The sequence below is a fragment of the Cervus canadensis genome, chromosome 15 (assembly GCF_019320065.1).
Source record: "Cervus canadensis isolate Bull #8, Minnesota chromosome 15, ASM1932006v1, whole genome shotgun sequence".
NCBI classification, from domain to species: domain Eukaryota; kingdom Metazoa; phylum Chordata; class Mammalia; order Artiodactyla; family Cervidae; genus Cervus; species Cervus canadensis.
This window is the reverse complement of record NC_057400.1, coordinates 68,919,020-69,207,377: the sequence shown is the minus strand read 5'-3', so window position 1 is coordinate 69,207,377 and position 288,358 is coordinate 68,919,020. Positions and strand designations below refer to the sequence as shown.

The following is a 288,358-nucleotide window of genomic DNA, read 5'->3' as shown; positions in this document are numbered from 1 at the left end:
AAAGAGTTATATACTATAGAAATCCATCCATATAACATTCTTAAAATGAAAAAAATATAGCAATGAAGAATATATTAGTCATTACCAGAGGTTGGAGAGCAGAAGTTGGGTGAGGTTATAAAAGGGCAACCCGAGGATCCTGAAGTGATGACACTGTTCTGTGTCTTGATGTGGTGGTGGATAGTTGAATCTACTCATGGGATAAAACCACATAGAACTAAGTATATAATACCACACACATGTATATACACACAAGCGCACATACAAATGACTGGAGGAAACAGAATCTCAGTGAGATCTCTGGGTTGTATCAGTGTCTCATCCTGGTTGTGATACTGCACTGTACCATTGTGAGAATCCGTGTACAGAGTACACTGGATCTCTGTAGTATTTGTTACATCTGCATGAGCATCTATAATTATTATATCAAAATTAAAAGTTTAATTAGAGAAAAACATTTATATCATTAGTTTAATGACTACATGGAATTCATTTGTATGTATGCATCCAATTCTTAATCAGTTTTCTACTGTTTTGAACTGTTAGGTTGTTCACAACTTTTTAAATAATTCCACAGTGAACAATCTTGTAAATAAGCTTTCAATTCAGCTCAGTAGCTCAGTTATGTCCGGGTCACTTTGTGACCCCATGGACTGCAGTACGCCAGGCTTCTCTGTCCATCACCAACTCATGGAGCTTACTCAAACACATCCATTGAGTCAGTGACATCATCCAACTATCTCATCCTCTGTCATCCCCTTCTCCTCCTGCCTTTAATCATTGCCAGCATCAGGATCTTTTCAAATGAGTCAGTTCTCCATATCAGGTGGCCAAAGTACTGGGGTTTCAGCTTCAGTGTAAGCTTTAGAAAATGCTTTATTCTCCCTGTTTTTTAGGGTGGGTTTTTTTTTTCTTTTACTTTAAGAAAAGTTATCAAAATTATGCATGCACATAGTTATAAAATAAAATGGCACTTACATTGTGCTTCTCAAAGTTTAAGGTTCATCTAGATCACCTGAGCTCTGCTGGGAGACAGGCTCTGACTAGACGTGCAGGTGGGACCTGACAATGCAGTGCTCACCAGCTCCCGTGTGACAGGGCACTGCTGATCCCCCCACCACGGCCCGACTCGAGAGTAGTGAGGAGTCAGAAGACTTCCTCTGAAAACAAGACAGCCATCTGCTTGTCCCTCCCTCACCCACAGACAATCAAGTTAGATTTCAACAACAATGTTAAACTGCTATTTTGATTTATTATTTAAAATGTTATCTATTAACCTCCAGTTGTGGTCATCATGAAGAATCAGCATCTCAAATTTTTGTCTCCTTTCCATTCCTATTCAAATAATATCATCTTTTTTACTGGTTAAATCAGTTAACGAGTGTTTATATCACCATGGACATGAAAGTATTATTCAATGTAGAGCCAAGTAGTGGATTATAGTGACTTTTTTTCCCTGGAGTTAATAATGACTGCAGTTTTTGCATGTGTGATTTTCTTTGTCTGTCGTTCAATTTAACTCTCCATCAGGTCATCTACAAACCATTTTATAAGTGTTCAAACATGTCAGTATTCTATCAAGTCTCTCCTTTCTTCTGGGGGCTTTCCTCTTGGAAACCTCTGACCTCCTGCTATAATTCCAACGACTTGTTCTCCAGGGATTCTGCATAATTTTCCTCCTGATTTCCTGTTTCTTGAATCCTACATCTATCTTTACTTCTTTATTATGCTCAAAAATATCTTCCTTAAGAAAAAGTACATAGGAGGTATAGACATAGAGTTTTTTGAATGTCTGCAGAAAAACTCCTTTTTTAACTTTCATACTTGATGGATGCTTAGGCTTTATGTAGGATTCTGGACTCTTTGTGACCATGGACTATAGCCCACCAGGCTCCTCTGTCCATGGAATTTTCTAGGCAAGAATTGAACCAGAGTCTCTCTCTTGCATCTCCTGCATTGGCAGGTGGATTCTTTACCAGCTGAGCAACCAGGGAAGCCCCTACCACACCTAGTTGATAATACACTTATCGAAAGTGATAGGCCCTTCCTGAAACAGGTCCTTCATCTACATTCTTTTAGGCAGTTGGGGGGGAAGGTTAAAAGTTTTTCCTGAGTCTTTGCGGTCTTAAAAATAATCAAACTAAATTAGTCCTCAGTGCCAAAGAGACACTTCAGGGTGGCAAATTTTGCTCCCCTACAGTATAAAAAATTGGTATGAGATATACCATGAGATATACCATACTGATTTCACCATTTACTAACTGTGTGACTTTAAGCAAATTAATTAACTACACTGAACTTCAGTTTTCTCCTGTGTAAAGTGGAGACAATAAATACCTCAAAGGGCTGTTGAGGTTCATTTTTTAAAGCACAGTGACTAACACATAATCCATCTTAACTCAAAGTCAAATCCCCACTCCCATTTTTATTTTATTCTATAGATGACAGGCAATAGACTCCTGATTTTTTTAACCCTTAAAGAAGATATTCATATGCTGTAAAACTCTTTATGATTCATCATGGTAATTCAAATGTTTTTAAGGAAACAGCAATGGAAATGAATAATCCTATTTTTAAAATATCAGATTATATCAAGTATTCAATAAGCGGTGAATTTTCTATTTGTTTGGATAATAATATATTTTATACTTCATTATGGGCTCCCCTGGTAGTCAGTTGGTAAAGAATCTGCCTGCAATGTGGGAAACCCTGGTTCAATTCCTGGGTCAGGAAGATCCCCTGGAGAAAGGATAGGCTACCCACTCCAGTATTCTTGGGGTTCCCCGGTGGCTCAGCTGGTAAAGAATCCACCTGCAATGCAGGAGACCTGGGTTTGATCCCTGGGTTGGGAAGATCCCCTGGAGAAGGGCATGGCAACCCACTCCAGTATTCTTGCCTGGAGAATTCTCATGGACAGGGGAGCCCGGTGGACTACAGTCCATGGAGTCGCAAACAGCCAGACATGACTGAGTGACTAAGAACACACAGACTTCATTGTAAATATTTAATTTATGACATATAGATTTGAGTAAATATTTTATCCAAATAAAATATTTTCCTTAGCATAGAATTGCACTGGAGTTAATTATAATGATTTATTAAGAGTTGTTATTGAACTTGAATTTTTTTTTTTGAACTTGAATTTTTAAAGGCACTAATTCAGAAAAATTATAATTCACAAATTTAAGAAATATTAGAGATTTTACACAGGATTAATCAGACAGTTAATAGTTTTCTGAACACACAATATAATGACAAAATAAATGAATGAATGTAGAAACTAAACAGACAATTCAGCCAACGTAAGCCCTAAAAACAGGGGAGAGAAGAAAGTTTAGGTTGAAAAAACTTTTCCCTACTAATGGATGTGTTTGGTCTAAAGTTATCCAGATATAAACCAAAGTATTTTTCATTCTTGCTTGAGTAGTTAGCTCATGTATGCATGGCCTAAATACTTAAAAATCCAAGCTGTTATACTTTAAAATGCTAATAAATAAAAGTTAATATCAAAAGTAAATCTGTTTAAACTACTTTAAGACACATGTTTGGTACCTAAACAATGATATTTATGGTAATATGATACAGGATATTCACAACTTAGTTTTAATATCAATGTCTTTCACATTATGTACATAAATTAATAAATAAAATGTTTATTAAAGTAGATAATACATGTGCTATGCTGTGCTTAGCCGCTCAGTCGTGTTCCACTCTGTGTGACCCCATGGACTGTAGCCCACCAGGCTCCTCTGTCAATGCAAGAATACTGGAGTAGGTTTCCATGCCCTTCTCCAGGGAACCTTCTCAATCCAGGGATCAAACCCAGGTCTCCCGCATTGTAGGTGGATTCTTTTACTGTCTGAGCCACCAGAGAGACCCAAAAATACTAGAGTGGGTAGTCTATCCCTTCTCCAGGGGATCTTCCCAACCCAGGAATCAAACTGGGGTCTCCTGCATTACAGGGAGATTCTTTACCAGCTGAGTTACCAGGCAAGCCCAAATAATATATTTTTGTACAAATCAATGTTACTATTTATTAAAGGTTTATTTTGTCCAATGATACAATCACTGATTAAAATCATCTATGATGAGATTAATAATGTCTCACATTTTAAACCTAAAAATTGCTATTCAACAATCTATGACCAGGAAGCCATGTATATCTTATTAGTCATTAAATTTAACTTTCTTCCTCCATCAAATAAGTAACTGAATGAGACAATTTGATATTCTCTTTACCTTCCTCTCCCTGAGACTATTTAGAGGTACAAATACATGACCACAATAAAATGACCACTAGTCCTGACTAATAAAAGATTTTTCCATTGCACACAAGAAGAGTTACTTATGAAGGAAGCATAGCACATTTCATATCCACCTACAATAAAAGCTTATCAAGTTATTTAGCCCTCAAAACTTAGCTCAGGAAACCAGATTTACTGAGACATATTCACATAAACCAGAAGCACTAAACGGGATTTTTTAGTGCAGTATTAAAAATATGGCCCAAACATTTTAGAAAGAAAAAATATATACATACATAGTTACAGCTATGTTGTTCTTGCTGTTGTTCGGTTGCTAAGTCTTGTCCCACTCTTTGCAACTCTATGGACTGTAGCCCACCAGGCTCCCTCTGTCCATGGAATTTCCAGGTAAGAATATTGGAGAGGGTTGCCATTTCCTACTCCAGGGGATCTTCCCAATCCAGGATCAAACCCACATCTCTTATGTTTCCTGCATTGGCAGGATTCTTTTTACCACTGCACAACTTGGGGAAAAGTTATATATAGTTTTATACTATCTAAATTGCCCTATGTAATTCCAAGAAATAAGATGTTAAAAACAATGAGATGAGGACCCCGCGGTTGCTTTCCGGTCATGTCTGGGAAAGAAGGCAGGACCTGGGTTGAGAGTCGGACAGGGGGGAGACTTGCAGAGGACAGGGTGTGAGGTGTGAGAGTGGGAGGGCGGCACGGGCCCCAGCAGGCACTCTCCCGTGCGTCTCTGATGGCAGAGCCGCCATTGTGGTGCGAGGGGCTATCCCCCAGAACAGCCCGAGTGCCTGTGCCCCGAGACGAGAGCCGCAGGGGGCTGGCCCTCCAGTCCCCTGGCTGCCCTGCTCGCTCCTGTCTGTGCGTGTTCAGACCAGCCTGGAACACGGAGGCCTGGGAACCTGTGAGGACGGCACTCCTCGGGGAACTAGTACAAGTGATGACCGCTGAGGTGGACCCAGAGGCTGCGGAGCTGAAGGATTTTTTCCTTCTTATTTTCCTTCATCCTGCCTGATGGAGGCATGGACTGTTTCTAATTTTGGGTTTTTGTCTCTGACTCCATCAGCCCACCCTTGTGAATAACCTCATAGGATTGCCTTCCGTGCACGCTAAGACCTGAGTGTCACCAGGCCATCTAGGAACTGGATTCTCCTCCTGCCCGTGTCTTCAGTACTGCTCGCTTAAGAGATGGCAGTGTCTCATAAGCATGGCTGTTTATCCAATGTCAGGGCTTCCATATCAAATTGTGCTCGGTTCCTGACAGACGAGAGCTGTCCTGAATGTCGCTGACGAGCCGTGGTCCTCTCGTGCCCAGGTGCAGAGCCAGAGGGAGCAGGACTGGGAGTCCGCGCAGCAGGCCCGCGTGGTGGACACCGTGGCCCAGGCGTTCGAGAGTGACGAGGATGTGTCTGCCGGCGAGGGCGACGGGGTCACCCTCCTCAGCTCGGCCGGTCAGCTGCCGCCCAGTGTGCAGGCCGATGCCGACACTCTGCCTGTGATGTGTCAGGAGCCGCTGGACGCCATCAGTGAAGAGATCCGGTGGGTGCGCCCAAACTCAGCTCCCCAGAACCTGGGCTTCTCTGAGGAGCTCTCTTCTCCTACGAGAAGTCTGAGTGTTCCACAGTGAGAGAACTGACTTCAGGCCTGCTTCAAGGATTTTCAGTTGTGAGAATGCCCTTGATGAGAGAGCTCAGTCAGGCAGGGCGTTCTGTCCACAGCTGGTTTCAGCACTCTGTTGGGGGGCGTTGTAGGGTGTCCCCCCCAGCTCTGAGCCCCAAGGTGGGTGAGGTGCCAAGGCGGTGTCCTCTGCGGCCCGTGTGCCCCCCAGCCCTGTGGGTTCACCCACCTGTGTCCATCGGAGACTCCCACGTTCTGGTGCAAAGCCACCTGGAACAGAAAAGCAGGGGTTTGGGGGTTGGCAAATTCCCACTCAGATCTGCATTGTCCTTTTGAACTTAATACAGTGTGAAGATTGGCTTGTTGTAAGACAGTGGTCCAAAGACACGGGTTTGAGTTATTCTCATCTCATCAGTATATTTAAGATGTTTTCTTCCCACACCGTCTTGGCAGTTGTAACAGTTTACAAAATGGGATAGCACGCAAAGGCGCTCCTCGTGGTGAGCAGCAGGCCTTGGGTCTGGGTGCAGCCGGGTGTCCGGGGGCCGGAGGCCTGCCTGGGCCACACCGGCACAGCTAAGCCCCTGTCCCGGGTCCACGTCCAGTGTGGCCTCAGGCCGGTGACCGTGCGCAGGACCAGGCAGAGCTGCTGCTCAGATTGTTCTCGTCACGTCAGCCCAGGTCGAGGTGCTCGTGCCTGTGTGCCGAGCACGCGGGGCTCGCGGGGAAGGCAGGGGTGAACGGCACAGCCAGCAAACGCAGGTGGTGCCGCCTGCACTTTTGATGCCGAGACAGACTGCTTCCTGCGCCCTGTTTGAGCTCAGAAGAGCTCAGAAAGATGGGCTTTCCCCATCCCTGCAGGAAATGTGGAACGGTTTTTTCCATATGAATATTTTTATTTTTACAGCAAGTTGTCAGGTAAAGTGAATTTTCCTTAGGCAGTAAGTTGACTTGTTTTATAAATGGTAAATTCTGTCCATCAGCTTGCTATCACAAGTGAGAAACTTTCAGGACTTATAGGTAGAATGAAGCTGAAGAGGTTATGACCTGCAAGAATCCTGTAGTTTATTTTGGAAATCATTTTATAGGCATCATCGAGTATTTAAACTGCTATATAAAATCATCCACTACACATTAGGGGAGAAGAGCAGGAAGCGTGAATTCTAGGTGAATGCGGCACATTGACATGAAGCCAGAAACTCGCACAAAGCTGGTGGAGAACTTCATCAAGTGATGTGTTTGTACATATTCAACCATTAAAAAAGAAAAATCCCCTCAGCACTTCATCTGGTCTGGGGACTTTTGTTTAGAATCTCCAGCTTGTTCGTGAATCGCTGTGTTGGTTATAGAGAGTTCCCGATTCCCAGTGGAAAAGACTTGGGGCACTGACGTGCACCTCTGCCCTGAGAGCAGGGAAGGTGAAGGTTGTCAACTTCAGGTATCTCCTCACAGGGAGAGAGTCGCCACCCAGGCCCCGTCAGAATGTTAGCGTAAATAAGTCAAATCAAACGTGAATGATCAGGGGCCAGTTTGTAAGTCTCAGTGCTAAGTTATTCCAAGTTTGAGAATATTCAAAAGAGGGAAAGTCGAACCCTTTAGCCGAGATGTGAAATGAGCAGATGTTCCCGGAATTTGCTCATCGTGACACAGAATGCCAGCCCAAATTTGTTGTCCAGACACGATCCTGTGCTGACAAAGGCAGCTGACGAGTTTTGCTCTCTTTTAGGTGGATCCAGGAGGAGAAGGAGAGCGCGGAGCAGCGGGCTGAGGAGACTGAGAGCAGGGCGGGCTGGGCGCGCTTAGGCAGCCTTCGGCATTTTTTTTTGTTTGTTTGGTTTTTTAATTTTTTTGTCAGTGCTTTTTATTTAATCAGCACATTACAAAAATAAATAAAAATAAAGGGAGGGGAATTAAATTACAGCCAAACTGAGCTTCATGACCTTTTCTGATTATAAACTACACATTCTTACAAACACTCTATGCATACATACAAAAATGAGACAAATATAAATTAACAAAACATACAGTTAGGTCAAAGAATAGCTACAAAAGAAATAGCACTGAAAAATGAACACACATTGCACGTGTGTAATCAGCAGTTTCAAATATACATCTAAGAATATTTCCAAGTGGAAAAAAAATGGCACATTTCCTTTTCATTGCAAGTTTAACAACTGCTTGAACATAACTAATTTCTAATAACTGCATGGAAAGTATATATCAACCCTTCAGGTTTTACAAGAAAAAAGAGAAAAACCAAATCCTGAACTATTTTTCCTGTGACTTGTTCTGTGCACGGGTGTAATTTTCACAGCCATCTGTTCTAAGATTATTTTTCTTAAGACACAAAATGCTCCTGGTTTGCATGCACAATATCACTGGAAAACCAACAATTAAAGAATAAAGGGTGGGGGTTTTTTTGTAGGTTAGTTTTTTCCTTTTTTTAAAAAATTGTTCTAAAAGTCTTCATAGCAGCGTGTCAAATGGGTTCATTGCTTGCACACTCAAGTATATCAGTTTCTTTACACAATGCTGATGACCAGTGCAGAGGAGGAGACTTCGCCAAGCTTCACATGGATGGAACTAGAGAGTTCTTTCTTTAGTCCCCAACCATTCCTGAAATTTGCACCGCCTCCATAAATTAAAAAAATAAATATGGAGAGAGAGAAGGAAACACACAAAACTGGAATCCCGCGGGTGCGCCTTCCCGCAGTTTCAGGCCCGGCAAGGCCCACGAAGGAGCAACTCCAGACCCCGGGTCCCGGCTCTTGACACTCGGCCCCCCGACACCACCCCGCCAAACCTCGCGTGCCGCCGGGGCCCCGACGCCCCCACCAGCTGCCTAGCTTGGGTCACACACGGCAGCAGGATCTGCACAGACAGGCTGTGTGACAACTCCCGCGGAGAAGAGGCGCTGCACGCGAGGTCCCCGCTGGCAGCCGCGGGTTCCTTCCAGCCCTGTGGCAGGTAAATCTGGCCGGCGGTGCTGGGAGCAACTCAGCGTGAGCCTCGGGGCACAACTGAGGCCCATGCTCCCAGCTTGGGGCAGGCCCTCGTTCTCGTGAGCACCACGGGGCCCGCAGGCTCGACGCTGGGCCTATTAAATCGGGACCTCAGTTTCACAGCTTTCTCTTTTTTATGTGAATTTCAGTAGTGCTTCGCAGCCACCTGGAAGCTAATTCTATGTAAAACGGCCCCCTGCCTTCCCCACCCCCAGCCTCCCCTTCCAGCCCCCCTTGGGGGGATTGAGACTGGAAGAGAGAATTCTCTGTGGGTCTTCACATCAGTCTTTGTTCCCCAAAGCCAGAGGGATCGCAGGCGGCTAGCTCCCTTCTCTGGGTCCTCTCCCAAGCCCCCAGCCCCTGATCTGGGAGAATCAGAAAGAAAATTAAGGGACACATCATGGGTTTTTACAGCCACTGGGGTTGAATGTGGAGACCCAAACAAGCAGCTGCAAATGATCAGTGGCAGACTCAGCAGGCAGTCAGGAGTTCGGCTCCCGGCTGGTAATTGTCTCCAAGATCCAGCTGTCTCACTGGGCCTTTCGGGACAAGGCTTCGTCTTCAGCAGAGACTCAACTGTTTGGAAACAGCTTTAAATCAACAGGGGGTGAGGGGAGGGGTACATCATTACCACATCACCCTGACCCCTGACATCACCCAGCCCCAACCCCTGCAGCTCCGCAGGGCAAATGTCATGGGCATCGGCAGGAGCCTGAGCCTTTAGGTGGGCACCGGCTCAGTCCCAGGCATGGCAGCCCCACCTTCCCCAGGAGGCAGGCTGTTGACAATGGGCACCTGCAGCTGTCCTGGCCTTCGCCACGGGATGAGTAAGCTGCATGATTCAATTGAAAAATTCACCCAAGAAAGGAGTTGTCCCTGTCATCACCCACCGCTTGGGAGCGGGGACCCAAAATGAAAGAACTTAGTCAACCAGCTCCTTAACCAACACTACAAACAGGGCTGGAGGTGGGGGACGAAGGATGGGAGATTTGGAGGAGGGGATGTGGGGGCGGTTCCATGTCTCCACAAAGGAAAGCCCTTCTCCCTAAAAAAGAAAAAAGAGCAAACCAGGGTCGTGCATGGCCAAATTAAGAGGACATGATCTTTGCACCAGGCCGGCTTCTCCTCGATTGAAGAGGCTGTCCCAGGGCCACAGGCGTTTGGCCATCTAAGCCCACGTGAGGCGCAGTCCAGGTGGCCGGCTCCAGGAGCCTCTGGGAGAACAGACGACCCAAAACAGGAGCCAGCAAATGGCCTCCATTTTCTGGCCTCCAACCAGAAACTCCCGGCGTTTCAAGTCACTGAGCTCCGTCAACCTGTGTCCTGCCTCCTCACTTGCCGGCTCCTGCCCGCCCAGCAGGGAGCGCTCCGTGCCCCGAAGGAGGCGGCACAGCCCGGCGCTCCAGGGAGACCGGCTGGGCGTCCTGACTCCGGTATGTGCCTGCCTCCTCCCTGCCACATGCCTCCCCGAGCACACTGTTTTTCTTTCTTTGTTTTTCCTCTTTTTCCCCAGAAGAAAATCAGGTACAATTGCTATGCTCAGAGGTCCAAGACTTTTAAAATTGCCTAGTCTTTAATCATTTCATAATGGCACAGGGACCAATCCGTCTTGATATTTGGACCACCAGCTTAGCACGCCATCATGAACTCAGCCAGAGCCTGCCTCTGGAGCGGTGGGCCTGGCCTGTGCTGGGCACGGCAGCGGCAGGTCAGTTTCTGTGGTCAGGGAGCAGACAGCCTCGTGAAAGTAACCATAGGCAGCCCTCATGGCGAGTGAAAAGCGGGCAGCACATTTTCCATCGGGGAAGCGTGGCTGCAGAGTGCAGGGCATGCGGTGGCAACAGGACCAAGAATCTAAACTGGTCTGCTTGCTGATGGGCCTGGCCGCGCGCTCTGGCCGGCTGTGTGTGTGAAACCAGTGAAAGGCCAGTTGCCCCAGGGCCCCAGGGAAGAAGTCGGGCAGCCTCACTCTCCCAAGTCTCAGAACGGGATGACAACCTAGGGCTTCTGGTGACAGAGTGTGCGGCTCTAAAGCACATGTGGCGGCTTTCTTGCGTGTGTAGCCTCGGTTTCTGAGTGCACGGCTGTTTACCCCGTGAATCACGTGTACAACACTCTGCCTTGAGACTGCACTTGTATTATCCTTTTTCTCTGTCACCACTCATTTCATGTCAGCTGCGTTGTTAGCATAGAGTTAAATTAACTGTGGGTCACTTTAGATGCAAGTGAAGTGGTAACTGGTCCATTTTCTGGTCTTTTGACACACTGCTTTTATAACTTGTATCATTGCCAAAGCAGTTGATATTTAAAATTCTTTGACGATTTCTCTGGGTTTCATGCTTGGTTTCTTTCCGAGTATTTGTAAAAGAACAGTTCTGAATATCTTCTTGTGGAGTTTTCGGAAGGTGTGTCTGCTGTCATCATTGGATTTGATTTCCTGACTCATCCTGTTGTCTGTTTAGCCTTCGTCAATCCAGACCCCAGCCTCCCAACCCCCCCACTGGAGGCTGTAGTTCACACATCCATCTCCCCTCCCCCATCCTCCCCCTTGCTCTGGTCATATCAGTGCTGTGTTCCGTTAGTCTGGTTTGTGCTTTGTCTTCGTGTCTCATTAAATGGTGTTTTTCCTGCATAGCAGTAAGTTAGAGTTAGTGTATCACTATAGAGTTAGAAGCATTGTGTAGGTCGATCAAGCACTACATAACCTGTGTAATCATAAATGAGATTATGCTTACATGAAGAAATGCTCCTCTAAACGTAGAGTTAATGGTCTTTTGACCCAATATCCTTTCTGTGTTGATGCTTGGAGTTTAGACGGTAAATCTCTCATCAGCTTTTGCATGGTTAATGTCTCTACTAGACTCTTTTACAAAGTATCTTTTATGGTTCATAAGATGTGAAGACTCCACTTGCTATTATGCTGGCTTTCCTTACAAATTTTCATGGGATACCTGCTTTAATGGATTTATTCTGAGAAGTTTTATATCAAATTCTAGGTAAGGATTTTACATTAATGTCCAATAGGTGGTTAGATTTGTTCAGGTTTAAAATAGGTATTATGGTAACTTCCTAATCAGTGAAATTACTACTTTAAAGTATAACGTGTTTTCTATTAAGAGAAACTAACTTATAGCGAATTTTGGCTGAGAATAGCCAACTCTTAAGGCCCTTTGTTGACCAGAATGCTCTGCTTTAATAAATCATGATATTGTAATAGAATGGTATCTCCTGAGTAATAATTTATAGTGTTTCTCTAGTAAACCTTGAATAACTTATTTCACTTCTGTGGTTAAAAAATAAGTCTGTTTCCAGTTACATGTTCTCACTTCTATGTTTGCCGTCATGTTTGCTTTACTGTATTTGCCTGTGACGCTTCTTGAATTTTTAGCATCAGAGTTGCAATCAATCTGGTTTCTGTTCATTTCTTTGCATGCACCTTTCAGCCTGGTGAGTTAAGGAAGCATCGTCGAAAGGTTAACTATTTAATGATATAGCATGCGTTTGTTTCTCTGTGAAGTATTAAAGAGTCCTTATCGTGTTACATGAATGAACACTATGTGGTTATGTACTGGTGAATAATTGACATTTTAATGGAAGTTTTGAAACTCATCCACCAGTTGAAATATGCTGATGGTTCTCTTGGTAATAGGTCATTCCGGGACTCTTGTAACAGTTTGCCTTTCTCCCACTTGTTTACCTTCTAATCAACTCATGCTTATTTATAATAGACATAGGATTATTTTTAAAATTTTCTTCAGTTCTTTTTTGGCCATGCTGCACAGCTTATGGGATCTTAGTTCCCCAACCAGGGACCAGGCCGGTGTCCCGGCAGTGAGAGTGCCAAGTCCTAACGTCTGGACCACGGTGGAATTTCCGCTCAGCGTGTTATTCAAAGAAACGGCTGAATCCGAGCCATAGGTGGTAGCTTTGGGGGAAGCAGTCTAATGACGGGGGTAGCAGTGTGCAGGAGCCTCTGTGTGCCAGGCAGCGTGGCGAGTGCTTTCCGAGCCTGTCATCTCATCTGGCAGACACCCAGGTGAGGGCCAGGCTGCTGTCATCCCCAGTCAGCAGACGTGGACACTGAGGCTCAGAGAGGCCGGGCCCCGTGCCCAGGCTCGCACACCCAGCAGTGCGGTGCGGACTGGTCTGATGAGAGCCTGGACACTTAACCCTGCTGCCGTCCCGCCCCCTTTCCTCCAGAGGCCCTCGTGTCCCTCACAGCATCCCTGATGGAGGGAGCATCAGGAGGGAGCTCGCTGCCCCTCCCTTCGGGTCCCTTGGATGAGCCCCTGTTGTTGAGTCCAGTGCCCCGAGGGCTGGCCATCCTTGTTCCTCTCCCGCTGCCAGCCCGCTGACCGACCACTCCTGGGACCTTCCCGCAGGACTCGGGCAGCCGCGCTCCAGTTCACGCAGCTCAGTGCCCGGGAGCCCTTCTGCTGGGCCCCGCGGAGCAGCACTGTGCCCTGGGGCTGGTGACCTGGGTGTGCCGCTCACCAGCTCTGTGGCCTGCTGTGCCCTCCTGTTACGTCAGGACACGGTCCTGCCCATCCTAATCACGTGGGCACCAGGGGGGCGGGCTTCCCTCCTGGGGGTGGGCGGCCAGGCTGGGGACCCAGAGGCCTTCCTCAGGAGGAGGCCCGGGGAAGGGGCTGGCCGCGGTCCCTGACTTTGAGGCAGGCACATACCGGAGTCAGGACGCCCAGCCGGTCTCCCTGGAGCGCCGGGCTGTGCCGCCTCCTTCGGGCCGGGGAGCGCCCCCTGCTGGGCGGGCAGCAGCCGGCAAGTGAGGAGGCAGGACACAGGTTGTCGGAGCTCAGGGACTTAAAACGCCGAAGGCTGCCTAAGCGCGCCCCGCCCGCCCTGCTCTCAGGCTCCTCGGCCCGCTGCTCCGCGCTCTCCTTCTCCTCCTGGATCCACCTAAAAGAGAGCAAAACTCGTCAGCTGCCCTCGTCAGCACAGGATCGTGTCTGGACAACAAATTTGGGCTGGCCTTCTGTGTCACGATGAGCAAATTCTGGGAACATCTGCTCATTTCTCATCTCGGCTAAAAGGTTCGACTTTCCCTCTTTTGAATATTCTCAAACTTGGAATAACTTCGCACTGAGACTTACAAACTGGCCCCTGGTCATTCACGTTTGATTTGACTTATTTACGCTAACATTCTGACGGGGCCTGGGTGGCGACTCTCTCCCTGTGAGGAGATAGCTGAAGTTGACAACCTTCACCTTCCCTGCTCTCAGGGCAGAGGTGCACGTCAGTGCCCCAAGTCTTTGCCACTGGGAATCGGGAACTCTCTATAACCAACACAGCGATTCACGAACAAGCTGGACTTTCTAAACAAAAGTCTGCAGACGAGAAGAAGTGCTGAGGGGATTTTTCTTTTTTTAAGGTTGTATGTGTAACAACGCATCACTTGATGAAGTTCTCCACCAGCTTTGTGCGAGTTTCTGGATTCATGTCAATGTGCCGCATTCACCTAGAATTCTCGCTTACTGCTCTTCTCCCCTAATGTGTAGTGGGTGATTTTATATAGCAGTTTAAATACTCGATGATGCCTATAAAATGATTTCGAAAATAAACTACAGGATTCTTGCAGGTCATAACCTCTCCAGCTTCACTTCTACCTATAAGTCCTGAAAGTTTTTCACTGGTGATAGCAAGTTGATGGACAGAATTTACCATTAATAACAGGTCAACTTACTGCCTAAGGAAAATTCACTTTACCTGACAACTTGCTGTAAAAATAAAAATATTTATATGGAACCGTTCCATATTTCATGTGGGGACGGGGAAAGCCCGTCTTTCTGAGCTGGTCTGAGATGACACAAGGCCAAGGAAGCAGTCTGTCTCGGCGTCAAATTGCAGGCGGCACCACCTGCGTTTGCTGGCTGTGCCGTTCACCCCTGCCTTCCCCCCGAGCCCCGCGTGCTCAGCACACAGGCACGGGCACCTCGACCTGGGCCGACGTGACGAGAACAATCTGAGCAGCAGCTCTGCCTGGCCCTGCGCACGGTCACCGGCCTGCGGCCGCTCTGGACACGGGCTGGGACAGGGGCGTAGCTGTGCGCGTGTGGCCCAGGCAGGCCTCGGGGCCCCCGGACACCCGGCTGCACCCAGACCCAAGGCCCGCTGCTCACCACGAGGCGGGCCTTTGCGTTCTATCCCGTTCTGTAAACTGTTACAACTGCCAAGACGGTGTCTAAAGAAAACATCTTAAATATACTGACGACATGAGGACAACTCAAACACATGTCCTTGGACCACTGTCTTACAACAAGCCAATCTTCACACTGTATTAAGTTCAAAAGGACAATGCAGATCTGAGTGGGAACTTGCCAACCCCCAAACCCCTGCTTTTCTCTTCCAGGTGGCTTTTCACCACAACGTGGGAGTCTCCGATGGACACGGGAAGGTGAACCCTCAGGGCCGGAGAGGACACCACCTCGGCACCTCACCCACCTTGGGGCTCAGAGCTGGGGGGGAAACCCCACAACGCCCCCTCCACAGAGGGCTGACACCAGCTGTGGACAGAACGCCCTGCCTGACTGAGCTCTCTCATCAAGGGGGATCTCAGAACTGAAAATCCTTGAAGCAGGCCTGAAGTCAGTTCTCTCACTATGGAACACTCAGACTTCTCATAGGAGAAGACAGCTCCTCAGAGTAGCCCAGTTTCTGGGGAGCTGAGTTCATGTGCACCCACCAGATCTCTTTTTTGATGGCATCCAGCTGCTCTTGAAGCATTACAGGCAGAGATCCCAAAATGTAGTTTCGACCCACTAAATTCATTTCATTCTTCACTAATTATCTGTGACACAGAGTCTGAAAATCACTGAGCTACTGGACAAAAAATGAAAAATTCAAAGAAAAAAACACCCTGGAGCTAGGGAAAGAAGTTGTGTTTTCATAATCGTTTCCTTTGGGGGCACACTTTCAGCCACTTGGAAGAATTAAAAGACAGAAAGGAGCAGGCCAAAATGATTCTAAATATTGGAACTGGGTGTGAAATCAAACCTGTGGCCACTTGGGAAATGTCAGTGACTATCACAACTTAAACAGTTGCCAGCTTGGGCTGCCGTTCCACAACCTCAAGACTGTTTGTTTGCAGGTCTGCATGTGTCTGCAAAGCCACCGTGGAGTGTCATGCAGGCCCTCTGCGGGCCTGCCTGAATTTAACAGTAATCCTGGGAGATGGTAGCAAAGGTATGTTTCCCCTTTCCCTTCTGGTTTTTCAGAATGCTTCCATAAACCTACAGGTCAATCATTAGCCATATTAAGAAACAGGATACCTGTTCCATGACTTCACTTTGAAAAGTCTCCAGTGTTAACCTATTTACTGATAAAATCTGCTTTGGGTTGCTGTGTGAAAATGGTTTGTTTCCAGAAGTAATTCCAGAATCACAGAAAAGTTTATGAGGAAACAACAAATCAACACAACACATAACACTCTCAGGAAGGACGGTCTTCCAACTGCCCTGCGTCATTAGTTTCTTTTGTAAAACACAGAATTTAAGACTGAGAAAGGAAGACATTTTTTGGACTCTTCTAGATGCACCGAGTAAATGATTTGTGAAATTTAAAGCACCCTAGAATGAGATTCCAGTGACGTGTATTCTATTCTGATTTTGCCTCTGAAATCAGCTTTGTAATCTCAGGCTTCCCTGGTGGCTCAGACGGTAAAGAGTCTCCTTGCAATGCAGGAGAAAGAAAGTGAAAGGTGCTCAGTTGTGTCTGACTCTCTGCGACCCCATGGACTATGCGGTCCATGGGATTCTCCAGTCAGAATACTGGAGTGAGTAGCCGTTCCCTTCTCTAGGGGATCTTCCAAACCCAGGGTTCCAACCCAGATCTCCCACATTGCAGGTGGATTCTTTACCTGCTGAGCACCCGGGGGAGCCCCGGGTTCAATCCCTGGGTCGAGAAGATCCCCTGGAGAAGGAGATGGCAACCCACTCCAGTATTCTGGCCTGGAAAATCCCAGGGACAGAGGAGCCTGGTGGGCTACAGTCCAAGGGGTCTCAAAGAGTCGGACATGGCTGAGTGACTAACGCACACAGAATCTTAAGCAAATAGATTAATCTGTTAACATATACAAAACATTTAGCATGGTGCCCCAATAATTTGGAGAAGGCAATGGCAACCCACTCCAGTACTCTCGCCTGGAAAATCCCATGGACAGAGGAGCCTGGTAGGCTGCAGGCCATGGCGTCGCCAGGAGTCAGACATGACTGAGCGACTTCATTTTCAGTTTCACTTTCATGCACTGGAGAGGGGAATGGCAACCCACTCCAGTGTTCTTGCCTGGAGAATCCCAGGGAGCAGGGGGAGCCTGGTGGGCTGCCGTCTTTGGGGTCGCACAGAGTCAGACACCACTGAAGCGACTTAGCAGCAGCAGCAGCCCCCGATAATTAGTAGGAACCACATAACTATTCTTTGAAAATGTTGGATTTCAAGCTCTTGAAATCCTAAAGTGATATAGTACATAATATTTAACTGAAGACACCAACTGCTATTGTATCATGCTTCAACATTATATGCAGATAAAGAAAACAGATACTTAACAGCTTTTTACATAATATAAGCCCCGAACTAGTTGTGAGTGGAAGGAAGTGAGTTTCAGATATCCATAATGATTCCTTGTGATGTATACGAAAACAGCTTTGGCTTCATTGTATGAGCAAGTTTTACTGAATAAACACTTCAGTTCAATGTGGCAGAAGAATGATTCTTACTAAAGGAATAAAACAAAAATAGGCTCTCTGTCCAAACCTAATAGCCATATTACAACCATAAAACCAAATTGGGATAGCAGGAAATACTTTAAATTACTCTGTTTTCCATTTTTTTAAAACATGATTTTGAAGCTAAAAGGAGTTGTTTTCTCAACTGTAATCAGCTTTGATAAAGTCCTATGAGAGATGACTCTCTTGTGTAGGGCAATCTTAGAAATAAAAAACTTGGGACTTCCTTGTTGGTCCAGTGGTTAAGAATCCACCCTGCAGTGAAGGGACATGGGTTCAACCCTTGGTCAGGGAACTAAGATCTCACAGCCCACAACTAAGATCCAAAGCAGCCAAAAAAAAAAAAAAAAAGAAATAAAAATTTTTCTGGAAACTTGGGGTGCAATTAGGATTTCTGGAGACACTGTGCTACCATTGCTCAACACACTGCTTGGAGAACAACACCATCAACTTTTTGTTATCACAATCTTTTAAGCACACTTATGATGACAACTTGGGCTTCCCAAGTGATATGAGTGGTAAAGAACCTGCTTGCCAACGCAGGACACGTAAGAGACACGGGTTCGGTCCCTAGAGGAGGGCATGGTAACTCAGTCCAGTATTCTTGCCTGGATAACCCCACGGAGAGAGGAGCCTGATGGGCTATAGTCCATAGGGTCACAAAGAGTCTAACATGACTGAAGTGACTTAGCATGCACATACAAGATGCTAACTTAGTGACAAATGCTGGATGTGTTTCTTTAGTTTACTAGGATGAAACCAACCAAACTAAAATAAAATGTTACTAAGATAGTAAAAATTAAGGTGTTTTTTAGATAACTGCTGTTCATTTAGGGAGCACTCAAATTAGTTACACACAGTGGCCAAAATCTTAGACCAACTGTGTTTTTCCTTAGGTTGCTGCTGCTGCTCCTAAGTCGCTTCAGTTGTGTCCGACTCTGTGCAACCCCCATGGACGGCAGCCCACCAGGCTCCTCTGTCCCTGGGATTCTCCAGGCAAGAATAATGGAGTGGGTTGCCATTTCCTTCCCCAATGCATGCATGCATGCTAAGTCGCTTCAGTTGTGTCCGATCCTGTGAGACCCTATGGACAGCAGCCCACCAGGCTCCTCTGTCCACAGGATTCTCTAGGCAAGAATGCTGGAGTGGATAATTGCAGTTTCAAACCATAAATTTTAAATGATTAGAACTAGGCTCAAATACATCTTTATTCATCAAAATAGGAACCATTACAATCAATGCATTGTTGCCAACGAGAAATAAGTTTGTTTATTCCTAAGGCACAAAAATCTGTGCTTTGGGATTTGATGAACTCTTGGAGAGCATTTTCTCAATCCTGCTGGTTGTGGAAGCATATTCCCTGCAAAAAGTTGTCAAGATGCCTGAAGAAGTGAAAGTTGGTTGGTGAGATGTCAGGTGAATACGGCAGGTGAGGCAGAACTTCATAGCTCAATTTATTCAAATTTTGAAGCATTGGTTGTATAACATGTGGTCAGGAATTGTCATGGAGAAGAATTAGGCCCATTCTGTGGACCAATGCAAGCTGTGGGCATTGCAGTTTTTGGAGCATCTCATTGAATTGCTGAGCATACTTCTCAGATGTAATGGTTTTGCCAGGATTCAAAAAGCTGTAGTGGATCAGACTGGTTCAGTTCAGTCCAGTCACTCGGTTGTGTCTGACTCTTTGCGACCCCATGGACTGCAGCATGCCAGGCCTCCCTTTCCATCACCACCTCCCAGAGTTTACTCAAACTCATGTCCATCGAGGCAGTGAGGCCATCCAGCCACCTCATCCTCTGTCTTCCCCTTCTCTTCTTGCCTTCAAGCTTTCCCAGCATCAGGGCTTTTCCAATGAGTCATGTCCATCTCTTTGTGACTCTGTGGACTGCAGCATGCCAGGCTCTTCTGTCTTTCACTAGCTCCTGGAGTTTGCTCACATTCGTGTCCATTGAGTTGGTGATGCTAGATAACTAATTTATCCTCTGCCACCCCCTTCTCCTCATGCCCTCAATCTCTCCCAGCATCAGTGTCTTCTCCAATGAGTTGGCTCTTCACATCAGGTGGCCAAAGCATTGGAGCCTCAGTTGCAACAACAGTCCTTCCAATGAATATTCAGGACTGATTTCCTTTAGGATTGACTCATTTGATCTCTTTACAGTCCAATGGACTCTCAAAAGTCTTCCGTAGCACCACAATTCAAAAGCATCAATTCTTTGACACACAGCCTTCTTAATGGTCCAAATATCACATTGGTACATGACTACTGGAAAATTCATAGCTTGGACTATCCAGACCATCCTTTGTCGGCAGAGGATGTCTTTCTTTTTTAATATGCTGTCTAGATTTGTCATCACTTTCCTTCCAAGAAGCAAGCATCTTTTAAATTTCATGGCTGCAGTCACCATCGGCAGTGATCTTTCATTATTAGCTTACAGGAATGCAAGAGATGTCTGTGTTGTTAATTTTGTAATTTGCAACTTTATCAAGTTCATTGATGAGTTCTGGTTTTCTGGAAGCATCATTAGGATTTTCTATGTATAGTATCATATCTTGGAGTCCATGAAAATAAACTCTGTCACTGTTTCCATTTTTTCCTCTTCTATCTGCCATGAAGTGATGGGACCAGATGTCATGATCCTGGTTTTCTGAATGTTGAGTTTCAAGCCAGCTTTTTCACTTTTCTCTTTCACCTTCATCAAGAGGCTCTGTAGTTCCTCTTCACTTTCTGCCATTTGAGTGGTACTGTACTGTATATCCGAGGCTGTTGATATTTCTCCCAGCAATTTTGACTCCAGCTTGTGATTCATCGAGCCCAGTATTGCACATGTATACACGCTTACCCTTATTTATGTTATACATACATAACCTTTCAAAGGTGATCCACGTCATTCATGGATTCTGTATTTGTGAAGTTGCTAACTCATTCAAATGGATTTTAATTCCACAATAAATAACTGCAGTGCTTTTGGAGTTACTCACAGATGTATTCAGAACATTGAAAAGTCTGAGTCACCAGGCGCATGTTCCTGGTTAAGGCTGAATACAGTGTGGTTCTGCTTCGTTCCAAGCCTCACACTGTACAAGTGTCCTTTTCTCAGTCTTCTGGGACATAGTTTGGCATCTTTTGACTGCCTTCTTTTCTCGTAATCTCTCTTTTTAAATAGTCCACAAGCATGGAGGTGCAGAGCTATCTAGAGTCCTAAACCTGAGGAGGCTATGGTGTGCCTTATGGAGAAAATACATGTGTTGGGTAAGCTTCACTCAGGGGCAGTCAGGCTTGGCTGTGAGTTTGATATTAATGAATTAGCAGTAGAGTAAAGAAGGTGTATTCCAACATGAACACACATAAAGCAAGATTGTACTTTGGCTGGTTGATGCAATGAGACCAAAATGTGACCAGAGGCTTGAAGAACTGTCTTTACTGCTAGGAACAGTGGTCCAGTACTCAATAATTCAGTGTTTGTGGCAACCTTGTAAAACATAATTATGGTAAATCATGAGAATATACTTATCTTGTGTTATAAATGAAATGAATATAAAATATGCAAAATTATATGTATGTGTGCATACAGACGTACATAAATATGCTATGTTCCTATTATACATAAAATAAGTTGTATGTAACAGAATATAAAATATCTAAAACTACATATAGTAATATTTTTAAATTTCATAATAAAAATGAAAAAGGAAAAGAAGTAAAATGTCACTGTTTGCAGATGACATGATACTATATGTAGAAAATGCTAATGATGTTGCCAGAAAACCAGAGCTCATCAATGAATTTGGTAAAGTTGCAAGCTACAAAAGTAAAACACAGAAATCTCTTGCATTCCTATACACTAATAGTGAAAGATCAGAAAGAGAAATTAAGGAAACAATCTAATTTACCATCACATCAAAAAGAATAAAATATCTAGAAACAAACGTACCCAAGGACGCAAAAGATCTGTACTTCAAAAACTATAAGATACTGATGAAAGAAATCAAAGATGACACAAACAGATGGAGACATATACCATGCTCTTAGACTGGAAGAATCAATGCTATCAAAATGACCATACCATCCAAAGGAATCTGCAGATTCAATACAATCCCTATGAAACTATAGCATTTTTCACAGAATTAGAAGAAAAGAATTTATGATTTGTATGGAAACATGAAGGACTCTGGACAGCCAGAGCAATCTTGAGAAAGAAAAACAGAGCTAGAGAAATCAGACTCCCTGACATCAGACTATACTATAAAGCTACAGTCATCAAAACTGGGTGGTATTGGCACAAAAACAGAAATATAGATCAATGGAACAGGATAGAAAGTCGAGATAAACCCACACAACTATGGTCACCTAGTCCATGACAAAAGAAGCAAGAACACACAACGGAAAAAAGACAGTCTCTTCTATAGGTGGTGCTGGGAAAGCTGGACAGCTACTTGTGAGATGATGCCAGCAGAACACTCCCTGACACCATACACAAAAGTCTACTCAGAGCGGGTCAGAGACCCAGACGTAAGGCTGGACACTAGGAGACTCTGAAAGGTAAACACAGGCACAGCCGCTCTGACAGGAATCACAGTAAGAGCTTTTCTGATCCACCTCCTAGAGCAAAGAAAATAAAAACAAAAACAAACAAACGGAAGCTAATTAAACTTCAGAGCTTTTGCACAGCAAAGGAAACCATAAACAAAACAAAAAAGCAGTCCGCAGAATGGGAGAAAATACTGCAGATGAAGTGACTGACAAGGGATTAATCTCCAAAATATACAAGCAGCTCACACAGCTCAATGTAAAAGAAAACAAACAACCCAGCTCCAAAATGGCAAAAGATCTAAATAGATGGTTCTTAAAAAAAGACACACAGATGGTCAAGAGGCACATGAAGAGTGCTCATTATTTAAAAAGTGCAAACCTAAACCACAATAAGGTACCACCTCACACCAGTCAGAACAGCCAGCATCTAAAAGTCTACAAACAGTAAATGCTAGTGAAGGTGTGGAGAAAAGGGAACCTTCCCACACTGTTAGTGGGAATGCAAACTGGTGCAGCCACTTGGAGAACAGTGTGGAGGTTCCTTTCAAAACTAAAAGCAGGGCTACCATATGATTGCAAATATATCTGAAAAAAGAAACATATTCAAAAAGATGCATGTACCCCAATGTTCACTGCAGCACTATTTACAAAAGCCAGGACATGAAAGCAACCTAAATGTCCATCAATAGGCAGATGGATTAAGGAGGTGTGGGGTATAAGTGTATATATATACCACATTGTGTGTGTATATATGTATACACAATGGAACACTACTCAGCCATAAAAAGAATGAAATAATGCCACTTGCGGTGAAGCAAATCTGACAAAGACAAATATCATATATTACCACTTACATGTGGACTCTAAAATAAATGGTACAAATGAACCTAGTTACAAAATAGAAACAGAATCACAGATATCGAAGACAACAAAAAAAATTCATGGTTACCAGGAGGAATGGGAAGTGTTCAACTGCTCAGTCAGATCTCATTCTTTGCGACCCCATGGACTGTAGCCCGCCGTGCTCCTCTGTCCATGGAATTCTCCAGGCAAGAATATTGGAGTGCGTTGACATTCCCTTCTCTAGGGGATCTTCCTGACCCAGGGATCGAACCCTGGGTCGAAAAATCTGCAGGCAGATTTTTCACCATCTGAGCCACCAGGAAAGTCCAGAAGAATGGGGAGGAGGGATAAATTGGGAGATTGGGATTGACATATGCGTGCTATGATAGACAGCCAACACATAGGTAACCAACAAATAGAAACCAACAAATAGATAACCAAAAAGACATTCTGTACAGCACAGATTTCCCTATCAGGAAAGAAATCTAAAAAAGAGTAGACATATGTGCAACTGATTCCCTTCACTGTATAGCAGAAACGAACATAACATCAGAAATCAACTGTACTTAAAGCTGCATAAATAAAGTTAAAATAAATAAATACATGATGCATAAGGATCTGGAGATTACCAAGTAGTTTTCTAACAATGCACGACAATAAAATTATCACATATGTTAGTATATATCAGAGAAAGCTAATTGCAGTGATTTCAATTAAACAGTAAGTCAAATGCTCATGTATCACTTATACTTGTCCAACAATAACTTTTAAAGTCACTGCAGAGTTGCACTCTACTTTCTCACTTCCCTCCAATGTAAAAACCTCCGAGGACTGGTTTCTGCCTATACCAATCCAAGAGAAGGTTTCATTCAGGAGCATGCACCACTATTATCATTCCCCACTTCTGAACTATCCCCCACTCTGGCTTCCCTTCCAACAGCGTCTCCCATGTTCTTTCCACCTGTCTGACTACCAACACCTGTTGGGGATTCTCCTGTTCATCCTGTAACTGTATTCTCCTCCAGAATTCTACCCTAGAATCTGTTTTCTTATCTTCCTAGGTGATCACATGCACTAAATAATCACCTGGCCTGTGATGTGCAATCCTCCATCTCAGCTCCTCTCCCACAACTACTGCATACAGACACCTGCTTAGTGGGAATATTCACCTGTGTGTCCACCTAAGATGATTATACTACTCATTCAGAACTTTCCCAGGATTTCTTTTCTCTATCTCAGTGACTCACCCAGCCATTGAAACCTGAAATCTGAACACCATCCATCGCCTTTATGTTCATTTGGTCAGCAAGTGATTTCTGTTCTATGTTATTAATATCCCTCAAATATATCCTGTCTCCAGCACTGTGACTATTCCCCCACAACCTGTTACAGGCCCCCTTGCTGCCCAAGGGACTCTTAAAAGTCTTCTCCACCACTGCAATTTGAAGACATCAATTCTTAGGCGCTCAGCCTTCTTTCAGAGAAGGCGATGGCACCCCACTCCAGTACTCTTGCCTGGAAAACCCCATGGACAGAGGAGCCTGCTAGGCTGCAGTCCATGGGGTCGCTCAGAGTCGGACACGACTGAAGCGACTTAGCAGCAGCAGCCTTCTTTATGGTCGAACTCTCACGTCTGTACATGATCACTGGAAAGACCATAGCTTTGACTATACGGACCTTTGCCATCATTAAGTTGTACACCTGAAACGAGTAATAATGTTATAGCCAGCTGTACCTCATTTATAAAGGTAGGACAGATGAAAGGATTTTTATTTACAAAAAATAAAAAACTGTAAACTATCTGCTTTTCTGCATTACTTTAAATTTACCATTTTGAAGAATTTCAAAGTCTCTTCAAAATGATCTAAGGCTTCTCAACTGACAATTGAGAAGACTCGTAAGAGCACGTTGGACACCAAGGTGATTAAACCAGTCAGTTTAAAGGAAGTCACTCCTGAAAGGTCACTGGAAGGACTGAGGCTGAGGCTGAAGCTCCAGTACTTTGGGCACCTGATGTGAAGAGCCGACTCACTGGAAAAGACCCTGATGCTGGGAGGGACTGGGGTCGGTGAGAGAAGGGGTGACAGGGGTGGGAGGGCTGGATGGCATCACCCAGTCCGTGGAATGCGAGCCCGTGTGCCGAGCGCCGCCAGTGGCGGCTGACTCTCTGAGGCCCTATGGGCTGCATCCAGCCAGTCTCCTGTGCCCATGGGGGCTCTCCAGGCAAGAACACTGGAGTGGACCGCCATGCTCCTCTCCAGGGGATCTTCCCAACCCAGGGATGGAACCTGCATCTGTTCTGTCTCCCGCATTGTCACCAGGGTTCTTCACCACTAGGGGCACGTGGGAAGCCCCAGTGGACATGCGCGTGGGCAAACTCTGAGAGACAGTAAAGCACAGGAAAGCCTGGTGTGCTGCAGTCCACGGCGTCACACAGAGGCAGACGTGACTCAGCAACTGAACAATGACAATAAACCAGTACACATGCTTTTTCTTTTTTTTTGTACCAAATACATGAAAAAATGTTTTCCTCCCAGGAAGGTTCACATGCCACAAAATCTTAGGCAAGTGTACCAAGGGCAGGTGGGGAGGAGATATGTGTCTTTTACAAGATATGATAAATGTACAAATATTCTTGAACCTAAAGTGAAAGTAAGGCAATAAAATTTGTCTCTGGTGAAAGAGGCTGCTATTCAAATAACCAAGATGTGTTTAAATAACTAGATTTCTAATACACATAACTTTTTAAACAATGAAAGAATAAGATTATTTGTAAAATTTTTCTTTTGCCACATATGAAAATGTTTCTTTACATTGATGTTTACTTTCTTTAGAAACACTGAAAAATCTGTTCTCTCCTTCAGTCAGCTCAGTTCAGTCCTTCAGTCATGTCCGACTCTTTGCGACCCCATGAATCGCAGCACGCCAGACCTCCCGGTCCATCACCAACTCCCGGAGTTTACTCAAACTCATGTCCATCGAGGCGGTGATGCCATCCAGCCATATCATCCTCTGTTGTCCCCTTCTCCTCCTGCCCCCAGTCCCTCCCAGCATCAGGGTCTTTTCCAATGAGTCAACTCTTCGCATCAGGTGGCCAAAGTATTGGACTTTCAGCTTCAGCATCAGTCCTTCCAATGAACACCCAGGACTCATCTCCCTCAGGATGGACTGGCTGGATCTCCTTGCAGTTCAAGGGACTCTCAAGAGCCTTCTCCAACACCACAGTTTAAAAGCATCAATTCTTCAGTGCTCAGCTTTCTTCACAGTCCAGCTCTCATATCCATACATGACCACAGGAAAAACCATAGCCTTGACTAGACGGACCTTTGTTGGCAAAGTAATGTCTCTGCTTTCTCATATGCTGTCCTGGTTGGTCATAACTTTCCTTCCAAGCCGTAAGTGTCTTTTAAGTTCATGGCTGAAATCACCATCTGCAGTGATTTTGGAGCCCCAAAAATAAAGTCTGACACTTTCCCCACTGTTTCCCCATCTATTTCCCATGAAAGGATGGGACCAGATGCCATGATCTTAGTTTTCTGAATGTTGACCTTGAAGCCAACTTTTTCACTCTCTTCTTTCACTTTCATCAAGAGCCTTTTCAGTTCCTCTTCACTTTCTGCCATAAGCGGGTGTCATCTGCATATTTGAGGTTATTGATATTTCTCCCGGCAATCTTGATTCCAGCTTGTGCTTCTTCCAGCCCACCGTTTCTCATGATGTACTCTGCACATAAGTTAAGCATAAATAACAACTGAGTTTCTGTAACATTGTAAGTTACCTCTCAGGTCTTTCTTGAGTTGTCTGATGTCTTTTTGAAAATCTTCAAACTTCATCTGCGAGGCCTGAAAGAAGTCCTGGGGCTTGGGCAGTGGAAACACACACCGTTCTTCCCCAGCATCCTGGTCAGCACGAAGCACAGAATGTTTCAATACACGAGGGCAGAACAGCAGCAGCAATGACAGAGAACATCAAACACGACCACATCGCTCAGCAACAAGGAATAACAGAATGTGACTCCGTGATCACCATCTCCCCTCATCAACACGGCGAAGATGACATGACAGGATAGATGACAGCAGGCTTCTGCTATTGTCCTAGGCAGAGAGACCAAAGTGAGTAGAAATACATTTTTGAAAATGAATAAAGATACAGCATTAAATAAAACTCATCCCAGTAAATGAGATCCCAGTAAATGTAGATGAGACTACTTGGGATGGAAGGAGACGTTCTCTGTTTCATGTTCCTATCGTTTAATGGCCCAGATGGTCTTGTCCACCCCGTCTCTGTTCCCACCCGAGCCCCAAGAGGAAGCACAACTGTTTCAAGGGTTGTCTCAGTTGGACACACCTTCCTGCTTTCACCTTCCTCAACCAGAAAATTAATCCATTAATTTTATTTCTTATTATTAACAGGTATAACCACTATCTAAACAGAAATGACAAAATAGCACCAGCATTTCTGTACGGCTGAACCAATAGGGACCACTCAAACAGGAAGCTTGACTGAGGTTTATTACTAAGTAGATTAAGAAAATTTTAAAGTTAAGTATTATCTCAAGGAAGCTGGAGCTTTAAAAATGCAAATTCATGTTATAAACTATGTCAGCAACTGAGATTCAAGAATTAGTATCTATGCAGCTATAAAAATGCAATGTATGTAGTTCTAAAGAAGAAAAAAGTGCTTCATATCTAACAATCTTCAAAGAAGAGCATTCCTTCTTTTCTGGCACATTTAGAGGCATTAATATAGGGTGTTTTTTTAATTCTCAAAATGAATACTAGATAAACAGGATGTATGAAACCAAATACATGTTTTTTAAAACATACCCTATGGAAAAACTTTGTTTTCTGGAATATCCAATCTAACCATGACTTTCCCCTCATTGATAAAAAGAGCCACATTCCTTTATAAACAAGTCAGAAAAGGGATGTGATAATATATCTATTAGACTCCCTGATGGGCTTCCCTGGTGGCTCAGATGGTAAAGAACCTGCCTGCCAAGGCAGGAGATGCGGGTTCAAGCCCTGGGTCTGGAAGATCCCCTGGAGGAGGGAATGGCAACCCAATCCAGTGTTCTTGCCTAGAAAATCACATGGAAAGAGGAGCCTGGTGGGCTGCAGTCCATGGGGCCACAGAGAGTCGGACACGATTGAGCGACTAACACAACACAGTCTCCCTGAACATAAGAGGGGCTTCCCCGGTGGCTCAGCAATAGAGGATCCACCTGCCAATGCAGGAGACAGGGGTTCAGTCCCTGGGTGGGGAAAATCCCCTGGAGAAGGAAATGGCAGCCCACTCCAGGATTCTTGCCTGGGAAATCCCATGGACAGAGAGCCTGGTGGGCTCCTGTTCACGGGGTTGCAAAGAGTCGGACACGACTTAACAGCTAAGCAGCAACAGCAACAACATGTTTTACTACACACATGGATTACACAGAAATGCACAGCTATCGTAACAAAAGTAGTACATTTATTAGAAGCAGGATTTAAGCAACTAACTTCCTGTGTCTTTCCTAACTTGTAAATCAGTGAAATGATCAGCAATACCTCAGGCAATTAACAAAACCCTTACTAAATGCCTAGGTAATTCTGAGTGACCTGAGTAACAATTCCACACATGCAAGTCTATGCAACTATACAGACAGAGTTATCTTTATTTTATAGAGAAAGAACCAAATAGACTTTGCTGAGCCCTTGTGAGAATGCAAGTTAAACTATTAAAAAAGTTTTAGAAAGATGGTAATGACAACCCTATATGCAAAACAGAAAAAGAGACACAGAAGTACAGAACAGACTTTTGAACTCTGTGGGAGAAGGTGAGGGTGGGATGTTTCGAAAGAACAGCATGTATATTATCCATGGTGAAACAGATCACCAGCCCAGGTGGGATGCATGAGACAAGTGCTCCGGCCTGGTGCACTGGGAAAACCCAGAGGGATCAGGTGGAGAGGGAGGTGGGAGGGGGGGATCGGGATGGGGAATATGTGTAAATCTATGGCTGATTCATATCAATGTATGACAAAACCCACTGAAAAAATAAATAATTAAATAAAGGGAAAAAAATTTTACCTCTTGATTATTTTTATCCATCTCATTTCTTAATTGTTTCAATTAATGAAATTTAACTTATAGGAGGATTGAATAAGATATATTAACCAATACAAAAAACAAATAATCCCTTATACATATATAAATATAACCATAACAATCTACTTCAGATTCATTTTTTATGAATAACAGCTTATTGATTATATTTATATTCTAATGTTATTTGCAAACATTACTTGTTTCAATCCAACAATCAGTTGTTAAGAACTAGTCAGCATTTCCCTGGTGGTCCAGTGGTTGAGAATCCACCAGCCAGTGCTGGGGGCACAAGCTGGATTCCCAACCCGGGAAGGTTCCACAGGCTGTGGGGCTAAGCCCGTGTGCCCCAACTAGTGAGCTCATGTTCCAAAGCCTGAGAGCTGCAACTCCTGAAGCCTGCAGGCTGGGAGCCCGCACTCCAGAACAAGAGAAACCACTGCAATGAGAAGCCCGTGCACTGCGACTGGAGAGGAGTCCCCGCTCACGGGAGTTAGAGAGAGCCTGCACGTGCAGCAGTGAAGACCCAGCACAGAAATGTAAAATAAACAAATAAACCTTTTAAAAAAGAACTATTCAAAACCTACCATGTGATTAGAAAAATAAATAAATTTTGAATAAATGTGATTTATCAGGTTGACATATTGAAGGTTCCTGAGAAAATGTGTATCATACAAATAAAAAGGCACTTGGACAAATAGAACCATAAAAATCACAAAAGTTATATGCTGTTGGTGTTCCAAGAAAGGACTACGCTTCTCCTGATTTCGGAAAAGTACATTGCCTGGCATTTCATAGAAGCTGGATAAAAGAATGTCAAATGAACATATGAGTGGATGAATAAATAAACCAGTGAGTTGCTGACCGCAGAAACGACCAAATAAGTATCTCCCTTCTGTCAGAGAGATTATTTCCTTATTATTTCCGTATCTAGGAGGACACTTCTCTGTATTTTCATTTTTATAGGCCAATCGTTCGCTTAACCTTGCGGTGTGCAAGCTAAGTTGCTTCAGTCATGTCCGACTCTGCAACCCAGTGGACTGTAGCCTGCCTGGTTTCTCTCTCCATGGGATTCTTCAGCAAGAATATTGGAATGGGTTGCCATGCCCTCCTCCAGGGGATCTTCCCGACCTAGGAATCGAACCTGACTCAGGATCTCTTACGTCTCCTTCACTGGCAGGCTCATTCTTTATCACTAGTGCCACCTGGGCATTCCCTCACTTGAACTTAATATTTTAAAAACATTTCCTACATCATAGAGATCTTTGTGAAGCTTCTATCATCTCTATCCTTTAGAAATAAATTCTATTATTTTCAAAGTTTACAATGTCAGACTTTAACCACTCTGGTGGTTTCCCTGATCTTATATTTCTACCGACACTCTCATAATCTCTTAGATGTTAATTTTAAACAAACACAACAAGAGAAGTAGAATTTAAAAAAAAATAATTATGCTTGCCAAAGGGTTCAGATGTTCCCATGCCTGCCAATATCAAGAAGATCATATGGAGAAAAAATATTTAAAAGACAATTCTCTTTGTCTCCATGTAATCCTCTCCTTGATATTGGTAGGCATGAGAACATCCTTTAGGAAGCCTAATTATTTTTTAAAAATTCGACTTCTCTAGTTGTCTTTGCTTAAAATTAACGTCTAAGAGATTATGAGAGTGTTGGTAGAAATCTAAGATCAGGGAAACCACCAGAGTGGTTAAAGTCTGACATTGTAAACTTGAAACATGATAGAATGTATTTAGAAAGAAGAGAGCTTACAGAAGTTTGACAAAGAGGGCGCAGATGTCCCACACACACCAAGATCAAAAGGAGGATTCTACGCAGAAAGAGAATCATCTTTTAAATTTGGGTTTTTTCTGAGAGCTCAGTTGGGAAAGAATCCACCTACAATGCAGGAGATCCCAGTTCAATTCCTAGGTTGAGAAGATCCCCTGGAGAAGGGAAAGACTACCCACTCTAGTATTCTTGGGCTTTCCTTGCGGCTCAGCTAGTGAAGAATCCACCCGCAATGCGGGAGACCTGAGTTTGATCCCTGGGTTTGGAAGATCCCCTGGAGAAGGGAAAGGCTACCCACTCTAGTATTGCCTGGAAAATTCCACAGACTGTATAGGCCATGGGCTCACAAAGAGTCAGACACGACTAAGTGATTTTCACTCATCTTTGTTTTGTTTTTAAAATCTGGGCCTGTTGGGAGTCACTTGCTTAACATGGAGAGAAGAAGAAAGGGATGGATATACTGTCTGATTCATAAAAATTAACTAGTCCTAGTTCCAAATAGATAAATATTAGCAGATATGGTAAAGAAAGTACAAATTAATTATTTTTATTTTAAAATACTGTCTATTCAATTATTTGTTAGATATAGGATTCAAAATTACTCACTTTAGGAAAATCATTCTTCTCTCGATCACAAATATATGGTGACCATTACCTTGATCTGGCTCAGAACAGAACAGACCTTTTGACCTTGCAGCATAAACATTTATCGCTCTGGTTTACAGTTCAACGTATTACGAAACAGACACCCACTCCTCAGTTTGCTATCTTCACTCACTCAAAATACTTACATTGCTTTAAACATCTTTCAGCTTCGGGAGAATATCTAATTCAAAACCGTCTGCCTGTCCCCAAGTTTTATTTCCACCATTCACGTAGTTGCCAAAGGCCAGAACCAAGCCCCAAACCTGCATAACCCCTGAGCCATGTTTTAATGTCTGTAAAACAGAATAAAGAATTTCTCACTCGCTATTTCAATTTTCTCAAGTCAGTGGCAGATATTCAGATCATATTAATAATTATGGGTCATATCCAAATTTCATCAATGCTCATTTTAGGTATATTTAAGAACAGCGTCTCCAAAGATAACTTTGAAAAAGCTGCACCACTCACAGCATGCCGGTTGTGCTCCTCCAGCTGAGAGGTTCCAGCCTAGGATGCTTCTGTGGTGTAATTGCAAGGACACCAAATAGACCTGCAACGTGAGAACCACCACAGTACAACGTCCAACTGCGCCTGTCTCTGGGTGACATTTTTAGCATAAGGTGTGGGGAACCAAAACACAGGGATAAAGTCTAATTTCCAAATTTAGGTTTATCCCTGGAAGGTTCACGCTCACTTCTTCCAAAACACACAGTTTAACCTGAATTTGTGCGTCACTTCCTCTGAAAATCTCTTTTATGACATAATGCTACTTTTCAAAATATTTACCACAACCAGAATGAATGGTACTATTAAATTCTGACAAACGGTTTTAGAGGTTAATATTGGTCATTTCTGCCAAGCATTTGTTTTTTATTTTCAGAAGAATATTCCTCTTCTGTCGAGTCGTATAGCTATCCCTGAAGCATTTGGTTGGAATCACTAACAATTTGTTGAGGGGCTCTCTGCAAAATGGAGCAAAATAAAGAAAATGCATTCAAATGGCACTCGGTTGGCAGTATTTACTGTAAATAAAAGACAACTTGTTTGAAATATGAACATGACTGAGCACTATAAGGCATCAGAACCGAAGCACCTACCTCACACAACTTGTGTAGCAGCTCCAGTTTGCACCGAATTGAGCAAATGCATTCTGAAAATATGGACTGAAACAGGATGCAAAAGACTTGCTCTGAAAAGTTGGAGATTAGTGACAGTTCATAAAGGAACCTGAGGAAATAAAGCCAAGTTAAGAGGAAAAGCTGGACTCAAGACTGCCAGGACAAGTATCAATAATCTCAGATATGCAGATGACACCACCCTTATGGTAGAGAGTGAAGAACTAAAGAGCCTCTTGATGAAAGTGAAAGAGGAGAGTGAAAAAGTTGGCTTAAAGCTCAACATTCGGAAAACTAAAATCATGGCATCCGGTCCCATCACTTCACGGCAAATTGATGGGGAAACAGTGCAGATAGCGGCTGACTATTTTTCTGGGCTCCAAAATCACTGCAGATGGTGATTGCAGCCATGAAATTAAAAGACGCTTACTGCTTGGAAGGAGAGTTATGACTAACCTAGACAGCATATTAAAAAGCAGAGACGTTACTTTGTCAACAAAGGTCCATCTAGTCAAGGCTATGGTTTTTCCAGTGGTAATGTAGAGATGTGAGAGTTGGACTATAAACAAAGCTGAGCACAGAAGCATTGATGCTTTTGAACTGGGTGTCGGAGATGACTCTTGAGAGCCCCTTGGACTGCAAGGAGATCCAACCAGTTCATCCTAGAGGAGATCACTCCTGGGTGTTCACTGGAAGGACTGATGTTGAAGCTGAAACTCCAGTACTTTGGCCACCTGATGTGAAGAGCTGACTCATTGGAAAAGACCCTGATGCTGGGAATGATGGAGGGAAGGAGGAGAAGGGGATGACGGAGTATGAGATGGTAGGATGGCATCACCGACACAATGTACATGGGTTTGGGTGGACTCTGGGAGTTGGTGATCGACAGGGAGGCCCGGCGTGCTGCGGTTCACGGGGTCGCAAAGAGCTGGACACGACTGAGCAAGTGAGCAGAACTGAACTGGACTGAGGAAAAAGATGGTGCCCATAAACACGCTCATCCTCACAGCATTCATGACGCTGATGCACAGAAGATACAGCATTCCCCCAATGGAAAGAGCCCCCCATGGCCTGCATGCTGCCCATGGGGCCAACGGAGTGCTTACCGCTCAGGTTTGTCCAGAGACTGGACGCATTCCTTGTCTTTGGAGGACTGAATATGCTTTTCAGTTTTTTCCCGTTCAACTCACTCTGCTCTCCGGACAAACAAAAACCAGGCAGTTTTTAGATAATGATCTTCAATACAGCAAAACTCTACACATTTTCATATCTCTTAGCATCTGTCTGAGGTAAAGCTTGACCTAATACATGAGGTATTTTAAAGTGTATCTGTGAAATGCAAACCAGACCATCTCCAAATCTCCCAAATAGTATTGCCTATCAAAAGTGCAAGTGAAACTCTCTCAGTCCTGTCTGACTCCTTGTGACCCCATGGCCTATACAGTCTGTGGAATTCTCCAGGCCAGAACACTGCCGTGGGTAGCCTTTCCCTTCTCCAGGGGATCTTCCCAACCCAGGGATCAAACCCAGGTCTCCTGCAATGCAGGCGGATTCTTCACCAGCTGAGCCACAAGGGAAGCCCAAGAATACTGGAGTGGGTAGCCTATCCCTTCTCCAGGGGATCTTCCTGACCCAGGAATCGAACTGGGGTCTCCTGCATTGTAGGCAGATTCTTTACCAACTGAGCTATCAGGGAAACCATTATTGGCTATTGGTGATGTGCAAAATAGTTATTCCAGCATGGTTTAAATCAATATGATTTCCCTTTCTTGCTTTGGAGCTGCTTATAATACCCTCTAGAGGGACTTCTCTGGCAATCCAGTGGCTAGGATTCTGAGCTTCCACTGTAGCGGGGCACAGGTTCAATTCCTGCTCAGGGAACTCAGATCCCACATGCCAGATAAACTATAAGACTCTCTGGAATGCAGGAATTTTACTTAAAAATGGTAGTTCTTATTCAGAAGTTAATCAAATTAAATCTGGAAGGAATTTGATCCGAAAACTGTTATAAGATTTTTAAAACAAAAAGTGCCTATTTACCTATTGCAATCATTGTCTATGCCTATCTGCTTTGGGAGAAAGAAAAGTACAGTTGAATTATTAAGTCATGCAACAAAAATAAAAGATTTTGATTCTCCTGAATTTTCTTTTTCATTCAAAAATAGCTCCAGGCTTCTTTTCCTCCCAAGTGTCTTCTTTTATCCTTGAAACTCTCAAGCTAAAACTTAGTAATTCTAAATTTGTGTGTTTATGGGAGAGGATTCTCTACATTTTAACAGAAGGTAGAGAACTTTATAGGCTGACCAAAACACAAACTTATGCTTTATGGAGAATCTGGATGATTTTGATTTTAATGTCTCTATCATTCACAGAGATGTTTCAAAACAGCCTAAATACTTCATTGCCTAAGTGTATGAAGAAGTTTGAGTAGATCACCCTATCTCGGATTTGAGTCTAGTCCTCAGAAGGGAAAATCCCTTCAAGATTATTTGTTGTTTACACAGAAAAGCAGCCCAGCCAAAAACTGCTGGACATGACAGAACCTGATCAACTTTTAAGTGAAGGGATGGTTCTGTTTTGAACTCACGGATTATTCTGAAAGGCAGGCATTTCTCTTGATGGGATTAACTAGCAAAGACTAGTTCCTCCAAGAAAACTTCTTTTAGCAGGGAAAGTTGATTTGATGACAGACTGGCCAATCTTGACGGTTTGATAAATTTTGCTTTTGGAATATGATGTGACAGAAGAATACTGACAAGTAAAGCTACACCATCTGCTGCAAAGCCTGCCTCGCCCACCTCAACCCCTACTATAACCAGGCTCTCTCCAGAACAACACAGAACCTTGTATTTGCTCTGGATTGTGCCACACATACCACCATGTCTTACTGGTGATGCGCAGACATGTTGACAACTTCTGCAAGAGAAGGGCCACGCCCTGTGCATCTCTGTGGTCCTGGTGACCAGTCTGACTCATGATGTGCTCAGGCGTCTGCATCCTGGGCTCCGAATTCAAGGATTCAACCAAATGCAGATCCAAACTATTTGGGGGAAAGTTCCATAAAGTTCCCAAAGGTAAACTAGAATTCCCTCACTCCAGCAGTCACTGACACAGCACGTCTGTCACATGAGGCGTTTTAAGTCCCTGAGGTGATTAAAAGTGCACAGGAGGGCAGGGTGGGGTGTTCTATGCAAGAACTGTGTCATTTTATTTAAGGGACTTCGACACCTTTTTTGCATCAATGCTCCCTCGTGCCCCCCTCCCTGCAGATATCCAGGGATGACTACATAGCTGTTGCTCAGTTGCTAAACCGTCCCCGCCTCTCTGCGACCCATGGACTGCAGTATGTCAGGCTTCCTTCACTATCACCCTGAGTTTGCTTACACTCATGTCCACTGAGTCAGTGATACCATCCACCCATCTCATCCTATGTCGTCCTCTTCTCTTGCCGTCAGTTTTTCCTACCATCAGGGTCTTTTCCAAAGAGTCAGCTCTTCACATCAAGGGGTCAAAGTACTGGAGCTTCAGCTTCAGCATCAGTCCTTCCAATGAACATTCAGGGTTGATTTCCCTTATGATTGACTGGTTTGATCTCCTTGCATTTCAAGGGATTTTCAAGAGTCTTCTCTAGCACCACAATTCAAAAGCTTCAATTCTTTAGCACTCACCTTTCTTTACAGTCCATCTCTCACATCCATACAGGACTACTGGAAAAACCATTGCTTTGACTAGATGGACCTTTGTTGGCAAAGTCATGTCTCTGCTTTTTAATATGCTGTCAAGGTTTGTCACAGCTTTTCTTCCAAGGAGCAAGCATCTTTTAGTTCCGTGGCTACAGTCACTGTCTACAGTGATTTTGGAGCCCAAGACAGAATATCTGTCACAGTTCCCACTTTTCCCCCATCAATTTGCCATGAAGTGATGGGACCAGATGCCATGATATTTGTTTTTTTAAATGTTGAGCTTTAAGCCAGCTTTTTCACCCTCCTCTTTCACCTTCATCAAGAGGTTCTTTAGTTCCTCTTTGCTTTCTGCCATTAAAGTGCTATCATCTGCAGATTTGAGATGGTTGAATTTCTCCTGGCAATCTTGATTCCAGCTTGTGATTCAGCCAGCCCAGCATTTCGCATGATATACTCTGCATAAAGTGCTTCCCAGATGGCACTAGTGGTAAAGAACATGCCTGCCAATGCAGGTAATATGTAAGAGATATGGGTTTGATCCCTGGGAAGGGAAGATCCCCTGGAGGAGGGCATAGCATCCCACTCCAGTATTCTTGCCGGAGGAGAATCCATGGACAGAGGAGCCTGGCAAGCTGCAGTCCACAGGATCACACAGAGTTGGACACGACTGAAGTGACTTAGCATGCATGTGTGCACTCTGCATATAAGCTAAATAAGCAGGGTGACAATATGCAGCCTTGACATACTACTTAGCAGGTAGGAAATTCTTAAAATGCTGAAAAGTTAAATCAGTAATCCAACAGGAAGACAGAAGGCCTCCAAGTCCAGAGAGAAGACAGAGGTCAAAGGAGGAAAGATAATGACAGGACACTGGAAACAAGAAATAATGAGGACGCAATGACATGCAGAACATGCCAGCTGTCTACCATCACCTGAAGAGCACAGTGGGAGTCCATGTGAGGTTATGCCAATCCAAAACAGACACCTAAGCATGCATGAGGCAGAACTAGTTATTTCACGTGTTAGGACACAAACAAGTAGATGAAGAAGTAAGACAGTTACACTCAGCAAAAGCACCTGTGAATTCACTCATCTGTGTATTCATTCAACATCACTCTCTCATGTAGGAATCATCAATGTGTTACTCAGGAGTATGAGTATAAAGGTGTAAGAAGCAGGACTAAAAGGGATGCCCAGGTGGCACAGTGGTAAAGAATCTGCTTGCTAATGCAGGTGATGCAAGAGATGTGGGTTCAATCTCTGAGTTGGGAAGATCCCCTGAAGTAAGAAATGGCAACCGACTCCAGTATTCTTGCCTGGAAATTTCCACAGAAACAGAAGCCTGGCAGACTACAAGTCCACAGTGCAGCAAAGAATCAGACATGACTGAGCGCGAGCGTGTGCGCACACACACACACAGAGGACTAAAACACCGTAGATCTTTAAGCAGTATTCACCAAATCTACACATTTTACTATTCATCAGTACACTAAGACCAACTGCTTCTTCTAGCCCATAATGTCAGTTTTCTCCTTGCAAACTTGTGCAAATCTTGTAAAACAAGAGTCAGTTATTTTCTACCTTAAGGCCCCAAATTCTTTTTCTTATCGGCAACCATCAACTATGTCAGACTAGTGACTACCAATCTGTACAAGAACCTAAAGTTCATCCGGATAATTCTGACTCTGTTTGGCCCACAAAGTGAAGTTACTCTCAAGGGTTCTTCGCTGGTCCATCAGTTTAAAGTCAGGTTTTAAAAAGGATGAGTATTAGGGATTTATTCATCCACCCTTTCAATCAAAGGCCGACTGATTACTATACACCAGATACTGGAGATGAAAATATACATACTGGGCTTCACGTTCAAGGAAAATCCCACCACACAGCATTCCATGCTGCTCATAACACCATTCTTATTTGCTCAACCCTGCTACAGCGATCTTCCACTGCTTTTAAAACTGTATGTCACTCTTTCTATATACGAAGGAGGTGCTAGTGAGCTCACTATCATTCCACAGTTTCCGCCGAAATAGGTTCTTTTCACCAAACATATGGACAATGCAATCACACATTCACATTTCAGTTAACCACATAGAAGAATTTCCAAGTTTCAAACATTCGAATAACAAGCCCTCCCTCTCCCAGCCTCACAAGACCAAATTGTTTCCGTCTCCAGCACAGGGACTGCGTACCCCTTCCCACTCCCACCCCAATTATCTTCAGGTTTCTACCAGAATTTCCTTTTCCCATGATTCCCCGTCTGCCTAAAAATGAAATAGACCCAGTGCTGCTCAGTTAGAGGCTCTCACTCACCGCTCTCGAGTGTCACTAGTGTTCGCCTCGCTCCTCCCTGAGACTCACGGCACCTAACACCCCAGACAGAGCTCTCACCCACCCGCTGGCCAGAGCAGAGGGCATTCCTGGCTGCCACGGGTCACCACGTATTTTGACCTCCATGGGCCTAAACCAACATACCCTGCAACTGATGGCTGCTCCTCCAGCTCCTGAGAGAAACTGTAGCTCCCAGAGAGGAGAGGCTTGGGAGCAGGCGACGCAGAGGAAGGGGAGGCTGTCAAGAGAGACCGTGGACTTTTCTGTGGCCAAGTCTGTTGACAGTGCTCAACCAGTGTTTCTCAAGTGGGGTTCCAGGGAACACTGGGGTTCCAGGGTCCTGAGATTCATTAAGAATTGCTGGGTGGTACATACTATAGTAATAAGGGGGGTTCCCAGGTAGCTCAGTGGGAAAGAATTCGCCTGTAATGCAGGAGATATGGGTTCAATCCCTGGGTTGGGAGGATCCCCTGGAGAAGAAAATGGCAACTCGCCCTAGTATCCTAGCCTGGTGAATCCCACGGACAGAGGAGCCTGGCAGGTGGGGTAGCAAGAGAGTCAGACACGACTTAGTGACTAGACAACTAGTGAACATTCATGAACAGGAATAGCATTTGATGGTTTTAACATTCTTCTTGACAGATGCATCATCCACCCTTCCCCTCCTTGTCTCCCTTGATTGCAACAACTCATCTTTAGCTGGACAATTAGTCAATTAAAGGAATAGTCAAATGTCTTTATGAGGATATAAAATTCCTGTATTTTCCTTCACTGAACGTTGGACAAAAAAGTGTTGCCTGGCATTTTAGTAAACAAAGAATGTTGCTTGCCATTAAGCTCTTGGTCACTGCAGCTGCCCCTGATGGTGTACCTGAAGGGATTGGGGTGGAGAGAAGCAGGATGCAGGCCCCAGACAGACCCCTTTAACATGCACATCAAAGGAATGATTTCAGTGAGCCCAGACTCTTATATCTGCCCATTCACAGAAAGGCAACTATAATCATTAATTTGAGATGTCGGCTTATTTGTGATTAGCAGTAATCTCGATCTTTGACGACATGATTTTTGTTTTGTTTTGCCACAAAGACTTCTTCTATACATCCTGGCTCCTCCCTTCCCTCTTTGAGCTCTCTCCCTCATAGCTCTCTGAGATGCTGTCTCCCAGGCTATAGTTCTCAGTAAGGTCCCCAAATGAAACATAATTCTCAACTTTTAGGTTGTGCTTTTTTTTTTTCCTAGTCAATAACTTATTTAGGAAATTGAATGATTCTAGATCTGTACTTGGTTCTGAACTTTTGTTTACTCACCAATATACAAAGTATTGCCAACATGTGGTTGTGATATTTTCAGGGGCCCTGAGTAGCCATTCAGTTTGAGATTGCTGTGTGTCAGTGTCCACCATCACTATGGGTCTGTCCGCTATTGCTGTGTGCATGTGTCCACCACAGCTATTGTCTGTGTCTCCATTGCTGTGTGTCTGTGTTCACCATTGCTGTGTGTACATGACTACCATTTTGCAAATTCCCCTCAGCCCTTGGCATTTAACAACATTCCAGTTGTTCGTTTTACCTGGGGAGGAAAGATTTGTGGGACTGTGGTATCTTTGTCTGTGGACTGTGAAGAATACATGTCTTGAAAAGCTAGTTTTCAAGTTTAGAGGAAATACAGGCCTACAAGTAATATAGAGACCACCCATAAACTCTGAGATGTATGATGTATTAAAGGTCTATTTAAGTAGTCATTTAATAATACAGAAGGATTTTTCCTTGAAATTGCTGAGACATCCTCAGTTCAACCCAGAAAATGCTGTTCCACTCCTAATGTACTTAACATGCATAGTTTTAAATTTTTTTATTATTTTTTATATTTTGGCTGTTCTGAGTCTTTGTTGCTTTGCGTGGGCTTTTTCTAATGACAGCAGGCAGGGGCTACCCTCTAGTTTCAGTGCTCGGGCTCCATTGCAGTAGCTTCTCTTGCTGTGGAGTACAGGCTCCAGGGTGCATGGGCTTCAGTAGTTGTGGCTCGTGCATTTAGTTGCCCCACGGCATGTGCAGTCGTCCCAGACCAGGGACCCACCCTCTGTCTCCTGCATTGGCAGATGGATTCTTAACCCCTAGACCATCAGGAAGGCCAACATGCATATTCTCTCTTCAAGTAAGATGAGAGAAACTAACCACCAGACGGATGATTGTCAAATTAGGAGGTGGGTTTCAAACACACAACTAAATAATTACAGGTTAAGGTGACAAGTGCTAGGATAGAATTCTGTGGGAAGAACAGGGTAGTTGCTGAAGAGGTGACAATTACTTGGTCTTGGGGGACCTGGAGTAATCTTCATCATGAGGCAAGATTTGAGGTCATTTGTAAAAGTTTGTATAAGCTTGAGAGAGGATATGAGGACTTTCCCAGCAGGTGGGAGAAAGTTTGCTGAAAGGCACAGATGTGGAAAACATGACAATATTTGGGGTAAGGAATTCTGTGTTGGTGAAATTGACCCACAGGAAAGTTGAAATTGGATTTGGGTGAAGCCGAGACTGACAGGGATGGATATGGTCAGATGGCTCTGGGGTGGCAGTGATAAGAGAGGGGGAAATCTGCTCCTGAGATTTTTATCAGGGCTGACTGCGCTAGGAAGTGGTACCTAACTGGATGCGGGCAGGGAGAGACTGAAGTCAGCTTCTTTCCTGGGTGTCTGGAGCAGATGGCCATATGCCAATGTTGGGTATTCAAAGGAGGTACATGTGTGGGGAAATTAAGGAACAGATGACCAATGGGCCCTGTAGATTTGTTTTTTCTTCTAAGTTTTTATTTTGAAATGATTCCAGATTCACAAGAAACAGCATCCATAGTACCCAAAGGTCCTGTGTAGCCTTTCCCCAGTTTTCCCCAATGATGACATCTCACAGAAGTATAGTACAATGCTAAAACCCGAAAACTGACATGGGTATTTTTTATGGACCTTTTTTCAGTTTTGCCAGTTTCACATCCACTTGTGTGTGTATGTGAATGAGTGTATGTGCATGCATGATTGTGTGTGTAGTTCTATACAGCTGTATCACATGTGCTGATTTGTCTAACCGTCACTACAATCAAGAGACAGAATTGTTGGAAATTCCCTGGTGGTCCAGTGGTTAGGACTCAGAGCTTTCAGTTCTGGGGCCCAGGTTCAATCCCTGATAGGGACCGATCCTGCAAGTCATGCAGCCAACTGACAAAAAAGATACACAATTGTTCCACCTCTGCAAAGATCCCTTTCCTCTTTACTAATCCCTGACAGTTTCTATTCTGATTTCCATCTCTTAGTTTTGTCATTGTGAAAGTGTTATATAAATGGAATCATGTAGTATGTAACCCATAGCCTTTTGATACTGGCTATTTTCACTCAGTATTAATTCTGTTGCGATCCAGCCAAGTGTTGAGTGTATCTAAAGCTCATTTCTTTGCACTGCTGAATAATATTCCATGGTATGAATGCTCTAACATTTGTTTATACATTGAGGGACCTTTGGGTTGCTTTCAGGATTGAGCTATTTACTGCCACTTCTGTAATTTGATTATGGAACTTCCACAGGACTTCCTCCAACAGACTCTTAGAGGGCACAGACAAAACCTTGTGAGCACGAGGCGCCAGGAAATAGGAGCAGTGTCCCCCACGGGACTGAGCCGTGCCTGCCTGTGAGTGTCCAGGAGTCTGGCGGAGGCGTGGGCCGACAGTGGCCTGCTGGGGGGCAGAGGCCCTGAATACAACAGTGCGGGCACAAGGCCTGTTGAAGGAGGTTGCCATTACTGCAATTACCCCTAGCAGAACATTAAGTTTCTTTTTTTAATGAAGAATAATTGCTTTACAGACTGTGGCTGTTTTCTGTCAAACCTCAGCATGAATCAGCCATAGGTATGTGCATATTTTTTGTGCTGATATAAGTTTTCTCCTACTGTTCGTGGGTTTCTCAAGGCAAGAATACTGAAGTGGTTTACCACTCCCTTCTCCTGTGGACCACGTTTTGTCAGAACTCTCCACCGTGATCCGTCCCTCTTGGGTGGGCCTACATGGCATGGCTCATAGTTTCATTGAGTTAGACAAGGCTGTGATCCATGTGATCAGTTTGGCTAGTTCTCTGTGACTGTGGTTTTCACTCTGTCTGCCCTCTGGTGGATAAGAATAAGAGGCTTGTGGAAGCTTCCTCATGGGAGAGACTGACTGTGGGGGAAACTAGGTCTTATTCTGGTGGGCGGAGCCATGCTCAGTAAATCTTGAATCTGACTCTCTGTTGATGGGCGGGGCTGTGTTCTCTCCCCGTTGTTTGCCCTGAGGCAAACTGTGGTCCGGGTAATTGTGGTAATGGTGACCTTCAAAAGGAAGTGTGCACACACTGTTGTGTTCAGCGCCTGGACCCCGCAGCAGGCCACTGTCGACCCATGCCTCCACCAGAGACTCCTGGACACTCAGAGGAAAGTCCGGCTCAGTCTCTTGTGGGGACACTGCTCCTCTCTCTTGGCTCCTGGTGTGCACAAAGTCTTGTACTGTGTTTGCACAAACAAACATGTACTCCAAATCTGTGTCCCTGGTCCTGTGGAAGTTCTGTAACCAAATCTCACTGGCCTCCAAAGAGAATTCCCTGGGGGTTCTAAGCCGCCCTTCTGGATCCCCAGGTTGGGAAATCTGTTGTGGGTCCTAGAACTTTCTTAACAGGGTGAGAATTTCTTTGGTATAATTGTACGGTTTGTGGGTCATCTGCTCGGCGGCTCTGTGGTGGTGCAAACGGTGACCTCCTCCACGAGGGCTTATGCCACACGCTGCATGACCCACGTCTGCTGCAGCCAGAGCCCATGACCCCATGGCTGGCCACTGCTGACCCAGGCCTCTGCAGGAGACACTCAGACACTCAAAGGCAGGCCTGGCTCAGTCTCTGTGGGGTCTCTGGGTCCTGGTGAGCACAAGGCTTTGTTTGAGCCATCTGAGCATCTCTGGTGGGTATGGGGTTTGATTCTAAACATGATTTCGCCCTTCCTATCCTCTTGTTGGGGCTTCTCCTTTGTCCTTGGACATGGGGCATTCACACCATGGATTACTATACAGCAATGGAAAGAAATGAGCTTTCAATACACTCAACACTTGGCAGTATTGCAACAGAATTATACTGAGTGAAAATAAGTCAGTATCAAAAGGCTATGGGTTACATACTATATGATTCCATTTATATAACACTTTCAAAAATGACAAAATTAAAGAGATGGAAAATAGAATAGTAATAGGCCTTGGAGTACGAAATGAAGCAGGGCAAAGGCTAACAGAGTTTTGCCAAGAGAACGCACTGGTCATAGGGAACAGCCTCTTCCAACAACACAAGGGATGCCTGTATACATGGACATCACCAGATGCTCAATACTGAATCAGATTGGTTATATCATTTGCAGTCAAAGATGGAGAGGCTCTATACAGTCAGCAAAAAAAGACCAGGAGCTCACTGTGGCTCAGATCATGAGCTCCTTATGGCCAAGTTCAGACTTAAATTGAAGAAAGTAGGGAAAACCCCTGAATCTGCCTACAATTCAGGAGACCTGGGTTCGATGCCTAGGTCAGGAAGATGCCCTGGAGAGGGGAATGGCAACCCACTGCAGTATTCTTGCCTGGAGAATCCCATGGACAGAGGATCCTGGCAGATGACCGTCCGTGGTGTCACAAACAGTTGGAGACCATTCAGGTATGACCTAAATCAAATCCCTTATGATTATTCAGTGGAAGTGACAAACAGATTCAAGGGAGTAGATCTGATAGACAGAGTTCCTGAAGAACTATGGACGTAGGTTCATGATATTGTCCAGGAGGCAGTGATCAAGACCATCCCCAAGAAAAAGAAATGCAAAAAGCAAAATGGCCATCTAAGGAGGCCTTACAAATAGCTGAAAAAGAAGCGAAGCTAAAGGCAAAGGAGAAAAGCAAAGATATACCCATCTGAATGCAGAGTTCCAAAGAAAAGCAAGGAGAGTTAAGAAAACCTTCCTCAGTGAACAATGCAAAGAAATAGACAAAAACAACAGAATGGGAAAGACTAGAGATCTCTTCAAGAAAATCAGAAATACCAGGGGAACATTTCATGCAAAGATGAGCACAATAAAGGCCAGAAACGGTTTGGACGTAATAGAAGCAGAAGATATTAAGAAGAGGTGGCAAAAATGCACAGACGAACTATGCAAAAAAAGATCTCCATGAGCCAGATAACCATGATGGTGTGATCCCTCATCTAGAATCAGACATCCTAGAGTGTGAAGTCAAATGGGCCTTAGGAAGCATCACTACAGACAAAGCTAGTGGAGGTGATGGAATTCCAGCTGAGCCATTTCAAATCCTAAAAGATGATGCTGTGAAAGTGTTGCACTCAATGTGCCAGGAAATTTGGAAAACTCAGCAGTGGCCACAGGACTGGAAAAGGTCGGTTTTCATTCCAATCCCAAAGAAAGGCAATGCTAAAGAATATTCAAACTACTGGACGATTGCACTCTTCTCACATGCTAGCAAAATAATGCTCCAAAGTCTCCAAGGCAGGCTTCAACAATATTTGAACCATGAACTTGCAGATGTTCAAGCTGTATTTAGAAAAGGCAGAGGAACAAGAGATCAAATTGCCTCCATCCGTTGAATCATGGTAAAATCAAGAGAGTTCCAGAAAAACATCTACTTTCTTGACTGTGCCAAAGCCTTTGACTGTATGGATCACAACGAACTGTGGAAAGTTCTTAAAGAGGTGGAAATACCAGACCACCTTACCTGCCTCCTGAGAAATCTGTATACAGGTCAAGAAGCAACACTTAGAACTGAACATGGAACAATGGACTCCTTTCCAAATTGGGAAAGGAGTATGTCAAGGCTGTATATTGTCACCCTGCTTATTTAACTTACATGCAGGGTGCAAAATGCTGGGCTGGATGAAGCACAGCTGGAATCAAGGTTGCCTGAAGAAATATCAGTAACCTCAGATATGCAGATGATACCACCCTTATGGCAGAAAGTGAAGAGGGACTAAAGTGCCTCTTGATGGAAGTGCTAGAGGAGAGTGAAAAAGCTGGCTTAAAATTCAACATTGAAAAAACTAAAATCATGACATCCGGTCCCATCACTTCAAGGCAAATCGATGGGGATACAATGGAAACAGTGACAGACTTTATTTTCCTTGGCTCCAAAATCACTGCATATGGTGACTGCAGCCATGATATTAAAAGACCCTTGCTCTTGGAAGAAAATCTATGACAAACCTAGAGAGCATATTAAAAAGCAGAGACATTACCTTGCTGAGAAAGTTCTGTCTAGTCAGAGCTATGGGTTTTCTGGTAGTCGTGTATAGATGTGAGAGTTGGACCATAAAGAAAGCAGAGCATTGGAGAGTTGATGTGAACTGTGGTGTTAGAGAAGATTCTTGAGAGTCCCTTGGATTGCAAGGAGATCCAACCTGTGAATCCTAAAGGATATCAGTCCAGAATTTTCACTGGAAAGACTGATGCTTAAACAGAAGCTCCACTACTTTGGCCACCTGGTGTGAAAAACTGACATTGGAAAAGACCCTGATGCTGGGAAAGATTGAAGACAAGAGGACAAGGGGATAACAGAGGATGAGCTGGTTGGATGGCATCACTACTCGATGGACATGGGTCTGAGCAAGCTCCGGTGTCGGTGTTGGACAGGGAAGCCTGGCGTGCTGCAGTCCATGGGGTCATCAAAAGGCAGGCATGACTGAGCGACTGAAGTGAACTAAACTGACCAGTTTCCTCCTTTTGAGAGAAATGCCCAGCATATGTTAAATGTATGTTTAGAATGTATTTAAGAAGGTGCCAGACTATTTTCCAGAATTGCTGTTCAGTTCAGTTCAGTTGGTGATGTCAGCACCAGGACCCAGGAGAAAGAAACAGTGACCCCACAGGAGAATTGCCTAGGATGTCCAGGAGTCTGCGGCAAAGGCGTGGGTAGGTGGTGGCCTCCTGCGGTGTTGGGGGCACGGACTGTAGCAGTACATGCATGGGATCTTTTGAGGGAGGTCACCGTTCTCTTCATTCAGTTCAGTTCTGTTCAGTCACTCAGTCCTGTCCGACTCTTTGTGACCCCATGGACTGCAGCATGCCAGGCCTCCCTGTCCATCACCAACTCCGAGAGTTTATTCATACTCATGTCCATTGAGTCAGTGATGTGATCCATCCATTCATTAACTCCACCATAGTTTGGTCCCAGGTAAATAGCTGGAGTAACAGGCAAATTTGGCCTTGGAGTACGGAATGAAGCAGAGCAAAGGCTAATAGAGTTTTGCCAAGAGAACGCACTGGTCCTAGGAAACACCCTCTTCCAACAACACAAGAGAAGACTCTACACACAGACATCACCAGATGGTCAACAGCAAAATCAGATTGATTGTAATCTTTGTGGCCAAAGATGGAGAAGCATTCTACAGTCAGTAAAAACAAGACCAGGAGCTGACTGTGGCTCAGATCATGAACTCCTCATTGCCAAACTCAGACTTAAATTGAAGAAAGTAGGGAAAACCAGGAGACCATTCAGGTATGGCGTAGATCAAATGCCTTATGACTGTACAGTGGAAGTGAGAAATAGATTTAAGGAACTAGATCTGATAGACAGAGTGCCTGAGGAACTATGGACGGAGGGTCATGACATTGCACAGGAGACAGGGATCAAGACCATCCCCATGGAAAAGAAATGCAAAAAGGCAAAATGGTTGTCTGAGGAGGCCTTACAAATAGCTGTGAAAAGAAGAGAAGGGAAAAGCAAAGGAGAAAAGGAAAGATATTCCCATTTGAACGCAGAGTTCCAAAGACTAGCAAGGAGAGATAAGAAAGCCTTCCTCAGCAATCAATGTGAAGAAATAGAGGAAAACAACAGAAAGGGAAAGACTAGAGATCTCTTGAAGAAAATTAGAGATACCAAGGGAACACTTCTTGCAATGATGGGTTTGATAAAGGACAGAAATGGTATGGACCCAACAGAAGCAGAAGATATTAAGAAGAGGTGGCAAGAATACACAGAAGAACTGTACAAAAAATATCTTCACGACCCAGATAATCATGATGGTGTGATCACTCACCTAGAGCCAGACATCCTGGAATGTGAAGTCAAGGGGGCCTTAGAAAGCATCACTATGAACAAAGCTAGTGGAGGTGATGGAATTCCAGTTGAGCTGTTTCAAATCCTAAAAGATGATGCTGTGAAAGTGCTACACTCCATATGCCAGCCAATTTGGAAAACTCAGCAGTGGCCACAGGACTGGAAAAGGTCGGTTTTCATTCCAATCCCAAAGAAAGGCAATCCCAACGAATGCTCAAACTACTGCACAATTGCTCTCATCTGACATGCTAGTAAAGGAATGCTCAAAATTCTCCAAGCCAGGCTTCAGCAATACATGAACCGTGAACTTCCAGATGTTCAAGCTGGTCTTTAGAAAAGGCAGAGGAACCAGAGATCTAATTGCCAACATCCACTGGATCATCGAAAAAGCAAGAGAGTTCCAGAAAAACATCTATTTCTGCTTTATTGACTATGCCAAAGCCTTTGACTGTGTGGATCACAATTAACTGCAGAAAATTCTGAAAGAGATGGGAGTACCAGACCATCTGACCTGCCTCTTGAGAAACCTATATGCGGGTCAGGAAGCAAAAGTTAGAACTAGACATGGAACAGCAGACTGGTTCCAAATAAGAAAAAGAGTAGGTCAAGGCTGTATATTGTCACCCTGCTTATTTCACTTATATACAGAGTACATCATGAGAAACACTGGGCTGGATGAAGCCCAAGCTGGAATCAAGATTGCCGGGTGAAATATCAATAAACTCAGATATGCAGATGACACCACCCTTATGGAAGAAAGCGAAGAGGAACTAAAAAGCTTCTTGATGAAAGTGAAAGAGGAGGGTGAAAATGTTGGCTTAAAGCTCAGCATTCAGAAAACTAAGGGCATGGCATCTGGTCCCATCACTTCGTGGGACATAGATGGGGAAACAATGGAAACAGTGTCAGACTTGATTTTGGGGGGCTCCAAAATCACTGCAGATGGTGATTTCAGCCATGAAATTGAAAGATGCTTATGGCTTGGAAGGAAAGTTATGCCCAACCTAGATAGCATATTAAAAAGCAGAGACATTACTTTGCCAACAAACGTCCATCTACTCAAGGCTCTGGTTTTTCCAGTGGTCATGTATGGACGTGAGAGTTGGACTGTGAAAAAAGCTGAGCGCCAAAAAATTGATGCTTTTGAACTGTGGTGTTAAAGGAGACTCTGGAGAGTCCCTTGGACTGCAAGGAGATCCAACCAGTCCATCCTAAAGGAGATCGGTCCTGGGTGTTGATTGGAAGGTCTGATGCTGAAGCTGAAACTCCAGTACTTTGGCCACCTCGTGCGACGAGTTGACTTATTGGGAAAGGCCCTGATGCTGGGAGGGACTGGGGGCAGGAGGAGAAAGGGACGACAGAGGATGAGATGGCTGGATGGCATCAGCGACTCAATGGACATGTGTTTGAGTAAGCTCCGGGAGTCTGTGATGGGCAGGGAGGCCTTGAGTGCTGTGATTCATGGGGTTGCAAAGAGTGGGACAGGACTGAGCGACTGAACTGAAATAGCAAGGAGGAAGCACAACTCCACCTATCAACAGAAAGTTGGATTAAAGATTTACTGAACATGGCCCCGCCCATCAGAACATGACCCAGTATCCCCCACAGTCAGTCTATCCCATCAGGAAGCCTTCATAAGCCTCTTATCCTTGTCCATCAAAGGGCAAACAGACTGAAAGCCACAGAATGGCTGTACCATTTTAATATTCTCAGAGGCAATATGTGAGAGATCTAAGTTTGCTACATCCTTGCTACTGTCACCATTTAAAAATTTTTAGCTGTTGTAATAGATGGATGTATGGCAATATCTCTTCATCATTGTAATGGGCAATTTTCTAATGGTAAATGACCATCTTCAGTTCAGTTCAGTTGCTCAGTCAGGTCCGAGTCTTTGCGACCCCATGAACTGCAGCACGCCTGGCCTCTCTGTCCATCACCAACTCCCAGAGTCCGCCGAAACCCATGTCCATTGAGTCGGTGATGCCATCCAACCATCTCATCCTCTGTCATCCCCTTCTCCTCCTGCCCCCAGTCTTTCCCAGCATCAGCGTCTTTTCCAATGAGTCAGTTCTTCGCATCAGGTGGCCAAGCTATTGGAGTTTCAGCTTCAGCATCAGTCCTTCCAATGAACACCCAGGACTGATCTCCTTTAAGATGGACTGGTTGGATCTCTTGAGAGATCCAAGGGACTCTCAAGAGTCTTCTCCAACACCACAGTTCAAAAGCATCAATTCTTCTGCGCTCAGCTTTCTTTCTAGTCCAAGTCTCACATCCATGCATGACCACTGGAGAAAATGACCATCTTAGCATGTGTTTACCTTCTGTGTGTTCTCTCAGTGAAGTCTCTGTCTTTTGCCCATTTTCTTGTTAGATAGTAGGCTCACTGTCACTCCTCTGCGCCACCTCATTCTGCCTTGTTGCTGCTGGGGTGGGGGGTAGGAGTGCCATCTGCCCCCTGCTCAGACACCAGGGAGGAGGTTGGGGCAGTGGGTTTCTGGGCAGCACATCCTCCTGCCAACCAGCTTTAGCGCATCCCTGCAGGTCAAGGGGAATGTTCGGTTCTCCACTTGGCCACACTGATTGCAAGAGGGGTCAGTTTTTCTTTTCATATTTGGTTGATCAACAAGGATTAAAAATGAGGTTTTTTCCTACCAGACATCCTTTCCCCAGTCCTTTGTGTAGAGCTGGTCCTGGGTCCAGGCCTCTCTAGCACCCCATCAGGGATGAAGAAAGAAAGAAAACCCAGGAGCTTACATCATTCCTCAGGTTGTGACATTCCTGCCTGGTCCCCTTCCCTGCATTTTTCATAGTTTTCCTGTATGTGCTGGTGTCTAAGGCCCCAGGCCCCTTTGTTAGTTAGCCTGGGGCTCAGTAGAGCTCCTGTGGAGAGTCATTGGTGTTGGCCCTTGACGTCAGGAGGTGATGGGTGAGGGCCTGGACCTCACTGGACGAGGCCCGAGATCTGCGTTTTCTTCATACACTGGGGGTGAGCCTCTTGGTGATGACGCCTGTCTGTCAGGGCTCCGTGACACTGTACACACAGGACACCTTGCAGGCGCCTGCCTGTTCCTAAGGGCGCAACAGACAGCAGCTCTTGTTCTCCTATAGGTGAGACTCTTGGCTCCAGAAGGTCATTTCTGAGCTTAGTGGGAGAACAAAAGCCAGATGATGGGGATTCCAACACCAAGCACTCGGTGAGGGAAGTCAGTTTGCCTCTGAGATTCTGAGCTGGAGAAGGAGAGAGAGGCCTGTGAAGGAGGGAGAAGGAAGTCTGGAGCTCAGGCAGGACAGGAGGAGGAGCTGAGGGGAGCGGAGAGAGGGGAGGCGTGCAGGTAAATCACAGGGAGAGGGCCGTGCCGCTGGTGCTGTCAGGGGAGCACAGGGGCAGAGACGGGAACGCTGCCCCGGAGGCCAGGGCAGGCTCCCTCAGCCCGCATCCAGCGCAGGACTGCGTTCCTGACCGACGTCTCCGCGGCCTGTGACCTGTGCTTCCCCAGAATCAGACAGCCACTGCCTCCACTCTTGGTGGTCACTGTTTCCATTGTGTAAAGAAGAGAAAAGACACTGAACAAGGAGACAGGAGGTTAGAAAGAAAAGAGTGAGTTCACAGTGATTTACATGTATAGTAAGCGCCACTCTTTTATTACTACTACATCTCGTGTTTAGTAACCATCTGCTTTATTTCAGTGAGGAGAAAATTGACGTTATCCATGTGCTTACGTCGGTTTCTTTCTGCTCTGGGCACTGGGCCTCGTGTATCTGTTCACGGCTGTGACGTGTGCTTGAAGGAAACGTGCATTCCTCCAGTGCTGCCGTGATACAGGGGGATGCGGCTGGTGGAGGGTGAAGGAGGCCTCCCCAGAGCAGAGAGGCTGGAGCTGAAGCCAGGTGGCTGTGGGTGTGGCCAGGGTGAGAGGTGTGGGGGATGTTCTAGATAAAGGATGCGGCGTTTGTGGATGAGGAACCGAAGGGAAGCTGGTGAGGACAGACTTGCTCAGCGGGAGCGGGCAGGACACAGACAAGGGGGCGGGGAAGGGGGCCAGGCCCTGGGAGCTTAGCAGGGGCCCAGGGTCTCTGTGTGGGTCCAAGAGTGAGGATACTGATATCGTCCACAGGATACTGTGACACAGGTATGAGTGGGGACGATGGGAGCACAGGCGCAGATCCACACCTTTACAGTCGAGCGGCCCACCATTTAGGACAGGTATCCGAGCCTTGGATATGATGGGGACCAGGCGGACCCCCGCGTCGTGGACAGACGGAAGCTCCACACGTGGGGATGGAGAGGGCAGAGCAGTGGGGGTGGAGGATGGTGAGCAGTTCCGAGACTCGGCCGGCCATCAGCTCCCAGCTGGGTGACTCGTTCCTGCTTTACTGTCATCAGGACCACTGAAGAAGACATGAGCAAGATGTATCTTTAGAGTGTTTTGGTCCAAGATGCTTCTGCAGTGTCCAGATGAAAATGTCTAGGGAGTAGTTGCCTGTGTGGATGTGGAGGGAAAACCAGAGCTGATCACAGAAACACAGGCTGAAGACATTTGTCCCGGGTGGTTGGGTGGGTGCGGGTCAGGTGAGGGGGGCTGGAGGCGGTCACTGGGGGTGAGGGGAAGTCCAGGGACAGAGGGTGTGATGCTGTGATGACAGGAAGCAATGCCATGTGGCAGACACGAGGGCGAGAGTTGATGCCCTTTGAGGATCAAGGCAAAGGTCTGCAGATGAGATTGAGTATAAAATCCTGCGGGGACGGTCGAGGCTGACTGAGGGAGCTGGTGAAAGTCTGGCTCGCACAGTGTTTCCATTTGCATCCCTGGGAACCCTGGCTCTTCAGGAGTGTTTGTATCACATCTGCTCTGTCTCTTTCTGACACACACACTTGTTTTATATTCAGTTGATTATGAGGATTGCTGTCAAAATGGCATAGCTCTTTCAACAACATAACTTCTGGAAGTATTTATTTAGCGTGGCGTTGTCTAGTCACTAAGTCGTGGCTGACTCTCTTGCTACCCCACCTGCCAGGCTCCTCTGTCTGTGGGATTCACCAGGCAAGGATACAAGGGCGAATTGCCATTTTCTTCTCCAGGGGATCCTCCCAACCCAGGGATTGAACCCATGTCTCCTGCATTACAGGCGGATTCTTTCCCACTGAGCTACCTTGGAACCCCCTTATTACTATAGTATGTACCACCCAGCAATTCTTAATGAATCTCAGGACCCTGGAACCCCACTTGGGGAGGAGCGAGGCGAACACTAGTGACACTCGTGAGCGGTGAGTGAGAGCCTCTCCCTGAGCAGCACTGGGTCTACTTCATTTTTAGGCAGACGGGGAATCATGGGAAAAGGAAATTCTGGTAGAAACCTGCAGATAATTGGGGTGGGAGTGGGAAGGGGTACGCAGTCCCTGTGCTGGAGACGGAAACAATTTGGTCTTGTGAGGCTGGGAGAGGGAGGGCTTGTTATTCGAATGTTTGAAACTTGGAAATTCTTTTATGTGGTTAACTGATATGTGAATGTGTGGTTGCATTGTCCATATGTTTGGTGAAAAGAACCTATTTTGGCAGGAACTGTGGAGTGATAGTGAGCTCACTAGCACCTCCTTCGTATATAGAAAGAGTTACATACAGTTTTAAAAGCAGTGGAAGATCGCTGTAGCAGGGTTGAGCAAATAAGAATGGTGTTATGAGCAGCATGGAATGTTGTGTGGTGGGATTTTCCTTGAACGTGAAGCCCAGTATGTATATTTTCATCTCCAGTATCTGGTATATAGTAATCAGTCGGCCTTTGATTGAAAGGGTGGATGAATAAATCCCTAATACTCATCCTTTTTAAAACCTGACTTTAAACTGATGGACCAGCGAAGAACCCTTGAGACTAACTTCACTTTGTGGGTCAAACAGAGTCAGAATTATCCGGATGAACTTTAGGTTCCTGTACGGATTGGTAGTCACTAGTCTGACATAGTTGATGGTTGCTGATAAGAAAAAGAATTTGGGGCCTTAAGGTAGAAAATAACTGACTCTTGTTTTACAAGTTTTGCACAAGTTTGCAAGGAGAAAACTGACATTATGGGCTAGAAGAAGCAGTTGGTCTTAGTGTACTGATGAATAGTAAAATGTGTAGATTTGATGAATACTACTTAAAAATCTGTGGTGTTTAGCGCACACGCGCGTGCTCAGTCATGTCTGATTCTTTGCTGCACTGTGGACTTGTAGTCTGCCAGGCTTCTGTTTCTGTGGAATTTTCCAGGCAAGAATACTGGAGTCGGTTGCCATTTCCTACTTCAGGGGATCTTCCCAACTCAGAGATTGAACCCACATCTCTTGCATCACCTGCATTAGCAAGCAGATTCTTTACCACTGTGCCACCTGGGCATCCCTTTTAGTCCTGCTTCTTACACCTTTATACTCATATTCCTGAGTAACACATTGATGATGCCTACATGAGAGAGTGATATTGAATGAATACACAGATGAGTGAATTCACAGGTGCTTTTGCTGAGTGTAACTGTCTTACTTCTTCATCTACTTGTTTGTGTCCTAACACGTGAAATAACTAGTTCTGCCTCATGCATGCTTAGGTGTCTGTTTTGGATTGGCATAACCTCACATGGACTCCCACTGTGCTCTTCAGGTGATGGTAGACAGCTGGCATGTTCTGCATGTCATTGCGTCCTCATTATTTCTTGTTTCCAGTGTCCTGTCATTATCTTTCCTCCTTTGACCTCTGTCTTCTCTCTGGACTTGGAGGCCTTCTGTCTTCCTGTTGGATTACTGATTTAACTTTTCAGCATTTTAAGAATTTCCTACCTGCTAAGTAGTATGTCAAAGCTGTATATTGTCATCCTGCTTATTTAACTTATATGCAGAGTGCACGCATGCATGCTAAGTCACTTCAGTCATGTCCAACTCTGTGTGATCCTGTGGACAGCAGCTTGCCAGGCTCCTCTGTCCATGGATTCTCCTCCGGCAAGAATACTGGAGTGGGATACTATGCCCTCCTCCAGGGGATCTTCCCTTCCCAGGGATCAAACCCATATCTCTTACATATTACCTGCATTGGCAGGCATGTTCTTTACCACTAGTGCCATCTGGGAAGCACTTTATGCAGAGTATATCATGTGAAATGCTGGGCTGGCTGAATCACAAGCTGGAATCAAGATTGCCAGGAGAAATTCAACCATCTGAAATCTGCAGATGATAGCACTTTAATGGCAGAAAGCAAAGAGGAACTAAAGAACCTCTTGATCAAGGTGAAAGAGGAGAGTGGAAAAGCTGGCTTAACGGTCAACATTTAAAAAAACAAATATCGTGGCATCTGGTCCCATCACTTCATGGCAAATTGATGGGGGAAAAGTGGGAACTGTGACAGATATTCTGTCTTGGGCTCCAAAATCACTGTAGACAGTGACTGTAGCCAGGGAACTAAAAGATGCTTGCTCCTTGGAAGAAAAGCTGTGACAAACCTTGACAGCATATTAAAAAGCAGAGACATGACTTTGCCAACAAAGGTCCATCTAGTCAAAGCAATGGTTTTTCTAGTAGTCCTGTATGGATGTGAGAGATGGACCGTAAAGAAAGCTGAATGCTAAAGAATTGAAGCTTTTGAATTGTAGTGCTAGAGAAGACTCTTGAAAATCCCTTGAAATGCAAGGAGATCAAACCAGTCAATCATAAGGGAAATCAACCCTGAATGTTCATTGGAAGGACTGATGCTGAAGCTGAAGCTCCAGTACTTTGACCCCTTGATGTGAAGAGCTGACTCTTTGGAAAAGACCCTTATAGTAGGAAAAAGTGAGGGCAAGAGGAGAAGAGGGCGACATAGGATGAGATGGGTGGATGGTATCACTGACTCAGTGGACATGAGTGTAAGCAAACTCAGGGTGATAGTGAAGGAAGCCTGACATACTGCAGTCCATGGGTCGCAGAGAGGCGGGGACGGTTTAGCAACTGAGCAACAGCTATATAGTCATCCCTGGATATCTGCAGGGAGGGGGGCACGAGGGAGCATTGATGCAAAAAAGGTGTCGAAGTCCCTTAAATAAAATGACACAGTTCTTGCATAGAACACCCCACCCTGCCCTCCTGTGCACTTTTAATCACCTCAGGGACTTATAACGCCTCATGTGACAGACGTGCTGTGTCAGTGACTGCTGGAGTGAGGGAATTCTAGTTTACCTTTGGGAACTTTATGGAACTTTCCCCCAAACAGTTTGGATCTGCATTTGGTTGAATCCTTGAATTCGGAGCCCAGGATGCAGACGCCTGAGCACATCATGAGTCAGACTGGTCACCAGGACCACAGAGATGCACAGGGCGTGGCCCTTCTCTTGCAGAAGTTGTCAACATGTCTGCGCATCACCAGTAAGACATGGTGGTATGTGTGGCACAATCCAGAGCAAATACAAGGTTCTGTGTTGTTCTGGAGAGAGCCTGGTTATAGTAGGGGTTGAGGTGGGCGAGGCAGGCTTTGCAGCAGATGGTGTAGCTTTACTTGTCAGTATTCTTCTGTCACATCATATTCCAAAAGCAAAATTTATCAAACCGTCAAGATTGACCAGTCTGTCATCAAATCAACTTTCCCTGCTAAAAGAAGTTTTCTTGGAGGAACTAGTCTTTGCTAGTTAATCCCATCAAGAGAAATGCCTGCCTTTCAGAATAATCCGTGAGTTCAAAACAGAACCATCCCTTCACTTAAAAGTTGATCAGGTTCTGTCATGTCCAGCAGTTTTTGGCTGGGCTGCTTTTCTGTGTAAACAACAAATAATCTTGAAGGGATTTTCCCTTCTGAGGACTAGACTCAAATCCAAGATAGGGTGATCTACTCAAATTTCTTCATACACTTAGGCAATGAAGTATTTAGGCTGTTTTGAAACATCTCTGTGAATGATAGAGACATTAAAATCAAAATCATCCAGATTCTCCATAAAGCATAAGTTTGTGTTTTGGTCAGCCTATAAAGTTCTCTACCTTCTGTTAAAATGTAGAGAATCCTCTCCCATAAACACACAAATTTAGAATTACTAAGTTTTAGCTTGAGAGTTTCAAGGATAAAAGAAGACACTTGGGAGGAAAAGAAGCCTGGAGCTATTTTTGAATGAAAAAGAAAATTCAGGAGAATCAAAATCTTTTATTTTTGTTGCATGACTTAATAATTCAACTGTACTTTTCTTTCTCCCAAAGCAGATAGGCATAGACAATGATTGCAATAGGTAAATAGGCACTTTTTGTTTTAAAAATCTTATAACAGTTTTCGGATCAAATTCCTTCCAGATTTAATTTGATTAATTTCTGAATAAGAACTACCATTTTTATGTAAAATTACTGCATTTCAGAGAGTCTTATAGTTTATCTGGCATGTGGGATCTGAGTTCCCTGAGCAGGAATTAACCTCTGCCCCACTACAATGGAAGCTCAGAATCCTAGCCACTGGATTGCCAGAGAAGTCCCTCTAGAGGGTATTACACACAGCTCAAAAGCAAGAACGGGAAATCATATTGATTTAAACCATGCTGGAATAACTATTTTGCACATCACCAATAGCCAATAATGGTTTCCCTGATAGCTCAGTTGGTAAAGAATCTGCCTACAATGCGGGAGACCCCGGTTCGATTCCTGGGTCAGGAAGATCCCCTGGAGAAGGGATAGGCTACCCACTCCAGTATTCTTGGGCTTCCCTTGTGGCTCAGCTGGTAAAGAATCCGCCTGCAATGCAGGAGACCTGGGTTTGATCCCTGGGTTGGGAAGATCCCCTGGAGAAGGGATAGGCTACCCACGGCAGTGTTCTGGCCTGGAGAATTCCACACTCTGTATAGGACATGGGGGTCACAAGGAGTCAGACACGACTGAGAGATTCACTTTCACTTTTGATAGGCAATAATATTTGGAAGATTTGGAGATGCTCTGGTTTGCATTACACAGATACACTTTAAAATACCTCATGTATTAGGTCAAGCTTTACCTCAGACAGATGCTAAGAGATATGAAAATGTGTAGAGTTTTGCTGTATTTAAGCAAACCCCAGGCCGGGCCAGGCGGGTTCTGGCTGGGGTTGGCGGTGTGCAGAGGCGGGGTGGCATCGGACAGCCGCCGGGCTACCCGCCCTGGCCTACCGGAGTCTGGTCGCAGGTCGTGCGGCTCAAGTGCAGCCCGCGGCCCTTGGAGAGGTGTGGCTGGCTGGCCTGACCATCAGGCAACTCAGAGCGAAAGGGAGGCGCAATGCAGGGTTCTTAAGGCGCCTGATTGCAGCCACCTCCGTCTAGGGCCATACCAACCTGAACGTGCCAGATCTTGTCTGATCTGGGAAGCGAAGCAGGGTCTGGCCTGGTTAGTACTTGGGTGGGAGACTGCCTGGGAATACCGGGTGCTGTAGGCTTCCTGCCTCCCCTGTCCTTTAGCCCTGGCCCCACCGGCGCGGTTGGCGCCCCGAGCCCCACCGGCCCCTGGCCCCTCGCACCCGGCGTGCTCAGAGCCATCGCCTGCCTTCCAGTCGGCCTGCCGGCGGCCCTCGAAGACAGCGGCGGCCCAACTCTTGGGTCCCCGCAGCCCCAGCCCCTCCCCCGGTGGGTGGCCGGGACCCCGACTCCCGCCGCAGGCCTGGGTTGCCTCCGGATTTGGCTTCCAGGAAACCAGATGACAGTCGGGTCTCCATCTGGGGCTCCCTTGGCATGCCTCAGGCAATCCCGGGGGCTGCCCGACCCCGAGCCCCAGCCCAGTACTCCCAGGCGACCGCGGGCACACACACGCACACAGACACACACACACACAAACACACACAAAGACACAGACACACAAAGACAGAGACACACAAAGACACACAAAGACACACACACACACACACAGAGACACACATAAAAAGACACACAGACACACCCCGCCCCGGACAGGTGAAGAGCTGGAGAGTACAGGTAAGGGAGACTCAGAAAGAGGGAGAGAGAGACAGCAAGAGGACCACACAGATTCCCCACCCCCAGCCCCACCCCCACACCTCCACACCCTCCCCCGTCCATCGTGGGTATGCACCCAGCCCCCAGTCGGCCTGACCACAGCCTGGCCCACCGACACACTCACACACACACTCTCACACACTCACCCTCTGGTCTGGGGGCGGGGGCTGGGTCTTGCCTTAGGTAGCCAAGCTGAAGGGGACCTTTGAGACTTCGGCTGCGAGGAAGTCTTGGGGACCCCACGGGGGACTGCCAGCCCCAGGGCACCGCGTCCAGCCTGGGCCGCCCCAAGGGAACGCCCCCTCCCTTGGGGAAGCGGCTTCTTCCGCAGGGCCTCTCTCTGGGGTGGTCACGGTTGTGCCAGTGTGTCTGTCTCGGATCGGATGCCATCCTCTCTCCCGTGTCTGTCTCCCGTTTGCCTTCTGTCAGTCGGTCTGTCTCCCTCTGTCTGTCTCCACCTGTGTGTGTGTGTGTGTGTGTGTGTGTGTGTGTGTGTGTGTGTGTGTGTGTGTGTGTGTGTGTGTGTGTGTGTGTGTGTGTGTGTGTGTGTGTGTGTGTGTGTGTGTGTGTGTGTGTGTGTCCGCGCGCGTGTCTGTCTTCATCTCCCTCTGGCCGTCTGGGAGTCTGTCTCTGAACCTTCGTCTCTTTCTGCCTCTGAGTCTCCTGACCCCCGGCCTCTCACAGGCGCTGTGGGTCTGGCTCTGGCTGAGGAGCTTGCGCCGGCCGGCTGTCTCCCTTGGCCTGGGTGCGTGCGAGTGTGTGTGTGTGTGTCCGTGTCCGTGCCCCTGCCTGTCGCTCGTCCGCTCTCTCAGGAAGGTCCTGTGCTTGGCGGGCGGCGTGGGGACAAGGGGGGGCCGCGGTCGGGCGAAGGGGCGAGGCTGCCGCGCTCCAGTCGCCGGCGGCGGCCGGCCCGCCCGCAAGCCAGACACCTCTGGGGCCACTTGGGCCTGAGCAGCGATCCGGAGGGGTGGGTGGGGGACCCGAGCGGGGGGCGGGCCTGGAGAGGCCCAGGGTGTGTGGGCGCCGAGACCTCCGCGCCCCTCACCCCAACCCCCAGCCCAGGCCTGCACGCCCGACTGGCCGCTCGTGGTCCCGGCAACCATCCGGGCCGCCGGGCCGGGCCAGGCTTGCTTGCCAGGGCGGCGGTGTGCGGGGACGGGGCGGCGTCGGCCGGGCTGCCGGGCCTGGCCGGCCCGAGTTCGGTCGCTGGTCGTGCGGCTCAAGTGCAGCGCGCGCCCCGTGGAAAGGTGCGGCCCGGGCTGGCTCGACCCGCACGTCAGAGCGAGAGGGAGGCGCAGCGCAGGGCTTTGAAGGCGCCTGGCGCCAGCCGCCTCCCTCTGATGAGATCATACCACCCTGAACGGGCCAGATGTCTTCTGATCCGGGAAACTAAGCAGGGTTAGTTAGTACTTGGATGGGAGACCCCCTAGTAGTTAGGAGCTCCAGGCTTTTGCGCAAAGTAGACGACAAGCCAACGTATAGGTGATGAAACGTTTATCGTGAAAAATTCAATGAAACCTGAATTCAAAGATGGTTTATGGCCTAGAAGCAAGGGTTTTCCATTAGGTTCCCCCTCCCCCCCCCCGAATTAACTTGCATGATGGTTTCTATTAGAATAATGCTTAGTTTTTATTCCTTCTTTCCTTGTCTATATCCATCTTTTTGCACCATAATGTGGTGCCTTATTGGCATAATTTTCCGCCTTTTGTCTTCCCGTAATGCTGCTGTAGGAGACAGATGGACTCCAGGTTAGGCATTTACATGTAGCCTGTTTACATTTCCTGAGGCAAGAGATGGTTGGGCTCCAGTTGAGCCTTTCCAATCAGTGTCCTGCTTGCCCTCTGAAATGGAAGATAACAACAGAAAGAGGGTAAATAGCCAGTGTTTGTCTCTTATGAACACTTTAATAGTCATGGCAAGGGCAAAGAGGGACAAAATCCTGCTTGAGTCAAGGATTAAGAGATCTCCCCTCCCCCCACCCCCCTTTTGGGACAAGGGAAACTCTACACTTGTGCAGAAAGGCTCCTTGTGGGTGAAAAGTCCCGTGAAAATGCCAGACCATAATGAGCCTTGCTTCTCCCAGAAGCCTCCACTTGGAGATCCATCTTAGCTGAGGGGTGTGTGCACACCAGGGGAGAGTCCCCGGATAGGTCAGATGTGAAGAAAGAAACCAGAAACTTGGCAGGAAGGAAGACGAAAGACCCAGAAGAACTGGCCCATATAAAGGACTTAAGCGCCTTGTGGTTACTGTGCTCCTTCTCACGAGGGGGCGCCCATGGCCTTTCTCTCCAGGTGTGTAGCCAGCTCTGCTTTGCCTCTGTCTTAACTAGACCGACTGTTTCTCCCTGTTCTTTCCCACGGGTTGCTGTGCTGTGTCTCTAATAATCAACGTTGTAACTGCATTTACCGATTCTGCCTCCATGATAAATGCATTTTTCACTGGTCAGAGATCCAGGGAAAATTCGCTTCTAGACTCTAGCCCTTGCTGGTCTGGTGGCTAGGATTCCTGGTTTTCGTTCAGGCTACCCAGGTTCAGTTCCTGGGCAGGGAATTAGATCTCACTTCACGCCACCACTCACTGCTGCCTCACTGAGATCAACTCAATTTTTATCACCATTTCATCTACACCATATGAATTTTTGCAACTAATTTGTAACTTTTAGAAAAAGGACTTCTTAGGTATTAACATACTGATATTTCCATAAGGGGGAAATACTTCTTCCCTAAAACTGCATTGAGAAAATTTGAACTTAAGAAAATATGTTTTAATGTAGCAGAATTATTATTTTACCTTTACAATCCAGCATTTGTGAAATCCTTAACTGCTAATAACTGTTCATGCTTCCCTGGTGGCTCAGCTGGTGAAGAATCCACCTGGCATGCAGGAGACCTGGGTTCGGTCCCTGGGTTGCAGAGACCCCCTGGAGAAGGGAACGGCTACCCACTCTAGTATTCGGGCCTGGAGAAGTCCATGGACTGTATAGTCCATGCGTTCGCAGAGTCAGACATGACTGAGCGACTTTCACGGGTCACCAACAACGGTTCAGCCTGAAATAAGAACTTTCAAAAATCTTTGAACACAGACGCTCTAACTTAATTTCCCTCTGGGATAAATATTTTGCATTTACTTTTAGGTTATATATACACAATAGGCACAGAACTCTTTTACTATGTACTTCATTTGCATATAAATTAACATCCTAGAAAATTTAAAATAGAAACACTAAATACAGTATTGCACAGAGCAATCTCTGTTAAATGCCCCATTGTATATTTGAAGTTCATATACACATGGAAGGACTGAAGGAGACGGGAAGATGGCAGAAGAGCAACCCGCGAGCCACTGCTGTGTCTGTGCACATCAACTACAGACTGCAAGGTAAGGACCGTATTTTACATAAATAGAAACACAGTTACAATTCAGATTTCCTTTTTAAGTTGCCTGCATAATTGGTTTGCAATAGCAACAGATTCTCCCCTTTTTTCATAGCCATACCCCAACATATATCATTTTTAAGTATCTATTAATGTCAGACAAAGCCATCACAATGCTTCAGGAGTGACTTAAAGAAAACTCCAGTCAAGTCACAATACTCAGGCAGGTGGGTTTAATAAACAAGTCCTAGGTAGATATCAATCTATCTAAAAGTTACTCTTTTTTTTTTTTTTTTGCTAACAGTCATCTTCGGCAATTTTATGAAGATCAGTTTATTTTAATAGTTTTTTTTTTCATTTATCAGTTTGAAGCTAATTACTTTACAGTATTGTAGTGGTTTTTGCCATATATTGGCATGAATCAGCCCTGGATTTACATGTGTTCCCCATCCTGAACCCCCCTCCTACCTCCCTCCCCATCCCACCTCTGGGTCTTCCCAGTGCACCAGCCCTGAGCACTTGTCTCATGCATCCAACCTGGGCTGGTGATCTGTTTCACACTTGATAATATACATGTTTCAATGCTATTCTCTCAGATCATCCCACCCTCACCTTCTCCCACAGAGTCCAACAGTCTGTTCTATACATCTGTGTCTTTCTTTCTTGCATATAGGGATATCATTATCATTTAAAAGCATTTGCACAACAAAGGAAACTGTAAGCAAGGTAAAAAGACAGCCTTCAGAATGGGAGAAAATAATAGCAAATGAAGAAACAGACAAAGGATTAATCTCAAAAATATACAAGCAACTCCTGCAGCTCAATTCCAGAAAAATAAATGACCCAGTCAAAAAATGGGCCAAAGAACTAAACAGACATTTCTCCAAAGAAGACATACAGATGGCTAACAAACACATGAAAAGATGCTCAGCATCACTCATTAGCAGAGAAATGCAAATCAAAACCACAATGAGGTACCATTACACCTGTCAGAATGGCTCCTATCCAAAAGGCTGCAAGCAATAAATGCTGGAGAGGGTATGGAGAAAAGGGAACCCCTCTTACACTGTTGGTGGGAATGCAAACTAGTACAGCCACTATGGAGAACAGTGTGGAGACGGGTGGCTGGGTTCCCCGTTAAGAAATGGAGATGAATAGATACAGTCCAGTGTCAACAGCACAATGGCACATTGATTCTTTTTAATTTCATATTGGAATATAGTTAATTCACAATGCTGTGTTAGTTTTAGATGTACAGCAAAGTGATTTAGTTATACATATTCATATATCTGAGCTTCCCTGGTGGCTAAGCTGGTAAAGAATCTGCCTGCATGCAGGAGACCTGGGTTTGATCCCTGGGTTGGGAAGATCCACTGGAGAAGGGATACTCCAGTATTCTGGCCTGCAGAATTCCGTGGACTGTATAGTCCATAGGGTCTCAAAAAGTTGGACATGACTGAGCATCTTTCACACATTTATTTTATTTTATTTTTCTGATTCTTTTTCTGATTGTTTTCCCATTTAGGTTATTACAGAGCATTGAGTATAACTCCTTGTGCTCTACAGTAGGTCCTTGTTGATCTGTTTTCGTTTTAGCAGTGTGCATATACCAATCCCATCCTCCCAATTCATCCCTCTCCCCACCTTTCTCCCTTGGCAACCATAAGCCTGCCCTCTAAGTCTGGGAGTCTGTTTTTGTTCTATAAACAAGTCCATCTGCACCATTTTTTTAGATTCCACATATAAATGACAACCTTTGATATTTGTCTTTCTCTGACTTACTTCACTTAGTATGGTAATCTCTAGGTCCATCAATATTGCTGCAAATGGCATTATTTCATTCTTTTTTTAAAAAATAGGTGTGCAGTATAATTTACAAGTAGTAAAATTCACTCTTCTTGAATGAACAGTTCTGTTTTGACAAATGTATGTAATAGTGTAACCACCAGCACAAACATTAAATGGGTCATTTTTAACACCTTCACAAAGTTACCCTGTGTCTCATCCCCAGCCCCTAGCAGTCACTGATCTGATTTCCATTATTTTCTATAGAATGATATAAACATGGAATCCTTACAGTATGTAGCCTTTTAAAACTGGCTTTTTCATTCAACATGAAGCTTTTCAGATTTATCCATGTTGATGTGTATATCAGTAGTTTCTTTCTGTTGCTGAGTAGTTTCCATATACAGAAGTACCACATATTGTTATCTGTTTGCCTGTTATAGGCTATTATTAAATAAAACTGCTAGCACACCACACACAGGGTTTTGTGTGGGTATATGTTTTCTTTCCTTGTAGGCAAATATCTAGGAATGGGATTGCTGAGTCATATGGTAAGTACATGTTTACTTTAAAAAAAAAAAAAAGAGTGAAAGCAAAACTGTTATCAAAAGTGGCTTATACCATTTTGCATTCCCACCAGCAACATTTTGTTGTTATTGTTCAGTTGCTAAGTTGTGTCCGACTCTGCAACCCCGTGGACTGTAGCACACCAAGCTCCTCTGTCCATTATCTCTTGGAGTTTGCTCAAATTCCTGTCCATTGAATTGGTGATGCTATCTAACCATCTCATCCTAACAGAAGCAGAAGAGCTTAAGAAGAGGTGGCAAGAATACATGGAAGAACCATACAGAAAAGTTCTCAATGATCTGGACAACCATGGTGTGGTCACTCACCTAGAGCTGGACATCCTGGAGTGTGAAGTCAAGTGGGCCTTAGGAGGCATCACTACAAACAAAGCTCGTGGAGGTGATGGAATTCCAGCCGAGCTATTTAAAATCCTGAAAGATGATGCTGTGAAAGTGCTGCCCTCAGTATGTCAGCAAATTTGGAAAACTTACAACATACACGTGTTCTAGTTGCTCTGCATCCTCCCCAGCATTTGGTGTGGTCAGTTCTTTGGGTTTTGTTTTTTAACTTTTAGCTATTCTAGTAGGTGTGTGGCAGTATAACATTGTAGCATGAATTTTTACTTCCCTAATTACTAATGATGGTAAGCATCATTTTCATGCGCTTACCTGACGTTTATATATCTTCTTTTGGTTATGTGATGGTTTAAATCTTTGACCTATTTTTTATATTGAGTTTTGAGAATTTTTATACATTCTGGCACTAAGTCTTCTGTCACATAAATAAAATTTTCTTTCTGTCAATGGTTTGTCTTTTATTACTTAACAGTGTCTTTTCATGAGCAAATGTTTTTAATTTTGATGAAGTCCAATTATCAACATTTTTTGTGATTTTTGTTTTTGTATCCTACCTAAGAAATCTCTGCCTCAGATCATGTAGCTCACAAAGGCTTTCTCTTATGTTTTCTTTTAGAAACTTTATGGTTTTAGCTTTTGCATTTGGATCTCCAACCCATTTGGAATTTATTAATTTTTATATATAGTGTGAGGCATGGATTAGTGCTTTAATTTTTTTCTCTATATGGATATCAAGTTGTTCCAGCAGCATTTATGACAAACTCTATCATTTTCCCATCATTGTCATAACTTGATATTTTGTTAAAAATCAACTAACCATATATACATGTGTCTATATCTGCACTCTATTCTATTTTTTAAAAAGATTTTATTTATTTTTGTCTATGCCAGGTCTTTACTGCTTTGCGTGGGCTTTCTCTAGTTGTGGCAGGTGGTAGCTCCTCTTGTTGCAGAGCTCCGACTTCACTTAGTTGCAGGACGTGGGCACAGGGCTACTGCAGCGCGTGGAACTCTTTCACACCAGGGATCAAACCCATGTCCCTTGCACTGGCAGGCAGATTCTTATATACTACGCCACCAGGGAAGTCTACATTTTATTCTATTGATCTATCAGTTCCTCCTTATGCCTGCATCATATTGTCTTAATTTCTTGGTCACTGTTACAAGACTACTGAATGATGAAATCAGGTAGTGTAAATCCTCCAGCTTTGTTCTTTTTCAAAATTATTTTGGCTATTGTAGGTCCTTTGTATTTTTACACACATTTTAGAACCAGCTTGTCAATTCCTATCTAAAGAATGCTTGCTGGAATTTTGAATGGGGTTGAGTTGGCTCTATAGAACAATATGGGCAGAAGAGACATCTCAACACTGAGTCTTCTGATCTATTAGCATGGTATTTCTCTCTATTATTTTAAAGGTCTTTGTTAATTTGTTGCAAAAGTTTTGATAGTTTTCAGTGTACAGGTCTTAAATATATTCTGTTAAATTTATCCCTACTTAATTCATGCTTCTTTTAAGATTCATTTATTTTCGGCTGTACTGGGTCTTTGTTACTATGGGCTTTCTCTAGTTGCGGTGTGTGGGCCTTCACTGTGGTGGCTTCTCTTGTTGTGGAGCATGGGCTCCAGGGCACCCAGTTTCAATAATTGTGGCTCATGGGCTTCCCAGACAGTAAGGAATCTGCCTGCAGAGCAGGAGACCCGGGTTCAATCCCTGGGTTGGGAAGATCCCCTGGAGGAGGGCACAGCAACCCACTCCAGTATACTTGCCTGGAGAATCCCCATGGACAGAGGAGCCTGGTGGGCTACAGCCCAAGGGGTCGCAGAGAGTTGGACTCGGCTGAGTGGCTGAGCGCAGCACAAAGCACATGGGCTTTGTGACACACAGGCTTAGTCCCCCTACAGCATGTGGGATGTTCCTGGACCAGGAATCAAACCCCTGTCTCCTGCATTGGCAGGTGGATTCTTAACCACTGGACCACCAGGGAAGCACTTATGTTTTTAAAATGCTATTATAAATGGAATTCTAAAGATTACCATTTGCAATTGTTGGTTGCTAGTATATAAGAAATACAATTGATTTTTTAATATGGAGACTTTTTTTCAGTTTTATTGAGATACAGTTAACATATAACATCATATTAGTTTAAGGTATACAACATGATCTGACATATGTATGCAGTACAAAATGATAACCACAATAAGTTTAGTAACCATCTATCACCCCATCTAGTTATAATTTTTTTCTTGTGATGAGAACTTTTAAGATCTAATCTCACTGCAACTTTCATACATGTGATACAGCATTGTTAACTATAGGTACCATGCTCTACATTACATCCCCAGAACTTATTTATCTTATAACTGACTTCCTTCACCCATTTCCACCCCCATTGCTTCTGACCAACCTGTTTCCTTAATCTGTGAGTTGTTCTTTTTTAATTTCACACATTATACAGTATTTACCTTGAAGCTGAGTTCTTGATCCTGCAAGCATTTGCTATCGTGAACAACCAACCCAGTTTGTCCAGGATTCTCCTTATTTTAGCAGTAAAAGTCCTACATCAGGTAAACTGTTCCCTGGGATGAGAAAATTCCAAGTTTTCAGTAATGGGCACAGAAGGGTGGGGGAAAGGTACAAGCCCCAAAGGTAACCCCGAAAAGAAAGGCTGAAAGCCATACGGGTTTTAGTACCAAATGGACATGGCACTTTCCCTAGTTTCGACTGCTGCTGATGGCAACCACAATTTGCAGTTCCTGATAATGGATCATTCATTATAACCACCCTTCCCAACCCAGGGATTCAACTCAAGTGCACTGTAATCTAATGCATGAACACCCACTTTGCCTGTGAACTGACTGTTGTGATTTGTGTTGAGACAGTGCTAGTTCAATTTTTAACATGGTGAATATTGTGGCCATGTTTTTTAATAGTTCAGTTGATGAAAATGAGAATGATGACAATACCAATCAGTGCCAGCAGGAACCAGACATGATGATCATTTAGAAGTCTAAACAACTGTAACATTAAAAAATTACATTTGTTTATTTATTTGGCTGCACTGGGTACCAGTTGCGCTACACGGGTGCTCTAGTGCAGTGTGCAGGCTTAGTTGCCCCACGGCATGTGGAATATTAGTTTCCTGATTGGGGATTGAACTCACATCTCTTGCATTGGAAGGTGGACCACCAGGAAAACCCCATAACTGTGTTACTTTACTGACTACTGGCATAACATATGCAACTGGTTTAGGGTGGTAAATCAAAAGGGGCATGCTTCACAATATGCAGAAAAGAATTTGAGGTTGGGCATGGTTGAGAAGGGCTTCCCCAGGTGGCTCAAGGCAACCCACTCCAGTATTCTTGCCTGGAGAATCCTATGGATAGAGAAGCCTGGTGGGATACAGTCCATAGGGTCGCAAAGAGTTGGACAGGACTGAAGCAACTAAGCATACATGCAAGCACATGGTTGAGAAAGGAACGTAAAAGTAGAAACTGATATTCACAACTCTTCAATGAGACAGCCAAGGGCTTCTAAATTAATCAAAATCATTTTTTCGGTGTCCCCCAACCAATTCACAGTTGGATATAGTGGCCACTGGAGGAAACACGCTAACTTCAGACTATACTACAAACCTACAGTAACCAAACAGTATGGCCCTGGCACAAATATAGACATAAATCAGTGAAACAGTATAGAGAGCTCAGAAATAAACCCATTCACTTATGGTCAATTAGTTCTTACCTGCTGAGTGTCTTGCAAAATTGTCCACAGCACAACTATTGGAGTGTGGGTTGTTTCCTGGGATGCCAAGGCTTTCATGATAAAAGGTGTGGTGACTTCTGTTTCCTCAAAACATGCAAAAGCATTTAATAAGTCACTTGAGTTTCTAGAAATGGAAGAAGATGATCTTCTGCAGACATGTGCCTACAAGACAGCTCTCACTGCGGTCAGTCATAGACCACAGTTAACCTGCCATAGATGTGAACAGGTTTATATAGAATGGATCAACAACAAAGTCCTACTGTATAGCATAAGGAACTATATTCAATATCCTGTGATAAGCCATAATGGAAAAGAATATGAAAAGGAATATATATATAAAACTGAGTCACTTTGCCATAGAGAAGTAATTAATGCAACATTGTAAATCAACTATACTTCAATTTAAAAAAAACTTAGTCTTCTACAAAACCATCTTTTCAAAGTGTGGGACAAGAATAATGACTTTCTCTAACATGTGGATAGACTGAGAATGGAGAAAAGGGTTGCAAGCAGAAATCCCTAAACTGTTCTCTAAAACTGTCTGATCTTTGAAGAGGCCATTCAGACACCAAAAATGGGTGAGCTGACTGCATCTGATTTGCTCAATGTGATAGTAGGTAGTAATAAAAACTCATATAATGAAAAATGACTCAGTTTGGGGGAAATAAAACAAACATCACCAGAAAAGGACAGCCAGTTTAATCAGGACTTGATCATTTCTTTACTAAAACTGGAAATTATTTGTCATTCAACTTTAATTTCCCAAGTTCAGATATCATTGGGCTTTAAAACCATTTTTCCTAAGAAATAGAGGTTTAGCTTATGACATCCAGAGTGCTTCAAAATGTTTAAAAAGAAGGCTATTTTAGACATGGATGTCCTACATACTGAATTTATAGATGTAAAGAAACTCACAAACAGTTGGTCTACCAAAATCAGCCTGTAGGTACAAAGTGGATGCACATTTTTGGAGAGCTGGAAACTAATCCCTACAGTCTAAAAACGTATTCCACGCTCAAATGATTTGGTTGAGAGGATTGTTAGCTTGATGCCATTACATTGGACTGACAGCCGGAATCAGCATAAAGTTGGCTTAATAACAGCAGAGTTGCAAGTCAAAGAATTTTATGTTTAACCGCATTCAGTTTGATCGCTACATAAAGGAAGTGTTCCCTAAAGGCTGCAGGCAAGGACATAGAGGTAAAAGAAGGCTTTGTATCATAGGACAGCAATGTCACTGTTATTTTTTAAATTAAATATTGGTAATTAGTCCTATTATATTTGCTTTCTCTTTTTTAAAAGTCTTATATGTATCTTTTTTAAAAAAATTAATTTTTGTACAGCAGTTTTAGGTTCACAGCAAAATCCGGGGGTGGGGGGTACAGGCACTTCCCATATACCCCCCACCCCCACACATGCATAGCCTCCCCCATTATCTACATATCAGACATAGTAGTACAATTGCTACTATGAACCCACATTGACACAACATCATCGGCTAAAGCCCAGAGTTTACATTAAATTCACTGTTGATGTTGTGCTTCACCTATTCATCCCGGTCACTAGCTCCACCCCCAACTCCTGGAAGCTACTGATCTTTTCATTCTTCTCATAGTTCTGCTTTTTTCCAGAATGTCATAAAGTTGCAATCATACAGTACATAACCTTTCATATATATGTATTTTAACACAAAATCTAAGTAACCCATAATGGATTAAAACAAATTGCCCTATCAGAGGACAGAAACATTCTAAAACTATTTGTATATTTCTTTCTCATACATATTATTTAATTCGTCCTACTATGAATTATTGCCATTGTGACTAATCCTATTGTTTAAACAATAGCGCTTATGTAACAGAAAAGTAAATACAGAACATATAACTTCAAATTATCTATATTCATATTTTTCATATTTTAATAATGTGTAATTCTAATATGTATCATTTCAAATAAATGATTTGGTCATTTTCTATATTAATACACAAAGCGTAGAATATTTTTACATATTACTAAAGTGAAAGTGAAGTCGCTCAGTCGTGTTCGACTCTTTGCGACCCCATGAACTGTAGCCCACTAGGCTCCTCTGTCCATGGGATTTTCCAGGCAACAGTATTGGAGTGGGTTGACGATGGGTATAAAAACGGCATTTTTTACCTACTCCATTATTACGGGTTTGGGCGATCTGGTACGCCTGTGCCCCAGGTGGGATCACTAACGCTGGTTTGCTCCACTACAAGTCTACCTCCTCCGGTCCCCGGGCGCTGTTTAAACCCCAGGGATCCAGAGCCTTCAGACACCTGGTCGCTGCCCCCCAAGGGCTCACAGTTTGGTGACGAAGCCAGACACGAAACAGGCGGAGAAGGTGCCCGGAAGGGTGCCCTGGCCACCTTGGGGCGGACCCTGACTAGCTCCTAGCAGGCCCGGTGGAAAGGCTGCCTGGAGGAGACCAGCCGGGGCTGCACCGCGGGGTAAAAGGCCGGGACGGGGGCGTGTGATCCGGTGGGCGGAGCCGCCGCCCGAGCCTCTCCTCACCCAGGACTGGCTCCACTGGACCTGCGCAGCAGGGGTCTCCCTCCGGGTCGCCGACCCGTGCGCTCTGGGTGTTACGCGCCCGAGTTGCGCCAGGGGGGGTCGTAGTCCTTCCGGGCCCAGGCTCTAGCGCGGCCACTGCGCCCGGCCACGCGGGTTGCCCGGCCCCACAGAGGTCAGGATCCTGCAAAGCTGCTCCTGCGCCCCGGCCCGCGCCGCTCCGACTCCGGCGCGGCCGCCGCCACGCCCCTACCTCCACCGGCCGTGCCGCCCGCCCGGCGCCCCGCTGCCGGGCCGAGGCGTGTGCTGGATGCACGCCTGCCGCTGAGTCAGCCTGTGAGTCAGCGCCCCCTGACCGCCGGCCTCTGCGTCTGGGCTGCAGTTGGGGACCGGCGCGGGGAGCCGGGGAGGAGCGAGGGATGGGGGAGGGGGAGAGAGCGGGAAGGAGAGCCGCTTCCAAAGCGAGGGTCTGCAGCCCACCGCCTGCAGGCTGTCCCGTGTTTTTGTTCAACCCAGAAGCTAAAAATGACTTTTACATTTTTAATGGTTTTGAAGTGCCAAAAAAATGATTTATTTTGTGACAAACAAAATTACAGAAAATTCAAACCTCAGCGTCCATGAAAAGTTTTATTGGACCAGCAGTGCGCATTTGTTTAGTATTGTCCGTGGCTGCTTTGCACGAAGCTGCAGAGCTGAGCGCTCGTGAGGCGCTGCGCGGCCCCCAGAGCCAAGGCTCTTGACTCTGCACCTTCACAGGAGGCGCGCTCAGCCCCGGCTGTTAAGGAGGTCACTTGGTTTGCAGAGAGCAAGTCCTGGGCTGGGGCTGGGGAGGGCAAACTCAGGCCCGAGGGGGATTACCACCCTGGGAAGCTTTCCAGACCAGCTGAGCTGCCTCAGGGTTTGTCAGCAGGCGGGAGAGCCTCCAGACCTCTGTGGTTGAACTTGCTAGGTTCTGGGACAGAGGGCTCCCGGCTGCAACCCTGGAAACCAGGTTTGTCCCACACCACCCCTGGGAGCCCTAACTGCGCTGTAGCAGGGTCCCCCGTGGGGCCACAGACTCCCAGCTGAGTGGTTTTTGCTCCCGGTTACCCATTAACTGGCTAGTCCTCACGTAAAATTTCAAGGAAGTCAGGCCTGCATGTTTATTGCCAGGTGGATCCCTGGTGATGACCTACCCTATCACTTGCAGCCTGGGGAAAAGAGTCTGGGTGAACCTTTATGACCGCTGTGGCTCAAGGCAGTGTTTTTCAAGCTTAAAAAAAAAAAATCTCAACCCTCAGTAAGAAACATATTTTACATGGTAACAAGTTTCACAAAACTACCCTTAATACAGTGATGCATTCTTGCCATTTTCAATTCCTTTCTCTCTTCCTCCATCTCTCTTGAAAGAAAAGCTTCCTAGGAGATAGATATATGTAAAAATATACAGAGACTATTGAGGAAAGTCTCAAACACAGAAAAGTAGAGTAATATAATCGGCTTTCATGTACCAGTCCCTGAACTTCAAGAGTAAAGTTTTGTCCAACTTGTTTCATCTCTTCCCCTCCTTTTTTCCCAGAATATCTTTCCTATTTTTCAAAAATTATGATCATGAAAAACAAAATGATCACAAAACACTAAATTGATTTTTTGACCTACTAATAGGTTGCAGCCTGTTGCATGTTGGTGCAAGTCCCTTCAGTCATGTCCAACTGTTTGTGACCCTATGGACTACAGGCCACCAAGCTCTTCTATCCATGGAATTCTCCAGGCAAGAATACTGGAGTACGTTGCCATGCGCTCCTCCAGGGGATCTTCCCGAACCAGGGATTGAGCTGCATCTCTTACATCTTCTGCATTGCAGGTGGATTCTTTACTGCTGAGTCACAGGGGAAGCCCTGCAACCTCTTAGTGCAACATAAATGTGCTTGATGGCATCCAGACATATCTGTCTCTTCTCTTTTTAGTTCAAAGCACAGCAGCAGGAAAGGTCCTCCTTCACCTACTGGAGGAGGCTTCTGGCCCTCAGTCTCCATGACCCTCCTTGACTTCCTTTAACCGAAGTCAGAGCCCCCAGCCTCTATGGGCAATAAATACACATACCTGTTTGTTATTATCTGATGTGCATTAAATTCTTGGTAAATAACTGTGATAACCTGGGAGGGCAAGGATTCCAGAAATACATTTGCTTCATTGACTATGCTAAAGGCTTTGACTGTGTGGATCACAACAAAATGTGGAAAATTCTTAAAGAGATGAGAATACCAGACCACCTTACCTGCCTCCTGAGAAACCTGTATGCAGGTCCAGAAGCAACAGTTAGAACCGGACTGGTTCCAAATCATAAAGGAGTACGTCAAGGTCAAGGCTGTATATTGTCACCCTGCTTATTTAACTTATATGCAGTGTACCTCATGCAAAATGCCAGGCTGGATGAAGCACAAGCTAGATTCAAGATTGCCGGGAGAAATATCAATAACCTCAGATATGCAGAGGACACCACCCTTATGGCAGAAGGCAAAGAGAAATTAAAGAACCTTTAGATGACGGTGAAACAGGAGACTGAAAAAGCTGGCTCAAAACTCAGCATTCAAAAAACCAAGATCATGGCATCCGGTCCCATCCCCTCATGGCAAATAAATGGGGAAACAATGGAAACAGTGACAAATTTTATATTCTTGGGCTCCAAAATCACTGCAGATGGTGAGTGCAGCCATGAAATTTAAAGGCGCTTGCTCCTTGGAAGAAAAGCTCTGACCAACCTAGAAAGCATATTAAAAAGCAGAGACATTAATTTACCAACAAATGTCTATGTAGTCAAAGCTATGGTTTTTCCAGTAATCATGTATGGATGTGAGAGTTGGACTACAAGGAAAGCTGAGCGCAGAAGAATTGATGCTTTTGAACTGTGGTGTTGGAGAAGACTCTTGAGAGTCCCTTGGACTGCAAGGAGATCAAAGTGAAACCATTTACCTCAGATTAGCATATGAACCCAGCCAAAACCCACGATACCTGGTTTCAGGACCTAATGAAGCTCATATTCTTGATGTCTCATCGCAGAAAGAATTCAGTGAGAGACAAAGTAATAGGTTCAGTTCAGTCACTCAGTCGAGTCCAACTTTTTGCAACCCCATAGACTGCAGCAAGCCGCCTTCCCTGTCCATCATCAACTCCTAGAGCTTACTCAAACTCATGTCATCCAATGATCTCAACCTCTGTTGTCCCCTTCTCTTCCCACCTTCAATCTTCCCCAGCATCAGGTTCTTTTCCACTGAGTCAGTTCTTTGTATCAGGTGGCCAAAGTATTGGAGTTTCAGCTTCAACATCAATTCTTCCAATGAATATTCAGGACTGATTTCCTTTAGGATGGACTGGTTGGATCTCCTTGCAGTCCAAGGGACTCTCAAGAGTCTTCTCCAACACCACAGTTCAAAAGCATGAATTCTTCAGCACTCAGCTTTCTTTATAGTCCAACTCTCACATCCATACATGACTACTGGAAAAACCAAAGCTTTGACTAGACGGACCTTTGTTGGCAAAGTAATGTCTCTGCTTTTTAATATGCTTTCTAGGTTGGTCATAGCTTTTCTTCCAAGGAGGAAGTGTCTTTTAATTTTGTGGCTACAGTCACCATCTGCAGTGATTTTGGAGCCCAAAAAATAAAGTCTCTCACTGTTCTTACAATACACAGAAGTGATAGGTAAGAAGTGGATTTATTCAGACTCAGAGAGAAGCACATTCCACAGAGTGTGGGCATTGCAGAGGGTGAGTGTGGCTGCAAAATGTGGCATGGTTAGGTTTCATAGGCTGACTAATTTCATATGCTAATGAGTGGGAGGATTAGTTCATCTATTTTGGAAAAGGGGTAGAGATTTCCAGTAAATGGGCCATGGCCCACTGCTTGGTCTTCTGACAGTGACTTAGAAGTGTCCTGGTGCCTCTGGGTGTGTCATTTCCCTTGCTGATTGAGGATCAAGGTCTAGTCTTGTCTGCCATCTTGGTTCCATTTGATTCCAATCCATTTATGTTGTGTCCTTGGGCTATGTCATTCTTTCAAAAGTTGTTTCCTTAAGGTTACAAAGTCAGTCAATTCCTAAAGGAAATCAATCCTGAATATTCATTGGAAGGACAGGTCCTGAAGCTGAAGCTTCAGTACTTTGGCCACCTGATGCAAAGAGTGAACTCATTAGAAAAGATGCTGATGCTGGGAAAGATTGAAGGGAAGAGGAGAAGGGGACGACAGAGGACGAGTTGGTTGGATGGCATCACCGACTCAATGGACATGAGTTTGAGTAAGCTCCGGCAGTTGGTGAAGGACAGGGAAGGCTGGTGTGCTGCAGTCCATGGGGTCAAAAAGAGGTGGACATGACTGAGCAACTGAATAACAACCTGGGAGGGAGGGCAGGGAGGTAGGCTTGGGGGAGGAAGGAGCTGGGGATAGGAAGAAGACTTTTCACTGTTGTGTTCGAATTTTGTTGCATGTATATACTTTAAAATTTTTATTTAAAGATATTTCAAAACTACACAAAGGTGTCAGGAACAAATGTAACACCACTAAGTCCATATACTCAGCCTTCCTCCCCTCCCCACAGACAACTCCAGCTAGCCTCTGTACTGCCCAGTGGGAGTGGATGAAGCCAAAGAAATAGCCTTCAGGGCAGCCCTGAGTTGAAAGTTATTTGCTATCTTGTAGGCTGCCCCCTCCCAACACTGTCTGCCAGCACCCAGTCTTTTTATTTTGAAAATCCCACGTGTCATTTGCTTGTCATGTCTCCTTGGTCTCCTCCCATCTGGGACAGTTCCTCAGTCCTTGTCCCTGGGGCAGTTATTTTGTAAGATATTCCTCATTTTGGGTTTGTCTGATGGTGGTTTTTTTTTTTTTTCTTTCGTTACTAGATTGAGGTTATGCGTTTTAGGCAAGAATACCACAGAAGTGATGGTGTGCCTGTCTCAGGATACCACATCAGGTGTTGTGTCTAATTATTGCTCTTTGCTTTTATTGTGCTTCAGTTATGTTGCAATTTTGTTTTTAAACAAATTGAAGGTTTGTGGCAACCCTGCATCAGGTACATCTGTTGCACCATTTTTCCAACAGCGTTTGCTTACTTTGTGTCCCTGTCTCACGTTGTAGCAGTTCTCACTTTTTCCGTATTATATTTGGTATGGTTGTCTGTGATCAGTGACCTTTCATGTTCCTACTACCTCTCACTGAAGGTTCAGAAGATAGGCAGCACTCTTTACAATAAAGTATCTTTAAAGTAAGGTAGGAACATTGTTTTATTAGACATAGTGCTATTGCAAACTTAATAGACTAAAGTATAGCGTGAACATAACTTTTATAGGCACTGGGAAAATAAAGTGTGACTTGCTTTATTGCAATGTTTGCTTTGTTGCAGCAGTCTGGAACCCAACCCAAAACATCTCCCATGTATGCCTGTACTAGTCATGGTAACTTTAACTTTGATCACTTAAATGTCTCCTTGAGCTTTCTCCACTGTTACTGTTTTCCTTTGTAATTAATAAACATCCTGTGGGGAGAAGCTTTATGACTATGTAAATATCCTGTTTCTCATGCTACTTTTCCCCCTCTAAGTTTAGATTAGATCATACTTGTTTGCAACAGTTATTTCTATAGTTTTTACCAAAGGGTGGTTTTTCTAAATATTACTATTATTCTTTCTACATTGGTTCATTGGAATTCTGCTGTAAAGAAAGAGCTGTCTCTTCCCCTCATTTATTTATGTATTCCATTATTCTATATTTGTATGGACTTTTGAGTGTCTATTTCATATTATGGGTTATCAGTTCAGTTCAGTCACTCAGTCGTGTCCAACTCTTTATGACCCCATGGACTGCAGCACACTAGGCCTACCTGTCCATCACCAACTCCCCCAGTTTACTCAAACTCATGTCTGTTGAGCAGGTGATGCCATCCAACCATCTCACCCTCTGTCATCCCCTTCTTCTGCCTCCAGTTTTTCCCAGCACCAGGGTCTTTTCCAATGAGTCAGTTCTTCGAAACAGGTGGCCAAAGTATTGTAGCTTCAGCTTCAGCATCAGTCCTTCCAATGAATATTCAGGACTGATTTCATTTAGGATTGGCTGGTTGGATCTCCTTGTAGTCCAAGAAACTCTCAAGAGCCTTCTTCAATACCACAGTTCAAAAGCATCAATTCTTCAGCGCTCAGCTTTCTTTATAGTCCAACTGTCACATCCATTCCTGACTATTGGAAAAACCATAGCTTTGACTAGATGGACCTTTGTCAGCAAAGTAATGTCTCTGCTTGTTAATATGCGGTCTAGGTTGGTCATAGCTTTTCTTCCAAGGAGCAAGCGTCTTTTAATTTCAGGGCTGTACTCACCATCTGCAGTGATTTTGGAGCCCCAGAAAATAAAGTCTGTCACTGTTTCCCCATCTATTTGCCATAAAGTGATGGGACCAGATGCCATGATCTTTGTTTTCTGAATGCTGAGTTTTAAGCCAACTTTTTCACTCTCCTCTTTCACTTTCATCAACAGGCTCTTTAGTTCTTCTTCACTTTCTGCCATAAGGGTGGTGTCATCTGCATATCTGAGGTTATTGATACTTCTCATGGCAATCTTGATTCCAGCTTGTGCTTCCTCCAGCCCAGCGTTTCTCATGATGTACTCTGCATATAAGTTACATAAGCAGGGTGACAATGTACAGCCTTGATGTACTCCTTTCCCAATTTGGAACCAGTCTGTTGTTCCATGTCCAGTTCCAACTATTGTTTCCTGACCTGCATACAGATTTCTCAAGAGGCAGGTCAGGTGGTCTGGTATTCCCATCTCTTTAAGAGTTTTTCACAGTTTGTTGTGATCCACACAATCAAAGGCTTTGGCATAATCAATAAAGCAGAAGTAGATGTTTTTCTGGAACTCTCTTGCTTTTTCTGTGATCCAACAGATGTTGGCAATTTGATCTCTGGTTCCTCTGCCTTTTCTAAATCCAACTTGAACATCTGGGAGTTCATGATTCATTTACTGTTGAAGCCTGACTTGGAGAATTTTGAGCATTTGCTAGCGTGTGAGATGAATGCAATTGTGCAGTAGTTTGAGCATTCTTTGGCATTGCCTTTCTTTGGGATTGGAATGAAAACTGACCTTTTCCAGTCCTGTGGCCACTGCTGAGTTTTCCAAATTTGCTGGCATATTGAGTGCAGCACTTTCACAGCATCATCTTTCAGGGTTTGAAATAGCTCAACTGGAATTCCATCACCTCCACTAGCAGTGATGCTCCCTAAGGCCCACTTGACTTTGCATTCCAGGATGTCTGACTCTAGGTGAGTGATCACACCATTGTGGTTATCTGGATCATGAAGATCTTTTTTGTACAGTTCTTCTGTGTATTCTTGCCACCTCTTCTTAATATCTTCTGCTTCTGTTAGGTCCCTACCCTTTCTGTCCTTTATTGAGCCCATCTTTGCATGAAATGTTCCCTTGGTAGCTCTAATTTTCTTGAAGAAATCTTCTCTAGTCTTTCCCATTCTATTGTTTTCCTCTGTTTCTTTGCATTGATCACTGAGGAAGCCTTTCTTATCTCTCCTTGCTATTCTTTGGAACTCTGCATTCAAATGGGTGTATCTTTCCTTTTCTCCTCTGCCTTTCACTTCTCTTCTTTTCACAGCTATTTGTTAGGCCTACTCAGACAACCATTTTGCCTTTTTGCACTTCTTTTTCTTGGGGATGGTCTTCATTCCTGCCTCCTGTACAATGTCAGGAACCTCCGTCCATAGTTCTTCAGACACTCTGTCTATCAGATCTAATCCCTTGAATCTATTTCTCACTTCCACTATATAATCTATGGGTTATAACACATTACTATGACACCTTTATTTTTGCTCAGATAGTACCACATTCAGCTTTTGGGAGCCTCTTCGAGTTGGCCCCTGTGTCTGTGATGTATCCCATCGCCATTTGAGCACTTCTTTATTGTCTGACACTAGATGTTCCAGGCTCATCTTGTACTTCCCCTGTTCCAGCTTTGGGATCAACCCTTTTTCTAGGAGCTCTAGTTTGTTTTCACTGGAGAACAATATTTAGAAAGTAAGATCGAGGCGTGAGTCAGATTCACCTTGGTTAAATGAAAAGGCAGAACTGGGCTGGCGCTGGGGCAGCTTGGGAAGGAGAGGGGCAAAGTGCAGGGCTGCGGAGAGAGGCGGGGGGACACTGAGAGCGAGGCCGAGCGAGGAAGGACAGCTTGGCCCTTGGCTGGGAGCACCTGTGGGGCCCTGGCCTCCGTGCAGGCGAAAGGATAAATTCAGAGCAGCACGCCCCTCAGTCCAATGCACTCCACACAGCTTGCCTCTGGGGCCTGGACTTCAAAGGCAGAGAATGATTTTTCTTTGCTCCCTTGGCTCAGTACTGTGTAAAAAAATTTTTAATGGCAATGGCAGCATCTATTATTTTTAAAACAATACAGAAAAGATCTACTATACTTTCTTTTCTTTAACAATGTTTATATTGTTTGCTTTTCTCAAACTGAGGAATAGTGGAGTGGTTCTGGATGGATTGTTACAGCAGGGTTCATCCACCACAAAAAGTGTCGATGGGTGGTCCACCTGCACTTCGGTTCTCAATAATGAAATTTGGGGGGCTCTGAAGGAGAGGGGCCTTCATACTCTCCTGATTGTTACCCAGAATTAAAAATATATGTTACAAAGTGTCCTACCATAAGACACACATTCAATTTAAAATTTCACAATGTAATAGTCATGTTTTGTGTGACATTTTCTACCCAATGCAGGTTATTTCCCACTACTTTGATTTCACAACTTACTAGTGAATGGATCAGGACCTACAGTTTGAAAAACACCCCTCTAGGCCAACTTGTTATTGTGCATGCAGGGAAACGGAGGTCCTAAGAAGGGGAGTGAGTGTCCAAACTGCTGTGGCTTTTCAGGATGCATTTACTTACGGCATTTAAAACTGCCTTTTTACAGCTATTGGGTAGAAATAGGTCTGAATAATAAGACTAGATTTTTGAAAGTGTCCAGAGCTAGATGAAACTAGGCCAAGGGTCAGGAACCAGAGATTTCCTGCCCTTATTCCATAGTCTCAAATTCCTAATGTTGGAGGCTTTCGGCTCTTCAAAATAAATGTTTTGCGACTTTGGTAGTCCAATGGTTACGAATCCACCTGCCAGTGCAGAGGACATGGATTTGACCCCTGGTCCAGGAAGATTCCTCATGCCATGGAGCAACTGAGCCTGTGCTCTAGAGCCCGTGAACTGCAACTACTGAAGCCCGTGAGCCTACAGCCTGTGCCCTGCAACGAGAGAAGCCACTGCAATGAGAAGCCTGAGCACCACAACGGTAAGATAAGAGTAGCCCTGGCTCACTGCAACTAGAGAAAGCCTGCATGCAGCAAATGAAGACTCAGTGCAACCAAAAATAAATACGAATTTTAACAATAAAAGAAACATTTTGTCCTTCACCTACCCATGCATCTGCTTACTCAGCGAATATACACAGCTAGTCCTAGGCAGAAGCAGGCATGCAAGACGAAGGTGGCGTGCTTTCCCCTTGAGGTGCTTTCAGTCTCTGGGAGGCAGCTGGAGAAGCAGCCACAGAAGACCTTGCAGTGACAGAGATGAATAGGGTGAGAGTGAGCCTGTCAGCCTGGCAGGGTGGGAGTGTGACTGTTGAAAAGTCATCCTTCTGAGCCTCTGTTTTCTCCCCTGTAAAATGGAGTAGTTAAGCCCTGCCTCCTTGAGTTGTAGTGAGCCTGGGAAGAGCCCCAGGAGAGCATTGTCAGGAGGCCTGTGGAGGGAGTCGGGGGAGAGGAGGAGGCATTCAGCAGGGAACTTGCAGGCCTGAGAGGTGGGGCTGGTTGAGGATTTGGGTCTGGAGAACAGGGGATGATGAGAATAACAATGAGGGGTTGGAGATGTGGAGGCCCCAGCTTGGAGGCCTTGACCGCCTGCCACACAATGGAGTTTAAACTTCATCCTATGGGCAAGGAGGCCAATGAGGTGCTCCATGAAGGGTTGTTGAGACAGACTGGAACTTGGGACCCTTTGCTGCAGTGCTTCTGTCTGGACATATGTCTTGTAGAGCAACCAAATGCAAAGAAACTGTAAGGGACTAAAAATAACTGTATACATGTGCAGTTGGGACAAATTATGGACAACAAGCAACAAAAAGACCAAAATCCCCAACTGCCACTCCTGAAGAGCTGGGAGCAAAAGCAGGGGTTGGAAGCAAAAGCAGAGTAGAGCACATGTTCCCTGCACTCAGCACCACCAAAGGCAGTGGGCAAACCACGTAAGCCACCCCTCTGGGCCGACCCTCACCCCAGATAAGGAACCAGCTCACTTGCAAGAGGGCAAGGGAACCCATTACTTGTTCTTGCTCCCTCTTGCTGCAGTAAGGCCCCAGTAAAGCCTTCCTGAATTTCTTGTCTGGCCTCTTATCAATTCTTATTGACTAAGGAGGCCAAGAATCCTGGTCTGTTACAGAATGACATGGCCAGATCTGTATGCTTTACACTGACTCGAGAGATTCCGGCAGCTGTAAGGAGACTGGTCAAGATCTGACATCATACAGCACTTGGAAGACAGCCTGTGGAGGTGAGACAAGAACAGAAAAGGGAAACTGGAGTTTCCAGTGAGAGGAGGCAGGTTGAGGCATGAAGGCAGCCACAGCCTCTCTCAGCCAAGTGCAGGGACCATCTGCAAGACTCAGACCTGGCCCTGATGTCAGAGAATTCTCCAGCCCTCCAGCTGTGGGACCGCCCTGGAGAACTGCTGCAGGCTGAACCCAGGAGCTCAGTCCCTGAACTCCCGGGGCACTTGAAGTGGAATGTAATAATGAAAAGACAGGATGCTGCACCACAGAGAACCAAGTTGGAATCCTGTTTCTTCCACCTCCAATTTAGGTGATTTTAGGAAAGTTAGTTTCTTTTGCCCTGGACTACAGTTTCCTCATTGTCAAATTCAGTAGGGAGATAAGTGTGAATGAGGTAATATGTTTAAAGTCTGTTGTAAGCCCCCAGTAAGGAGTCACTGTTAATGTGATCTCATAGGCTTCCTGCCATGATGAGGAGGCTGAGGTCAGAGAGGTTAAGGTTAAGGGACTGCGTAGCCGAAGGCTACACAACTGGGAAAACCAGGAACCCAGCAGTGGGCTGACTCTCTGTACTTGGTGCTCCTACCAGGAGCTCCTGCTGCTCCGGGCTCGGTTCCACAAGTGGAAGCCTGGCCGGCTGCACCCAGCCTGAAACCGCGTGTACCTGGTAACCTCGTCCCAGGGGCCACAGCGCGCAGGAATGAGTCACCGCAACCCACTCCCGCGAGGAGACCCCTCCTCCCCAGCCCGCTTGCGGCCCAGACCTGGTTGCCAAGCAACAAGACACAACACGCATAAACACACTGCGATCCCTCGCTGTAACCTTGAGGCTGTCTTTGGCGCTGCAGTCTTTCCCTTGCCCCTCCCCGCCAGCCCGGGCCCTGGAGCCGAAGGTCTGACCCTCGGGCTAAGGGCTTCCAGACAGTGAGCGTGTACTCCCCTGTGTGGATGTGGGCTCTGCCCTGGCGAGGCAGGGGACGGGGCTGCACAGGGCAGGGTGCAGGGAGGGGCAGCCGAAGGCGTGGGCGGCGGCGGCGGCGTGAACTTTCACCATTTCGGGCTGAGGTGGTGCCCCGGCAGGACTTCCTGAGTCCGAACTGGAGGACAGCAGGGTGGCGCCGCGACGAGAGTGCGTGCCCATTTCCCAGGCACGAGGAGCTTCTGCTGCCCCGAGGGCTCCAGAACTCCGCAGTCCCTCCTCTAGAATCTGCCACCCTGCGCCCTCCTTACTCCACCACGGATCATCTTATTACTCAGTTCAGTTGCAAACGTCTTGAGAGGGTGGCTCCCCTGGGTAACCTCTTGCCTACACATTTGCCTGCATGGTCAAAGACTGTGCGCGTGGTTAACAGCTATAATTTTAGATCTGCTGTCCTACTCAGGCACTGAGCTCCGGGCTGCATTAACCCTCACAGTGACATTGTAAAGTAGGTTTTTAAAAATCAGTTTTATTAGGCTTAATTTACAACAAAATCCAGCAATTTTATGTATATAATTTGATGAATTTTGACGAAAGTATATAAGCTTTTCACCACCAGCACACCACAATGTTCATGACATATTAAATAGAACATTCCCATTATCCTTCTGCTGACAAGTCTCCACTTTTGGCCCCTGGCAACCACTGATCACTATAGCTTTACCTTTTCTAGAATTTCATATAAATGGAATCATGCACTGTAGTCTTTTGTCTAGTTTCTTTAACTTAGCATAATGCTTTTGAAATTCATTTTAGTGAGCCCTGGTTTTTTCCTTTCTTTGCTAACCAGTTGATGAATATTTGGGTTGTTTCCAGTTTGGGGCTATCATAAAAAAAGCAGCTGTGGACATACATATGCAAGTCTTTGTGTGGACCTGTGTTTTCATTTCTCTTGAGGAAAGATTAGGAATGGAACTGCTGATTCATTCAATAGGTATTACTATTATCATCTCCATTATATAGATGAAAGATTGAAGCTCAGAAAGGTTAAGCAGCCTGCCGGAGCTCACAGTTTGGCAGACATTCAAAGTCAAGTCTGACCTGTATGCCAAGTGGCCATCCATAGGAAACAGGTATTTATTGAGTTGAAAGTACTTCCTTGGTCAGTAATCAGTGTAGCAATGTGTACGTGGCCTGAATTTGAGCGCAAGTCGCTGAGCACAGCATGTACACAGGGACAAAGGTCGCCCCTCGCGGCCACTGCAGTGGTGACTTCTGGAAGCCTAAGAGGCAGAGCTGCAGGGTATTTGTTTTGTGTGCTGAAGATGGTGTTTACCAGGTTTCTCCATCATAAAGTTACTGTTTCCCCTTTGTAATTATCGTTTGAGTAGAGAGACTTTGAAAGTGAGTATTCTACTTATCAGGCTTTCACCCACCTGTTTGAATGTGCAACATGAGTTACCTAACGCCACCATTCATTTTACTTATCAGTGGAATTCTTCTGCTATGGAGGGTTTTCCCTTCTTCTTCCTTTACGTGTCAGTATGACTCATGGGTTATTTTATAATATGGGATAGAATTCACTATTTTAATGTTCAACACGTTCCATATTTGGCCAGCAGCAGTTCGTTTACGCTGACTCCTGAGGCTGTTTAACATGCCTGTATGGTCTTCCGAGCACTTTGTCACTCTCTGATGTAAGACTGTCCAGGGCCTCACACGTCTGCACCAGTCCTGGTCCTGTCCATGGAGATCGGCATTCAGAAACCCTACCAGGGCACTGAATATACTCATCATCGCTGCGATGTCTGACTCACAGGCCCCCTCAGGCTACCGGATCTTCCAGCATTGGAGTTAGGTGAAAGGCAGGGCATGGACGCTGGACTGGCAAGTGAGCACTCAGCAAAACCAGGCACCGGCCTGTACAGGAATTTATAGTAAAAGCCCGGTTCACTGGCCGTGGGAACCCAAGCCAGACCAATCACAGTACAGTTTCTCTGCTCAAAATGTCTCTACAACTTTATAACTTTATAAACCTCTGGGGGTAACATCTTTCAGCATTTCCTGCTTTGGTGTGAATTACTTCCAGGGCAGAGGACATGAGAACCTGGCTCTCAGGGATGGTGGGAGAGGGTTAGGGAGCGTGGGGGAAGGATGGTCTCAGAGGCTCCAGATAGTCGGCTGTGTCTCCCATGGTGTAGAAAACAGCATAGATTTCTCCTGGCACAGACCCTGTTCTGTGCTTAAGGCTGACTGGCCAGTTGGCTCATCAGAGCCTGATCACTGGTGTGAACTCCAGGAACGAGAGGTGGTGACTCATAATGTGAGGCCACAACTGCACCTTCCGGTTGTGTTGGGTGCCCTCCATTCCAAAGGGCCTGCTGGCTCTGCAGTCTAGCAGGGAGGGGCCATGCTGGGCTTCTTGTGGGCAGCAGGTGGGGACAAGTGCTGTTTCCCAGTGGCTTTCACATGCCTTACCCCACTGTGTCCACCACAGTCCTGGGCCAGGATGCCTTGCCCTGTCTTCAGATGAGGATGCTAAGTGAAGTGGCCGAGAAGAGCAGATACCAGTGTCTGCCGACTCGAGTGTTCTGTATGGTTCAGCCTGGCCAGAGCTACCAGGCCTGGCCATGGCAGAATGACTACCATTTGAGGGCACAGGGAGCCCCACTCTCTGAGACTGGTCTGAGCAGTCTGGAGGGCCTGAAGGGTCAGTGGGACACTGAACCCTGCACTGCTCAGCTTCAGCCAGGCTGGTCTATAACGTTGAACCATTTGAAGAAGGGACACCAACCCTTGTGACTTGCCTTGTAGAAGCCACTTGTGGAAGGAGCTATGTCACACTGGGTTGAGGGATATGATGAACCTTAAGGAGGGATATGGCTAACTCTTCACTCACCTCTGCTAGTGTCAACCCACTTGATGGTGTACCATGGGGGCTTAGGGTCCTGCAAAGCAGATCTGAGATGGGGCTGGGAAGGCTTGGACAGAAGGACCATGGTTCAGGAATGGTGAGGCTGAACCTGGAGAGCAGAGCCCTGGTGCCAGGAGGGGCATAGGGCATGAGGCGAATGGAGGGAGCTGGCATCAAGGAGCCAAGTGAGACATCAGGACCAGGGAGGCCTGGGCAGGCAGGCTCCAGCTCAGGACTGCTCCATTAGGTGTCCCAGGGGCCTGGTGCAACACAACCTTTCTCTGACACTTTTTCCTCATAGGTAAATGAGGTATTAATTCTGCCAACCTACCTCGTAGGATGTTTGTGAAAAATAACTAATAAAATTTGATAAAGGAGAGTGAGGTAGAGAGAGAAGGCACAAGTGGAACGGAAAAGAAATAAGAAGCCAGCATTAACAAAAACAGGAGGAAGGGAAGAAGCAGCCAATCCTTGTTTTGTTGACAAGTCAGAAGGGAGGAGCCCATGGATGGTAGTTGGGTTAGGGGCTGCTGCAGTGGCAGAGGCCAGCAGGAGGCCCCAAGCAAATAGCCACCTTCTTAAAAAATGATTATTGTTGTTCACAATTTGATGTTGTTTTTTTAAAAAAAATATTTACTTGACTGTGCTGGGTCCCAGCATCTTCAATCTTCGTTGTGGCATGTGAACTCCTGGTTGCAGCATGCAGGATCTAGCTCCCTGACCAGGGATCAAATCTGGGTCCCCTGCCTTGGAAGCACAGAATCTTAACCACTGGACCACACCAGGTAAGACCAGACAACTTGATGTTTTAAAAGTGTATCTTGGGTGACTTCCCAGGTGGTCCTGTGGTTAACAATCTGCCTTCCAATACAGTGTTCAGTTCAGTTCATCGCTCAGTCATGTCTGACTCTTTGTGACCCCATGGACTGCAGCACACCAGGCCTCCCTGTCCATCACCAACTCCTGGAGCCTGCTCAAACTCATGTCCATTGGGTTGGTGATGCCATCCAACCATCTCATCCTCTGTGTACTCTCCTCCTCCTCAGTGTACTCAGGTTCAATCCCTGGATGGGGACTTAAGACCCCACACACCTTGGGGCAGCTAAGACCACGAGCTGCAACGAGAGAAGCCAGAATGCACAACTGCCGCAACTCAGACCCAACACAGCCAAAAATAAAGAAAGAAAAATACAGTAAAGAAAAAAAAAAGCGTATATTAAGACTGCCCTGGTGGCCCTGTGGTTAAGACTCTGAGCTCCTAATGCAGGGGGCTTGGGTTTGATCCCTGGTCAGGGAACTAGATCCCACATACCACAAGGTACAGCCAAAAAAAAAAAAGCGTATCTTTTAGCTAGATAGTCTTAGAATGCACCAACTCAGATAAAACATATGATTTAAGTATCTCTCGGTTCTTTTCCAAAACAGGAGATTCTCCCCCAGTGCTAATCCATAATATTCTTTTAACCTTGTAAGCAAAATTCGATCACGCTGGGCAAGGGCTAATGGAATAAAAAAGGCACAGTCGTTATCTGTATGAGCTTCACTTCTCAGATCTAGGTGAGCACTGGGATCTCCTGTGGTCGCTCTCACTGCCTCACACACTAAGTGCAAAAAAAAAAAAATCTCTAATGTGTCCCATGGCAGCCAAGAAGCTGTCACTGGCTCTACATATATCCATTTTATGAACATTTTTCATTAAAAAGGTTAGAATAAAGGTAAAACTTTAAGTATATATGCCAGCTTTTCAAATTTGCTTGCAAGTATAAGGGAAGATAAAGTCAAACTACTTATCCTGTGTAAATTAAAAAAGTAGGACATAAAATTACATGTGCAATTACTTAAAAACTATCTAAAAATGTATCTAAAAGTAAAAAAACACCCCTACAACAAAGCTCCATACATAGAGAAAAGATGGGATGGAAATAGAGCTACAGAACGAATTAGAGGTTTTTCCCCTTGTGTTTTCCACATTTTCTATTAACATGTATAACAGGAAATGTATAACAATTTTAAAGAAATGTACGTATTAGCAACAGATAAATGAAAGAATTGGAGATGATCAAGATCACAGAAAATTCAAGATAATCCCTCTGTTAGAAATCCTTCATATGGCCTTTCACCAAACTCAGAAAACTAGGGCTATTCTAAACAGCAGAAATCCCAGAAATGAGTTTTTTTTTTAATTGTGGAAGCACTGTGCACCTTTTATCAGAAGACCTACCTTGTTAATGTTTTGCTTTTTAAAACAGCAAAGTTGAGTTTCAACCGCAGCTGCCCTGAGGATGACAAGGATAACAGATTTCCCACAGATCATTTACACAGTATAAGATAAGCTTAAGGGGTCCTGCTCTGGCTCTCCACATCCTGACTCTCCAAGTACTTCTCAGGTACACGCCATTGGCTACCACACGACCGCCATCCATCCCTCCACTCCCCTGCAACCTAACCCAGGTTTCTGTCCAGACATGGCTGGAAGCATTCCCAGTCCCGGGGTGGGCCTTCTGGGGGCTGAACCCATTGTGGTAAAGCTGAGTCTTTGCAGGCACGGACACAAGGCCCAGCTCCTACCAATAAGATGCATTGTAGGAGTAGGTTCATCTACTGGTGACAAGTACTTACTCTTCTCTCTCATGAAAGTACAGAGCCCTGGGAAGAGGGCTCTGCTTCCAGCTCCACCATTCCTGTTTTTCACTCTCCAAGAAGGCCAGGAGGCATTCTAGGATGGAGGAAGGGATGAAGCCAGAGGGGCAAAAGCAGTGGTCTGTTGAGGAAGGGTCTCTGAAAGCAGGTATTTGGACTAGACACTTTCATTGATTTCCCTTTAGACAATACTTACTCACCCAGCTATGATGAGTTGCAAGTGAGATTGGGAAATTGACTCTTTACTATGGGGCAGGGATGCTATGTACTCAAGTAAAATCTAATGACTTTGGAAAGAAAAGAATGAATTTGGGGCCACCATTAGAAGATCCTGCTGCAAAAACAAAAGAGGCAGCCTCGTCGGGAGAGCTGATGTGAGGACATCAGATCTTTGTTTCTAATGTCATTCCCCAATAAAAGGAAACAAGGCTCCTTGGAGAAATGGCTGACTCTAGGACTGGGGCAGGAAACAGTCAAGATGAATTGGCACCTCTGGTAAGGTCAAAAAGTAGGGGCATGCTCTAAAAGTAAAAACAAAACAAAACAAAAACACTCAACATCCCAAAACAAACCAACACAAGAAAACACCCCACAATGATGGGGATATGTCAAAGGGCGACAAAAGTCAATGCAAAGAGTTCCTAATGCCCAAACTTGGAGTAACCTGAACAAAATAAATAACGTGGCATTGGGCTATCGGTTCAGTTCAGTCACTCAATCGTATTCGACTCTTTGCGGCCCCATGGACTGCAGCATGCCAGGTTTCCCTGTCTATCACCAACTCCTGGAGTTGACTCAAACTCATGTCCATTGAGTCGGTGATGCCATCCAACCATCTCATCCTCTGTTGTCCCCTTCTCCTCCCACCTTCAATCTTTCCCAGCATCAGGTTCTTTTCCAATGAGTCGGTTCTTTGCATCAGGTGGCCAAAGTACTGGAGTTTCAGCTTCAGCATCAGTCCTTCCAATGAATATTCAGGACTGATTTCCTTTAGGATTGACTGGTTGGAACTCCTTGCAGTCCAAGGGACTCTCAAGAGTCTTCTCCAACACCACGGTTCAAAAGTATCAATTCTTTGCCACTCAGCTTTCTTTACAGTCCAAATATCACATCCATACATGACTACTAGAAAAACCATAGCTTTGACTAGGTGGACCTTTGTTGACAAAGTAATGTTTCTGCTTTTTAATATGCTGTCTAGGTTGATCATAGCTTTTCTTCCAAGGAGCAGGCATCTTTTAATTTCATGGCTGCACTCACCATCTGCAGTGATTTTGGAGCCCCTCAAAATAAAATCTCTCACTGTTTCCATTGTTTCCCCATCTATTTACCATGAAGTGATGGGACCAGATGCTGTGATCTTAGTTTTCTGAATGTTGAGTTTTAAGCCAACCTTTTCACTCTCCTCTTTCATTTTCAACAAGAGGTTCTTTAAACCAGAGATAACATAAATATCCATGAGTCCATAGTGACATAAATAAACAATTCCGTAAGTAAGTAACTGAGGGAGAAGGGACACATCTCCCATGCAGAAGAATTCCATGGAATTCATGTCAATACTTTGTACTCCAGGAAATGGAGCCTGACTCCCCATGCTCCAGGTGTGAGAAGGGTGATTTCTTTGCAGAGAGTACTGCATGGAAAGAAGGCGAAGAAATCTGACAAATAAAACCACAAACAGGCAATCAAGGTCAAGCTCAACAGCCATAATTCATGTGGTCAGGAATGTCCTTGATAAGTCTGTGGTGAGAATAACGATACCTCAGTGATCTGCATCCCGCAAACCAACAACCCTGGTCTAATCGCCAGAAAAATATCAGAGACACCAGAGGGAAGGGATATTCCTCAAAACACGCGACTAGTACTCCTCAGAACTGTCAAGGTCATCAAAAACAAAGGAAGTCATGGCCAAGAGAAGCCTAAGGAGGCATGATAACTAAATATAATGTGGTGTCCTGGATGGGATTCTGAAACAAGAAAAGGACATTAGGTAAAAACTAAGGAAATCTGAGTCAAGTATGGACTTCAGTTAATGATATTGTATCAACATTGGTTCCCTGATTGTGACAAATGATCATTTTAATGTAAGATATGAATTAAAGAGGAAACTGGGTGTGGGGTATATAGGAACTCAATGTACTATCTTCTCAACTTGTCTGTAAATCTATGACTATTCTAAAATTAAAAGTTTATTAGAGAGTGAGAAGACAGAAGACTTTCTCCCTTTTTCTGAGTGGGAGGTCATAATGTCTGAAGATGAGGCAGTCATCTTTTGACTGCAGAGATGACAATTCACAGCCATTAGCCAATTGTGGGCCCAGTTACTGCATTTCTGTTATGTGTGAAAATAAACTTTACTGTTTAAGCTGTTTTGTTCCTTGCACCTGAAAAAAAATATTCCAAGTTCATGAATTTGTAATCACATATCCCAAAATGAGCCAGGATGCCAGAGATTTAATGTCTAAGCAAGTATCTCACCAATGTAAAAAGAGACTGGAGAAAAAGAAAAAAAAGAGGCTTTTATTAATATATACGTGTGGTGGAAAATGGTGGATGAAGTCCCAGTTAGGGTAGGGAGAGAAAAAGTGAGCAGAGGTATGAGGAAAAATCCATCTCCATCTTGAGATTATTTGGTAAACAAGGTTTTATTGAGTGAGTAGTATATGGTCAGGCCAGGAACCATGGAAAATAATATAAAAGTTTAAGACTTAAATCCTGCCCAAGTATATTGAGATCCTTTATTTTTCTGTGGTATATCAGGCTTAGATGTTAGAACCAAAAGCCATCTTAAAGACCGATTTTCTGCATACATAAGCTTAAAAGTACTCTACTTTTTAAATTAGGGGCAGCAAACTGCTTTTCTATTTAGCTTTGTATTTTTGAGGTCCTCCAGCATTAGCCTTTCTTTGTGGTGGCTGCCTAATTCTCTGCAGAGCAAACGAACCATTATTTATCCGCTCAGTCCGAGTCATTTAGGTTTCCAGGCTTCACCATTACAAAAACTTGCCAATGAACATCTCTGTTCCTGCTCCTTTGACAACACCGCTAATGCGCCTGTAATAAAAATTTCACGGAGGAGACCTATCTACTTTATTACATAACACCCTTTCCCTCCGTCCAGGGCTGCAAGTTGGGTAGCTGCTTACTTCTGGGTGGGCACCACTCCCATCTCTCTTATTTCAACTGTTTGATATGAGGTCTGGAAAAGGCAGGAAGCAGGTGGGATCCATAACCTACCAATAAAGCACGTAGGTGCTAAAGAGGGAAGAAATGGCGCAGGAAGCTGTAAGGGGTATTTGAGGAAACAAGAGATGGAGCAGGACAGATACTCTCTGGATCAAAGCAGTGTGAGCTAAAGACAATCAGAATGCAGGTCAGTCACATGACAGAGGCCTCCAACGCTAACGCGATGAGTTTGTACTTGGTTCTGCGGGGCGACGGTGAGTGAAGAAAAGATTCCGTGAAAGCGACGGGGTTTTAGACTCTGTCACAAGTCCTAGGGGTGGTGTGTCAATTCATCTTCCTGCGCCGAGATTTCCACATTCGTTAACAATTAAAAAGTAATACTTGCTGGGCCGACCTCGAATACATACAAGAAGTAAACAGTGAACTGTAAAACTTAGAAGGCCGATCTTCAGGGTAGTGGTTTACGGTCAGGTGACAAGTCGACAAAAATTTCTTAAGTCTTTTACAAAAAAATGCTGAAACCAGATGCAAAAACGAGATCTTTTCGCCTGCAAACGACTTGCTATGGACTCGAAGTGGGTCGCAGCCTCTTCTTGCTCTGCTGCTCCCGCTCTGCCAGAAGCCCACGCGGGAGACCATTTTCGAGGTTTGGTTTGGAGTCTCGGAGCCGAGGACTCCCGTAGACGCGAGGGAACCGAGATGCATGTGTGTGCGGGAGCGCACAGCCCGGGAGCCGGCGGCCACAAGCTACCGCCAAAGCGGCGCAATAGCCCTGGCAGGCCAGGAATCTCCGCACTACCGAGCCGGCGTGTGCAACCGGGCGTGCGTGGGCGCAGCCAGCCACTGCGCAGGCGCGGACACGCTCCCCTTCGGCCTCCGCGCGGCGCTCTGGGCGAGAGCGCGCCCCCGGCGGGTTCCGCTCCCGACAGGCGGAGGGCTGCGCGCGCACGAGAGAGCCGGCCGTGACGTGCGCCGCGCTACGCCCGACGTCACGGGTCCGTGTGTAGTGGCGGCCGGGCTACCCTCAGCAGCGGCTCCCGACGAGGGTGGTGCGGTCACTGGGTGCGGTGTTCGGGGGTCCTGCGGCCCGCAGCGGCGGCGGCGGCGACGACGACTACTACCGGGAGGCCCGGGGCTCCCAGCCGCGGAGTCGTCTCTCCCGCCCCTTCTCCGGCCTCGGCGGCGCCCGGCCCGCGGCTTCCTCTTTTTCTGCCCAGCTTCCCGCGGGCCTCTGGGCCGCGGCGGCGAGAAGGAACGAGGGGCGCCGAGAGGCCCCGGCCGGCCGCCGCAGTCCACGAGTCCGCCGCTGCGCCCGGCGCGGGCTCCATGTGAAGGAGGGCCGGGCCTGGCCCCCCGGCCCGCGCCTGACTCCTCGTGCGCCCCTCCGGTCCCCGGGGGCCCGCAGCCTCCCTCGACCGGGGGGCGCAGTGACAGGCCGCGCGGGGGCGGAGGGGTGGGTCTGCGGCTCCCTACGTCCCCGCGGAGCGGCGGGTAAGTGCGTGTGCGTGCGTGTGTGTGTGTGTGTGTGAGCGCGCGCGCGCGCCCGCACAAATGTGTGGCGGTGGCGGTGGGGGTGGGGGAGCGGGGAGGGGGCCGGACGTGAGGAGGGGGCCGTTGCCGGCCTGGGCGCAGCCCCTGGGGCGGAGATTTCGCTAGGTTGTAGCCTCGCTTGGGGTGGGCGGACCTTGGGTCCCTTGCATCCTGTCCTGAAGTCCAGGTCCGAGCGAAGTAGACCGCTGGGCGGTGGAGCTGTCAAGACGCGTACTCCGCGGGGCCTTTGGAAGGAACATTGCGCCTGGTCCTTGGGAGAAGCAGAAATCTTAGATACAGGAAGCGAGAAAGTGCTTGTCTTTGCCCCGCTGTATCGTCGTGCACTAGCGGTTAGGGTTGATGCCCTTTTCTCTTTATGGACCGTTTAGCGAGCACTTGTTACGCCCCCGGTACTTATCGTGCGTTGTCTCACCTCACCTTCGAAGCCCAGTGAGGTGATAATGTCTCTCCATTTTACGGTTGAAAACATCGAGGCTCAGATTCAGCAACTTGCCCAAGGTCACGCAGCTTGGTAATCTGGGAAAGCCTTGGTTCGAATATGATGTTTTCTCCGTAGAAGTGTATTTCTGATCTTGCGAAAATAAATATGTGAGGAAAATGAGAAAACCTGAAAAGTTTCTTCTTGGGAGTAAAATCTAAATATTTACATAAGTAGGTCGAGCTTATATGCCCCTATTGTGTTTTCCTGCAGTCTAGCCAAATGATTTTCTTGGTTCTTTCCAAAAAAATTACTATTAAAAGGTGACTCCATGCACGTTTACCTTTTTCTTTTTTTTGCGGTGGAACTGACCGAACAGAAAATATTCCCCCTCTTATCAAAAAGAAGAAATAGATTTAGTTAAACTCCATATTTCTTGAAAAGTTACAATTTGTGCAATTTATTCTTGATGCATACAGGGAACTCACAGTTGGGTTATTTGCTTGAGATTTCCTTATTGCAAAATTTGTTTCTGGATTATGTGGCAATGACAACATACTTAGTAATTTGTGCATTAACTTGTGCAATATCTCTGAGTGAAGGGCCAGAATTTAATGTGTAGAGTGTTGTAGAGAGTTATCTTTTAATGATGTGATTGTTTTCTTTCGTATGTATGTAGCAAAGTAATGAGTATTTATAAACCAACTGAAATTCTCATTTTAGCATTGACCTATACTGTTTCTTTGATTATGATTAAAGCTAGAGAGCCTTTACATTTCTCTTTGCAGAAGAAAGTGTTGATAAAATTCTCTTGAGTAACTTAAGTTTCATGCATAGTTGTAAATGTTTTAAGAAATCTATTGATGCCCCAAATTGTAGTATTTGATAATTTCTTTTAATGTATTATCAGGTTTAAGAAAATTTGTAGTTCAATGTCTGTGTAATGTCTGTAGAGAAAATGTTGCATTACAGAGTTAAGAAGTGGATTGTTCACAGATTGATTTGTCGTTTGCTTAAAATATAAACGTGTGTTGAGTCTTGTTCAATGTAATATCATTATAGAATGGTTATCTAGTCATGCTCTCCATGAATCTCTCTTGAAAGAAATAACTATTAAAGATTTATTGTAAATAATTTGATGATTACATTGTAGATTCAGTCTTTTAAGTGTTTTAATTGGAACTTTCATCCCTTGTTTAGCTTATTGCTACCAGAGGAGTAAACTATATTTAATAGATGCTGTATTAAAATGGCATTGTGTTTGGTTCTAGACAAGTCCCACAGCTTTAGTATCAGATTGATTTTATTTTTTTCCTTGTAGAATTGGAGCTCTCTAAGCTCCCTCCTACCTGCCCCCCAACCCAGCCCCAGCTTTTCGTTATGAAGCAGTGTTAAGTACACAGGAATTTGGTGGTATCAAACACCCACGTGGTAATCCTGTAGACTCACTTGTTGGCATCTCGCCATAATGTGGACATGATTTTTGGCCATGGATGCCTGTGTGCTCAGTCGCTCAGTCATGTCCCACTCTTTGTGACCCCATGGACTGTAGCCCGCCAGGCTCCTCTATCCATGGGGTTTTCTAGGCAAGAATATTGGAATCGGTTGCCATTTCCTCCTTCAGGGGATCTTCCCAACCCAGGGATTGAATCCCTATCTCCTGCATGTCTCCTGCATTGGCAGGCAGCTTCTTTACTATTGAGCCACTTAGGAAGCATTTTTGGCTATACCATTTGAAAACAAAACTGTGGACACTATGACACTTTACCCCTAATATGCCAACTTGCATTTCCAAAGATAAGGACATTTTCTTACATAGCCAAGATACATTGTTGTTAACTTTCTGATGAATAGTTATTAATAAGAATAAATTCTTATTGTTAATTTCTTAATGTAATCTAGTATCCATCCATGTTTAAATCTCCCCACTTGTGCTGGAAAGATCTTTTATGGCTTTTTATACTTAATTCCACCAAACCAGGATCCCATGAAGGTTTATTCACTACATTTGGTTAAGTCTCTTTGATCTCTTCTAATCTAAAACAATATCACCTCTCCATTTTATTTATTTATTTTTTTTATCTTTTGGACATGCCACACAGTATGTGGGATTTTAGTTTCCCAACCAGGGATTGAACCTGTGGCGCCTGCTGTGGAAGCACAGAGATTTAACCACTGGATGCCTTGGAAGTCCCATCATCTCTCCATTTTATAAAATGGATTTTTTTTAAATAAAAGAGATCAAGGCAGTTATCTTATAAAACAAGTCACATTCTGGATTTGTCTGATTTTTTTTTTTCCCCCTCATGGTGTCATTTAGCATGTTCCTCTTTGCCTCCTACATTAGCTAACTGTAAGCTAGATTTAAAGAATCATTAGTTTCAGGTTAAATATTTTGGGCAAGAATAACTACTGAGTGTTGCTGTATACTTTATATTACTTCCCATCAGGGATCATATATTGTTAAGTCCTATTATTTGTGGTCCTGAGTTTGATCACTTGGTTATAGGGGTTGTTGTTCAGTTGCTAAGTCATATCTTTGCGACCCCATGGACTGCAGCACGCCAGGCTTCCCTGTCCTTCACTATCTCCCCAAGTTTGCTCAAACTCATGTCCATTAAGTCAGTGATGCCAGCCAACCATCTCATCCTCTGTCGTCCCCTTCTCCCACTGCCCTCAGTCTTTCCCAGCATCGGGATCTTTTCCAGTGAGTCAGCTCTTCCCATTAGGTGGCTAAAGTATTGGAGTTTCAGCTTCAGCATCTGTCCTTCCAGTGAATATTCAGGGCTGATTTCCTTTAGGGTTTACTGGTTTGATCTCCTTGCTGTCCACAGGACTGTCAAGAGTTCTCTGCAGCACCACAGTTTGAAAGCATCAGTTCTTAGGCATTGAGCCTTCTTTATGGTTCAACTCTCACATCCCTACATGATTACTGGAAAGACCATAGCTTTGACTAGATGGACCTTTATCAGCAAAGTGATGTCTCTGCTTTTTAATATGCTGACTAGGTTTGTCATAGCTTTTCTTCCAAGGAGCAAGCATCTTTTAATTTTGTGGCTGTAGTCACCCTCTGCAGTGATTTTGGAACCCAAGAAAATAAAATCTGCCACTGTTTCCACTTTTTTCCCACCTGTTTGCCATGAAGTGATGGGACCGGATGCCATGATCTTAGTTTTTCCAATGTTCAGTTTTAAGCCAGCTCTTTCACTCTCCTCTTTCAGTCAGTTCAGTCGTGTCCGACTCTTTGTGACCCCATGGACTGCAGCATGCCAAGCTTCTCTGTCCATCACCAACTCCTGGAGCTTACTCAAACTCATATCCATCAAGTTGGTGATGCCATCCAGCCGTCTCATCCTCTATCGTCCCCTTCTCCTCCTGCCTTCAGTCTTTCCCAGCATCAGGGTCTTTTCTAGCGAGTCAGTTCTTTGCATCAGGTGGCCAAGGTATTGGAGTTTCAGCTTCAGCTCTCCTCTTTGCTGTTGCTGCTAAGTCGCTTCAGTCGTGTGCGACTCTGTGCGACCCCATAGACGGCAGCCCACTGGGCTCCCCTGTCCCTGGGATTCTGCAGGAAAGAATAGTGGAGTGGGTTGCCATTTCCTCCTCCAGTGCATGAAAGTGAAAAGTGAAAGTGAAGTCGCTCAGTTGTGTCCGACTGGTAGCGACCCCATGGACTGCAGCCCACCAGGCTCCTCTGTCCATGGGATTTTCCAGGCAAGAGTACTGGAGTGGGGTGCCACTGCCTTCTCTGGCTCTCCTCTTTAGGTGAGGTATATTTTCCCCACTGCAGTTGGCGTGTGTTCTCCAGTAGTCTTTCAGCTTTCAGTAGGTAGTAATATCTATTGCTGCATCTGTTGGCAAGCTAACTTTTGGATGTCAATGTTAACAATCTTTGGTTGGTCTGTAGACAGCAACAAAATCGCAGGAATTGTAAAAATATTCTATGCAGCTGTATTAATCAGGTTCTGATTTTGGGGATTTTAAAATATATTTTTAATAATGAATTCAAGGTTATCACCAGTTATGAATAAAAAGAGACCTGACTTGAGAGAACAGGACAATTCAGTTCCTGTCTTTTCCTGTACTGTCTCTCAAGGAGTGTGTGTGTGTGTGTGTTTTGGCTGTACCGTGAGGCTTGGTGGCTTGTGAGATCTTAGTCCTCACTGAACCTCGGTCCTTGGCAATAAAATCGAGGAGACCCTATCACTGGACCATCAGGAAATTCCCTCAAATAATATACTTCTTTTAAGTCTTAGCCAATATTTGTTGCTCAGGAATAGCTGAAATATAAAAGAGTTACTTTACTAGAAAATATTTTGAGAAAACTGTTTTCTGGTGTCATGCAAAGGAGAACTGGATTGAGAATCAGAAGGTCTAAATACTAGGCCTAGTTCTACTGTTCTATGAAGTTCAAGGATTATAAACTTTTTAACTTCACTCTGTATTTTCACGTCATAGTGATTGTTAGTAAACATGTCTGGAGAATAGGAATAGACTCTTCTTTGGTGGTGTTCCCATAACTAGCCCACCACCTTTCTTGTAAGTCCTCAAGAGTGTTATGCTTGAGATTCGTAGTACTATAAATTTAAAAAGCATTCTGTAGTTTATAAACTTTGGAAGTTTTTTCTAGAGGTAATTTCCCCCCATTTGTATAGTTAGTCATTTAGTCTGGACTTTAATAAATTAATAGTGACAAATTAAAAGGATAGTTTAAGATATGATTTTATTGGCATTCTTTTGACAATTCCCAAATTGCGTCTGCTCAGCGCCACTCCCTTGAGCAGGATGGTCCTTGAGCACTCTGCACTCGCCTCCACCACCCACTGACCGCTCGGCCCTGTAGTGGTCTGATTTCCACTGAGAAATCAGGTCTTCAAACACAGACGCAGTGGGCTTTGTTGATTTTGGTGCCTGTTGCCACAATACCTGTTGCCACATGTTTATTAAATGGATAGGTAATTGACAAGAGACCTCCTTTTACAGTGTTCTCAGATTCTTAAAAGATGGTAGCTACATGAGTTGAACAGGGTGGGGAATTTCAATGAAACGTCTGTATGCTCAGAAAAAATCAAGTATTTGTGAACAGCTCTACCACAGAGGCAAGGCTGTGGAAAAGTTTCTGAAAATTATTAATAGGAATCAGTGGGAGAATGTGAGATAATATTTATTATTTTTGTAAGTCTTTGAGAACAGATCTGCAGTCTAAGCCGAAATAAATTTTCAGTTGTTTCTGTGCTATTAGTAATAGTTATGTGCTCCTAACTCATATTGTATTTTAGATTTGTGACTTGAAGATGTTTCATTATCATTATTGTTTGATAAGTTTGTCGTTACCCTAAGTTTGACTGACTTAGCTACATTTTAATGGTATTTATGGAGTTTTAACTCAAAATATTTTGTTCTTTTGTTTTAATATGAAAGAAATGAGACCAATGTTCTCTGACTAAGTTTGCAGAGAGATTAATACCATGGTTTATATGATTGCTTTGATGCACTTTAAAATCAGTTTAGGCATTCTTAGACCTGTTGAGTGCTTTGTAAAATTAGTAATAGTTATTATATGGTATGACATAAGGTATAAGAATGGTATGTCAAAGAACATTTACGAACTTTCTTATTTGATTAGATATTATAAGGAAATGAAAGAAGTAGAAGATAGCTAGCTCAGCCTTAGTGTTGATAAAGATCTACTTTGAGATAGTGTATCATTAACGATCCAGTCTGTTAGTAGTACCTGACTGCATTCGGTTGACTTCACCCCCAAACCACCATATACCTTCATTATAAATCTTTCCCCATGATTTGAGAAAGAGTAGATTAATTTTGTGTTCTGAGATCATGTAATGTGTATTAATCAGCATCTCAAAGTTTTGTCCCATAGTTATGGACTGTTGCATATTGCCTTAGGGATAGAAGGTTTACTTAGGGATGTACCGGAGGAATTTCTTGCCTAGAATGTTCCTGAAGTGAATACACAGACTGTAAACTGTATTTCATACTGTTTGTTGAACACTGATAGTAGGTAGAAAGCCTGAATTCACTCTTAAATCTGCCATTAATTAGAAGTTGACTGTGACAAAGTGACTTCATTAATTTTTTAAAAAGCGTGATCTTAGCACATAGCAGGTACACACAGGTCTTTGCTGTGTCGTGTGAGATCTTTCTTTGTAGCACACGGACTCTAGAGTTGTGGTCCACGGGCTCAGTACTTGCAGTGCTTCGGCTTAGTTGCTCCACACCATGTGGGATCTTAGTTCCCAAACCAGGAATCCAGTCTGCACCCCCGCGCATTGCAGGGTGGAGCCTTAGCCACTGGACCACCAGCGAAGTCCCGAGTTAAACATTTCTGAATTTGAAGAAGTTGCCCTAGATGATTTCTTTTTTAAAAACATTTATCTGTTTTTTGGCTGTGGTGGGTCTTTTTTGCTGAACGGGGACTACTCTTTATTGCAGTGCCTGGGCTGCTTCTTGTGGTGGTTTCTCTTGTTGTGGAGCACAGCCTCGAGGTTCGTGGGCTCAGTGGTTGCAGCTCTCGGACTCCAGTGCTCAGGCTCAGTAATTGTGGTACACAGGCTTAGTTGCTCTGCAGCACACGGGATCTTCCCTGACCAGGTATGGAATTGATGTCCCTTGCATCACCAGGTGGATTCTTAAACACTGAACCACCAGGGAAGCCCCCCACCGCCGCCGCCCCCCGCTCTGAGTTGATTTCTTGAGGACCTATCTAATACATGATTCTGTGAGAGCCACAGCATCATAGAAAATAGAGTCAAAAGAGATTCAAGTTTTCTTACTTGGGAGATTGTTAAGATGACAACTATCCAGGGAAGATTTGTTACAGGGCAGCATTTGGAAGATAAATAGCTCTATTTAAATGTGATTAGTTTGTCAGAATGACATCTTTTACTTAAAGATATTTTATAGCCAGGTACCTTGTGTTGAACTGTGATGATCTATAATAGGTTCTCAGTAAATGTTGAAAGAGTAGATGAATAACTTCAGGACTGATATGATTGAAATCAGAGTCACCTGATGATATTTTAGTGATAAAATCCAGGATAGTAACCATTGAATTCTAGAAAATAGCAGAAAAGAAGTAAATTATTCTCATGAATGGGCAACCAAGACTAGTGAAATACATTTTTCATTTTTGGAAATACTTTAGCCAAAAGGGAGGAAAGATCTTTTTGGAAAAGAAAAGAAAAAGTATTGGAAAAATTTTACCTGCAGTCTTATGCCCGCTAGAAATTTTAAAATAGTTTTATGAATGTACTGGATAAGCCCCAAATGATTACATTTAAAAAAAAAATTCTTCTCCCCAATGGAAAAAACATTTGGGGCAAACCATACATCAACAAAGAAAATTTTAATATATATATTTATTTTTGTGAGGCTGTGTGGGATCTTAGTTCCCTAACAGGGGATTGAACCTGTGCCCCCTACATTGGGAATGTGGAGTCTTAACCATCGGACCACAGGGAAGTCCCAGCAATTTTTTTTTTTCCTCAGAATCTTTCTGCTTCTTTATTCTTCCTTTCTTCCATCTTCATATCTCTAACCAAAGCATAGAAGTACATTAAGTATTCTTAGCTTATTTTGTTCTTAGGTAATAAATTGGTATTGGCATTTGTTAAACTAGAGCTTCCCTTGTGGCTCACAGGTTAAAGAAACTGCCTGCAATGCTGGAGACCTGGGTTCAATCCCTGGGTCAGGAAGATCCCCTGGAGAAGGGATTGGCAACCCACTCCAGTATTCTTGCCTGGAGAATTCCATGGACAGAGGAGCCTGGTGTGCTGCAGTCTGTGGGGTCCCAAAGAGTTGGACACGACTGAGCAACTAACACTTTCGTTAATCTGATACCCACTCTAGTGTTTTCTCTCATATAAATCTTGCTCATTTGCAAATGGGAGGATCAAGTTTGGGTGATATGGCTTCATAGAATGAGGGCTCTTCACCCTGCTTTCAAAGATGGGCAGCTCAGAACTGATAAAAGAAGGCTTGATTGGAGATTATGAAAGGACTAAGTGGCTTAGATTTGGTTATGCAGGAAGATCTCTAAAGGGAAAGTTGCAGAGATCTTGGTCAGTAGGTGGAGGGGAGGCTTGAGTAGTTGCATGAGTCAGGGTTCAATCACAAAGGAAGAACGAACTGCTGTGGTATCATGGAATTAAGGAATTTATGATAGGTAGAAGACCTTATGGAGTTGTGGGAGAAGCTTGGAAACCAAAGTCTGTAAGGAGGAATTGGCAGATCAGAGAAGTCGCTAATCAGCCTTCCTGAAGCAGTGGTGCAGTGGGCAAGTCAGAGTTTGCAGGTGAATCTAAAAAGCTAATTATACCCAGCTACTGAAGTGTGGGACCACACAGTAGAGCTGGTGGAAAGTATAGAAAGCTGTTGTCTCTACCTAGGTACCTCTTCTGAGGTCTTTAGTCAAGCTTTTGATGGTGGGCCTGAGGTTGCTGTTTGGTTGGCTGGGTTGACAATAAGAAAGAGCTACATGCAATACAGGGGAGAGCAGAGACGCAGTGGCTGCTCTTGGGGAGAACAGGCTCTAGGTGCGAGGGCTTTAGTAGTTGGGGCATGCAGACTCAATAGTTTTGGTGTATGAACTTAGTTACTCTGAGGCATGTGGAATTTTCCTGGACCAGGGATCCAACCTGGGAAAATTCCACATGCCTCAGAGCAACCAAGTCCATGCACCAAAACTATTGAGCCTGGGACCAGGGATCAAACCCATAGAGGGCATGGCAGCCGACTCCAGTATTCTTGCCTGGAGAATCCTCATGGACAGAGGCGCCTGGTGGGCCACAGTCCCTGGGATTGCAGAGTTGGACACGACTGAGCGACTAAGCCCAGCACAGGGATCAAACCCCTGTACCTGCATCGGCTGATGACTTCTCAACCCTGGACCACCAGGGAGTCCAGAGCCCGGGGTCTTTTGTTTGTTTGTTGTTAAACTTTTCATTTTGTATCAGGCTATAACTGATGAACAAACTGTGTGTGATGGTTTCAGGTGAACAGTGAAGGGACTTAGTCATTCATATACACGTATCCATTTCCCCCCAGATCCCCTTCCGTCCAGGCTGCCCCATAGTTGAGCAGATCTCCAAGACCCGTGGTCTTTTAACTGAGATCACACCCCGGGTTTTGCCTTAATGAAGCTCAGATTCTTGATGTCTCCTCACAAAAAGCAGTCAATGAGAGATGAAGTGATAGGTAAGAAGAGTATTTTATTTATAGAAAAACACACTCCACATGGAGTGTGGGCCATCTCGAAGGCGAGAGTGGCCATGAACTATATTCTGTTGAAGTTCCCAGACTCAGGGTCTGTTGGTGACAAATTACAATTTTTGTTTGTTGGAAATCTTTAGCTATTGTTCTTCAAGATATTTTAGTTGTGAATGAAAGTCTAGATTGGCAGTTATTTTTCCCTCAGCATTTCAAAGATATTATTCCATTCTGTTTTCTACTATATAATCAGACCTAAAAGACTGTATGGATATGTTTTTTAAAAAATATTTTTGTTTTGTTTATTTATTTTTGACTCAGAATTTTTTTTTTTAGTATATATGTATTTATTTGACTGCATCAGGTTTTAGTTGCATCATGTGGACTCCAAAGTGCATGGGCTTAGTTGCTCCACAGCATGTGGCATCTTCATTCCCCAACCAGGGATTGAACCCACATGCCTTGCATGGCAAGGCAGATTCTTAACTATTGGACCACCAGGGAAGTCCCTGGATGTTTTATTAATAGTAATTTTTTATTGTGTTGTTAGAGTATATAATTGAATTTTTAATGGAAATAGTCACATTGGTTTTTTTTCCCTTAATTTTTAAATTCATTTAATGTTTATTGAAAATCTTAGGAATGTCTTAGGAATCAGTAAAATAAGCCTTTAATAAATTTGTTGTTGAGTTTTAATTGTTCATGTGCACAATTGTTACTAAAATGTTTGACTTCCTTCTGTGTGTTAGCACTGTAGATAAACAAATTGGTCATTGTTTTTGTAATTATAGAGCTCCATTCTGATGTGGGAGGGAGACAGACATACCCGGCCTCGTAATTTGTTAGGGCTTCCCAGGTGGCTCAGCTGGTAAAGAATCTGCCTGCAATGCAGGAGACCTGGGTTCGATCGCTGGAGAAGGGAATGGCTACGCACTTCAGTATTCTGGCCTGGAGAATTCCATGGATAGTCCATGAGGTCACAAAGAGGTGGACACAACTGAGTGACTTTCACTTTCAATTTTCACTCAGGTGGCTTAGTTCACTTCAGTCGCTCAGTCATGTCCGACTCTTTGCGAACCTGTGGACTGCAGCACATCAGGCTTCCCTGTCTGTCACCAACTCCCAGAGTTTGCTCAAACTCATGTCCATAGCATCAGTTCAGTTCAGTCACTCAGTTGTGTCTGACTCTTTGTGACCCCATGAACCACAGCATGCAAGGCCTCCCTGTCCATCACCAACTCCCGGACTCCACCCAAACCCATGTCCATTGAGTCAGTGATGCCATCCAACCATCTCATCCTCTGTCACCCCCTTCTCCTCCCTCCTTCAGTCTTTCCCAGTGTCAGGGCCTTTCCAGTGAATCAGTTCTTTGCCATGGTATTGGAGTTTCAGGTTCAGCATCAGTCCTTCCAATGAATATTCAGGACTGATTTCCTTTAGGATGGACTGGTTGGATCTCCTTGCAGTCCCAGGGACTCTCAAGAGTCTTCTCCAACACCACAGTGCAAAAGCGTCAGTTCTTCAGTGCTTAACTTTATAGTCCAACTTTCATATCCATACATGACTACTGGAAAAACTGTAGCTTTAAGATGACCTTTGTTGGCAAAGTAATGTCTCTGCTTTTTAATATGCTGTCTAGGTTGGTCATAACTTTTCTTCCAAATTAGATGACGTTTGCTCCTTCGAAGAAAAGCTGTGCCCAACCTAGACAGGTGGCTCAGTGGTAAAGAATCTGTCTGCCAATGCAGTAGACTTGAGTTCAGTCCCTGGATTGGATGATCCCCTGGAGGAGGAAATGGCAACTCACTCCAGTCTTCTTGCTCAGAAATTGCATGGACAGAGGAGCCTGGTGGGCTGCAGTCTATGACGTCACAAAGAGTCAGACATGACTGAGTGACTAAGCACTATACATAATTTGTTATCCAAGCGAGGCTACTTTTGAGAGTGAAAGGATGCTGTTATAATAATACTCTTGGAGCAACAAAAATAAACTGGGATTGCCCTTAGCAAACTAGGATTTATGGTTTACCCTACTTATGTGCAGATGAGTATGATACAGTGAAATAGGCACAAAGTACCATGGGAATATTATAGATAATATGTTATTATAAAATATGAAATAATATTAAATGCATAAGTGTAGGTAGTAATATTCAGATACTGAAGCTCTATTTTAAAAAAGCAATAGTACTTTTGACTTTACAGGAATGAAGGATACCTAAATGTCAGCTTAGCCTAATAAAAGCATGACAAAAGCCATGGTGGACAAAAAATGTTAAGAAATTTCAAATTGGATATGTAGGAGATCATGATCAGAGATGGAGGAGACAGGGTGCAGAGTGCTTAGAGTGGCAGTTATGTGGAAAAGGTTGCATGAATAACTTTATTTTGAGATGAAAGAAGTAAAAATTCCTGAAGAAGAAGGAGAAATAGGTGTTCAGAGGATGAACAGAAGCCAAGGCCCAGGAAGTGGGATCTGTCCAGTCCTTTGGGAAAGGCAGGTAGATTGGATTGAAACGTGTGTGCTGTGTTATGCTGTGGTAGGAGATTCAGTTTTAAGATTTAAGATTTTGTTAATGGCCTCACTATTTACAAAGTGCTTTTAGGTGCTATGGGAGACATTAAGATTTGTAAGTAGTGTTTCTTGTCCTCTTGGAGCTTACTGTATAAGCTTGGTACACATAAGTGAAGTCGCTCAGTCATGTCCAACTCTTTGCGACCCCATGGACTGTAGCCCACCAGGCTCCTCAGTCCATGGAATTTTCCAGGCAAGAATACTGGAGTGGGTTGCCATTTCCTTCTTCAGGGGATCTTCCCAACCCAGGGATCGAACCTGGGTCTCCCGCACTGCAGGCAGACGCTTTACCATCTGAGCCACCAGGGAAACCCTGGTACACATAACCTTTTTACAAAACTTGAAAGGGACTTTGGGAATTGATTTGATGAAAACTGGGTAGTCTTGGGGTTTGTTTTTTGGTTTGTTTTTGGTTTTGTTGAGTCTTTTGCTGCAAGGGCTTTTCTCTAGTTGTGGTGAGGGGTGTACGCTCTAGTTTCCATGTGCGAGCTTTTCAATTGCAGTTGCTTTTGTTGTTGAGTAACATGGGCTCTAGGGCATGTGGGCTTCAGTAGTTGTGGCTCCCGGGGCTCAGAGCACAGTCTTAGTTGCTCACAGCATGTGAAATTCTCCTGAATCAGGGCTCGAACCCTTGTCTCTGGTACTGTCAGGCGATTCTTCACCACTGAGCCACCAGGGAAGCCCGGCCTTAGGGTTTTATGTTGGATTTTAAGGTTCCTGGCAATATATACTGACTTAAAGAGTTCTGACTGAGAAGTACTATATTTCATATTTCGTGGAAGCTTTGATTCATATGACAAGCAATAGAAAGTGTTTGGCTCCTGCCAGCAAAATGAGTATGCTCAACATAATCCTATTTTGACTATAACCCTGGCCATCATTTTACTATACCAGTATAGGGTATACTTGTTTGCTTACTTTTTAAGCTTTGGGTAGATTTTAGAATTTTAAAGAGACATTAATATTTTAGAATTTGGTATTTTCTTATTTTTTTAAATCCAGGGGATTAGCAGGTGGAGCATATTGGTACACAGTAGGCATGGGCTAAGTGTTGGTTGAGCAAAATGAGAGGTAACGTAATGTAGCATGTAAGAGTGGATTGCAAATAAGACTGTCTTGAGTTCCAAAGCTGAACTTAATAAATAAGTAAACTTAGCTTCTATTTTTTGAGTGTTCACTGTTCTTTGTTATTTTTCAAAGTGCTTTACAAGTAATATTTCATTCATGCCTTATAATATTCACATAAAATAGGTACAGTTACTACTCCCATTTTATAGATGAGGAATTGGGCATTGAGAGCCATCATTATCATTATTATTAATGAATTTTGAGAGGTATTTTTGGTAAACTAATCATTTTTTTTTTCTCTCTGCTGCCTGATGGAAATAACAGGGAATGACAAATACGTCTTCATCAGCCTGCAGTAATTTGAGTTTTAATAAAAGCCTAAATTTCTTATGAGTGTTGACTGAAGTTACCTCACTCCTTTAAGATCCATTTAATAAAATGTAGAAAAGAATTGAGATGTGTAGACATGTAAAATAAATTCCCTTACGTGTATATGTGTGGCTGAGGCCCTTTGCTGTCCACCTGAGACTATCACAGCATTGTTAATTGGCTGTACTCCAGTACAAATAAAAAGTTTTTAAAAAGTTAAAAAAAAAATCCCCCAATATTCTCAGTATGATTTAAGAACTAAGGAAGAGGAAAAAAAAACTCATCAGATATCAACTTGCTTTTAACAAGTATTTGCATAAGACCTGTGTAACTTATAAATTGGCTTAAGATCAGTAGTCATAGTTGCAATGCTAGTAGCATTATAGAATAAAATTTGCAGCTATATTGAGATAATTGACAGACTATACATTTAAGGTATGTGATTTGGTAAAATCAGACATATGTATATACATGTGAAACCATAACCTCCTTAAGATAGTGACCATATCCACCACCCCCAGAAGCTTCTTCATGCCCTTCTCTTGTCCGTCACTGTCTTGCCTCTTTTTATTGTCCCTAGGCAACCAGTGATCTCCTTTTTGTTATCATAAATTAACTGTTCACCTGGTAATGGACATTTGAGTCTCCAGTTTGGGACTGTCCCTCAGTAATGCTATGAACATTTGTATACAAGTGTTTGTGTGGACAGTCCATGGGGTTGCAAAGAATCAGACACAACTTAGCAACTGAACAGCAACAGTGAACAGTTTGTGTGGATTTATGCTTTCATTTTTCTCAAGTAAATATCTAGGAGTGGAATGGGTGGATCATAAGATTTTGCGAAACTGTTTCATAAGGTGGTTATACCATTGGACTTTTGACGTTCTTAGCAGCACTGTGAACATTTTCATTGCACAGCATCCTTGCCAGCACTTCATATGACCATTCTTTTGGAATCTCATTGTGTTTTTTTTTCCCCTCCCCTCTTTTCTGAAGGTGAAAAGGAAGGAATTTAATTTTTTTTTTGAGCAGTTTTAGATTTACGGAAAAATTGAGCATAGAGTTCCCATTTACCCTCTCCCTTGCTCCAAGTTTTCCCTATTATTAACATTTTGCATTAGTGTGATACATTTGTTACCTTTAATGAGCCTATATTGATATATTCTTATTAACTGAAGTTCATAGTTTCCATTAGGGTACATTTTGTGTTATTTATTGTATGAGTTCTGACAAATGTTTAATGACATAGATCTACCATTATTACAGTATCATGCGGAATAGTTTCACTGCCCAAAAAATCCGTGATCCACTCATTCATCCCTCCCTCCCTCCCTGGCCGCCGTTGGCAGCCACAGATCTTTTGATTGTCTCCATAGTTTTGCCTAATCCAGAATGTAGTATGGTTTAGGGGCATACAATATATAACTCTTTCACACTGGCTTCTTTCACTTTGTAATATGCATTTAAGTTTCCTTTAAGGTCTTTTTCATGGCTTGAGAGCTCATTTCTTTTTAGCACTGAGTATTATACTGCTGAAATGTATCACAGTTTATTAATCCACCAACTTAAAAAATTTAACTTTCATCACTGTATGAGGGGTTGGAGTGAAAACAGGCTGATTAGACAGGAAGGTATTGGAGATAACCCCAGGCAAGAGATAGTATCATGCCTTGGAATGGAATGGTAGTAGTGGAGATGTGTATTTAAAGAAAAGCTAACAGGATTTGCTGATCAGCTGGAATGTAGAAAGAATAAGAGGAATCAAGGCTGTCCCAGAATTTTTGTCTTGAACAACTAGAAAAGTAGAGAATTTCTTTTCTTTTCTTTTTTTTGTGATAGTAAAGACTGGGGAGGAATACTAATTTTTTTTCCCCAACTTTGTTTAAAAATTTTTCTTTAGAAATTTTCAAAAGTTGAGGAATTTCTTTTCATTTGAGAGTAAATTGCCAGTATGAGGCCCCATGACCCCAGAGCACTTTAGTTTGTAATTGCTGTCAGCTAGGAAATTTTCTTACATATCTAGAATGCAACCATCAAAATCATGAAGTTAGCATTAATAGAATTAGTATCATCTAATCCACAGAACCCATTCAGGTTTTGTCAGTGGTTTCAGTTAATGTCCATTTTAGCAAAATAATTCAATCTAGGGCCGTATTTTGTTTTTAGTGTCTCTTTAGTGTTTTTCGTTCTGTAACAGTTCTTTCATGTTTTCTTTTTCAATTAATTTTTTTAATTGAAGGATAATTGCTTTACAGAATTTTGTTGTTTTCTGTCAAATCTCAACATGAATCAGCCATAGGTATACATATATCCCCTCCCTTTTCAACCTCCCTCCCATTTCCTGCCCCATCCCACCCCTCTAGATTGATACAGAGACCCTGTTTGAGTTTCCCGAGCCATACAGCAAATTCCTGTTGGCTATCTATTTTACATACAGTAATGTAAGTTTCCATGTCACTCTCTCCATACATCTCACCCTCCCCTCCCCTCTACCCATGTCCATAAGTGTGTTCTTTATGTCTTTTTCTCCATTGCTGCTCTATAGATAAATTCTTCAGTACCATTTTTCTAGATTTCATATATATGCATTAGAGTACTATATTTATCTTACTTTTTCTGACTCACTTCTTTCTGTATAATAGGTTCTAGGTTCATCCACTTCATCAGAACTGACTTAAAGGTGTTCCTATTTACGGCTGAGTATTATTCCGTTGTGTATATGTACCACAAGTTCTTTATCCATTCATCTGTCAATGGACATCTAGGCCGCTTCCATGTTCTAGCTATTGTAAATAGTGCTGCAATGAACAATGGGATATTTGTGTCTTTTTCAATTTTGGTTTCCTCAGGGTATATGCCTAGGAGTGGGATTGCTGGGTCATATGGGTGGTTTTATTCCTAGTTTGTTAAGGAGTCTCCATACCATCTTCCATATGGCTGTATCAGTTTACATTCCCACCAGCAGTGCAAGAGTGTTCCCTTTTCTCCACTCCCTCTCCAGCATTTATTGTTTGTAGACTTTTTGATGAGGGCCATTCTGACTGGTGTGAGGTGATATCTCATTGTGGTTTTGATTTGCATTTCTCTAATAATGAGCAATGTTGAGCAGCTTTTCACATGTTTGTTAGCCATTTGTATGTCTTCTTTGGAGAAATGTCTGTTTAGGTCTTTTTCCCACTTTCTGATTGGGTTGTTTTTCTGGCATTGAGTTGTATGAGCTGCTTGTATATTTTGGAAATTAATCCTTTGCCAGTTGTTTCATTTGCTGTTATTTTCTCCTATTCTGAGGGTTGTCTTTTCACCTTGCTTGTAGTTTCCTTTGCTGTGCAAAAGCTTTTAAGTTTAATTAGGTCCCACTTGCTTACTTTTGTTTTTATTTCTGTTACTTTAGGAGGTGGGTTATAGAGGATCTTCATTGATTTATGTCATCAAGTGTTCTGCCTGTGTTTTCCTCTTAAGACTTTTATAGTTTCTAGTCTTACATTTAAGTCTTTAATCCATTTTGAGTTTATCTTTGTGTATATTCTTTGGAAGTGTTCTAATTTCATTCTTTTACATGTAGCTTTCCAGTTTTCCCAGCAGCATTTATTGAAGAGGCTGTCTTTGCCCCATTGTATATTATTGCCTCCTTTGTAAAACATAAGGTACCCATAGGTGCATGGGTTTATTTCTGGGCTTTTTGTCTTGTTCCATTGATCTATATTTCTGTTTTTGTGCCAGTACCATAGTGTCTTGATGACTGTAGCTTTGTAGTATAATCTGAAGTCAGGAAGGTTGATTCCTCCAGGTCCGTTCTTCTTTCTCAGGACTGCTTTGGCTATTTGGGGTCTTTTGTGTTTCTATATGAATTGTGAAATTTTTTGTTCTAATTGTGTGAAAAATGCCATTGGTAATTTGATAGGGATTGCACTGAATCTGTAGATTGTGTTTGGTAGTATAGCCATTTTCACAGTATTGATTCTTCCTACCCAGGAACATGGAATATCTCTCCATCTTGAAACAATTCTTTCATGTTTGCCTGACTTATTCTTGACAGTTTTGAAGTTTATAGAATAGTTGACTCTTAAAATATTCCTCAGTTAAAATATTCCTCAGTTTAGGTTTGTCTTATGCTTCCCCTATGATTCAATTTAGGTTATATATTTTTGGCAGAAACATTTCAGAAGTGATATGATAGTCTTCTCAGTACGTCCTATCAGGTGCCAGTGATTTTAATTTGCCCATTACTGGTGATCTTGATCACTTAAGCATTCTGCCAGATTTCTACACTAACAAATACTGTTTTCCTTTATAGTTAATAAATATTAGGGGGGAAAGTATTTTGAGACTTGAGTATTTCATTCCTCATCACTTCACCCACTAGTTTTAGCAGTTATTGATTTTTATTGGCTGAATTACTATTATTGATGATTGCCAACTAATTATTTTGTAATTTCATTAATTATAATTTATTAGTTAACACTTAAATACCCATGCCTTGAATGTCAAAAAAAGGTAAAGCTTCTTTCTCTTCTCCCATTCACTGATTCATTTTTCAATTGTGTATCTGAAGACTTGTGGGTTCCCTTTCTTTGTTGTTATTCAGTGGGTTGTAATCTATCACTATTTGTTTTGAAACCCAAATTGTCCCATATTTGGCCAGTGGGAGCCCCTTTAGAGTGGTTTTTGTGTCCTTTTGACATGTCCCATGATTCTTTGTATACTTATATTTTGGCACAGTAAGATGTTCTAGGGTTACCTTGTAGTTACATGGAAATAACTGATATTTTCAAGGAGCCCTCATTCCTCTTATTGGAGATTGATATTTGGAAACTGGTATCTAGCAGATGTACTCATTGTGAGTAGGATGTCACTGCTTCCAGGTCTCCATAGACAAAGCTGTAAAACACATACAGGTACAAATGTGTATGTTTGTGTACATCTGTTTCTTTACATATTTCAAAACTGTGGTTTCATGATAATACCTTCAATTCCAGTTCCACACCACAGAGTTCATTCTTAACCTTACCCCTTTCCATGTTTTCAAGAGCCGAAAGGACATTAGATGGGAAAACTGTTGCGTGGTGGGAGGTTGGTGTAATAGCAACCCAGAGTGGTGCTATAAATTTTCCTCTTATCACTTCCTTACCTGCATTTTATATGATTTAACATGTTATGTTTTTATTTAGTTGTATATACTTAAAAATTTGTTGAGACTTTCTAGTTTAGCTGCAGATTATTCTTTACGTATGTTGTTTCACTTCCAAATGTTGGGAGATTTTTCCTGTTGTCTTTCTGTTATTACTTACTGCATTGCTTCCATTATGATCAGAGAACATAGTTTATATGATTTTAAGTCTTTTAAATGTGTTATAATTTATTTTGTGGCCCAGGATATGGCCCAGGTCTACCTGGGTTAATGTTCCATGGGTGCTTGAAAAGAATGTGTAATCTGCCATTAGCCATTAATGGGTGGAATGATGTGTGTGTGTGTGTATGTGTGAACTAGCTGTATATAGTCAAATGTTTTTTAAGGAGCTTAAGAAGAGGGAAAAAAACTGTGATCTTTGAACTTACTCTTAACATTTAATTCTTTTGAGTGTTCTTCATTTTGTCTGCTGGATTTGAGTTACCTCCTCTAACGTCACTTCTCAGTCTGAAGAACTCCCCTTAGTATTTCTTATAAGGCAATTTTTGCAAAGAATTCTCTCAGTTTCTGTTTATCTAGAAATATATTTATTTCGTCTTCTGTTTTGAAGGATAGTTTGTTGAATATATGATTCTTGCTTGATATTTTTGTTTTGTTTCTCTCATTACGCATGCCATTGTACCTTCTTCTGACTCAGTCATTTATGCTAGAAGTCAGTAGTTAATTGTATTTTTCCCCTGTAGCAAAATGAGTTATTTTTCTGCTTTTAAGATTTTATTTATCTTTGGCTTTCTATAGTTTAGCCATGATGTGTATCTAGGTGTGGTTCTCTCTCTCTCTCTTTTTTTAAAATTTTTCAAATGGTATTTAAAAAGATTTAGGTGTAGATCTCTTGATATTTATTGCGTTTAGGGTTTATTGAGCTTCTTGGATTTTTAGATTCCTGTTTTTCATGAAATTTGGGAACTTTTCAGCCATTGTTTTCTTCAGATATTTTTTTCTGTCTACATTTTTCTTTTTTCCTTGTGGGACGCACAGTTAAGTGTTGGTCTGCTAAGTGTCTCATAGGTTTCTGAGACTTTGTTAATTTTCCTTCAGTCCTTTTTCTCTCTGTTCTTCAGATTAGTTGACTACTGTTGATCCTTTTGTGGCGTTTAATTCTTTCTTCTGCCATCTCAGATTTACTATTGAGTCCATCTGATACATCTTACCTTTGGATATGGTATTTTCCAACTCTAGAATTTGCATTTTTGTTCTTTTTTATAGTTTCTATTTGTTGATATTTCCTATTTGTGGAGTAATTTTCACCAGATTTTCCTTTAATTCTTTTAAATATATTTATAATAGCTACTTTGAAGTCTTTAGGCTTCCCAGGTGGCTCAGATGGTAAAGAATCCAGCTGCATTGTGGGAGACCTGGGTTCGATCCCTGGGTTGGGAAGATCCCCTGGAGGAGGGCATGGCAGCCCACCTCAATATTTTTGCCTAGAGAATCCCCATGGACAGAGGAACCTGGCAGGTGACAGTCCATGGGGTCGCAAAGAGTTGGACATAACTGAGCGACTTTGCACAAATTCTAACATCTTGACCTACCCAGAGTTTGTCTCTACTGACAGCTTTTTAAAAAAAATGTTAAGTGTGGGTCCCACTTTACTCTTTGTTTGCTTGCCTCACTTTTTTTTTTTTTTTTGAAAACTAGACAGATAATGTAGGAATTTTGGAATGGGCTTTTTTTTTTTTAAAAAAAAAAACCAACTTTATTTTTTTTATTAAAAATTTTTTTTAATTTTAATTGGAGGCTAATTACTTTACAGTATTGTGGTTTTTGCCATACATTGACATGAATCAGCCGTGGGTGTACTTGTGTTCCCCATCCTGAACCTCCCTCCCCATCCCATCCCTCAGGGTCATCACAGTGCACCAGCCCTGAGCACCCTGTCTCATGCATTGAACCTGGACTGGCGATCTATTTCACATATAATAATGTACATATTTCAATGCTATTCTCTCAAATCATCCCACCCTTGCCTTCTCCCACACAGTCCAAAAGACTGTTCTGTACATCTGTGTCTCTTTAAAACCAACTTTAAATTTAACTTAATCTGTGGAATACGTTGTTGCCCGTGCTTGTTGGGCTGTTATTATATTTGCTTAGTTATTTTTTGTTTGTTTTTCTGTCTGTATCTTTTAAGCCAGACTTCCTAGGGGTTACCCTGTAATTGTGTAACTTAGTGGTCAGTCAGTGATTGGGCAAAGGTTGCATTCAAATACATCAAACCTAAAGATGTCTTCAGCCATCTTCTGGTGGGTGTGTGTGAATTGGAGAGCACAATTTAAGGCAGTAGCCAAGTGGACCTTAGTTTTTATTTGTACCTGGCCCTTTTGGGTCTGTGCATGTCTTGGGTCTATGCGTTCTTGTCTATGCGTGCTCATAATTTCCTACTCAGCCGGAGATTTGTAGAGTCCATCGAGCGCTTCTGTGGCTGTCTGATTTTCAAGATCTTCCCATTAAATTTTTGACCAGTCTGCCTTTGCGTTCACCTGAGACACTTTTCTTCCTCCTCCTCCTAATAGTTACTGGTTTTCCCCATTCATTTTTACCGTGTTTTTTCCTTTTATTGTTGGTATTGGTATTTAGTGTCACTTTTCACCTTTCACTCCAAATCATGTCAACCCCTCTAGCAAGAGTTGCTGAATTTCAAAACTGTTGAAAGTTCTTATGTAGACCAAGCTAGGTTAGTGTTGGGAATCTACTGACTCCCACTGCTTTACCTGAGGGTCTGGTAGTTTTCCATGAATAAATACTTCTCAATTTGTTATTTATCTTTTGGTAATTTCCAAATCCCTGAAATAGTTTTTGGCAATTTGTCCAGTTTTATTCTTATTTTTGGAGAAGAGGACTTGCTGACTTCAGAATTCTGCATTAACTGGAAGTCCCAAACTCTTTTTTTTTTTTTTTTTTAATAATTTTATTTATTCATTTATTTTTGGTTGTGGTGGGTCTTGTTGCTGTGCGGGCCTTCTCTCTGGCTGTGGGGACCAGGGACTCCTCTTGGTCGCAGTGTGCAGGCAGAGCACAGGCCCTGGGGTGCGTGGGTTTCACCAGCAGTGGGATGTGGGCTCAGTATTTCAGTTCTCGGGCTCTAGCGCACAGGCTCAGCAGTCATGGCGCACGGGCTTAGCTGTTCCGCAGCACGGGGACTCTTCCTGGACCAGGGATCGAACCCCCATCTCCTCCATTGGATGGTGATTCTTTACCACTGAGCCACCAGAGAAGCCCCCCAAGTGCTTTTTGTTCTGTCTTCAAAATATGCCTTGAATCCATCTCTTTTTCTGCATCTTCCCTGCTGACATATTATTCTAAACATTTTAATGTATCATCATCTCCTTGTGGACCTTAAGTAATCTTGTAACTAGTTTTTGCTGCTTCTGTTCCTTTTACAGTTCATTCTTTAAATAATTTTTTGAGTTTGCAAATGTTCTAGATTTACAGGAAAGTTTTAAAATAATGTTAAGAAGGTTCTTGTACTCTGTATCCAGTTTCCCTAGTGTTAGCATCTTATGTATACATCTGTCACAAGTAAGGAAGCAATATTGATTGTTTTTGTTGTTTAGTCGCTAAGTTGTGTCTGACTCTTTGCAACTCCATGGTCTGTAGCCCGCCAGGCTCCTCTTTCCATGGGATTTCCCAGGCAAGAACACTGGAGTGGGTTGCCATTGCCTTCTCCAAGCAATATTGATACATCATTATTAGTCTCATACTTTATTAAGATTTCATTGTCCTTTCTCCATTCCAGGATCTCATCAAGGATACAACATTGCATTTGGTTTTTATAATGCTTTAATTCCTCTGGATTGTGGCAGTTTCTCAAACATTCCTTGTTTTTAATGACCTTGACAGTTTTGAAGAGTATTGATCAGATGTTTCATTGACTGTCTCTCAAATTTTATTTTGATTAATGTTTTCTTATGTTACTTAGTTTTTGAGTTCTTGGAGGAAGATCACAAAGATAAAGTGCTATTTTCGTCACATTTTATAACATCGTATTAAAGGCTGAGTATGGCATGACCGAATAAATGAACAAGATCTTGGGCAAACTCCAGGAGATGGTGAGGGACAGGGAAGTATGGTGTGCTCCACCGGGTTGCGAAGAGTCAGACACAACTTGGTGACTGAACAACAGCATAAACATGATTTTATCACTGTAATGTTGATATTGGTCGCCTAGCTGAGGTAGTATTTATTGTATTTCTGTTCTGTAAAGTTACTCCTCCCCTCTTTTACAGATGAAAACACACTGTAAAGATTCTTTTTTGTTTGCTTTTTTGCTCAACATATGTTTTTAACTTTAAACATTCTTTGCTCAATAGGAATAAATACCCATGTCTTAAAACATGTACTCTTGGCTGGAAAATTCCATGGACGGAGGAGCCTCATGGGCTACAGTCCGTGGGGTCTCAAAGAGTCAGACACGACCGAGCGACTTCATTTTCACTTTATTACAACATGTATATGTAGTAAAGTAAATGAACAAACTAACTAACATACAGTGTTTGAACTTGTAACGTATCCTGTCTATACCTGATACACGTTTTGGCTATTTACTGAGCAGCCAATGTGACATTCAAGAACAAATGAAAAAAACAGAAACAAAACCCAACCAACCAAACAGAAAAAAACCTCAAATCAAATGATGTCTTATCTTTGCTTGAAACCATTATCGGCCTTCTGTTGTATTACATATGATATCTAGATTGCTTTATGAACTTCCTTGGTTGTAGTTCTGGCTTACATTTTCAATTTATTTATTGCCACTCCCTCTTTGCTTTGTAAAATACTGATCACACAGTTCTTCCTATAGTTCCTGGGACATGCTGAGCTTTTTGGGCATTTGCATGTGCTTTTTTTCATCCTTTAGAGTTTTCCCACTGAGTCTTCTTAAGAAGATTAATACCTTCGTAGTTTTAGAGGTTTTACATGTTTTCTCATTCACTGTGTTCGTTTTCTTTTTTTTTTTTTGGGATGTGTTCGTTTTCTTCATTGGCACTTTGTAGTCACATGTTTGCCTTCCTCATTAAAGTGTAAGCCCCAAGAGTACAGCGATTTGTTTACTTCAGTATATGTGGCACATAGTGAGTAGACACTTAGTGTTTTTTGTTTGTTTTTTTTAAGAAACTAGTGAATAGTAGTCCTCAAATCGTTTGAAATGGGGAAGTTTACAATGTTAGTAGATCATTTGAAATACACAGTAAAATCCTACATTGAAAAAGTAAATGGTTGCATTTGAAGGAAAAGATAGTGTAGGATCATTAGGTTTTAGAGTTGAGTCTTGTCGGGATTTTGCAAGAAATAAGGGTTTTGGGGGGTTTTCTTGGTATTTTTTTAAATTGTAGTGGTGGTTTAGTTGCTAAGTCATGTCTGACTCTTTCAACCCCATGAACTGTGTAGCCTGCCAGGCTCCTTAGTCCATGGGATTTCCCAGGCAAGAATACTGTAGCGGGTTGTTTAAAATTGTGGTAAAATACAAATAACTTAAAATTTACCATCTTCACTATTTTTTTAACTGTATAGTACAGTGACATTAAGTATACCAGCATTCTTACATAATATTGCTAGTATATTTCACCGTCACCACCATCCATTTCTAGAACTCTTTCATCTTGCAAAACTGAAACTCTAGACTCATTAAACAAAACTCCTCCTTTTCCTCTGACCCTAGCTCCTGATAACTTTCTTTCTGCTTTCTATCTGTGTGAATTTGACTTAAATAAGTAGAATCATAACAGTATTTATATTTTTGTTGACTGGCCTATTTCATTTAGTAAAATGTCCTTAAAGTTTATCCCTGTTGTAGCATATATAAAGATCTAATTCCTTTTTAAGGCTGAATAATTCTCCATTATATATATGCTTCCCTGGTAGCTCAGTTGGTAAAGAATCCATCTGCAATGCGGGAGACCCTGATTAGATTCCTGGGTCGGGAATATCTGCTGGAGAAGAGATAGGCTGCCCACTCCAGTATTCTTGGGCTTCCCTGGTGGCTAAGATGGTAAAGAATCTGCCTGCACTGTGGGAGACCTGGGTTTGATCACTGAGTTGGGAAGATCCCTTGGAGGAGGACATGGTAACCCACTGGAGTATTCTTGCCTGGAGAACCCCGCCAGGAGCCTGGTGGGCTACAGTCCCTGGGGTTGCAAATAGTCGGACACGACTGAGCGACTAAGCACAGCACAGCATGGTAACTTAGGTTTTAATTTCTGAGGACCCACCATACTGTTTTCCATAGTGACTGCACGTTCCTACCAGCAGTATACAGGAGTTCCAAATTTTCCACATTTTGTCAACATTTATTTTCATTTTTCTTAACAGTAGCCATTGTATGGGTGTGAGATGATATTTCGTTGTTTTGATTTGTGTTTGTTTCCTTCGTGATTAGTGATATTCTTTGGAGAAATGACTTGAGTCCTTTGTCCATTTTTTTAGTCTTATTTTTTTGTTGAATTGTAAGAGTAACTGATAAATTTGGACATTAACCTCTTATCAGATAAATGATTTGCAAATATTTTCTCCCATTCCATGGATTATCTTTTCACCCTGCTGATTGTGTCCTTTGATACACAGAAGTATAAAAATTTTTAAAGTTTTATTGAGGTGTAACTGATAAAAAAAATAACTGCACATATTTAATGTATACAGTTTTTGAGTTTGGACATAAATGAACACTCATGATACTGTCATCACAATTGGAGTAATGAAACGTGCAGGGCCTCCCCCAAATTCCTGGTTTCCCTTTCCCCGCTTTCTTATTTTGGTGGTGGGAAAGGAGTAAGTCAATGCTATATATTGTCATCCTGCTTATTTAACTTATATGCAGAGTACATCATGTGAAATACTGGGCAGGATGAATCACAGACTGGAATCAAGAGTGCAGGGAGAAATATCAACAACCTCAGATATGCAGATGATATGACTCTTAATGGCAGAAAACAGAGGATCTAAAGAACCTCTTAATGGGGGTGAAAGAGGAGAATGAAAAAACTGGCTTAGAACTCAACATTCAGAAGACAGAAATCATGGCATCTGGTCTTATTACTTCATGGCAAACAGATGGGGGAAAAGTGGAAACAGTGACAGATTTATTTTCTTGGGTTCCAAAATCACTGCGGATTGTAACTGCAGCCATGAAATTAAAAGATGCTTTCTCCTTGAAAGAAAAGCTATGACAAACCTATATAGCATATTAAAAAGCAGAGACATCACTTTGCTGACAAAAGTCCATATAGTCAAAGCAATGGTTTTTCCAGTAGTCATGTGCAGATGTGAGTTGGACCAAAAAGAAGGCTAAGTGCCAAAGAATTGATGCTTTCAAACTGTGGTGCTGAAGAAGACTCTAGAGAGATCAAACAAGTCAATTCTTAAAGGAAATCAGTCCTAGATATTCATTGAAAGGACTGCTGCTGAAGCTGAAGCTCCAGTACTTTGGCCGCCTTATGATAAGATCCAACTCACCGGAAAAGACCCTAATGCTGGAAAAGACTGAGGCCAAGAGAGAAGGGAGCGGCAGAGGATGAGATGGTTAGATAGCATCATTGACTCAATGGACTTGAGTTTGAGCAAGCTCCAGAAGATACTGAAGGACAGGGAAGCCTGGTGTGCTGCAGTTTATGGGGTCACAAAGAGTTGGACATGACTTACTGACAACAACAAGAATACTTCCCATGACATCTACCTTCTTAACAAAATTTGAAGTGCCCAATACCATATTAATAACTTTAGGCAATATGTTTTACAGCAGATCTCTAGAACTTAATCATCAGCATAACTGAAATGTTACATACATTGAATAAAAATGCCCCATTTTTGACACCTGACAACTTCCCTGAACCCAACAACCACAGGTTTATTCTGTTTCTATAAATTTGACTATTTTAGATACCTCATATAAGTGGAATCATGCATTATTTGCCTTTCTATACCTGAATTATTTCACTTAGCATAATGTCCTCTAGGTTTATCCATGAGGTGTTTTAAATTTTGATTAACTCCAATTTGCCTATTTTTTCTCTTGTTGACTGTGCTTTTGATGTCACATTCAAGAGATTGTTGTAAAAATGGTTTCCCTGTATACTTTGTTTGAAGAGTTCTGTAGTTTTAGCTTTTATATTTAGGTTTATGATCCATTTTAAGGTAATTGTATCTGGTGTAAAGTACCAGTGACTTTTTTTTTTTTTTGCACATGTGGATATCCAGTTTTCCCATCACCATATTATTAAAAAACTATTCTTTCCCTCTTAAATAGGCTTAGCACTCTTGTCAAAAATTATTTGACCAAATATGCAAGGGTATAATCCTGGGTTCTATTCCATTGGTGTTTATGCCAGTACTGTGTTGTTATGATTACTGTGACTTTGTAGTGAGTTAAAAATCAGAAAGTGTGAGTCCTCTCATTTTGTTTCTTTTCAGGATTGTTTCAATTATTTGGGATCCCTTGAGATTCCATGTGAACTTTTGGATGGATTTTTCTGTTTCTGCAAAAAATGTCATTGGGATTTTGATAGGGTTTACATCAAATCTATTGATCATTTTGTGTAGTATTGACATCTTAGTATTAAGTCTTCTAATTCATGGACAAATATGTTTCATTTATTTGTGTATATGTTTCATTTATTTGTGTCATTTTAATTTATTTCAGCAGCATTCTGTAGTTTTCATTGTATACATCTTTTAGTACCTTGGTTAATTCATAAGTACTTTATTTTTGATGCTATTGTAAATGGGATTTTCTTAATTTCATTTTCTGATTGTTCACAGTGTGTAGAAATGTAATTGATTTTTGTGTGTTGATTTTGTAACAATACACACAGTGTTGTTGAATATGTTTATTAGCTTCAGCACCGTGTGTGTGTGTGTGTGTGTGTGTGTGTATGTGTGTGTGTACATACACATAATCTTTAGACTTTTCTATATTTAAGATCATGTCATCTTCAAATAGAGACAGTTTTACTTCTTTCATTCTGATTTGGAAGTCTGTTTCTTTTCATGCCTATTGCTCTTACTAGAACTTCCAGTACTATGCTGAATAAAAGTGGCAAAGTGGACATCTATGTCTTGTTCCTAATCTGAACAGGAAAAGCTTAGGGGAAAAGCTTTCAGTTGTTTACCCTTGAGTATGATGTTACGTACAGGCTTTTCTTATATGATCTTTCTTATGCTTAGGAAATTTCCTTCTGTTGCTAGTTTCTTGAGTGTTTCGTCATGAAAGAGTATTAAATTTTGTTAAATGCTTTTTATGCATCACTTGAAAGGACTGTTTTTTTTCCGCTTCCTTCCCTTAATGTGGTTTATTACATTGATTTTTTTTCATGTGTTGAATCATCCTTGCCTTTTAATAATCAGTCCCACTTGATTGTGATGCATAATCCTTTTGATATGCTGCTTAGTTTTGTTTCCTAGTGCTTTGTTAAGGATTTTTTGCATCAGTATTCATAAGAGATAATTGGTCTGTAGTTTTCCTGTAATGACTTTGTCTGGCTTTGGTATCAGGCTAATGTTGGCCTCATCCAGTGAGTTAGTAGATTTTCCTTCCTCGTCAGTTTTTTGGAAGAATTTCTTCTAATGTAGAATATTACCAGTGAAACTGTCTGGACCTAGACATTTCTTTTTAGCAGGTTTTTGTGTGTTTATTCATTTGGGTTTTTTGTTGTTGTTGTTTGTTTGTTTTTTAGCTGTGCCATGTGGCATATGGGATCTTGGTTTCCCAACAGAGATTGAATCTGTGTACCTCCTGCAGAGGAAGTGTGGTGTCCTAACCACTGGACTGCTAAGGAATTCCCTGATTATTTTTACTTCTGTAATGTCTCCTCTTTCATTTTCGATCTTAGTTGTTTGACTCTTTTCTAAACTCTTCTTAGTCTAGCTAAAATTTTGCCCATTTTGTTGATCTTTTTGAAGAATCAACTCTTGGTTTTATTGATTTTTCTTTTATTATTTATCTCTTCTCTATTTTGCTTCTCTCCTCTAATCTTTGTTATTTCTTTCCTTCTGCTAGCTTTGGGTTTAGTTTGTTCTTTTTCTGGTTCCTTAAGATGTAAAATTAGGTTGTTGATTTGAAATCTTCTTTTTAAAATATGTACATTTACAGATATAAATTTCTCTCTTACCACTGCTTTCACTTCATTATAGCTATACATTTTTCTTTTAGCACTGCTTTTACATATGGTAGTGTATATGTTTCCATACTCCTCTCTCAATTCATCCCACCCCCTCATTCCCAACCCTCACCCCATGTCCATAAGTTTCTTCTTTACATCTGCATCTCCATTGCTGCCATGAATAGAATCATTAGTACCATCTTTCTAGATTCCATATATGTGGATTAATATGTGATACTTGTTTTTCTCTTCTGACATACTTCATTCTGGATAATAGTCTCTAGGTTCATCCACCTCAGTAGAACTTTCCTTTTTTATGCATTCCTTTTTTATGGCTGAGTAATATTGCATTGTATATATGTACCACAGCTTCTTTATCTGTTATCTGTCGATGGACATCTAGGATGCTACCACGTCCTAGCTATTGTAGATATTGCTGCAGTGAACATTGGGGTTAAATGTGTCTTTTTCAGTTACGGTTTTCTCAGGGTATATGCCCAGTAGTGGGATTTTTGGGTAATATGGTAGTTTCATTCCTGGTTTTTTAAGGACTGTCCATAGTCTTCCATAGTGGCTGTATTGATTTACATTCCCTTCAAGAGTGGAAGATGGTTCCCCTTTCTTCACATGTTCTCCAGCATTTATTGTTGGTAGATTTTTTGATGATGGCCATTCTGACCAGTGTGAGGTGATATCTCATTGTAGATTTCATTTGCATTTGTCTAATAATTAGCAATGTTGGGCATCTTTTCATGTGTTTATTAGCCATCTGTATATTTTCTTTGGAGAAATGTCTGTTTAGGTCTTTTGCCCACTTTTTGATTGGGTTGTTTGTTTTTCTGGTTTTGACTTGTATGAGCTGCTTGAATATTTTGGAAATAACCCTTTGTCAGTTGTTTGATTTGCTCTTGTTTTCTCCCATTCTGAGGGCTGTCTTTTCACCTTGTTTTTAGTTTCCTTTGCTGTGAAAAAGCTTTTAATTTATTAGGTCCCACTTGTTTATTTTTGTTTTTATTTCATTATTCTAGTAAGTGGGTCATAGAGGATCTTGCTGTGATTTATGTCATGGAGTGTTCTGCCTATGTTTCCCTCTAAGAGTTTTATAGTTTCTGGTCTTAAATTTAGGTCTTTAATCCACTTTGGATTTATCTTTGTATATAGTGTAAGGAAGTATTCTAATTTCCTTCTTTTACATGTAGCTTTCCAGTTTTCCCAGCACCATTTATTGAAGAGGCTGTCTTTTTTCCAATGTATATTCTTTCCTCCTTTGTCAAAGATAAGGTGCCCATAGGTGTGTGGGTTTATGTCTGGGCTTTCTATCTTGTTCCATTTGTCTATATTTCTTTTTTTTGTGCCAGTACCATATAGTTTTGATTGCTGTAGCTTTGTAGTATAGTCTGAAGTCAGGAAACCTCCAGATCCATTCTTCTTTCTCAAGATTGCTTTGGCTATTTGGGGTCTTTTGTGTTTCCATATGAATTATGAAATTTTTTGTTGTAGTTCTGTGAAAAATGCCATTGGTTATTTGATGAGGATTGCACTGAATCTGTAGATTGCATTTGGTAGTGTAGTCATTTTCACAGTATTGATTCTTCCAACCCAGAAACATGGAATATCTATCTGTTTATGTGATCTTTTATTTCTTTCATCAGTGTCTTACAGTTTTCTGTGTACAGCTCTTTGTCTCTTTAGGTAGATTTATCCCTAGGTATTTTATTCTTTATGTTGCAGTGGTAAATGGGCTTGATTCCTTAATTTCTCTTTCTGATATCTCATTGTTCATGTATAGAAATGCAGGTGATTTCTGTGTATTGATTTTTGTATCCGCAACTTTTCTAAATCACTGATTAGCTCTAATAATTTTCTGATAGTATCTTTAGGGTTTTCTGTGTATAGTATTGTGTTGTTTGCAAACAAGAGTTTTACTTCTTTTCCAATCTGACTTCCTTTTATTTCTTTTTCTTCTCTGATTGCTATAGCTAGGACTTCCAAAACTGTGTTGAATAATAGTGGTAAGAATAGGCACCCTTTTCTTGTTCCTGATCATAGGTCTGTTTTGACTTGCAATTTATTTGTATCAGGTTGGAGTCTCTTAATCATTATTCATTTCTTATAAATGTGAAAGTCATTAAAATCTTGTTAGAATGGTTTGATACATTTAGATTGAATACCACTTTTGACTGTCATTTTTAGGTGAAGACAGAGATACATAACCTTTGGTTTGATCTCAGTTCATCATCTACTTGTGGATGGGGGAATGCACTTACTCTAAGTTACTAATAGTCGGAGGACAGTATGACAGATACTGTCATGCAGTGCGCTAGTTCTTACTTGTATTTTAATGACATATCTCTGTTAAAATCCATAGTACTACAGCAGCGTCTTTTCCTCTTTTCTCTACTGGTCCATGGGCTTTTTGAGTGTGGAGTACAAAACTGTCTTACTAATGTCTGACTCATTTTCTTAGTGTCTGAGCATTTGTGTAGACCTCCTGGCCCCCCCAACCCAACCCCATTCTTTTAGAGTTTTTTGATCTTTGCAAGATAACTCCTGTCTTCTCTTATTCTCCACCTCCCACTTTAAAAAATTTTCTTTTATTCTGAAATACCCAGCACCTTCTAAGAACCATGCACTATTCTGTGCATCAGAGGTGCAGTGATCAATCATATCAACAGAGACTCTGTTCTTAAGGCTCCTGTGTGCCAGTGGGGATGGAGGTGCAATAAATGAGTAAACTGACTAAAAGAATTTTTATATCGTGATATATTTTATCAAGAAGCAAAAATAGGATGATGTAAAAAAAAAAATAATTGAGTGAGTGAGGGAGATGTTTTATATTAGATGGTCAGTAGACCTTAGCAGCCACTTAAAGACTTGGGGGAAAGACTCTTGGATGTAGTAAAAGTGAGTCAGGAGGCCCTAAGTTGGCTGTTGTGAATTGAACAAAATCTAATTGGTTATGCACAATTATTGTGTTATTTTAGGTAAATAAAATATATAGCAATCAGTGAAGTGAAGTGAACATCAGCTGCTTTCTTATAATCTTTTGGCTTATAGTGAAAGTAAACGTTAGACCAGATCCTTCCAAATATAGTAGACTTTTATTTTGTCATCATTTATTAGCAAGCAAGTTTAAAAATACTAAGTGCCATCTGCTTTGTAAACATGTTAATTCCTCAGCTTCCTTATTTTTAAGGTACTTCAGCCATACCTTGCATGAAAGATTCAGTTGATGTACAGATGCAACAAAATTGTAGAGGCAGGAATTGGTTAATCTTTTTGGTGGCATTAAATAACCAGACTCCTCAAAATGAATGACTGGCCTTGGCACTGTCTTTAAGGAGATAGGCTTTTATAGAAATAAACCACATACCTACGGTCAGTTAATCTAACAAAGGAGGCAAGAATATGCAGTGGGAAAAAATTAGTCTCTTCAACAAATGTGGTGTTGGGAAAACTGGACAGCCACATGTACATGAGTGAAGTTAGAACACACCTTCACACCACAGACAAAAATAAACTCAAAATGGCTTAGAGACTTGAATACGATGCACGATACTGGAAACTCTTAGAAGAGAACACAAGCAGAACGCCCTCTGACGTAAATTGGGCCCGTGTTTTCTTTGGTCAGTCTCCCAAGACAATAGAAGTAAAAGCAAAATTCAGCAAATGGGACCTAATCAAACTTACAAGCTTTTGCATAGCAAAAGAAACAAAAACCCAAACGGAAAGACAGCCTACGGACTGGGAGAAAATATTTTCAAATGATGCGACCAACCAGGGCTTAATTCCCAAAATATGCAAACAGCTTGCACAGCCCCATAACAGAAAAACAAACAACCCAATCAAAAAATGGGCAGAAGACCTAAATACACGTCTCTCCAAAGAAGACATCCAGATGGGCAATAGACGCATGAAGACATGCTCAACATTGCCAATTAATCAGAACAACAATGAGGTACCACCTCATACCAATCAGAATGTCCACCTTTAAAAAGTCTACAGATAATAAATGCTGGAGAGGATGTGGAGAAAAGGGAATGTAAATTGGCACAGCCACTATGGAAAACAGTATGGAGGTTCCTTAAAAAACTAAAACTAGAGTTGCCATATGGTCCAGAAATCCCACTCCTGGGCATATATTGGGAGAAAACTCTAATTTGAAAAGATAGATGCACCCCAGTGTTGATAGCAGCACATTTACAATAGCCAGGACGTGGAAGCAACTTAAATGTCCATTGACAGATGTAAGGATAAAGAAAATGTGAGATATATATGTGTATACAAACACACACACACACAAATACTACTCAGCCTTAAAATAAGAATGAAATAATGTCATTTGCAGCAAGATGAATAGATTTATAGATTATCATGCTAAGTGAAGTCAGTCATATACAGAAAGAAAAATACCGTTATGATATTACTTACATGTGGAATCTAAAATATGACACAGATGAATCTGCTTACAAAACAGAAACAGACTCACAGATATAGAAAAATAGAAAACAAGCTTGTTTACCAAAGGGTGGGAGAGGGATAAATTGGGAATTTGGAATTAACTGTTACAAGCTTCTATGTATAAAATTGAAGCTGTAGCTCCAGTACTTTGACCACCTGATGTGAAGAGCCAACTCATTGGAAAAGACCCTGATGCTGGGAAAGATAGAAGACAAAAGGAGAAGAGGGTGACAGAGGATAACATCGTTATCTCAGTGGACATGAATTTGAGCAGCCTCTGGGAGATAGTGAAGGACAGGTAAGCCTGATGTGCTGCAGCCCATGGGGTTGCAAAGAGTCAGACACAACAGCAACAGCAATGTAGAAAATAGGTAAAAAGCAAAGTATAGTACAGGGAATTCCACTTGAGCTATTTCAACTCCTAAAAGGTTCGTGAAAGTCCTAAAAGATGCTGTGAAAGTGCTGTACTCAATATGCCAGCAAATCTGGAAAGCCCAGCGGTGGCCACAGGACTGGAAAAGACCAATTTTCATTCCAATCCCAGAGAAAAGCAATGCCAGAGAAGGTTCGCATTACTGCGCAATTGAACTCACCTCACACACTAGCAAAGTAATGCTCAAAATTCTTCAAGCCAGGCTTCAGCAGTATGTGAACCGTGAACTTCCAGATGTTCAGACTGAATTTAGAAAAGGCATAGGAACCAGAGATCAAATTGCCAGCATCTGCTGGATCATTGAAAAAGCAAGAGAGTTCCAGAAAAACAGCTACTTTTGCTTTATTGACTACACCAAAGTCTTTGACAGTGTGGATCACAACAAACTGTAGAAAATTCTTCAAGAGATGGTAATACCAGACCACCTGACCTGCCTCCTGAGAAATTTGTATGCAGGTCAAGAAGCAACAGTTAGAACTGGACATGGAACAGCAGGCTGGTTCCAAATTGGGAAAGGAGTGCGTCAAGACTGTATATTGTCACCCTGCTTATTTAACTTATATGCAGAGTACATCATGTGAAATGCTGGGCTGGAAGAAGCACAAGCTGGAATCAGGATTGCCAGGAGAAATATCAATAACCTCAGATATGCAGACGATACCACCCTTATGGCAGAAAGCAAAGAACTAAAGAGCCTGTTGATGAAAGTGAAAGAGGAGAGTGAAAAAGTTGGCTTAAAACTCATCATTCAAAAAACTAAGATCATGGCATCTGGTCCCATCACTTCATGGCAAATAGATGGGGAAACAGTGACAGACTTTATTTTTTTGGTCCCCAAAATCACTGCAGATGATGACTGCAGCCATGAAATTAAAAGACTCCCCTTGGAAGAAAAGCTATGACCAACCTAGACAGCATATTAAAAAGCAGAGACATTACTTTGCCAACAAAGGTCCATTTAGTCAAAGATATGGTTTTTCCAGTAGTCATGTATGGATGTGAGAGTTGGACTATAAAGAAAGCTGAGTGCAGAAGAATTGATGCTTTTGAACTGTGGTGTTGGAGAAGACTCTTGAGAGTCCCTTGGACTGCATGGAGATCCAACCAGTCCATCCTGAAGGAAATCAGTCCTGAATATTCATTGGAGAGACTGATGCTGAAGCTGAAACGCCAATACTTTGACCACCTGATGAGAAGAACTGACTCATTGGAAAAGACCCTGATGCTGGGAAAGATTGAAGGCAGGAGGACGACAGAGAATGAGATGGTTGGATGGCATCACTGACTCAATGGACATGAGTTTGGGTGGGCTCCGGGAGTTGGTGACGGACAGGGAGGCCTGGTGTGCTGCAGTCCGTGGGGTCGCAAAGAGTTGGACACAACTGAGCAACTGAACTGAACTGATAGTATAGGGAGCTATATTCAGTATCCTGTAATAAACCATAATGAGAAAGAATATGAAAAAGAATAATTGTATAAATGTATAACTGAACCACTTTGCTGTACACCAGAAACTAACACAATGTAGTATACAACTATACTTCAATAAGAAATTTTAAAAAAACTAAAGCAACAGTAAAGAATATAGGCTTTTATATTTTGTTCATGCAGGGTAACATAGTGTTTCTGTGTTATTTTAGCCAGTCCATATATTTGAATTCCCACCAGTTTTGTGGATAAAAACTCATCACTAATATGTCTTTTATGCCAGTTAATAACCACCAGAATACACATGCACGTTTTTATCATAGCGTAAATATAGGAGGATAGCAGAGATAGTAGTAACTGGAATGTAGCCTTTCTGAAAAAATAATTCCTATACATATTCCAGTTTTGTCATTTTGACCTGATAATGGCCTGTATAGCAGTTTCTCTCTGGTGCAGGATCCAGTCTAGGTTTAGGAATGATCAAGTTGCTATGTCTCTTTACTCTCCTTGAATCTGCAACATTTCCATAGCCCTTCTTTGACTTTTATCTGATTGACATTTTTGAGGAATGCAGTCTCTGTTTTTGTTTAAATGCAGTGTTTCTCATTTTGTCTGAGTTTTCTTTATTTAATTATATTTAGGTTATACATTCTCAGCTGCTTAGTTTATGCTGTTTCCTTTTCAGAGTATTAAACCTTGAGACACAGAATGTCCATCTGTCTTTTATATGTGATGCTAGTCTTAACCACCTCGTTAAGGAGTTGCCCAAATTCTCCACTGTATACTTACTGACTGCATTAGATTTGTTAGAGTGAAGATACCATAAACAAAGTGTAAAGATAAGACATGGACCGTAGACCGTAATGAACATAGCTAACAGAGTTCTTGTATTTAAAATTTTTAAATGTGCAAAAGGCTTATTAAATAGTCACTTTGCAAAAGAGGATATCAGAATGGTCAGTAAACCATGAAAATGGTACTTAACATCATTAATTACCAGGTAAGTGGAAGTTAAAACTACAGTGATAGATTACACAGCCACCAGAATGACTGCTAGGGTTGGTGAGGATGTGGAAGAACTGGAATTCTCTTACATTACGGATGAGAGTTTCTGTGTTTAACACACTTTGAAGAAATGTTCCTCCATAACTGCTGAAGGTAATTATATGCATGTCTTGGAAATTTAGCAGTTCCCTCCTTGGATATATACCCCACAGAAATATGTGTGTATGTTTACCAAAAAGCATGTTCAAGAGGTTCATAGAGCTTTTATTTGTAATAGCCAGTAACTGGAGACAGCCTTCATGTCTATCAGTAGTAGAATGGGTAAATTAGTCGAGGTATAAGCTTATAATGGAATATTACACAGTGATGAAAGTGAATAAAATACTTGTACAGATTATGTTGAAGAATTTCAGAGACATAAAATATCAAGTGAAAATAGATACAGGCAGTTCCATGGTAGGCCAGTGGTTAGGGCTTCACTGGCTTTCACTGCCAAGGGCATGGGTTCAGTCCCTGGTTGGTGAGCTAAAATCCTGTAAATTGTGCAGCACAGCCAAAAACATAAAAGAAAAAAGAAAAATACAAAGACTATGTCTTGTATGTTTCAATTAGCATGAAATGTTAAAAGGCAAAACTAATCTATGGCAGTAAATATCAAGATGATGGTTCCCTTATGGGGAAATAGTGGCTGACAGGGGACAGGTACAAGGGAGTCTTCATGGGTCCTGGAAATGTCCATATTTTTATCTGTTGTGGTTATGTGGGTGAATGCATATGTAAAATGTATATGAAAAAGTTGTGCCCTTTAGGTAAGTTCTGCAGGGTGGTAGGTAAAAAATGATGTTTATACCTCTGTTCCCTTCTAAGAGTTTTATACATTTAGCTTTTCCATTTTGTCTTTTATCCATGTTGAATTAATGTTTGCATAATGTGTGAGGTAGGGGTCTAACTTCTTGTTTTGGCATGTGGATATCTAGTTGTCCAGCACCATTTATTGATGATTATTATTTCCCCCGTTGTCTTGGCACTCATTTAACTATAGATGTTTACTTTTGAACTCTCACTTCTGTTTCACCAGTCTCTGACCTTATGTCGGTACCCCCACTATTTTGATTGCTATAACTTTGTAGTAATTTTTAAAATCAGAGAGTGTGAGTCCTCTAACTTTATTTTTCTTTTTCAATATTGTTTTGGCTCTTCAGGGTCTCTTTTAGTTCCATATGCATTTAAATATCACTTCTTTCATTACTGTAAAGAAAGGTCATTGGAATTTTGATAGAGATTACATTGGATCTGAAGGTGACTTTGAGAGTTTTACCATCTTAAAAACATTTTCTTCCAATCCATGAACATGGAATGTCTTTCCAGATACTTAGATCTGTTGTAATGTTTTTCAGAAGCATTTTATAGTTTTCAGTTTACAAGACTTGTTGTTGTTAAATACAGTCCTAAGAATTATATTATTTTGATGGTAATATAAGTGGAATTTATTTCTAAACTTTAGTTCTATATTGTTCATTGCTTATGTGTATAAATACAACTGATTTTTTAAAATTATTTTTTATTGAAGGATAATTGCTGTACAGAATTTTGTTGTTTTCTGTCAAACCTCAACATGAATCAGCCATAGGTATACAACTGATTTTTTAGTGTTGTTCTTGTATCCTGCAACTGTGCTGACCTCTTTCATTAACTCTAATATTGTTTTTGTGAACTTAGATTTTCTGTATACAAGATTGTCTCCTGCAAATAGGTATGGTTTTGCTTCTTATTGAGTCTGAATTCCTTTTATTAAATATTTCGTTTTCTTGCCTCATTTTCTGACTAGGACTCTAGTACAATATTAAATAAGAGTGGCGAGACTGGACATCCTTGTCTCTGATCTTAGGAAGCACATATCCAGCTTTTTATCATTAAATATGATGTTAGCTGTGGGTTTTTCGTGGTTGCCCTGATCAGCTGCAGGAAGTTCCCTTCTCTTTCTAGTCTTCTGAGTAGGCAGTTGGATTTTGGCACTTGCATTTTCTTTGTCTGTTGAGGTGGTTATGTATCTTTCTTTTATCTGTGTTTTATTACATTGATGTTGTATGCTGAATCCACCTTGCTTTTGTGGGGATATATCCTATATGTTTCTGGCGTAGAATCCCTCTTTTTAATGTTCTGGATTAGATTTGTTAGTGTTTTGTTAGTATTTTTCTATATTCACAAAGTTATCAATCTGTAGTTTTCTCTTTGTCTGATTTGATTATCAGAGTAATACTGGGTAATAAAATATTAATAATTGGTGGTAATCCTTCCGTAAATGTTTGAAGCCATCTATCTGAGTTAGGACTTTTTATTTGTGAAAAGCTTTAAAATTTCTGATTCAGTCACTTTATTTCTTCCAGGTGGTCTTATTCACTGATGTACAATTATTCATAGTATTCCTTTTTCCTTTTTGTTTCTGTAAGGCTGGTAGTAATTCTCCTTTAATTCCTGAGTTTAGATATTTGAATCCTCCTTTTTTTTCTTGGTTAATCTAGCTAAAAATTTGTCAGTTTTTTTTTATCCTTTCATGTAACCAACTTTTTGTTTCATTGATTTAAAAAATTTGTGCTTTTATTTTCTGGTTTGTTTCCATTTCTAATCCCTGTTGTTTCTTTCCTTCTGCTTTGGATTTAACATGCTCTTACACCTTTTAAGGTAGAAGCTTAGGTTACTGATTTGAGATCTTATTTTTTAACATAAACGTTAGCAGTTGTAAATTTGTCTCTTGATTTTGGGGGGAGGGTCATGCTGTTTGTGGGGTCTGGCTTCGCTTAGCAGGGATTGAACTCAACATTGAGAGTGTTGAGTCCTAACCACTGGACTACCAGCAAGTTCCCAGCAGTTACAGATTTATCTCTAAATTATACTTTAGATGCATCCAATACTTTTCAGGATGTTTTAAAATTTTCATTCATTTCAAAGCATTTTCTAATTTTCCATGTTACTTCTTTTTTGTCTCATTGGTTCTTTAGGACTGTGTTTAATTTTCATGTTTGTAAATTCCCCAGATTTCTTTCTGTTACCAATTTCTCATTTCATGTTGTCAGGGAACATACATCGTATATCTTTTTTCTTTTATTTCTATTCAATTGTATTTTTATTCTGTTGACCTAAAGGTGAATAAATCTGTTTGGCTTTATGGTTTGCCTTTTATGCATATAGTTATCTAAAGTTCTATATTCAAAGTTATAAACTTCTACAGTTAGGAAGGGCTTGATAACACTTCGTTTTAATAGATATTTTATAAATACTTATGATCATGGTTTTTTTGTTGTTGTTGTTCCTGCACATTCATTTACTTGTTTCTTGTCTTCTAAGCTTTTTCTTTTATTCTGAAGTATAGCCAGTTAGGGCCTGCCTGATGGCTCAGACAGTAAAGAAGCTTCCTGCAATGCAGGAGACCTGGGTTTGATTGCTGGGTTGGGAAGATCCCTTGGAGAAGGGAATGGTTACTCACTGCAGTCTTCTTGCCTGGAGAATTCCATAAACAGAGGAGACTGGTGGGCAACAGTCCTTGGGGTCACAAAGAATTGGACAAGACTAAGCGACTGACACATTCACTCACTACTATAGCTGATTAACATTTTATAAGTTTCAGGTGGACAGCAAAGGGACTCAACTATACATGTACCATTCTCCCCCAAACTCCTCTCCCATCCAGGCTGCCACATAACATGGGGCAGACTTTCCCTGTGCTTTACATTTGGACCTGGTTGGTTATCCATTTTAAATACAGCAGTGTGTACATGTTGGTCCAAAACTCCCTAACTATTCCTTCCCCCTATTTTTCACCCCTGGCAACCATAAGTTTGTTCTCTAAGTCTGTGAATCTAATTCTGTTTTGTAAATAAGTTCATTTGTATCATTTCTTTTTAGATTCTGCATATAAAGGATGCCATAGGATATCTCACCTTCTCTGTCTGACTTCACTCATTATGACAGTCTGGGTCCATCCATGTTGCTGCAAATGGCATTATTTCATTCTTTTCAATGACTGAGTGATATTCCATTGTATGTATGAACCACGTCTTCTTTATTGAGTCCTCTGTTGATGGACATTCAGGTTGCTTCTGTGTCTTGGCTGTTGTAAACAGTGCTGCAGTGAACATTGGGGTGCTTGTATCCTTTCAGACCATGTTTTTCTCTGGGGTATATGCCAAGAATGTTTCTTAAATCTCTTTATACTTCCTGAGATAAGTTTTATTGCCTAACATGTGATCTGTCCTGGAAAATGTTCTACATGCATTTGAGAAAAATGTGTATTTTGCTCTTTTGGGGTTGAGTGTACTACAGATATGCTCTATATCTGAATAGCAGTATTTTATCTATATAGCATATTATAGCATTACTTAAATCTTCATTTTCTCATTGATGTTTCTGTCTACTTGTTTATCCCTTAATGAAAATGAGGCATTGAAATCTCCAACTGTCCTATTTTAATTGATTATTTCATATCTTTTTTCATGTATTTTGAGAGTCTGTTGTTCCTTGCATACATGTTTATAATTATGTGTCGTGTTGATAAGTCAGCCATTTTTTCCACTATAGATGTCCTTCGTTGCCATTAATAACCATTTTGTAATATATTCCATTTTTATGCTAATAGTATAGCCTTTTGGCTACTGTTTGCATGGTATATTTTTTACAATCTTTTACTTTTAATCTATTTTGTGCCTGAATCTAAAATGTGCCTGTTGTAGACAGTATATAGTTGTCAAGTTTTTTAACCTAGTCTGCTCATTTCTGCCTTTGTTCATTCTGCTTTTATATATATATATATATGTATATACATGTGTATATATATATATATAATTATACATAACGTAGGATTACATCTGCCATTTTTGCCAATTGTGTTCTATGTGTTTTATCTTTTTTTGTTCCTTGTTCCTTCATTAGTGCCTTCTTTTTGTTAAATAGATATTTTCTAGTGTGCTGTTTTAATTCTCTTGTTTCTTTTGCCATTTAAATAAATGTATACTTTAGTAGTCGACCTGGGGATTCAAATCAACATCTCAACCTACAACGATATAGTTTAATACCACTTAATTATAGTGGCATACAAAACTTTCCTTCTAATCCATCCCTTGTCTGTCTTTTGTGCTATTGTTGTATAAATTATATCTACATAATATACACCGAACAGCATACTTACAATTATTGATTTCTGCAGTTTCTTTAAACCTGTCTATTAATTTCTTCCTGCTGCTTGTGTAGAAAAGAGTTAAGGTAGACCTTGCTCCTTATCCTTGAAATAACCGCTTATGAGGCCTGCCCATTGCTGGCATCTGAAAACTTGGATTTCAGGAGGGTTCCCACCTGCCTAACTGATGCGAATGGCTTACTGTGCCTAAACTTCTTATACAAACAGTGTAGTTTATGCTGAACACTTGCTTTTTGTCTGGGGATCTGGAATTTTGAAACGGGTCTAGTTAGTCTGCCCTTCGGGCTTCTTCAGGGTCGGTTTCTGTTGATTGCTTTTTCTCTGTGTGTAGACCAATGTCTTTGTATGTCTTTTTTTTCCTTGAAAACTGGACATTTAAAATATTATAATGCACCACCTCTGGAAATCTGGTTCTTCTCCCTCCCCTGTATTTTTTGTTGTTGTTGTTGTTATAATTTGTTTGTTTAATGACGTTTGAGAACTCACTTTTTGAAGTCTGTATTCTGTCGTATGTGGTCCCTGAAGACTGCTCATAGTTTAGTTGTCAGCTCATAAGTCTCACAGTCTTTCAAGGGTGTGTGTGGGGGCGGGGGGGGGGGGCTGGCCTTTAACATTTTCTCAGTTCTAACTCATCCTTCAGTTAATGCTGCACAAAGCCTCAAAGTTAGCCAGAGGTGAAAGCCGAAGATTTTCTTAGGCCTTTCTTGACTATGCAACAGCCTTGGGCATTTGCATAACATCTAGATTTCTAGGAATCTGTTGGAGATTTTCAGAGTTCCCTATTGACATCTTGTTCCTCAGCTTTTCTAGAAAAATTTTTTCTTAATATATTGCCTGCTCCAACTATTTTTTCCCCAACCTCTGACAGTTGAGATATGTAACAGTTGTCTTTGATTGATTTTCAGTAAATACCCCAAGCTCTTTGCATTGGAAAAGCTTTAAGTCAGGTTAAATAAAGGCAGCCTTTCAAATGGGGTCTCTCAGCAAGCCATTAGACAGGTCAAATATGGTAGCTTTGGGGGAATCCATTCTGCCTTCCCCAGTGGCGGCCAGGCTGCTCATTTTCATGGGGACTTTGGGCTTGTTGGGTTTTGTTTTTGGCCACGTTCTAGCACGTGGGGTCTTAGTTACCAGTTGTGTGTGCGCACTCTGCTGTATCTGACTCTTTGTGACCCCACGGACTGTAGCCCGCCACGCTTCTCTGTTCATAGAATTTTCCAGACAAGAATATTGGAGTGGGTTGCCATTTCCTATTCCAAGGGATCTTCCCAGTGCAGGGATCAAACCTGCATCTCTTGATGTGCTGCTTTGGCAAGCAGATTCTTTACCACTGTGCCACCTAGGAATCTCCTTAGTTCCCTGACCAGGGATCAAACCTGCACCCCTGCATTGCAAGTGCAGAGCCTTAACCACTGGACTGTCAGGGAAATCTCTGGTCTTGTTGGTTTAAATTGCTAATTTGGAGCTGGGAGTAAAGGGTGGAAAGGTAAGAATAGGGAAGGTCAAAACAGCACAAGGCTTTCTCTCTTTATTGAGACTGCAGAATGCTTCCCAGATGGCTGCAAACTTTTGGTTAATTCCTTTGTGTTGATTCTGATAACTTTTTCTTTTATGGAGGAGAGAATTTTTGTAGGCTTTTACTACTTTGTGGGTGTCCTCCTTTTTGTCTCTAAACATGACTTTTCCATTCATCTTTATGTGCCCCTGCTTGTGGGAGCTTGAGTTTATTCAATTATCTCTTAAGCTTTTTTTTTTTTTCACCTTCCCAACTTTATTAAAAAAAAAAGCAATGATGGTAAATCTCTAGAACATAGTCAATTTTCTGGGATTCTTCCCTCGAAAACATGACATTTCCACGCACATGCCAAAGCTTACATGGTTCCCAATTGTACTAAGTAGGTGAGAAGCTGAAATCCTAAAATGTTCATCTTCCAACCTTCCCCAGTCTGTGGTTTGTCTTTGGGTCAGCAATAATCGCCTGAACACCTACTATGGCTTCATTAATTTTTGTCTGTAGCTCTCTGAGCTCTTCTGTATGCAGCAATCACAGAATTTGAGCAGCTTCATTAAGAACTGCATCCCCCGTGTCAAAACCAAGAATGTGCTTGTCTAAGGCAACCGGCAAGCCCTCTTCCGTTTGATTTGCTTTAGCAACTGCATCTTGTGTCAGGCGCTCCTGGACCAAAATGCGAATTGCCTTAAGCATTACCAGGTAATCATCATGACGCTGAATCTGAAGAAGATTAGCTAAAGCCATTACACGAGCCTTAAAATCAGGATTATTTGCATCCAAATTGATCAGTGGCTCTGCATTTTTAGCTGCATTGTCAGTGGTTTTTTGTATTATCAGGTACCAAGTCCTTGTTGTATTTTTCAGCCATTATCTCCTTACTCAAGTCTAACAGCTAAGCCAAGAAGCCAGTCAATTGCTTCCTGTCGATCTTGAATCTTGAAAGGACAGTTAACATCTTGGAGATGCTTTTCAAAGAACTTGGGCCAGTCACTGCTGTGGATGTTTCTTAAATTACCTCTGTCTTCAATTTTATAGTGTCTGATTTTCTGGTCTTCAAGCCAAACAATGAAGTTTCTAAATTCTGTTTCATCTTTGCAGTTGAAGCCGGCAGGGTTGTGGTAGTCAAGGGCTGTCAACTTGCGTCGGAACATGGTCCCGGCTGCTCGCTCGGGTCCCCCGGGATGCGGCCGGGAGAGGCGAGGCTAGGAGGAGCAGCTCTCTTAAGCTTTTTAACTGTCAAAAATTGTTCCATTTTGTTTTGCTTTAGTTTAGATAGAAAGGGATCTGAAAAATACTGAAATAAATTTAATATAAAGTAATAATGATTTTTAGTTCATTCTCAATAATTGAATATCTGGGAAGAATAAGGCACTTTCCCCATAAAAATGTGTAAAATATTAATATTGTACATTCTCATTAGTGTTACTTGTACTGGTTTTTTTCTTTTTATGGCTCCCTCTTCTCTTTCTTCTTACTATTACTCTGCTCATTTTTTACCTCCTTAGGCCACAGAGAATGCTGATGGGAGAACCATTTCCCTAGTTTCCAAGTAGTCAAGCTGATTGCCATGATGGGTGAGTTCCAACTAAAAGCATTTCTCATCTATAATTAAAGGATAATATGGAGTAGAGGCTTTTTCTGTGTGTATGATGAGCTTCTTAGGAAGAAATCTTATGATTTAGTAGATTTATATAATGTTTTACATTTATTTACTTAATAGATTTTCAGTTAAAACACTTACTGTGTTGACTTTTACAGTTTTGGGATAACCAATTTGTGCAAGACATGATGTGGACATTCAAAATAAACTGTTAAGATGGATTGTGATTTTCTTTTCTCTTTCTTTTATTTAGTTTTTGGGATTGTGATTTTCTTAGAGTCTGATGGCTAGATAAAATTCTTGGTAAAGAAACCTGACTTTTAAAGATTGAGTAAATGCTGAGGGATGAATTGTTGTATAATTACTCAACAGTGTAGTAATATAGATAGACTAAAGAAAATAGCTGCATAAAAATAATGAATCATGAAACTTTATAACAGAATAAGGAGAAAATCATTGGTGCTCAAGGAGGAAATGTTTTACAACTCTTGTGAGTTTTCTGTGGTGTCATAATGTTAATGGAAAGGAAGGCCAAAGTATGGAAATAGATTGTGGGGGTTAAGTTTATCTATCTTTTTGTTTTCCTCTGTACTTTTTTTTCCCCTCCTTTTCTCCTTGGAGTTGAGGGTTCCAATGTGAGGCAGGGACTGGACAGGGAAAACTAGAAAGGAATGGAGCAAATGGCCCATCCTGTCCTCATGGGAAAATAGACGGTGCAATTGGAAGGTAAGGCTTTAAACTTAGACCAGTATCTTGTACCGATATCTTAATTCTGACATGTACTTGCCAATGTTTGTCTTTGTCACAGTTTTCCTATCCCTTGCTTAACAAAGATATTATTCAGTCTTATATGTATATACATGACATTAGAGCCAAAGAACTTAAATTTGTCCGTGTTCTTTACTGGAAGGGCTAGCACACTTTCAGTGTGTGTTGTGGCAAATGTGTAGGCAAACCCCCACCTTCCTACTTTTTGAATTTCTCTTCCATTTCCTCTTTTTTCTAACCAGGAGTGCCGTGCCAGCAGGTGGTCCAAATGCTCCACTTTTGTCACCTCCACCTCCAGTTCCAAATTGGAACTTCTGTTGAATTCACACCAGCTTTTCATTTTTGTTGCAGTCACCATAGTATGCAAAGAACAGTCATTGCTTAAAAACATTTACAAAGGTAGTTTCAGGAAACTATGAGTAGTTAAAAGGATGCATCACAGATACTTGAATTTTAATTGAAGATTTTCTCCTATAAATACTTTTTTAAGTATAATGAATTAATCATAAAAGATAATAAATTAAGCATTTCTGATAAATCTTTTATTTTAAATTATTACCTCCCAAACATTTTCTGGGTTTGTGCTCAACAACTAAATGTCCTCTTATATGTGTCAGAAATCCACTGCTGCTTCTGTGTGACTTGGTCAGACTATGGGATCCTCTTGAGCATCCTCTCTGCCATATAGATCAACTCATGATCCTGTGACATTTATAACCTGTCTAATCCTCCTGGCACCTGTAACCACCATAGAGATTCTTAATAGAGTAAAATAATCTAGGAATTGTTAGAACAGTGCTTGTAGTGTATGTTCACCACTTTGCTTGATCCTTTGGTATTTGTTAGGTTACACCTTATCTAAAGTAAGTTTCCTGTTGGGTACTTATGTAGCATCTGATTCTCCTTCAACCCAGAAAAAAGAAGGAATTCAGTTAAGTAACCCTTTAGTTGTATGTCATCTCCCTGAGAAGTTACTTTTATTCAAATGGCTCTCTCTGCTTTTTTACATGTACTATGAAAGATGGTATTCATTTTTTTAAACTCAGTAATGTATGTATGTTGAGTATGTATTACATACATACTCAACATATATAGAGAGAGTAATCATGTATTACATATACTGAGTTAATATATGTAAACATGATAAGAGATTTAAGCCAAAACCTTCCCAAGAAGGCTTTTGGTGCTAATATTACTTATTTTGGTGTTTTTTTTCTAATTTATTTTTAAATTTAAAAATATATTTTTGTTTATAAACTTATTTTGGTGTTATAATATTAAACATGTAATGTTGAATATGAAGTATTGTGAAAATGCCTAAATTCACATGCTTAAAGAAGAAAATAATTAGGACATAGATACATGGAAGTATTAAAAATTTTCCTCTCCCTAGTGTAGAATTACAGGTCTTACTTTTCATAAGAAAGTTATATCAGATAATTTCATTCCAGTTCATAGTATTTTCAGCTTATTCTTCTTCTAAGGAAGGATTTATATTTTATCAATAAATGACGTAGTCTGGCTTGGACCCCTACAGGGTGCACATGTTGTAATTACGTTAGACCCATTGGCTCAGTTACTGTTTGGCTAAACTAATATTATGTATAAATTTTATTTCACAAATAATACTTTTTGAAGGATTAAAATTTTCTCTGGACCTGGAATTTGTTAACAAAACCTTTGGAGCCATAATTTGAATTTTAGTATGCAAGTAGTTTCACTATAGAACAGAATATATTGAGTGTTGTAAAAAAATTAAATGTTAGAGAAATAAGCTGTATGTGTGTTCGAAAGACTGATAAAGCCATTGACTTGCCAAATTCTTTTTTAATGATCTCCCTTTATAGGATAAAGCATGTTTTAATTACTACTGCTCTGGAACATAAATTATTGTTACCAAAATGGTTACATTGTAAAATGTACGCTGTAAAGTCCCTCAGTTCCTTTATTTACCAATTGTTGATTATCATTAGTAAAATTGATTTACTAGTGAAAAGTCAATTAAATTGTCCAGAGGTCATATAATTATCATTACTAGGATGCTCATGCTTATATAGTCTTAGAAAGAAATCTTTGGTATGTTTGGAAAAGATTAAAAGTTCATGATTCATGATCATTTCAGTTTTATGGATTTGGTACTTTTTTCTAAGAGGTGAATTTTTATTGCATTGATACCTTTTAAGTTGTTAGTGGTTGAGGTCTTTAGTCTGTTAATGTAGTCTTGTTGAACCTTATGGTGAAGATACTCAACAAAACCACATCCAAATATCAGTAGGCCTTTATCTACAGATACAGCTTTTCTTTGTTCCTGACTTGAAGTACTGATGAAAGAGAAAAACTCTGAAAGGAATTCTATATTTTAAACATAAATGCTAAATAATGATGGTATTTAGAGAAAGGTGTTTATTTTTCCCCCACTTGTTTTAATTAAGATTTTAGATGTCTTGTTGATGTTTTGTTTAGGAGTCATAGAAAAGAATTTGTTATGACAGGGTTGTTTTGACCCATATCCTAGGATATTACATCAGGAGAAGAGGCAGAACGACTGTACTTGCCTTATAAATGTCTTGTGTGAACACCTGGTGTGAGGCAGGCACTTGATATAGTGCAGTTTTAATGTTACGTATGTTCAGTTTTTAAGTAACTAAGCTTTTCTTTCACCAAAATAACAAATGCAGGCCTTGAAAGTGTTCTAGATGCATTAAATTTTATTATAAATTTTGTATTGATGTCTATGATAAATACATATTGAAATCACAGTTCTGTGTATGTTTTATTTTACAAATACCTAGATGATCAGCAAGCTTTGAACTCAATCATGCAAGATTTGGCTGTTCTGCATAAGGCCAGTCGACCAGCATTATCCTTACAGGAAACCAGAAAAACAAAATCCTCATCACCAAAAAAGCAGGTATTTGTCTCAATAATATTTTAATAAATATATAGTTCTGTGAATTATTTTCTTTGAATATCCTAATTGTATTTGATTTGTTTGAAGTGATTAGCTTTTATACTTTTGAATCAAGTATTTTGTTGTTTGTCATAGATTTTTCTATAAGGGTGTCAGTTTTTTTTTTTTAAATTATAGTTTCATTTGTGGTATCTTCTCTCTAGAGTAGATATCTCATCCAATTCCTAAGGCATGTAACACAAGCAAATAGCTTTTATTTAAATAATTGACTATTCTATTTACAGATGAAAATAATTTTAATTCTTATACATGAAATCTATTTGGAACATCTAACATAAAAAGTGGAAAAGTAGTATTCTGTATTGCCCTTTAACAGAATTAGTAAATGTCTCATACTGGGGATGCCATCACTAATAGATCTTAGTGCTCTTTGCTGTTGAGCCTAGATTAAGCAACCTAATTCTCTCAACTCAGCTCTTTGGTAGAAACTGTCAGTTGACTGGAGTTGACATTGATTGAAACCTCCTTCCCCCTCTGCTCTATCTTAAATGAGTGACTAAAAAGAAAAGTGATTTAAAAATTCTGGGAATTTTATCTGATCTCTGACATGACTTATCATTTCATTACAGAATGATGTCCGAGTCAAATTTGAACACAGAGGAGAAAAAAGGTAAGGAAGGAAGCATTATATGTCAGTTCATTAATTTAATCAAATGCATGTCCTACTTAAGCTATTAGAGGTTCTTTTTTGATTTTAATGTAGGTCCTCGTGGCTTACAAATGGAGAATGAAATAGTCCTTGTTGGTAACTGTAATGTGTACTTGTACTTAAGATAGAATCTATCAAATTTCAGGCTAAGCATCAGAAGTGAATCATGTTTTTACTTTGCAGTATTAGGAAATAAGTAAGGTCATTGTGTAATGCAGCTTTAAATATTACCATTTAAGAATTTTTTTGCTCAGTGGAAATTAAATATTCTTCTCCTTATAATTCTATAATCTCTTCAGATACTATACAGATTTTAGGTGTATGGACTTCAATTCACAATTTTGAGTATTCTGAAAAAACTTGAATCATTTGACCTGTATTTAATTAGTAACATTGAGAAAAGTGTTGGACAGGTGACTATAAATTATTTAGCAAAGGTGGATGACTACCCTTCATCTGGGTATTTGTATCCCAGTGGAATGGTGGAAATGGTCGTAGTAGTGGTTGACAACAGAATTGCTGACAAGACCTCATAGAAGTTAAAGAAGATAGAATTTTATTTCTATTATTAATGTCATTTAATGAAAGATCTATCCATCTTAAGGATTTTAAAAAGCTCACAGATCATATAACCTGAAGATGTAAAAATGTTTTACACAGAGATTTTTTTTTTTAAAAAAGAGATGGAGAGTCTTCCCGGGCGGTCCAGTGGTTAAGACTGCACTTCGAATGCAGGGACTGTGGATTTGATCCCTGGTCAGGGAGCTAAGATCCTACATGCCTTAGGGCCAAAAAAACAAAGCATAAACAGAAGCATTATTGTAACAAATTCAATAAGGACTTTAAAAAATAAGTAAATAAGTAAACTTAAAGAAGAGAAGGGAGTAGGCAATGCAGATACATCATACAAGTATTGTCTACTTTTTCCTGTTTACAACTTTTATGGATATATTCTCAATTTTTTTTTAGTTCATTGAGCACTGTTTATTGAGTACTTACTATATGCTGAGCTATAAAGGGAATAAAGTTAAGTGAAATATGCACGATCCCTCCTGTTACAAAACTTACAGTCTAGTAGATAGTCTCCAAGCTTAGAGGCATGGTCCCTAGGGACAACACAAGTCAATCCTTTGTGAAGTAGGAAGAAAATTCTAGGATTAAAAAATTTTAGCTCTTTAAAAATATTTATTTGGGGATGTATACGACTGAACTGAACTGAACTGATGCTTATGTGATATGTGTGTGTGTGTGTGTGTTTGTGTGTGTGTGCGTGCACTCAGAAATATTGAGTTGATAAGGGTTCAGAAATCAAAACTTGGATCCCCAAAGAACAACTTTATTCTTTTAACAGTTTCATCGTAGGGCTATGACGTAGTTAAGTTTAATCACTTTCCAAAATGAACATTTTACATTATTCTTTAATATTCTTGTAAATAGCAGTGCAAATTATAAACTGCAGAGTATTTTGAGAATTTCCTTTTTATAATTTTTATTAGGCTAGAACAGACTTCAGAGTTCTTGAACTTTGTGTTAAAATGTTAGTGCACCTGATCAGAAATGAGCCATTGTAATGCTTAAGTAAAGTGAATATTTATAACTTGATTTTATTTTGTATTTCTGTATTCAGGAGATAACTGTTACAAGTAAGTTATTTAACTGTGCATAAGAAAATAAAATATATTAAAATTCTGTTTACATAGAATCCTTCAGTTCCCCAGACCAGTAAAACTGGAAGACCTGAGGTCTAAAGCTAAAATTGCCTTTGGACAGTCTATGGATCTGCATTATACCAATAATGAGGTAAATATGTGCACGTTAACTTTCAATAGTTCTTTTTTTTTTTTTGGAAAAATAGTGTGTTTATTTAAGAGATTGTTTTAAGATGGTTGTGCTTTTATTTGGGCATCGATAAGGATGTAGTATTTTAGAGGAATAAGATATCAGTAGTAAATTTTAACTATTAAAATGGATTTTTTCATTGTGGAAGGTACCGAAAGGTGCTGCAATGCAGTAATTGAGAATTTGTTAAAGGAGGAAATACGTGTATTGCTTAGAAGTTTGCTGCTTGTTTATGTTTTATTTTTGTTCTTTGTTCTTTATTGATGAACTCTTTCCTTTTCATACTGTATACTTTTCTACAGAGACGACAGGGCTTTGGTAGTTGGACAGTTTAGTTAAAACTTAAAAAAAGATTGCTTTCATGCTGGTAAGGATGTGATTAGATTGTTAGTTTGTGTTTGGGAGTCAGTATGTGTAATCTCAGGGGCTCACTATGATACTAAGGAGCTCTGTGTTCTGGGGAATCCCTTTTGAACCTTCTGTAAAATTTGGATTGGAAATCTCTGAGATTTCTTTCAGATCCTGTGATCTCAGATCAAGATCTTGAAATTTAAAAATTTCTAGGGACAGTTTAGTTAATTGGTTAATTTATTTTCTTTTCCTTCTCAGAAATATCCATTGAATTTGCAAAGCATAATGGTTATAATTTATAAATTGCAGCCCCTAATAGAATTTATAGACTTGTGGTAGAATTAGACAGTTAATAATTGAATTGTTTAAATATGTGAATTCTTTGAAGGAAATGCACAAAATATTATGATAAAGGATAAAGGCAAGGGCAGTATATGTCTTATTTAGTTAGTACTAAGTGAAGTGAAGTCGCTCAGTCGTGTCCGACTCTTTGCAACCCCATGGACTGCAGCCTAAGAGGCTCCTCCATCCATGGGATTTTCCAGGCAAGAATAGTGGAATGGGTTGCCATTTAAGGAAGAGCTAAATGAGGTCGTAATATTTAATTGTTGAGGTTTGAAGTATGAAAAGCCAGCTCTACAGAGAGTTTGAGGGGAATAACATTCATGGTAGAGAGCAGCCTGAGAGCATAGCATGCGGAGATCCTGGGAAGGGAAAGACTTGTGTGTCAGGAATAGAAAAAAATGTCAGTGGTAATGGAATGACAGTGGGAGGTTCAGTAAAAATTAGAAGACGTGCAAGTGCTTTGCAAATGCTAAAGCATTGTGCTAATAAAAATATTTGAAATATTAGATTTTCTAATGAATTATTGTCATTTTAAAGCAAGAGAACATGCAAATATGGCTTGTCTAAAGATATCACTTATAAAGTGGAAAATATTTTGAATAAGTAAAAATCCATATCCAAACAAACAATATTTCTAAACAAAGTGATGAGTACTATACTATAGTAACACCTTAAAATGCCATTTTTCAAATACTTTTTGGGTTTTTGATTAGCTATGAACACCTCTTGTTGCCTGACCCTGTCTTGGCACTTATTTGTGTCTGTGCTGGCCTGATTTCCAACTGCCAGCCCCTGAGATTCTGAGGACTTCTCAGAGATATGACTGTAGGGTATAAGCTGAAGTACATAAGGGAGGGAATGGGGATTGGTGATATGAGGCTTAAGGATGTGGTGGGAAATGGGGATGGATGGGCCCCACTTGCCCACTGTGCTAGCTTGCTAGATGTTACACCCTTTATGGACCTCCTCTCTTCCTTGTCTTCCCGATTACCCTACCAGTGTTTCCTAGTATCTTTTATAAACATACTTGAATCTTTATCTCATGGTACGATTCTGGGGAACCCAGATATATCTTTGTTTTGGTTTTGTTTGGTCTAAAATTGTGTCATGGAAAAATAAATAAATAAATAAAATTGTGTCATGGAAAACTTTCAAATGCCAAGGTACATTGACTACAATACTGTCTTGACCTATGAGTCTAGTATGTCTGTCAAGAAAAATTAGGTTAGTTTGGCATGATTTGTTCGTATTGTTCCTGTCTGAGCTCTTAAAATTGCTGTTTCTTTTTCTGAGTTCTCCCAATTTGTTTATAGACATACCTTGGAGATACTGCAGGTTTGGTCTAGACCTCTACAATACAGTGACTGTTGCAATAGAACCAGTCACATGAATTGTTTGTTTTCCCAGTGCAGTTATGCTTGTGTTATAGTCTCTTAAGTGTGTGGTATTAAAAAATGCTTCATAGTTAAAAATGCTAGCCATCATCGTAAGCTTCAGCAAATTATAATCCTTTTGCCGTAGTAATATCAAAGATCACTGATCATAGATCACCATAACAATTATAATAATAATGAAAACGTTTGAAATATTTGGAAGAACTACCAGAATGTGGCCTAGAGACGCAGGGGAGTAACTGCTGTTGGGAAAACGGTGCCAGTAGACTCGAGGCAGGGTTGCCACAAACCTTCTCTTGGTGGAAAAACGGTATCTATGAAGAGCGTAGGTGATGTGCTCTAAAGCAGGGGGTGCCTGCATATAATATTTTCTAGGGTTTTCTTGAGGATTGATGTAGAGCTGGTTGACCAGGTATTAGCAACTTGCTCCCATTTTCCAAAAATTGGGAAATTTCTCCATATCAGCTTCTTTTTCTCATGCTTTCTGAAGGATTTCTCAGAGTGGTTTTGCCGTTTATATCTGGGTGTCCTCTTGGCAAAAGTATGGTAGAGGAGGCATTAGGGTACAACATTACATTGCTTAACATTTTCCTAGCACTCTGAGTTTCTGTGAGAACCTGTGATTTTTTGAGTTAACCATGTTCTGATTCACAGAGTGACGAGCCTGGTGCATGTCCTTGGACAGTGAGGGTACTAGGGAAAGACTTAAAAGAGATATTAGTTTTATGGACCTGTAGACATGCAGAAAACTCACTGATACTGCTTTTATTCCAGTTCTATAAATAATTTTTTTCTGTGTAATACAAAATCCTCTGTTCTAAAATAATTATTTTGGTTTACCAGAATTGAAACAAAGAAATTTAAGCTGGGATTGGATCTTTATCTTATAAAGTGTCAGGCAGGTATGTATTGTCACAGGGCATAGACGGGGATATGCAGGCCAAAGTAAGTGGATTTTCCAAGACTTTCCCCATTTTAGATGGGTAGAGGGTGAACCTTTTTATGAACAGTTCTCATGTTTTACTATGTAACGTTAAAAGATAATTCACTTATTTCAGATTTATGTTCTATTTAATGAGGTTTTGGACTCAATTTTAGTTTCCTTTCCAGAAATTATTTTTATTAACACACAACTGATTTACCAGTAATAAGCCTGAGGGAAATAGATTTTATGAATGAGACTGAAGTGAATTCACCAAACAGGGAAATATTGGGTGACTTATTTAGTATAATTTAGACAAGGTGAAACTTGTTCTTGACTTCTAGTTCTTGTTTTAAAATTTGCAACAGGTGCCCTTAGCACATATGAGAGAGTTACATCAGAGCTGTAGACCAGGATGCCACTCCAGGCTCCTCCAGAATGTCCAGATTTCACTCTAGCAAGCTGCAGAATCATTTATGTTAATATTTTGTTAGTGTGATTTAAACTAGTGTCTTTTCCTTGGAGGAGTAAACAATCCAATTATAAATAATGTGTAGTTAAAGTAAATATTCAGGTTTTCTCCTTAAGTGAAAAATTGGCCAAACAATCCTTATCATTGCTTTAAAATGTTTTCTAGTGTTTAAAATATAATTTAAAAGCTGTTAAAGATGGGAACAAGGGGTTCATGATTGATAGAAAAATGAAAGGAATTTTATTAAGTAGATCAGACTTGTTTTTTGATGTCAGTTAATGTTCTGTTGTTTTTGTTTTAGAAGAAAATTCTTAGAGGATAAAAGGGCCTGTTAGTAGATAAGTTGTAACAGTATAAAATTTGCTATGAACAGAAATTGGGAATATAGTTTCAAGTACTGAGTGAGGGTAAGCACATTGTATGATGTAATTCACATTTGTCCTGCTTGTGTTTGTGTCTGGCAGCCTTTCTTAAACAAGGAATAGTTTTCATAAAAGAAATCTACAGAGAAGGAGTTCACACCATGTCACCCAGTGGGTTTGAGTACAGATGAAGGTTTTACCCTATGATATTTATTAAACAGTATTTACCAAGAATTTGTTTCTTGCTGTGCCCTGCCTTCATTGCTAGTTTAGGGGAAATCCTTGTCTGCTAGGTGTTTATACTGTACAGGACGCTTAACTAGCTCACCGGGCCTTTACATTGGAATGGCCTGTATACTGTGTGTGTTAGTGCAGGCTCACAAGTGTGGCATATGTTTGCTTGTTTTTATTCTGTCCTTTTAATGAAATGGAACGTACTTTGAAGATTATTGGCAGAGTTGTCTTAAGCTAGTAAATTTACATTTAAAACAAGTATTTTGTTAGGTAGTATGAATCTTGCTTTTCCCTCACAGACTGTTTAGGTGCTTCTGTCCCTTATCACATCTGATCCATGAGAGGACTGATGAAAGCAGATTTCAGCATTCAGGGCTTATTGTCGGATGGCTCACCTATGCAGCTTACTTGTTTTAGATGGAATGTTCAAGTTGCCATGGGCAGAGATAGGAGTGCCAGGTGGACTGTAGATTGCAGATGCATTACTGGTGGCACCCCCCCCCAACACCCATGGCATCTCTCACCGATGCGCATTTGTATTTTATATGTCGGTAAGTGCACCAGTGAGAATGCATATCTCTGGTTATTATTTTTAAAAAAATAAAAATTTCATCAATGCAGGTGAACGATAATACTTTTATATAGTTTTTGTATCTGTTCCTTAATGCTGTTTTGAGGTGAAGAGACTATAACTTAAGTTTAACAATATTATGGAAACATCCTAGAAAATTGATCTTTAAATATGTTTTCTAGAAAAATTTAATGTATAATAAAGCAAAAAATTTATTCATATTCATTTTATGATTTCAGTGATGGTAGGATGAGAGGAAAAAAACCTAGATACATATATTCATTCAGAATTTCATTATACTGACAAATCAAAGAGCAATGTATTTTGAGATTTATAATTCCATAGTAATGGAGATACTCCTGTAAGTACTTGACCTGATGAGATGGCTACACAATTCCTTATGTTCCTCTTTGTTTAGTTGGTAATTCCATTAACCACCCAAGATGACTTGGACAAGGCTGTGGAACTGCTGGATCGTAGTATTCATATGAAGAGCCTCAAAATACTACTTGTAACAAATGGAAGTGCACAGGTATGAACTGGGGATTCTTTTCAGTGAGGATTCTAGGATATATGCCTGTAAGAAGTCAATATATGAAACATAGTTATATTCTATAATCATTGATATATTTTCTTTTTTTTTTTTTTAATTAGTTGGAGGCTAATTACTTCACAACATTTCAGTGGGTTTTGTCATACATTGATATGAATCAGCCATAGATTTACACGTATTCCCCATCCCGATCCCCCCTCCCACCTCCCTCTCCACCCGATTCCTCTGGGTCTTCCCAGTGCACCAGGCCCGAGCACTTGTCTCATGCCAATATGATTAAATTTAAACTTACACATTGTAATTGCTACAGTTCAATATCCTTGCTCCTCAAAACTATATAGCCAAAATTACAAATAAGTATAATATACTGTACATATGATGTTAATAGCAACTGAGAACCTGGGAAGAACTATATTAGAATTAAAATTGCAAAGAGTAAGTTTGCTAAGACCCAGAGAGAGAATACTTGGGTTGTATTTGATAGGGGAAGGACTCTGATTAAAACCCTAAAGGAGAAGAATAGCATTAATCTTCCTTTTTTCTCTTTAGGCTACTAATTTAGAGCCATTGCCATCACTAGAAGATTTGGATAACACAGTATTTGGAGCAGAGAGGAAAAAAGGACTTTCTGTAGTAGGTAAGAAAGCTAGTGTCTAAATCATGAAATGGGTTATTTCACAGTTTCATCTCCATCCTTTAATGTAGGGCAGCACCTGTACATAATCCTGATAAATAGTTTATCTCTTCTTTACTTCTTGCAGTTTATTTCAGTTAACTACATTCTAGTATCTGATGTCCCTTGAAAAGTTATGTCGAGTATTAACAGGATTAGCAGTCACCAGTTTAAATATTTCCTTTCTTTATATACATAGGGTATTTTAATTTTTAACAAATTAAAACCTAAAAAATGTTTTAATTGTAAAAATAAAGTGAAGGGAAAAAATTAAAAGTAATTCCAATATATTAAAGTTAATGGTGGACTAAGAAGTTCATAGGCCTTTCTCTAAGTTTTAATTATTGCCAAGAATGCTATCAAAATAAAGATTGCTAATAATTTGCAGATTATGTTTTATAATTACTTTAGTAATTAAAACTACACTTATAATTAAGCTTATGATAAAAAGAAAAATGGATCCTATGTACAATTTTTTTTAAAGGAGGCATATTAGAGCGACATAGGCTGGGCAGAGGTGCTCTGAACTTGGCCAGTTCTGTGTATCTTCTTCAGTTTGTATAAAACATTGATATTCTACATTTTTATATGAGAAAAACATTATATTGCTCAAAAAACATTGGTATATATGTTTTTAACAGATAGGGCAGTGAATATGGGCATTAAAGGTAGCAAAAAAATATGAGAGATGGATTTAAAGAAGGAAGGTAGAAGGAGATGAAAACAGATGAATAGGGAGAAAGTGGAAGGGAATCTAAGACTGGTGATAGAAGAGGATTGTTAATAATGAAAGAAAAGATTAAATTGGTATGTGAACAAACGAAAAAATTTATGAATTTGTTGCTCACCTTCTGTCTTGGTCCCCAAACTATTTATGACTTGCTGCAGCGTGCATGCTCAGTCATGTCTGACTCTTCACAGCCCCATGCACTGTACCCTGCCAGGCTCCTCTGTCCATGCAGTTCTCTAGGCAAGAATACTAGGATGGGTGATCATTCCCTTTTCCAGGGGATCTTCCCAGCCCAGGGATCAAACCTGAGTCTCCTACATTGTAGACGGGCTCCTTACCATCTGAACCATCAGAGGAGGACTGTATCCTTCCTTCTAAGTGTCTGTCTTATGTTAAGTCTTACTTTGGGTTTCCAAAGTGTTAGAAATATGAGCAGCAGAGATAATATACAAGTAAAATAATAATAGTTGCTTATCTTCATTTGTATATATTTTTATATAATTTAAATTTTTGATAAAAGAATATTAGATGTATCTGAGTTCAAATTCTAGCTCTCTAATTAACCAGCGACCAGTAACATTGTCCTCATCTTTAAATCATGGGATTATTGCAGCAAGCAGTTGAGAGAACACTTTAAAGTACATTTAGCTTTTCAAACTAGAAAGCATGACTGTTACTAATCATTGATTTCTTTCTGTATTCCCTTTTCTTATGAATATAGTACCTATCATTTTAAAGCAAAAAAAATGCCAATTCACCTTAGTTGTGTTAGATAGAACAAGCTAAATACATTAGTTAAATTGGCAGTTTTAGTTCATCTTCATTTAAAACTGTGCTGAATGCCTCCCTTTTACTCTACTAATAAATATTCTTATTTGACTTCAGTGCCAGCACGAAAAGAAACAGAAATTGTAAGGTATAAAATTACTAGTCTTTTCTTGGTACCTCTTTAAGCTTGAAATGGCTTTGATAGGTATGACCATTATCTTTTCCCTGTATTTATTGAAAATTATTTCCTTTAATTATTTTCACAAAAGATAGAGGAAGAACTTCCTTTGGGACAGGGGTATATGCTGGTGTGGAGATCTCGACCACTGAAATATCCAGTACTAGCAAAGGTTAAAAAAAATAGGTTATCAAGTAAGGAGATAAATTTTCAAAGCCTTTTTTCTTCCCTATGTGCTTTGAATAATGAGTGTATTTATCTTCTTTTGTAAATAAGGGCTTATGGAAGGAATAAAAACTTTAGGGACATTGTGATCATAGCTGTTACAAAGTCCAAATCAGTTCCTGGCTCAGAGGTTCCTAATAATTTTAGAATCAAGTGTAGAAAATTATCTTTTTTATGCATATCTCTTGGTAATCATTTTGTTCTGTTTATCCCTATCTCTTCACTAACAAATGCCAACTTGTGTTTACAGCAACCCCTTTACATGAGGCAAGAGCCTTTTTTGCTTGAAATCTGACCAGAATGCAAATGCTCACATAACTTCCTCAAATCTTTTTTTTGTTTACTTTCAATAAATAAGGAGGAAAGCACAGAAACTATGTTAATCAACATAGCACAATGAGATGAACTATTTTAATGTCTCTAATTCTCTAAACTATGAAGAAATTTAAATTCCAGGAATATGGCTTACCACCAAAAGCCTAATTTTAAGTATCCAAGGATAAAATCCAGCATTCCAAATTGGAAACATTCTAATATTGGCTAAATGACTAAGAAGTAAATCTCACTTTAGATTTCTAAAGATTAAAGAGAGGCAGTGCAAAGAACATTGTGTAGACAAATGTGCATGGCATATGTTCATTATGAATAATTTTGCCATCACAACACCCTTGCAAAGGAGATTTAGTCCCATGTTTACAGATGAGGAAACAGGTTCATGGAGATTAGATAGCTTTCCCAAAGACAGAACTGGTAAATAACTGGAACTGGAATTTAAACTGAGGTTGGACTGTGAAGTTCATCTACTTTCCACTAGATCATGATGCCTTTCATAAATTACATTAAAGGGTAACAAGTGACCTTTGGAAATGAAGAAGCAGTGGCATTTATATAAAAATATAAGATCCCCTGGAATGGCTACTCACTCCAATATTATTGCCTGGAGAATTCCTTATACAGAGGAGCCTGGCAGACTATATAATGGGGTTGCAAAGAATCAGATACGACTGAACAACTTTTTTTTTTTTTTCCACTGTATTATCAACCTCATAATGCAGTTGTCAGCAGGCAGAAGAACATACTATCTAACGGCTATAAATGAATATTAAGGTGTGAGTTTAGAAAAGAGTGAAAAACATTTGACGTTTTATAGACATGAGTGCTATGATAAGTGTTAATTAAAACTGGATATCAGTTGCTAAAATCATTAGTACTATAGTCCAGAAGTTCTGAGTGTATATTTAATTAAAATAAGAATTAGTTCCCTGCTAGAATTTATAAAATCTATAATTTTTCTCTTTTGAGGTCCCACTAGTAGAGATAGAAGCTCCCCTCCCCCTGGATACATTCCAGATGAATTACACCAGGTTGCCCGGAATGGGTCATTTACCAGTATCAACAGTGAAGGAGAGTTCATTCCAGAGAGCATGGACCAAGTAAGCAAAATTTGAATGTTGTTTTTCATTTCACTTAAAGGGATGTTGTCAGGGATAGTGTGGTTTGGCAGGTATATGGAGGAAGGTATTTGTTTTACCTCTTCTCCAGTCCCATGTCTTCCTTTTTAAGTGAACAAAATAGTGGAAATACAGGAAAATACCCATGTGACAAATTTACATGTGTCTGCGTGCACTCATATATAAAGAAAGGTGGTTTAAGGCTGATTTTCTTATGTTCATAAATGAATGAATGCATTTGTTTATAATCCTGATATTAACATTCAGTTTAATAAATATCCCCAACTTTGTGAAGCTGAGGTTTGTCTACTTTCTAAAACATTAAAACAAATTTTTTTAATCTTTTTTAAAAAGATTTGTTTTTTAATTTATGTCTTTGTTTTTGGCTGTACTGGGTCTGAGTTGCCGCAGACTTTCTCTAGTTGCTGCTGGCAGGGGCTCTGCTTTGTTGTGGTGCATGGGCTTCCCATTGCCGTGGCTTCTCTCGTTGCAGAGCATGGGCTCTAGAGCACGCATGCTTCTGTAGTTGTGGTACGCAGGCTCTGTAGATTTTGGATTTCGTAGTTGTAGTGCATGAGCTGAGTTGCCCTGCAGCCTGTGGGATCTTCCTGGACCAGAGATCGAACCCCTGTCTTCAGCATTGGCAGGTGGATTCTTAACCACTGGACCACATGGAAGCCCTTAAAATGTTTTTTTAAAGTTTTGTAGTATTGAAGTATTTTTATGGAGTTGCTATTGTTTTCTTATCATTACATTGGCTGCTTATATTATTACAGGAGTTTACATTTTCTAATAATGTAGCAGTCATGGTGTCATTTATTTTAGTTTGGGTGGTGCTGTTCAGTTTTCAGTAAACAAAATTATGTGAAGTGTTTAGCTTTTTATTATTTAGATGATAATCCAGAGCAGAAGATATAGAAAATTCCTATTTTTCTATTAGGAAATTTTGCAGTTGTAGCCCGCCTACAGGAGACAACTACTTTTAAAACATTTAAATAGGGTGGCTGCTATTGGATATGGAGTTTCTTTTTTGGGTACTGAAAGTGTTCTGCAATTTGGGTGAGAGTTATACGTTCTGCTATTAACCACTGAATTGCACTATATGCTTTAATAAAATGGGTGAGTTTTATGATACATGAATTGTATCTCAACAAAGCTATTTTTAAAAAAACAGTAACTTCAGTTATATTCATGTAGAATCAAGGTGGACTTCTTATTTTTCTAGATGCTGGACCCATTATCTTTAAGCAGCCCTGAAAATTCTGGCTCAGGAAGCTGTCCATCACTTGATAGCCCTCTGGATGGGTAATGTTGATTGTAGTTTTTGTTTTTTAATGTATGTGGGTAAATATGCATGTGTATCAATAGCATGTTGAATTGTCAACTCAAATTTTGTGGTACATTCAGAGGAATGTAGTTCATATTCATGTATACTTAATGGCAAATTGGTTTTTCCAGTCATCGGGCTCAGTATCTGTTTTACTTAAAATGATTTCTGATTATAATATTTTGAGTTTCCTGCTTGGTAAATTGTGTTTGAAACTAAAGGCAAACTCAGAGTTTATGTATGTTTACTTTTAAACCTGTGTTGGTGAAACTGCTGTCAGATTTTTCATAATAGGTTTAATTTTGGAGATTCTTTAATTTCTCTTGCTCAGGATTATTTTTACTCTGGTACCAAATTATAAGTAGTGTACATTCTTGGTAATTATGTCCCAGTTTTGGTTGTCAATTAAAATTTAAGTACTTTTTGTGAGAAATACACTTTTGTTCAGGAATATAAGCATGGTCAAGTTGCATCTTGAATTTTTGTTGTAAGTGCTCCCTCTCTCCTGGTCTCAGTAGGACAGTTTTCACCTGTAGCATGCAAAGTCAGTACCTATTTACTCTCCTCCGAGACTGCTTTTGAAAGCAACTTCTGAAAATGTAACTACTATTGTATGGAAATATACATTTAATTTTCTATTATTCATATATATATGAAACCATATATATTGTCTGTGCCCATGTCTGTCTCAAGATAGATATTTAAAACATTTAAGGAGTTCAGGGGAATGGTGATGTGAAAGCTACATATTGAGTACTTAATATTTGAAGGACAGTGTCCTGAGATAGACAAGTATAAAATTGCTGAGTTAGTATTATCTCCTTGTTACAAATGTGGAAATCTTTTCAGAAAGATGATTTGCCAGGGTTGCAATAACTAGTTTAAGAGGAAGAGCTAGGATTGAAACACAGGTGTTTCCATGTATCCATAATGCCAAAATGTATCTTTCTTAACCACTACACTTTGTAGGTCAGTTTTAAAAGCCAGGCTTTTTGTGTGCATGTATCAAATAAGTGTTTGAAAAAAGTTTCCTTTTTTCAGTTAATGTTTCAGAGTGAATGCTGTATGTGTGTGTGTATATGTATATATTATATATATATAATATATACATTTGTGTGTATATATTTTATATAACTATATCTACACATACATACAGATATTGATATTGCATAAAGATTTTTAAAAATATCTTAAATACTTTCTCTTAAAATAATGAGACTTTTCTACTTTTTAGAGAGAGCTATCCAAAATCACGAATGCCTAGGGCACAGAGCTACCCAGATAATCATCAGGAATTTTCAGGTTAGACTGTTGATATTCTAAATGTTTAAATATTTATGTCATTGAATAATATTTTGGCTGGGTGGGAGAGAGAGATTTTTTTAAAAATCAAAAATGTGTAAATGTGTTTTTCATGATTAGAAATATTTGATTTCTTTAAAATATATAACTTTCTTATGTGTCTTAATAGACTATGATAACCCTATCTTTGAAAAATTTGGAAAAGGAGGAACATATCCAAGAAGGTATCATGTTTCATATCACCATCAGGACTATAATGATGGTAAGTTTATTAGATCAACAACAATTGTTAAAAATCTCACAAACAATAAAAATGTTTTTTCCTGTATGACTTAGTTTTCTACTTAAAACTTTTTAAAAAGACTTTGGATCGTAACTACAATAGGGTTTTAGCTTTATGCCAGCTTACCTCTTGAGACATGTCTTTCCTTAGAAAAGTAGTTAAAATGGTATTAATTAAAAATTACTCCCTTAGTGATGAAATGCATACTGTATTCTCCTTTTTTTTTTGTATTATCCTTTTAAAGAGAAAAAGTACTTCCTATTAACTTTACAATTTTTGTTTATATTTTAAATAATTATTGAAAATGAAAATAAAATACATTTTTCTCCTTTTTATACAAACTGAGGGAGTTCTGTCTGTGCTTTTATGAATGGGTGAGTGTGTTAACACAAAAGTTATTTGAACTTATATTCAGATTCTGTTTCTTTTTTCCCCATTTTTCATTTCTGCTTACACCTTTTATTTTTTTTTAAATTTTCGTGATTCAGTGTTAGCTGGGATATTTCCTTGAGCTCTTAAAAATACTGTTCTTAAGTTTAAAATGTAAAATCAAATAATCATTGCTGTTTTAGCTTCTTTTCCTAGTCACAGAACAAATTCTATTCCTTATGCTACAAATTTTAAATACTTTCAATCACAATATATCATTAAAAGTTGCAAGGTAATTCTGTTTTCATTTTGTAGGTCGTAAAACTTTCCCGAGAGCTAGAAGGACCCAGGGGACCAGCTTCCGATCTCCTGTGAGTTTCAGTCCTACTGACCACTCCTTAAGCACTAGTAGTGGAAGCAGCATCTTTACCCCAGAGTATGATGAGAGCCGAATAAGAAGAAGGGGAAGTGACATAGACAACCCTACTCTGACTGTGATGGACATTAGCCCACCCAGCCGCTGTGAGTAATAGAAGTTGGCATAGTGAAATGTGTGACAGAACCTTTGCAGAATTTTATAATATTAATAGTAGTAAATATAATGAAGCTAGTCCTCAGGGTGAAATCAGGTTTTCAAAGGAGGTAAAAATGATATTTCTAACAGTGTTTATAATGTTGGGTAAAAGCATGGTATCACTTTAAATGATTTACTATCTTTTGCTTTTATTAGGAAAATTGTTACCAGTTACTCATTCATTCATTCCACATATCCTTATTGAATGCTTAGCTCTGAGAAACTTCAAATACGACCTCCAAGATGTAATCTAATGGGGAGAATGATGTGTGGAGAAATAATTATAGTGTCTAGTCAAGACCTTTAATGTGAGGAGGAATTCACCAATTAAAAAGGGACATATACAGGAGGCCGTGACATATTCTGGGCTTCCCTGGTGGCTCAGCTGGTAAAGAATCCGCCTGCGATGCAGGAGGCCCTGGTTCAATTCCTGGGTTGGGAAGATCCCCTGGAGAAGGGATAGGCTACCCTCTCCAGTATTCTTGGGCTTCCCTGGTGTCTCAGATGGTAAAGAATCCACCTGCAATGTGGGAGACCTGGGTTCGATCCCTGGGTCGGGAAGATGCCCTGGAGGAGGGCAGGGCAACCCACTCAAGTATTCTTGCCTGGATAATCCCCATGGACAGAGGGGCCCAGTGGGCTATGGTCCGTGCAGTCTCAAAGAGTTGGACACAACTGAGTGACTACGCACACATGACATATTCTGAAAGTGAGAAATAGTTCTTTTTTGGTGAGGTGGAGGATATCTTACTTGAAGCAGCGGAAATAGAACTAGAATGGTAACTAAAGGCCAGATCGTGAAATATGTGACCTTTATCTTGTAAGCAATGTATAAAAGATTCATGCTCAAGGATATTTTTTGCAACAATATTTGTACACTCTGAATTCCTTGCTTTTGTACTAGTGTTGTCATATTTTACTTTTACACCTGCAACTTGCATTACATTGCTGCTATTTTTGGTTTAGACAACTATATTTTAAAGTGATTAAAATAAGAGATGAATGTCTTTTATATATACCTCCAGCTTATTTCTACAGATCTTTATTTATGTCAATCCAGGTTTCGTTAGGTATCATATCCCTTTTGCCTGAAGGATTGCTTTTAACGTTTTCTTCTAATATGAGTCTCCTGGTAACAAATTCTTTCAGCTTTTGTCTGAAAAACTTTTATTTCTTTATTTTTGAAAGATACATACATTTTTCTGGGTATAGAATTCTGGACATTTTAATTTTTTTCTTTCAGCACTTTAAAACTGTTTCTCCATTGTCTTCTGGCTTGTATACTTTCTGAGAATTCTGCTGTATTTCTTACCTTTGTTCCATTGTATGTAATGTGCTTTTTTTCTCCCACTGGCTGCTTTAAAGATTTCCTCATATTAGAATGAGAGTTTTGGTATCCCAGCTTTCTACATAGTAGGCAGATGGAAAAACTTATTACAAATATTACTGCAATAAAGATTAGAAATAGCGCATCTTACATTATCAGTGACATTTTAAATTGAGTGAAAGATGCTATTATAATCAGGTAAAAAAAATCTCATTGGAAAGAATTAGTCATAGGAATCTGAACCGTGTTTGAATTTAGAATTCTTACAGTTTCAAAGATGATGATCATTACGAATTTGGATGAACATGATTTTCTCTTAATATCCAAGCATATTCAATTAAAGATATCACCAATGCAATAGTCCTTAACCATTGTGTGCCATTGGGCTACTCCCATTTTAAGAAAATGTTCTTTTTTAGCACCTCGTGCTCCAACCAACTGGAGATTGGGCAAATTACTTGGCCAGGGAGCCTTTGGCAGGGTCTACCTCTGTTACGATGTTGATACAGGAAGAGAATTGGCTGTTAAGCAAGTTCAGTTTGACCCAGATAGTCCTGAGACCAGCAAGGTAAGAATCACTGAACAAGCTACTTTGTCACGTTATAAGAACCATTTTAACTAAAATAAATACAACATATCATAGAATTTTTTTGTTTTTCCTCAATGCAAATTATTTGAAAAAAATAGATAATAGATATGTTTATTTACTGTGTACTCTGGATTTTCTGTTTTAATACTCAGTTATATTCCTAATCTGATTTAGTGTTGGTTTAGCATACCATCAAGGACTGTTACCTAATTATTATTGCTTAGAGACTTTAAAATGTTTATTCTTTGGGAAGTAGAAATTTCAGAATGAAATCACCTTGATGGTCCATGATGTTTGAATTTTTTTTGCTTTTACTAGCAATGCTATAAAGACTTAACAGTGAGTTCTGTCTTTCAGGAAGTAAATGCACTTGAGTGTGAAATTCAGTTGTTGAAAAACTTGCTGCATGAGCGAATTGTTCAGTATTATGGCTGTTTGAGGGATCCCCAAGAAAAAACACTTTCCATATTTATGGAATATATGCCAGGGGTAAGTTAGTACATCCTTTGAAATTAGAGATACTCTATTTAAAGTCTTGAGGATAAAGGAAAAAACAACTTTGATTATAAAATGTTACAGACATTTTGGAAGAGTTTTAAATTTAATATAATTTTATTTTTCTATCTTCTTCACTTATCTTTGTATTTCTTTTCTTTTTTTTAAATACTAAAGTATACTAAAATAGATTATAAACATCATAGCAGTCTATCCTCAGATTTCCCTAAGTGCCCTAAAAATAACAGATAACTGGTTTATCCAAACCAGGGTTCAGCCCAGGACCACAGATTGCATTTTGCTGCCATGTCTCTTACTCCTTTTTGAACAGAAAACAATTTTTAGGTGACATAGATTTGACAAAGAGACCAAGCTAATTGTTCTGTTGACAGTCTCATCTCATAAATTTCTCTGATCACATCCTCGTGGTGGGGTTTAGTTTGTTCCTTTGTCCCCATATTTCCTATAAACTCCAAGTTAGATCTAAAATCTAAATTATATTCAAATTCAGCATTTACTCTCATGCATCCCAGATGATGCTGTGCATCCCATTAGAAGACATACAGTTTCTGGTGGTTCTGATAGTGATGTTAAGATTGACGGCTTGATGAGGGCAATTGACATCCTGTTTTCTCCATTGTAAAGTTTTGTTTTTCTGAAGACCAGAAAGTAATCTGAGCGGTAGCATTGGCACATGGGACTATCCAGTTCCTTTTCAGTCATCCACCTAAATGTTTTTAACATAGATTGGTAATAATTGCCTGAGTCATTCATTTCATTAGGAGGTGAAAATGTGATTTGCAAAAAACTTTCATTCCTTCTACATTATTTTTAGTATATGTAGAATACATTGTAAAACTAATGATTTTCAAGATGGTGATATATTTACTCACTTAAAAATACATTCATTCTCATAATAGGTGATATATGTTAGAAAAAGATTTGTGGATCTTTAAGGAGAGAGCTTATTAGAATTGTATGTAAAATAAAATATACATATTGCAGTTTAATCTTATGGATCAACAAAACCGTGGACCAGTATCTGATAGTACAGTTGTCCCTTGGTATCCCCAGGGAATAGTCCAGGACCTCCCACAGATATCAGAATCCAAATATGCTCACATCCCTTATCTAAGGGTATAGTATTTGCATATAACCTACACACATCTTCCCGTATACATTGTCATCTCTAAATTACTTATAATACCTAATACACTGTAAAATGCTACATAAATAGTTGCCAGTGCAGCAAATTCAAGTTTTGCTTTATGGAACTTTCTGGAAATTTTTTTCCAAATATTTTCAGTTGAGTCTGCAGATGTGGAGTCCGAGAATGTAGAGAACTGATTGTAATGGTTTTAACTGTCCTCAGTCTTACAAGAGCAACAGTAAACTTTATTTTTATTTTTATTTTCATGAATAATTGTTTATAGTGACATCATTGTTATTCGTCATTGCTGCTGTTTTATTTTCAAAGGTTATGTTGGTAGTGTAAAAAATGTTCTTTAAAATTTAGTCTACAGAAATAATGCAAAAGAAGAAGAAAGTTGTGTACCTTTATTTTAACTGTCTGTAATGGGAAAAGTGGAAATATCCATTCACCAGTGGAAGTAAATTATGATGACATTGTCCAAGAGAATATATATTTAAAATTGTGAAAACCAAGTAACAAAGTTGGAGGAGGTGGGAAGTTCTTTGAGAGCAAAAAAGAATATAAAATACTTTTTGATATTGGTAATGGTATTTTAAAAGTATCTGTATTTGAACAATAACAGAAGAAACTAAAAAAATGAAAATGTATTATGTTGGTGTTGTGATTGATTTTTCTCTTATTCAGATTTCCATTACTGTGTGTGCAATAAATATGTAAATTAAATATCTATGAATAAATGTGACTAGAGATGCAGACTATTGAATATAACGTTAATTAAATTGGTTTGTTGGCTAGAACCAATCTATGTCACAAATAGAAATGTAAGTAATGTATATTTAGCAATCTTAAGACTAAGCTAAGACTATCCAGGAAAAAGTATTAGATCACATTTCTGATTAGATTTTGTAAAGATAGCTATCTTTTCAAAGTATAGGTTATCAGTCCTTGAATTTGAAAAGCATGTTACTAGATTAATTATAGTTCTTGATAATCTAAATGAATTATATGTATGATAAGCCCATGGCATATATGGAGTGGACCTGAATGTTCCTAGACTTTGCTGAATCTCCAGGTCTGTGAATTCTGTATAATTTCCTTCAGTAGATTTGGTATAGTGGACCCCTTTATGCCCTGGATTCAAGCTTTGCCAGAAATGTCGTTCTGTTGTTCAATTTCCCCAAACATAGCATTCCATTTTTTAGCTAATCTAGAACTATTTTCATATCAGAACTGTAAGTTTCTTTTATTTCCAGTACCTGCATTAGCAGTTGACTTCTGTTACTCTTACTTACACACACACAGTTTATCTGGCACAGTGCTTTCCAGCCCATTCCAGTTGTTCACACTGAAGAAGGTAACATTTTCATGTTACATGGCAGTATACAGATTACACTGAGAGAGCTGTTAGCACCATGGGCCACTGGCCTAGCTGCCTGAGGACCCAGAGGATGCATAAGTCTGACAATCATTTGCAGCCTACAAGTATTGGGGCGCTTATGATTTAGAAAGCTCAGTTCTAGCTGTGTTATTTTGTGCATTATTACAATAGAGACATAGTAAGTTGACTGAACAGTAAGCCACATTGAGTTATAGGTTTGCCTGGTTGCCTGGCTTGACTCACTGTCTAAGGCTTTCAATACATGTCTGCAATCAGGCTTAGCAGAACTGCATCTTGCTGTCTCTTCAAGGATTGCTCAGAATAGTGGGAACAGCATGTGGCTAAATCTGCAAAATCCAAGGATCTATTTTTATATGACAGAGTATACAGTTTACAAGAATTGAAAGAAAGACAGGAACATTTGGATATATTTTCTCTTTAAAGGAAAAGATTTTGTCCCTCAGGAAGCATTTTATTTCTATCTTTTAAAGTGGTGATTATCAGATTTGCACGTTGGAATTATCAGAGAAGCTTTTTCAAAATTCAGATGCCTATGTCTTACCTCAGATTGATTCCCTGTTCTCAGAAATAGCACCTGCCTAAAAAGACTTCAGAAAATTAGAAATTCCTTTTTAATATATTTTTCTCACGTTTTGAGCTAAAATGGTGAGTATATAAAAGAAAAACTTTAAAATCTCATATGTGTTCTGATCTTCTAATCATACCCATTCTTTCTCTTGAGAAGTAAATTTTCAGATATCAATAAAACAGTGTTTTAAAAACAAAGTAAAAAAAAATAATAAAAATAAAAACAAAGTAAGAACAAAGTAAATAAATGTAAAGTAGGACACATATAGAAGAACAAGTAGGAAAATTTTTTACAAAATGTATTCAGGGCAAAAACAAGCAAGACAAAGGTACTGGAGAATTTTATAAATTGTACTAATTGCAAGGGAACAGGAGATAGAACCAGCGCAGTAACAGAAACAAGGGTATCAGTTGAAAAATAATTTAAAGGCTTCCTTCAGCTATGCCACTGACTCTTTCACAGTTCTAGTCCAGAAATATAGTAGAGTTTTGTGTTAAATTAATAGCATATAATGTCCTTCCTAAGAATTCCTGTGTTCTCCAATTAAAGCCTTCTAGTCATTAACTAGGATTCTCCAAATTAAAACATCTAGTTTTAAATAAATAAGTCATGGGATGTAATGTACAACATAAGGAATATAGTCAAATAATACTGTAATGACTTTGTACAGAGGTAGATGGTTACTAGGAATGATCATAGTGGTGATCATTTTGTAATGTGTTTAAATGTGAAACTAACATGACACCTGAAACTAACATGACATTGTATGTCAACTAAACTCCAAATAAATAAAATAAAGAGCACTTCATTCAGTCAATAAGAATTAATAGATAAATATAGGTACACAAATCTTAAAAATATTTACCAGTACTTTTCCTTTCAAACCATACTATAGTTTTCTTTTGTTTTCTTTTTTCCTAGGGCTCCATTAAGGACCAGTTAAAAGCATATGGAGCTCTTACTGAGAATGTGACCAGGAAATACACCCGTCAGATTCTTGAGGGAGTTCATTATTTGCACAGCAATATGATTGTTCATAGAGATATAAAAGGTAAGCAATGAGGTGTTTTTAAGTACTCAGTTGTTTGTTTTTTTTTTTAAATGAAAATGTGCTGTGATTAACAAATTTAACATTTAAATTAATTCATCTACCTTTACAATGCCATAGGAAAACAATTCCAGCTAGTCCTGTTGTTCAGGTTTCTACAAGAGGGAAGCTCTCCTGTGGAGGTTCATAGAACCAGTAAAGTTCAAATGAATGAGACATATTTTCATACACAGTGCATAGGCTCAGAGCATAGTGGCTAAGAATCGGGGCTCTTGGGTAAGGAGAGGATGGGACAGATTGAGAAAGGAGCATTGAAACATACACATCACCAGGTATAGGACAGACAGCCAGTGGGAAGCTGCAGTGGAACACAGTGATCACAGCCTGGGGCTCTGTGATGACATAGAGGGGTGGGCTGGGAGAGACATTCAAGAGGGACGGGATATATGTATAGTTATAGCTGATTTATGTTGTTGTATGGCAGAGACCAACACAGATTGTAAAACGTCCCCCAATTAAAAATAAGAAAAAAAATAGGGGCTCAAATTTGACCCAGTTCAAACTCAGGCTTTATCCATCACCACATGTGTAATGTGGACAAGACACTTAGTCTCTCTATGCCTCGGCTCCTCATATTTGTAAAAATTATTTTGGCTGATCTGGATCTTTGTTGCTGCACTCGAACTTCCTTAAGTTGTGGCGAGCAGGAGCTGCTCTTAGTTGAGGTGCACGGGCTTCTTTTGTTTTGGAGCACAGGTTCTAGGTACACAGGTTCAATGGTTGTGGCGCATGGTCTTAGTTGCTGAGACATGTGGAATCGTCCCTGATCGGGGATTGAACCCATGTCCCCTGAGTTGGCAGGCAAATTTTTATCCAGTGTACCACCAGGGTAATCCTCAGCTCCTCATTTTTAAGGAGGGTGGTAATGGTGTACAGATCACAGAGTTCTTAAAAGGATTAAATGGGTTAATGTGTATAGACAGCATCCTTAAAAGGCAGCCTGCTATCTAGAAAGCACTCAAGATTAGTTACAATGATGATGTATGTTGAGATTGTATTTAAAGCTGTGGGGAATGGACCTCATTACTTAAGAGAATAAGAGAGCCTAAGACTGAGCTTTGATAAGCAAGTTAAAAAAGTTTTTCATCAGTCTTTCTGGGGCTCTTACGAGCTACCAGGAATTTACTTCTTTCCTGCGGTGTGTCACACCCTGAAGATGGCCATACTCAGACTAAAGAGGACATCCCTAACCAGTGTTGGTCACAGAGTAGAATCTGCTGTAGATTGCTGGAGCTGGATCACATGTACAGAATGGACCTGCCTAGTGACTCTTAGAAGATGGCAATGTGACTCAAGATCTGAAAGAAATAGGAGCCTGTTTTTCACCTCAAGATCTTCCCTGCTTAGGCAGACCTCAGATGTCAAGTTCAAAACCTGAAAGCCAAGAACTGCATAAGGTGGTGACCATTTTATAATGTGTAGAAGTATTGAATCACAGTATTGTACGTCGTGGAACTAACATAGTGTTGTAGGTCGAGTATACTTCAATTAAGTATACTCCCTATACTTTGTAGGGAAATGATTTGTGAGTTATTCTATTAGTAATAATCTCTATTCAAGCCAGTTTCTCTTTCGCCTTCATAATAAGATAAGGTAAAGGAACCGAGGGGAGCTACCTGCTCACGTGGATCCTCTTCTGACCTTGCTAGTAACATGAGGAAGTTGGAAGCAAGCTGATTTAAAAACATTATAAGGGGCCGTTTTGCTGTTCGTGACATGAGACAGACGGTCACTGTGGGTATCATCAAAGCAGTGGACTAGAAGGCAGCTGGAGCTGGTGAGGTCACCAGGTCTGCCCAGAAAGCTCAGAAGGCTAAATGAATATTATCCCCAGTACCTGCCACCCCAGTCTTAATCAGCGGTGGAAGAGCCGTCTCAGGACTGTTTGTCTCAGTTGGCCATTTAAGTGATAGTCAAAGACTGGTTAATGATAACAGTGCATCGTAAAACCTGTCGAAGGAAAGGAGAATGTTTCTGTGGACCACATGTTTTGTGTGTGGCAGTTTATTAGTTTTAAAAATCAGTACTTTTTAATGAAAACAACTTGACCAAAAATCTGTCACAGAATTTGAGACTCCTTAAAAAAAAGTTTAAAGAGAAAAACACAAACAAAGACAGAAAAACATTATAGGGGGAATATATTGATAAGAAAAATGTAAGATATAAAACTGAATATGCAGTGTGATCTCAAGTTTATAAAATTAAAGTATGACGTAGAACAATTTTCACATGATTAATGGTGGTTATTTTCAAGTAGCAGGATGAGTGGTAATTGTTTATTTCCTTCATATTTTTTACTTTTTATGTATTTTCTAAACTTTTATAATGAACTTTTTTGTTTAATTAAAGAGAAACCTTTTATTATTTATTTATTTTTGGCTGCTCTTGGTCTTCCTTGCTTTGCATGGGCTTTCTCTAGTTGGCGGTGAGTAGAGGCTGCTCTTCGATGTGGTGTTCGGGGCTTCTCATTGCTGTGGCTCCTCTTGTTGCGGACGAGCTCCAGGTGCTCAGGCTTCAGTAGCTGTAGCGCGCGGGCTCATGGTTGTGTATGGGCTTAGTTGCTCTGCTGCATATGAAATCTTGCCAGGCCAGGGATCGAACCCGTGTCCCCTACATTGGCGGGCAAATTGTTACTCACTGCACCCCCAGGGAAGTCCCAGAATGAGCAGTGTTTAAATGGCAAGGCAAAAGGAAAGGTAGTTGCTTGCTTTTAAGTTTAGACTCATGAGTTCATAATGAAAAGTAGGGAACCAGCTCGTTATTTCATAATAGGGTTTCTTTATTTGACTTTTCTTTTATGAACTATACTACTGAGGACTAAATAGAGGATGACCTTTATAAAAATATTTTGGCTAATAAAGAGGGAATGATAGAATAGTACCATTTTACAACTACTAATGGGATTAACAGATACATGCATTAAACATTAATGGTTGCTAACGTCACCTCACAGAGACAGTCTGTCATTGCATGCTTCCTATTTGTAGACTATATCTACAAAGCAGTTTCCTACCACCCCCCGCCCCCGCCAAGTTCTTTTTGAACCTGAGTCTGATCAAGCCTCTAGATTCAGCTACCAAATTGTAAAATTATGGAACATTTATAGAGAACAGATCAGCATGTTAAATGACTCCTTAGGATAGACTTGGCAAAACCTAGACAATAAGAAAGCTATAGGCAGACAACTTAGATTCTTCATAAACTGTAAATAAAAAAAAAAAAGGTTGGAAGGAACTTTAGGAAAGACTTAAAAGATGTATCAGTGATTCTCAACATAAGGTCCTTGTTTGCATTCAGATTTTTTTGAAAAAAATACTAAAAAAAAAAAAACCAAAACAGAGTATATATTTAATAACATCAAGGAATTATTGTCTTATGTATGATAAGAGTCCTTATCTTTTAAATTTGTGTACTGAACTGTTTATTGATCATGATATCTTTAATTTGATTCAGATAATATGAGGGGAAGGAGTGGCTAGTAGTGTGGTTAGAAGAGGTTGCCCAGATGATTGCTGGGATTGGGTGAGGGGGTCATGCAGTATTCTGTCTGCTTTTGTGTGTACTTGAAAAGTCTCCTTAACCGTTTACTTTTAACATATCCAAAGTAAGTTTTTAAAAGATTAGGTAACTGTATTGGGAACTTGCTATATACATTTTCTCCTCAGCCCTTTGTATGGCTGGGCATTGATTCAGCATTGGTGATGACTGCCCAGAGATAGCTCTCCTTGTCTGTGACCTGTCTGGGACTGTTTCTGCCCAGGTGGTCACCATTAAAAACTGGCTTGTTGGTTGTCCTTCCCCAGCTTAAATATTTTAGACACTGTGGTGTGTGGTTTGTTGTTTTTTTGTTTTTTTTTTTTTGACAGGGTCCTTCTTTAAGTGTTGAACAGAGAGAGGTGTCAAAAAGGCAGTGCTGTTTTAGAGAATCACTGGTACCAAGGCATACTTTGGCTTCTGCATGCATAGAACGAATCCTTGACTCTCCCCTCAAGACAGGCCTTAATTGACTAGACTGGGAAATTTGCTGGGAGAACAGAAGACTGGGCCAGAAGTTCGTGGTGGGGATGGACGGTTTTCGTTCTCTCCAGTCTATAATATAGGTTTTTCTCCACTATTCACATTCCTTCTTAGAGGCTGTTTTTTAAAAAAAAAAAAAGGAGAAGACAGATAAGGAATCTTTTTTTAATCTAAAATATCCTGAAGGTTAGGAAGATTTTAGGTAAAGTTTAGAAACTAAAATAAAGTCAATAAAATTAATTGCTTGTTTAAAAACAGCAACTTAGCTGGAACAACATGAGCAAAAAAAAAAAATAGTTAAGTCATTGGTTTATAACCAAAGTGCAAAATAAATATCCATGTATTCACACTGGTAGAAATGGATGGTTGAATAAGTAGGAAAAAAGAGACAAATCTCCCACACAGAATAATTCCAAATAATATATGTAACTACTAAAAAAGAAAAAGGTAGTTTTTTAGAGGTAATTTATATATGAAGAAACTAGACTTATAATTCTAGAAAAAAGATTGAGTTTAAAGAATGATAAAGGGGAAAATAGAGAATGAAAATAAATGCACCTAGCTCCCAGTCTGTTGGTTTCTGATACCATTCTCGTCTAAGAGGAACTAGTGTTCCTTGGAGCAGTGGCCGACTATAGACCTGGAGCAGGAGGCACAGAGTGAGCATCCGCTAGCACCAGAACGCAAGACAGTGCTAACAGTAAACAGTCCAGAAGTCCAGCCAAGCAAGACACAGTGACTGAGTTATGGCAGAGGGACACAGGAGCCAATAGAGAAGGGTTCCCAGTGGACAAAGCTGTAAACGACATGAGCCAAAACAAAAATAGTAATAAAGTCATTGGTTTATAACCCAAAGTAAAAAATAAATATTCACATATTCAGATTGATAGAAATGGATGGTTGAATAAATAGGAAAGAAGAGACAAATCTCCCATGCAGAATAATTCCAAATAATATATGTAACTGCTAAGCCTAGAGCATAATTTCTCACTCCCTTATACATAGTGAACTTCTTCCAGAGAGCTTCGTATGGAAGGGGGGAAAGAGTAACTTTACAGTGGAGGACTCTGTAAACACTTTCTCAGCTCAGCAATCCTGGTTAGTTTATAATAAAGTTAAAAGTTTGTTATAGAAGCAAATGAAATTTTAGGAGATGCTACGTTCCCAGGGAAATAATCCTATAGACATGGGCTTCTTGCTTTATAACAGAGAGGCTATGGCCAGGAGCCTGCTATTGCTTTCATCATCCTTCTCTGAACTTCCCATTCCTTTTTTTTGAACTTCCCATTCTTAGTCCTTTTCCCCTCCCACTTGCACCAGCCCTTTTCAGTGGGAGAACCTTTTCTTAGGTCCGGAAGCACACAGTGACACTAAATTTTCATTGTTCCATATAAGAAATCTTTAATATACACTGACCTTACACCTGGCATTATGCCAGGCACTATTCAGAGGTGCAAAGCAGCCTGATTTTGGAGACAGATTGAAGAGTCCAAGTAATTTTCTGCCTTTTTCTATTATATTATGTTATATTCCAGATTGTCAATAAAAATAATGAAATGAGGGTATTTCTTGTTTTAGGTGCAAATATTCTGCGAGATTCAACAGGCAACGTCAAACTAGGAGATTTTGGGGCCAGCAAACGGCTTCAAACCATCTGTCTTTCAGGGACGGGAATGAAGTCTGTCACAGGCACACCGTACTGGATGAGCCCTGAAGTGATTAGTGGAGAAGGCTATGGCAGAAAAGCAGATATCTGGTAGGTTTTGATGTGGGGTTTGCCTTAAAACACAAAACTTATTAACATATTTCCACTCAGGATGGAAATTATTGAAATGAACTTAAATTCTTTTTTGTACTTTTGAAATAGGATGTCAGGATTACAAGGGTTGATATCATTTTAATTATGCCCTTGGAGGCTTAGTAACTGACCAAATAAATAGAGCTTTCGAATCATTTTTTTCATTCTTTAGGAAGGATTTCATCTTGAGAAAACTTCAGCATTAGAAAACTGTCTTCATTTTATTTACCAGATGAACTTTTAAAATACTTAATCTTTATTGTTAGTCTTATAATTCAGTTAACCTTTAATTGCTTAATAATTTTAAGTTAGAACATAGAACAGTCATTTCCTACTTCCCATTGAGAAAAGTGGGTTTTTTTTCTTTGGTGTTTATTGGTATTTATTGAAGTGGAGAAGAGAAGGTTTCTCTCTGTGACCACTGCAGAGCTAGGAAGTGAGGGGAGTCTCTGTTCCTCCCCTTGCCGTTCACTAAAGGTCACTCTGGTTTATCCTTAATCAAGTTCTCACTGCCCGCCAGCCCCTGAGCCTGCGTCTGGGCACCCTGAGAGGTTAGCCGCTCTCTACACCCTTTCCATTGTGCAGCTCTAGAGTCTCTTCCGCCTGCTTCTCAGCCCCAGTTACTTAAGATGAGCTCTTTTGAGTAAAGTTTTTAATAGGTACTCATTTTAGACACCTAAAGACAGAGAATTTCTAATGTTGCTATTCTTTGTAAGATAAAGACAAAAAAACACTTACATTCAGTGGCAGGCTAGAGAATTATATCGAGCAAAACTTATGAATAATATTCTGTGCCTAACAAATTTGAGAGCTTAAATTGCAGTTTGTTTTCATTGATTTTTGTGTTTGAAGGACAGGTTTGGGTTCTTGTTTTTAGTTGAAACATAAGCTGTGTATTTTTTTTAACAAGATAATAGCACAGTAATTTAGTTGTAACAAAGCCATCAACAGAGCCATATAGAAACAAAACTAAAGGTATTGCTTTAGATTGATTATCTCCCTTAAATAGGAAAAATTTAACCTGTTAGTCTAGTGGTTCTCAAACCTATCCACACATTTGAGAAATGGAGGGAAGGAGGAGGATTAGTGCTTAAAAATTTAGCTATACCCAGAGCCCATCTCAGAACAATTATATGTGAGTATCTCAAGAGTGGGGCCCAGGCAAAGATTTCTGAAGTGTTGTCAGGTTTGAGAAGTACAAGTCTAAAGTAATAAGCAATAAAAACCATGCCTTCAAAGCAATTCGAAAGCACAAAGTTAAAAAAATAAATATGGTAAATTTCTTTTCTCTTATCCTAGCAAGAGGAGGAGGGAAGCACCAATTGATTTCTCATTATTTTTTATCCATTTTTGATTGCCCAGATTGGAGTTTAACAGACATCAAATATTGAAAGTTATACAAATGTATTATATGCTACAATTCTCACTACTTTACATTTAGAAAGCTCTTCTAAGATAGTACCAGCTTTTGGAAAGAAAAGCACTTTTTAAAGTTTGCATAAATGAAAAAAAAAAAAAGTTTGCATAAATGTTTAAGTTGGCTGTTGGCTCAGCTAAAAGTCAATGTAATGCACTAAAAGGCATTTTATTAGTAACAGTTATTATAAAACTATTCATTTCATGTACCACAAATTTAACTTTTTGGTGCAACAAGAAGAATATTTGAGTTTTTCCCATCTATTTCTATAGCTGTCAGAATTCATTGAAATGCAGACTCAAAACATAAATTTTTCTTCAAGACTGCATACGTAAAATACTTTTCCTATAACTGCACTATATCCCTGACAGATCCCTACTGGGGAGTTCAGTAGTGACTACAGGCATACTTATCTTTAAAACAACTTTTTTCTCATTGTTTGGGTTTGGGATTGATACCAAGTTTGGAAAAAGATGTTTCATTAAGATTACATAAATTCACTTAAAAATGTCTCCTCAAATTTAAAAACCCTGTTTTCTTCAGCTCCTTCTGTCAGGTCTCCATGTCAGTCGATCTGAACTACATCCTTCTTGCCCTGAAGCGCTCTTCTCTCGGGTTGTCTCCGTTTGTCCCTCCGTGATTCTCCTCCAGACTGGGAGGGGGCCTGGTGCCTGGGAGCAGGTGTCCCGGCCATCACGCTGTTGGCCGGGCCAGCTGAGGCCTCGGTCACTGCTTTCCTTTTGGTGCTTCACAGCGGCTCCAAGGCCCCTCAGGGCTGCTGGGGATACGGACAGTCCGGAGCAGGGGCCCTTCAGAGGCATGTAGAATGTCAGCCTCAGAGCCCAGCGGCTCCACAACGGGTGCCGAGGGCCTTGACCTCAGTTACGGTTGTCTGTAATCACAGCCTTGTAATGAAGTTTACCCTTGAAACCAAGTCGTATTTAAATGTATATGAACTTCACACGTTTCTCATTTCATAGGTAGGTAACTGACCTTCATGATGATGTTTGTGTAAGTTTTTTTTTCTCCCCTCTCAGGAGCGTGGGCTGTACTGTGGTAGAAATGCTAACTGAAAAGCCTCCTTGGGCCGAGTTTGAAGCGATGGCTGCCATCTTTAAAATCGCCACTCAGCCAACGAACCCAAAGCTGCCACCTCACGTCTCAGACTACACTCGAGATTTCCTCAAACGGATTTTTGTAGAGGCCAAGCTGAGACCATCCGCTGACGACCTTCTGAGGCACATGTTTGTGCACTGTCACTAGCGGCCGGCAGCCTCTCCTGTGCCTCTGCCCAGCTCCCATCTGTCCATTCACCTTCTCTCTGACTGCACTTTCTCTTTTTTACAAAAAAGAGAGATGGGGGAGGAAAAAAAAGACAAGAGGGAAAAGTGTTTCTCTTGATTCTTGGTTAAATTTGATTATTAATAATAATAGTAACCTAAATTTTTAATATTTAATCTTTTTTTCCCTTACAAGAACTTGAAACTTTTTTTTTTTAATTTTTATAATGTACTGATGTGGTTCAGAGACATACAGCACTTTAGTACAGTCACTCTTTTTAGTACAAAAAAATCATTGGAATACCTAAAGATTGTAGAGTCTTTCCCTGTGTCACTGACAGATTGGCAGTGATGGGGAGACATGGAAAACAAGAAGAGAAAAATGATGTATAATTTGTAGTTTTTAGTGATAGTATTTAAAATAGATTCTCGTTTGTGGGGTTGAGCCCTAAACTTGAGTTTAGGATAGGTACTCAACTGAAAGAATATAGGTTCCTTCTTGTATCTGTATTCTTTAGATCCTAACCTCTGTCTACCAAGCTTTTTGCTCAGTAGGAATCTTGATAGAAAATATGAATCTCTAGAGGTATGTTTATTTGTTAATCCTAACCAGTATAATAAGCAAATACACTATAATAGATCCATATTACTGGAATCTATAAACCTTGAGGGATAGCTTTCTGCTTAAAAAAGAAAAAAAAAGGATACTGTTTTATTTTAAAGCAGATATGTGAAGTCAATAAGCAAATCCAAATTAAAAGATAGAAGACTGCTCTAATTAAATGTGTGAGAGTCGAAGAGACCAAATTTGCCAGTCAACAGAAATAATGAAGAGAACTGAGTGTTGTTCAGTGTATTTTAAACTGTGTTCTTTACCTGAGGGGGAAGTCCCAAAATTAAGGGAAAGGAGAAATAAAATCATATATACTGTATCTTTCTGATTCTAGCTCCTGATTCCCCATAGATAAACATTCTTTAGGAACTAAGAGTTTAACCTGGAGTATCCGTGTTTTAAAAGCTAATGTCGTGAGATAAAACCCTTGTTCTTTGGATCACAGAGTAGTAAAGTACCTCAAAAAACAGTTACCGTGTAAAACAGTGGTTTTCATGGCTGGGGTGGGGATAATTTTACCTGGCATTTGGCAATGCCTGGAGACATTTTTGGTTGTCATAAAAAAGAGGATGCTAGAGGCCAGGGATGCTGCTAAGCAAACTAAAATACACAAGAACAGCACCTCCCTTCCCCCATCAAAAAGTTATCCTCCCCAGATATTAAAAGTGCTGAAGCTGCGAATCCCTGAGATAAATACTAGCCCTGGTTATAAACCGAAAATGCCTATATACAAAGCAGGTTCCTTGCAAAAAGTAAATTTCAGAGAGTGATATAGTGCATAATGAGGGTTTTACAAGAGCAGATAATCACTACTTCAAGTCAAGGGTGAATGATCTGTACAAACAGCAAAGAACAACCCTTTTCTTACCAGCTGCATATTGCACCCAAATCAGTAACTTTCATTTTGGAAATAAAATTAACTTAAACATGGAGCCTATTGAATTCAGTCATCTGTATGTATGTATTCTTTCCTCGGAAGTCAGTTCATTCATAATTGTGGGAAAAGAAAGGCATATTAAAACAAAGTGTTAACTACTTTAAACGAAGGTTGAAAACTGCCAGATATTTCTAGCATAAGAGCCAAGGACATTAAGCAGAAAGAGACTACTGGGAAACTCCCACTATCTCTGATGGACTTGTGCTGCTGAAAAACATGAATGATATCAGTGGTTTGGCCACTTGCAATTTTTTTCAGCATATTAAAGCAAGGGCTAAGTACTTTAAGGGTCTAGAAAATAGTATTCTTCCTGGAGGCCCTCAATGTGATGCCTTTCATGGGATTCATAAGGGACTTGGGTATTTTATTTTCTGCTAAAAGGTATGCTTGTTTAGGAACTCTTTTAAAATACTTTGTTTCTGAAGTTGAGTAGATGTTGGTTTACTGTATCAAGGTCCTATCTGGCATTCCCTGTAGGAATATTTGAAATTCCACTAGCTAGTCTGAGAAGTCAAAGCACAAATACAGCTGTTAAAGCTTCTCCTATTCCCATATAATGAAAGGAAACAGCTTGCAAGGAAGAACATGAATTAGTAGCCTACCTCCCACACCCCAGAAAATCAACTGCCAAATCTTGTGCTATAAACATAGTCCCCAAGGATGTGGATCTATTATAATTTCTTCATCTTTTACGAGTGAAGGCATCTCTTCTACTTGAGCAAGACCGTGGTATCTGGACCAGTGGGCTTTTCCTTCCTTTGTGTTGTGTGTTTGTGATTTCCTTTTGGCTCATTTTTGGTCTGTCAGGGTAATCAGCAGTGCAGAATATGAGGCAAGTGCTCTTTAAAGAGAAACCTTGGGAAACTGTGAAACCCAAAGCAAAATGTTTGCCTTTTTCAGTCTCTATTTCCAAAATGCTATAGAAAATAAAATCACCAGAAAAGAAACTGCTATGTTAACACTGCTGCGTAAGACCTTTGTTTTATAAGAAAAATATTATTAGCTATGGAAAAGTATTGTTCTTTATGTAAAGACTTAAGAATAGACTAATAGTTTACAGAGTTATATAAAAATGTGATGTGAATTTATTTCATACAAGTTGTTAAAGGTACCAAAAACCACAAAAAGTTAATATATATAAAAACTACTAGAACAAAAAAGCTTAAAGTGGGGTGAGGTATGGTAAGATCAAAATTAAATTTAAAAAAGAAAATTTTGAAAGGAAACACATCTGTCAGGGGCTGTTAAATATAACACTCCATTTTTTTCTTTCTAATAATGATATGGATCAACAAATGAAATTTGAACTTTTTAGGATGACTGTAAATGTGTTTTGTTTTTTAAATGCACAACCTGATTCTTCTATACTGTAATGTTGCTTTGCTGAGGCTGGAAGATGACCGCACTGCTAACTTTGTGCCTTTAAAATGCGTTCTGCTTTGATAGTGGCAGACTTTTTGGTGCTGGAGAAGATTCACTAGCAGTGTTTTATGTGCTTTTCAGGATATACCTTTCTACTTAGGCCTTGAGAGATTCAATATGGCATGACTTAGGCTTGGACCAAATACAAGATCTTTTACATTGCACACAGATTATATTGAATAAAAGGGTTGAAAAATATCATAATGACTAATGTAAATTTTGATGATAATTCTTTAAAATGTATTTTAAAATATACAGACTTTGAAAGTTTCAATATGACGACCTTTAATTTTCCTCATTTACAAAACATGTTTCTAACCTGAGAAACGGTTGAAGACTACTGCCTTGGAAAGTTTTCAAAGGCATGACAACCTTACATAATTTATATGGATTGAAATGTTAATGCACAGGCTGAACTATAAAAGAAAAATTAAAACTTACTTCATAGTAAATTGAATTGGCTTTGAAGGAGTCTTTATCTTATTTCCAATAGAAGCTACATTTTAAAGGTGAAGTTATTTCTTTAGAGTAGCTTTCTCTGCTACTTCAGCTCTTGTATATGTCAGGTCTGGTGTGTAGTATTTCTGAGATGGAAGTATAATAAGGTACATGAAATTACTGAGAAAATAAAATTTGAATAGTTTATAGGGACAACCAAGCTTGGGAGCAAAAGCAAAGACATTTGCCAGATGCAGACTCCTTGGCCCACAGCAGAGTTCTTTGTCAGTGATTTCATTTGGGACCAATAGTTTGATATAAAATCACCTAGTATCAGCCAAGTATAGGGAGCTATCAATTTTTTTTTTAACATGGTGAGTCTTCTTCATTTACTTATTCAATATTGTGACTTACTATGTCAGGTATTAAATTAGCTTGTCCTTAAGGAGGTCACAGTCTAGGAGGAAAAAAATGGGCAAACAGTTGTTTTCTTGACATATCCTAACTCTGAAAAGTTCATCAATGATGTTTTAAACTGTTATTACTTACAAGGTGAGGGGAAAGCGATTTTGGGTGACCGTCAGCTGTTATAAACTGAACAACAGACAATAGAAGCACCCAGTTGAAGGGACCTGCACATGTCAGGCCCCCTCTCGCTCAGGACTCCCTCTGAAAACCCAGCCTCTGTTCAGACAGTTCCAGTGATGGGGGCATTTATTCCATTACATAGTAGTTTTTTCCCCCTGCTTTTTTCTTTTAAAGAAAAGAATATTTTCTTTTGGTCTGAATTATTAAAATACCCAAAACATCTGATAGAAATTGAATTCTGCCAACAGTGTTATTTATACTAAGATCAGGAAAATTTCTTGAGATTTTACTGTTTTATATGAAGTTTGGCCTTTGTTACAAATGTAATGTTCATATTTATTTGAATCTTAAGATTGGTTAAAATGTTAATGAAAAGCAGTTTAATTGTTAATTTTTCGTAGTGCCTTTTTCTCTGTATGCCTTAATTTTGTTTTATATCAATAATAATTCACATTACCCACCGAAATGAAAGTTTCTCCAAAATCAGTAGGCTTCAGGAGTTCATTTGGCCTTAGACTGTGTACTGGCCATTAAACTTTTCTTAATGCCTGCTTCCTCCTATCCTTTTCTACCTCTTTTTTAAAAAATATGTTAGAAGAGAAACATTAACATTGTTTTGTGATAGACACATTGCAGTTTTACTAGACACAAATTTCTAAGATAAGGATAGAAAGAGATATTTTAATTCTAAAGAGACATAGTAAATTATTTTCCAGGTTGATTACTTGATTTTTCAGTCACATTGGCACTGTTCAAATTCTTTGCATATCATGGTTCAGTTACAATTTTCAAAGAAGAACTGGAATGGTGGTTTTTGTCCTAAAGAAGTCATTTAAATGGTTTACAAATATTAAGGCAGTGAGACTTAGGGCAATGAGCAAGAAATCCAGGGATTGCAAATTCTAATCCTTACTTTTAAGCTAGCATTTTGACTAAAACTCTAGCTTTTCTGTGAAGAGAGAGAGAGAGAGAGAGTGTGTGTGTGTGTGTGTGTGTGGAGCTGGGGCAGGGGTGGGAAGGAAGGAAAGGTGTGAATGTCCAATTAGATTAGTCTCTGTTCTTGGAAGAACAATTTAAATATGTATAACCTACTGATGTTGGAATGCCAGCACATTTTCCACAAGTAGCTAGTACAAACAGTTGTTTAATAAAGGTATTTATTGTAAATTGCCAAGCTCTTGGTTGCTAAAAGTAGATTAAAATTGAATTTGTATGTGTGTATAATAGCTTATATATAATTCCTAAATAGAAAGTAATTGGTTTTGCATAGTTCCTCATGAGCTCTTTGGAATAGAAATTCTGCCAGACATTATCAAAACAAGCATCCTAGCTTACCAAGTGTTCAGAAGGAAATTGTTTTATACCTCTTTTTGGTTGGCTAGGGAAGGCGTGCTGTGAAGCTACTGTTCCTACTTGATAGTCGTCTTTAGCTTTGCTTTGACTTCTGCCGCAATCTGGACAGGATGCCATAATAGGTGTGGAAGTATGCCTAGCAACTCTGTTTTCACCTTTCAGAGCTGTAGTGGGTAGTGTGCTCTTAGGGAAGTTTAGAGAACCTTCTCTCGGTTGTAGTGAGAGTGGACATGGTTTAGTTTCAGAAAGTTGGGGGAGGAGTCATAGCTATAGTAAAGAATAAATTTTATCTTTGCTTGTATTACAGTCTCATGTAATTCTTCATATTTTTCAAAATTGTGCATTTTAATTGACAGTAATGCGATTTTTGTTCATAACAGAAAAGGCGTTAAATCAGTGAGTACTATTATTCCCTATGCCTAATCACTTCTTGTTTGTATTTACAGTCTGTATTATCAGAATCACTTTAAACCAAAGCTTTTATATTCTCTGCACACATAGCCAAAATGATTAGCACTGTTACTTCTGCCCAATTGTAAGCTAATAGTATAAAAATGATAAAACAGGTACTAGTAGAATTTGTATCTCAATCTATCCTTCAAGTTAAAGGACAGGTGCTTGGTGTTTGCATTTAGACATACAGAATTTACTTCAACTATTATGGAACTATATGGACATTACAAACTTGAGCTTGTACACGTGCCAATCTTAATGTCACTTGACCATAGATGCATATACATACACATTGATACACGATGCCTCAGGTTTGTGGCGTACTTTCTTCCTAGTGTCTTGACATTAATGAACTTGTGTTTGACTTGAGGGGCATTTCAGGAAAGTTGTGCAGAAAAGTAGGTTATGGACTTTTTGTGCCATAGACATTTTGGAAGATAAGGACAAGTCTGCTGTCCAGCATACATGCAGAATTTGTCCCTAAGTAGGATTTCTAAGTCCCTTAATGCCAGTTGAGGACAGTAAAGTTTGTAACTATACTGAAAAGCACTTTTGTCTTCACTTATTTGTGTAACTAACTGTTGGTGATTTTAGCATTAGCATTGCTTGGAGGAGAGAGATAAATAACAAAATTACGTCTAACTCTGTTAGACACTTAGGCTTCGAAATAGATTTGTCATGTTCTCATTTTTCCAAAGACTTTTTTTCCACCTGGAATAAGAAAGAACAAGTGGAAACATTTGAGCTGGAAAGGTTTATGGGCAAAACAAAGTAGGCCAAACCCTTGCAATATACCCTGTTCAAGTGAAAGTGCAGTGTCTAAGGATAAGAATACTTCTTTAAAAACAAACACTTGTTTCTAATACAATCTGAGTAAGTAAAAAGGTTTACATTTTTTCTATTGCTGTTGGTTTTAAAATTTGCTACCCTGCATTCTGAAATATTATAAAAGAGTTAATACCAAAAATACTTTTAATGTCTGACATCTCTTACATTTCACATGGTTCTTTTTATTCAAATATCATTGTAAATAAAAGTAAACTTGGATAAATATGAGAATAAACTTTTAATTGTTGCAAATTCTGATTATCAATTTGTAAATTTACCCTTTGACCTAATGTACATTTTTAAATGTAGCCATTAAATTCTCTATATTTAATCTATTAGTTTCTCTCTGTAAATGTTTTTAATCTCAGTTAAATGCTGGGCAGTTTATGTACAGAGGTGTTCTTTTCCTATCAAGGTTGACTTTTTTGCACATTTTTGGAAATGTTTAATTTGTACACTGATTTACTACTCTGACCAATAATTGTTGATGGGTGTGTGAGCATTGTGAATGCGTGCATTGAACTACTGTCTGTGTCTCTATGTTTAAACTTCTTTCAAGATGCAGCCATCAGTGACTGCATTGCTATTACTGATTTAGATGGACTTTCATGCTTTTACAAAGTATACTTAGCTATGGTTCTATCTTTGTTGAGAACTCAGGAGTTCAACATCACTTTCTGATTTTATATGTATTCTAAAATCCATGACTAAGTTGAAAGTATGCTTGTAACTCTGTGTATTGGGGGATGTGTGTGCGGAGATGTCTTTTTCTGTCTGTAGGTACGTGTATATATCCCAGTAATTTCTTATTTTCATTTCTACATTTTTATGAACTTGTTTTATAAGGGTACTGTTTAGTTAGAATAATTAAATATATATAAAGCTTTCTGAGAGATTATTTACTATATGAATATATTTTCAGCTGGCTGATCAAAACTATTTTCTTAATTTTGTTTTTACCATTCAAAATGTATTTGTATTTCCACAGTTGATTGCAGATTTACTTAGATATCTATCAATTAAAATACTCTTGCAGAGAACATTGAATTCTTATTGAGAATCCTATGAAATGCAAATTAAGAGAAAAAAATAGGTTTTAAGCAGTAGCAAAAACACTGTCCACTAAAACAGCCTTTGAATTCTCAGAGCTATGAAAAAATGTGAGAAACTAAATTATTTCGAAGAGATGTCAAGGCTTTTATATCTCCAGTTGCTGTTGGCCTGTCCTACTGTTTTTGAATATTTCTTTTATTCTACCCCAAAGATTTTCACTTTCAGTTTTCTTCTTTCTGGGCAAGGTCAGACCTCACTCATAAAACAATATATTGAAAAATTGTGATTCTCTGTGATTGACTATAAATTGGTTTAGAAATGTCCAAATATACATTATTGTCTCTTTATACCATATTTTGTATTTTAAATAACTGGCAGAAAAGGAATTGGGAATTAAATTTCCAATCTGACAATGTTGTTGTACTTAAGGAAAACCTTGTTTTTAATATGCGGTATCATGTAAAATTACTTATGTTAGGAATAGAGTCCACTGTTGAAGTTGAATGTCACTAAGCTTATGTTATAAGGAGCCGATACGATTAGAAAAACCTACCAGAAGCCAGACACAGTGTGGTATGTGCCACATTTCATGCACATTTGACTTTGTGTTCATTCAAAATTGTGCTTGTAAAAATGTATAAAATTTCTGAGTTTTACAGTTTTTATGTACTTGTTTTTTCTTGCTGGTAAATAGCTTTTTTTTTAAATCTAATGTGAAAGAAACCATGTTTATATTTTGTTAGTGATCAATGACTTTGTTTATATGGAAATTTGTATATTGTTGGCACACATCTTTGTTTAGATTTATCGTGCATGAAGGCCTGCAATAATTAGCACAATGAAAATTGCTTTTTCTTACATGTTCATTTTTTGAAAGATTGTGGTGCAAAGGCTTACTCTAAGTAACCTTCTGGACTATGGAATGAATATAAATGAATGGCACTTTGAGTGTTAATAAAGCTGATATTTATTTCCACTGTGATTGCTTTGTCCACAGCTCTTCTTGGACACACTGTTGTCTCTCCTCTGCCTGATTTGATCACTTTCTAGGAGACAGCCTAGAAACATTGCAACTAAATCTTCCCAAGATAGAAGTCTGTAAGGTTCTCCTCAACACATGCTCTGGCATATTTCTCTATAGATACTTTGATTACCCATCAGGAATTAACGGTGACTGAAAACAAAAAGCCTACTGTCAGAGGGTAAAGAATGGACACTCCCACAGTATTGGAGATCATTTAACACTGTCACATAGAGGGCAGCTTAGCAATACCAAGTAAAAAGCCTTAGAGGCTTGTATATCCTCTGGCCCAACAGTTTTTGTGTATAGGAATATGATTGCAGATGTGCTAAAATATATCTATAAAAGCCCCAAATTGAGTTCTACATGTTCAGTACTCGGGGCTGTTGTAACAAAGTACTGCAAACTGGCTGGCTTGTTTTAGCTGTAGAGGCTCTAAGGCCAAAGTTAAGGTGGGCTTCTCAGGTTGCTCAGTGGTAAAGAATCTACCTGCAGTGCAGGAGACATATGAGTTTGATTCCTGGGTCCAGAAGATCCCCTGAAGGAGGAAATGGCAACCCACTCCAGTATTCTTGCCAGGAAAATCCCAGAGGAGCCTTGGCAGGGTGGGGGAGTCTACAGTCTGTGGGGTCACAGTGGGACATGACCGAGCATAAGCACACACAACACACGCAAGGTATCAGGGGCGTGCTTCCCCTTAAACCTGTAGGGGAGTCCTTCCTTGCCTCTTTCTAGCTTCTGGTAGCCCCAGGCATTCTTGGCATGTGGCTGTAACTCCATCTCTGCCTCCTGTCTTCATGTGGTGGTCTCCCTCTGTTTCTTTTTTAAATAAGGACACCAGTCATGTAGTATCAGGGCCCGCCGTAATGATCTCGTTTTAACTTGATTACCTGTAAAGACTGTATTTCCAAATAAGGTCACATTCTGAGGTACTGGAGGTTAGGATTTCAAAATATCTTTTTGTGGGAAACACATACTGCAGGTATATTTTTCCCAGGTACCAAATACTTTCACCCCATCCCAACTTCCCCCAAAGTCTTATTCCAACATCAACTCTTAAGTCCATATATGTTACTAAACTTCAGTTCAGTCAGTTCAGTTGCTCAGTCACGTCTGACTCTGCGACTCCACGGACTGTAGCACGCCAGGCTTCCCTGTCCATCACCAACTCCCAGAGTTTGCTCAAACTCATGTCCATCCAGTCGGTGATGCCATCTAACCATCTTATCCTCTGTCATTCCCTTCTCCTTCTGCCCTCAATCTTTCCCCGCATCAGGGTCTTTTCCAATGAGTCAGCTCTTCTCAGCAGGTGGCCTAAGTATTGGAACTTCCTTAAATAGTCATGAAACATTAATTTTTTAATGTTTTTCCAATAGTCATGAATGGTTGTGAGAGTCAGCTATGGTTTTTCCAGTAGTCATGTATGGATGTGAGAGTTGGACCATAAAGAAGGCTGAGTGCTGAAGCACTGATGCTTTTGAACTGTGGTGTTGAAGAAGACTCCTGAGAGTCCCTTGGACTGTAGGTAGATCAAACTGCTGCTGCTGCTGCTGCTAAGTCGCTTCAATTGTGTTTGACTGTGTGCAATGCCACAGACGGCAGCCCACCAGGCTCCTCTGTCCCTGGGATTCTCCAGGCAAGAATACTGGAGTGGGTTGCCATTTCCTTTTCCAATGCATGAAGGTGAAAAGTGAAAGTGAAGTCGCTCAGTCATGTCCGACTCTTCACGACCCCATGGACTACAGCCTACCAGGCTCCTCCGTCCATGGGATTTTCCAGGCAAGAGTACTGGAGTGGGTTGCCATTGCCTTCTCAAAGATCAAACTAATCAATCCTAAAGGAGATCAGTCCTGAGTGTTCATTGGAAGGACTGATGTTGAAGCTGAAACTCCAATACTTTGGCCACCTGATGCAAAGAGCTGACTCATTTGAAAAGGCCCTGATGCTGGGAAAGATTGAGGGCAGGAGGAGAAGGGGCCGGCAGAGGATGAGATGGTTGGATGGCATCACTGACTCGATGGACATGAGTTTGAGTAAACTCTGGGAGTTGGTGATGGACAGGGAGGCCTGGCATGCTGCGGTCCATGGGGTCGCAAAGAGTCGAACACAACTGAGTGACTGAACTGAACTGAAACAAAGCTTATGTTAAGATTAAAAAAAAAAAAAAGATAAAAAAATTCTATGTTCAAGCAACATCTTGGTGTTAAAAAAACACCTACTCACAGGAAAAAAGCCTGGAAAAAATAAACCAAAATATAGATAGCTAGGGTTGTGTTAGGTATGATTTAAATAGCGTTCACTATAGTTTTCCCTGTTTTCACATGGAAATGATTAATCGGAGGGAAAATGTAAAACTTCAAAAGAAAGTTTTAGTGGTGTTTCCTCCATTTCTTGAAAAGTGAAATTCATTTAGAGCAGGGAACAACAAAGCTTCAACTGACTGAAGGTCATTTATCTGAGAACTGATCTTCTACATTGCAGATTTTGTGGCTGAGTCTCAGTCTTCAATTTGCTCAGCTGATCAGCAGCATCTAACACAGCAGATCACTTCCTTGACCCTGAAATGAGATGAATAAAAGGATTTCCAGGATTCCTGATTTTCCTATCTTGCTGGCTGTTCTTCATTCAGCTGGTTTTGAAGAATTCACCATTTTCCAGCCTCTTCACTGTAAAATGTTCCCAGACATTTTCTTTACCTACATTTCTTCCCTGGGTAACTTTAATCAGTTCTATAGCTTCAATATCATAGATATATGATGGCAGTTCCCAAACATATTTCTAGGTCCCTGAACTTCAGACTTCCACCCAACTGTCAGCTTGACATTTCCTTTGTTTATGTAATAGGCTGCTTCTATGAATTGCATTGTCCCTCGAATTCGTACACTGAAGCCTTAACTCCCAACGTGACTGTATTTGAAGACAGAGCCTGTGAGGAGGTGATAAAAGTTAAATGAGGTCATATGGTTGAGGCCCTAATCTGACAAAACTGGTGCCCTTATGTGAAGAAAAGACATCAGAGTTCCTTCCCTCAGTCCCCATGTGAGGACATAGCAAGAAGGTGGCCCTCTTCAAGCCAGGAAGAGAGCAGGATCTGAACCTTGGACTTCCAGCCTCCAGAATTGTGACAAAATAAGTTTCACTCTTCAAGTCATATAGTCTGTGGTATTTCATTATGGCACTCAAGCAGGCTAGTATAGCTACTCATCAATATGTCCAGAACCACTCTTCAAATCTGTACCTTTTGAGGTGGGAGGAAGCCGCTTGGGAGCCTTTGGGAGAGGACAGTGCTGAGAGGTCTGGGGGCTGATCCCACAGATTGGTTCCTTTAGGTTTTTTCAAGGTCTGGGAAAAGGTGCAGCCCAGCAGGGACCCATCGTTTCTGGAAGGATGGTGTGGATCTTGGCCTACGCTCTAGTACAGGATGAAGTAGTACACCACCCAACTTGGCAGTAGCATATCTCCACAGCGCTTTCTCAATAGAGACCATGGTCCCCCACTGGCAGGGGTGCCCAGCGCTGGCCAGCAGCAGGCTGGTACCAGGCTGGGTGCTGCTCAGTCACCCGTATTAAAAAAAAAAAAAAATCTGTACCTTTCCTGAGGTACATCATTTTTACAGTTGCTCAGGTCAAAAACCTTGCAGTTTTCCTTTACTCCTCTCACTCTCCTTCCTGAGCTAGTCAGCAAATCGTGTGCTATCTTTAACATACATTCAGAATGGAACCACTGTTCATCACCTTTACCCTTTTCACCCTTATAAAGCCAGTGACTTCTCAACTGGAGCACTGCAGTAGCTGCCCTTGACTTCGTAAAATCCATCTTCAACAATGCAGCTAGTGCAGAGTGACCTTTTAATACTAAATCAGATTGTCATTTCTCTGCTCAAAAATTACCCAGTAGCTCCCTATAATAAAATCCAAAGCTTTTGCAATGACCTACAAGGCTCTATATTAGGTGTTCTCAAAGTCAAACATCTCATCTAGAGGGCAAGATTGTTGCCATGGCCTGCAGAATTTTATGATTCAGCTATTTTGTGTTTGTGCCTTTATAACTGATTTTAACTAGTTCCCATATGATGTCGATGAGCCAGGGGATCCCATTTTGAGAATCAGTTCTCTTCACGCACTATACTGTCTCCTGTCCCCCACCTCTCCTAGCCGTGGTTCTTCTCTTAAATGCCAAACCTGAGCGGGCCCCTAGGTCCACACTGTTCCTTTCTGGTATTCACGTAGGACATTGTCCACTTTCATGATCATTCACTCAATTAGCTTCAGAGAGATACTCTAGCACCATCCATTCAGAATAGCACAAACTGTCATTCTCTTTTATTTCTCCTTAGGGCGCTCAACACATTTGTTTACTATCCACATTTTTCTGTTACAGAAGACCAAGACCTTTTCTCTGTCCTGACCCACGGGCTAAAACAACAGTGTCTGGACGGTCATAACAAGTACTCAAAACATGTTTCACTGACTAGAAAGTGTCGAGAAAGCGCCTGCACCGGGAAACAGCCAGCGGATTGCATAGCGGCCAGGCTCAGCTACTCACACGGCGACCGAACGCCCGGCGGCGGAACTTCCTGGGCGGTGCCCGGGAGAGCTTCCGGTGTGAACAGGAAGTCCCTCCGAGAGCGGCCGCCGCGGTAGGCTAGGGGCGGCGGTAGGCTGCAGCGGGCGCAGTCATGGGCAAGAGAGACCGGGCCGACCGCGGTGAGACGTGGCGCGGGGGTGTTTCGGGGTTGCTTGCACCCACCGGCCCCCTCATCCTGTGTGGTTGCTGCTTAGGCCTTCTCAGAGGCGGTCGACCCCAGGGTCGCTCGCGGCCAGCGCATGCTGTCAGGACTGGCCGCTGGGTGGGGGTCGACCCCGACCTCCGGAGAGCCCTGCAACCGGGTTAGGTGAACAGCGTGAGGGAGAGGACTCCCGAGGTGCACAGTGGCTCCGGGCTAGGGGTGGTTGGCGCTGGAGAAGTCCAGTTGCAGCCAGGTCCCCCCGACCTGCGACTAGTCAGTGCGGGGGAACCCAAGGCTTCTGCCGGACTCACTTTGTGTGTCCTTGTTAATATCTGCAGAGAAGAAGAAGTCCAAGAAGCGGCACTACGAGGATGAGGAAGACGATGAAGACGACGCTCCTGGGAACGACACCCAGGAAGCTGTTCCCTCCGCGGCCGGAAAGCAGGTGGATGAGTCCGGCACCAAAGTGGATGAGTATGGAGCCAAGGACTACAGGCTGCAGATGCCACTGAAGGACGACCACACCTCCAGACCCCTCTGGGTGGTAAGCACACCCATAGCCAGTGGCCAAAAGTTGGTGGGGCCCAAGCAGAAATGCAGGATCGTGCGCTTCGGAGCCCAGTGAGAGCGAGCTTTCATAGGCACGGACTGAAACAGCCGAGATAGGAATGAGCATGTTTGCGCTCATGTTCTGGCTGGCCTTGGGCTCCCTTCCTCACTAACCCCTGCTTTTACTCATTCTCTCTCCAGTTCTGCCGCGTGATTGGAAATTACTTTCATCCATGGAATAGTGGCATTTATTGTGTAACGTTTTAATTCCTCTTTGAAAAAATTAATAAGACATATTTGCTAGGCAGCTTTTTTGCTCAACTTGAAGTAATTCATGTTCTCCATTCATTGGTCATCTAGCCAGAAAGATAGCCGGTAAGGTTGCTGGCTTTTCCTGTGAAGATTAGTGGGAGGCAGCTACTGACTTTGTCTTCTATTCTCTCTACTGCCTATATCTGATTAAAATAGTACCAGGCCCTACAGTTGACTGAAGATGTGCTTACAAAAGTATCCCTGGTGTTGTTTTTCTGGGCAGCTTATCTTTTCTAGATAATGATGTGGGAAAGAGTCTAATCATCCCATTAATTTCCTTGACTGTTGTGTCCATTTGGTGTTTCTCAGGCTCCTGATGGCCACATCTTTTTAGAAGCCTTCTCTCCAGTATACAAATATGCTCAAGACTTCCTGGTGGCTATTGCAGAACCGGTGTGCCGACCAACCCATGTGCATGAGTACAAACTAACTGCCTACTCCCTATATGCAGCTGTCAGCGTCGGCCTGCAAACCAGTGACATCACTGAGTATCTCAGGAAGCTCAGCAAGACAGGAGTCCCAGATGGAATCATTCAGTTTATTAAGGCAAGTGGGGGCTAAGGCTGGCTCTTTTGCCCTCCTTCTTAATGTAGTAATGGTAGGGACAAGTGCTGTACATCGTTAGCTTGTGGCAGTCAAGAAAATGCCATTCAGACCCATTGTGGGGAGCAGAATCACCAATCACCCTGGCTGTTGCTCTTCTGGATCCAGCACTGTGTTTTGCTGAGGCTACACTTCCCATGAACTGCTTTTAGCCAGTGGGTACTAACAGAGTGGGTTTACTCATTCAGGCCCATTCTGGCCCGGGTTATTTGGGAATACAGCCCAAAGTGCAGGGTGTTAGAGACTGAATTGTGCCTCTTCCAGAATTCACGTCTTCAGGACCTAACCTGTAATATGATTTTATCTGGAGTAAGGAAATAATTAAAGTTAAATGTGGTTAAAAGGGTAGGGCCAGTAGGATTAGTGTCCTTATAGGAAAGGATACCAGAAGGCTTGTATGCTCTTTCTCTCTGCATTTGTACAAGGAGGAGGTAATGTGAGCCCAGAGTGAAAGGCAGCCCTCTGCAAACCAGGAAGAGAACCTTCACTGGAAAAGAAATTCCTGGCCTCATGGTCCTGGACTTCTAGAAAGAAGTTTCTGTTAGTTATACAACTCGGTCCAGGGTATACTGTAAGGTAACATGAGCAGACTAGTACAGATGACACACTTCACTTAAGTCTGACAGACACGAGACCACTAGTCAGCAACTTCCGTTAGGAAAAGTCAAAAAGGACTTCATATGTGGAAGAGGAAAGAGTTCTCTGTGACGAGCACTTGAACATGCTTGGGTTCTGAGAGATGGTGGATACCATTCAGAAGAGATGGACAGTAGCTTTCATTGTCTTCTGCTGATCAATAGGCACTTGGATTCAGACCCCAGGTCTGGAGTGGCAGAAGATGAGTGAGTGCCACAGGCGTCCAGCACAGTAATGAAGCCAATCTCAGAGAAGCTGGTGGGAGCCCTGAAGAGAGTTCTCTTTTCTTGTGATGTGCAGGGGTACCCTGGGAGAAGGACTTGCATCTTGTAAAATGAGTCTGCTTCAGTTCCCTGGCTCTTCTCAGTCTTGGCTGGGAGCTGCCTGCAGGAATGTGGGTGGTGGTTAGTGCAGGGGTGGATTTAGAGGGCAGTAGTGGAGGCAGGCAGCAGCTCAAGATCTGAGTTGCAAATTTCGTGGCCACCGCATTTTCTCTGTTCATTCTGTCCTAAAGATTGTTGGGAACTTGGGAGGATTTTCTGCCATTAAGAATCTTACATCTAGTTGAGGAAATAGGAATGTTGGCAAGGAGGCTGAAGGCTTTGGTGTAATTTTTGCAGCACACAGTTCCTGGACACATATTCTGCCAGCTTTGTGTTGGGGCTAGCGCTGGTACAGTGGGATGAATCTCTGGATTAGGATGGGGCCTCTCGAAGTGAAGAATAAAGAGAAAGGGAAAATAACAGAAAGATTTTAGGCAGCATTTTATAGGTTAAGGGATGTGCATCAGAATCAGCCAGACGAGAGGGACGTTTTGTTCTCAAAAAGTAGAAGCTGCACAGAGAGTCAGACGTGACTGAACTGGACTCGGCATGCACACAAAGACACCGAGAGGTGTGCAGTGAACAATTTATCTCCACTTACCACTTTCTGTAGTGTTTTTGTGTTTCATTCCTATCTTTTCTTGACTAGATCAACTACTGATTTAAGCTGTTTTCACTCCCGCACCCCGAATCCTGCATCATGGGGCATGTGGGATCTTAGCTCCCTGACCAGGACTTAAACCCTGGGCCCTCTGTAGCAAGAGCCTCCAGTTCTAACCATTGAACCACCGGAGAATTCCTGCTGTTTTCAATGAAAAAAAAATATTTCTATTGGATTTATTTTACTTGAAGTAGTTTTACCTTTTTTTTTTTTCTTCAAAATCATTTTAACACTTTTATCTTTAATTTCTGTCCTTCTGTTTCTTTTGGGTTTTTGTGGGTAGTGGTGTTTTTTAACCTGTAGCTTGAGTTAGATACTTAGTTCATTAATTTCTAGTCATCCTTATTAGTAGAAATATTTAGACATATGTATACCTGTGGCTGATTCATGTTGTTGTATGGCAGAAACCAACACAATATTGTAAAACACTTAATTTTTAATTAAAAATAAGTTAAAAATTTAACAAAAGTATTTAAAGCTTAAAAAAAAAAATGTAGAAGCTAATGGAAAAAGTTCTGTTTAGACAGATCTACCCCTTTAGGATTGCACATTGGATTTTCCTAAAGTAAAATGAACCCTTCACTTGGTTGATAGGCAGTAAAATGCGTCCAGTAATGACTTGTTCTGAGTGAGCTGCATGTTGCTGATTTTGCCTGTCTGGTGTTGTCACTCCTTGCAGTTGTGTACTGTCAGCTACGGGAAAGTCAAGCTGGTCCTGAAGCACAACAGGTACGGGACTCTGTGACAGGCCCACCAGGGCGTTTTCGCCCTTTGCGTATCAGTGGCAGGAAGGTGACGTTTGTGGACTGTCTGCTCAGCACTAACACCTGCTCCCCAGAGTAAGGGGTGAAGGGAATGAGTGAAGCTCTGTGGCCAAAACCATTCATTCACTGACCACTGTATTCTCCTCGTCATGTGGTTGGGGTTCAGATCCCTGCTAGTTTGTCTTCAAAGTGGGGCTTTGCCAACAACCCTTCTGTGTTATATCCTGACCAGTAGCTCATCACTCAGCTTTGGCAAAGGGATGGGGAAGAGTGAATGTGGAGAGAAGCCGGAGGCCGCTATCCCCAGACCATCTTGTGAATGCTAAATGGGACTCTTCTGCAAATTCTGTCCTGGTCAGTAGGCTTCTGCTTCCCCCCCTTTTTATAGATACTTTGTGGAAAGTTCTCACCCTGACGTCATCCAGCATCTTCTCCAGGATCCTGTGATCCGCGAGTGCCGCCTGAGGAACTCTGAGGGGGAGGCCACAGAGCTCATCACTGAGACCTTCACAAGCAAGTCCGCTGTATGTGGGCTCCTGGGTCACCCTCGGGTGGGACACATTTAGGATTTCAGCTCTCAGGTGCTTTTAGTCCAGCATTGGCCACCTAGTAGTTCTGCAGTTTTCTTGCAACTTTTGACTGTTGCTTGGTAACAGTAGGGTTAAATGTTTTGTACAGGTCCAGATCCTGCCTTTCTCTTTCAGATTGCTAAGAGTGCTGAAGGTAGCAGTGGGCCCTCCACTTCCCGAGTGACAGATCCACAGGGTAAATCTGACATCCCTACAGACCTGTTTGATTTTTATGAGCAAATGGACAAGGATGAGGAGGAAGAAGAAGAGACACAGACAGTATCTTTTGAAGTTAAGCAGGTTAGTGAACATAACCCCTCCTGGTTGCTTCTCTAAGCTGATGTCAGAAGCTGGCCTGGCCCCGCATGGACCGTCCATAGTTTGTGTGAGAGGAAGGAACCCCTGTCTGTCTCCACTGTGCTGCAGCATCATGCTTCCTGATGGAGTTATATCTGAGCGTCCCATTCTTCCGGCTGGTGGGTCTGTGAGAAATGGTGTCTGCGGGGCATTTTGGTAGCTGATTGGATTTAATTTTGTTCATTACCCTAGTTTGGGGTGCTTTTCTGTGCTTTAACCCAGTTGTTATCAAGCAAGATCTGAAATTGCAAAAGTCTAGGTAAACTTGTTTTTTTATTGTTAGGCATCTTAGGATATGTGTTGCTTCTGAGCACCCTCTGGAGTTAACAAGATTATAAAACCTTCATGCTCACTTTCAGGAAATGATTGAAGAACTTCAGAAACGGTGCATCCACCTGGAATACCCTCTGCTGGCAGAATACGACTTTCGGAATGATTCTGTCAACCCTGATATCAACATTGACTTGAAGCCCACAGCTGTCCTTAGACCTTACCAGGAGAAGAGCTTGCGGAAGATGTTTGGGAACGGGCGCGCACGCTCCGGGGTCATTGTCCTTCCTTGTGGTGAGTGACCGAGTGAAGGAGATGGGTAGGCTGCTCTGTCTGGATGTGTCCTGAGTCATGTCTGGTCTGGCCTAGGTTCTTGGCCGGAAGTCATAGTAGACTCAGCTGGAGCCCTACCCCAGACTCTGGAAGGTGAACTCTCTCAGGAAGGGGCCTGCACCTTCATTTTTTTTTTTTTTAAGCCCCATGGGTTACTTTGAAGCACATCCCTGGTTAAGGGAGAGTTGCTTTTTACAGGAACAGCTTGATTTTTAATCTTGATCTTCTAATGGTGGTTGGTGGTGAACTCAGAAGCCCCTGGAATCTCACCTTCCTGTGTCTTTGCCAGTAGCAATGTTCACACTACCACATTCCTGAGTGCTCAGCCCAGTTTATTGTGTGATCACAGTAGCCGCCGTTCACTCAGTCCCTGCTGAGGTAGTCCATGTGTTGGGTACACTATACCCTAGCAGCACTGCTGTCCCAGGGTCTTGGGCAGGTTGCACCTTAGTTTAGTTTTCCCATCTTTAAAACGGCAGTAGTAGGAGTGTCTCTTACTCATAGTTTGTTTTGACAAATGTTGCTTTTTAAGATTTAAAGCATATATGGCGCTTTAACAGGACCTGGCACTTGTCTCTCAGTTTTCACATTTGTGTGTGAAGTGGGCATGCCTCCTTTTCTGTAAAGAACGAAACAGGTTTGGAGCCGAAAAAATGCCTCAACAGTGTCAGCTGTGTGGATCGTTATGAATAATTTGGGCCAGATTGGTGTGCCGATGAGTCTTTTTGTCTGTCCCTGTCCCTCATTTCAGCCCGGCTTGGGTGGGGTTGCCCTTGGTGTCTTGTAGGTGCTGGGAAGTCCCTGGTGGGTGTGACAGCCGCGTGTACCGTCAGGAAGCGCTGTCTGGTGCTGGGCAACTCGGCCGTGTCCGTGGAGCAGTGGAAAGCCCAGTTCAGGATGTGGTCCACCATCGACGACAGCCAGATCTGCCGCTTCACCTCCGACGCCAAGGACAAGCCCATCGGCTGCTCCATCGCCATCAGCACCTACTCGATGCTGGGCCACACCACCAAAAGGTCCTGGGAGGCCGAGCGGGTGATGGAGTGGCTCCGGACGCAGGAGTGGGGCCTCATGATCCTGGATGAGGTACACACCATCCCAGGTAGGCAGGCTGAGAGCTGGGATGCCTGCTCATCGTGTGGGCAGATTAATTTCCAGTTTTGGGGTTGAGAGAGGGGCTGCTGTGTAATACATCCGCCTTGCTAGAGAGACTTGCTTGGTGAAGCTTTCAGTTAAGTGATGAGTATGTGCGGCGTGGGGGTCAGTGGTGGGTGGGCGTACACACTGACAGTCTCCTTACACTGGCCCAGAGTCGTCATTTAGAAAGGGGTACTTTCTCTTCTCTGTTTATGCACCTCAACTTATCCACTTATCCTTAACCCCTCCCCCCCTTTTTTTTACAGTCCCACAAAAACTATACTAGGAGCACAAAATAGTTCTTGCAATGTTTGTTTTGTTTGAAGACTAAAGTATTAATCCTTATTATGTTATAGAAGTTGTACTTGTTCAAGTATTGCAGGCAGTCCTTTTAATAGCCATATTATAATTTACGAGCCATAAATCCACCCATTGTAAGTATATGATTCAAGATTTTTAGTAATCTTGAATTTAGTAAGGCGTTTGTGCAACCGTCACCATGGTCCAGTTTTAGACCATCTCTCTCATACTCAGCGTCACTCTTTTCATCCTTAGCCCCAGGCAATCACTGAATTGTTTTCTGTTTCTGGATGCATGTCCTTCTGGAAATATATTAACAGAATCGTATCATATATATTTTCTTATATCTCACTTCCTTCACTTCACATAACAGTGTATCCACGCTGTGACATGTACTGATGATGTGTTCCCTTTATTACTGAGTAGCAGACCAGGCAAACCTTTCTTGATAAAACAAATCAGCAGTTCTGATCCATTGAGAAGTGGAAATTAGAGATGACTCTGAATTGAACGAAATCAGAGGCATTTTCACATAGTGTTTTCAAAATATTGTGAAGATGGCCTTTCCATCTTATTGTTTTCTCTGTAACGAGAACTCCTCCAACCCCTCTGGATGTCTGAAGATGTCTGGAGATGTTCACAGCAAGCCAAGCAGGGATGCGGGTCTCTCAGTCAGAAGGAGGCAGTCCTGAGGTGGGGAAGTAGTACCTACATGGTCTGACCACCATGTGGTTCTGTGGCTGGGGAGGGCATCGAGGGGAAGAGCAGTTAAAACTGAGTTCAGAGAGGCCTTGGGGCCAATCTGGTCGGGCCTGAAGGTAGACCTTCAGCTGGTACTCTGGGCGAGATGCCTTTTGAGAGATTTGAGCCAAGGGTGACGTGATCTGACTTAACGTTCTAAAAATTTCACCCCGGCTGCTGTGCTGGGAAGAGACTGCGGGAAGCAAGGGTAGAGAGCATCTAGATACGCTCGTTTGTGGAATCCCAACACAGGGCTCGGAACCAGAAAGAATGAAGGTACGCTAATTCTGGTTATGCTTTGAAGATGAAGTGCACAGGTTAGATGTGGTTCTGAAAGAGAAATCAAGGATGACCGTCAGATTTTGGCTTGAGCCATCAGAAGAGAGGAGTGGATATTAGGTGGGGAAGGTGCTAGAAGGAGCAGGTTTGGAGAGAGGAGATTGGGAGTAGGCTATAGACATGTTAATTTGATTGCCTTTAGACAGTCAGGCAGTGGCAGAAAATGTTAGAAAACAGGCAAAAGACATGAATAGACTTCACCCAAAAGACACACCTATTAGAGTGGCTATGTATCTATAAAGTACCAAGTACTGACAAGAGTGCAGAGCATTCTGGAACTGTCACGCATGGCCAGAGGAATTGCAAAATGTACAGTCACCCTGGGGAGGTTTGGCAGTTTATTAGAAAATCACCATATGAGCCAGCAGTCCCACCATGGGCATCTGTCCTGGAGAAATGAAAACTTAGGTTCACACAAAAACTTGTGCATGTTTATAACAGCCCTAGTTGTCATCTCCAAAAACCTATGAACCGTGGAAATGCCTGTCAGTGAGGGGCTGGATGGACAAGCTGGCACGTCATTCGATAGGATACTCCTCAGCCATGGAAGGGAAGCCCAGAGGCATCGTGCTAAGTGAAGTCAGCCAGTCCCAAGAGGCTGCAGAGTGCGTGATGCCTTCAGTAGGACATTCTTCTAGTGAGAGAGAACAGATCAGTGGTTGCTGGGGCGGGATGGGGAGTGTGATGAGGGAGAGCGTAGAGGAGCTTTCGGGGTCGTGGCCTGGCTTGTAACCTGATGGAGGTGGTGGCCAGTCTGCCCCGTGTTAACATTTGTAAAACCACGCTCACTTGCCCACCCTCAGGAAAAGTTCAGTGTGCGGTGTACTAAGTCGTTTAGTCATGTCCGACTCTTTGCGACCCCATGGACTGTAGCCCGCCAGGCTCCTCTATCCATGGAATTCTCCCAGCAAGAATACTGGAGTGGGTTGCCATTTCCTCCTCCGGGGGATCTTCCTGACCCAGGGTTGGAATCTGGGAATCTTAGGCCTGCTGCCTTGGCAGGCAGGTTCTTTACCACTAGTGCCACCTGGGAATCAAAAACGAGAAAAGAAAACAAAATCTTACAGAGAAGGTGGGTGTTTGGTCTGATGGATTGGAAATTGATAAAAAGAACCATTTTCTATAAATAACTTTGAAATTGCTTTGTAGCAGTTTAGTTGGAGGCTGTGTTTGAAGCGTTCGTTCTGGTCAGCAGGCTTCAGGATGAACAAGTTCCTTGTGTGAGTTGGAGCTCAGTGGCGTTTTAATGTCCTGGATCGTGTTTCCAGTTGCTGTATATGCTCCTCCTGATAGCTCAGCTGTGTGAGGGGAGCACTGGGGCTCCCTGGCTTGGGGCTTCCTCTAAGTCATCTCCTCTGGTTCTCCTCTTCACCCTTCTTTGGAACAGGTCTGAAAGTGGAGTTGAAGCTTTCCCACCGAGTCTTTCTTGACTAGAGCCAGGGTTCTGTGATCCTGTGACCCAGGCGTTAGCCATGTAGTATCCTGGACCAGTGTTAGGTCAAAGCTGTCTTTGGTACTTAGAGCATTTCAGAAGTGACGGTGTGTGTGTGCCAATTGTTTCCCCAGCCAAAATGTTCCGACGGGTGCTCACCATTGTGCAGGCGCACTGCAAACTGGGTTTGACCGCAACCCTCGTCCGGGAAGACGACAAAATCGTCGACTTAAACTTTTTGATTGGGCCGAAGCTCTACGAGGCCAACTGGATGGAGCTGCAGAACAGTGGCTACATCGCCAAGGTCCAGTGTGCGGAGGTAGCTGTCCTCTTTCTCATGGTCCCTGGGGGCAGGGCGCTGGGAGGGCACTGTGTCAGGTCCATTCCTCACAGGCAGATCTGCGGGTCAGGACCTAAGCAGAGGTTCTGCCGCCTTGTGCGGTACCCTCAGCCCTCCTGTGGGGCAGGCAGTCTCCTGCCATCTCAGACGTGTGAGGCAGCTGCCTGTCTACGGGCACACAGGACGTGTCCAATCAGGAGCCTAATCCTGGCCTGCTCGGCTGCTCGTCCTCCCTTCTGGGCGTGAGCACCTCAGGGTGCTCCCGCCCGCTTTCACCCCAGAGGGATCCTTGGTTCCATGCGAACAGCCACCAGCCACCCCCAGTGCCAGAGTCTGTTGGTTTTGATGCCCACAGAAAGTACATGTGACCTTCAACATTCAATTTCCAAGACCACATTTTCCCAGTATTGTTCTGTGATGAATACCTGCACAGATATGTGTTAAAAATACATGTTCAAAAGAATAGCAACAGAAGGCCTTTCTGGCATTTTAAAATGACTGTCACTTAGTGGCTAGAGTAGGGTGGGCTGTGTCCTGAAAGGGCAGAGATGGGCCTCTTGGGTGAAGGTGAGTGTGAGGAAGCTGTGTGGGTGGCCTTGTTGTCGAGAAGCTTCCTCACCCTCTGCGTACATCTTCATAAAGAGCACCCAAGTCATGCACAGCAGTGCTGGAATCTTTGAGATGCCTGTTCCTGTCTAGTCGCAGCTCCTCTCCCTCAGCCACTGTCTTGGAGCTTAGGCTTGTCATTTTCTTGCTTTTCTTTCTTATTTTACTTTCTATGTGCAATTCCCTAAACATTTGTTGTTTAGCTTTGCTTTTTAAAAATCTTTGTTTAGTTGCTAAGTTTTATGGGACTCTTTTGTGACCCCATGGACTGTAGCCCGTCAGGCTCCTCTGTTCATGGGATTTTCCAGGCAGGAATACTGGAGTGGGTTGCTGTTTCCTTTTCCAGGGGATCTTCTCGATCCAGGGATCGAACCCACATCTCCTGCATTGGCAGGCAGATTCTTTACCACTGTGCTACCTGGGAAGCCCCTTTAAAATCTTCATGTATATGCAAAAAGAATCAGGCGATATAATATATATATATAAATGTTCTTGCATGATTTCTGATTTTTGCTTAGTATTCTTATTCCTTGTAATACATTATTTTTGATGATTCTTATAGCTATAGTTCATTACTTTGAATTCCTCTGTAATATTCCACTGGACAATAGACCACAATTTGATAGCTGATGGAATATTACACAACAGCAAAAATAGTCTTTTCTAATGTTGACAGGGGCCTTCCTGTTGGCTCACTGGTAAAGAATCCGTCTGCCAGTTTAGGAGATGTGGGTTTAATCCCTGGGTGGGAAACATCCCCTGGAGAAGGAAATGGCAACCCACTCCAGCATTCTTGCCTGGGAAATCCCATGGACAGAGGAGCCTGATAGCTACAGTCCATGAGGTCGCAAAGGAATTGGTCAAGACTTAGTGATGTTGACTGACACTGGGGTTGCTAAGTTGCTTTCTTTCACAGCTTTATCAAGGTCTGGTTTATGTTCCATAACATTCACCTGTTGTAAGTAAATGGTGTTGATTTACAATTTTTGTGGTTTTAGTAAGTGTGGAGAGTTGTGCAGCTGTGGCCCCCAGTCCAGTTTTCGAGCATTTCCCCTACCCTCAAGGGTTCCCTTGTGTTACTGGGGTGTCATTGCGAGGCTGACCTGACACCCACAGCTGGCAAGCGTGTGTGCGGCTCTCTGTCCAGAGGCGGGCGGAGCAGGTCCACCACCGCTGTCGATACGCTTTAAATCGTTGCTGCTAACGTGTAAGAGGGTCTTAGTTCAGCATTGGGTCTCAGGTTTTGTTTTGTACTGTGTATGTTTACAGTAGTTTTGAGATGTAATTCACATGCCATTGGTTTTGTCTTGGTTTGTTTTAAAGCTGACTTGCCAAAGTTTTCAGTTGTGTGGTACTTAAACTTGCATACTGACCCCTGATTCTTACCATTTCACAGGTTTGGTGCCCAATGTCTCCTGAGTTCTACCGGGAGTATGTGGCAATCAAAACCAAGAAACGGATCTTGCTGTACACCATGAATCCCAACAAATTCAGAGCTTGCCAGTTTCTGATCAAGTTTCATGAAAGGAGGAATGACAAGATTATTGTCTTTGCTGACAACGTGTTTGCTCTGAAGGAGTATGCCATTCGACTGAACAAGTAAGAATTGAAACGTTAGAGTTGACCTCAAAAGCCCGTTTATCTTCCCCATGTGAGAGTGCAGAAGGTGACTTTTTTTCTCAAAGCTCTGAGGAACTTGTTAGTATCTGAAGGTCTAGTTTTATGTTCCCAGGGACCACATGAGACAGAGGAGCAGTGGTCAGAGTCAGAGGTCAGTGTGTATAGAAGAGAGGGCCTGGTCACTGTGAACCAAGAGAGCAAGTGCTGCTTTGGGGCTGGGCTCCGAAGGTGGGCACTATTTGGCATCTGGAGTTTCAGGTTGAGTGGCACTGTGATTGGAGATGAGATCAGACGATATGGACTAGGGGCCGGGAGGGCAAGGCAGACTGACCCAGCATCCCAGGTATGGCCCAGCATCTAGAAAGAGCTTCTTAGGAAACACCCAGCAGAGTCCTTGTTACAGCCTCACCCAGATACTACTGAAAATTTGAAAATTTCCTGCCAAGGAGAGAGGAAGAGGCCTGTGCTTCTTTACAGTGATACAGGGCTTCAGGTGCTGTGAGTGTCGCAGAAGACAAGGTCCTTGGGCCTGAATTTTTATGTCGGTGCGGAGGGTGGATACAGACAGCTGCTCTTCATCACCTCGGCCACAAGAGATGATTGTATTAGTCTCATGTTACAGATGAGAAAACTGGGACACAGACTGAGTTTCTCAAATTTCTAAAACTGTACCTTATTGTAATGTAGGAAATATTTTGTTTTATCAAAGTAACATAGGCCGTTAAGAAAACTAGCAGTTCCTTGCACCTGTCTTCCTAGTCAAAATTCCTTGTTCCCCAAAGATGGATACTTTCAACTCTTTTCTCTATCTACCTTCATATTTCTAAGTAATAATTTGTATAGCAATTTCTTGATGATTAATTATTGAAATTGCCTATTAATTTCCTACCATGGGAGTGGTGGATTTAGCCTTCTTACATATGTCGTTGCATCCTCTCCCCCCACTCCATCCCCACAATATGTTTGGGACTAAGTTAGTTTCAATGTTACATTTTTACCTTTTTTTTATTAGTTCTATTTTTTTTTAATTTTTTTTTTTATCATAGGATAATTGCTTTACAGAATTTAACTGTTTTCTGTCAAACACTAACATGAATCAGCCATAGGTGTACATAAATCCCCTCCCTTCTGAACCTCCCTCCCATCTCCCGCCCCGTCCCACCCCTCCAGGTTGGTACAGAGCTCCTCTTTGAGTTTCCTGAGCCTTACAGCACATTCCCGTTGGCTATCTATTTTACGTATGGTGATGTAAGTTTCCATGTTACTCTTTCCACACATCCCACCCTCTCCTCCCCTCTCCCCACGTCCATAAGTCCATTCTCTATGTGTGTTTCTCCATTGCTGCCCCGTAAATAAATTCTTCAGAACCATTTTTCTAGCTTCCATGTTTGTGTGTTAGAATACGATATTTGTGCTCGCTTCGGCAGCACATATACTAGAATACGATATTTATCTTTCTCTTTCTGACTCACTTCAGTCTAGGTTCATCCACCTCGTCAGAACTGACTCAAATGCGTTCCTTCTTATGGCTGAGTAATATTCCATTGTGTGTATGTACCACAACTTTATCCATTCATCTGTTGATGGATCTTTAGATTGCTTCCATGTTCTAACTGATGTCAATGTTACATTATTTTGACTGTGTAAGTATTGTTCAAGCCAAGGCAGGCAGCGTACTGTGATTACAGTTTTTATTAACATTTTGTTTTTTCCTAGATTTAATAGTTGCCTTGTCATTACTTTTGCTTGGTTTTCTATGTAATTACTAAGTTACAGACTTGGTAATTTTCAGACTCCTCATAAAATTCCCTCTCAGAAGGGTCAGATCTTTCTCTGGTCGGATCCCTTCAAATGCTTCATCTTCCTGTCTTGCTCTGGTCTGCTTGCTCTCTAGGACTTGAGATGCTGCCTGTTACCTTTGGGCATGCCTCTGATAACATCCTGTGAATTCCTTGTACCTCTTCCCTGTGTTGAAGCCCATGTTGCCACATCTCAAGTCTCCTCTTTCTTGGTCACTCATTTTGGTGGAGTGTATCCTTTAGTAGATTTCTGAGAGAAGGTATGTAGAGGAAAATTTCATAAGAATTTGCTTGCAGATGTCATTATTCACTCTCACACTTGGTGAGTAGTTTGATGGGGCCTCAGAATGTCAGGTAAGGCTGTTTTCTCGGCTTCCAGTGCAGCTGCTTGCAAGCCTGCTTGATGCTCTTCTGACTCCTCTCTGTATGTGATCTGTTGTGGTGATCATGGGTTTTCCTTCTCTCAAGAGGGTTTTAGAATCTTTTTTTCATTTTTGGAAGTTTCAAAACAGTGTGACTAGTGTGATCTTTTTTTCTTTCCTTACGACATATGCAGTAGACACTTTTCAATCTGAAAACTCATGTCCTTCAATTCAAAGAAGTTCTGGTTTTTCTTTGTTACTCATCTTCTCTGTTTTTTCTTCTCTTTTTTTTTTTGAGGGGTGAGAGGGCCGTGCTGTGTGGCATGTGGGATTTTAGTTCCCCAACCAAGGATCAAACCCATGCCCCCTACATTGGAGTCTTAACCACTGAACTGCCAGGGAAGTTCCTTTTCTCTCTTTTTGAATTCCTGCTGGTCAGGTGTTAGATCTTCTCCAGTTCCTCCCCACCCCGCCCTGCCTGTTTTTGGTCGTGCCATGTAGCTTATCCTTGACCAGGGATGGAACCCAGGCTAAGGCAGTGGAAACACTGAGTCCTAACCACTGGACCCCTAGGGAGCTCCCATTTTCTCTTATTTTTTATCCCTTTGTCTACTAACTCTGTTGAAGCTTTTGTTAATTTCCAAGAGTTCTTTATTGTCCACTGTTCTTGTTTTTTTGAGTAAGTATGGTGTCTTCTCTGTGGCTATTAAAGCTTTTGAAGCTTTCTTCTATTCCCCACACCATCTCTCTTTCCTTCAAGTGTCTTGTTTCAGCTCTGTCTTTCGAGCCCATCTTGTGATTTTTGGTGATCTTTGGCTCTGTTTTCTTATTTAAGGGTGAGTCACTAAAAAGCTGGTTGACCTTTCTGTACAGCTTGGTGGATTTGCCAGCCTCTGGACCTCTCCATGATCAGGCATGGGCCTGGCCAGGTTGTCAAGAAGTTGCCAGATGTCAGTATCTCAGGGTCCTTTGTTTTGGGCTGGAAAGTTTCTCCAGAGAGAAATCTTACCGTTTCCTAGATACCAGCCTGTGGCCAGGAAGGGAATGGGGAATCCCTGTCTTTCTTCAGTTTTACTCTTGCTTTACCCTCAGCTCTGCCTGAAGGCAAAGGGTCTCCCTGAGTGTGTTCAGAATCTAGAAAGTACATCTCCAGTTTCCTGCCGGGTAGGCAGAGGCCTGCTTGGCAGCGGGAGTTGGGATCTGACACTGTTCCTTACACATGTAGTCTGTCAGTCTTCCCATCTGTAATCCCACCCTAACGCCTACTTTCTGAGGCAACTGGTGATTCGATCTTGAGCCCTTTTGTGTTCTGTAAGACTGGCTTGTTCTATGTCAGCCCTCCTTTTCTGCCGGCCTGGGCTTCTGCTTTCTGTGTTCTACCCTTTTGCTCTACTATCTCTTAGAGTTACCACCACCTACCTCAGGATTCTTAGATCTAGTAGGTATTCAACAAATGTTAGGTCCTTTTCCTGGAGGATGGTCACCCTTCTGTTTCATTTCCTATATGAGGGAACCTTCCCCATGGCTCAGACAGTAAAGAATCTGCCTGTAATGCAGGAGACCCAGGTTTGATTCCTGGGTCGGGAAGATCCCCTGGAGAAGGGAATGGCTACCTACTCCAGTATTCTTGCCTGGAGAATCCCATGAACAGAGAAGCCTGGCAGGCCACAGTCCATGGGGTCGCAAAGAGCTGGACACGACTGAGCGACTGACACTTTGACTCAGAGACTGAGGGCTTGCCACTATATGAGTTGTTTTTTCTGATGATGATCAAGGAGAAAAAGAGCCACCTAAAAACCTAGATATCAAGAGACAGACTGTTCTGAAGAGTGCAGATTCCCACCCTTTTTCATAGCATGAACACCCAGAAAATAATAGATTTGTAGGGTTCTCCAAACACTCTGGTAAGCCATGCTTGCAGGATTGGGGACGCATCCAGCTGTCCCAGGCCTTGCCCAGCTTCCCCACAGGCCAGGGGGCTGCTCTCTCGGTATACCTGTTACCAGTTTATAGCACAGTGTTAGGAAGTGTGTGTGAAATACCAAAAGCAGTGCTTCCTAGGCCTTCCAGGGAGCTGGTGGGCCTGAATGGTGGGACAGCCACTTGAGTTCAGCGTCCTCTGGCTCCCAACCTCAGGTGTAAGTTGGGAACATGCAGCCCACCTTGTACAGATCTGAGGAATACTGGCAGGTATGGATTTTCCCCAAAACACGGAGCCCACCTCTGTTTGGTGTGGGCGGGCCCTGCGTACTCGCTTGCTGTCCTCATTGTCCTTGTCATTGCCATCATCGCTCTGACTGTCATTACTGCCCCTGTGGAAGCTACAAAAACCACGTCATTATAGGAAAAGTAGAGGAATGGCACTGCCAGATGCCAAGAGGTGATAACCAGCGAGGTTGTCAGAAAGGGTTGTGCCCTGTGGTAGCTGGAAACTAGTGAGAAGTGCTTTGAACGTAGCATTACAGGGAGTCATGGGAAGTTCTGGGAGGGGTTCTGTTCTCCTTTCTTGGAGAATGCGTTTCATTTGGAAATGGTTCCGTCTAGGTTTTTGTTTGCAAATAGCAGTGTTTTCTTTTTTTCCTGCTGTGCTTCATGGAATCCAGGGGATTCTCCTTGTATAGACACTAAGTTTAGAGTGAGAGATGCGGGAGGAGGAAGGAGCACAGTCCAAAACCAAAAGAATAAAGGGAGAATCCTGAAGAGAATGGTGACCTGCACGTTGGCTCAGAGGGGAAGGGGTGGCGGCAGTGGGGGCATGTTTTTCATGGGTCTCTTCCTGATGTTCTTCCATGACAGAGGTCTTCCTGGGAGGGGGAAATCTTGCGAGAGCTCCCTTTCCCTCCGACATGCTTTCAGGATAGCCAAGGAGCAAGGAGTGCTTCTGTGGTCTTCCCAACATAGATTTGTTCTTCTCTAGACCCTATATCTATGGTCCTACGTCCCAGGGAGAAAGGATGCAGATTCTCCAGAATTTCAAGCATAACCCCAAAATCAACACCATCTTCATATCCAAGGTCAGTGTGGCATGCGGCAACCCCGGGGCCTGGGGGCAGCTGGGTGATCTCTGGGCAGTACATTGGGGTTTGTTGAAGGAACATCACACATCCGTTTTCATTCCTGTGTATTCAGTGTCTAGGGACATGGGAATGTTGTTTGGCAGGAAGTAGAAGCAGCAGATGTAGAGTTTTAGTGTATATAGTCTACATTCCTAATTCAAGGAGTATGCACTCTAACAAGTCCTTTTGTATGACTTAAGCTTTTTCTACCTCTTTTTGGGATACAGGAATTTTAAGTTGTATTTTTTTCGTATAAAGGGGAAAGTTCACTAAATACTCTGACAAAGGGAGGTGTGGATGAGGTTCTCTTTGTGGGGTTGGAGATTCCTGGGGGTCGTGGGCAACCTTTGTCCTAGCTTCTGTGTGCCTTGGGGGTGAGTGGTGAATGTAAGCACGGTACAAGGTCATGTAGGCCCAGCTTGGTGATGGTTTTAATTTGTAGTTAGAAGTGGTAGCCTGACAGTTTAGAATAGTCGTTTAGACCAGAGAAGCCCCCTCCTTTAAAGCGCCTTCCCTATAGAGAACTCAAGGTCTTTGTTTTTGATAAGCACAAGTTACTCGGCATTTCCCTGAAGCATTGGGTCTACAGTGGTGGGGAGCCTTGGCATTCTCCTGCTAAATGGCCTTGGAAAGGTTGAGGGTGTCAGGCAGTAGGAGGAAGACACACTGCTGCCGACCATAGCCAGGATCTTTCCCCTTTAGAAACCCTGCTGAGTGGAAGGGAGGAGGAAATTTCATGTCAGCCAACTTGGTGATCCAACCAGTCCATCCTAAAGGAGATCAGTCCTGGGTGTTCATTGGAAGGACTGTTGTTGAAGCTGAAGCTCCAATACTTTGGCCACCTGATATGAAGAGCTGACTCATTTGAAAAGGCCCTGATGCTGGGAAAGATTGAGGGCAGGAGGAGAAGGGGACGATAGAGGATGAGATGGTTGGATGGCATCACCAACACAATGGACATGGGTTTGGGTGGACTCCGGGAGTTGGTGATGGACAGCGAGGCCTGCCTGCTGCCATTCATGGGGTCACAAAGAGTCGGACATGCCTGAGCAACTGAACTGACTGAACTGACTTAGATTAGAATGACCCAGAGCCCCAAAGAAATGAGATTTACCTATAAAGTGATCATAGATGAATCAGTAAGTACCAAGCTTTGATTTCTGTGTCTGGAGACCTTGATGGTTGGACGTTCCTCCGTCCCCCAAGCTAGGGCAGCTACCCTGAGCCAGAATCCAGCCCACTGCAGGCAGGGGCCCCTACCAGGTCACGTGTCCAGCTTGTACTGTTGGCCTCAGTGCCCTCGAGTTCAGATTGTGGATGGTTTTGTGCAGACCTAGTTCTGTTGCAAAAAATGAAAAGCATCACTCAGAGTGTTGATCGGGCCCTCTTGTCTCTGGGCCTTAGCAGCTCGCACTAGGATTGCTGCTGAGACAGATGGTTAGGACCTGGGTCCTGACAGCTTCTGTAAGACACCTTTCAGGAAGCACACTAGGTCCTAGAGACCTGCTTGCGTCTGAGGGCCCCTGGTATAGACTGAGATGATAGTGATTGTTTTATCTAAATTATCTACAGAGCTTATTTAAATTTGAGGCTAGTTGAATTTTTTTTCCTCTTTGTCTCACATATAAAAACCTTCCCAAGCTCACAGCTGTCTCATTTCTGCAGGTGGGTGACACATCATTCGATTTGCCAGAAGCAAATGTTCTCATTCAGATTTCCTCTCATGGCGGCTCCCGGCGGCAGGAGGCCCAGAGGCTAGGGCGAGTGCTCCGAGCAAAAAAAGGTACCTTCTCCAGGGCTCTCTTCCACCCACTTCTGTGCCGTGCCTGTGTGTTCGTGAGGACGAGCTTGTGCTCCTGGGTTAGGCAGACTCTAAAGGGGGCGGGGTGTAGGGGTTCCAAAGCAAGGAGCAGGGTCTCCTTGGCATTGTTATTTCTGAGGTGTTGGGAGTGAGTATCTGGATGTTTTCCATGGCAGCTGTCTGCGACTCATGGTCTGAGCTGAGCGCTTATGTTCGTGGAAAAGGGAGCTGGGGGGCAGTGCTGAATTGTGTGGTTGTGGATGGAGAAAGCAGCACTTTGGCTGCTAGGGGATGGCCACGAGGGGATGTATGGAGCTGGAAGGTGTCCTCCGAACCCTCGAGTTTAAGAGCATGGGGAGAGCTTGGCAGGAGCAGCCACAGGGTGGCTACCTTGCTCATAACCTGTGAAGAATGGTCCCCTGAGTGGCAGCTAATAGAAGCTCAGCAAATGAGGAAGCAAGAGGCATGGAGTTTCTGCTTGGTAATTGCAGTAAAGAGGCCTAGACCCCCATCATGGGCAGAGTAGAGACCAATATTGCTGTCTTCCTCCAGCATCCTCCTAAGGCCACATAGATCCTACAAGAATGACACAGGCCTTGTCCTCAAGGGAGTCACACTCATCTCAGGAAGAGCTTGGACTGTTAGGATTTTTGAAAATGATAAGATTGATGAGCATGTGTTAACATTATACTGCATTTGAGTATATTTAGGAGGCAGCTAATTGATTGTGACTAAAATGGAGACAGGGCAAGTTGTAGGAATAGCAAACGTGGACTTGGGCACCAGACCAACTGTGTGACCTTGGATAAGTAATTTGACCCTCTCAGCAAAGCAAATTGGTTTCTCATCCAAAGCAGGATTGACTCTGAATCTTTCAGGGCTATTATGAGGAATTCTACATTACAGAATACAGTGGTGGTTGTTGTTTAGTTACTGAGTTGTGTCTGACTCTTTTGTGACCCCATGTACTATAGCCCTCCAGGCTCCTCTGTCTGTGGGATTTTCCAGGCAAGAATACTGGAGTGGATTGCCATTTCCTTCTCCAGGGGATCTTCCTGACCCAAGGATCGAACCAGTCTCCTATATTGCCGGTGGATTCTTTACTGCTGAGCCACCAGGGAGGCCCCCAGAATATAGTAGACTCTTGGATAAGTCTGACTCATATATGTGAAAATGACTCTTTAACTTACTCGTTACTCTTCATCACACACAAACAAATCTAATTTGAACAGCTCTTTGATTTTGTTTGTTAAAGTACTGTTTGACTCATTTTACAAAGCTAGTATTACCCTGATAACAAAACTAGAAAAGTTCATTATAGAAAAGGACAGGCCAAATAGCCTATGAATACAGATGTAAAAATCCTCAAAAAAATACTAGCAAATGAAATTCAGCCCCACATTAAAAGGATCGTTCGCCATGATCAAGTGGGATTTATCCCTGGGATGCAAACATACACAACATACACAAATCAATAAATGTGATACCTCACACTGTAGAATTAAGGGGAAAAATTCATATGATCATTTCAGTAGATGGAGAAGAAGCTTTTGAGAAAAGTCAGCATCTGTGTGTAATAAAAACTCTTAACAGATTAGATGTAGGAGGAACGGGTGTGCACGCTCAGTCTCTCGGTCCCGTCCGACTCCCGGGGCCCCGCCAGGCTGCAGTCCACCAGGCTCCTCTGTTGGTGGAATTCTCCAGGCAAGAACACTGGAGTGGTTGCCATTTCCTCCTCCAGAGGGTCTTCCCGACCCAGGGATCAAACCCATGTCTCCTGTGTCTACTGCATTGACAGGTGGATTCTTTACCACTGAGCCAGCTGGGAATCCCATAGGAGGAAAGTACCTCAGCATGATAAAGGCTACATATGATAGGCCCACAGCTGACATCACTCTTCACAATGAAAAGTTTGAAAGGTTTTCCTCTGAGATCAGGAGGAAGACAAGGACACCCACTGTCATCTGTTCATTATACTGGAAGTCTTAACCAAAGCAGTTAGGTATGAAAAAGATATAAAAGGCATCAGAATTGAAGAAGAAGTAGTAAAATTTTCTCTATTTGCATGTGACATGATTTTATAGGTAGAAAACCCTAAACACTTTACCAGAAGACTGTTAGATATATTCAGCAAATTCAGTAAAGTTACTGGATACAAAGTTAACATTCAAAAATCAGTAGCATTTCTGTACACTAATGACAAATTGTCTAAAGGGAAAAAATAAAATTATTCCATTTACAAGAGCATCGAAAACAACAAAATATTTAGAAGTAAATGTAACCTAGGAGGTGAAAGAGCTGCAAGACACTGAAGAAAGAAATGGAAGAAAATACAAATGAACAGAAAGTATCCTTTGTTCCTGGATTGGAAGAATTAATGTTGTTAGATCTGTATTACCCAAAGCCATCTTTAGATTGAGTGCAATCCCTATTAAGTCTTCACTGGCATTTTTAAAGAAGTAAAAATAATAGTCCTAAAATTTATATGGTACCACAGAAGACCCTAAAGAGCCAGAGTAGTTCTGAGAATGAGCAAAGCAAGAGGCATCACACTTCTGATTTTAAGTTATTTAATAAAGCTTTGGCTATCCAAAGAGTATGTTACTGGTATAAAAAGAGATTATAGACCAGTGGAACAGAATCCAAAGCCCAGAAATGAACCCATGCAAGAGAGCTGAGACTATCCAGTGGAGTGAAAGACAGTGTCTTTAATAAATGGTGTTGGGAAAATTGGATATCCACATATAAAGAATGAAACTCAACCCCTATCTTTCACCACTAGCAAAAATCCTCTCAAGATGAATTAAAGACTTAAGTGCAAGACTGGAAACCATGAAACTCCTAAAGGAAAACAGGAAAAAGATGCTCCCTTGACGTGAATCTTGGCAATGTTTTTTTGACTGCCAAGTCAATAGTTGTCTACATGAAACTAAAAAGCATCTTCACAGCAAAAGAAATAGTCAACAAAATGAAAAGGCAGGGACTTCCTGGTGGTCCAGTGGTTAAGACTCTGCCTTCCAATCAGGGGCTGTGAATTTGATCCCTGCTCGGGACTAAGGTCCTATATGCTGTAGGGCAACTAAACCCATGTGCCACAACGGAAAGATCGAGCATGCCACAGTGAAGACCCTGCATGTCTCAACTAAGACCTGATGCAGCCAAGTAAATATTTTTTAAAAAATAATGAAAAAGCAATGTATGGAATGGGAGAAAATATGTGCAAATCGTGTATCTAATAAGGAGTTAATATCCAGTATATAAAGGCTTCATACAACCCAATAGCAAAAAGACCCAAATAATTCAATTAAAACCTGGGCAAAAGACCTGAATAGACAGTTTTCCAAAGAAGATATACAAATATCCAGCAGGTATATGAAAAGGTGCTTATCATCACTAATTATTAGGGAAGTGCAAATCAACACCATGAGATCACTTCACACCTGTTAGAATGTTATCAAAAAGTCAGTAGTTAACATTTGTTAATTGCCAAGGATGTAGAGGAATGGGAACCATTGTGCGCTGTTGGGAATGTAAATTGGTACAGCCGTTGTGGAAAACAGTATGACTGTCCCTTAAACAATTAAAGATAGAGTTGCCATATAATTCAGCAATTCCACTTCTGGATATATATCTGACAGAAATGAAGTCACTATGCCAAAGAGATATTTGTACCACCATGTTCATGTCATCATTATTTTCAATAACCAAGACATGGTCCCGGTCTGAGTGTTCATCCGCAGATGGATGGATGAAGAAAATGTGGTGTGCATGCACGTATGTGTCCATATATTGGGCTGGACAAAAAGTTTGTTCAGATTTGTCCATAAGATGTTACAGAAAAACTGGAATGAACTTTTTGGCCAACCCAATATAATAATCAGCCATAAAAAAGAAGGAAATCCTGCCATCTGTGACAGCATGGACGGACCTGGAGAATGTTAAGCTAGTTGGAATAAGTCAGACAGGAAGAGAAATACTGTGTGATTTCACTTATATGTGGAGTTTGCAAAAAAACAAACTTAGAGAAAAAGGTATCAAATTTGTGATCACCAGAGAATGGGGATTTGGGAGTGGGGGATTTGAATGAATGTATTCAAAAGATACGGACTTTCAGCTGTCAGGTAAATACGAACTGGAGATGTGAAGTGCAACATGACGGCTATAGTTTCCACTGCTGTATGTTATACTTGAAGTTGTTCAAGGGTACATTCTCAAAGTTCTCATCACAAGGAAAAAGCCTTTTTTTTTCCTTTTCTTTTTGTATGTGTGTTACTGTGAAATGACGGATGTGAACTAAAGTTATTGAGGTAGTCATTTCACCATATATGTAAGTCATATCATTACGTGTATATAGCACTATGTCAATTTTATCTCAATAAGACAAAATAAAATATTTGTTATAAGATAATTAGCCCTTTTCTTTGCATCTCTGCGCTCTTGGAAGACAAAGAAACAATTGAATTCAGAGGCAGTACACAAATAATTAACTTACACTGAACTGTGAAGCAAAAATATTCAGATTTTCCTGCAGGACCAGATTTTTAGGTTACCTTGTTTCTGTGATAATTCTGTTAGTATCTTTTCTCTGAGCCTTTTATTTTTTTAGTAGTTTCAGCTTAATATTTTCAGAAGGGTTATCCATATTGCAGCACCTATTAGTACCTCATTCTTGCTTATTGCTGAGTAATATTCTGTTGTATGAACTTTTAAAATCCATTTATGGACATTTGGGGAGAAGGCAATGGCACCCCACTCCAGTACTCTTGCCTGGAAAATCCCATGGACGGAGGAGCCTGGGGGGCTGCAGTCCTTGGGGTCATGAAGAGTCGGACACGACTGAGCCACTTCACGTTCACATTTCACTTTAACGCATTGGAGAAGGAAATGGCAGCCCATTTCAGTGTTCTTGCCTGGAGAATCCTAGGGATGGGGGAGGCTGGTGGGCTGCCATCTATGGGGTGGCACAGAGTCGGACACGACTGAAGTGACTTAGCAGCATGGGCATTTGGATTATTTCTACTTTTTGGCACTTAGAATAGTGCTGTGTTATGAAATTCATGTGCAAGTTTTGTATGGACATAAGTTTTTAATTCTCCTGGGTGTATCTTGGAGTGGGATTGTTGGTCATGTAGTAACTGTGTGTTTAACACTTTAGTAAACTGCCAGGCTCTTACCCAAGTGGCTGCAGCATTCCACGTTCTCACCAGCAGTTTGTGAGGATTGCAGTTTCTCCACAGTCCTGACCACAGCTGTACTCACCCTTTTTATCCTCGCTATTCTGTGGTATTCGGTAGTATTTTGTCATGGTTCTGACTTGCATTTCCCTGACGACTAAGATAGTGAGCTTTTTCCATGTGCTCATGGACACATGAATCTTCTTTGTATATCTGCTTTGGGGAGATGTCTGTTCAGATCTTTTTTCCTGTATATAACTGATTTGTCTTTTCATTATTGAGTTGTAATAGTTTTTTTAGGCCTTAGGTGCAAACCCCTTATCAGATGTATGCTTTGTAAATGTTTTTCCTAATTCTATGAGTTGTTTTCTCACTTTTTTAATGGTGGCCTTTGAAGCACCAAAGTTTTTAATTTTGTTGAAGTCCTTGTGCAAAGTCAGGGCAGTGACCCCTCTGACTACAGTGCTCTCCCACTGCAGGACTTACTTTTTTTTTTTTGCCATTTTATTTTTTTTTAATTAACTATTTTTTAATTGAAGGATAATTGCTTTACAGAGCTTTGTTGTTTTCTGTCAGACATCAACAAGAATCAGCCATAGATACCCTCTTGAGCCGTGGACCCTTAGTTCCTGGCATTCTAACGGCTCATGTCATCCTTTTTCATGCCCTCCCCCCAGGGATGGTTGCAGAGGAGTACAATGCCTTCTTCTACTCGCTGGTCTCCCAGGACACACAGGAAATGGCTTACTCAACCAAGCGGCAGAGGTTCTTGGTAGATCAAGGTTACAGCTTCAAGGTATGTATCCATTTTGGTCTCTGGTCAGAGTCGGACCGAGGCTTTTTTCTACCCAGTCCTCCATGAGAAGTGGAGGCCACTGTCAGCACAAGCGTGGGACAGGCCTCCGGCAGGCACAAAATATTAGGGGACTGGGGGCCCCACCTCAGACTCCTCTTCTGCTTGCATGAACTATGGGGAGCTTTGAAGGAAAAACCTTGTGCAGACTCTTCTCCTGCTTCCAACCTCTCAGGGAACGGAGCCTTTAAAGCAGGCAACATGTGGAGTCTCAGCTTGTTAACTTTTTATAGTCATCTTGCCAAAAAAAAAAAAAATCCCATTAGATGTTGGTGGGGAAAATGCGCTAACCTAGTAGAACCTGAGATGCCAAGGAACTGTGGCCACCACTGTGTTAGTGTGAGCCCCTTGGGTTTACTTTCTCAGGGGTTCCCTTCAGGAGCCATCCATGTACTATATAAATCTGGTGTTCTAATAACTTGGGAAACTCTGAAGCTTTGGCTGACTTTCATTGGTGAAAGCATTTGCTTTCCTTCCTCTTGACACAGATAGTAAATTTATACCAGGATTTAGTATCCCAAAGGGGTTTTGTTGTTGTTGTTGTTTTTGTGGAGGGTCCCCTGTGCAAGCAGGGGACTGAAAGGACATCTTAGAACATACAGGTTCCCAGGTTCCTGACTTGTGGAAGACTGTAGGCTGCCTCTCCAGCTACTTTAAACTGTATCTTTTTCAAATTATTTTAGGGTAGAACTAATCAGGGAACTAACAGAGTTCCCTTTATCACCTTAGACAAGAGGACAGGGTTGTCCGACCCTCCTCTTTCAGTCAGAGGCAGTGACGCTTTTCAGACTTAGGCTGAATTCTAGTTCAGGACACTTGGCACAGTTTTTTGAAGGATTTTCACTGCAGCCTTTTTGTCTGTCTGTGTAACATTTGTGGTGATAACAGCATTCATACCTTCTGATTCCCAGGAGAGTCATAAGGGTAAGAGAAGCACTGAATCAGGAAGTGCTCTGGGTTCTTTGACAGGTGAGCTGGACAAAGTGCTGAGCACGTGGTGGTCTGTGTTGGCTGGAGCCGCCTTTGCGTGCCTCACCTTCAGATCTGCCCTCTGAGAACAGCTGGGTTAGGGTTCCCAGAGTCATGACCCTGGGGAGGAGGCCAGGGCAGAAGTGTCCCATATCTGTACTCCAGATCTGTGGCCACCTGGAGGGCTCAGCCAGGTCCTTCCTTGTAGGAATTTTCTTTTAAAATTATGCGAAAATTAGAGAGGCGGGAGCAGAAAAGAAGTTCCCTTCACGTAATCAGTCCTCGCTTTCTGCAGGGATAGGTAGGCCTTGTAGTGAGTTGCCCCCAGGGAAGTGAAAACCAAATCTCCACCCTGCTGCTGTCCTTCTCTTTTAGAGAAAATACCCAGTCTTTGGTACATGCCCCTCCCGCTGGGAGCCCCGGATGCCAGGCCTGGGGGTTGAGCACGTTCTTGAAGGGCGACAGGCTGTCCCCTCCAGTTCCTGGTCCCTCCCTTTACCTGGGGCGAGACGGGGAAGCTACGAGAATGGCTGCTTGGAGGTGGCCAGGATCCCGGAGACCTTCTGTAAGTGGTCATGTAGGTGCCATGTGTTGGGAGCAGATGCCCTAGAATTTGCTGAACCTTTCCTGCCTTGCAGGCCTTGGCTAAGCTCCTTACTGAGGCGGCTCCTGAGGCTGGCTCTGCACTGCCAGAGAGGAGCGCTCTGTTACTAGGCAGCTTCTCTGCTGGGCCTGAGCAGGGAGGCGACCAGACCAGATGAGCCCAGGAGAAGGTGGGATCAGGCCAAGGGAGAGGAAACCAGAGGGTTCCTCTCTACAGGTGATCACCAAGCTTGCTGGTATGGAAGAGGAAGACTTGGCATTTTCAACGAAAGAGGAGCAACAGCAGCTCCTACAGAAGGTCCTGGCGGCCACTGACCTGGATGCTGAGGAGGAGGTGGTGGCAGGAGAATTTGGCTCCAAATCCAGCCAGGTGAGTGAGTAGGTGAGGCTCCAGATGTCAGTTCTCCTGAAGGACAGAGTCTTAGACACACATATAGCTTCACAGTTCTGTGTGTGTATGTGGTTTTTTTTAAAACTTGGAATGCATGGGAAATTGTAGAGAAGGAAATAATAGAAGTCATCCCTGTTAGCCTATGTGTGTCTTACTTTACGTGTCTGAGCCCATGGTGAGTGTAGCTGTCTCCTGCTGTGCTCACGTAATAGTCTGGCATAAGTGTTTGTTAGGATTTGGATGTTGGAGTCCCGGCTTTCACTAGGGTGGTTGTGGGAAGGAGTGTGACGGACCTGGGGCTGCCCCTCTTGGCCTTGGGCGAGCCACCTCACCCCAGCTTCCTCCTCAGTAAGAACACAGCCTTCTGGCCTGTAAGACATGTCTGAGAAAGAACTCATATTGTAGTTTCAATACATATTTTGAAAAATTTAGAGTTCTCTGCAAGTGTTCAACTTTTCAATTATTCTGCACATACTTATCGAATGCCTGTTGTTGTGCCAGGCAAATATCATATGGTATAACTAATGAAAGTGTCACGATGAGGAATTCGTATCTGGCCCTTCCAAGGAGGGAAGTACTGTTTAACCAGGTGCATTTGAAACTTAAGTGGGTGATAGAGCTGAAAGGTGAGTGATAGTGGAACAAGGGAAGAAGGAAGCTGTGTCACCTGGAGGGGTGCTGTGTGCCCTGCAGCCTGAGACCTTCCTGTCCCCAGAGCCAGCGGTCGGGGGCTGGATCTTCTCCAGGGCACCCTCCTTGGGTGCCCAGAGAAGCTTCCCGTTTCTGTCTGAAGGTGGTGTCAAGTCAGTTCCGCTTCACAGTGGGTCACCTAAGGTCGGGCTGCGGGAGGCATGGCTTCAGCGCCTGTCTGCGTCCTTTGCTTGTAATCCGGTGCGAGTTGTGTGCCAAGCACTGGGTCAGACCCTTGTCGTGTGTGATTCCTGTTCACACCACATAAGTCAAGCAGCTGTGGTTATCCCCATTTTACACGTGAGTTCATTGAGTTACAGACATTCAGTATTTGCCCAAGGCCACTCAGTGAGACATAGAACCAAGATTCAGGCCTGGGGCTTTCTGAGTTTCTGCTTGATTCAAAGCCTTATGGGAGGGTCTCAGGAGATTTGAAGGACTCCTGCCCTCACTGTTAAAATTCTGTTTAGAAATTGCCATTAAGAGAGGCAGTGTGGTATTACGGTTAGGTACAGGGAATCTGAAGCCTGGGTTCACGTCCCATCTCTAAAGAGCTGTGTGCTCTTGGACGAGTAACCTCCTTTCTCTGTGTTTGTTTCCGCTTCTGTAAAATGGGCATTAGGATGATTGTGAGGATTCGGTAAGTTAAGACATGTAACAAATAAGTATAAGCTGCTTAGAGTAATACCCGAGACATACTAAGTAGTCAGTAAATGTTTATTTTAAAAATAATAAAATCTATGAAACTTAAACATTTATAAAGCTTACTATGACTATAAATGTAGAAGGGAGGGTGTTTCACCTTGGAAACTAACAGTGGGCCGGCTCCCCCGCAGGTGTCCCGGCGCTTTGGCACGATGAGCTCCATGTCTGGGGCCGACGACACGGTGTACATGGAGTACCACTCATCCCGGAGTAAGACTTCCACTAAGCACGTGCACCCACTTTTCAAGCGCTTCAGGAAGTGACGCCCAGAGGGTCATGTAGCTGAAGACTGGATGCCCAGCACCAACACTGGAAAAGGATTTTAAACGTAGCATTTTCTTTCTACATCCATGTTCTTTCCAATAGCATTGGCCAAGCCAATCTAGATTGGAGTATCTGTTAACTGCATTGAAGAAAATGCATCAAGAGATTGATTCTGTCTTCCTGGGTCATCCAGGGTTTAAAAGTGGGAATAGGGAGACTATATTTTTTGGGTTTTTTTTTCAGACCACTTTTCAGAATTTTGGGGGAGTGTTCATTCTTGTATATAAAAAGTTTGTAATATTTAGGTGTTTTTATCTTAATGTTCTCCTGAATAAACAGAAGTGGGATGTTTAACCACCCTTCATTATAGATGTTCTTATGAAGCCTTGCCATCAGTTATGTCTAGATGATGAACCTCCAGTACGGCTTCAGTTGGTGTCAGGCCCAGAGGAGTAAGATGGGGCCCATCTGCAGGGAACGCTGGAGAGATGAGAAGAGACTTGCCAGTTAGTGTACTGTGTTGCTGGGGAGGCCCTGTGAGCCTGGGGAGGGTGGTCTGGAGCGAGCGAGGATCTTGAGCAGTTTGCAGTGCTGCCTGGCCCCTGGTCTGCTCACGTGTGTTCCACGGGAGGTACCCGCAGCTGTAGACCCTCTAGGTCACCTGAAGGCCATCACCTCCTTTGGGATCCACAGTGCACACAGATCCTGGTGGTTGATCTTCTCTGAGAGAATGATCTCTTATTTCTCCCTCAGGATACATTGTTGATGTTGCTGGAAGGCTGGATTCCTCTTCCAATAGCACTTTAGTACCCTTGGATCTTTTTTTTTTTTAATTAATTAATTTAATTGGAAGATAATTAGATAATTCCTTTATAATATTGTGATGGTTTTTGCCATACGTCAACAAGACCCTTAGATCTTTAATGGCTGGTTCCTTTATTCTGAAAAATGTCTCTGGGCTTTTTTCCTCTTATTCCTAGTATGAAAGAAAAGGTGTTCTTTCATACCATAGAAGACAGACAGGCATGCACAGGTCCTGAAGAGTGTGTTGCAGTGTTTTGAGGAGGCTCATTCTATATGACTGAGGCTTCCCAAGAGTCCTGCCTACCTCTTGCCGCTCAGCAGCAGCATTTCCATTTGTCAGTGCCCTCTTGGGGAGAAGGCCACATTCATTTCGTCAAGAGTGCTTTTAAGCAAGAGCCAGTTTCCCTGAATTCCACTTGTCTGAGCTGCCCTTTCAGGACAAACACACTGTTACAGTCTGGCCGGCAGTTGGTGACCCACAGAGAGCCAGCTGCTTTGTCCGTTCAAACCCTGCAGATGGCCCTGAGCAGCCAGACCTTCAGGACCCGTGAGCCAGACCTGTGATCAAGCACATCTGTGCAGAGGCCGCAGACCAGCCCGTCACTCGCACGGTGGGTGGCTCCCAGCTGTCTCAGGCTGGACTTTAACCAGTATTATTTCCAGATTCTCATGTCCTGTCACACCTTTATGCTTGAGATGCTCAAGCAATAGCAAACACTTGTATTTTCATTTCTGTCCTTGTTGCTTACTGTTTTCTTGTTCTCTAACGTATCCATGGGTGATGTCAAGTTTTACCCAAGCTCTGTGATCCTGGAAGACAGAGACAACATGTTAAAGGAACACCCAACCTTTTGTGTTCTGGAAAACAGCTTACTACAAAGAACCACTTTTCCCCATGTGTCTTAAGACTCAAGGGTACTCTCCTCGTTTCCCAGTGATGAGGCCAAACACAGACCTCCCCTTCTTTGCCTCCTGTGACTAGCTGAATTACTTGTTCCCACTGATCAAGTGGAACAAAATGCTTCCTAACCAAATCTTGGTTAAGATTCTGTCCTTCCCACAGGCCCGCCCTCAGCTTACAGCCCCTCCTGAGAGCAGGCTGGACTTGGGAAAACGGTGTGTGATCCACCACCTGACCACGCCACTGCGGTTCATCCCACTTCCTCACGTCCTCTTGTTTGGCTGCGCTGCATCTTTGTTGTTGTGACAGGCTTTTCCCAAGTTACGATGCTTGGGGGCTTCTCTAGTTGGTGCACACAGGCTCATTTGCCCCAAGGCACGTGCGATCTTAGTTCCCCTACATTGGAAGGCAGATAGTAACCATTGGACTGCCAGGGAGGTCCCCACTCTCCTTGTTTCTGCCCTCCTGTAAAAGAAAAACTTTTTTTGTGTAACTCTTGAGATGCTTGCCAATCTTACGGTCAGTGTGTTCTCCCTGTTGAAATAGCTGTCCTCCGCTCTGCAGTAATCTTTTCAAGTAAAATCTCTCCTTGCTAAGTCTGGATTAGTTCGCACCATGTAACAAATTCCCGTTTATTCTCTAAAAATGAGTTGGGATGTTGTCTCCAGGAAGCCTAACTCCTGCTCCTACCCGTTTCCTCTGCTGTGCTGTGTCCTCTGTGCCCGCTTTTTTTCTTTTTCATTTTTGGTTTTTACACTGGTATCCTGTTTGAGTTTCCTCGGTACCCTGATATCTGATATGTAGTTAGGCAGTGATGAATTGGACTCTTTTCAAAGTTTATGGACTTAAATAGAACAGTCACTCTGCCTGCTTACACCTTGAGGGAAGTTGTAAATGAATGATTCACTGGCAACCATTTACCCTGGTATCCCTTCCTGCTGCCTTTTCCCTGAACCAGCCCTTACACCCCACCACAGGTGGAATTTACAGGGCAAAGTACCAAATAGGAGAGCTGCACAAAGAAGTACTGAATATGCTTAGGGGCCCTTGAGTCTTCCACTGAGCATCAGGAAGCACATGCATATGAAGAAGCTACTCAAGGCTAGGGAAGGAAACGCCTGAAAGGACGAGGGGGAGCTTATCCAGGGCCTGGACTACTCCTGTTCCCACCAGCCTGGATGAAATTCCTCATCTCACAGGGCATCTGGTAGAGTATTCAACAAGGTTTTGCTTCAGTATTGTGAAAGTTAGACCTGAACTAATGCTGCATGAGTTCCAGTGAGGTTTTGAAAGCACAACCCAAAAGAATCCAACTATTTCCAAGTAACTTACCACATTCCAGAACAAAGCTACCTATTATAGTATGAGAATATCTAGCACCCAGTAAGGTAAAACTTTGGCTCAGACAGTAGAGTCTGCCTGCAATGTAGGAGACCTGGGTTTGACACCTGGATTGGGAAGATCCCCTGGAGAAGGAAATGGCAATCTACTCCAGTATTCTTGTCCGGGAAACCCCATGGATGCCTCCATCCTGGCAGGCCACAGTCCACGGGATCACAAAGAGTTGGATATGACTGAGCAACTGACACATCATGTCAGTGTCTGACATCCAATCAGAAATTGCCAGGCAAGCAAAGAGCCAGGGGAAAAATACAACTCATAATGAAAAGTCTTTATTCTCTGACATTTGATGGAATATGACAAAAGTCCATATTCTCTGACATTTCTCATTTGCTTGCTCTGACATAGTAAGTTGCCCAGTGGAGAGGCCCACGTGGCAAAGAATGGAGGGAGCCTCAGTTCTATGGCCCTCAGTGGACTGGATCCTGCCAACACTCATAGAAGTGAGGTTGTAAACAGATCCTCCTTTGGTTGAGCCTGAGATGACTGCAGCCCTAACCTACCCCATGGTTGTATCCTGTGAGGACCCTAACCCAGAGGACTCTGCTAAGCTCCTGCATTTCTGATACACAAAGCCACAAAATTACAATTTTCTTACTATCTATATCTCTCTTTTTTTTTTTTTTTTGTTTTTTTAAGAGAATTGATTGCTAAGCTCTGGAGATGGATAGTGGTCATGGTTGCCCATGGTTACAAAGCAGTGGATAAATAATACAGATTCTGGTACCAAGAGTAGGATGCTATTGTAATAAATACTCAAAAATGTGAGAGTGGCTTAGAAACTAAGAAGTGGGCAGCAGCTGGAAGGATTTTGAGGACCATGTTAGAGAATGCCCAAATTGCCTTCAACAGATTATTAGTGGAAATCCAGACTTTGAAAACACTGCCAGCGAGTGCTTAAAAAGAAGCAAAGAAGCTGCTGTGGGGAACTGGAGGAACGAGGATCTCTGTTCCAAAACATTAGTGGCCAAAAATTCCGTGGCACTGTCATCTGCAGTTATGTGGAAAGCAGCGTGTATCTAATCAACTTTGTGCAAGATTTGCAAGTAAAGTTTCAAGGAGCCACTTGTTTTCCTCTTGCTGCTTAGTAAAACACAAAAGGAGAGAAGAAAAATGAGTGCAGAAGTATTTTAAAAAGGAACCAGAGAGTACGCTTTTTTGTGCAGGGAAACACAGATAAAGATGGCAGACAGTGTTCTGTGGCAACAGTGGAATTAAATTTAAAATCAGTAAAAGAAACCTGTTAGAAACTCCCAATGGTTTGATGAGATTTCTTATTAAAAACCATGCAATTGGGACTTCCTTGGCAGCCCAGTGGATAAGACTCCACATTTCCAAGTGCAGAGGGCATGGGTTCGATTCCTGGTTGGTAAACTAAGATCCCACATATCACATGGTGTGGCCAAAAACAAAAAAACCATGTGATCAAAAAGACTATGGAAATATATCTTCAAGTATTGAAGGAAAAGAAAAACAACTTAGAATTCTGTACCCAGCAAAAAGATCTTTCAAGAATAAAAGTGAAATTCTTCACATGTAGGAGTGCTGAAAAAGTTCATTAGTAGCGCACACCTGTACTAGAAGTCATGTTAAAGGAAGTCCTTTGAGGAAAGGAATATAATACTAGTTATACATTTGTATCTACACACAGGATTGAAGACCACTACAAACTACATTGATAAATATAAAAGATTTTCTATTATACACGTCAATTTTTTAAAAAGGGAAACTGATCACTAACTTCCAGAGCTGGACACTGGTCACAGTTGCACAACAGTGTGAGTATACTTGATGCCACTAAATTGTGCACTTTAAAGTGGTTAAAACGGTACATTTTATGTTTCTATATTCTACCACAACAAAAAAGATAACTAAAGAAAATGTACTGCGGGGTTTGTAGCATGTAAAAGTAAAAAGTATAACAACAGCAGCACAAAGGCCAAGGGCGTAGAAACGGGTGTTTCTGCTGTCGTACGGTTGCAAGTTTCTTGTGTTATATATGAAGCGGTGTATTATTGAAAATAGCTTGTGATGCTGTTGTAACCACTGAAATAACAAAGAATGGCTAAAAAACAATATAGGAGATAAAATGAAGTCATGAAAAATACTCAATTCTAAAAAAGTCAGAAAAAGAGGAAGAAAGAAGCAGGAGCAGATGGGATTAAGAATAAACAGGAAAAGATCTAAACACCCTCAATTAAGAGTCAAAGATTGTCAGATTTTTAAAAGAACAAAATTATGCTGCCTACAAGATTTAGTATTAGGATACCAGTGGGTTTAAAGAATGGAAAAATACATACTATGCTAACATGAAGCAGAAGAAACCTGGAGGAGCTATATTAATATTGGGCAAAGTAGATTGCAGAGCAAAAAACATTACCTGGGTCATTTTATAAAGAGGTCAGTTAAGAGGGACTAATAATCCTAAATATTTATGTCATTAATAATAGCTTAAAAAGAATAAAAAACTGATACCTCTGCAAAAAGAAAAATTCACATTTCAGAGATTTTAGTATCTTTTTCTTAATAATTGATAGACTAAATAGACCAAAAATCAGTGAAGATTTGGAAGACTTCAACACTATCAACCAAGTTCACCTGATTGACATTTACGGAATGCCACCTAGTAACTGCAGAATATACATTCAAGTTTGTATAGATCATTTACTAAGATTCAATTCTGGGCTGTACAACAAGTCCCAATAAATTTAAAAGGATTCAAGTCATACAAGCTATATTCTGTGAGCAGAGTGGAAGTAAATTAAAAAATCAAGAAAAGAAAGATCTATGGGAAACCCCCAAATATTTGAAAACTAATATAATTCTAAAATAAAAATGATCAAAGGGAAATTAGTATTTCAAATTGAGTGAAAATGAAAACTCTTTGTTTTTAATTTTCTGTATATTATGTTCTGACACCTTAAAAACTGTTCTGGGTGGGGAGACACAGCCCTTGCTGAGGCTAGCCAGTTTCTTTTTTTTTTTTAATGATAGCTGATTTACAATGCTGTGTTAGTTTCTGGTATATAGCAAAGTGATTCAGTTATGTGTGTGTGTTTGTGCATGTGGGTGAAAGAGGAAAGTGGAAAAGATGGCTGAAAACATTCAAAAAACTAAGATCATGGCATCCAGTCCCATCACTTCATGGCAAATAGATGGGGATAAAGTGGAAATAGTGACAGATTTTATTTTCTTGGGCTCCAAAATCACTGCAGACAGTGACTGCCATGAAATTAAAAGACATTTTCTCCTTGGAAGGAAAGCTATGACAAACCTAGACAGTGTATTAAAAAGAAGAGACATCAGTTTGCCAACAAAGGTCTATATAAGTCAAAGTTACAGTTTTTCCAGTGGTCATGTACTGATGTGAGAGTTGGACCATAAAGAAAGTTGAGTGCCAAAGAATTGATGCTTTTGCACTGTGGTGTTGGAAAAGACTCTCGAGAATCTCTTGGACTGCAAGGAAATCAAACCAGTCAATCCTAAAGGAGATCAGTCCTGGGTGTTCATTGGAAGGACTGATGTTGAAGCTTCAATACTCTGGCCAGCTGATGGAAAGAGCTGACTCATTGGAAAAGACCCTGAGAAGGGGACAACAGAGGATGAGATGGTTGAATGGCATCACCGACTTAATGGATGTGAGTTTGAACCAACTCTGGGAGATTGGGACAGCGAGGGACAGAGAAGCTTGGTGTGCTGTAGTCCAAGGGGTTGCAAAGAGTCAGACACAGCTTAATGACTGAACAACATAGTATATTGAACAATTAAATATATTTCCCTGTGCTATATAAAAGGACCTTGTGTTTATCCGTTCTATTTATACTAGCTATCATCTGCTAACCTCAAACTCCCAGTCCATCCCTCTCCCACTCCCCTCCCACTTGGTAACCACAAGTCTATTCTGTATATCTGGGAGTCTGTTTCTGTTTTGTAAGTCAGTTCATTTGTATCATATTGTAGATTCTACATATAAGTGATATCACATGATGTTTTGTCTTTCTCTTTCTGACTCCCCTTCACATGATAATCTCTATGTTTACCCATGTGGCATTCTTTCATTCTTTTTTTGTGGCTGAGCAGTATTCCAGTGTGTGTGAGTACCACATCTTTATCCATTCATCTGTTGATGGACGTTTAAGTTGCTCCTTTGTCTTGGCTGTTGTGAATGGTGAGACTAGCTAGTTTTTGTGATAGCAAAGGGCTCAGCCAGGAGAATGTCTTTGACCTACAAACTAACCAGTCCAGAAACACACCTCCTTTATCTGATCCATACACCCTAGGAGCAACATTCCTCTGTCTTAGTCATCCCAGGGCCAGGTACCAGGCAATTAGGGACCATGCTGACATTTGTAGAACCTGATGAAATTATTCAAACTAGCCAGTTCTAAACTGTTCATTTTGCCCTGCCTTGCCTGTCCCACAGAAACTCCAATAAAGATTCTAGCCTCGGCTTTCCCCCCATTCCCGCTTTCCACCTGCTGACCACTCTGAGGCTTTCCCATGTAGCCTGCATGGCATGGTATGCTCTGCATCCAATTCTGGGACTTGGGAGCTTAATAAACTTGTCTTCCTGAGCCTCTCCCATGTTGCCCTTTGTGGCCACACCTGACTGACAATCACATAGAAGAACACAGAACAAAACAATACAAGCAGTGGTGTGTGTACGCTCAGATGCTTCAGTAGTGTCTTGACTCTTTGTGACCCCATGAACCGTAGCCTGCCTGCAGTAGTACTCAGAGGGAAATATATAGCATTAAGCTGTATTAGGAAAAAAGAAAATTATGAAAGTAATGACCTCAGCTTCTAATTTAAGAAACTAGAAAAAGAGGAAATAAAACAGAAAACAAGCAAAAGGAGGTAAATGAGATAGAAACAAAACAATATAGAAAACTGACAAAAATGGAAAACTGATTCTTTGAAAAAATAAATAAAACTGGTAAACTTTTAGCCAGACTGATCAGAAAAAAAGACACAAATTACCGATATCAGGAATGAGAGCGACGAAGTACTACACAGCCTACAGATATTGAAAGGACAGCAAGTGAATATTATGAACAACCGTACACATTCCTCCCCTCTAAAAATCATTCTATGAACAGAGTGTTTCCTCTGATAAGGAGAGCAAAGACAGTTCAGGAAAAGAAAATGACAGGCTAATATCCCTAATAAGCATAAATGCAAAATTTCCTAACAAAATTTTAGCAAATCAAATCTGAAAGTCTATAATAAGGACAATACAGCATGACTAACTGGATTTTATCCCAAGATTGCAGTTTGTTTAACATTTGAGTATCAGTCAATGTCATTCCCCATATTGAAAAACCACCTGCCTTATTTCAATAGATACAAAGAAAGCATTTGGTAAAATCCAACCTCCTTTCATGAGAAGACTTCTCAGGAAACTAGGAATAGATGAAAAGTTTCTCAAACTGATACAGGACATCTACAAAAAACCTACAGCTAACAGCATACTTAGGACCCATTAAAGTGGCTCGGATAATAAAGAATCTACCTGCAGTGTGGGAGAACCTGGTTTGATCCCTGAGTCTGGAAGATCCCCTGAAGAAGGGAATGGCAACCCATTCCAGTGTTCCTGTCTGGAGAATTCCATGGCCAGAGGAACCTGGCAGGCTACAGTCCACGGGGTGGAAAAAAGTTGGACACGACTGAGTGAGTACACTTTCACTTTTCAACAGCATACTTGGCTTCCCAGGTGGCTCTAGAGGTAAAGAATCCGCCTGCCAATGAAGGAGATCAAGAGACGTGGGTTCAATCCCTGGGTCAGGAAGATCCCCTGGAGAAGGAAGTGCAACCCACTCCAGTATTCTTACCTGGAAAATCCCATGGACAGAAGAGCCTGGTGGGCTACACCCTGTGGAGTCACAAAGAGTCAGTCAAACATGACGTAAAACGTCAGCATACACATACAAATGCATACTTAACGCTGAAAGGCAATGCTTTCCTGCTAAGGTCAGGGACAAGTCAAGTATGTCCATTCTCACTTTTTATTTGATGTTGTATTGGAAACTCTAGCCAGTACAGAAAGGTAAGGGAAAAAATCATACAGGTTGGAAAGGAAGGAATAAAATTATCTTTATTTGCAGGTGACTTGATTATCTATGTAAAAGTCTCATAGAAACTACTATAGGACTAATGAGTGAGTTTAGCATGGTTGCAGGGTATTTTAACATATAAAAGTCAATTACATTTTAATGAACTAGCAACAAACAATTGGAAATTGAAGCAAATAATCTGTTTATAATAGCATAGAAAATATGAAATGCTTCAGGTTAATCTTCCAGAAGATATCAGTTCTGCTTATATTAATCTATAAATCTTTAAATCAAATTCTTTACCAGGTTTTTCAAGAGAATCTACAAACTTATTATAAAATAAACATCAAAGATAAAGAAATAGTATAAACAGCTCAATATTAAAAAAAACAAAACAAAACCCCAACCAAATAATGGGTTGAAGACCTCAATAGACATTTCTCCAAAGAAATACAAATGGCCAACAGACACATGAAAAGATACTCAACATTGCTAATTATTAGAGGAATGCAAATCAAAACTACAATGAAGTATTACCTTATACCTGTCAGAATGGCCATCATCAAAAAGTCTAGAAATGATGACTTTGGAGAGAAGGGAGCGCTCCTACGCGTTTGCTGGGAGTGTGACTTGGTGCAGCCACCATGGAGAACAGTATGGTGCTCGCGATGAGTTGCTCAGTGGTGTCTGACTCTTTGCGACCCCATGGACTATACCCACCAGGCTCCTCTGCCCATGGGATGCTCCAGGCAAGAATACTGGAGTGGGGAGCCATTTCCTTCTCCAGGGAATCTTCCCGACCCAGGGATCGAAGCCAGGTCTGCTACATTGCATGTAGGTTCTTTAGCATCAGTATGGAGGTTCCTTAAAAAAAAACAACAACTACAAATAGAGCTATCATATGATCTAGCAATCCTAGTCCTGGGCATATATCTGAAGAGAAATCTCATTCAAAAAGATACATGCACCCAATGTTCATAGTGGCACTGTTTACAGTAGCCGGCACATGGAAGCAACCTAACTGTCTAAACAGATGAATGGATAAAGAAGATGTGGTGTATATACATGTATCAGTGGAATACTAATCAGACATAAAGAATGAAGTAATGCCATTTGCAGCAACGTGGATGGACCTAAGAAATTATCATACTAAGTGAAGTAAGTCAGAGAAGGATAAACATATATGATATCACTTACATGTGGAATCTTAAAAAATGATATAAATGAATTACTTACAAAACAGAAACAGACTCACAGACATAGGAAACAAATCTGTGGTTACCAAAGGGGAAAGGAGAAGAAGGGATAAGTTAGGTGCTTAGGATTAACAGATACACACTGCTTTATATAAAATAGATGAATGACAAAGTTCTACTGTGTAGCATACAGAACTATATTCAATATCTTGTAATATCCTATAATGGTAAAGAATTTGAAAAAATATGTACATACACATGCATATGTATATAAATGAATCACTTTTCTGCTTGCCAGAAACTGACAACATTGTAAATCAACCATACTTAAATTTAAAAAAATACATTAATGATAGTTTACAAGAAGAGTGCTGTAGGCACAGGAACAGAAAAATATACCAATTAGAATGAAATAGAGAACCTGAAAGAGACTTAGTATTGAGAACTTGATCTGTGCTAGAAGTAACATGAGTGCTTGTATACACCTTCATACAGCTATATCCATTTTAATATTCTCTGATATCTCCCTTCCTCCCTTCTCTTTCTTCTATCTATGTAATCTGTCAACTATCATATATCTATCATCTGTCTCCCCATGAGTTCACAGTGATAACTGTAATTCCAATTCAAGGCACAGGTTTTATTTTATCCTTCCTTTCATGTTTATAACTTCTTTCTCTGACATTGAGATAACTGGCTTGCATTACACAATACTTTTTTTAACTTACTCAGTCCTATAATGTACATGAAGTAGTTTCAGTGTTAACTTTTGCCTCTGAAAAATAAGCCTACTAATAATGAGAATTCAGTGTTTGTTTAGGGATGATTTGTGTTTTTAGCCTGAGGGCATGTATTCAATAGTTCTATTACTGTGTTCAAACATTATTCACATCTTCTTTAACCATTCATCTCTTGAAGGACATTGTTTCCATGTCTCGGCTTTATCTATTGCTTTGCAAACCATGGGCAACCATCACCACTATCCATCCCCAGAACCTAGCAATCAATTCCTATGATTGCCACCAGGGAAAACATCAGTCAGACTCTGGTAAATTTGTATCTCTTGAAAACCTTGTTAAGAACAGAGTCCTCTGGTGTACTTTCTCCTTCCCTTCTGGAAGTATGAGACTTTTCCCTGGTGCCTTAGATGGGAAAGAATCTGCCTGCACTGCAGGAGACCCGGTTTTGATCCCTGGGTCTGGAAGATCCCCTGGAGAAGGGAATGGAAACCCACTCCAGTATTCTTGCCTGGAGAATTCCATGGACAGAGGAGATTTGGCGGGCTACAGTCCATGGGCACTGATTATAAAAGAGCATAAGGGAATTTTTTGAAGTGATGAAGTTATTTGATAGATATCAATAGCTATATCACTGTGGTGATAGTCACACAACTGCATGTGTTTGTCAAGACTCATAAAACTGTACACCAAAAGGAGTCAGTTTGGAATCACACCTTAGTGGACAGAGCATGTGGGAATCGGTGTCCAGGCAGACAAGTGCACATTTTAGTTAACTTCTCCTGGTAGCGCCCATAGCTCCTGGCCTGCTGACACAAGAGGACCTCAACAGTCACAGATCACAGTAGGCTCATAGCAGCCTCATCAAATTCTGTGGTGGATGAAATACACTGTATGATATTTCCAGACCTAACTCTGATTGCTGGCTTCCAGGTGGTGCTAAGTGGTAAAGAACCTGCCTGCCAATGCAGGAGACATTAGAGATGCATGTGTCATCCCTGGGTAAGGAAGATCCCCTGGAGAAAGGCATGGCAACCCACCCCAGTACTCTTGCCTGGAGAATTCCGTGGACAGAGGAACCTGGCGGGATAGAGTCCATGGGGTGACACAGAGTCAGACTCACTGATGCGATTGAACATGCCCGCAACTATGATCGCTATCAATGCATGTATGGGAAGAGGCAGGGCAAGTAGGTGGAGAGAGTATGGGACTGGGAGTCAAGAAGACTAGAATTATCCTGGGCACTTGCCTACTGGATGACTTGGGGAAAACCACTCTAATAATCTCTAGCAATCAGCCACTGATCTGTCTAGCCAAAGCGTTATCAAATGGGTCAAATGGAAATGACATATGTTGCAAACTATACAGTATTGTATACAAATCAGATGTTAATATTGTTACTGCGACTTATTTTCAAATAGGGAGTATAAGTGTCAGAATTTAAGTGACCCATCCAAGAAAAGAATACTAAAGTGAAACCCCATCCTCTGCTCTTCTCAAGTTAAATGAAAAGTTGATCCTCTTAAAGCCCAGTGGAAAGCAAGCCTTGAATGAGCTGTCCTACACAATGTGGAAGCCAGTGATATGAAGCTTGCAAGCTACTTAATCCATGTGAGCCTCTGTTCCCTGTCTATTGTAGGAAAGCCACTTGTTCAACAACAAAATGTTAATATACACAGTACCTGTGTTCTGGGTGCCTTGGCTCGTGTGAGGCTTCAGGACCCACACAGAGCAGACACAAATGGGTCCACAGAGCCCTCAGGATTGAGGCAGTGACACAGTCATCCTAGGGGATGACAGAAGGAAGTCCTGAGGCCTTGGTGGTCTTTACCACAGTCTTGATCAGTGGACACGGGGTCATGGTTTCATCTAACTACTGGGAAGTAGTCTGGCTAACATCAAAGTCATGTTTTACCATTGCAGGTAGTGTTTGCATTTGATCAGTAGATGGTGTGTGGTTTACCTCTCACAGCAGCGATGATGAGATTTCGTTACTTTGCTGACTGAAACAAACACATGGACATTTTTGAGTGATACCGTGTGTGTTAGCACCTCAGGCTAGGGATCATGTTCAGTCCTTCAGCTGTGTCCAACTCTTTGCGACCCCACGGACTGCAGCCCGCCAGGCTCCTCTGTCCATGAGATTCTCCAGGCAAGAATAACACTGGAGTGGGTTGGCACGCCCTCCTCCAGGGGATCTTCCTGACCCAGGGATTGAACTTGGGTCTTCTGTGTCTCCAGCACTGGCAGGTGGGTCCTTTAACCACTGTGCCAGCTGGGATCTCAGAGGCTTGGGAATTGTCATGTAAACAAGCACATTCCGTCCAGGGGTAGAGGCTTCCGGATACATGAGGGACACCAGGTGACCTGCTGATGATTTCACTTCTGATGTCTACAGGGAGAAAAGAGACTGGTAAGGTCAACTCAAACGTTTGATACTTTCAGAGCTCACCCTCTTATTCTAAATTGATCATTTAAGTTACTCAGAGTTTAATCATATTGAAAGTCCCCACTCCTATCAATGAGGTATTCTTCATGAGGCTCTGTTCAGGGAACAGAATCTCCAAATCTGCAAGATTGAGGACCTCACTCTGAGCCATGATTGATTCACCAGGTAAATGCCACTTTGTAAAGGGGGAAAGAGTGCCAACCCACCTGAGAAGTCAGGGAAGAAATGATACGTCCCTTCTGGAAAGCTGAGGTCCAGGGTCTCTCATGAGAGTGTCAGGCCTCCCCAGCCTTTGTCTGCACCCAGCTGGGTGCCTCTGAGTGTGACAGCCAGCTCACGGGGGCTTACAGGTTGCAATCCCAGAGAAGAGAGCATTCACACTGATTGCTCTAGTAAAGTCCATGGAGGGCTCTGGCCACTTTGGAATCAGAGGCCCCCAGGCAGCTAACACCATCCAAACTGAGGTAGGAGACAGGCCCTAGGCTGGGCAGCTGGAGTTTGTGGAGCAGAGGAAATTGGAGCTTCGTTTTCCCTGACACTCCAAGGGAAATGTTAACCGCAGGAGCTGAGCTCTGCCGGAGTAAAGAGATCGGAGGACCACATCTATTACTGCTGAGCTCAGGGAGGCCTCTCTGACTGCACATGGGCAGGAAGGCTCCTCTGGGGTCAAAAAGCGAGGGGCGGCACCCCATAGTAGGTGATGCCACCCCCCCGTAGGCCTTTGTGCTGGAGTCCATCTTGACAAAGAGGTGCACCTGTGCATTGCGGGGAGGGGCCTAAAGACAAGTCAGGGGTGGGAAAAGAGGCCAGACAGTTGGCCAGAGAACAAAGACCCCAGGTAAGCGATTTAAATCACCCCTCTGGCCGGCTCCTCACTCAGGAAACCCACACTCTTCGCTGGGTATATATCTCTGCCCCGCTTCTGTCTTAAATGAACTGTTTATCTGCGCGCTTTCCCACATGTTGTGCAGAGTTTCTGATAATAAACTGTGTACTGGTTTTTGCCTCCTTGAAACATGGTTCCTAAACAATTCCTGGGCATGGAAATAAGACCCCACTTCAAGATCGCTCACTGCTGTCTCTCTGAGGACAAAACCTCTTGGATAAGGCAGGTCAGCTTTGAAACAGGGAGGGGCTGGCGCCCCCCCCCACCCCCCCAAAAAAGAAGGAAAGTGAGAGACCACCACTCAGCGCCTCCGGAGGCCTCTGCCTTCCTCTCAGGGTGTACCCCCAGTCTCTCCGCTGTCTGTCTACAGCAAGCCTGTGTGAGAAATGGGGAAAGCCTGGACGCCACATGCCCTGCCGGTGCAACCTGTGCTGGCCTGCACCGCTCCTCTTCACTTGCGCGCAGAGCAGGTGCTGTGAGAGGCAACCCCGAAGCTGACTTGGATTCAAGTGTTAACTTTGGTCCTACTAAGCCAACGCTTTTCAGCAAGGCTCTGAAGCCCATTTCCTCAAGCAAATGAGGCTAAGGTGCCCCTGTCACAGCGTAGTCATGAGAATGAGCTGGGTTAACGGGGGCAGGGGTGCTGGGATAATGGCTGACGCTCAGTACAAGTCTACTGAATATATAAGTGTTTGGTCGGTTTTAAATACTTGTATTTAGCACATATATTTACATGTAAACACACCTATTCAATAACAATACTACAGACATTACACCTGTTTTTGGCAGCTTAACAACTGCTGAGAGCCTTTGCTGGATGATGGACCCCAGCGGAGAATTCCCACATACCTTTATTTTTTAGCTGCATCAGCTGGCTTTGGGATCGCAGTTCTGGGGCTTGAACTTGGGCCACCGCAGTAAAAGCCTGAAGTCCTAACTATTGGACCCTGGGGAACTCTCCCCACATACATTTCTAAGAAGAAGTTTTTCTCTTGGCCTGAACTAACAGGGATTTTTGTGGCCAGATGTCAGCAATAGTGCTTAAATAGCACTATCTTATTCACAGGAAAGAGGATTTGAGAGCTCTCAGTTCTGGAATAACTTTGTCTTATTTTCTTTCTGTTCTGTTCTTTTTACGAATGGATCTAGGGGAAGGAACAGTATCACACCATTAATTCTTATTGTAAAAATACCACTAATTCTTCAAACGGAAAATGAAAGCAGCCAGTGGCAAGGACTCAAGAGCACAGGAGACTGTTCACCTAGACTGGGGGAAGCTTGGTAAATTAATCCTGCCCCTCTATGACTAGTTTCCCAGGTGGCTCAATGGTAAAGCATCTGCCTGCCAGTGGAGGAAAGGCAGGAGATGCGGGTTCGATCCCTGGGTTGGGAAGATCCCCTGGAGGAGGAAATGACAACCCACTCCAGTATTCTTGCCTGGAGAATCCCATGAACAGAGGAGCCTGGCGGGCTACAGTCCATGGGATTGCAAAGAGTCAGACACGATGGAACACACATGTACCATGACTAGCAAGTCTGGATTTCAGAATTAAAACTCTTGTTTCCTAGAACGTCTTGTATGGCTGCTATCTTTTCTGAGATCCAGTTTGATCATCCTTGTTCTATTCCAAGAATATACTTTGTTGAGCTCCTTAACTAACAGGCCCCACATTCTGGTTCTGTATCCTGAGATGTATCTGAGTTCCCCTTGATTGGAGTTTTGAGAGATGTTGAAGACCATCTCTTGGTTTTACTTCCACAGATGGCAAATTATTTGTGTGTTTATTTGTCTAACTTTTAGAGGGCAATCTTATTTTCCTTTTTTTGTTGGGGAAGGGCAACTCATTGTTTCCCAATGTACTGCCAACAGGCTGGTTTTCTTGAGGGAAAACATCTGTACAAAGTCTGGTTTCAGGTCAGATGGGGACAGATGGTGCTGTTCTGTCTCCTGGAAGTCACAGTCTCATTTCTGTTTCTCTTGCTCACTGGGGGAGAAGGGGACAAACACATGGATGGTATTTTCCTATGCTGGAATTTTTTTTTCATTTTTTTTTTTTTAAGATTCTTTTAACATTCCATCCTTTATTTCCTCCCCACTACACTTCCCCACAATTATGAGACTAATTTGTTTTAAATAACCCTTTTAAAAAAATACAAAGCAGGGACCCTCCTGGCAGTCCAGTGGCTAAGACTTCACCTTTCAATGAATGGGGTGCAGGTTGGATCCCTGGTCAGGGAGCTAAAATCCTACATACCTTGGGGCCAAAAAGCCAAAACATAAACAGAAGCAATACTGTAACAAATTCAATAAAGACTTTAAAAATGGTCCATATCAAAAAATCTTTTAAAGAAACACAACAAAACAATATTCATTAGAAGAAACCTGGATAGACCAAAGTAACAGTTACTTTTATAATTACTTTTGATGATCACAAAAAAATTCTCCCAATCCGAATTATTTATTCTATGTCTGGATTCAGATGTGTTTCCCGCTGTAATAATTAGCTACAGGATTGTATACTGTTCCGTGGCAGAATTTCAGCTTGATAATTTATACCAATGAACTGAGACTCTAAAATAGCGTTTTGCTTATTTTCACTGAGCTTGAGCCAAATATCAAGAGCAGACAATTTTATTTGTATCTGCAGTTATGAAGCTAGAAGACACGAGAGCAAGGATGTTCAATGAAAACCTGTGTCTGTGTACAGTTAAATCTTTCTTCCTTCCCGAATTTCTTTATATCCTCTTACTCTCTGTCACTTTCCTCTCTTTACTAAAGTCTTTATCTTAATTACCCTAATAGAGAACTGGCTGTGTTTTAAATCATTATATACATAAATCTGTCTTTAGCAGTTTTTTATGTAGAGTGGACTGAATCACCTTTTATATATATGGTTCTTTAACGATTTCTTTGTTCCTGAGGAGCAGTAACCCTCAAAAATACTTCAAAACATTTCTAGGAACAAAGCAATTGTGCCATTCTTCATACTCTGCCTTCTAGCTGAATTGCTACCCCACTTCTGCCTATTAAAGTTGAGCCCTCTCTTCAGACCCTGCCTAAAAGACTCCTTGCTTCAGAAGGGCTCTCTCCTGTACTACTCTTTCCTGCCCTAGTAGGAAGTGTGATCTCTGCTCCCCAAAAATTCCAATCATATTCTATACCAGTTTCATGGCACTTAGGCTAACCTGGTGTGTATTTGTGTACTGCTTTATTCTTCCTGTGGGTTATGAGCTCCTTAAAGGCAGGATTAATATCTTACACTTTGAGTCCCTTACAGAAACAGTGCCTTATAAATAAGAGTTGCTACGCACTTCCTAAAAATGGAATAACTAAGTACTTGTTAGAAATGAAATAACTCTGGTCTTCTTTGCTTCACTTACCTACTTAACGATCATTTAAATGAAATGCACATTTAACAGAATTGTAAAGATATAAACTACTAATCAAAAAGTAACAATATTTTGTAGGCTTAAAAAAAAAAACACATTTAGATGTAGGAGAACAAACTGCATGAAATTTTTGAGTAATGTTTTCAGAGTAAGTTGTTGAATAACTAGTTCAGAATCTGGGCTGCCTTCCTGAAACCAGATGACACATTTCTTGCCCCTCCTGTGCCAAGCGCCTCCTTCACAGCCCACTTTCCCGTGCAGCTTAGCATTGAGATCTGAACCTATGTTAGGAAAGTCCTCTTCCTTCTCATTTTCGCCTGGAGGTGTGTTCATTTCTCTAGGCATTGTGCAACAGGACCAATCCTTGCTGGAGACAAAAAACACCAAATGTTCAAAAAGTCACTCACCCCTCACCACAGGTCCTCACTAGCACTTCCAGTCTGTACTGTGTGCTGGGATAAAATTAAGGAGGCCCATAAAACCATCAATAGAGACAGCATATTTTTGATTATGAAAACTTGTGCTAAAATAATAATGTGGTCATTTTACAATACTGTGAGCGATCGCAAAGTCATCTAGCGTTTTTGTTCTCATTTTCGGATCGAACTATAATTGCATAACTTGAAATCACAAAGAACAGTTTCTAAAATACAAAAGGGGCAAATTAGCTTTCTTTCCTCAACTCTCTATAGTAATTTTTAAGGATGGAAATAATGCAAAAAATCTCTGTCGACTTCTGTTTTTGGCCATGCTTGGAAGTGGGATTGACCTTAACACTTTGAGGTCTTAAGGAACGCTTAATTAATTGATGTGAAGAAAAATAATAATCGCTTCATTTCTGTTGCAGCCTAATCACAGACCACCCCGTTTTCCCCAGCCTTAGGGGAGGGAGCGTTCAATAAAAGTCTGTGTAAACTGATGCCCAGGCCGTAGTACTTCGAAGGAGCGCCAATCGAACAAGTTAAAACGGAACAGAGTAACCTCAAAGAGCAGCCCTCGAAACAAAACTGCTCAAACCGACCAACGCACGGGATCGCGATGGCTCTGCTGGAGCGGATCCTGAAAGCCTGTCCGAGCCCGGCGGCCGGGCGGAGCGGGCTTCTGGGCGGCTGGGACGCTGGGCAGCCCCGGCCCGCGGGCTCCGGGCTCCCGGTGCGGGCGCGGGCCGAGGACAAAGGAGCGGGGCGGCCAGGGGTGTCGCAGGCCGGGGGCCGGGCACAGGGGCCCCGAAGCCTCGCCGCCATGCCGGGGCCCCGGACGCTCGCCAACCTGGTGGAGTTCTTTGGGAAGGACGGCTTCAGCCGCATCCACGAGATCCAGGTAGCGGCGCGCGGGGGCTCTCTCCGGCGGGAGGGCTCCCGGGAGGGAGACCCGGGAACGACGCCAGCGAGGGAAGCCCGGGGAGCTCCGGAAAGAGAACCCCGGGAGAGGATGCCGGGGAGGGAGCGCCGGGGAAGGGTCCCGGGGAGAGGATCCCGGGAAGCGCGCCGGAGAGGGGACCTAGGGAGGGGGCATGGAGGCGGGACGTCCGAGGAGGAGACGCCCGGAAGGGTTCCCCGGGGGGCGCGCCGGGGCGGGGGCTCTGAGTGACCGAGGGGCGTCAGAGGAGAGGTCGCGGGCCGGGCCTGCGGAGTAGGGAGGGAGGCAGCAGCCGCCGGGCCTTCCCCGACGGTCCCCGGGGAGGCCCAAGAGGACCGTCTCTCCACGCGGTGCGCGAGGAGCCCGGTGGGTCTTTTCGCGGCCGAGGACATGTTGCACATGCTTTTAGTCCTCTTTGTTGGTGTTTTATAATTGAAAAACAAAATCCCCCAAATAGCGGGGGTTCGGAGGCTCCGGGTTATGTAACCTCTAAGAGATGAGAAGACAGACGAAGGTTCCTGAATCTCGGCGTCAAGCCAGGGCTGGGCAGGGCCTTAGGAAGAACCCAACCGGTCCAACAACCCTGGCGGAGCGTAAGGGAGCCCGCTCATCCTACGGTGGCTCACCTTGACCCAGAGTGTTGCCCTTCCCAGGCCCGCCTCAAGCCTCTCATTGCAAGGTGACCTTCACCTTTGAGGCCGGCAGGTCCGGTCTCCCTCCCTCGCCGCGGCAGCTGCTGCCCACTCTGCCCGCCCCGGCGCCGGCTGTCATCTCTGGGACCTGGGCCTTTTGACCTCTTCCGAGAACAGCCTCCACCCCACCACTCCCCTCCTTTTGTTCAAAGCTTACCATTCAACCTTCAGAAACTTCTCAGAGGAAGTCTTTGTAACCGCATCCCTGGGTTTTGGTCATTGATCCATTCCCTCAACCAGGAACCTACCAGATGGTGCACAGGCCAGGGCTACGTTGGAGGAGCAGAAATCTCATTGATGGAAAAAAGACTGTGGAGCAAGAGGAGCAATTTTAATTTGACAAAATTTCACTTGGCCCACATCTTGCCATCTGCCACATGAGCCCTACACAATTTCTTCCCAGAAGTGTTTCTAGGGGTCAAAAGTGATTTCCTCTCTTTTCCATGTGGAATCTGAACATAAGATATCAGGATGATAGTTTTCAAATATGGTAAAAACATTTTTTTGTTGTTGTTTTCTATTTGTTGGCATGTTTAATACAGGTTGCTCTAGACTGGATAAGGTTCTAGTATAACCCTTTCGGCTCTCTGGGTTACCCCTACTGCATTTCTAAGGAGGAAGAGAATTATTCTGTTATCTCAACTCCAGTTTCCTTTCACTTGACTTGTAATCACAGAATGCCAGCTCACAAGGGATCATAGCATCCATCTATAGGATCCAGGTCTTTCACTTTACATGTGGCAAACACCCAAAGTCTTGGGTGAGTGACTTGGCCATGGTCACACAGCTAGTTAGTGGCAGAGCAGACAGTGATCGGGGTGCCCGGTGTGACAGAGTGCGAAGGTCCTGTGTTACATACCAGCGATCTGCAAACACCTGTGGAGTCTTGGCCAATCAGTTATTCTCTCTGGACTGCGGTGTCCTCTGTGCAGACGTCTAGCATTTGTCATCCATCCCATGGGTTATCATGAGGCCATGAGATCAGGGCTGTGGAAGGGCTTTGTAAGCTGTAATAGTAACCAATACATAAGAAGAATGAACACTTCCAGAACTCTTTTCATGGTTGCCCAGGCACAGTTCTAAGTCCTCTCTGAGGGGTAATTTCTATTATTTCTCCACTTTGCAGATGAGGAAACTGAGGCACAATGGAACCTAACTTCCCAAGGTCACACATCTGTGACCCAAGATGCCAACTCCAGAGTTTGTGCTCCAGCTGGCTAAACAAACTGAATCTGGCTGACTATCATCCCCTGGCCCAGCACTACAAGGGCCATAAACTTGTGTCCTTCATCTAGTTCTTTCTGCCCCTTGCTCAGTTGCTCCCTTGTCTGATTGTGCCCATTCAGTAGCTGGATTTCCCTGATGAATGGCCCCTCTCCCAGTACTTGGTGTAACAGCTATCCTATCAGAGACCTGGAGAAACACCCTTCTGGGGGTCACCTGTATGTTAGGCCGAGTGATCCTTTGGCACCTGACACATCCCAGTTGAGTCTGAGTGTCTTCATCTCCAGGCAGTGGGACTTCAACCAGGTCCATAAAGAAGCAAGCAGCTTCTCCCTGAGAGCAGAGGAGTGGAGATGACAGGCTCTCTGGCCTGCCATTTCCATGGTTGAGAATTGGGGTGATAAGAAACGTTGGCAGATGCCAAAGAGAAATGTAGTCATTTCTGCCAAGCTCAGCCCTGCCTCTGTCATGCTGAGCCATGCTTGAGGGTACTTATCTTTCATCCTTTCTCCTTCCCTCCTTCCTTCCTTAGTTATTTAACTGGAAAGATTAACTCATTTACGTTTATTGTAATTTCTTTTTTTGTTAACAACTTCGTTGACATATAATTAACATATCATACAGTTCTCTCACTTGAAGTATACAACCATCACCAAAACAAATATAGAACATTTTCATAACCTTAAAAAAGAAACCCTAAAGAATACAATATAGTATTCTTTAGCTGTTATTCACCAACCCTCCATTTCCCCCAGCCTTAAGCAACTACTGATGATTTACTTTCTATCTTTATAGATTAGCCTATTCTGGACATTTTATATAAATGGAATCATATAATAAGTGGTCTTTTGTGTTTAGCTTCTTTTACTGAGCATCATGTTTTCAAGGTTCACCCATGTTGTAACATGTATCAGTACCTCATTCCTGTTTATGGATAAATAACATTCCAGTGTATGGACAGACCACATTTTGCCTATTCATTCATCAGCTGATAGACATTTGGATTGTTCCCACCTTTGACTGTTACAAATAATGCTGCTAGGAATATTCAGTGTAAGTTTTTGTGCAGACACATGTTTTCATTTCTTTGGGGTCTGTTTCTCAGAGTGAAATTGCTGTGTCAAATAGTAACTCTGTATAGACTGTTCTAAAGTAGCTGCATTATTTTACATTCCATCAGCAGTACAAGAGGGTTTTGATTTCTCCACATTGTTGCTAATATTTGTTATTACCTGTCCTTTGATTATAAGCATACTAGTGCGTGCAAAGAGATATCTCACTGTGGTTTTGATTTGCATGTCCTTAGTGACTAATGATGTTGAGCTTCTTCCATGCGATTATTAGACATTTTGAGACCTTCTTTAGAGAAGTGTCCATTCAAATAATTGCCCAGTTTTTTAATTGAGTTATTTGTTTTCTTCTCTGTTGGGTTGTAATAGTTTCTTATATATTTTAGACACAAATCTCTTATCCATATGTACTTTGCAAATATTTTCCCCATTCTAGGGATTGTCTTTCACTTTCTTGGTAGTGAAAGACATTTAAAAATTGAAGCACATTTAAAAATTGTGATGATGTCCCAACATCTGTTTTTTCTTTTGTTGCTCATGCTTCTGGTATCATATCTTAAGACACTATTGCCAAATCTTAGGTCATGAATATTTATCCCTGTGTTTTCCTCTTAGAGTCTTGTGGGTTTGGCACTGATGTTTTGGTCTTTGGTCCATTTTGAGGTAGTTTTTGTATGTGGTGTGAGACTAGCGTACACCTTATTTTTTGTTTGTCATTATCCAATTTTCCCAGCATCATTTGTTAAAGAGTCTATTCTTCCCCATTTAATTATCTTCACACCCTTGTTGAAAATCAGTTGACCATAGATGTATGGATTTATTTCTGAGCTATCAATTATTCCGATGATTAAGATGCCCATCCTTATGCCAGCATCACACTGTCTTCAATACTTTCATAGTAACCTTTGAAACAGGGAAATGTTAGGCCTTCAACTTTGCTTTTTTTTAAGATTGTGTTTGCTGTTCTGAGTGGCTGGAATTCTGATAGGCATTATGCTGAGTTTATGGATCAGTTTTGGAGGTGTTACCGTCTTAATAATATTGTTTTTCTTTCCTTGAACATGGATCATCTTTCCATTTATGTATGTTTTTTCTAATTTCTTTCAATGGTTTTTGTAGTTTTCAGAGTGTAAGTTTTGCATTTCTTTTATTAACTGTGTTCCCAAATGTTTTATTCTTTATGATGTTCTTGCAAATGGAATTGTTTTCTTAATTTTATTTTTGGGGTACTCATTGCTAGTGTATGGAAGTACAATTTTATTTTTGTATATGATCTTATATTCTGTAAGCTTACTGAACATGTTTATTAGTTCTGATTTTTTTTTTTTAAAGCAGGTATTTTAGAATTTTCTATATGTGAGATCATGGCATCAGTGAATAGTGACACCTTTATTTTCCCCTTTCTAATCTGGGTGCCTTTTCTTTCATTTTCTTGCTGTAGGTATTTTCACAGGTTCATTACACATTGCCTACAGGGAGCTTTCTTCAAAGGGGCAGGCTGGGTGGGCTGCTGAGGGCCTAAGGGAAAGGAGCTGGCAGAGCCCGTTTGACTCAGAGGACAATTTAGACCCTGCAGTTAGTTTGTCTATACCCCTAATCCTCTCTTGTTGCTTCACACACTTAAGCTATTTTTAAATACACATCTTTAAAGAATTAAGAAGACTTCTGTGAATATGATTAATGATGTGAAAATATGTTTATCTCCAGAATATTTAAAGTGGCCATTCTTTTTTTAAATTAATTTTTCCTGGAGTATAGTTGAGTTAGAATGCTGTGTTAGCTTCAAGTGTACGGCAAAGTGACTTAGTTAGATGTCTATTGTTACCCACTCTGTTTTAGATTCTTTTCCCTCACAGGCCATTACAGAGGACTGAGTGGAGCTCCGTGTGCTATACAACAGGTCCTCATTAGTTATCCATTTTATATTTAACAGTGTGTGCACGTCAACCCCGATCTCCCAGTTTGTCCCTCCCCACTCCTTTCCCCCTTGACAGCCACAAGCAGAGCGGCCACTCTGATCAGGCCTGTATGATGTGGAGCCTCCCTTTGCCCCAGGGTTCTGCTCGCCTGACACCCGGGAGTGTCTGTATTGAAGGTGTGTTGTATCTGTCTGTTTTTTTACTGTTCTGATTTCTCCTTGGTATTGCAGCAGAAGCACACTCGGGAATACGGGAAAATCTTCAAGTCTCACTTCGGTCCTCAGTTTGTAGTGTCTGTTGCAGACCGCGACCTGGTGGCTCAGGTGCTCCGCGCGGAGGGGGCTTCGCCCCAGAGAGCCAACATGGGGTCCTGGCAGGAGTACCGAGACTTGCGGGGCAGATCCACTGGCCTTATCTCTGCGTGAGTATGTGGAGCCAGGCTGAGCCTCAGCAGGAGCAGGGAGCCCAGGGAGACTCCCTCCCTGAATTGCTGGGCTCCTAAAAGCAGCTATTAATAAAACACAGAACTCCCAGGGGAACAGTCTCAGAAGAGCCTCTTGTGTGGTCTCCTGAAATCTCCTGAAATCCTCTGGGAAGAGACTTGATGGCAGGGACAGGCGGGAGGTCCCACTGACCGAGTGATGGAGAGAAACTTTCTCCCAAGCAACACTTCATGGCTTTAGGCGTCCACGTGATGACCACCGAGGTGGCTGAAGCTCACAGAGCCCATCTGTGGACAGGGGTGAGGGTGGTGAGCTGTTACAGGAGACCTCCAGGAGGGTCTCTGGAACTTCAGCATTTATTGCCTTGTGATGTTCCCGTCTCATAACTGCTAGGGTTATTATTTTGTTTTTATACACCTTTGTGTCTTCCAAGAGTGAATTGGCACAGCCTCAAGCAGGGAGGAGAGCACAGAGCATCTGCCCATCCCCTGGTCCAATTCCCATTAGTTTAGAGATTCTGTTCTTGCTTGTTTGTCCTTATACGTGTGTCCTTATACATGAGCCGGGGAGTAATACCATCACTCCCCTCTCTTTGCAGTGTCTAGCCTATCTTTATTCCATTTGGATTGGCAGATCTTGTTGACTATTGCTAGGAAATTTTTGCAGAGATATTCTGAATTCCTTCCCAGTATATTGATATAAGTAAGATTATTTGGAATTCACTTTATTCTAGGGAGGGTGAACAGTGGCTCAAGATGAGAAGTGTGTTGAGACAAAGAATTCTGAAACCGAAAGATGTGGCCATTTTTGCAGGAGAAATCAACCAAGTTATTGCTGATTTAATTAAAAGAATCTACTTCCTCAAGAGCCAGGCAGAAGATGGAGAGACACTGACCAACATCAATGACCTTTTCTTCAAATACTCAATGGAAGGTGAAGTGAAGTCAGGTGGTGGGAAAGATGGAAGAACAGACGTTTGCCAAAATATGTTTGTTATCATTGAGCATTTCCTGTCCCAATGTGCTAAGCCCCGTATGTGTGTATGTGTAATCCTTACAGTGCTAACGGAACCAGATTGACCACCACTGTTTTACAAATGGGGAAACTGAAAAACTACTGTCCATTTTTAATGGCAGGGACTTTGTTTCAAATTCAGGGCTCTATAACTCAAGAACCCTGCTCCTAATTACTACGTATTTTGTTTTAGCACAATTTAAAAAGCAACAGAGGGACTTTTCTGGTGGGCCCAGTGGGTAAGACTCTGCGTGCCTAATGCAGGGAGCCCCTGTTTGATCCCTGGGCAGGGTATTAGATCCCACTTCCAGCAGCCAGGACCTGGCACAGCCAAACTTAAAAAGACGTAGCAGAAATTGAGAGGGTGTGTACTACAATCACTCTAGCTTTTAAAATCTTTGTTAGATGGGTAGTACATTCCCATGGTTGAAAAATCAAACCCAGAAGGTACTCATGGAAAAGTTGCCCTCTCTCCTGACCCAGCTAGGTCACCAGTTTCTTTGTACATATTTTATATATATACAAAGAAATACATGTGGGTCCTCTTTTTACTAAAATAAAAAAAAAGGTAGCATACCACACTTTTTTTTCTGAACCTGAGTTTTTGGAGAATTCTATGAGATTTCCCACTTTTACTATTAATTCGCAGGCTGAGGAGTAAACCCATGCCCCTTGCAGTGAGAGTGCAGAGTCTTACCCACTGGACCACCAAGAAGTCCAGGTTTCCCACGAAAAAAAATGAGTTTAGCTTGCTTCAAATTTAATTTTTAAGTTAACTTTTTAAAGTTCTGGCACTAATGTTCTCTAAAAATAGTCACAAACTCAACAGAGAAGTGAGTTGTAAATATGCTGAGAAATCCTGCTCTTCCCTGGTTCTTGGAGGCCTTTTCCTCTGCCCCCCTTAGCTCTCGGGTCTGGGGCTCCCTGATGTGTGGCCAGGAAGAGCCACCTTTTAACTCCCCAAAGTCAAGCAGTTGGCTGAAAGGTTGGGAATTTTGCTTCATGGGTCTTGAACAGACTGCAGAACTGAGGGCATGGTGAAGCCGAGGGTCAGTCCTCACCAAACTCACAACGTCCTGAGGATCAGAACCCGATAGAGGAGAACCTCAGGGGTAGGCACTCAGATGACTTTGGGAGTTACTTTTATGGCCAGGTATCTCATGTTGATTCTGTGGATAATCTAGAAGAAGAAGAGTTGTAACTTTTCCCCTGTGCAGGAGTGGCCACCATCCTTTATGAAAGTCGTCTGGGCTGCCTGGAGAACAGCATCCCGCAGGCAACCGTGGATTACATCGAGGCCCTGGCGCTCATGTTCTGCACGTTCAAGACCTCCATGTATGCCGGTGCCCTCCCTAGGAGGCTCCGCCTGCTCGTCCCCAAACCCTGGCAAGACTTCTGCAGGTCCTGGGATGGACTCTTCGAATTCAGTAAGAGAAGAGTAGGGGCGCCTTCTGTGGAGCCGGGTGGGCCTGACCTCCCTGCTGGATGTGTGTCTCACACTCACACAAGACCGTGGGATCACTGCAGGGGATGCCCTGGTGAAGTTATGTGCTCTTTGGACTCAAGAACTTTTAGCCTGGTTTTCTGTAGGAGCAAAAAGCCTGTGGGTTGTGACCACAAGTAATGTGATTGATTTCTCCTTTTTAAACTCTTTTAATTTTAACAAACATGCTTGCAGGGATAGGTGCAAGTAAGTGTTGTCTATGGGAGATGATGTCTTTAGTCCAATCATTCTGTCATTGCTTAAATCATTGAAACATTCTCAGTGGCAGTTTTTTTGGACAGAGACAAATTCATTTGTTGCTTACTGGGTGAAAACAAGCTGGGAGAAACCATTTTGTTCCAACCCAAGTTGAGATAAACAAAGTAAGATTAGTTTTCCAATATGGTTAAAAATTTTAGTATAAAAGAATTTTCAAAATGCAAGATTTCCAAGATGTCTAGAACAATGTTTTTAGAACAATATTAACATTGAAAGAAGTGTCTTGGAGGTCAGCATTCATTTGACTTTTTTTTTGTTGGCCACACTGGGCTGCTTGTGGGGATCTTAGTTCCCTGACCAGGGATCGAACTTCATCCCCTTGGATGAAAGCTTGGAGTCCTAACCATTGGACTGCTAGGGAATCCCCTCATTTGTGTATATAAGTTCTGATATATATAATATGCCAGCATCTTTCTGCTGTAATTCAGCCCTTTCCCTCATTCATTCTCCCTTCTGGAAGCACAGTGGGAAAAAAAGAATCTATATTCTTGTTACTCCACAGCATTTTTGGCTATTACATTAGAAAAAGGAACATTTGCAAATACTTTATAGATTATTTTACAAAAAGAAGAGATATTTATCTTTCTTTCTTTGGAGTATATGTAAGTACCTAGTTGGGTTTATTCAACAATTCAGGAACCAGCAGCATCCCACCTTGCAAATAGAGGGGAGTTCCCAACCATTATTCATTTACACAAACAAGCATATGGATGAAGCTCCAAGGTTGGCAGTAAACCAGCGGGGGCTTGTCTAGCCTGTGAACCTGCCAAAAATTGAGAGAAGTTATTGGAGGGATGAAGAGGGAATTGAGACTGAAGAGGAGATTCTTTTATTTTTAACTTTTTATTTTGTATTGGAGTATCGCTGATTAGCAGCATTGTTAGTTTCAGGTAGACAGCAGAGGCACTCAGTCATACACATAACATGAATCCATTCTCCGCCAAATCCTGCTCCCTTCCAGGCTGCCACATGGCATTGAGCAGCGTTCCATGTGCTATACAAGAAGTCCTTGTTGGTGGCCCATTTTAAATATAGTACTGTGTACATGTCCATCACCAACTCCCTAACTATCCTATCCTCCCATCTTGCCCTAGTCGCCCTCCCCCACTGTAAGTTCTGTGAGTCTGTTTTGTAAGTAAGTTCATTTGTATCACTTGAAGAGGTGATTCTTAACCAAACTTCTTTCAAAAGAAATACTGTTTTCAAACAGGCCAAATTCATGTTGACAACAAGCTGAGGGACATAAGGTGCCAGATGGAAAGAGGGGAGAGAGTGAGAGGAGGGCTGCTTACCTACCTCTTCCTCAGCCGGGAACTGACCCTGGAGGAAATCTACGCCAACATGACCGAGATGCTGCTGGCCGGTGTAGACACAGTGAGCTCTCCCGTTTCATTCCTTCTCAACAGATGCAAAACGCCCAGGGTCTAGGACCTTTCTAGGCAGTCCGACGGATGGCAGATGCTTTAAGAGGACAGAGCCTGTTTGTACTAGCTGAATGTCTGCTTCGCTGTTGCACGTCTCCAGAAGAAAACTCCACTTTTCCTTTTTTTAAATATATGTAAAATGTAAAACTAAGGTGCACAGTGAATTCTGTAAAGAACATAACCCAGGTCCACTATCATGCACACAGAGTAACAATTTGTTAAAAACATGTTATAACTTTTTTATTGGAGTATAGTTGCTTTACAATGTCCTGTGAGTTTCTGCTTACAGCAAAGTGGATCGGCCACACGTACAGGTGTATCCCCTCTTCCTCGAGTTGCCTTCCCGTTTAGGTCACAGAGAGCATTAACGAGAGCTCCTGTGCTAAATAATACGCTTTAACGTTTAAAATCCTGATTTGCAAACATTTCTCCATTGTTTCATAATATCAGAAATGCAGAGGACACAGACGTGAAAAGCCCTCTTATTTATCACTCAAAATATTCTGGGTGATGGAAAGCTCCCCAGTTCATTTGATAAGGCCAGCATAAGTTAACCTGCTAAAGGAAGCGTAAAGAAAGAAATGTTTAATAAGCAGTTTGCTTTCATATGTGTATGTATCAATTTAAAATAAAACCTGAGTGAATAGATTCAATCAGTGTAGCAGATGGGTAATATACTATGACCAAGGAGAGCTCAATGTCAGAATGAAACAAAGCACTGACCACTGATTTGGAGGGAGCTCTGTACCCTCTGGCTAAGTGAGAAAAGAAGGTGCAGGAAAGCGAGTGTCCTGTGTTCACGTCAGTGAAACCAGCACTGCCCCCAGCCCCTGTCCACGTGCAGGCGTGTGTCTCTGAGTGATTGCTGGGCATGGATAAAGTGTGGAACCTGCACACTGGGTTACCACGGGCTCCCTGATGGGGTGTGGATGCTCCAGGGATGCTGAAAGAGAAAGTGGTGACATAGGATGAAGCAGGGCCAGGCTTTCAGTAATGTGGGGGAAAAGTCAGTTGCATGAAATAATTAAGATTAAGCAGTAAATGTGGTGACTGACTGTGCATGTCTGTAAGTATCCTTCTGTTCCCACAGAATCTTCTGAAGTAGGTGTTATTGTCTTCAATTAATGGGGGGAAAGATGAAACAGCTAAGCTACCTCAAGGTTTTTCCTTCACACGAGTGCTTCCTGGGCTTGAGGAAAGCATGAATCTCCCTTTTAGAGGGAGAAAAAAACCTATGGTTGACATTTTTAGTGACATGATGTCACTTAAGTAAAAGCAGAAAAACTTCACGTAAATTCATTACTCTTATGGATCATCTTCAACAATAAAACAAAATGTATATATATGAAATGCAAACTAATCAATGCAGTCAGTTCCAGCAATGAAAATTTTAATTAACTGTGTGAATGTGACAGAGTGGCTCTGAGTGAGGAACGAATGTTGGTATGCACAGCCCAGCCCTAAGCTGATTCAGATGTGTGGTACTCTTGCCCCCTGTTGGTAACTAAGAGTATCACCACATGATGGAGGTGGGGGTGCAGAAAGGACCCATTCCTACCTGAAGGAAACTTAGGAGACAAAAGCTTGCAATGTTATGCTCATTAAAAAAAAAAAAAAAAATGTTATTTTAAAAAGCCAACTTTGTTTAGCATAATTTGTGCACAACAAGCTGCGTCCATTTAAGTGGTACAATTCGATACAGATTGTTGACAGATACAGTATAAATACAAATGCTATCATTTTTTAAACCAACACCACAATCAAGATCCTGGACATTTTTATCATCTCTGCAAGTTCCTCACCCTCATTTCAGTCCATCCCTCCCATACTCCCACCCCTGGCAACAACAGACACTGTACATCAGTTTGCATTTTTCTAGAAATTTATATAAATGGAATCATACGGTATATATTTTGGGTCTGGCTTCCTTCACACAGTGAAATGATTTTTGAGATTCATGCATGTTGTTGCCTATAAAGATATTTATTCTTTTTTTTTTTAATCTTTAAATAGTAGGCATCACTGACTCAATGGACCTGAGTTTGAGCAAGTTCCAGGAGATAGTGAGGGACAGGGACATCTAGTGTGCTGCAGTCCATGGGCTTGCAAAGAGTCAGATACAACTGAGTGACTGAACAACAACCATTATTGAATAGTATTGCATTGTATGGCTATACCACATTTGGTTTTTCCATGAAACTGTGATTTTAATAGAAATTTTCTGTTCTCTTGATAGGAAGCATCTAATTTATTTCCTTACCATTGACAAGAGGAAATTGTGCATTATATTATGTGTTACAGTAGAGCTTGTCCTATAAATACTTATGGACTATATCCTCTAAAAATTCGTAATATCTATTGGAGGGAAACAATGTCGATGACTTACTTAAGTTGGTCTTTTTAGTTGAAAGAAAGGGCTCTTTACTGTGGAATGTCCTTGTTTACAAGCAAGTGAAATATAGTTACGTAGATAATAGTATTGATTTTAGTGAAAATCTTGGAACCTAGGACATAGAATAGAATTATTCTCAATAACCAGAAATTCAGTCTTCAATCTAAGCAGTGGTAGAAACAGTGATACTGCTTTGTGCAAATGCCATCCAATCCTCATACGGTAGTTTGCTTAATAAGCACACGGGAATGATGAATGGACCATTAATAGACCCATGACTACCCCCTCTTCACCCCCACTCCCGGACTTTCCCGCATCTCCTCTAGATTAGGGCAACGAGAGCAGGTCTAGCCCAGCCACGGGCCTGAGGCATGCTGTTCTCAGCTTGATGGGCAGCCTCAGGCCCTTCCTAGCAAAACCCAAGTGACCCTTGTAAAGAAGCCTGCAGAAAGTTCTAGGCACAACCTCCAGGCTTGACCAGCATTCCTATGTGCTCACAGACCCCAGTGAAGAGGAGAATTGCTCTTCAATGATTTTTTAAAATTATTTTTGGCCACGTCATGTGGCTTGCAGGATCTTAGTTCCCTGACCAGGGATTGAACCCGGGCCCTCGGCAGGAAAATCGCTGAGTCCTAACTGGACTGCCAGGGAATTCCCACTCTTTAATGACTTTTTAAAAGTTCTAAAATAATGTTTCCTGTAGCTCTTTATTGAAAAAAGCACTTGGATCCCATAGCTGATACTACTTTCCCAAGGTATCTGGAGGAGTTAGGGGACTTGTCTTCTGCTTGGGTAAGACATACAATGCCCTGACAGTTTCACCTGCACTTATTCTCTCGTGACTTCATGTCCAGTGTTTCCTGCTGCTGAAATCCTTGGCTTCATTCAAGACACGTGCCTGTGTCTGCCGGTTTCTTTCTTAGACATCGTTCACGTTGTCCTGGGCAGTGTACCTCCTCGCAAGGCATCCAGAAGTGCAACAGGCCCTGTACCGGGAGATCGTGAGGAATCTGGGGAAAAAGCATGTTCCCATGGCCGCAGACGTCCCCAAAGTCCCGCTGGTCCGAGCTCTGCTTAAGGAAACCTTGAGGTAAAAGGCTCACCAACATTCATGTCAAAAACTGTGTCCATTAAGTCTGATTCTTCCTCATAATGATTGTGCCTTTGACTTAAAAACTGGGTCCTAAACCAATACTCCAGTGACCCTTGGTGGCTGAAATGTTTAGGAAGGAGGGACTCGTGACCATTTTATTTCCTCTCTGCTCTTTGCAGAGTGGGAGAGAGAGGTTCTGTTTTACAGTTGGAAATATTCATTTCTTCATTAAGATTTTTGTTACTCTTTTTTTGTGGCCACACCATATGGCATGTGACGTGGAGTTCCCCCGCCAGGAACTGAACGTGTGCCCCCTGCATCGGGTGCGTGAAACCTGAATCACTGGGCTTCAAGGGAAGTGCCCATGAAGATCTGTAGAGCCATGCGCAAACTTTGCACTCACTCTGGACATTCGATTCACCAGCCATTTCCCAGTGTGCTTCTTGAAGGACAAAACAGAACCAGAGTGATCATCAGGAAAATGTACTGGGATGTTTGGCCCGTTACCATATGTGTTTACAAGATCCTGTGGTCTCGTGTGAACCTCTGAGTTGGGTTGCAGACACCGAGTAGTGAGGCTCATCTGCCCCCCTGAAAAGGCTTTACCGACACGGGAAAGGCCAGAGCGTGAGGGATATGTGATCTTGGGCAGCCCTGGGACAAGGTGGGATTAGGTTACCAGTGAAGGTTCTTCCTCCTGGGAGTGTCAGGATCCTGACTTCCTCTATGGAGGAAATGCCATGACAAGGAGCAAAGGTTATTCACAAAATATTCACTAAAATAATTCTCTTAAACCTGACTTGATAATGATGTTTCAAGTTACATTGCATCCTCAATCTTTAGCATGCTATTTAATCTTTAAAAAAAAAAAGCCAGGTGTATGTTAACTGGTATTTGTCAATTAAAATTATATTCAGAGTTTTCATAGGTCACTTCTCAGAGAATCTGAAAATTAAAGTAAATTTCTCAGAATTTATTTCCTGGAACCCTGAGTCCTATGAACTATTCCTTGATAAAGAGTTCCCATGCATGCATGTATTTCAGAAATTCGGAATTATTCCTCTTGGGAGCATAATAGCACATTAGAAGCTTTGCTTTGTGTTTTGTGATCTTTTTTGACTGTGAGACCTTTTTAAAAAAGTTTATTTTTAACTGGAGGATAATTGCTTTACAATGTTGTGTGAGGCTTTTTTGGGTCCTTCTGAGGACCACAAAGGTCCTTGCAAGATTTTCCCATTTATTTTTTAGAAAATGAAAATGGCATTATATCCAGATTTTTAAATGTTTAGGAGACTATTCTGAAAGTTACCACTCCTTTCTGGTCCCCGTTGGCTCTTTCCAGGCTGTTTCCAGTGCTGCCGGGGAATGGCCGGGTCACCCAAGAGGACCTGGTTGTTGGCGGGTATCTGATTCCCAGAGGCGTGAGTCTGGTGGACACGGTGGGGCTGGCTGAGCTAGGGAGGCTGCATTGGAAATTTGCTTCCACGTTTAGGATGTCCTTGTTCCTGTGTGAATATCTGTAGATTTCTTCTTCTGCATGTATTTTTAGGATGAAGATGGGGCTTTAGGAGCAAGGAGAGGTGGACTGTGTGAAATTGCTCTGGCAAAACCAAAGCCAAATATTTCTGTAGCTCATATGACCATTCCACCCTCCCTCCCCTGGAGGCTCCGTGAAAGCAGTAGGTCCCTCAGGGGGAGTTTCTGAAGGACTTGAACCGCCTTCTCTGTGGCGGCGTTGAGGTTCATTCAGGGTGGGGTGTGCTTTGGAGGGGGACCTACTGTCCTGGGTCTGCATGGCCTCTTGGGCCCTTACATGGCTTGTCCCAGCCCAGAGCACCTCTGGAGGGTCCGTCCAGCCAGGGCTATGGCCTCTGCTCTGCTTTCCCTGGATTCCATTCTTTATTCCTTTTCTTATGGTTTGCACAGACCCAGCTGGCCCTCTGCCACTATGCCACATCCTATGAGGATGCGAACTTCCCTCGGGCCAAGGAGTTCCGGCCTGAGCGCTGGCTGCGGCAAGGAAGCCTGCGCAGGGTTGACAATTTTGGGTCCATCCCCTTCGGCTATGGGGCTCGAAGCTGCATCGGGCGGAGGATTGCAGAGCTAGAGATCCACCTGCTCGTGATCCAGGTAAGACTTGGGGGCTCAGAGGCCTGTGGGCTCGGTCTAGGTGACTGGGCTCAGCTGGATCAAGACTTAGGCCGAAAAAAAGGAGAAAGAATTTTGAAAATGTTAAGAGCTTCCTGTTAAATAAATCTTGTCTATGTGTTAAAACGCCCCCTCCTCCCCCTGCAGTAGCCATCTCCAGTCACACGGCCACCTGGCTTGTCCGCGTTCCGTTCCTCCTTGGAGTCACGTGGGCAGACCTGGGAGGGGTGGGTGTGGGAGGGCATTGGAAGCTGCAGGAGCCGAGTGCTCCACGGGAGCTCGGCAGACGGGTGCGTGGGAGGCGTCCAGGAGTGGCCCTCCGACACCGTGGGTCATCCTGTCACCACGAGCTCCCGGCCACACAGAGTCACTTAGTGGGCCTGGGGTGGGTTCCAGGTGATTCTGATGGCCGTGTCTGTGGGCTGCACGCAGGCTAAGAAAATGCACGTGCTGGGCGTGGGGGCAGCTCCACCCCGGTGTATGCTGTTCAAGTCCCGCCCTCCCAGGCTCCTCCCTTCTGAGCTGGTCACTCTTTTCACAGTCACCGTCACCGGGAGGATATCACGCTTGCCCCCGGAGGCCCCTTCATCACCTCATGTTATGTGAATCAGTCTTTTACACAAGGAGGTGGTTCTCAAGCTTGTTTGGGTTTCAAAACCTCAGGCAGGCTTGGTTTTGGTGAGAGAGAACCTTACACGTTAATCTCTAAATGTGCAAGTGTTTACTTTTGTGCTCGTAGAGAATCTGAGTTCAGGCTGCGGCAGGAGGTAAATAACGTCTGAAGGAAATTTTATAAAAGAAAACCTGTAGTGGAGAAAACTCTACCCATTAGCCTTTCCCACAGATTGGTGAAGCCTGCCACGGAAAACCTTGGCCCAAGGTTCGGGAGCTACTGTCGTTGACTCCAGGCTTTGGAAGCGTGAGGGGATGGCCTGGGGACCCATGTCCCCCTTTCACTGATAAGAAGCTGAGTCTCAGGGAGTGGGAGCCACTTGCCACTGTTGTGGCGTGGTGGGTGTGGGGCACCAGGCGGGGGTCCGGCCTCCCACCTGGAGTTCCCCACGCATCACTGAGGTGCTTCCTACAGGCTGTCGGAGCCTGGGGCAGAACATGCAGGGACTGGGCCTTTGCATATGATGGCATCAGAGAACATACGGGATGGGGCAGCCTGGCCAGCCTGGCGGGGATTCTGGGTGGTTGGCATGGGGAGGCAGGCTTGGAGGAGGTGAGGGGCCACTGCCAGGGGCGGCTGGTGTGGACGGGGGTGGCTGGGCCGTCACGCGGTCATCCCGTCTCTATGGGCATGCGAGGGGCTGCCGCTCAGCAGGGCTGAGTTGTGTCTTTTCCGACCATGGGCCCCACAGACACCAGCCAGGCTCACGGGTGGACCAGGTGGAGACAGGTCTGTGCGGAGGGGATGGCGGCTCCAGGCCCACTGTGGCCAGGCTGTGGTTCCGACCCCAGGGGCAGGCCGCTCCGCAGCTCTCTGAGCCTGTTCCTCACCTACAAAATGGACCAGATACCTGCCTCTTGGGTGTGTGAGGGATGAAAGTGGTCTCGGCACAGGGTCTGGGTGGCAGCCTTTGGGGTTTGCACACCTGCTCTCGCTGTCTGCTCCCAGGGACTGGGAAGGCGCTGGCTCCCTCGGTGATGCTGTGGACTCCACAGGCACATCTCTGACAGGCAGAGTTCATTGCTTGCTGAGAGCCGTTCAGACAGCAGGCGGGAAGCTCACTGCTTCCTGCCTCTGGTGGCCTGGACAGTTACAGGGGATGCCAAGGGCAAGAGGCCGGCTGAGGGCCCAGAGGGGTGCACTGGGAAGAGGGTCAGAAATGGCGTGTTTGGTGGTGGTGATGAGGCTTTATTTGCTTCTGTTAGCATATTCGTGTACCTGATAAAGTTCTTGCTTCAAGAGTTCTCATTTCTACTGCAAGTATAGTGAGGGAAAATCATTATTTGTTATTGCCAAGAGAAAAAAAGAAAAAGAAAAGGCACAGATAAACAGCACAGGAAAGAGAAAAAAGGCATACCTACAAATGCAGTAAATGATTATTTTTAAATCAAGAAAAGACTGCAAACAGCTATTTTTCTTTTTTTTTTTTTTTACAGAAATGCCCTGTCACCAAACCAAGTATGTTCAGGAATGCAAGGATGGCCCACCTCAGGATAGAATTTATCACAATGGGAGAAATTAAAGGACAAAATTTTATGACCATCTCCCAAAATAACTAATAAAATTCAACACCCATTCATGAAGAAAATCTCTTAGCACAACAACAATGGAAGGGCTTTCCTTCAGCAAATAAATAGTGTCTATCCCAACAGAACAGAGACTGTGCCTGTGGCCTGTGGGAAAGGATGGATTGGTTTTAATGCTGCAATAATAACATGTTTTCTTGAAATCAGGAACAAGACATTCATATTGCACAGGGAATGTTTGGAAGATACACCTCCTCTCCTTGGGAGGTGGAGTCTTGAAGTGGAACGGGGGCCTTCTTTTTTGCTTTTATACCTCATGCATAGTTTTACTTTTTCAGTGAGCATGTACTGCCATTCAGAAAAGTAGAAAATCCATGTGGGATGTTGGCCTTAGAGTGAGATGTGCGTGTGAGTCCTCCCACTGCCACAGGGGGATGTGCCAGCAATTCTGTGAGGTCAGAACAAAGAGTCAGAGATTAGACGTTGAGGTGACAGCGTCTCGACGCCAAAACTCTCTAGATCTGCCTAACTGCAGGCCATCCGGCTTGGCTGCCTAACGACAGGGGGGAGTTCAGGCTGTGTCTTCATTGCACCCCTGCTCCCTGCCTGGTCTCTGCCCCAGCTCACCTGGAGGACCCATCAGTGCATACTATTGCTTTCCTGGGAGACGAGCCTGGAGAGTCGGCGTGGAGAGGGTTGGAGCCTCTGCATCCCACGTGATGATATAGGTTCTCCAGCACCTGTGCCCTGTTAGGTGGTCGGAGCTGGGGAGGGAAGAGTGGCTAGTCTCCCCCCGCACTGTCCCCAGGCCCTGCCTCCCCTCCAGGGAGCAGTGCAGTTCTGAGAGGTCCATAGAGGAGGTTGCCTTTTTTTCCTCTAAGCCTAGAGGTGATTTTGAAAATCAGGCCATGGCCAGTTGATGGGGAGATTAGTGCTTGAGGCTGATGGATACTTAGGTGCTCTTTAAAGCAGGTCATTTAGATACTTTGCAGTTTCACCCTGAGAGATAGGACCACTTCTGCTTTGGAACCATAGAAGTGAGAAATGGAATCCAAGGTGCAAACGAGGAATACTTAAATGAAGGACAGTAATGGATGGAGTCTGGGTGCTCTGCCTCCTCCTGACAGCTGCTGTGTGTGTCCCACCACTGAGCGGCTGCAGCTTCTAAACCTTGCAGTTTCACTTTGTTCTTTTCTCCTTTCTCCTTTGATTCCTTCTTTTTCTAGACCCATAGTAGAACCAAGAGAGTTAGAATTTTGAACTGGCTAATAAAATATAAGTTATTTGAACATTTTGTTACCAAGCAAAATTCATGTGCCCAACACACAGTGAGGCCAAAGAAACCAAAACATCAGACTTTGGAGCAGTAAAAGGTTTATTACAGAGTCAAGCAGGAAGAACGGGTGGCTTGTGCTCAAAACCCTTGATCTAGTCAATGGTTTCGGGGGAGAAACTTTTATAGGCAAAATTTGGGGTGAGGCTGCAGGGTGCATGACTTTCTTCTGATTGGTTGATGGTAAGTTGACAGGGCGGTGCTCCAGGAATCTTGTGTTCAGCTTGAGTTTACCCTCTTCCACCTAGGTGGGTCCTTACTTCTGCAGAAGAGCTCTAATATACTGTTATGTGCATCCCTTGAGGAGGAATCAGGACTGTGACTGCCCTCTCTTGTCTCTGCATCCCCTTCCTTCACTAATTAGGAACTGGGTGATTCCCCTCTTTGGAACTCAGGGAAGGTCAAGGAGGCCTAAGGAAGCCTATTTCTTTCAAGCAAGAAATGGGGGACATGAAGGCTTTTGTGCCCAGGAACCCCACAAAATCCTACTCAGTTTCAATTCTGCCTGAATATTGAGGCATGTGAGGTTCCACGGACCTCACAGTTATCATTGGATGTGCCAGACTCCCGAGCAGGACATGCGCTGTTTCTCACCTCTCTTGTTCCCTTGGTTTCCTGCAGCTGGAGCTTTAATGAGAGTACAGGTACTGCAGATTTTCTGCTATCCCAATTTTAAAACCCTTCTCTCTTTCTCTTTTTAGTTGCTTCAACATTTTGAGATCAAAACGTCTCCTTGGACTAAAACTGTTCATGCAAAAACCCATGGGCTTCTGATGCCAGGGGAGCCCATCCACGTGCGTTTTGTTAACAGGAAGTGAGCCTGGAGTTTTTCACCCAGCCACCAGACCGACACACAGCAGATGTTTGTGGGCCATGGATGACAGCAGGGGAGGAAAGAATCCCTTCTCCGGCGATCTTGGTTATAGACTGGCCTCCTTGGTCCTGGGAAACTTTGAAATCTTTTCGCAAAGTAATGTGAGAAGATTACTTTTGCATTCTAGAGTTGCCTTTTTTGTTGTTTGTTTTTTGAGTAACAGCTGTTGAGAAGCCAGTGGCACTGAATTCTCACGCCTCATATGGTGTCTTGCCCTTGGACTTACCCATAATCTCCTCTGCATTTGGGCCAGGAAGCGTTGGTATACTTACAGATTCAGTGCTTGAACATACCTTCTCTGATACTGCATCAGGACTGCATGTTAGGACAGAATTCCAACTTCTTATCTTGAAGAGGAAACATTAGAGGCTTCTGTAGAACAGACCTGTGGTTGCCAAGGAGGGTGGGTGAGGGAGAGAAAGGCTGGGGATGTAGAATTAACTGTATAGTACAGGAAACTGTATTCAGTATCCTGGGATAAGCCATGATGTAAAGGAATATGAAAAAGAATGTACATATATGTATAACTGAATCACTTCACTGTACAGCAGAACTTAACATTGTAAATCAACTATAATTAAATAAATTTTTAAAAAGAATGCTTCTGTAATACCATAACTATGGGAAATGACTCATATGGGGATTTGGGCCCACATGCCAGGACTTGAACACAGCCTAAATCTGATTGGAACTTGAACCAATGGTCTTTTAATTAGAATCACTCACCTGGGTCTAGACTTACTGAGGCTCAGGTTCTTTGTGTCTCAGGGCAGGAAGAATTCAATGAGAGACAGAGTAATAGGTAAGAGGTGGGTTTGTTTATAGAGATACACATTGCATAGACAGAGCATGCAGTCTGTCTCAGCAGGCAAGAGTGGCCTGGGGAGAAACACTCCCTGTTCTCCTCCTGGCCAGATTCTAAACCTCCTGCCTAACTTCCTGTTGTTCCCACCCTCGTGTGTGGGATTCCTCCCTGTGTGTGCAGTCCTGTGTGGGGATTTTTTCAGGTGACGTGAGCTAGGCTCTGGTCTCCGGACCCTGCAGACTCTGAGTGGGGGATGAGATCAAGCTTCCTCTGAGAGGCTCTGGAAGGCAGCTGCCCCCCCACCCCCCCCAGCACTTGTCTGTCGAGGGTTGTAGCCCCCAGTCTGGGGTTAGGGAGGAGAATGTGGGGGTCCCTGCCATGCACTGTTTGCTGTTTGCAGCCATGGCACCCTCACTGGAAAAGATACAGTCCAAGGGGAAGTCCTTGCTCCTCAGTCACCGCTCCTGTCCACAGAGCTGGGTCTGGCCTTTGAGCTGACAGTGTAGACAGTACCTGCTGACGAGGGTGTCTGTTCTTGGCTTCCTCATTCTTTCACAGCAGAGTCAGCGCTGGTATAGAATGGACCCTGATCCCTCCCTCGAGTGGGATGGGATTGGGTGGGGAGCAGATCCTGACAGACACTTCGAGCCCCACCCATTGCCATGTCTTCTAGTTCTGCAAACCTTTTATTTAAAGTGCTAATTTAATAGTACTGGGATCTGTATTGCCCGGGAAATCCCATGGACAGAGGAGCCTGGCAGGCTACAGTCCACAGGGTTGCAAAAGAGTCGGGATATAACTTAGTGACTAAGCAACAACTGTATGATGTGGAAACTTGCTCTGTGGCTTCATACAGGGTTAATTTATGAAAATGTTCCATGATGCTTGCTGGATGAAGGGCTCCGTATCTGTCTTATCATGCCAGGCTTGGTATTGTGCTGCTGAAAACACCTGTATGCTTCCTAATGTTTGCCTCTCCATCATTAAGAATGGTGTATTAAAAATTCCCACTCTAATTGTGGAGTTGTCAGTTTTTGCATGATGAGATTTCAGTTCATGTTTATTAGGTGCATCTGAGTATTATTTTATCTTTCTGGTGAACTGTCCCATTTATCATCATGTAGTAACTCTCTTGATCCCTCCAGGTACTTGGGCCTTAGAGTTTGTTTTTATCTGACAGTGATTTAGGTATTCCAACTTTATTTTATTTGCCTGGCACTTCTAAGCCTATTAGTTCCCTTTCCCCCCTAGTCTTTTACTTTTAATCATATTGTCTTCTTTTTGTTTTAGATGTGTCTCTTGTAAACAGAATGTAGCTGGATTTTTAAAAAAATCCCATTTGGTGATCTCTGTCATTTAACTCTTTTAAAAAAAAAAAATTATTTAATTGAGGTATACTTGGTTTACAATGTTGAATCACAACAAAGTGATTCGGTTATACATATCTATACATACATTGTTTTTCATATTCTTTTCCATTATGGTTTATCACAGGATATTGAATATAGTTCCCTGTGCTGTTCAATAGGACCTTGTTGTTTATCCATTCTATGTGTAGTAGTTTGCATCTGCTAACCCCAAACTCCCACTCCATCCCTCCCCCACCCCTCTTGTCATTTAACTCTTTTTTGGGGAAGGAAAAAAAATGTAATCCTGCCTCTGTTAGTGATAAAAATTTCAGAGAAGACAAAAATGGCAACTGACCTCTAGATAAAGATATTGTCAGAGTTATGATTAAATCATTACATTCACTTGAACATGAAAGTGTTAATTGCTCAGTCGTGTCTTACTCTTTTCGACTCCATGGACTGTAGCCTGCCGGGCTCCTCTGTCCATGGGATTTCTCAGGCAAGAATACTGGAGTGGGTAGCCATTCCCTTCTCCAGAGGATCTTCCTGACTCTGACGCCTATTGGTGACAGCAGCTCCCTGCAACAGTGAGGATGTGGTTGGTGGGCAGTTTGCAAAGCCTCTCAGGGTCAGCTGTGCCCACCCCTGCTTTGAGAGGGTCTCTGCTGACCAGTTAAGTACTGACTGCTTACATAACCTTCTAGAAAAGGAACCCCCAGAATGACTTTCCTGGGCCTGCTAAGCCCAACCAGCCTGCCAGCTCAGCAGGGCAGACCAGGTGGTACCAGGGCTGAGGACTGTCGTGGAGACAGCACAGGAGGGTCGCCTTCATGCCCCGGGTGGGCCGCCCAGTGCCCAGGACTTCTCCTTGGGGAGGGAGCCAGGCCAAGTCCCCATCCCCACTCCTTGCTCTCCCTTTCATCTCTGGTGATCCGGGCAGGGTCTGCCTTCGTGGAGCACCCCTGAGGGCCATGGTGCTTTGCTCTTGATCAGGAACATCTTTTGTTTCCATGGGGACAGACGTAGGGGCCGGCAGTGAAATGGAGCAGAGAGCACGTCCCGCCCCAAAAATGTCTGTTTGGCGTCCTTACTAGGATAATCACAAGGGCACAGTTTGCCACACCCTCAAGTCATGGGATAGGTTCTGATCTCTGCTCCGCCAGGCTGCAACAGACTGCAGCCATGAAATTAAAAGATGTTTGCTCCTTGGAAGAAAAGCTATGACAAACATAGAAAATGTATTAAAAAGTAGATACATTACTTTGCTGACAAAGGTCTGTATAGTCAAAGCTATGGTTTTTCCAGTAGTCAGGATGGATGTGAGAGTTGGACCGTAAAGAAGGCTGAGTGCTGAAGAATTGGTGCTTTCAAACTGTGGAGCTGGAGAAGACTCTTGAGAGTCCCTGGGACAGCAAGGGGATCAAACCAGTCAATCCTAAAGAAAATCAACCCTGAATATTCATTGGAAGGACCAATGCTGAAGCTCCAATACTTTGGCCACCTGATGCGAAGAACTGACTTGATGGAAAGGACCCTGATTCTGGGAAAGATTGAGGGCAGGAGGAAAAAAGGGTAACAGAGAATAACATGGTTAGATATCATCACTGACTCAACGGACGAGAATTTGAGCAAATTTCAGGAGATAGTGAAGAACAGGGAAGCCTAGCATGCTGCAGCCCATTGTATTACAAAGTTGGACATGACTTAGCAACTGAACAACAGCAACAATGACTAAAATTATTTTATAACAAAATAATTCTACTTATTTTATAATATAAAATCTATTTTATAACTATTAGTATAATCCCTTTTTTTGTGAAAAATTTCAAACAACCACCATATATAGCCTAATGAAGCATGATGTATTCAACCTCAACAATGATCAACTCATAACCAATCTAGTTTTATGCATATCTCCACTCTCTAGATTATTTGAATCAACCCCCACACATAGTATCATTACATCTGTTAACATGATAAGAATTATTAAAAACCCCATTATACCATGATAACACCTAAAAATTTAGCAATGCTTCATTACTATTATTAAATATCCAGTCACTATTCAAAATTCTAGTTGTTTCATGACTATAATTTTTTAAAATAGTTTGAATCAATTCAAGTGAGGTCCAATCACTGAGACTGACTGATTTGTTGCTTAAGTAGATTTTAGGTTGTCTTTTTCTTCCTTTTTAAACATTTCCTTGCAATTTATTTGTTGAAGAAACCAAGGTGTTTCTCCTGTGCCAGTCCCCACAATCTGAGGGTTGTTGATCTTGTCCAGCATGTCCTTCTATCCCCTGTTTATCCTGTATATTTGTGGTTAGAGCCAGAAGTCACCTCACCCTCAAGTCATTTAGCTGAGTATAAAACTGTTAATTGTTATTTTCTCTCAGCATTTTGAAGATATTTTTCTGTGGTCTTTAGGCACTGGCTATTATTAAGAAGTCTGAGTCAGTCTGTCTGTACTTTGTAGCAATTTATCTTTTTTTCTCTGACTGTCCTTGTCCTTAGAGTTCTCCAATTTCATTATTTTTATTTCTTTTACTTACAGCTCATTCAGTTCAGTTCAGTTCATTTCAGTCCCTCAGTCGTGTCTGACTCTTTGCGACCCCATGAATCGCAGCACGCCAGGCCTCCCCGTCCATCACCAACTCTTGGGGTTTACTCAAACTCATGCCCATCGAGTCAGTGATACCATCCAACCATCTCATCCTCTGTTGTCCCCTTCTCCTCCTGCCCCCAATCCCTCCCAGCATCAGGGTCTTTTCCAATTAGTCAATTCTTCGCATCAGGTGGCCAAAGTATTGGAGTTTCAGCTTCAGCATCAGTCCTTCCAATGAACACCCAGGACTGATCTCCTTCAGGATGGACTGGTTGGATCTCCTTGCAGTCCAAGGGACTCTCAAGAGTCTTCTCCAACACCATAGTTCAAAGCATCAATTTTTCAGCGCTCAGCTTTCTTCACAGTCCAACTCTCACATCCATACATGACCACTGGAAAAACCATAGCCTTGACTAGATGGACCTTTGTTGGCAAAGTAATGTCTCTGCTTTTTAATATGCTATCTAGGTTGGTCATAACTTTCCTTCCAAGGAGTAAGCATCTTTTAATTTCATGGCTGCAATCACCATCTGCAATGATTTTGGGGCGCCAAAAAATAAATCTGCCACTGTTTCCACTGTCTCCCCATCTATTTCCCATGAAGTGATGGGACCAGATGCCACGATCTTAGTTTTCTGAATGTTAAGCTTTAAGCCAACTTTTTTATTCTCCTCTGTCACTTTCATCAAGAGGCTTTTTAGTTCCTCTTCATTCTCTGCCATAAGGGTGGTGTCATCTGCATATCTGAGGTTATTGATATTTCTCCCAGCAATCTTGATTCCAGCTTGTGCTTCTTCCAGCCCAGCATTTCTCATGATGTACTCTGCATATAAGTTAAATAAGCAGGGTGACGATGTACAGCCTTGACCTACTCCTTTTCCTATTTGAAACCAGTCTGTTTTTCCATGTCTAGTTCTAACTGTTGCTTCCTGACCTGCATACAGGTTTCTCAAGAGGCAGGTGAGGTGGTCTGGTATTCCCATCTCTCTCAGAATTTTCCACAGTTTATTGTGATCCATACAGTCAAAGGCTTTGGCATAGTCAATAAAGCAGAAATAGATACAGCTCATAATACTCCCTAAATTGGAAGATTCACCTCTTTCTTCAATTATGGAAAATTCTCAGCCATTATCTTTATAAGAAAATGTTCTTTCTCCTCTTCTTTCCATACACTCAGTTCAGTTCATTTGCTCGGTCGTGTCCGACTCTTTGTGACCCCCTGAACCGCAGCACACCAGGCCTCCCTGTCCATCACCAACTCCCGGAGTCCACTCAAACCCATGTCCATTGTGTCGGTGATGCCATCCAACCATCTCATCCTCTGTCGTCCCCTTCTCCTCCTGCCCTCAATCTTTCCCAGCATCAGGGTCTTTTCAAATGAGTCAGCTCTTCACATCAGGTGGCCAAAGTATAGGAGTTTCAGTTTCAGCATCAGTCCTTTCAATGAACATTCAGGACTGATTTCCTTTAGGATTGGCTGGTTTGATCTCCTTGCAGTCCAAGGGACTCTCAAGAGTCTTCTCCAACACTGTAGTTCAAAAGAATCAATTCTTCAATGCTCAGCTTTCTTTATAGTCCAACTCTCACATCCATACATGACTACTGGAAAAACCAAAGCTTTGACTAGAAGGACGCTTGTTAGCAAAGTAATGTCTCTGCTTTTTAATATGCTTTCTAGGTTGATCATAGCTTTTTTTCCCAAGGAGTAAGCATCTTTTAATTTCATGCCTGCAGACACCATCTGCAGTGATTTTGGAGCCCCCAAAAAACCAAGTTTCTCACTGTTTCCATTGTTTACCCATCTATTTGCCATGAAGTGATGGGACTGGATGCCATGATCTTAGTTTTCTTAATGTTGAGTTTTAAGCCAAACTTTTCACTCTCCTCTTTCACTTTCATCAAGAGGCTCTTTAGTTCTTCTTTGCTTCCTGCCATAAGTGTGGTTTCATCTGCATATCTGAGGTTATTGATATTTCTCCCGGCAATCTTGATTCCAGCTTGTGCTTCTTCCAGCCCAGTGTTTCTCATGATGTACTCTGCATATAAGTTAAATAAGCAGGGTGACAATGTAAGGCATAGTTCTGGCGAGGCAGAAAAGGAAAGACGACCTCAACAGAAGTAGGTTACCTTTATTCAGGCAAGGAGGGGCGGCAGTCGGCCTAATGACCAGGCTGAGAGCCGAAAGGGATAAGGGAGGCTTCATACTTATAGGGAGGTTTGTGGAAGTGATAAGGGAAACATCAATCAGGCAGGATAGTTTGAGTATTCTTTTGTTGAGATGACATTTGTAGTTGGGCAGGGGGTGATAAGTCTTCTGGGTGGGTGTAGGGGGTGGTAGGTTTCCGGACAGGGGGTGATAAGTCCCAGATAGATGCAACCGGCCTGGAGCATCAGGGTGGAACTAAAGTTATACTTTGTTTTCTCTGAAGTTAGATGACTCAGCAAGGGGCCTTTGAGACTGTTGTTCTCTTTTCTAGGCCCAAAAGACTCCTTCAGACAATATACAGCCTTGACATACTCCTTTCCTGATTTGGAGCCAGTTTGTTGTCCCGTGTCCAGTTTTGACTGTTGTTTCTTGAGCTGCATACAGATTTCTCAGGAGGCAAGTCAGGTGGTCTGGTATTCCCATCTCTTGAAGAATTTTCCACAGTTTGTTGTGATTCACACAGTCAAAGGGAAGATATGTTTGTTATTATCATAATGAGAGGGTAACAGGCAGGAAGGCCAGAGGTCTCCAAATGGAGGAAATAGGCTGCAAGTGTCAGACATTTTTATCTCTCTTAAGTGGCAGGAGGAAACAAACTAGCGATATTTTTTTCCTTCTCTGTACAAATTTAAAAGGAGGTTTCTCTTAAAATACTGTGCTGCTGTTATAGCCACGCTTTCCGGGAAACAAACTCACTCAGAAGGACAATGCAGATAGTGGAGTGCATTTTATTACACCGGCTGGCCCAAGGCAGAGTCTCCTCTTAGCCAAGGACCCCGACCAGCATTTGTGAAAATCTTTTATACCCCATGTGTACGTGTCCAAACCCACCACCCCAAATCCCTTGAGGCTTACAAAGGAAGGGTAAATACAATCACAATAACCCCATCATTCACGTGTTATGTGTTCAAACAGTTAATAATCAATAAGCCCGCGGTTACATTCCAACCAGTTAATAACCGATAAGCCTGTGGTTACATTCCGATAGATACTGTCCAGAGGCAGGGGTGATTAGTGTCTGTTTTCTCTTAGGCGATGAGGAACCTGGATACGATCTTCAAGGTGCCCCTGTCCGGAGGGGGTCTTATCCTTCCATTGTCGTTCCCACAGGCACTAAGCAGAGAGTCCAGAGTCCACTGGAGAAGTGGCCGAGCACGATCAGCACGGACAGGCCTCAGATGGAGTCCAGGCCCTATGAGTTCCTTCTTCACTGCCATGACAACTGGTTTCACCTGAAGCTAACTATTCTCAAAGCTTGAGTTAACCAATACATTTTTCTTATGGAAATGTTTGTCTTAAGCTATGTTAATGTGCTATGCGTTTACCCCAGACTCTGTCTTCAAGTCGGTTCTGCCAAATGGCTAGGAACCTACTTGACAAAACAGTATGTTATACTCAGATATTGTTCCCCTAATCTACGTAAACGAAACTATTTGTATGGTAATCTGCCCTTCTACAAGATTCAAGTCAATCGTTTTATGGCCTGGGATGAATCATCTGGTGCCAGGATTATCACAAAATGCATCTTATGGATGAGGGGCCTGGTGCGATTCTGAGTTTTAAGACATTCCTTTCTTTCATTAACAGACTGCTAGTGACTATGTAACACCCAGCTGAAGACTAGCAGCGGGGCACTCTATCTGCCCCCTTCTGATGCCTGTGTCAGAAGCCTTCTCTATCTCCTTTATACTTTAATAAAACTTTATTACACAAAAGCTCTGAGCGATCCAGCCTCGTCTCCAGCCCCGGGTTGAATTCGTCTCCTCCAGAGGCCAAGAATCCCGCGTCTTATCGCTCAGCAACAGCCTTTCAATAATGCCTGCAGGCGTGTGTGCTAAGCCTCTTCAGTCACGTCCGACTCTTTATGACCCTAAGGACTGTAGCCTCCAGGCTCCTCTATCCATGGGGATTCTCCAGGCAAGAATACTGGAGTGGGTTGCCATGCCCTCCTCCAGGGGATCTTCCCGACCCAGGGATCAAACATGGTCTCTCATGTCTTCTGCATTGGCAGGCAGGTTCTTTACCAGTAGCGCCACCTGGAAACCCCTATTATCATAATATATATATATAACATTCAATTTTACTTGGTACTATTTTTGGATTTTTTCTTAATGAAAGAGAAAAAATCACGGTATACTTAAGCAGCAGGGGGAAAAGATTCTATAGTTAATGGGAGCTGAATTATTATGATAACAGTGGAGATAATTATTCTGATAAAATATGAAAGGTAAGACCTTTTGCACAGCATAACTTCTTGCATTTACTCCTTCTAGGAGCATATTTCTACTCTGGTGGAGTCAGGTATTTTTCTTAAAAAACTTTTTATTTTGCCTGGAGACTCCTGTGGACAGAGGCGCCTGGGAGGCTGCAGCCCACAGGGTCGCACAGAGTCAGACATGACTGAAGTGACAGCATGCCTGCATAGCCAATTAATAAACAATGCTGTGATAGTTTCGGGTGAGCAGTGAAGGGACCCAGCCATACATGTACATGCATCCAATCTCCCCCAAACTCTCCTCCCAGATGAAAAGTCATTTTAAGCAGTACCCACTGAAGGAGACATGACAGGGACATCTATTTGGTGTACTGTATTATGCAAATTTACCTTTCGTGAATTCTTTTATTTAGACAACCATTTATTGTTTAATCAATATGAATTCAGCACCTACCACACCCAGGCATTATTCCAGGAACACGGCAAAGTAGATGATGAGTTTCATCCTTCTTGGAGTCTCCATTTTAGTGCTTGCTTCTTTCTCTCTGCCTCCTGGAGGCCATTGGCTTGCTGCCCGTTTTTGTTCCTCAGACTGACACATAACCCAGCCTGTTTCAGTTTGAAACCTCAGCTTTTCTGTCTTCTCTCCACTTTCTTTTTCACTTTTGTTTAATATTGGAGAGCTTCCCGAGTAAGACCTAGACTTTCAGAGGTGCTCCTATTACGTCTTAGCCCTCCTGATCAACAGTTTCACGTTGGTCTCAGCCTCCTAGTGAAAGTCACTCAGTCATGTCTGACTCTTTGTGGCCCTGTCAACTGTAGCCCACCAGGCTCCTTTGTCCTTGGGATTCTCCAGGCAAGAATACTGGAGCGCCCTTCCCTTCGCCAGGGGATCTTCCTGACCCAGGGGTCGAACCCGGATCTCCTGCACTGCAGGCAGATTCTTTCCAACCTAAGCCACTGGGCCTCCTAAGTTGGACCCAAGCCCAAAACCTTGTTAAAGACTGGGGAAAAATCACTGGGAATTAACCTACTTTATTTTAAACAAACCAGTGATGATGTTGATGAACAGATTCTGTTTTAAGACATAGTAAGGATTTTCTATGACATAAGCAGCATAATTCCAACAAAGTTCTCCCTCAGTCCATTAACTCAGTGCCTCCTCTTCAATGTCATCTCCTTTGTTGAAATAAAGCAATAACCAGAGAGCCATCATGCAATTTTATTACTTTATTGCTCTTTTGTAGGAGGAACAAATAGTGATGAAATGAATCCTAATGTTCTCTGAATTAAATTATTTATTGAAGCTGAAATTTTTAATATAATAGTGTACAATTCCAAGTCAAGATGGATACCAAAGTGATAAAAGGTGTTATTGCACTTTTGTCTTCTTGTGTTCTGCTATATCAGTGACCTACGTGTGCATTTCAAGAGAAGCTCTGAACCAGAGCCCAGGGCTGACAGCAGAGTGGGTAACTCAGGGCCTATGAATCCTATTCTTTGCTGGTTTGATTTTTAGAAATCAGTTTTACCGTGGGCTAGCTGCAATAACCTCAGATATGCAGATGACACCACCCTTATGGCAGAAAGTAAAGAGGAACTAAAAAGCCTCTTGATGAAAGTGAAAGAGGAGAGTGAAAAAGTTAGCTTAAAGCTCAACATTCAGAAAACAAAGATCATGGCATCTGGTCCCATCACGTCATGGGAAATAGATGGGGAGACAGTGGAAGCAGTGTCAGACTTTACTTTTTTGGGCTCCAAAATCACTGCAGATGGTGATTGCAGCCATGAAATTAAAAGATGCTTACTCCTTGGAAGGAAAGTTATGACCAACCTAGATAGCATATTAAAAAGCAGACCATGGTCCATCTAGTCAAGGCTATGGTTTTTCCAGTGGTCATGTATGGATGTGAGAGTTGGACTGTGAAGAAAGCTGAGCGCCGAAGAATTGATGCTTTTGAACTGTGGTGTTGGAGAAGACTCTTGAGAGTCCCTTGGACTGCAAGGAGATCCAACCAGTCCATCCTAAAGGAGATCAGTCCTGGGTGTTCACTGGAAGGACTGATGCTGAAGCTGAAACTCTAGTAATTTGGCCACCTGATGTGAAGAGTTGACTCATTGGAGAAGACCCTGATGCTGGGAGGGATTGGGGGCAGGAGGAAAAGGGGACGACAGAGGATGAGATGGCTGGATGGCATCACCGACTCAATGGACATGAGTTTGAGTAAACTCCGGGAGTTGGTGATGGAGAGGGAGGCCTGGCGTGCTGTGATTCGTGGGGTCGCAAAGAGTCGGACATGACTGAGGGACTGAACTGAATTGAACTGAACTACACTGGTATCTACGATGTCAGATATTTCAGTACTTTGCCTGGAGGCTTACCTTGCCTACAGACTTCAAGGCATGATGAGGTAATGAATGCATATAGTGTTCATTGACTGGATGTAGCATTTGGCCCATTCAGTGGATTTTCTATTACTAGTGGCAAAGAAGTTCTCATTGCAAAAAGAAACTTGAATACAACTATGTTAATTTAGCTGAAATATCTTAACAAGTTACATAAAAATATTCTAAGTAATAGTGGACATGCCAAGAAAAATATTTATGAGAACAAGAAATTATATTTCACTTTCTTTTTAAAAAAGGAGATAGTTTCTTGTATAAATCAAGAACACATTCCAGAGTTAAATGTCTGAGTGGAGCAGTTAGCATCTTCCGAATCTTAGCTAACAACAAAGTAAGGTGGTGCAGTGGTAAATAATCTGTTTACCAATACAGGAACTGGAAGAAATGGATATTCAGTCACTGGGTTGAGCAGATCCCCTGGAGGAGGAAATGGCAACCCACTCTGGTATTCTTGCCTGGAAAATTCCATGGACAGAGAAGCCTGTCAGGCTACAGTCCATGGGGTCGCAAAGAGTAATACAATACGTTTTAAGTTTCTTTTTCACAGTGGGCCTTATTTTCTCCTTTATAGCCAAGATCTATAGTTAACAGTAATATTTTGTGTACTTTATTTTTATTGTAATATAATTGATGTACAATATTATGTTAGTTTCAGGTGTGCTACATAATGATTTTGGACCTTCTGCCTTCTGTCTCTTATCTTTTCTTACAAAGTTTTCATCTCCATCTCTCCCTAGTGGGACTCTGAGAATTGCTTCTGACTTATTTTCCAGTTCACTATTGATCTCTTTGGTGGACTTGTCCGTTGAGTTTTCCATTTCAATAACCATTGTTTTCCACCCTATAAACACTTATTGGTTTATTTTTAAAGCACGCCCAGTAACATATTTTAATAGTATCTTTCCCCTTTATCATGTTCTGACTCCTTCCTTTATTCTTGGATGATCTTAAATGTAATCACTTTACCACCTGTATCTGCCTGTTCTGTCATCTGCAGTTCTTGGGAGTGTGGGTCAGTGGCTCACCGTCTCTGCTGGCTCTCCCAGTGGCTTGGTCCTCGCTCGCTCTGTGGGTCTGGATGACACATCCCTGCGGGTGGAGCTTCAGCCGCAGAGCATGTGCAGCCCAGACGGAAGCTCTTTATGGAACCCTCCTCAGGAGTGTTCACGGCCCAGAGCTGCTAGTTTCTTGTTTCTCAGCAATGGGCTCCGGGACAGTCAATGCACTGGGGTGGGCCTGTGGCTCTGTATGTTCATGCACACATTTTAAGACAACTTGAGGCAAACTGGTTTATAACTCCATCCCCCTTTATTTCCACTGGACATATTTTTGTGTATTCTTTGAAAGTGAAAAACTTTAAAGGCTCCTGGCTTTTTATGGGGGGTGGTCTAAGGGGGGTTCTAATGCCCCTCTTTGCCTCTAGATGTCTCTTGCCTTTGTGTCTGTTAAAATACAAGCACTTTGGAAACTGCTATCCTCCCGCATCCAAGGCAGCTGAAATATCAGCTGTACTTTTTTTTTCACTCTGGTTTTTCTTTCTCTGGTAGGTAGATTAATGTCTCCCCCACCCGAAGATGTCTGCATCCTCATCTCCAGAACCTGAGAACACACTAGAGGACATGGCAAAAGGGGCCACTGAGGCTGCCGATTATCTGGGTGGGCCTGATGGAAGGACCCACAGGATCCAAATGAGTGGGCAAGGGAGGCCGAAGAGGGTCGGAGGGAAGTGTGACTATGGAAGAACGGTCAGAGGGAGGCTGCCCTGCTGTCCAGGAAGGTGAGGACAGGCCACAAGCCAAGGAAGGCAGGTGGCCTCCAGCATCTGAAAAAGCTACAGAAGTGGATTCTCCCCTAGAGAGCAGTCCAGTGAGAAGTGTTGGACTTCTGACCTTAAAACTACAAGTAAGTAAATCTTATGTTGTCTTCAGCCACTAGGTTTATGGCCATTTGTTATGACAGTGATAGAAAATGAACATACTCCCCAAAATATTTGGCTGTAAGTCTTTACTTTTCTGTGGACCCGTCCATGTATTTAAAAGGACATTTATTATATTTCTCACAGCATTTCTGGGTATTTCATAGCAGAGGGTTTTCACTTTGCAGTCTATCACATTGCTGTAAGCAGAAGCCCCTACCTTCACGACTGAAAGATTCATTATATCTTTATTTCCAGGCCTGTTTTGTTTGGGTTCTTGAATTGGTTTTTGTTGTTGTTGTTGTTTGTTTTACAACTATGTATTTATGGGACTTTGCTGGCAGTCTAGTGGTTAAAAGTCTGCCATGCAGTGGAGGGGACGCAAGTTTGATCCCTGGTCAGGGACCCGAGATCCCACATGCCTTGGAGCAGCCACTGAGCCTGCATACTCTGGAGCCACGTGCCACAGCTAAAGTGAAAGATCCCGCCTGCTGCAGCTCAGACCCGACACAGCCAGATACATCAGCATGCGATTTAAAAATATGTATTTACTTATTTGGCTGCGTCGGGTCTTAGCTGTGGCACGTGGAGCCCCGTTCCCTGAGCAGGGATAGAACCCGGACCCCCGCGTTGGGAGCACGGCGTCCCAGCCGCTGGACCAGCAGGGAAGTCCCTGGGTCCCTGCGCTGTATCACGCTTTCTCAGTCCTCACGTGCGTCTTGACTTGGGAGCATAAGGATGAGGAGGCGGAAGAGTCCATGCTCTTCATTGAGCGCCCTCTGGAACTTTTACGGGCAGTGAGGCTGTGAACCAGAATGGTCTTGACAGGTCTAAAGGTTGGTGTCACACACGACAGCCCTGGTTAAAGGCCCATCCCTGCTACAGGGTCAGCTGTAGAGGAGAGGAAGATTGCAGTCGCTGCCTGATGCTTTGCATTACATCAAGGCTCTAATTTAGCTCTTGCATAACAAAAACCTTCTCGAGAACACTCTGGTTTCTTTTATCCTTGGACTCTGTGGAGGCACCGGTTCTGTTCTGGCCATCGTGTGGGTGGGAGGCAGGAGCAGAGGTCTCTGCAGAGAGAGGGAGTGAGCAGTGGCCCTGAGGGCGGGTCATTTTGTGAGTGTAGTAAAAGCACAAGGGCTCCTGGTACCCAGCGTGGGGTTTAAAATGTCAGGCATGTGGTAGGTGGTTCTGTTGATATTACCACACATGGATTCTAAATCACAGCCTCAGTGAGAGCATTGGATTACAGTGTGGCTTGCAGAACCCACTCCACCCCCCGCCCTGGTTCTCCAGGGTTTGAGTGGGACCAGAGACGCAATGTCCAGGGTGCCCAGGCTGGTATGTGACCTCAAAGCAGCCCCCAGGGATCTCCAGGGGGTTCGAAATTGCCTTCTGTGTGAAAGAAAGTATGTCCAGGAGATTTTTCATTTGAAACTATATTTTAAAAAAGGAAACAAAACGGTGTTTCTGCTTGTGGTGGACATGGAGAGAAGTAACACCCTCCTCCAGGGTGCAGAAGCAATTTCCATAAATAGATGATTCCTGAGGGTCCCTGAGCAAAGAACCCTGACTCAGGGATGGAGGCCTTCAGAGTGCCGGGAAGTTGACCCACTTTGGGGAGCAGGTGGCATCGGCTCAGTCAGAGCTCGCGTTCCCTCTCACCTGCCTCCTGAACTTCACTGGCAGATGGGTGTCCCCCAGCCCTGCTCCTATCCTCACCCTGCCTAAAGTTCCTGGGATGGGAAGCTAGGGCCCTGAGATACCTCCCAGCTTTGACGCAGACAGATGGGCCTTGGGTCTGTCCGGATCTCAGTGCTGGCCAGCGCTGGACCTTGGTGAGCCCTCAAGGACCTCGAGGTCTTTGCATAAATGTGGGGAGAGAATTGCTACTCTGCTTGAGGAGGGTTAAGATCATGTCCACAAAGCATCTGGCACACAGCTGGACTCGGGAAAGGCTAACTCTTCTTAATGGAAAGGCCCCACAGAATCAACTGCTTGATAACGATTTTCAGTGGATTCCACATGAGGTTGGGAAACAGCCTGAGTTCTGAGTCCCACAGCGTGGTGGCTGAGGACAGGAACCTTGTGTACCATTAAGGTTGGTCCTGGGGCGCTGAGACATTATGAAGTCAGGGTCCAGATGGGAAGTGAGGTCCAGGTGGGGCTGGAAACCACTTGCAGCGGGGACATGCTCAGGATCATGCTTGGGCTGGGTGTTGGACAGCTGCCTGGCTTGGTCCTGGCTGCCCCACTGACAAGTTGCTGGTCTGTGGGAAGTGACTGGAACTCCCCAGCTGATAGAACACTGACTTTGAGATGTGGTTCTCAGCTGCTCTCTGGTCCACGGGAAGACGTTTGTGTTTCCACAGCTCCTTGTCTGCCTCCCTCCCCCTCCTCCCCGTTGCCCATCCTTTCTCCACTGCAGAGCTTTCTCTGATTGGCAGCTCCTGTGATCTGTCTGCATCCCTCTCCCCTGTGGTCCTGATGCTGCCCACCGCCTGTCACCTCTTGGCTATTCCTCCGCTGGGGCTGCAGACGGCTTAGCTTATCTCACTGCCCTGCTCACAGGAGCTGATCATAAGTTCTGAGCTAACTTTCAAATTAGTCACAGCAGGAGTATTTACACAGTGGGAACCAGCAAACACTATCGCAATGGCTTTTTGTTGTTGTTGCACTGCGTGGCATGTAGGATTTTAGTTCCCTCGCCAGAGATTGAAACTGAACTCCCTGCATTGGAAGCTCACAATCTTTTTTAAAGTCTTAAATTTAAAAAAACACATTTAATATTAAAAAATTTTTTTAATTGGAGGAAAATTGTTTTACAGTGTGTGCCGGTTTCTGCCATACAACAATGCAGGTCAGCCATAGTTATACATATATCACCTTCCTCTTGAGCCTCCCTCCCTTCCGCCCATCCAACCCGTCAGCACAGACCAGGCTGGGCTACCTCTGTTATACAGCAACTTCTCACCAGCTATCTAGTCTACATATGGTAGTGTATATAAGTTGATGCTAATTTCTCCATTTGAACTGCTCTCTCCTCCCTGCACTGTGTCTGCAAGTCTGTTCTCTTTATCTAAAAAATTTTAAATTTTATTTATTTATTTTTGACTGCACTAGGTCTTCGTGGCAGAGCAGGCTTTCTCTAGCTGCAGTAGTGTGGGCTACTCTGCTTGGGGCGCGAGGGCTTCTCGTGGTAAATTCTCTTGTTGGTGAGCACAGGCTCTAGGACGTGTGGGCTCAGTAAGTGTGGCACGTGGACTTAGTTGCCATGCAGCAGGTGGGATCTTCCTGGACCAGGGATTGAACCTGTGTCCCTTGAATTCAAGGTGGACTTTTAACCACTGGACCACCAGGGAAGCCCTGGCAATGTCTTCGGATGCCTGCTCCCTGGAGTTAGGCCAAACTTCACAGGTCAAAGTCACCCTCTCCACAAGGTGGCCCTCACAAGCTCAGAGCAATTTACTCTGGAATAGAAAGATTGCCTGAGAACGGGCTTTTCAGACAGGTTAGATGGAGCACCCAAGATTCACAGAGCAATGTTACGTTGGAGTTGGAAGATAACGCTATCTGCTCCCCCACCGCCCCCCCCGACCCCCTCCAAGCACATGACTTGACTGCCATCTTTGAGGCTGGGTCCTGAAGCCTGGGGTGGGGTAGGGGAGACAGCTCCTCCTCTGAGGACCAAGTCTTGACAGAAAATTCTTCTTTATCCAGGCCTGGATGGATCATCCCCTTTTCCACAAGCTGCCCTTCACCAGCGCTCTTCCACTCCTGCACCTCGTCCCTGACCAAGTTCACCTTTGTTGTTGTCAGCCTCTTGTGGTATCAAGAGGGTCATTTTAATACTCTGGTTTTGTTACCGTTGATGGTTTTTTCTTTCGATAATGAGCAAATTTAATTATTGAATATAGTTCCCTGTGCTATACTGCATGACCTTGCTGTTTATGCATCCTATATATAATAGTTTGCATCTGCTAACCCCAAACTCCCCCTCCATTCCTCCCCTACCTCAGAAACCACAAGTTCATTCTCCACATCTATGAACCTGTTTCTGTTTCATAGATAAGTTTATTTGTGTCCTAGTTTAGGTTCCACATATAAGTGATGTCATACAGTATTTGTCTGACTTCACTTAGTACGATAAACTTTGGGTTCACTCACGTTGTTGCAAATGGCATTATTTTGTTCTTTTTTATGTCTGCATAATATTCCATTGTATTTATGTACCACATGTGCTTTCCATTCATCTGTCAGTGATCATTTAGATTGCTTATGTGTCCTGCCTATTGTAAATAGTGCTGCAATGAACATTGGGGTGCATGCATCTTTTTGAAGTGTGGCTTTCTTCAGATATATGCCCAGGAGTGGCATTGCTGGATCGTATGGTAACTCTATTTGTAGTTTTTTGAGGAACCTCCATAGTGCTCTGTATAGAGGCTGCACTAGTTTACATTCCCATCAACAGTGTAGAAGGGTTCCCTTTTCTCCCACATTCTCCAGCATTTGTTATTAGTGGACTTGAAAAAAACAATGTTTTATTTATGATTGGAGCATGGCTGGGTTTCCCTGGTGGCTCAGACTGTAAAGAATCCGTCTGCAGTGCGAGAGACCCGGAATCAATCCCTGGGTTGGGAAGATCTCCTGCAGAAGGGAATGGCTACCCACTCCAGTATTCTTGCCTGGAGAATTCTGTGGACAGAGGAGCCTGGCAAGCTACAGTCCCTGAGTTTGCAAAGAGTCAGACACGACTGAAGTGACTTAGCACACACACACGTGGTTGCTTTAAAATGCTGTGCCAGTTTCTGCCATACGGCTAAGTGAATCAGCTGTCCATGTACACGTGTCCCCTCTTTCTGAGCTCCCTTCCCGTTTAGTCACCACAGAGCGCTGAGGAGAGTTCTCTGCACTGTACGGCAGGTTCTTATTAGTTACGTATTCCACACACAGCAGCGCACATGTCAACCACAATCTCCCAAAACTTCCCTCCCCCTTCTCCCCTTGGTGTCCATATGTTTGTTCTCTATGTCTGTGTCTCTATTTCTGCTTTGCAAACCAGTTCATCTATAACATCTTTCTAGATTCCAGTTTGTAGACTTTGTAATGATCTGTTGTTGCCAGTGCTGAACGGCTCTGCCGGCATTGTGGGCTTCATGACTTGGCAGCCACAGTCCCTCTGTGCAAGTGAGCCACGGGCAAAGACACCTACTCCACGGCCATGCCCCACCCCGCTTCCACCGCCCCCCATTCCTGCTGCATGGAGCCCCCTTGTCCCGCTCAGAGCCCCTGACTGGGCACCAGCCTCTCTTCCCAGACTCTCAGGCGGCCTCGCTTGTGCCTGTAGCCTGTTCTTGGGGTTGCTGCTCTCCTGAACCCCTGTCTGGGTAGCTGCCTACTGGCGGCTCACAGGCTGGGCTATGGCTGCCCCATCTCTGCCCTGGGCTCCGTCTCTGAAAGTGGGGGCCTCCCCGCTGATGGCTCATCGTGTGCAGCTCACCCAGGCTTGGTTTTCACATGAGGGGAAGGCCCCTCCTCACACTCGAGCACCTCTGTCCCCTCATTTCGAGTCTCGGCAAACAAGAGCTTCCCACCTTCCCGTGCCCCCCGCCTAGGCCCCAGTGACCTGCCAGCTTTCTCCTTGAGTGTCTGCGGCAATCTCCAGCTGCATCTCGTTGAGAACAAGCACAGCTGAGGGGTGAATTTCCTTCTTTCCTTGGTGCTCTCAATCTTCACCACAGCCCCCAGGATGCTCTTACTACCCCTCTTCATGTGAGAAAACTGAGGCTCGGAACGGCATTGCTCACTCAAAAATCATAATGAGGTGAGTCTCAGGTCACGTTGTCCATGTAGTCCATAGGGATTTATTGAGCACCTACTGTGTGCTGTCTGCCTCCAAACCCCACACTCTTTCTACACTTCCTGCTGCCCCTCAAAGTGCTGCTCAGGAGGCTTGGGGTGGGGATGGGGGCGAGGTGGGCGCTAGTCCCGCAGATGGGACGGAACCATGCCCTGTCCCACCACTAGATGGCGCTGCTGGCCCGGTCGCCCAGCCTATGCTAGGGGAGCAGAGTCCCGCCCAACAACCCCTCCGGGCCCAGTTATTCCTGAAAGCAGGGCTGCCCCAGTCAAAAAGGGAGAGCACTTTGAAGAGGCCAGGCAGCCATCCTGAGGCATTCTCACTCGTGGAAAGCTGGAGCCTGAAGGGCCTTTGAGACTACCCAGCTCACATCCTGCATCTTGGTTTCTCAGGAGCTGTGGCTGCAGAGGGCTCAGAAGAACCAAGAAGATGCTAGAGCATAGACCCTAAGCCCAGCTGGCAGGAGGTTGATGGGGAGAATCCTGGAAGCAATAGGACAGAGTAAAGGACAAAGTAGGTGGTTAAATAGTCTAGTACTTAATAGATTATAAGTAAGTGGAAAAAATATGGGAGACCCCTGTAAATGAATGATTACTCAAGAAAGCAGGTTTGTTTAAGCGCAAAGCCAAGCAGGCTTGCTTAGCAGCAAAATCATGCGACAGAAGCATGAGAAGCAAACAATAAAACAATGGTGGCCTGAGATCCGCATCCTGCTCAGTGAGTTAATGACCCTTAGGACATGCTCTCTGCACACGTGAAAAACAATTAATTTGTGAACCTAGCTTGACCATGTAGGGTCAAGAAATCTCCCCTGCCCAACCTGGAGGAGGAGCTGATGATGGAAGCATGATGTCTACTCAAGAGAGACAAAGCAGTTCTTCTCCCCCTCCCAACTTTTGCCTTGATAGAAAACTGTGGCCCAGTAAGTTCTTGGGGCACTGCACCCCCTCGTCCATACCCTTGTAAGCCTCACAAGCGTCTTATTCTAGTAAATCACTTCTTATCTATCACTTTGCTTCTCACTGAATTCTTTTCTGTACTGAGACATAAAGGACTATGATACCAGATGGAGCTCTTCAGAGCCCCTGAAATGACACTGTAACAATTTTAGAAGCATAGGGTTAATTATTAGGGCTTTTTTCTCCCTGTAAACTTAATTTTGAAAATTTTCGAGCCTGCAGAAGAGCTAAAAAATAGTACAACGAACACCCATTTCTACATTATTTAACATCTGGCCACAGCTGCTCCATCTCTTTCTCACATATGCATGTGTGTGTGTGTGTGTGTGTGTGAGAACCATGTGAAAGTCAGTTGTAGACAGGATACTCCCTCCCTATCCCCATCAATTCAGCCTGCTTCTCCAAAAAGCCAGGCCATTCCCTCACCTAACCATGATGCTGTTCTTTGTGGTTTTACTTTTTAAGAAAGGAAGAGAAGATGTATCAGCTTAAGAAATGGAGAAATCTCCAGTGAGATATGGTTGCCAAGAGTGAAAACATTAAGATGCCTAATGTTTAAAAGATTCATTCTTGGATGTTTCCTGGTGGTCTAGTCAGGATTTGGCACCATCAGTATGGTGGCCTGGGTTCAATCACTTTGTTGTACAGAAGAAATTGAAAAAAATTTTAATTGAAGTATAGTTAATTTACAATGTTGTGTTAATTTCTGCTGTACAACAGAGTGACTCAGTTACACACTTATACACATTCTTTTTTTGTTTGTTTGTTTGTTTTTTCACATTCTTTTTTATATTTCTTTCCGTTATGGCCTACCCCAGGATATTGAATATAGTTTCTTGTGCTCTACAGTAGGACCTTGTCGTTTATCCATTCTATAGGTAATAGTTTGCATCTGCTAACCCCGAACTCCCAGTACATTCCCCTCCCGTCCCTCACCTTGGCAACCAAGTCCATTCTCTACATCTGGGAGCTTGTTTCTGTTTCATAGCTAGGCTCATTTGTGCCACACTTTAGATTTCACATATAAGTGACATTATAATGCACTGTCTTTCTCTGTCTGACTTAGTATGATAATGTCCAGGTCCTTCCATGTTGCTGCAGATGGCATTCTTTCATTCTTTTTTTATGGCTAAGTAGTATTCCATTGTATGCCTGGAGAATCCCAGGGATGGGGGAGCCTGGTGGGCTGCCATCTATGGGGTCGCACAGAGTCAGACACGACTGAAGTGACTTAGCAGAAGCAGCAGCAGCAGTATTCCATTGTATATATTCTGTACAGCAGAAGTTAATACAACATTGTAAATCAACTATATATCTATAGAAAAAGAGTCAATCCTCCTTCATTTGCTTTGAGAGAAGTTTTCAGCTTGACGGTGGATTAGGCTTGGTGTTCCTAAGGACAGATCTGTGTCTGACCTGCTGTCAGAGGGTAAATTCAAAGACAACACAACCCCAGGGGCATAGGCTGGGTGGGAGCTCTGTGCTGCCCTAGTGCCAAGCCAGTGCCCAGGACATTTTGAATGCAAGCCCTGCCCACAGCTGCTTCCAGGAGCAGGAAGAGGCTCAGCTGCCCCCAGGATTCCAGCAAAGGGCCTCGGAGGGTGATTTTCAAAGTAGATTGTGGCTGGCACACAGCACTGAGAAAATGTCCTTTTCCATATCGGAGAGCTGGGGTGAGGGCTGGGGGGGAATTAAGCACTGCCCCTGCCTAACGGAAGCAGAGAGAGGGTGTCTGGACCCAGAATTTTCTTTTGGAAAAGATGAAGCACGGGGCAGGGCATAGAGCTAGGCTGAGGCCCACCGTTCCAGACCCCAGGCTCGAATGGATGCATGTGGCAGGCGATGAGGAGCCTGTTTGCTGGCAAGAAAAATTTCCATTTAGCACACATGGATCCCAGTTTGGGTGGAATCTTCTAGAGGCAGCTACCCTAAGCATTTCCCTGGCCATTGGCCTGTCTGGTACAAAAGCTGGAGCCTTCTTGGAGGACAGGCGGGGCCTTGAGAGGTCGGGGATCCTCTCTGTGTGGGTGGTCACATATTCAGTGACCTCTGAAAAGAGTCTCTCGAGTTTCTGTCCCTCCACCTTGTCCTGGGACAGTTGCTCCCAATCACACACCAGACCAAGCTTGGTTTTCTGCCATTATGATATCCAAGTGCAGCCCGGGCTGAGTCTGGCCTCACCTAGCAGAAAACACACACCCTGCCCACCTCACACACACACACACTCTCTCTCTCTTTCACACTGTTCTAGGAAAAAGAAGAAAAGAACACATAGATACACCCAGGCATGTACCCCGGGGTTGTAAAACTTCTAGGAATTCATTCAAATGAATTGGGCATTGCTCTGGCCCTGATCAGGAAGGGATCTTGGTGGTGTCTGGTCCCACCCAGGGTTCAGGAGCAGGAGGGGTACCTGGTCCACGTGCTTCTTCCCACAGCCTTTTGGGTGCCCCGACTGACCTTCCCCTGGTGGTCTCTTCTCTAGAGTGAGGGGAGAAGGGGCCACCTTTGCCTTCTCCTGGGTGGGGCTGTTAGGACCAGGCCTCCTGTGTCCCCTTTTCTCAGCTTGGTGCTCTGAGGCAGGGTTATTTCTGGGGTCCTTTAAGAAATAGCTGGGGACATAGAGCAGTTGATTGCCTTCCCTTCCTTTGCAGCCCAGTCCTAATTTCTTTGGAAACACCCTGCCATCCACTTCTGTCCACCACATGTGAGGCCAGTTCAGTTCAGTTCAGTTGCTCAGTTGTGTCCGATGCTCTGCGACCCCATGGACTGCAGTACACCAGGCCTCCCTGTCCATCACCAGCACCCAGAGTTTACTCAAACTCTTGTCCATCGAGTCGGTGATGCCATCCAGCCATCTCATCCTCTGTCATCCCCTTCTCCTCCTGCCCCCAATCACTCCCAGCATCAGGGTCTTCTCCAATGAATCAACTCTTCTCATGAGGTGGCCAAAGTATTGGAGTTTCAGCTTCAGCATCAGTCCTTCCAATGAACACTCAAGACTGATCTCCTTTAGGATGGACTGGTTGGATCTCCTTGCAGTCCAAGGGACTTGCAAGAGTCTTCTCCAACACCACAGTTCAAAAGCATCAATTCTTCGGCGCTCAGCTTTCTTCACAGTCCAACTCTCACATCCATACATGACCACTGGAAAAACCATAGCCTTGACTAGAAGGACCTTTGTTGGCAAAGTAATGTCTCTGCTTTTTCATATGCTGTCTACGTTGGTCATAACTTTCCTTCCAAGGAGTAAGCGTCTTTTAATTTCATGGCTGCAATCACCATCTGCAGTGATTTGGGAGCTCAAAAAAGTAAACTCTGACACTGTTTCCACTGTCTCCCCATCTATTTCCCATGAGGTGATGGGACCAGATGCCATGATCTTAGTTTTCTGAATGTTGAGCTTTAAGTCAACTTTTTGACTCGCCTCTTTCACTTTCATCAAGAGGCTTTTTAGTTCCTCTTCACTTTCTGCCATAAGGGTGGTGTCATCTGCATATCTGAGGTTATTGATATTTCTCCCGGCAATCTTGATTCCAGCTTGGTCTTCTTGCAGCCCAGCATTTCTCATGATGTACTCTGCATATAAGTTAAATAAGCAGGGTGACAATATACAGCCTTGATGTACTCCTTTTCCTATTTGGAACCAGTCTGTTGGTCTATGTCCAGTTCTAACTGTTGCTTCCTGACCTGCATATAGGTTTCTCAAGAGGCAGGTCAGGTGGTCTGGTATTCCCATCTCTTTAAGAATTTTCCACAATTGATTGTGATCCACACTGTCAAAGGCTTTGGCATAGTCAATAAAGCAGAAATAGATGTTTTTCTGGAACTCTCTTGCTTTTCCAGTGATCCAGCAGATGTTGGCAATTTGATCTCTGATTCCTCTGCCTTTTCTAAAACCAACTTGAACATCTGGAAGTTCACGGTTCACGTATTGCTGATGCCTGGCTTGGAGAATTTTGAGCATTACTTTACTAGCGTGTGAGATGAGTGCAATTGTGCGGTAGTTTGAACATTCTTTGGCATTGCCTTTCTTTGGGATTGGAATGAAAACTGACCTTTTCCCATCCTGTAGCCAGACCAGGAGGGAATTCAGTAACAATATTCTTGCATCCATGTCTTGGTATCTCCCATGTTTGGCCCAGCCAAGACAGACTCCCAGGGGCAGATGGGCATCTACCTGTGGGAACCTGGGAAGGTCAGTCCTCCCTTCCTTACACACTTGAGGTGAAGCTGATGCGTAATCTGGTGCCAAAGAGAAACTTAAGGGTACCTGGCTACTGCCATGGAGGACTGATTCTCTACTTTTTGGGTCTCAGGAGCTCATTAAACTCTTAAAAATTATAATAGACCCAGAAGAGCTTTAGTGGGTATGGATTATATCTGTAGATATTTTCATCTTAGATATGAAAACAGAAAATTTAAAATATTAATTCCTTTCACTGAGTGCTCAGCAACTTAAGACAATCTTGTGTGTATATAGACTGCTATACCAAAACCTCATGGTAACCACAAACTGAAAACATGTAATAGATACACACACAAAAAAGAAAAAGGCAATCCAAAAGCAACACTACAGCCATCAAATCACAGGAGAACAAGAGGAAAGGAAAAAAAAGACCTGCAAAACAAGTCCAAAACAATTAACAAAATGGCAATAAGAACATACATATTGATAATTAACTTACATGTAAATGAATTAAATACTCAGACCAAAAGGCATAGACTGGCTAAATGGATCAAAAACAAGACCCATATATAAGCTATCTATAAGAGACCCACTTCAGACCTTTCAATAAGTGCTGTTATTCTCTGACCCTCAGAATCTTTGGATGCTTTTAAGTGTATCCACTGTCATTGATCATTTCTGCTCTCCTCCAGGAAGCTGCAGGCTTTAGGAACCTCCACCCTGCAGATGAGTGTTGCACATGCAGTGAAAGGCTTGCTACTCTGGTGTAACTGGTCTCAGTGAGAAAAGGCTATGAAAAGGCTATGATGTGTTTCTTGCAAAGTGTTTCTTGCTAAGGTGTGAATGGCTGCCAGCCCCATAGCCACCCAGAAAAACCTGATTGGAAGAGGAGTCATGCTTATAGAAATAATTCTCTGCCTCCCTGACTTTTCTAGCCCTGTGACAATAGAAAGAACGTTCTACTCACCTGTGGGAGTGACTGCGGAGTCCTTGTTCTCCAGTTTCCTGGATTCTTTCTGCCCCTCACCGCTGCTTCTCTTCCACTTCTAGGCCTTTAATACCACTCTTTCAGCTTCATATGGAGCGGTCAGTGGGGTCTGCAACAGTGTGTGTGGGGGCCCAAGGAGTGGGGCTTAAGGACGGTCTCCAGAACCTCAGATTTTAGCTCCACTGTTTCTTGTGTGGGGGGCTGTGCCCCCCCTGGGCCTCGAGTTCCCCGATGGGTCTCACTGTGAATCAATGTGCAGAACTGGCACCGCGCTTGGCACCCAACACACTGCCCCAGAACAATGGAGACAGGTGCCCACTGTCTGCGGAGACTCAGCAGGCGTCACTGCCCATGATGGATCTAGGTTTGTGCTGAGGCTGTAGGTCTCCAATGTTTCGGGCTTAAGATCCCTTTTCAATCTTCAAAATTATTGAAGACCCCAAGGAGCTTTTGTTTATGTGCACAAACATCTATCCATATTTTTTCCATGTTTAAATTGAGAAAGTTTAAAATATTGATTAACTTATTAAAACATAAAGCCATTCCATGTAAACACGAATAACACATTTTTCTGGGGGAAAAAAACTCCATGTTTCAAAAATCAGTTTAGTGAGGAGAGTGGCATTGTTTTACATTTCTGCAACCTCTTCAGTATCTGGCTTGATGGATTCTCTGGCTGCCTCTGCCATCAACATGTTGCTGTAGGTTGTTTTGGTTGAAGTGTTTGAGGAAATATGTAGTGGAAATAAGGAGGTATATGTTCCTTCATAGCCTTTTCAGGTAGCTCTGCACCTGCTTGTTTGTTAACTGTACCAGAGTGTGATAGGTAGTGGTCTCTTTTTCTTTTCTTTCTTTTCGTCTAAAAAAATTTTCTTATTGGGGTATAGTTGATTTACAATGTTGTGTCAATTTCTGCTCTATAACAAAGTGAATCAGTTACACGTACACATATATTCACTCTTGCAGATTCTTTTTTCTGTCATTACAGAGTATACAGCAGAGTTTCCTGTGTTATATAGTACATCCTTATTAGTTATCTATTTTATACATAGTCACGTGTATATGTCAATCCCAATCTCTCAGTTTATCCCTCCCCACCTTGCCTGGTAACCACAAGTTGGTTTTCTACATCTGTGACTCTATTTCTACTTTGTAGATGAGTTCATTTGTACCACTTTAAAAGATTCCACATCTAAGCAATATCACATGATATTTGTCTTTCTCTGTCTGACTTACTTCACTTTATATGATAATCTCCAAGTCTGTCCATGTTGCTACCAATGGCATGATTTCATTCTTTTTCTGGCTGAGTAGTGTTGCAGTGTGTCTATAGGCACCACGTTTTCTTTATCCATCCACTTGTTAATGGACATCTAGGCTGCTTCCGTGTCTTGGCTGTCATAAACAGGGCTGCCATGAACACTGGGGTGCATATGTCTTTTTGCATTACAGTTTTCTCTGGATTTACACGCAGGAGTGGAATTGCTAGATCATATGGCAACTCTGTTTTTAGTTTTTTGAGGAACCTCCATACTGTTTTCCTTACTGGCTGCACCAATCTCCATTCCCACCAACAGTGTAGGAGGGCTCCATCAGGGAGAATTGTAAGAAGACTTAGCATATGTGATGGAGAATCACGTGATTACTGCTGCTGGAGCCGTGCAAAGGCCCTGAGGTTGACCCACCACTGTGCTCCGGCAACACAAACACCAACAAAACTCAAGTGGCATTTCAGTGGGACCGTGAAAACGTTTTCTTCTTCGTGGACTCCCTCAAGGGTCTCGTGGTTTCCCGCTCACCTGCTCTGCGCTTTGACAGCCTGTGGGCAGGAGCAGCTGGTCCGTTCCCTAATGTCTTCTTAGCACAGCTCCCAGAGCCTCATGGGCTAAACACCTGGCAGAACCTCCATAGACGCCTGCTGGCTGAAGCCTTGGCATCTCTGTCAGGCAGGTTTAGGGGACAGAGTCTCGATAAAGGGGAAGTTAACGCCCAGAGCCGGAGGGCTGCTCCATGGAGACTGATAGGTTTGGGGCAATACTCAATACTCTGTAATGACCTATATGGGGAAAAAAAGTCTTAAAAAGTGTGGATATACATAAATGTATAACTGATTCTCTTTGCTGTATACCTGAAATAATACAATATTGTACATCAACTATACGCCAATAGAAATTTTAAAAAAACAGGTAAAAAGTTCTATGTGCTGAATAATTATAACTAGACAAAATACCCTCTAAATAGAAGAAAATATATAAGAGTGGCTGAAATGATTAATATGATAGCAGTTGCAAGGTGACAAATTTGGTGATTTTAACTTGTTTTTCTTCCCTAAGTTTTCTTAAAGTGTGTATATTAATAGGACAATGGAAAAAAGTAAAAAGAAAATGTCTTCTAAAATCTTTATTTATTTGTTTTTGGCTGGGCTGCGTCTTCCTTGCTGCTCAAGCTTGTCTCCGGTTGCGGGGAGCAGAGGTTCCTCACTAGTTGTGGTGTGCGGCCTTCTCCCTGTGGCGGCTTCTCTTGCTGCCGACGACAGGCTCTATGTGCCCGGGCTTCAGTAGTTAATGCACGTGGGCTCAGTGGTTGTGACTCCTGGGCTCTCCAGCACAGGCTCAAGTATTGTGGCACACGCTCTGGGCTGTGTGGGACCTTCCAGGACCAGGGATCGAACCCATGTCTCCTGCACTTGTAGGTGGATTCTTTACCACTGATCCACCAGGGAAGCTCAATAAGAAAACATCTTACCCGAAGGTCATGATGATTCTGATGGTGGAGTAACTGGAAGAAGGATCTCGGTCCTTGTCTTCTTTGAAGAAAGAATTTAGCAAAGAGACCAAGATTGTGAAATAGAGATAGTGTTTATTAGAAGCAAATTCCATGTGGAAAAGCACATGGGTGAACTTGGAGTGAATTGTGTGCAACAGGGGCAACTTAGGTTGCTTGCATGGGGGCAGTTTTCTGGCTGTCTCTGGCCAGTCAGCTGGAAGTGTCAGTAGGAGACTGGTTACAGCTGCTCAGCTTGGGGCTGGTCTGACTCCCACCTCAACAGCAGAGAATCTCTCTCTGTTAGTTATTTGTTGCTGTCTTATAGGTTAAGCTAAAACACAGCAGCTTCGAAGAGCACGCCTTGTTACCTCTTGTTTTCTGCAGTCAGGAGTCCAGGCCTAGCTGAGCCAGGACTCCCACCAAGAGCCCAAGGTCTCAGAAGTACATGTTATAGATTGAATTTATAGGTTATACTAAACTCATGAAGTATGTTTGAGTGTCTTTTTTCTCTTTCTGTCTTTCAGTTTAGGGTTTCCCACACAGTTTCTAAAGTTTCTCATTATGACCACACTCTTCCTTTGCTTGCGTGAATCCAGACCTCACGAACCCTGGGGCTTGGCATCACGGGCCTTGGTCTCCTTGGCAGCATTTACAGTGTGTTTGGAATCAGTTCCAGCAGTAGCTGGAGAAGAGGTTGCAGAATTTCTTGGCAGGAAGAGTCTTCCTTAGGGAAATGCACCATCAAGCAGGATGATATGGGGTTGGTGGGGGGACCATGGCTTGGACTTTTGAGTAAGATGAGAATGAAGTAGAAGACCTGTTATTTGGAAACACAAAAACTAAAGCTAACCATGCAGGGATGTGCGCCCTCATCTTGGAGATAGCTGGGCTCTCCTGGCCTCCACTGGTCACCTCTCTTTCTGGGACCACAGCCTTCTGACCTTTACCCACAGGAGCAGCCGCTAAGGGGTCCTCCAGGTTCTGAGCAAGACTGCCAGGAATTTATGACTCCTGTCCTCCCTGCCTCCTGGCTTGGCTGACATGCCCCTGGACTGGACCCTGGTGGGAAGGCTGAGCAGGGCCACGGGGAGCTCCCTCCTCCAATGATCAGCTCCTTTCCTCTCTGGGGAATCCCATGACCAGCCCTCAGGACCTCAGGCAGCAGCCTCCTCCTGCCCCAGGAAAACAGCCCTCCTCCATGCCTGCCCAGAGGACCCCCCTGCCCCCGCCGGGGTCCCGGTCCCTTAACAATACAAGGATTGCCCAGTGGATGAATGAGGTGAAGTTTGTGAGGCTTCCTAGGGTAGGACTTCAGGCCTGAGCCATGAAGGAGGGTTCCAGGAACAAGTACAAGCTGAGACTGGTCTCACCAGCACATGGGGGTCGTGAAGAAAGCTTTCGGGACTAGAGGATATGTGTCATTGGAGCCCACCTTTTCTCCAAAGTCTCAAAAGGTTACCGCTTAAACTCTGGGCCACAAATCCTATGTCAGTGGATTCTTCAATCCCAATCAATATGAACATTTTTATTATAAACAGTTTATAATAAAAACGGGGACTGGCTGAAGATCTGAGAGGGGGTTGTAGTGCAGATGCCCAGGGCTGCTGAAGCACAACTTTGGTGCATTTGGAGAGAGAAGCTCAGACTGTGGGGTGCACTGGGAGGCTGCGAGCAGAGCCGGGCTGGAAACGCAGGTGGTCTGCTCACCACCCAGGCCCTGTCCCAGAGGCCATCTGGATGCCCACAGCCACCCTTCTGTATCCTCAGGTTCTCTGCTGAAAAGATAACCCCACCGGCACGGTGACTCTGGCAGAAACATCTCATCAGCCAAGCCGAGTCTTGTAACCTCCCTTGGCCACCAGGAGTATAAAGAAGAGGGCTTGGCTCCCTCCTGGCACAAGTGAGAGGCAAAGCCTGGCTCCCACCAGAGAGATGGGAAAACAGCTCTCCTGCTTGGGCAGCATCAAATATTGGGTGTCTTTATAGTGGCCAAGAAGCTGTGGTGTTTTATCCATGTATTTGAAATGGTAAGAGAACTCTGTATTTTATATATATATATATATTCTTGTTGATTTATATATATATATATTGTTATTGATATCTATATCTATATCTACATATCTCATATACAATGTCTTTATTTTGATTTGGTTTTGTTTTGGCCCCTCCACAGGGCATATGGGACCTTAGTTCCCTGACCAGGGATCAAACCTGCATCACTTGCTTTGGAAGTGTGGAGTCTTAACCACTGGACTTCCAGGGTTATAATCTATTTATACATTATATATATACAATGTATATATATATATACACACACACACACACACAATGTATATATATACATTATATATATACAATACAATATAAATGTATTATATTATAATATATTTATTGACCTCAGTCTTTCAGGAGAAGGGGACAACAGAGGACGAGATGGTTGGATGGTATCACCGACTTGATAGACATGAGTTTGAGTAAACTCTAGGATGGACAGGGAGGCCTGGCGTGCTGCAGTTCATGGGGTTGCAAAGAGTCAGACATGACTGAGTGACTGAACTGAACTGAACTCACTCTGGGGGGGGTTATGACTGAGCTATCTGGCCCACCGTTGGGATAATCGGATAAATAAGAATGCAGACCATTCATTTCAGCCCCATACTGGCAATCACCTATTTTAAGGTCTGTGCCAGGCACAGCTGACAGAAATGAAGGCTAACTTGGTTCTGTACCCAGGGAGGTTACAGTTGGTGGAGGAGACAACACATAATTAGAATGTTTTAATGAGCTATACTTCTTAGGAGTGTGCTGGTGGGTGTGAAATCCCAGAATAAACTCAGGGTATCTTTCTTGAGAGTTGATTTCATTCTACAGGAAATAATTTAAAATCAAATAAAGTTATAATAAAAACAGCTGGGGAGAAAATCCACTTGGATATATTGTGGAGTAGAATGCAAAATATGAAGTAGAAATTGGCAGATATTGGCAATATTCTGAAATTTCTCTCTGTAAGAACAATGAGAAAATTGACCCCAAAAAGCCAGAATCAACCTTTGTAGAACTCTAGAAATTAACTGCAGGTTTGCAGAAATCTGGGAAATACTTATTTTAAAAAATGGCTGAATCTTGGAAGGATGGTGGACTTCAGGGCATTTTATTCTGTCCTAGTCCTATTCCTTATGGTAGCCTTGAAAAATAGCTGCCCCGTTTGCAGTGAATATCAGCAGCCTGGCAGCCACCTAAGGGAGCAGAGTTGACCTGGAGCTCTTTCAAAACCCCATTATCAGAGAACTGTCATCATTTGACCTGCTGGTGGTACCCTGGAGACCCCTCTTTATAAAGCTATCTGTTTTTGACCAGACTTTGAGCACATACAGTGTGAAGAGCCTTTCCCCAGGGAACCTTCATTGAAAATAACTACAGGCAACTGCTAACAGTTGGGTTAAATAATAGACTAATAAAAAAAAATCCTAATAGGAAAAGCTAGGAATGAAATGTCCATAGGAGTATTCAAACACTCTAAAATATTCCTGGAAATCTAGAAGGCCACCTTCATGCACTGGACTGTGAGTGTGGTCAGAGCTGTATGCAGACTCAAGAAAGACCTGCGAAGGTTCCAAGCTCTCAACTCTGGCTGACCTTGAGGCTCTGTTAAAGGAGAGAGTGAAGGCTGTAAGGGTTATAAGCTGCCTGGCTGATTGTGAAGGCATATCCAACACACACATACACACACAGCCCCTTATCACAGACTGGCAGACTCATTGGTTCCAGGTGTTCAAGAAAATCTCTGTCCAATCAATAAGAATCACTAGGCTAACTAAGCAGAAACTTCAGCAGCCACATACAACAAAGGATACTTACTATGCAGAACTTTTAGTTCTGTAAAAGGTACTAAACAACAAAACAAAAACTCAACTATAACAAACAGCAGAAACAACAAATCCTGGGGATAGGGAGAACCTGTTTTTCAGAATTGCCATAGTATATTATTTGAAATGTCATTTTCAATGTCAAATATCAAAAAATTATGAAACATGGAAAGATACAAAGTATAACCCATTCATAGGGAAAAAGCCATCAATAAAAACTGTCCCTGAGGAAATGTAGGTGATGGACTTGCTAGATAAAGACTTTAAATTGGCTACTTTAAATATGCTCAAAGAACTAAAGAAAACCATATCATACTAAAAGAAAACATATGTTTGAATTATATATAATTTTTATCTTTTTATTGATGTACTATGTGTATTATGAAATCATTCTCATGCTTTCCTTTAGTATGACTTGTAGATAACTGTGGACCTATATGTGTGTGTGTGTGTGTGTGTGTGTGTGTGTGTGTGTGTGTATACAATAACTAATATGAAAACTTCACCAGAAGGGCTCAACAGTGTATTTGAGCAGAAGGAAAAAAAAGTCAATGAATCTGAAGTAGACCAATTGAGATTATCCAGTCTGAGAGGCGAATTAAGCAGAAAGAAAAAAGAATGAAGAAGAAAATGAACAGAGCCTCAGAGACTGGGCACAATCAAATATATGTATTAGATGAAAATGTCCCCAATTTGATGAAAAAATAAACTTGGAAGTTATTCCAAGTATTCAAAAACTTCAAATAGGGTAAATTCAAAGAGATCCACACCTAGACCCATCATAATCAAATTCTCAAAAGACAAAGAATCTTGAAAACAATGAGAGAAGTGATTCATTATGTACAAATGATCCTCAATAAGATTAAAAGTTGATTTCCAACTAGAAACAATGGAAGCCATGAAGCAGTGGATGATATATTCAAAGTGGTGGAAAAATCCTCAAATAATTCTATATTCATCAAAATTGTCCTTCAAAAATGAAGAATAGATTAAGATATTCCCATATAATCAAACACTGAGAGAATTTGTCACTAGGAGACCTGTCTTAAAAGAAATTTTAACATTAAGTCCTTCAGGCTAAAAGAAAAGAAACACTGCAAGTAACTTGAAGCCAGTGAAGAAATTAAAAGCACTGGTGAAATAACTACAGGGCTTCCCTGGTGGTTCAGTGGTAAAGAATCTGCCTGCCAAAGCAGGAGATGGGAGTTTGATCTCTGGGTTGGGTAGATCCCCTGGAGAAGGAAATGGGCAGCCCATTCTAGTTGGGAAATCCTATGGTCAGAGGAGCCTGGCAGGCTACAGTCAGTCCATGGGGTTGTAAAAAAGCCAGACATGACTTAGAGACTAAACAACAAAAGTAACTACATAGTTAGATATTAAAAAAAATAGTGTAAACGTATATTGTTAGTAACTCTTTCCTCCCCATCTGAACAAAAAAACAGTTGCATAAAGCAATAATTAGAAATCTCTGTTAATGGTTACAAAATATATAAAGCTGTAATTTGTATGAATATAGCACCACAAAGTAAAGGGGAGGGAATGGAGATTTATTGAAAGAAAGTTTTGTGTAAGATTGAAACTACGTGCATGCTAAGTCACTTTAGTCGTGTCCGACTCTTGGCGACCCCATGGACTGTAGCCAGCCAGGATCCTTTGCTCATGGGTTTATCCAGGCAAGAACACTGGAGTGGGTTGTCATGCCCTCCTCCAGGGGATCTTCCCGACCCAGGGATCGAACCTGCGTCTCTTATGTCTCCTGCACTGGCAGGCAGGGTTCTTTACACGAGAGTTCTTTCCACCTGGAAGCCCCATGGAATACAAACTATGTTGGTATTAATCTGAACTAAGCTGATATAAATTAAGATGTTAATTGTAATCCCAAAGTAACCATTAGGAAAAAAATCTTTGCAAATACATAGTAAAAGACACACTAAGTAAATAAAAATGTTACAGTTAGGAAATACCTATTTAATACAAAAGAAGGCAGTAGCAGAGGAACAGAGGAAAAAAAACAAATATGAAATATGGAAAACAAAAAATAAAAGGGCAGATGTAATTCCAATCATATCAATGATAACATTAAATGTAAATAGAGCAAGTAATCCAGTCAAAAGGCAGAATTATCAGACTGGATTGAAAAAACATGAAACCCAACTACATGCTGTCTTCAGGGGACATGCTTTAGATTCAAAGATACAAACTGACTAAAAGTAAAATGAAAAAAAGTGATACAAATAATAAAGAAAAGAAAGACTGACTATACATGGAACAAAATAAATTTAAAAAATGATACTATAGACATATTTTATAATGATGAAAGTGTCAATTCATTGGCAAGAGGCAACACTTATAAACATATATGTACCTAACAGTAGAACCGCAAAATGCATTTGAAGCATGACATACTTAGAGGGAGAAATAGACAATGCAACAGTAATTGTTGGATACTTCATATTCATATTCAGTAATACTTCAGTAATACAGAATATTTCATATTCATATTCAGTAATGGATAGAACCAGACAAAAAAATCACCAAATAGAAGACTTGAATATCACTATAAATCAACTAGAATTAAGAGACATCTATACAACTTTCCACCCAACAATGGTAGAATATACATTCTTCTCAAGTGCACCTGTAGCGTTCAGAAGAACAGACCATGAGCTAGGCCATAAAATGAACCTAAACAAATTTTATTAATAAAAGACAGAAATAATACAAAGTATATCTTCTGACCATAATAGTTGAAATTGCAAATCAAGAACTGATAGCAATGTGAAAAACTCAAAAATTTGGAAATTAACAAGATATTTCTAATTACCCAATAGGTAAAAAAAGAAATCACAAAGGAAATTAGAAAATACTTTTGGAGGGGAGGAGCCAAATGGCGGAGGAGTAGGACGGGGAGACCACTTTCTCGCCTACAAATTCATCAAAAGAATAACTGAATGCAGAGCAAACTTCACAAAACAACTTCTGATCGCTAGCTGAGGTCATCAGGCGCCCAGAAAAGCAGACCATTGTCTTCGAAAGGAGGTAGGACAAAATATAAAAGATAAAAAGTGAGACAAAAGAGCTAAGGACGGAGACCCGTCCCGGGAAGGGAGTCTAGGCGGCCTTGCTTGGGCTAGGGTCCGGGCCTGAGTGCCCTGAGGACAATCGGAGGGAGCTTCTGTGAGGTGCCAACTTGAACTGTGGGAGACCAAAAAAGAGAGAGAAAATTAACCGGCCGGAACACACTGCCGGCCGTTCGCAGAACAAAGGGACGGAGAAAGTCCCGAGAAGAGCTCGCAGGCTGCGGACCGGCCCAGCCCCGCCGGAGGCAGGAGGCAGGGGGGAGGGGAAGGTCGCAGTGAGACACAGGGCGCAGGCACCCGACCGGCGCGGGCGGGGACTGGGGCTGGGGACGCAGAGGGCGGAAGGCGCGCGCACCCGACTGGCGCCAGAGGAAGCTGAGACTGGGTCCGCGGAAGGGAGTGAGTGCGCCACACCTGGGGATAGCGCGCCCATCAAGCCCCTCGCTGCCTGGACCGCTCTGACGGGGAAGGCACAGAGAGCAGGCGCAGCTTTTCCTTCCGCGCTTTTGTGTA

General features: G+C 42.5%; 5 protein-coding genes, 1 non-coding gene and 2 pseudogenes across 13 annotated transcripts in view; 5 read left to right on the top strand and 3 right to left on the bottom strand.

Annotated features, from left to right (window-relative positions):
* LOC122453685 (liprin-alpha-1-like) overlaps positions 1-7,814 on the top strand; it is a 160,234-nt gene extending 152,420 nt beyond the window's left edge. For all 4 annotated transcript variants that reach the window (XM_043487775.1, XM_043487770.1, XM_043487774.1 and 1 more), the window contains 2 exons: positions 5,587-5,810; positions 7,615-7,814. In XM_043487775.1, coding sequence (XP_043343710.1) covers positions 5,587-5,810; positions 7,615-7,777 — 387 coding nt within the window. In that variant the 3' untranslated portion in view covers positions 7,778-7,814. The remainder of the gene's footprint in view (positions 1-5,586; positions 5,811-7,614) is intronic.
* Positions 7,815-57,999: 50,185 nt separating this feature from the next.
* On the top strand, positions 58,000-58,118 carry LOC122454050 (annotated as a pseudogene).
* An 8,757-nt stretch (positions 58,119-66,875) lies between these two features.
* On the bottom strand, positions 66,876-82,780 carry LOC122453681. Its single transcript, XM_043487768.1, has 4 exons — positions 82,601-82,780; positions 71,075-71,447; positions 68,519-68,616; positions 66,876-67,353 (listed from the first exon to the last, which is right to left on the bottom strand). Exons 1-4 carry the CDS (start codon positions 82,778-82,780, stop codon positions 67,333-67,335), a joined length of 672 nt encoding a protein of 223 aa, XP_043343703.1. The 3' UTR covers positions 66,876-67,332.
* A 9,884-nt stretch (positions 82,781-92,664) lies between these two features.
* MAP3K2 (mitogen-activated protein kinase kinase kinase 2) lies at positions 92,665-180,543 on the top strand. Its single transcript, XM_043488266.1, has 17 exons — positions 92,665-92,789; positions 137,320-137,388; positions 140,975-141,093; positions 141,723-141,763; positions 143,503-143,602; positions 148,711-148,824; positions 149,395-149,482; positions 152,722-152,852; positions 154,096-154,175; positions 155,432-155,499; positions 155,669-155,761; positions 156,467-156,673; positions 158,472-158,620; positions 158,999-159,130; positions 163,178-163,307; positions 168,960-169,137; positions 171,634-180,543. Exons 2-17 carry the CDS (start codon positions 137,382-137,384, stop codon positions 171,857-171,859), a joined length of 1,863 nt encoding a protein of 620 aa, XP_043344201.1. The 5' UTR covers positions 92,665-92,789; positions 137,320-137,381; the 3' UTR covers positions 171,860-180,543.
* TRNAC-GCA lies at positions 105,305-105,376 on the bottom strand. Its single transcript has one exon. It is a non-coding gene; the product is annotated as a tRNA-Cys (tRNA).
* On the bottom strand, positions 136,226-137,023 carry LOC122453932 (annotated as a pseudogene).
* A 4,611-nt stretch (positions 180,544-185,154) lies between the features above and the next one.
* ERCC3 (ERCC excision repair 3, TFIIH core complex helicase subunit) lies at positions 185,155-214,224 on the top strand. 3 transcript variants are annotated; one of them, XM_043488264.1, is made up of 15 exons: positions 185,156-185,288; positions 185,650-185,855; positions 186,482-186,718; positions 189,075-189,124; positions 189,548-189,683; positions 189,864-190,028; positions 190,445-190,649; positions 191,476-191,790; positions 194,772-194,956; positions 196,980-197,182; positions 202,282-202,378; positions 204,086-204,203; positions 210,073-210,191; positions 212,038-212,190; positions 213,738-214,224. In XM_043488264.1, exons 1-15 carry the CDS (start codon positions 185,261-185,263, stop codon positions 213,867-213,869), a joined length of 2,349 nt encoding a protein of 782 aa, XP_043344199.1. In that variant the 5' UTR covers positions 185,156-185,260; the 3' UTR covers positions 213,870-214,224. The 3 variants fall into 3 exon arrangements, with proteins under 3 accessions (XP_043344200.1, XP_043344199.1, XP_043344198.1); XM_043488263.1 differs by having other exon boundaries at positions 189,548-189,710; XM_043488265.1 differs by lacking the exon at positions 213,738-214,224 and having other exon boundaries at positions 185,155-185,288; positions 189,548-189,710; positions 204,086-204,202; positions 210,071-210,191; positions 212,038-212,187.
* Positions 214,225-232,563: 18,339 nt separating this feature from the next.
* LOC122453906 (cytochrome P450 27C1) lies at positions 232,564-254,800 on the top strand. Of its 3 annotated transcripts, none has more exons than XM_043488230.1 (9): positions 232,564-233,007; positions 238,182-238,372; positions 239,128-239,327; positions 240,626-240,835; positions 242,381-242,544; positions 245,910-246,076; positions 247,422-247,481; positions 248,006-248,209; positions 252,461-254,800. In XM_043488230.1, the coding sequence occupies exons 1-8, from the start codon at positions 232,726-232,728 to the stop codon at positions 248,184-248,186; spliced, it is 1,455 nt and encodes a 484-aa protein (XP_043344165.1). In that variant the 5' UTR covers positions 232,564-232,725; the 3' UTR covers positions 248,187-248,209; positions 252,461-254,800. The 3 variants fall into 3 exon arrangements, with proteins under 3 accessions (XP_043344165.1, XP_043344166.1, XP_043344164.1); XM_043488229.1 differs by having other exon boundaries at positions 232,569-233,007; positions 247,422-247,500; positions 252,461-254,762; XM_043488231.1 differs by lacking the exon at positions 247,422-247,481 and having other exon boundaries at positions 232,565-233,007.
* Positions 254,801-288,358: the final 33,558 nt, after the last annotated feature.

What these genes read in the sequence shown, in the direction of transcription:
- LOC122453681 (XM_043487768.1), bottom strand. Translation starts at nt 82,780, where the DNA reads ATGGGCACGCACTCTCGTCGCGGCGCCACCCTGCTGTCCTCCAGTTCG. An exon ending in TCCAGTGGAGCCAGTCCTGG is followed by an intron (nt 68,617 to 71,074) that starts GTGAGGAGAGGC and finishes TTGAGGAAACAG; the next exon opens with AAGTCACCACACCTTTTATC. An exon ending in TTTTGCAAGACACTCAGCAG is followed by an intron (nt 67,354 to 68,518) that starts GTAAGAACTAAT and finishes TTCTCATCCCAG; the next exon opens with GGAACAGTTTACCTGATGTA.
- MAP3K2 (XM_043488266.1), top strand. An exon ending in GAACACAGAGGAGAAAAAAG is followed by an intron (nt 141,764 to 143,502) that starts GTAAGGAAGGAA and finishes CTGTTTACATAG; the next exon opens with AATCCTTCAGTTCCCCAGAC. An exon ending in GGCAGAAAAGCAGATATCTG is followed by an intron (nt 169,138 to 171,633) that starts GTAGGTTTTGAT and finishes CTCCCCTCTCAG; the next exon opens with GAGCGTGGGCTGTACTGTGG.
- ERCC3 (XM_043488263.1), top strand. Translation starts at nt 185,261, where the DNA reads ATGGGCAAGAGAGACCGGGCCGACCGCG. An exon ending in TGAGGTACACACCATCCCAG is followed by an intron (nt 191,791 to 194,771) that starts GTAGGCAGGCTG and finishes TTGTTTCCCCAG; the next exon opens with CCAAAATGTTCCGACGGGTG. An exon ending in TATGCCATTCGACTGAACAA is followed by an intron (nt 197,183 to 202,281) that starts GTAAGAATTGAA and finishes GTTCTTCTCTAG; the next exon opens with ACCCTATATCTATGGTCCTA.
- LOC122453906 (XM_043488229.1), top strand. Translation starts at nt 232,726, where the DNA reads ATGGCTCTGCTGGAGCGGATCCTGAAAGCCTGTCCGAGCCCGGCGGCC. An exon ending in TGCTGGCCGGTGTAGACACA is followed by an intron (nt 242,545 to 245,909) that starts GTGAGCTCTCCC and finishes TTTCTTTCTTAG; the next exon opens with ACATCGTTCACGTTGTCCTG. An exon ending in TCCACCTGCTCGTGATCCAG is followed by an intron (nt 248,210 to 252,460) that starts GTAAGACTTGGG and finishes TTCTCTTTTTAG; the next exon opens with TTGCTTCAACATTTTGAGAT.